This window comes from Barbus barbus, assembly GCF_936440315.1.
Source record: "Barbus barbus genome assembly, chromosome: 18".
Lineage (NCBI taxonomy): Eukaryota > Metazoa > Chordata > Actinopteri > Cypriniformes > Cyprinidae > Barbus > Barbus barbus.
This window is the reverse complement of record NC_136746.1, coordinates 1,888,061-2,130,793: the sequence shown is the minus strand read 5'-3', so window position 1 is coordinate 2,130,793 and position 242,733 is coordinate 1,888,061. Positions and strand designations below refer to the sequence as shown.

The window sequence follows — 242,733 nt, the reverse complement described above, 5'->3', positions numbered from 1 at the left end:
GTTTCTAAGATGGAAGAATGCTGTTTTTGTAACATGGGAAATATGATTTTCAAAGGACAAGTTGCTGTCTAATATAACACCCAGATTTTTACTTTAGAGGACGTAACAGTACATCCGTCTAGTTGCAAATTATAATCCAAGAGATTCTGTGTACTGTTTTTTGGTCCAATAAGTAATATCTCTGTCTTATCTGAATTTAATAGGAGGAAATTATTGGTCATCCAATCTTTTAATTTTTTTACACAATCTATTACTTAGTTTAGAAGTTTCATCTGGTCTTGTTGAGATATATTATTGAGTATCATCAGCATAGCAATGAAAACTAATCCCGTATTTTCTAATAATATTACCAAGAGGCAACATGTATATTGAAAATAGCAGAGGACCTAGGACAGATCCTTGTGGTACTACATACTTTACTGGTGATAATTGAGATGACTCCCCATTTAAATGTACAAAGTGGTAGCGATCGGACAGGTAGGATCTAAACCATCTTAAAGCCTGCCCTTGAATACCAGTATAGTTTTGTAATCGATTAATGAGTATATCATGGTCTATAGTGTCGAACGCAGCACTAAGATCAAGTAATACTAGCAATGAGATGCAGCCTTGGTCTGAAGCAAGAAGCAAGTCATTTGTAATTTTAACAAGTGCAGTTTCTGTACTATGGTGAGGCCTGACTGAAATTCTTCATAGAGATAATTTTTTTGCAAGGAGCAGCACAATTGAGCAGACACACCTTTTTCTAAAATTTTAGACATAAACGGAACATTTGAAATGGGTCTGTAATTTGCCAGTTCATTAGAATCTAGTTGTGGTTTCTTAATAAGAGGCTTAATAACCGCCAGCTTGAATGGTTTTGGGACATCACCTAAAGATAACGATGAGTTAATAATATTGAGAAGCGGTTCTTCTGCTACAGGTAACAACTCTTTCAGTAGTTTAGTGGGTACAGGATCTAATAAACATGTTGTTGGTTTAGATGCACTGATAAGTTTATTTATCTCTTCCTGTCCTATAGTTGTAAAGCACTGCAGTTTTTCTTTGGGTGCGATGAATGAAGCTGAAATACTAGACGCAGTAGAATCTACATTTGTTATTGTATTTCTGATGATATCTATTTTATCAGTAAAGAAATTCATAAAGTCATTACTATTAAACTGTGAGGGAATATTTAGATCGGGCGGTGTCTGTTTATTTGTTAATCTAGCCACTGTGCTAAATAAGAACCTTGGATTGTTTTGGTTATTATCTATGAGTTTGCGGATATGCTGTACCCTGGCAGCTTTTAGAGCCTGTCTATAGCTGGACATACTGTTTTTCCACGCAATTCTAAAAACTTCCAAGTTAGTTTCTCCATTTGTGCTCAAGATTACAAGTTTCTTTCTTGAGAGAATGGGTATAACTGTTGTACCATGGCGCAGTACGTTTTTCTCTAACCTTTTTCAATTTGAGGGGGGCAACAGCTTCTAATGTATTAGAGAAGATAGTGCCCATGTTGCTAGTCATTTCGTCTAGTTCATGTGTATTTATGGGTACACAGAGCAGTTGAGATAAATCAGGCAGGTTATTTGTGAATCTGTCTTTGATGGCTGGAACAATAGTTCTGCCCGGACGATAACGCGGAGCCATATAATTAATATCAGTAATACGCAGCATGCACGATACAAGGAAATGATCAGTAACATCATCACTTTGAGGTACGATATCTATATCGGTAAGATCAATCCCATGCGATATAATTAAATCTATCGTATGATTAAAACGATGAGTGGGTCAGTGACGTTTTGCTTGACTCCAAAAGAGTTTATTAGGTCAGTAAACGCAAGTCCTAGCGCATCATTTGTATTATCAACGTGAATGTTAAAATCTCCGACGATTAGCACTTTATCAACATTAACCAATAGATCTGAGAGGAAATCTGCAAATTCTTTTAGGAAATCTGTATATGGCCCTGGCGGTCTATACACAGTAGCCAAAGCAAGAGACAGGAGAGATTTCTTTTGCATATCTAACAGTGTAACATTAAGCAGAAGTATTTAGAATGAGTTAAACCTCCTGTATCCTGTTTTCTGAGTAACATTGAGAATATCACTATATATTGTTGCAACACCGCCACCACGACCAGTCTGACGGGGCTCATGTTTATAACAGTAGCTTGGTGGAGTAGACTCATTTAGACCAAAATATTCATTTGGTTTCAGCCAGGTTTCATTCAGGCAGAGTACATCAAAATTATTATCTGTGATCATTTCATTTACAATAACTGCTTTGGGTGCGAGTGATCTAATAGGAAGTCCATGGCTTAAGTAAGGCGTGTGATGGGAATCAGCTGTGTGATCAGTGCAATCAGCTGTGTGTGTGTCGTTAGTACAATGGATGATGGGAATTGTAGTCCGGTGGTGACGTGCAACACTTAGTGTAGTGCTAGAGTCAATGTGGTGAGTGAGTGACCTCTGCTGGTGAGTTCATAGGCCAGATTCGTGATAGCATCATGGATTCTATCAAATACCAACAGATAAAAAATCAATAAGTGACTGACTGTTAGACATAATGGGCCATGTTTGGAACTTCCAACCATACAATAATCCAAACACAAACCTAAAAAAAAACACAAAAATGGGTCACTGAGCACAAAACCAAGCTTCTGCTGGCCATTCCAGTCCTCTGACCTGAACCCTGTAGAAAACTGAACTGAAGAGAAGAAGCAGTGTCATGGAGCTGTGAATCTGAAGGGTCTGGAGTGATTCTGGATGAAGGAATGGTCTCTGATCTCTTGTCAGGTGTTCTCTAACCTCATCAAGGATACAATTTAGAGCTGTTAAAGGGGCAAATGGAGGTTTCAAAAAGTATTGAATAAAAGGGTGCTGTTAATATTGGCCAATGTGTATTAGAGAAAAACATTTATTTCATAACAATATTTCCCCCATTTTAAATTCTTATTCTCCAATGAATAGTTCGTTTTTGTGAATTTTTAAATAAAAGATCAAAAGGATTGACAATGCAGATTATTTTTCACAGCCTTCTTTGATCATATTTACCAAGGGTGCCGATAATTCTGACCACGACTGTATCATCAACTGCTAAATTCAAATCTGCGTTCGCTGGCTGGCGCGTTTTTACAGCACTGCGCATTATAACCAATCACACACCATGCTGTTGAGCTTATGAATGTACTGACCAATCAGAGGTGTTCAGATGAGTCATCGCTAAAATGTCAGTGTTTTCTTCACTCGCTCGCATACTGAATACCTTTCTGAATTCTCTCGACAGAAACTACAAAGTGCAAATGTACGATTCTGTAAGACATTAATTTCGTAGTGTAGGCCTAAACAGCTTCAGTGATTTTAATGGGAGTTTTTGAGAGTGCTTGGACTCTAGACTGTTAGTGAAAATGTTCTTTGATAATGTAAATGTTTTTTGCCCTCTTTCTGTGTAATAATAGTGTTATGATTAGTAGATTAACTTGCAATGTTTTTATTCACATTAACTTTCAATGTTAAATTCACAAATATAAAGTCAGTCATATTAAAAATATGTTATGGCATGACACCCATAAACAGACAGGTTTTTATGCATAGTTAATAGATTACATTATTAGGTTACTATGACCATCGCCCCCTATAGATCAACATAATCTATAAAGGTGAGAATCAAGATGTTTCTGTCACGAATCCTGGCCATGCACTTCCACTCATTCACCACCAGAGGTCACCCGTTCACCACATGGACTTTTCACACTACACAACACATTGGACTCCATTTCCCACTATGCATTGCACAGATCAGCTGTCACCATTCACTCATCACACACACCTGATCACCATTTTCCAATCACCACCACACACCATATAAGCCTGGGACTTGCTCTTGCTCAGGGCCGAGTATTGTTAGCCCGTCTACCTTACGAAGCGTTTTCTAGTCCTAGTTTTCCGAGTCTTGCCTTGTTTGTCTTGCCGTGTCTGACCCTGCCCGTGTTTATTGGATTATCTCTCTGCCTTGCCCTGTCTGGATATTGTACGCCGATCGTCTACCCTCGCTTGTTCCACGGATTGCTCTGTCTTGCCTCTGCCATACCTGTTTGCTGTCTCCTGACCCTGCCTGTCTTGACCATGTTTTATAATAAAGCCTTGCGAATGGATCCGCACGTCTCACGTCTCGTCAACCCCGTAACAGAATACTCGGCCACACAAGGATCCAGCGGCTTTTCAAGAGGACATTGGCCAGGTATGGACTGTGCACGACTGTTATTAACCCTCGAGCAGGGCTCGCGACCGCTCGAGGATTATATTCAGGAGTACTTAGACCTCGCCTATTTTTCTGATCTGCCGGACTACGCACTTATTGACTTTTTTTGTGAAGGTATTAATCAGCCGCTCCGGTCAAGGTTAATCCGCGAGGGTCCCCGTTCATCTCTCAGTCAATTTATGGACTATGCTTTACTGTGTGTGGGCTCCTCTTTTACTGTGGGTGTCGCGGAGGAACGCGACACCTCACTCACTCACAAAATGGCGGCAGCAACAGCACCCCTTCACGTCATGCCTGCCAAGCCAGAGTCTGCTCACGTCATGCCTGCCAAGCCAGAGTCTGCTCACGTCGTCGCTGTCAAGCCAGAGTCTGCTCACGTCGTCGCTGTCAAGCCAGAGTCTGCTCACGTCGTCGCTGTCAAGCCAGAGTCTGCTCACGTCGTCGCTGTCAAGCCAGAGTCTGCTCACGTCGTCGCTGTCAAGCCAGAGTCTGCTCACGTCGTCGCTGTCAAGCCAGAGTCTGCTCACGTCGTCGCTGTCAAGCCAGAGTCTGCTCACGTCGTCGCTGCTCCAGCCAGAGTCACACCACGTCTCAGTGCTCCAGCCAGAGTCACACCACGTCTCAGTGCTCCAGCCAGAGTCACACCACGTCTCAGTGCTCCAGCCAGAGTCACACCACGTCTCAGTGCTCCAGCCAGAGTCACACCACGCCTCCGCCGAATTGCCAGAGGCTGATACCACAGATTCAATGTCAGTCCTTCGAGTTCTGATATCCAGTGTAATGGACCCACCACTGATGTCGGTGCGAGTGGCTGGCATTCCCAGGGCCTCAACCCTGGCTGTTACAGAGACTGTTCCCCTGACCTCAGTGCTTCCCATTATGGCGGTTGCCATTTTGAGTGTGTGGGCTGCACACTGTGCTCCTGAGGCCTCTCCTGTCCACGAGTCTGCTCCTGAGACCTCTTCAGTCCACGAGTCTGTCCTAGAACCTCCAGAGGAGGCGGCGTCCACTGCAGAACCACCAGAGGTGGCAGCTTCCGCTGCAGAACCTCCCGAGGTGGTGGCACCCACTCATGAACTCACTGTCTGCCCTGTCACGGCCACGGAGGCCGTCCCTGAACTCACTGTCTGCCCTGTTACGGCCACGGAGGCCGTTCCTGACCTCATGGTCTGCCCTGTCATGGCCATGGAGGCTGTTCCTGAACTCACTGTCTGCCCTGTCACGGCCATGGAGGCCGTTCCTGAACTCACTGTCTGCCCTGTCACGGCCATGGAGGCCGTTCCTGAACTCACTGTCTGCCCTGTCACGGCCATGGAGGCCGTTCCTGAGCTCACTGTCTGCCCTGTCACGGCCACGGAGGCCGTTCCTGAACTCACTGTCTGCCCTATCACGGCCATGGAGGCCGTTCCTGAACTCACTCTCTGTCCTGTCACGGCTAAAGAGGCCGTCTGTGAGCTCTCGCCCTGTCCTGTCACGGCTAAAGAGGCCGTCTGTGAGCTCACGCCCTGTCCTGTCACGGCCAAAGAGGCCATCTGTGAGCTCTCGCCCTGTCCTGTCACGGCTAAAGAGGCTGCCTGTGAGCTCTCGCCCTGTCCTGCCACAGCCATAGAGACAGTCCATGAACTCTCGACCTGCTCGGTCACGGCTCCTGTGACCATGGGGACTCTCTCTGTGGTGTCTGTCTCTGTTCTCCCCAGATCCCTGATCCTGTCATGGCTTCCTGACCAGTCCGCTCTGCCGTGGAGATACTCGGCCCTGTCTACGCCACACTGGTGGGCTCTGGTCCCGTCCTGCCCTGCAACGAAGACTCTCCCAGTGTTGTCTGTCTCTGCTCTCCCTGTGTTGTCTGCCTCTGTTTCCCCCAGATCTCAGACTCTGCCATGGTTTCCTGCCCAGTCTGCTTCCTGGCTAGGGTCTTCTGCCCGGGTCTGGTGGTCGTCTGCCCCGCCATGGTGGTCTTCTGCTCGGGTCTGGTGGTCATCTGCTCCGCCGTGGTGGTCTTCTGCCCGGGTCTGGTGGTCGTCTGCTCCGCCGTGGTGGTCTTCTGCCCGGGTCTGGTGGTCGTCTGCCCCGCCGTGGTGGTCTTCTGCTCCGCCCTGGTGGGCTCCGGTCCCGTCTGCTCCGCCCTGGTGGGCTCCGGTCCCGTCTACTTCGCCCTGGTGGGCTCCCGTGCCGTCTGCTCCGCCCTGGTGGGCCTCTGCTCTGTCGGTCCTGACCTGGCCTCTGGCTCCGCCCTGGTTTCCTGCTCTGCCGGTTCTTCCTCAAGGACCTGGCCCTCCGTCCCTCCCCCTGCTCCGCCTCCGCGCCACCGCCCTCCTGGATTGTTTAGGAGCGTCTGGAAGCCGCTCCTTGGGGGGGGGCTATGTCACGAATCCTGGCCATGCACTTCCACTCATTCACCACCAGAGGTCACCCGTTCACCACATGGACTTTTCACACTACACAACACATTGGACTCCATTTCCCACTATGCATTGCACAGATCAGCTGTCACCATTCACTCATCACACACACCTGATCACCATTTTCCAATCACCACCACACACCATATAAGCCTGGGACTTGCTCTTGCTCAGGGCCGAGTATTGTTAGCCCGTCTACCTTACGAAGCGTTTTCTAGTCCTAGTTTTCCGAGTCTTGCCTTGTTTGTCTTGCCGTGTCTGACCCTGCCCGTGTTTATTGGATTATCTCTCTGCCTTGCCCTGTCTGGATATTGTACGCCGATCGTCTACCCTCGCTTGTTCCACGGATTGCTCTGTCTTGCCTCTGCCATACCTGTTTGCTGTCTCCTGACCCTGCCTGTCTTGACCATGTTTTATAATAAAGCCTTGCGAATGGATCCGCACGTCTCACGTCTCGTCAACCCCGTAACAGTTTCATGATATAGTTAATGCGCTTGGGAATGTTTCGAATAAAATGAAAAAAAAAAAAATTGTCTCAGTTATTGTGCAATTTAGATAAATGTGTGAGGTGGTCATCAGTGTACTAGATTGCTCAATGGAATCTCTAAAATGTGCAGTGGAATGAGATCCACATGTGACACCACAATTAGTTACTGGATAAGAGTGGATTAATGAGTATGTGAATGACTGAGTTACTAAGTTATTCGAACTGTTTTTTTTTTTTAAGTTAACACTTAATTTTTCAGTGTTTTAGATATTTAGTCCTAATGCCAACTCTTAAAATTGTTCAATGGTTTACTGATAAACTGTGGACTATTTAACTCTTAGATGTTCTCCTGCTGAATAGCAAATTATCAGCGTTATATAATAAACAACAGTGATAAAGAGTTGCATTAAAATTGTTTTTGTGGTATAATAGTTGATTTAGGCTTCCTTAGAGCATTAAATATGAATGTTTCAACTATACTAGGGCCATTTTCAACTATATCTACAGCAAAAAGTGCCCCAGCTGTTCTCTATCCAGTGGTATAGTCTGTGTGATATAGTGATGTTACGTTCGTGAACGAATCATTCTTTTTGAACAAATCTTTTAGGTGAACAAATTGTTCTCGTTCGCGTAATCTATTGACTCATATTTCTCATTCACTGAAATTCCTCTCTTCAGAGCAGCGTGGCGTTGTTAGTTCTCGTCAAAGACTGACTAAACCTTGAGCCAATAGCATTCGAGTATGAGATGTGACGGAGCATATGATTTGTTGAATGTAGTGAATGAATACGCCCTTCACTGACCAAGTTTGTGAACTGGTACATCTCGTTCGTGAACGTAAGAACCAGTTGTTGAACAATAATGATGGTGCACAGGTAGAGCTCGGCTCGTGTAGTTTGGCGTATTTGCAGCAAAGAATGAAATGTACATTTTACTATTGTAATGAAAACTGACCCACTACTGTGTTTTAGACTTAGTTTAGTGGTATATTTTGCACTTTGAACAATTTACCTGCTTTTATTTACAGTTTACTTACAGTGTACTGTACAGAGTACTGTTCAAAGTGCAAAAAATACCACAAACTATGTCTAAAACACCTAGTGGGTCAGTTTTCATTAAAATGGTAAAGTGTAATTTTTTTTCTTTGCTGCAAATATGCCAAACTACAAGAGGCGAGCTCGCCGTTCAGATAATTAACCTAATTAACACAAGAACAGCACAATCAGTAATCAACCCAGTTCACAAGATAAGAGGTGTGTATATATACACAGCAGATTTACCTCTGTTCCTTGACAGTTTTCCAGCATCCCTCCGCCACCCCTTCTCCGCACTTACAACTATTCCTGTCCTAACCTATAGGGGGGTACTCAGGGTTTGGGCCAAAGTTCCGAGCTCGGAGCCCTCCCCTCGGACAGCATGCCAAATACGCATAAACTTTATTCTATTTATTATATGTAAGTGTGAACTCGTGAACTGGTTTCATGAACGAACACGCCCATCACTGACCGAGGTGCAGTTTTGAGTCTGAACGAGAGAGAGATCTCATTCATGAACGAATTAAACGAACTGGTACATGTCGTTCGTGAACAAATGTGTACCGGGTAGGTCGGTCATTTGAGTCAGTCTCATTCAGCAATCAGCAGAAAGCAGATGCAAAGCACAGTTACTGTGCACATACACTTGTTTATATATTCATATTTAACATACAGAGCATAACTCCACGTTAACATTAGGGATGGGCGGATCGATCCTAAAGTATCGATACTGGTGATGTATCGAAAGGATCGATCTTTGCATAAAAATATCGATTCTAAAGTGCATTTTTTTTAAACCACTAATTTTATTTATCAAGAAACTCGGTGCATAAAATAAGCTTCTAAATGGAAAAATAGACTATATTAGCGAACAATAGTGTTGGATAGAGCTATTTCTCCTGCTCATTGGAACACACGCAAAAGCTGAAAGACAGGACCAATCATTCACAGACAGCGTTCACTGATGACGCATGGCTCAGTCAAAACCTTTGTTCAAATAGAGCTACGTTTCCCAAAAGCATCAGAAGCATATAGATCCTAAGAAACCATTGCCACATTATTACATTACATTAAATATCATTATTACTATATATAAAATTAATTCTGAAAAATGCATCACGATTTATATACAAATATGAAGCAGCAATAATAATCAGAAATGTTTCCTGAGCAGCAAATGATATTAGATTTATTTCTTAAGGATTATGTGACACTGAAGACTGGAGTAATGATGCTGAAAATTCAGCTTTGATCCCAGATGCATTTTAAATTACATTTTTAAAATAGGCCTACATTAAAATAGAAAATGTTTATTTTAATGGTAATATTTCACAATATTGCTGTTTTTACTGTATTTTTGTTCAAATAAGTGCAGCCTTGGTGAGCATGAGACTTATTTAAAAAATATTACAAAATCTTACTAACCCCAAACTTTTGTGTACATGTAATATTTATTTTAAATAGGCTAGTTTGTGTAAGTAAATTTAAACTGTTGTTAAAAGTTCAAATGGATTCTGTTATGTTCTGTAATTGCTGTTAATAAATCTGTCAGAAAAAAAATATGCTAAAATTTCACTTTTAGGAGTACAGTATTCTGGCAGCCTTTTAAAAAAAATGTAGTAACCACAAATTTGCCATGGTAATAATAATAATAATAATACATTTTAGTACTTACTATATGTAACACCATGTTTATTTTTCATGAGGCACCCTCAAAGGTAATGAGGTTTTGAGGTTACTGCCCCAGTAAAGGGCTAAAATACTATTTTAGTATATCTCATTTCTGACAGTATAAACAAAAAAAGGCCTGTGAAATGTAAAAAAAAAACAAAAAACATGGCTTTAAAATCTAATATTAAGTGAGTATAATTACTGATTATATAATCATTTAAAAGATCATTTTTAGTTTACAGGTATCGGTATTGGTATCGATATCGACGATACTGGGCTTGAAAATATCGGTATCGGATCGAAAATAAAATAAGAGGTATCGCCCATCCCTAAACTTAAGTTGAGAAAAAAATCAGATGTGTATCATATTGGATGTATTGTCTCAAAGTGATCGCGCCTAATTTACTAGCTGCTGTCAGTGTCCTTAATGTTAAAAAAAGGTGGATACTGTATGCATAGAAAAATTTGCACTGTTTAAATAACATGACTCTAGAAAGAAAGCTGATATGTCTGTCAAAACATCTTTCCTAGCAAACACGTAACATATTCAGTTCCACCACCCCTTTTAATTGATAAATAAAAATAAATAAATAATAACCAGAGTCAAACTCAATCGAACTGAATGAAGACTTTCCAGTTGAGTCTGATTGAGACATAAATTTGATTATAAACAGATCTGTGGCGAATTATCAGGGTTGCATGTAAACATAGCAACTGTGGCACAACACAACAAGAAAAGGTTTATCTAATATTTTTCTGAATCAAATACTTAAGAAAAAACTTAAATATTTTTTTAAATATAAATATTTTGTAAATATTTTTTAAAGCAACAACAAAAATAGAGGCTGTCAACTGCAACAGTTCAATATTTGAAACTGTTGCAAAGGAAATGACCAAGCGCTCATTTATGTATGACACAACAAAAGCCTCCAGTACAAACAAGTAAAGAATACAAAATAAAACACATGGTGCAGTGTCACCTGTTGAGATGGTATCTGATATGGGCCATAGTTAAAAGGTCATGTGAACAAAATCATATTTGAGAAGAAAATCTGCATTTAGACTACATTCAGCTCTGGTGTAAACGTAGCCTTGATTTCACACAGATACTTGCTTTCTGGTGCAATTTAAACTTGCTAAACCACTTAAAACGCTTTCCACACAAATAACCCAAATAGATTCTCATATCTGCATGACTTTTCATATGTATCTGTAAGTGTGATGGGAAAATACATTTTTTATTACACTGATCACAATTAAATCACCGTCCTCCAGAGTGAATGCGCAGATGATTTTTGAAACTGCTCTGTTTCCTAAATATCTTGCCACACTCTAAACACTGCTGTTTCTTTCCAGAATGGGTTTGCAAATGACATTCCGGGTCTTTTGTGAAACTCTTCTCACACTTAAGACATGTGTAAGGCCTCTCTCCGGTGTGAAGCCTCAAGTGAGTTTGAAGATTCCCTTTAAACCTGAAACTCTTTCCACAGTGATGGCATATGAAAGGCCTTTCTCCAGTGTGAATTATCATGTGAGTCTTGAGATTTCCTTTACGTGTGAAACTCTTTCCACAGTGTTTGCACATGAAAGGCTTCTCCCCGATGTGAGTCATTACATGACTTTTAAGCTCCTCCTTGTCGGTGAAACTCTTTCCACACTGATGACATATAGGACAGTTCTCTCTTGAGTGGATCCTGGTGTGCTTATTTAAGGTTACTTTGTATCTGAAACTCTTTCCACACTGATCACATGTGAATGGTTTCTCACCAGTGTGGATTCTCATGTGATACTTTAGATTTCCTTTTTGTGAGAAGCTCTTCCCACACAGTTTGCAGGTGTAAAGGTTTTCTCCAGTGTGAACTCTCAAGTGGATATCAAAGGACTCCTTATATGTAAAACTCATTCCGCACTGAGGGCATGAGTAAGGCTTCTCCCCAGTGTGAATCCTCATGTGAGACTTGAGGCTTACTTTATGACTGAAACACTTTCCACAATTAGCGCACATGAAAGGCTTTTCTCCAGTGTGAACTCTCATGTTATACTTTAGATTTCCTTTTTGTGAGAAGCTCTTCCCACACAGTTTGCAGGTGTAAGGGTTCTCTCCAGTGTGACTTTTCATATGAGCGTTAAAGGTTGGTTTATATGTGAAATTCATTCTGCACTGCGGGCACGAGTAAGGCTTCTCTCCAGTGTGAATTCTCATGTGAGTTTTGAGACTACCTTTATGGCAGAAACTCTTTCCACAATGATGGAATGTGAAAGGCTTTTCCTCTGCGTGACTTCTCATGTGATTTTTAAGGTATTTATTTATTCGGAAACTCCTTTCGCACTGCTGGCATTTGAAAGTCTTCTCTCCAGAAGCTTCTCTTGTTTGGGAATTAAGGGTTCTTGTCATTTGCGCTATATTTCGTGAGGAAGTATTTTCAGACTTTGAGCAACTAAAAGATTTTTCTTCAGTTATGAAATCATGGTCTTCCTCTTTCATTTCATTGAGTACTTCACTCTCCTCTTTCAACGCAACCAGGTCTAAGACAGAAAGAAACAAATACAAGTTAACCTCAGTTTAATGGCATAAAGTAACAGACATGAGAGTATTTAAAACAGAAACCAACATGTATGCTGGATATCATACCCACTAAACTAAAAGAGGTATCAGGATTTAAGCCACATCATAGCACAGAAACTTACAACTCTGTGCATATCTCTTCCTCTGATTACATTTCAACAACATAGACCACAGCATTCACTTGGAGAGAGAGTTATTTTGGCCTTTGTGGACCTTCATTAGCATGGCCTGTCTATCTGACCACTACCACTTTGTGTAAATGAAGAGTGACCGAATGGATATATCATTAAAATATGAAGTGCCACAGGGTTCAGTATTAGGTCCTCTGCTTTTCTCCTTCTATATGATTTCCCTAAACTATATTACACTTCACAGTTATGCCAATGATGAAGATTCTTGATCTCTGTGGATGTACATTTACTACAGATCAGTGTTAATTTTGGCAGGCATTTTTGATTTAGTCTTAGTCTTTATCTTGAGACGAAAATGCTTAATAGTCTTAGTCACATTTTAGTCATTTGAGTCTATCATATTTTTAGTCTAGTTTTAGTCAACGAAAAGTCATTGCATTTTTGTCAACTTTTAGTCATTACTTTTAGTCAAACTGCAGTTACCAACATTTATTTTGGTAGCTATTTTATATGTAGTATTCTAACAAAAATAGTCATCAATACTTCTCTCTTTAGACCAAATCAATTAAGCTTAGTTATGAGAAATTTGAATCAAGGATTGAATTTGGAAAAACTGGAATAAATTTTCATTTTTTGGTAGAAATATAAATTAAACTCATTTTTCAGATACAGTAGGTTTACCTAACAAGTATACATTTATTTAACATCTTTTGTTGGTTAACATTTATGACAGATAAGAATGCTGTCCATTTAAGACGGAAGGTATGCATGTAATAGCCTACTGACATACATTCAGTTTTCACCCACCTGTTTAAGCTCACTTAAACCATAACGGACTGTATTTCCGTGAGATGCTCTACATGATAGACATTTGGACTGCTGTGTGTGTATTTGAGCACTGAGAACTGATCGCGCGCTGTATGAGAACTGAAGAAGTGGAGCGTGCGCGAGAGAGAGCACTTCTATCAGCGCGTTTCCACCTATCGCACCTTCACTGACTTTAAGTTAATCGACAATGAATTGTGACTCCTGGGAAAAACGGGACGTCTGGTCACCCACTCCCTAACCCTTCGGGTGCTGAGGCCATTGTTTCAGATCGCTAGTTCGCGTTTTGGTAGCCTATCCGTCCACCGCGGCTGCCATGCAAACGCACCTTATCCAATGACAGAGACGCACATTTTGAAAGACAAGACAGTTAACTTAGCCTATAGGATGTATTTTGAATGTCCGGTAGCCCTCAAATAACATTTTAGTCCCATCTCGTCTTGTTAACGAAGATGTGGCATACATTTCGTCATAGTTTTTATCATCAGATATTAGTTTTAGCTCGTCAACGTCTAGTCTTAGTCACAGAAAAAAGGTTCGTCGACGAATATTTTTCGTCGTCGTTTTCGTCAACGAAATTAACACTGCTACAGATAGAACCTGGGTGTTGTGTTTCTATAATCAGTAAATAAGCTCATAATTTGGTTCAAAATTCAGCAGCTAATGCGCTTACTAGATACTAGAAATGTGATTACAACAGTCCATTTTTGTCATCACTACACTAAATGTAATATTTTGTATTCATTTTAAAATATATCTAATTATACACAAAACTTTGAATGACCTAGCTTCTTACTACTAATGCTTCATACCCTTGGTATGATCATCACATTTATTATGGTCACAAAATTCTGACCTGATATAGGGGTGGGCGCTATACTTTTATACTTAAATTGAGGCCATAAGTGCCATCTGCTGTCATTGAGTGAATTTGCATGTTCTTTCAGTCCATTTGCTGTTTTCCTTTTGCACAGATGTCTTCTGTAGCATAATTTCACACTTATAAAGTCAGACCATTCTATTTTTTTGCCTTAGATCTTGAAATCATGTTTTTTTTTCTAGTTATATAATGTTAAAATACATATTTTGCCTGTAATTTAACTAAGGTCTACTAAAATGTGATTCCAATTTTTTTTCTCATATCGCAATATCATATCAATATCGTCTGGACAGTGGAAAATATCATGATATGAATTGTAGCTCATATCCCCCACCCCTAACCTGATATAATATTTTATGATTGCTGAAAAGAAGGTGCTCTACCAACTAAGCAGGAGGTGCTACCAAAAATCAAAAAGCCAAGTGGTGTGTCACTCTGCCAATTAGGGGAGTGGCTTGCAAACAAGTTTAAAGGGGGGGGTAGAGAATAAGCAAAACATACCATAATCAATTTCTTGATTAAGACCTCTGGGAAATAATGTGTCTAAAGTAAAAATCCAAAAAGTCTCCCTAGATTCATGTTTCACAACAATATCACCTCCCTGACCTACTGAATGGACTTGTTCAATACCAAAGTAAAAAACAAAATCACAAATAGAATGTGAATAACATTCTTTAAAATGCTACTTGTTTGCTCATGTCCCCACGTCATATACCACTGTGATGTTCACATATACGAGTTCTTAATTCTCTTGATGTTTCACCAACATACAACATTCCACATGGACAGCGAATAGCATAAATGACATTACAAGAATTGCAAGTGATGACATTTTTTATAAATATCTTTTTGCCTGTTCTAGGATGTGGAAAATATTTCAATGTCCTGGGCCCTGTTTACACTTGGTATTAAGATGTGTTTTGTTCGATTGGATCACAAGTGGACAATGAAGACACATACCCATTTATACCTGGCATTTTAATCCATGTCTCCTGTCCACTTTCGACCACTTCTGGTGATTACGTCAAGAGGAGGGTAAACGGGTGGATCCCTCTGTCGGCGGCAAAACGAGCGGGAGGGCTAAAGTTATCGCGCACTAATATTACGTCTTCTTGTACTTACTGCTGTTGATCCTTATACGTCTCGCAACAATTACGTATAAGGTCAGTAGGCGGAGAGTAGGCGGTCTTTTGTGGATGCTCGAACGCATTCAACCACATTAGCGTCTACACCACGAAAGCAATCCGATCTAATGCGTTTTCGACTACCTCTGGAAGTGGTCGAAAGTGGACAAACGTTTCACACACCGTTTACACCTGTATTTAGCATTGTCCACTTATGATCCAATTGACCAAAACGCATCTTAATACCAAGTGTAAGCAGGGCCCTGGTGTACTAACATTGAGTACAATTCCCACATTTGTAGTTACCTGGAGGAATTGCAAATTGTAGAGGCTTAGGAGGACTTGTGCAAACATCGGCCTTAACTAAAGAGCTCTTTAAACTCCTTGCTTTTCGAAAATACATTAATGGGGGATGTTCAAACATTTTAGAAAGACCTGGGTCTGATTGTAAAATATGCCAATATTTCCGTATAATGTCACAGAGTGTTGGAGCTTGGGGAGTGCATGTTGTATCAAATTGTACAGAGAAATTCCTTTTAGTGTTTTGAGTTTTATTAGCTAGAGTGAGTAGATGTTCCCTTTGTACTGCTTTTAATTTCTCCTCTGCACAATCCAACCACCTATCTTTATAGCCCTTTTCTTTGAATTTCTTCCACATTTCTTTTTCCTAATTTCAAACAAATTGTCTGTTGACCAAATTCGCTTAATTCTATGCAGCTGACTCACTGGTAAACTTTTTTTGAGAAAGGGTGGGTGACAACTATGAGCATGTAAATAATTATTCCTATCTGTTTTCTTCCTAAAAAGGTCTGTACTCAATAATTTTCCTACCTTGGTAACATAGACATCCAAAAAATCCAAAGTGTTCTTTTAAAAATCAAAGAACTCATGTATGTGATTATCGCAGTGCTATAAGACGTGGGGACATGAGCAACCCAGTAGCACAACATTTTAAAGAATGTTATTCACATTCTATTTGTGAGTTTTCTTTTTACTTTGGTATTGAACGAGTTCATTCAGTAGGTCAGGGAGGTGATATTGTTGTGAAATGTAAATCTAGGGAGACCTTTTGGATTTTACTTTAGACACATTATTTCTCAATCAGGAAACCGATTATGGTATGTTTTACGAGTCTCTGCCTGCGTCCCAATGTGCATACTATCCACCCTATCTGCCCTAAATAGTACTGAAAATTACTACTATTTAGGATGGATAGTAGGCACATGTCAAATTCCCTGACTTTTCCCTGACTTTCACTGACTAAAAGGCTGAATTTCCATGACCTATAATGAATGGCAAAACAGGCCGCTGTTGTGCTGAGCCTTTTTTTGTTGTTGTTGTTGCTTTTTTACCATTAAATGCTCTTTGATATTTTTTACACTTTTTTTTTTAAAACTCAGTCTTTGAAGAGGTCATTTTGTAGCCAAAGCTACAGTGGCCGAGAGACCTCAACGCGCTGCAACTTCAGAAAACACATGCAAATAGAAAAAGCACCAGCAAATCAAGAAAACATCTTCATCAGTTTGACAGCAGGTGGTGCAAATGCTCACAACACAAACAAATAAAGAAACACTGCAAATGCTCACAATGCAACCAAATACATTTTATATGCCGTGCGTTTCTTTGTTTGGTTGTGTTGTGAGCATTTGCAGCGTGTGTGTTGTCAAATTGACGAAAGTTGTTTTCTTAATTTGCAGGTGTTTTTTTCTATTTGCAATGCGTTGAGATCTCTCGGTCACCGTACAAAGCTCCCAAAAATATGTTCATTTTCTGGCATATTTGCCTTTGTTAACCGGTACAGCCTGGTGGCCTGGTGACTGCATTTGACGTAGTGATAGCCAGTTGACGAGCGGGAAGGGAATAAGATGGCGCTGAAAAAATAGCCCAGGGCTCAATGCTAAGGATTTTTTCAGTGGTTAAAATTATTACTTGCCCTGTTAATATTTTCACTAGCCTTGCCACAAAAAATAAATAAATAAAAATAGTTGCTGTTATCAACTTTGATTTTTGTATTCTAATAAATAAACTTATGACACCAATATTTTAGATACCAAAGTTTTTTTACAAATCTCGATTTCAATGTTAATACCACAGCAACAAAAAAAAAAGTATATATATATAAGTTCAGTATCTAATATAAAGTTCAAACATCATTAAAGATAAATAAGAACAAATGAACAAATTGCAAGTAATAGCTAAATTAAATATATAGCACAAAGATAGAAATGAAATGTTGCTTAAGTTTTTATGTTTGTAGGTGTTCAGGTACAGAAATTGAATAATTACTTATAAGATAACATTTGCATATTCTTCTCTGTGTTGCAACTTGATTTTGCATTGCCATTTGAAATTAGTGGCAAGGCAACCACTGCATTTTAATGTTTTTAATTTATTTTAGACTGCATAATTTCAAAAAGTGAAGAAACAGAATGGTGTGACTTTAGCTTTGTGAAATGATGCTACGTGACACAGAAACAGCAGACGGGCTGAATGAGACAGTTTCACTCTTTGACAGCAGGTGGCGCTTATGGAACAGTGATAAAGCGTTTCCTTGGTTACCACTATAAACACAGCAGTGCTGCGCATATTAACACTCATTTAAATGCATTATACAGAGGCAAGATGAAAAGAAAACGCTGTGTAAACTTTTCTGAAAACAACCAGTTCCCCTCAGAAACAAAAACAATGGCACTGACGTGTTTTAAGATCAGTCAGTGCAAGTTTCTTTCAGTTGAAACAGCTCAGATTTACATTTTAGTCCAGGACTAGGTTTAAGCCTCGTCTGTGAAACCAGGGGTTCAAGTATTAAGTGGAATATACTTAATGTGCTGAAAAGTAGCTAAATAAACCAGCAGACAATGCATTTACAGAACAGAATGTTATTTTAACAACATAAATATTAATCGAAGTTGTACTTTTATTACAAGTCATAATTTTTTATAATAAATATTAAACACAGCAGAGATCATACACATAAAACAACAGCTCTTAATTTATATCTAGCTGATTGAGGCATAATGATATTGGAATATAATAGCAAACACACGCTACGGTAAATAATGTTAAGCTGTTATCAGTTTATGAAACAGAAGCTTATTTTAATTACAAAAATATATACCCAGGGTGGTTATGGTCATTTTTACTGATCTGACCAGGGTGCATTTCCCAAAAGCAACTATGATCGCAAGTTCTGTCGTTACAAACAGAAATAACGACCATAGTTAGCTAACAATGGTTTTGAGAAAGGCACCTCTGATTTGTGTCTCAAAGCCCCCGTGTTGAATTTGTCCCCCTCCACCCCAAAACACGATCGCTTCGTCTGGCTCTGAGCGGAGAAAGACCAGCTCTGAAAAAAGAGCTCCGTGCTTCTCATATTTCATAACTGTGCAGTGTTTTCAACCAAATACTGTTTATTTTAGGTTTCAGACATTTAAATACACTTCAGTTAAGTAAAAAACAAATAATAATTATACAAAAAAAGAAAAGAAAAAGACATTTAGTTTGTTAAATAGGCGACATGCTGATTTCTATGGGAAGAGGCAATAATAATCCTTTGAATTAATGGCCATGTTTTATTCAGGGATATCAAATACACATTGTGTAGGTTTATAAAGTGTACTCTGTGTTTCTAACTGACCGCTTACTTTCATGTATTTCGGGAGAAACAGGTGAATTTACGTGATGTTAATCTGACAGATCCATGCTCATTATTGAGCCTGCATGACACTCGCTATGGAAATAATAGAATGATATGTAGAGAATATTTAATTATTTAATAAAATAAACATGTAGGCTACTCTTGGGGGCCCTCAGCTATGCCTTGAGCTCTGAATACATAACAATTGTTCTGTAAATGTTCTCATTGCACATGATGTTTGTGATCTCGTTGCATTGACACAGTTTTGACTGATTGAAGTGGGCATGGGTTTGATCTGGGAACACATATATGGGTCTTGAATGGGATATTTATGGGCCAAGTGGGCATGGGTTTGATCTGGGAACACATATATGGGTTTTGCATGGCATATTTATGGGCCAAGTGGGCATGGGTTTGATCTGGGAACGCATAAATGGGTCTTGAAAGGCATATTTATGGGCCAAATGGGCATGGGTTTGATCTGGGAACACATATATGGGTCTTGAATGGCATATTTATGGGCCAAGTGGGCATGGGTTTGATCTGGGAACACATACATGGGTCTTGAATGGGATATTTATGGGCCAAGTGGGCATGGGTTTGATCTGGGAACACATACATGGGTCTTGAATGGGATATTTATGGGCCAAGTGGGCATGGGTTTGAACTGGGAATGCATATATGGGTCTTGAATGGCATATTTATGGGCCAAGTGGGCATGGGTTTGATCTGGGAACACATATATGGGTCCTGCATGGCATATTTATGCGCTAAGTTTGGTTTGAACTAGGAACACAAGTGTAGGGACCTCAATCTGCAGGTCCTGGTGGGGTGGTGGTGGGGGGCTTGTCCTGGGGGTAAGGTTGGCTCCTTAGCTACCTTGTGGGTGGAGGCCACCGCCTCTAGGTGGCTCGATCTCAGGGTGGTGGCGGCGTGCGGTGATTGCGGGGCTATGGTGGTGCGGGGTCCTGTCGGGATGACGGGGACCTTTGGTACTTGTCTGGCCGGTGCTGGCGGGTAGTCGCAGGTTCAACGAATGAATGAGCTGGGTAAAGTGAGTCGGCGAATAAGTGGTGGTTTAGCGAGTTGAGTTGAGCAAGTCAGTGTGCGGGGTGGTGTGGGGAGTGAGTTTGGTGGGAGAGTGTGTTGGGTCGAGGGAGGGGGGAGTGAGTGAGCTGAGCACACGGAATGAGTGAGAGAATTTGGTGGAGGGAGTGAATGAGCGAGTGAATCAAGTGCACAGAATGTCTGTGAGTGAGTGAATGAGTGAGAGGATGGATGAATGGGTTAGATTGAGGAGAATGAGTAAGAGAGCAAGTGTGTGTGAGGGAATGGACGAGTGGGTCGGATGGAGGTGAATGAGTGAGTAGGTGTCCAAGGGTTTGAGCGGGTGAGTGACTGAGAAAGTGGGTTGGATGAATATGGGTGAGTGGATGAGCAGGTGAGTGGGTGGGTTGGTGGGGGTGGTCGGGAGGTTTGGTGGGGTGGGGGGTCGGGGGGTGCTGCCGGGGCCTCCGGGTGTGTGGCTAGGGCGCGGGGGCGGGTTCCGGCACATCCCGGGGGGGCGTCTGGGGCGGCCTGGTCCTCCTGGGCGTTGGCTGGGCCTCGTGTCCGGTGGGGGTGTGGGGGCTGCTCTTGGGCCCATATGTTGAACACTGATTTGCTAAATTTTTGTCTAATTTCATTAAGGTCTTGCCAGCCAGGAGACAGGAGCCAACCAGTCAGGAGCCAACCAGACAGGAGCCAGCCAGACAGGAGGAGGTGTACCCTGTACAGGTGTCCAGATGTACCCTGTACAGGTGTACCCTGTAAACACACTCTCCTCTATGTGCACTATGGACACTTTACACTATGTGCACTATGGACACTTTACACTATGGACACTTACACTTTACACTATGTGCACTATGGACACTTACACACACTGCTGCGTGTGCACAATCTCACAAAAGACTCAGCAATATATGTATGTTTATATGCTCATGCACTACAAATCATCCTGCACTGTTCCCCAACCAGCTGCTGACTCAAATGTCTCTCTTTGCACATGTACAGTATTTGTGAAGCATTCGCATAGTTTGTATTTTTTTATCTTCTATTTTTTAGTTTGTATAGGGTAATATTTATATGAAGCATTCGTATAGTTGTATTTTTTATCCTTTATTCTTTTAGTTTGTATAGGGTAAATACTTATATATAGTATACTTATAGTTAAACCTGTCAGTAGGTTAGTAGTGTATAGGTTTATAGTGTTTTTTACTTCATTGTTGTATGTCTGTATTTATGTAGCACCGTGGTCCTGCGAGACACGACATTTCCTTCCACTGTATGTCCCCACATGTAGCGGAATGACAATAAAGCTCAACTTGAACTTGAACTTGAACTGTAGTTCATAAATATGGCGTAAGTTTCCATACATCAACCTTAAAATTTCCTTTAAATGCTCCTGATATGTTACAAGACATTGACAAATTATGTTAATTTCAAATGCTTATATCACTGACTTATATCACAGTAGTTTAACCAGGATATTCTCATTTCAAAAGCAGAGGTGCAGCCCACAACTGATATTGTGTACATTTGATATTTGATGAAAGTTCCCAATCAGGGAGAGGAGGGCTCTAAAGTATTCAGAATTTGGGTGGATATTTTATTTAACCCATTTTGGCCATTTTTATCAATTGCAGGGTTTTTCCTCCATAGAGATTTCACATTATTTCTTGCCGCCACCGCCTCACGATGAGGAAATCCAAAAATAAATACTTCAAGCGCTGTCTGTCGGGTGCGATGGTTTTTATTATTCTGCGCGACCCATGCTATTTCTGGATCTTACAGTTACGCTAGCACCCCCCCACCCCACCCTCGTCGTAGCTATGATCGCAACACGCCGCGTGCTCCGCGAGGGGTTACCGCCACTCACCTTTTTTGGCCAAGGAAAAACCCTGATTAAACATGATTGTAGTATCAGTTTTGGCCACAATCTTATGACTCCTTTAAACAGACCATCGCAGATTAAGGATGTGTCACGATCTTTGGATATTGGAATATATTATCTCTGAGCCAGAATTAATTTCACACACACGTGTGTGACAGTCAGCAGGTCTTTAACTTAAACACCAATATGTCTGTCGGTTTGAGTACAAAAGCTTTGTTACAGATCAAAAAGAAAAATGGATTATGATGTCAGTCGTTGGACTAAACGAAGACGTGTTAAAATGAAAGTACAGGAGCACTTGAAGTTTTTGGAAGACTGCCATAATGACGAGGACATTGTGCCAACAAATATGGATTTCATTGCATCATGAGTTGGCGTCTCATGGAAATAACAATTCAAATGACAGACAGATCTGTGGACATCATAGTGAAGAGTTGGGGTCTCAAAGTGATGAAGAATCACATTCTGAAGTTGTTTCCAAACACAGTTTTGAAGCCACAAATGATCAGACTGATTCGGAAAGCACAGTTGACAAATCCGACCCTTGTAGCTTTAGTGACATTACAAGGAAATTGGGAGACTGGGCAGTAAATCACAATATTTCACATAGTGCCCTGTCAGAGTTGTTGCACTTATTAGTGCAGTGTGGCTTAGAGTTCCCAAAAGATCCAAGAACTCTTTTGTCAACCTCAACAACCTACGAAATCAAAGATATCGGAAATGGATGCTACTGCCATATTGGAGTGTCTAACTTAATCATTTCAGCGCTGTCACAGGAAACACATTCCTCAGTAGACACTATAACACTGCGCATTAACATTGATGGTATACCCCTCTCAGGCACCTCTAAACAGGAGTTATGGCCTATTCTGGCTAAGATCAAGGAACTTCCCAGAGCTAATGTTGGTATCATTGGTCTGCTTGCAGGCCCAACAAAGCCTCAATCGGTTCATGAATACCTGAAGGATTTCATTGAGGAGTTGAAGCTATTAATGCGTGATGGTCTAGAATACAATGAAAGAAATTACAATGTTGCTCTTCCAGATGCATTTATCTGTGATGCACCTGCTCGTGCCTACTTGAAATGCATCGAAGGTCACACTGGCTACAGCGGCTGCGAGCGATGTACTGAGTATGGGGTTCATTTAGGTACAGTTGTCTTTCCAGAATTGACTGCACCGCTTCGGACAGACTTGACCTTTGATCAGCAGCTTGATAGTGAACATCACCATAATGATATAGTCTCACCGCTACAAGAGCTTGGCATTACAATGGTCTCAAGCTTTGTCCTTGACTATATGCATTTGGTATGCTTAGGGCATGTTAGAAGAATTGTACATCTTTGGACCAAGGGACCTTTAAGTAGTCGTCTTTCTGCTTCCACAATCAACATGATTTCTGATCACTTAGAATCAATCAGGGCAAATCTCCCACAGAATTGTTCACGTAAGCCAAGGTCACTTTGAGAATACAGAAATTGGAAGGCCACTGAATATCGGCAGTTTCTGTTGTACACAGGTCCTGTGGTACTGAAAGGACGCCTACCAACAAGGCTGTACAAAAACTTTATGCTACTCTCAGTTGCAATGAGGATACTTCTCAGTCCAGCCTTGTGCTCTGAGCACTGTGAATATGCAGACAAGCTACTGAAATGTTATGTGACAAATTTTGGACAGATATATGGATCAGAGCAGCTAGTCTATAACACTCACTCACTCATCCATCTTGCTGATGATGCCAGAAACTTTGGTGCCCTAGACAACGTATCATGTTTCCCTTTCGAAAACCATCTGGGGACTATGAAGAGGCTAGTGAGACGGCCCCAAGGCGCAGTTCAACAACTCGTAAGACGTCTCAGTGAAAAGCAGCGTTCACTCTCCCTTAAAAGTGGAAAAGAGAGGGCAAATAAGCATCTACAACCACATTTCTCAGGTCCGACTCTCCCTGATGTTCCTGTCCGCATGCAGTACATGAAGTACAGACATGAGGGCAATATCATTTCGCGTCGTGAAGGCAGCAATTGTTTTAATGTTAAGGGCAAAGTTGCTGTGGTGCGGAACATTGTTCAGTTGGTCTCAGGGGTATGTACGCAGTCTGTCAGTTTTATGAAAAAGAAGGCAGCTTTTACAACTACCCTATTGAGTCAACGTGTGTGGGGATTAGAACAGTGACACGGCTGTCTCACCAGCTGCATGGTGTGTCAGTCACAGATTTAACTGAGAGACTAATACTTCTGCCATTGCAGGATGGAGCTGTTGCATTTGTCCAATTACACAATCAGTAACCATTATGAACTTTGCAGCATGCCCCTGTACTGTGTTGTCGAGTTTATTGACGAGACCTACGATGGCCAATCTGTGGTGGATATAATTCCAACATGTTGGATGACCGAAGAACAAAATGAGTGTTTCTGGCCATCAGGCCGTAATGTAACCAAGGCTGTCAAGGACCGACAGAAGCCAGAGGAATCGTGGCCGAAATACTCCATCAGAGTAGCAGGTAAGAGGTTCTTTTCTGAATTTGACAAATACTCTGTCTGTCATCTATCTAGCTCAATGTCAATAAGGCATCAATTTCTATAAGTGCCAATAATGTACTTTTCAAATTTAGGCTGTAAAATTGTGATTTCTATATTCAATTGTCTTTTTCTGAACCAACATCAGTCATCATAAATGGTAAACAATATTTTTTCATGTTTACTCAACTCCAGGCATTTGAGATTATTTATAGGTGCAAATACCAAAATGATTTCTTTTATCACGGTCAGCATAGGTTGCATACTAATACCCTTTTTCCTTTTGATATTAAGACACTTTCGAGGCTGCTTGCAAAAAAATTTTAAAAAGCGGAGGCAACGTCTGACTTACAGACAGATGGTGATGATATGCCTGCAAGGCGAAAAAGGAGGTAATGTAATATACAGAATATATAATGTTTGTGGCGTTGCAGAATTTCTGGCATTAAAGGAAAAGTACTGTTTTTTTAACCTGTACTGTTTTTTTAAACCTTGTTTCTAGCATGTGATACTTTCATAAACTTACCCGGGGAAGTTTGGAGTGACTTTTTGTCCTTCTGGAGATATTTAGATCCATGTCATTCCAGCAAAACGGTAGCGGTTGGGGCCAGTAACATTTCAGCCTAAATAAAACATTATCAGTGACAAAACATCTTCTTTTCACCAGTATGTAGTTATGCATTGCTAGTGCTATCCCTCGATGACTTCGGAACAGATTGTTTGTCATCCAGGCATTTTAAAAAAGATTTGTCGATACGAGCTGATGACATCATTGCCGTTTGCCATCACATGATTATTTTATTTCAGCCTTGTACACTACATCCAATGTCCTGCTAACTTGCTACTGCTAGTACAATATAGCAGAATATCCGATTTTGAGGATATATTGGACATCTTCATTGTGCACAATTTTGTGGAAGTGACGTCATCGTCAATGTCATGTTACTGATAATGTTTTTAGGCTGAAATGTTACTGGCCCTGACCTCTACCGTTTTGCTGGAATAGCACTCACTGAGATGGATGTAAATTTCTCGCGTACAACATCAGGTTACTCCAAACTTCTCCGGGTGAGTTTATGAACTTATTTCGTGCTAGAAATAAGGTCCAGGTTCAAAAAAACTTTTCCTTTCCCTTTAATTTCCATTTTTCATTTACCTCAAATATGGCAGTTGTTAGAAAAATGCCTTGAGCCACATACAGTATAAAAAACTCCTTTCGGTGGGAATAAATAATAAAAAGCAATATTGATGCCAATATTTTAGAGTCCAAAAATGCCGCTTTTCCACTGCAACACGGTACAGCACGGCACGGTACAGCACCACACGCTTTGGACAACCAGGACGGTTTTTGTTTCCATACAGAAAGTAGTGTCGTTACAACCTGGAAGTGGGTGGCGTTGGCGTGGCGACACTGCCGTGACGTCGTTTTTATTAGACGGCATATGTACTGTCACGCCATGGTCAGTAAAGTAAACACAACAATGGAGGCGTTACTGCTGCTGTTGTTTGCTCTGTGGCTTGTACTCAACGAAAACGCCAAAAGATGGAGCCAGAAACATTTAGAAGAGGCGAGGCTGTTGTGTTGTGTGTTCTGTTGTGTTTTACACACATGGCGCGCTCGCTAAAATCTCGCTCGATCTGCTGCCCCCCCTGTTCACACCAGACACGTATTTCTCCACGATGGTCGGCAAGCGCTTCTGATCAGCTGTTGTCCTAACATGTGCTGGGGATCATACAACTCCCTGTACTTGTCACCAACTCCTCTGCCTCTCTCTCACTTCCTTGTTTGTGTGTTTACCCCCCCCCCCCCCCCACCCATCGTCATCTTGCTCTGTGTGTCTGTCTGTGTGTAATGTGTTTGTTTTCATCTCTCTGGTCTGTTTAGATCAGTGACTGTAAGGTTTAAATGCACAAATATTATCGCATTTATTTTATTCTGAAGATTGACCTGATTGTTTTGTGTTTCTTGGTCGCTTCATGGCGCGAGCCGGTGTGAACCAGGCGTGGGTGTATCCCATCCCATTGACATTTATCCCTGAGCTTCGCTGTGCATATTTTCTCTGACCAATCAGTGGACAGCAGCCTGTTACGTCATGTTTTGTGTCGGTTCAGCACGGTTAGAGCCACCTCTGAAACGGGTGCGAAAAATCGTAACGGGTCCCGGGTCTCCCCCCCCCGAAACACAAATAAAGCGTGCCGTGCCTTGTGGAGCCGTTACGAAAATGTGCAGTGGAAAAGGGGCATAACAAACACCTCTAACTGCTTTTTTCAGTGTATTCTATTGTAAAAGTTTAAATGTATGCTTTTAACTGAATATAGAGCACCAAAACCCCTGCTGGCTTCCAGTGAGGAGGAAACGGACATTGAAGGAGATGTCTTGCCACCTACTCCTCCCGAGGCATTTGTGTCTAAGAAAATGTGGGGTGCAGGTGAAGCCCGGACAAAAAACAGGGTTAGTGATTAAGTGAAGTGATTAAGTAAAACAAGACCTACAATAGGTATATTGGCCTACAAAAGGAGAAGTGAAAATGTCCCTCCTTCGATGAGAAATGAAGATATAGTAGGCTATATGGTCAGGATTTCATTTATTTTTAATTTAATTGATGCACTGACCCATCCATTGACTTTCGAGTGATTGTCCGCATATCGCCTAGCCAGTGGTTCTTAAAACTTTTTTGTCAGAGAATAGCTTATCCATTCACAAATTAAGGTGAATCTGCAGCATTCTGTCACAGAGGGGAAATAGCGCATGCTGAAAACGTCGCCTACGATAAGATACATTTTCTCTTTGCATTCGATTGTTTATAGTGTCAGACAGAAAATTCTGAAATGCTGTTTCGTTCATTCAGTAGGCTATATTGTAAGACATTAATATTTTAAGACACCTTATTCAAATCTTCATTTTCTCTTGCTCAACAATATACATGGAGAGCATCTCGCGACCCATCGGAAACGTCTTGCAACCCCCTTGGGGGTCGCAATCCCCAGGATAAGAACCATTGGCCTAGGCTACGTTTTGTCGCCCAATGATAAAGATCCTTAGCTCTGGTAAAAGGCAAACTCGATTTCAGTAGCCTAATCTTCCAATGAAAGCCGATAGTTATTGAAATGTGAATCTGCAGACTTGTATGATTTAATTAAAGCAACATACACGATGGCTAAATTTCTGCAATTTGTATTTCGACAATGTAGCCTATATTTCTGCAGAATCATAAAGCTCCTTAACTTCTAAAGCTCTGCAACAGCCTTTGGTGACATCATGTAAAAAAGTAGGCTAGTCTAAGTATCCTAAGCTGAGACGGAACAATGTTCCCTGCAGCACAGAAGTCAGCATCAATCCGATTAAGCCAATCTAGCCGCAAACACTGCAAATCACCATTAACCACTGACATTGTCTAGAAGACCCCGGTCTTTGACCTATGATGTGTTGGTCTAGTTATTTAATGGTAGTGTTGTGTTTTTAATTTGCTGCAGTGTTACCGGTTTTTCTTCCTCTTAGGATATTGAAATGGTGTTAATGCTGTACTTCTGCTTTCATATTGTGCAGAGGAGAAGCCGCAGCCCTCATGTGTCCCAGAGGGGACTCAGCAGCCCTCATGTGTCTCATAGGGGAAGCCGCAGCCCTCGTGTGTCCCAGAGGGGAAGCCGCAACCCTCATGTGTCCCAGAGGGGACTCAGCAGCCCTCATGTGTCTCATAGGGAAAGCCGCAGCCCTCGTGTATCCCAGAGGGGACTAAGCAGCCCTCATGTTTCCGGGTGGCGGAGCAGGTCCCAGGGATCCCGCAGGGGAAGCAGCACCCATGTCCACGGGAGGCGGAGCAGATCCCAGAGGAGCGGATCCCGCAGGGGGAGCAGCCCCAACGTTTCTGGGAGGGTGAGCGAGTTCCCAACGCCTTATGTTACAATGCATTATGAGCTTGTAAATCTGCCATTTCGGTATTTGTATTAGTTTTTTTGTTTTCGTTTAGAGGTATTGAAATGTTCCTTAAAGTCAAAGTTTCTGCTTCCAAATTGTATAGGTAACCAGTGTCAGCCCAGCAATTCAGAGTCTGACCCAGAGAAACCCCTGTGGGTCCCCCACAAGTGACCTCAGCATGAGCCTACTTGGCGGCAGCCTCACCCAGTCTCCTGGTCACAGAGCAGCCCAGTTACTGCGTGGCCAAAGTTTAGCCCCCCAAAAAATTGATGGAGCAATGTTCATCACACTAGTGACATTGCTAGAAGAAGTGAAGGACACACTGAAGCTGCATGGGCAGATGCTAAACACACTGCTCAAAAAAGATTCCATGCCAGTCATGGCGATACCAGAAGGTGCTGTTTTCCCCCTGGCCAACGTTGAGGACGTTATCGACATGAATGAGAAGCTCTCAGACCCTGAATTCATGTCTGCAGTGGTAAGTTTTTGGGAGCCAGATCCTATTGTTTTCCTGTGTTTTCTTTTTCTTTCTTCTGACAAAATCCTTCCCATGCATAATGAATCACTAAACTTAGTTCAAGTCCCATGCCAGGTTGCTTCAAAACTTTTAAAATGTATAACAAATCAACCATGTCTGCTACAACTTAACATTTTTCACCTACATGTAGTCCCAATACGGAAGAGACTTAAGTATACTTGAACATCAGTTCACTGCTGCATTGACTAATCTTAATTGCAAATCTGATGGTAATTGTCTTCAGCAAAACAGTCCTTTGCTAAATAGACAAGTTATTAAGACCATTATACTTGTATACAGTCGGCAAAATTGGATACGCCCCAACAGCCTTGCTTCCGCCCCCGCCATGTGCACCATATTGGGGGAAAACAATGCTGATTTGCCCATTGACTCCCGTGTTATAATAGGCATTTTTCCGAACGCAGGATTGAGGACCCACAGTGATATTTTCACTCAGCAACCCACCCCCTCAACAACCGGACAACCCCAACAACATCTCCGATTTCCACCAATTTGACTGGTGTAAAAGTGTGGTAGGCGTAGGGATCACAAACAATATAGTCGTACAAGACTTCAACATTACATGACTACTGATTGAAATCGCCATAGCGTTTGGCGGGGTGCACAATTTTGACCTAATTGCGGTTTTTCTGACAAATATTGCGATGCGATTTTCGATTTTTATATTCAATACTTTTAAGTGCATAAAACTAAAATTATGAATGAAATATTATATCATCACTTTCACAAAACACAGTCTTGTACAACTTGACACACATCAGAACAATATACAATAACCTAAAAAATATTTATGTGGCCAGCGCCCTCTTCTGGCTTTTGTCTGCTGTTGAACCTGAAAAATCTCTAATATAAACTACGTAGTGATTGAGGTAATGAGATTGTTGGTTCCACCTGTTATTTTTGCTCCGCGTGTTTGTATAGGCTATTCATAGTCGATTATCAAGAGTTTAAGAATCTTAATCGAATCGTCACGTGTCGTATCAAGATCTTGATCGACTTTTTGGCACACCCCTACTGGAAAGTGCCAAAATAACTTCCAGTCAAAAATATTGAGGGTGGACTTCTACACAAAATTATGCTTGATGAGAAATGTCTTCATTTCCCCATGGACATAGTCATGGTCATTCTGTAGTAGATCACCCCCTTGAGGCAGTTTGGCTGTGAAGCTCTATGCTGAAAAGGGAAGACTGGCATTGCGAATATGGCTGTAACCTTGTAGGTTTTAGGGAACTGGTATTTTATGCTATCAAGCACATAATTGGTTTAACACTTTATTATTATTGTTATTATTATTGACATGCCAAAAATAAGGATGCCAGGTTTAAAGCAAATTATTGACTTACAATGACAGTAGAATAAGTGCAACAGCTCTTGGTCATTGATGAATATTTTGAGGATGAGTTGTCTAGCAGCAGAACAATATGGTAAACCAGTTCATATGGGGGGGGGGTGTTTGGCTATGTAATGGGGACAGAGAATATTTTATGATATTTACTGACTTAATATGGTGTTTTCTGATCCTGTGACTTTAAATTTACTGTGCTCTATTACTGTATACTCTTAAGGTTGCCATGGTTGCAGACATAGGGGGGTTCCTCACTAGAAGATGCCACCAGGTGGATGATGAAGTTCCTGATGGTGCCAGAACTGCAACGGCAGTACAACGTGACCGGACGGATGGGCAAGCTGTGCTTCAAAGATCTGCGTCTTTTTGAAGTTTTCTATTGTAAATTCAGTTTTTTAATTGCTCAGTGAAACTTGTCTTTGGCCTTTCTTTGACTCTCTAACCACTCGCCCAATCGATCTCAAATTTGGTAGGTTTCGTTCTACTGGCATGGGTGTAGTGCCCATTTTCGTGTCTTGTCAAAATATGCCAAATTTATGACTTGAATTATTACATTAATTTGCCTTAATGGAAATCAGCTTCAAGAATTGTTCTCCGTAGAATCAGGATTCTTCTCTGCAAAATCCACACTTTAACAGTTAGTCTTATCTTTGAAGTATACTACAACTTTTCTCCAATACACTTGTTTAAAAAATTCAAAAATGTGAAAGTGAACTGAACTAGTCCAGTGATACTTGGGCCCGTCAACACTTTAGCAACATTGTGTAGGCCTATACTGTGTGCAGGTCTCCTACCTAAATCACTGGCGCATAAAATGTAGGCCTATAGACCCATTTTGGACCTACGTCAGTGTAACATTCCGATGGCATTGAGTAATGGAAGTAAGAGCCCCTCCATAGACTCTCGATAAGATTAGTTTAAGACTAAGGCAGTCAAAATCAAAAATGTTAACTTTTTAAAACAACATTCATGGTCTTGGAGAGATAAGATAAGAAAAACTTTATTGTCTGTCACAAGTGACAGAAATTTGTCTTCGACAGGCTCAACAATATATAGATTGGAAAAAAAGAGAAAAAAAAATACACACACTACAATAGCCACACAGTGGTACAGTAACAAACAACAATAACCAGACAACAACAACAATGAACACAGGTCGGAGTTAAGGTGCTGGTTTCAGAATATTCAACTTAGTGATGGCAGTGGGAATGAAGGACTTCTTATAAACATTTTTACGGGCTAGTGGGACCTTGTAACAGCAACCTGATGGCAGTAACTGAAAGGATTGGTGAAGAGGGTGGGTGGGGTCTTGTGTGATGGTGGTGGCTTTCCTAAGTACTGAGCAAGTGTAATGTTGTCCAATGTTGAGCTCGAGGAAACTTGCCTTAAAAGTCCTGGCCAGATTGCTAACTGCCTGATGGTAGTCAGACAGCACATTGGTGCCTGTCAGATGGGCTACTAAGGCCATGTCGTCTGCATATTTAAAGAGTCATTCCTTCACTGCTGCAAGAGATGTTATTAGTGTAGACAGAGAAGAGAATGGGAGATAAAACACAACCTTGTGGGAGTCCTGAGTTTAAAAACAGCTTACTGGATTTAAAACCATTTACTAAAACCTGCTATTCTATAAAAAACCCTTAATCCATAAAATCAGTGCTGGATGGACCTGAAGCTCCACCAGTCGGCGCATAGTGTGTCTGTGTGTACAGTATTAAAAGCAGAGGAAAAGTCCATAAATAAAATCCTGGTGTGAGGGTGCACTGAATCCAGCTGCCTGGTCACCCTGTCCAAAAGAGTACTGAAGGGTGAGAGTACTCACAATCACAGGTCTACTGAAATCTGCGTTCTTGTGAAGTTTCACAAACCTGAAGTTGTCACCAAATATGAATGTCAATTTAAGTAGAATAATCCATCAGCAGAATATTTTAAAATATTTAATTTTCAACTGCTGTTATGCCTGAACACAGTGGGATTGCATTTAGCCTACACAACAGTGGAATTCTCACATTTGAAACAGTTTCCCTGTATTTGAAATAGCCTAGTCAAGAGCAGGAATGTAAATGCAATAAAGTAACGAGCATTCTATCTTGCGCCGCAGCGGTTTGGCATTTCTTGTGACACATCCGATGAAAAAATGGCTGCAACTCGTCCTTTTCTCCCTCGTTGTCATGGTGAATCGCTGTATCCGAGCTCCATTGATGATAGCTTTCCTTAGGCTGCGGACTCAAGCACAACCTAGGGTTTTTGTTTGCAGGGTAAATCAGCTCAGAGATCGGGGTTGGTTTTACAATTTGAATTGGAATGGGGCCCAGGACTTTTGACTGATTCACCCATAGAGACTGATTACATTTTCAGCTTTGGCACGCCTCCTGGTGGACGTTTAAAATTATGTTTATAGTGGATTTTCATGCTTCCCTATCCCGTGTTCCAGAACATGTCGAAACATGTAAAACATGTAAAAATGTGCAATTAATCGAGATTAATTGTGAGTTAACTTGGACATTCATGAGATTAATTGGGATTTAATTTTTAAATCACTTGACAGCACTAATATTGTTCTCTCTTTTTAAATATATCAAGGTAATGTTTTGCCCCTGCATCTTTTAAGTTTGAGCAGTGGCGGAGCTCGCCTAAATGCTGCCCTGTGCGAGACCCACTTTACCTTTGCATACCAAGGGGTACTATGACGTTGCCTTGGGAAAATTCATGATATATTCATGGAAAACTGTTTCTAATGTCACTTAAATCTGGTGCGCATTTGAGGCTAAATTTCAACATGTAATGGAAAAAGGGTTATAGGTAGGCATAAAACTCCATGGTAAATGTCAGAGTAAATTTTAGCTTACCACATGTGGAAATGTGTTACTTAACTGAATGATTTGAAGAGTTGCAAGTTGGAGCAAAAAAGAACCTTGCTAAATTGACTTATGCTCCCTTGTATTTAGGTGCACTGAAGAGTAACGCAATAACTCAGAATGTGAACCGAAAGGATGTGGAAATGGCGCTGGGGAAATGGTTCACATGCGCACGTGACCGTGGCGGGCCCTAAGAGAAAAAAGAGCGTCGACAACACAAACGCCATGAGTGTATTTGGATGTATTTTTTGGAGAGATGTTTTGTTTTCTTTTCCCAGAGATTTTTTAAAAATATATATTTTTGATTTATTTACCGGTATGTTGTCAAATTTAAATTGTTAAAGATTATGTTTGTTGTTCAATGTCATATATCATGAGTGTATTTTGTATTGTATTTTTTGGAGTTTTTTTTCAGAGATTATTTTTTAAATATATTTTTTAGTTTATCTGTATGTTGTGACATTGTTTTTTAAAGATACTTTTTGTTGTTCAATTTAATATATTTCTTGCAGTTCAAAGCATCAAGGGTCTTGTATTTATCTTGTACTTGTATTCATTCTTCGTTTTTAATTTTTCTTAGATTGTTTCCTTAAACCATTTGGCATGGTTGGGCTTAGATAGGCCTTGCATGAATTGCCCAGTTAGGACCAACATAAGATCCTTACAGAGCCCACTTTAAGCCCATATGGGCATTCACGGTTGAATCCTGGTGCAAGCCCACTTTAAACCCCTTTAGGCAGGTGGGGCCCAAATGGGTCTGACATGAATTACCCAGTTAAGACCCTTTACAGGTCCCCCTAAAAGCCCATCTGGGCAATCACAGCTGGCCCCGAAGTGGATACCGGGTGCAAGCCAAACCCCTTCAGACTGGTGGGGCCCAAATGGGTCTGACACGAATTGCCCGGTTAAGACCCACATAAGACCCTTACAGATCCCACTTAAAACCCACCTGGGCATCCACGGCTGGCCCCCATGTGGATCCCGGGTGCAAACCCACTTTAAACTCCTTCAGACTGGTGGGGCCCAAATGGGTCTGACACGAATTGCCCGGTTAAGACCCACATAAGACCCTTACAGATCCCACTTAAAACCCATCTGGGCATCCACGGCTGGCCCCCATGTGGATCCCGGGTGCAAACCCACTTTAAACCCCTTTGGGCAGGTGGGGCCCAAATGGGTTTGGCATGAATTGCCCAGTTAGGACCCACATAAGACTCCTACAGATCCCATTTAAAGCCCATCTGGGTAGCCATGTTGCAGAGCCCACTTTGGACCCATTTGGGCAGGTGGGGCCCAAATCGGTCTGACATGAATTGCCCAATTAAGACCCATGCAGTACCCTTACAGGTCCCACTTTTAGTACGTCTGGGCTTCCACGGCTGGCCCCAATGTGGATCCCGGGTGCAAGCCCATAATGGGGCCCACATTTCCCGCCCATGAAGCCCTAATCTGGGCCCCACATGTCATTGCTGGCTGGGAAGTTTAGGAACCTTCCATAGAAATACTGGACTCCCTGACAACAACCTATTAGAAAGGCATTGTCTTGCCATTATTTTGTAGTACAAATGATGTTAATCGCATCACATTAAAGCGCAGATGTTTAAGTGGTCCAGAAAACGCTGCTAACTTTCATATCTTATATGTTTGGATACCAAATGCTGATGTGGTAGATGTTTTTTTTTTGTTGTTGTTTGTTTTTCTCCTGTTTAGAATCAGAAGTGCTGAAGAAATATCAATTTAGTAAATTAATAATTTTTGAATCAGTTCTTTAAATGAATTGGTCAAACAGGAAGCAAAGTGGTCTGGATCATTTTGTAATTGATTCACACAGTTTTAGTTTTAATCCAGCTGACCAGAACACTTTTTGTTGGTGTAACAATTTTATGAATTCAGGGATTTTAGGCTAACTGGTAGACCTACATGCATCCATTTCAATGTGGGCGCAGTTTCAGAAATACTGCAATCATCTTTACATTTTAGGCATGTTAAGGATGAATGTGAAGGATCAATTTTATTACGTTTATGTGAGGTTTTGTGTTTATATGAAATATCCTGTAGTAAAATGTGTGGAAAAGCTTTCAGCTCATTCCCTTTCTCTCCCATGTTCTTCGGTGATAGTTAAATATACCTCTTAGATCATGTAAAATGAACCAGAACTGAAGCCTCTCAGTATTCAAACTTATGAGTGTTCAGATATCTTTTAAAAATATTAAAGAACTTATAAATAACCAACAATGATTCTCATAAATTCCATATTCATAATTCCAGTTTAATAGATGTTGATTGGTCTTCTTCTAAAATGAGAGTGTGACTGGTGAGGTATCATCAGTTCTCTCTATGCTGCCCCCAATGGAGGAATCCAGAACTACCTGGAAAGTTCATGAACTTGCTGGTGCTGATGAACACATAGTATAAAGCTAAGACACTCACAGATCTGGAGTCAAAGCTAAAAGCCTTAAGACGCCACCAGAGAGACAACTCGACTGAGGAGCAAAAGCCACTGAAAATGTTGAGCCTGCATGGATTCCAGCCTTCCCTCAGCTCATTCATGGGAATGGACTGGCCAGTACGCAGTCTCTGGCCAGAGATCACATCTCTTTACAGACACAGAGAGCAACTGCAGGAGCTGAAGAGCAGCCTGGAGCAGCTGGAGAAACTTCAGCACAAGATCTTTGAGGAGATCCAGCAGATGCCACGCTCGCAGGAGATCTACCCAGTCGCCTGCACCATGGAGGAAGAGGGAAGTGGCTTTGCTTTGACGCTGGACACTAAAGACTTTTCCCCAGAAGAACTGTCAGTCAGACAGGTGGGCAGGAGGCTGCATGTCAGCGGAAAGAGCGAGAAGAAGCAGGAGGATGGGAAGGACTCGTACTCTTCCAGAAGCCAAGAGTTCAGACGGGTGTTTGATCTGCCTCAAGGAGTGAATCCTGAAGCGGTGACCTGCTCCATGGCTGATGGAAAGCTCTACATACAGGCACCAGTAAATCAGCCATCTGAAGCAGCTGAGAGGATGCTGCCCATTGACTGTCAAACTGTGAAGACAATACAGCCAGAGACAGCTGAGACACAACACGACTCCAGCACCACACAGAAGAGCTGAAAGACCTGAGGACAAGAACTGCTCAACTCAGCTGGACTATATTACATGATGACGTCTCATTTTTATGTATATCTTTCGTCTTTGGTTATTACTTTGCAGTCTTTAAGTGCTATACTTAAAAAAGAAAAAATATAATTTTATGTTGTTTTTCTATTGAATTAAATTAAAATAAAACTGACTTAAATTCACTGTTTATTCCCCCTCTAACATTTCTTTATCATGAAGAGAAGTACAAAACAATGGAAAATATAATTTAATAAAAACAGTGAAGATATATATTTATAATGAATATATTGTTTTCTGTGAATGAGTAAGCTGAATGATTTTCACATAATTGTTTAGTAAATATTCTAGCCTAAAAGACTGATTACACAAAAGTCTTATTCAAGACGATTTAGTGTGGGTTTTATGGCCTTATTTCAGCTACATTTTTATCCCAAAACTTAATAACCACGCATAATATTTTTTTTTCTAAAAAATGAAAACATGTACATCCATCTTGGTCCCATCATATTGTAGCAAAGTTTGTGCTGAATACAAAAAAAAATACATGTTGGTCAATAGTATGTTTTCAGTAGCTGAAATAAGCACAAATATCAGGGCATGTCAAAACATCTCAAGGGCTCCAAATCACCTCAGACCCCAGAGGGTTAAGTGTAAAGGATTAACTGGGTCCATAGTTTCTGTAACATCATCATGTTTTTCTGCGCTGTTGGATATGCTGAGGAATTGAGATAAATCAGGAAGATTACTTACAAAGCAGTCTTTTGTGGTAGAAGTGATGGTTCTACCATACTTGTAACAAAGGAGTAGAATTTACAGTTTTAGCTATATGGAGTTTACACAAGACTAGATAATGATCTGAGATATCATCGCTTTGCTGCAGAATTTCAACACCACTAACATCAATTCCATGTGACAGTATTAAATCTAGAGTATGATTTTGACAATGAGTATGTCCTGAAATGTGTCGTCTAACCCCAATAGAGTTCAGAATGTCTATGAATGCTGATCCTAATGCATCTTTTTCATTATCGACATGGATATAAAAATCACCCACAATTAAGACTTTATCTGCAGCCAGTACTAACTCAGATAGAAAATCAGCAAATTCTTTAATAAAGTCTGTGTGGTGCCGTGGTGGCCTGTATACAGTAGCCAGTACAAACATCACAGGGGATTTATCACTAACACGTGTTTCTCTAGATAATGTTATACACAGCACCATAACTTCAAACGAGTTATACTTAAAGCCTGTCCTTCGAGAAATACTGAGAATATTGCTATAAATTGTAGCAACACCTCCCCCTTTACCTTTTGGATGTGGCTCATTTTTATAGCAGTAATCTTGGGGGGTAGACTCATTTAAAGTAATGTATTCATCTGGTTTTAGCCATGTTTCTGAGAGCAAAGAACAAATCTAGATTATTATCATTGATCAAATCATTTACAAAAAGTACTTTTGAAGAAAGGGACCTGATATTCAGTAAGCCATGTTTTATAAATTTTTTTCTCTGTATTGTAAACATTTTTTATTTCTTGAACATCAATTAAATTGTTATTCTTAATTTGGTTTGGACATTTTTTGTATTTTCTAGTTCGGGGAACAGACGCAGTCTCTATAATGTGATTTCTTGGTGAAGGAGTCTCTATGTGCTGAGAATTAACTGATTTCTGTGACGTGAGGCAGCTAGCAGACGGTCGGTTTAGCCAGTCTGTCTGCTTCCTGACCTGGGCCCCAGTTAGTCAAGTACGAACTCTAAGACTATGTGCCATATTTCTAGAGAGAAGAGCGGCACCATCCCAGGAGGGATGAAGACCATCTCTTTTCAACAGGTCAGGTCTGCCCCAAAAACTCATCCAATTGTCTATAAAGTCTATGTTATTTTGCGTGCACCACTTAGACATCCAGCCATTGAGTGACAGCAGTCTGCTATGAATCTCATCACCCCGGTAAGCAGGGAGCGGACTAGAGCATATTACAGTGTCTGACATCGTACTTGCAAGTGCACACACCTCTTTAACATTATTTTTAGTGATCGCCGACTGGCGAAGTCGAACATCATTAGCGCCGACGTGGATAACAATCTTACTGAATTTACGTTTAGCATTAGCCAGCACTTTTAAATTTGCCAAGATGTCAGGCGCTCTGGCTCCCGGTAAACAATGGAGTATGGTGGCTGGTGTCTCTATTTTCACGTTCCATACAATAGAATCGCCAATTACTAGAGCACTTTCATCAGGTTTCTCAGTGGGAGTGTCACTGAGTGGGGAGAATCTGTTTGATGCTCTGATCGGAATGGAAGAGCAGTGTTTTGACCCGCAACTAGGCCGCCTTACAGTCACCCAGTTGCCCTGCTGCACGGTCTCTACCGGAACCGAACAATGTACATGACTCCCTGAGCTAGTCGCATCCAAGGCCGTATCTACAGCCCTCTCACTCTTACTGTCCTCAACTAAAGTTTGGATGCATATCTCTAGTTCTAAAATCTTCTCAGAATCAGAATCAGAATGAGCTTTATTGGCCAAGTATGTTTACACATACAAGAAATTTGTTGTAGTGACAGAAGCTCCACAGTGCAACAGAAAAACAGCAACAGGACACAGATAATAAAAGAGTGATAAACAAATATCCAAATAGAATGTACAAAGCAGCAAAAACACAATATATAATATAGACAACTATGTATGTACAGGTCAAGTATGTGCAAATTAGAAATGAGAGAATAAAAATAAAATAAGTGAGTGTGGTGAATGGATAATGTATTATAGTTGTGTGTTCCATGTTTATTGTTGAGTGTTCATGAGATAGATTGCCTGAGGGAAGAAACTGTTCCTGTGTCTGGTCGTTCTGGTGCTCAGAGCTCTGTAGCGTCGACCAGACGGTAACAGTTCAAAGAGGTTGTGTGCTGGATGTGAGGGGTCCAGAGTGATTTTACCAGCCCTTTTGCTCACTTTGGATTAGTACAGTTCTTGGAGAGTGGGGAGGGTTGTACCAATGATTCGCTCAGCAGTCCAGACTACTCTCCGTAGTCTTCTGAGATCAGATTTGGTAGCTGAGCTGAACCAGACAGTTATTGAAGTGCAGAGGACGGATTCAATGATGGCAGAGTAGAACTGTTTCACCAGCTCCTGTGGCAGATTGAACTTCCTCAGCTGGCGAAGAAAGTACAACCTCTGCTGGGCCTTTCTGACAATGGAATCTATGTGAATATCCCACTCCAGGTCCTGGGAGATGGTGGTGCTCAAGAATCTGAATGACTCCACTGCAGTCACAGTGCTGTTCATGATGGTGAGTGGGGGGAAAGCAGGGGGGTTTCTCCTGAAGTCCATGATCATCTCCACAGATTTGAGCATGTTAAACTCAAGGTTGTTAAGACTGCACCAGACAGCCAGCTCCTTAACCTCCTGTCTGTAAGCAGACTCGTCACCGTCCTGGATGAGGCCGATCAGTGTGGTGTCGTCTGCAAACTTCAGGAGCTTGACAGAGGGGTCATTAGAGGTGCAGTCGTTGGTGTAGAGGGAGAAGAGCAGTGGGGAGAGTACGCAGCCCTGAGGAGCTCCAGTGCTGATGGTACGAGTGCTGGATGTGAATTTACCAAGCTTTACTAACTGCTGCCTGTCTGTCAGGCAGCTGTTGATCCACTGACAGACAGAGGTGGGGACGGAGAGCTGGGTTAGTTTATTTTGAAGGGTTTCCGGGATAAAAGTGTTAAAAGCAGAGCTGAAGTCCACAAACAGGATCCTCACATAAGTCCCTGGTCTGTCCAGATGCTGCAGGATGAAGTGCAGTACCATGTTGACTGCATCATCCACAGACCTGTTTGCTCTGTAGGCAAACTGCAGGGGGTCCAGTAAGGGACCAGTGATGTCCTTCAGATAAGTCAAAACCAGTTTTTCAAATGATTTAATGGCTACAGACATTAGAGCCACAGGTCTGTAGTCATTAAGTCCAGTAATTTTGGGTTTCTTTGGGACGGGGATGATGGTGGAGCGTTTGAAGCATGAGGGGACTTCACACAGCTGCAGTGATCTGTTGAAGACCTGTGTGAAGATGGGGGCCAGCAGTCAGCACAGGTTTTTAGGCAGGCTTGTGACACACCATCTGGGCCTGGTGCTTTCCTTCTTTTGTTCTTTCTGAAGATCTGGCACACATCTTCTTAGCTGATTTGAATTGTAGGTGTGGGGGAGAGGAGGGTTGCTGGAGGTGTTAATGGTTGTGTAGAGAGGTGTTCAGGGCGGTTGTGGGGTGATATTTCAAAACGACAATAGAACTCGTTCAAGTCGTCTACCAGTTGTTGATTCTCCAGAGTGCTGGGGGATGGTGTCTTGTAACTGATGACATCTTTCATACCTTTCCACACTGAAGCAGGATCACTGGAAGATAATTTGTTCCTTAGCTTGTCAGAATAATTCCTCTTTGCCACTCTGATCTCCTTTTCCTGTGTGTATTTGGCTTGTTTATACAAGACTTTATCCCCCTTTCTGTAAGCATCTTCTTTGGCCTGACGGAGCTGTCTGAGTTTTGGAGTGAACCATGGTTTGTCATTTTTGGTAGATTAGATGAGTCCTGTTAGGAATGCGCATATCCTCACAGAAACTGATATAAGATGTTACAGTCTCTGTGAGCTCGTCCAGATCGGTGGCAGCAGCTTCAAAAACAGACCAATCAGTGAGAGAGAAACAGGCTTGTAAATCCCGCTCTGTTTCATTTAGTCCATCTTTTAACAAATCTGCAAAGCCTGTATTAAGATCTAAGTTTCTGCCTGTAGGTCGGAATAAGATGAACCAAACAGTGATCAGAGAGTCCTAAAGCTGCCCGTGGAACCGAGTGATATGAGTCCTTTATTGTTGTGTAACAGTGATCCAATATATTACTGTCTCTGTTGGGACATGTGATGTGCTGTCTGTATTTTTGACTGATCACGGGAGAGATTTGCTTTATTAAAGTCCCTGAGAATGAGTCCGGAGAATGAGTCTGAGAACACAGAGTCCAGGTGTTGTTTCTCACTCTCTAGGGTTTTTCACACTTGAAATTGTTAACCCTGGGTCATACTAAACCCCGGATAAGCGGAATCCTGGGTTATCTGTAATCACGTTTCACACTGCTCATACTATACCTGGGGTTAACTGTTAATCCTGGATATTCATTAACAGACGTTTCACATTGTACATTCCTAAACCCTGGATTAACGTTCTTATTTGCATATTTGCGTTGTTACCATCACTGATTGAACAAACAGCAGGCAACCTGTTTACACGGCTTTTCCCGTGTCTTTTCTGTTATTAAAAAAAAAAGTCGCCGCATAGGTCTTTAGCCGTTTTAAGCCTCATGAGACGCACAAAGGCAAGAAAACAAAGACTAAAATACAAAAGAAAGAAAACACGTAGCAAAGTATGTTAATATTTCTTGGAATTTCTTTTAAGGTAATAATATCTTCATCCTCATCACTCCAGTTCACACGCTGTCCGTCTTTTGACATTTCTTACTTTTCTCTCACCAACTGCTGTTTACACGACGCGCGTTTCCTGTTACTGGCGTGACACAAGCCTCGCTGCTCAATTTCTGATTGGCTGTCTGTTGCGAAGTGTCCAGCAGCAACAAGCAAACACCACTCCATTTCACACTGAACAAACTTAGCACGGCAATGCAGGGTTAACACTACAAATGTGGTGCTAACCCTGCTTGAGAGCAGGGTTTCATAACCCCGGGTAAAATGCCACTTTCAAATTGCAGGTGTGAAGCGTTTCTTTACCCGGGGTTAAAAGCGGTGTTTAGAACGACGATAACCCGGGGTTAAGTGCAGTGTGAAAAGCCCTTCTGTGATCTGATCAGCGAGTTTCTGTAAAGCTGAGCTCACGTGCGCTTGCGGTGGAATGTAAACACTCACATTGAACGAGCAGAACTCCCGCGGCAAATAGAACGGCTTGCAGTTAATGAAGAGTGTTTCTAGATCTGAACAGCACATCTTCTTTAACACAGTTACATCTGTACACCACCGTTCATTGATGTAAAAGCACGTCCCGCAGCCGCGCGATTTCCCCGTTAATTCCGCGTCGCGATCTGCTCTGATCAGCATGAAATTAGGCAGATGAATCGCGCAGTCTGGTATGTCGCCATTTAGCCAGGTTTCCGTGAAACACAGGGCAGCAGAGTTAGAAAAATCCTTGTTTGTCCGGGAGAGCAAAAGGAGTTCATCCGTTTTGTTGGGTAGAGAGCGGAGAGTCGCTAGATGGATGCTAGGCAATGTCATTCGAAATCCGGGCTGTCGAAGCTTCACAAGCGCGCCGGCTCACTTCCCCCGCCTGCGCCTCCTGTAGCTTTTGTAGTTGGCAGAGCCGTAGCTCTGGTCAATGTCCAGCAAAACGTCCGAAAAATCTAAATCCGGTAAAAGATTTTGTGGTGTGTTCTGCCGAATGTTCAGCAGCTCATCCCTGGTAAAACTGATCGTATTTGAAAAACAAAAAACAGGAAAAACAAAGAAAAAGAGTACAAACACTGAAGAGCAACGCACAATGGCTGCCACCAGCGGCGCCATCTTAGTTGTAAATCTTCTCTGTCAGCCTAACTATTTCCCTGCATTTATCTCATGTGAATCCCTCGCCGACAGAGATAGATAAACTGTACATGTGGCAAGCAGTGCAAACAACAATAGCAGGAGAAGCCATTACTCAACGTGATTGATGAATGATACCAACTTAACTTACCACTGTTGTTTGATGAACTTGTGAAAAACGGAGCGAGAGAGAAATGAAAATGGAGCGAGAAAAAAGAAAACAATAATAGGCGCGAATGGAACCGCGAGTAACAAGCTAACTGGCTAACGAATGCTAACGCGCTGCACTTGGGGTTTTAAAAGCGAACGATCAAATTAGATTAGTTTGATAGATAATACCAGAAATATGGTGGGAATTAAGTTATATATTGTCACTTTAAACAATAGAGAGTGAAAGTAAGGTAAAGATTCAATAAAAAAGCAGAGCTACAATCGCAAACCTCTCAGCAGCACAACAGACAGGAACAGACTGAAGCAATCGATCGATCCGAAGTCAAGTAGGGCTCGCTGCAGTCCACAACATCCAGGGGGCGTGGTTGGATCCACATCTAGGGGGTGGAGATGGGTATGTTTAGGGGAGGAGATGCGGTGGCTTTAGGGATCATGGGGTGGAGATGGGTAGGCTTAGGTATAGGCAGGTGGGAAGAGTTGGATCTGGATCTTGTAGGCTGTAGCGAGACGCTTCTCTCTGAAGTCGGTGTGGGCGTGGAATCTGTGGTGAATCACCGTTTCTCTAGTTTGGCTGTCCGCACAGTTCTGTGCTTTCAGATGGATGGCAGTTTCACCACAACAACCACTCTTTTAAAGACGCTTCTCCAGTATTTACATTCAAAACTATTGTGTAACTGCTGAATCTATTTGATATCTATCAGTATTTCTGCGATGAACAAAATGAATCATGGTCTTCTAATGGCTATCCGAACCCTCATGTTCAGACAAGCATACAGCTGCATTTTTCCAGTCATTAAAACCTACTGTCAGCGTGGAGTAATTATTGCTTTGTCCAAATAAGCAAAACAAGACACTCACAGGAGAATATAATAGCCTTTCTCATGAGACAAACTCGCTGTTTTTTTTTTTTGATATTTGCTTTTCCACAACATATTTCAAAATTATTACTTTCCGGGAAGATAAAACAAAAACCTTTGTCAGTAGTAATACGGTTTTTGCATTTTATTTGCTTTGCCACAACATATTTCAAAACCACATAACTGTGACCCATTTATGAATCTATTCATGTTATTCTCACTACAAAAAAGATAAAATAACCTTAAAATGGGACCAACATATGATATAAAGATCTTGTTACAGGTATGCAAAATAGTTTCGAAATACATTTCATTAACAATGTAATTCATTTTGACATTATTTTTGTTTACATTAGTTAAAATATTGCTTTCAAATGAGCAGAAATATATAACACAAAAATAATTGAGCATTAATTATTACCATTTTTACTAACGTGACAAATTCGTCACATCAAAATTCCACCTACTGTTTTAAGGTTAACAGCCCGATGTGACATATGTGACCACAATATCTTCATAACTTGTTTTATATCAATTTGTTCAATAAATGTATTAAAATCAGGCTAAGTGTAATCTAGGATGTGTCATTAAAACATTAGAATTGTTGCATGGGTTGAAACATACCTTTAGTAACAAAAACAAGCATTTTTAAAAAATTGCTGACACTGCAACATGTGCGAACCAGACAGAACACCATTTTGTGAATGTTGCCATGGCAAAAAAAAAAAAAAAAAAAAAAAAAGTACACTGTCACATGACTTGTTCATTATATGTCACTTAGGGACTTCCTGAGTTGAAAGTAAGGGATAATGCTTTAAAAAGACCTTTCCAGATAATCACTAGTGTTTGTGACACCTGTGTCACCGTGGAAGGAATTCAGTTCCATTCTGCTATAGCTTCCCAAGTCTTTTTTTTGCAAGGTCTTTTATGTTGTGTAGTGTGAACCTGCATGATCGTGTTGTTTTTGCAATATGATCTTTAAAGTTCAGCTGATCATCAAGGAAACTGTCTACAGGCAGTTAAACGTCACTATTGCACATTCATTTACAGTATGTGCATTTACAGTGTACTTCTGCAAGAGGATCTTTCGGCAGTGAAGGTTCCTTCAGCATCAGGCTTGAACGTGTACATAAGAGAAATAAGACAAACTTCCACCACTGTCCTCAAGGAGTCCGTTAGGAGCGCTGGAGGAAAAACAGCATTTCTCTGAGACTTTAGTTTTAGAAGGTCAAGTTTCTTACCCAGTTTTTTTTTTTTTTTTTTTTTTTTTTTTAAGAAAAGCAGCAAATAGCAGACTGGTCTGAAATCAGTATTTTAATGTTTGTTTTAGAATAAACAAAAAAGTCCAGCTTCAAGATTAATCAAAAAACACAAAGAATCTTATATAATGAAAAACTACTACTTTATCTTTATTCTATAAATATATTTTTTTAACTCAATAAGCACCAACACTATTTTCTGTATCAGAACAGTCACAAACTCATATGAAGAAAAACAAATGCAATCATAAGATGACGCAAGTTATAATTACTATGCAAGATTAGATAAACACTTGTAGAGCAGTAATTGTGTCATTAGGATATTTTCCCGTCACCACTCTGCCTCCCCCACAGCCTTCGAGAAAACATAGTCTTTCCCTCCATGACACATGACTCCATCTTTCAAGTAAAACTTCCAGCGGTTTTTGCTACGGTGAATCTGTAAAACAAACAGATTCAAAATTAAAAAAAAAAAAAAAAATCAAAATAGTGCCGTTTTAATGAACTTTCCTCAAAGTGTTTTGTCAGGGAGATTTGTGCTAAAGGTATATGACTAAAAAACAAACTGATAGAGATTTAGTACATTATTCTGGTAACACAGCAGGTGTTTGTGTAGTCGTTCTAGTCTTCATCTGCTTTGGTTACTGCTGGCGTCAACATTCACAGATAATGAAAATGATACATTGACATTAGCATTTCTCACTCATGTGGGTTCAGATAAAGAATAGCAGCTTCTATTCACGGTCAGAATCGTACACTAGATTTATATCTGAAAACCACAGACTGATTATCCAATCCATATCCGATCACTATCTTCTGTCTCTATGGGTTACGCTTACTGTACACTGTAATATTATTTCCATCTCTAAGGACAGAATAGTTCTAACTGAACAAAACAGCAGCAGCTGTTTGCACTAAGTGAAAACAGCGATAGATTCTATTTACACAATGAAAATAGCATATTTTCTTAGTGATGCACTGCAAAAAATGGCTTCTCTTACTTAATATTTTTGTCAAGACAAGACAAAAATACTAAATAAGACAAGCCATTTTTTGCAGTGTGGGTGCTATTTAGACTAAGTGCAAATAGCAATGGATTCTGTTTACACCAAGTGAAAATAGCAGTATTTTTGTTAAAATAACAGGATTTTCTGCCAATTTGACTAATTATTGCAAGTAGTGGCAATTATCTGCTCCTCAATATTGTAGTACATCATAAAACAGTATGCAATAACATTGAGAACTGATGTTTGACGAATGTCTTTTACAGTGTTGACTTGCCCAATCACACGTCGGTGGACGGAGTTAGTGCAAATAGCCTCTGCCAACAAGGTGGCCTATTTGCACTTAGTGTAAATAGACACTCCCAAACATTACACTTCAGTATTTTAAAATCATTATGTGTTAAAATATTAGTATGTTTTGGCAATAAAATGTTAACCTACTGTATTTGCAGATCAACACATTAAATGTCTTCATCCACTAATCTTTGGTAGCTCTGTAATGGATTCAGCTGGCCTTTTCCCCCAAACCATTCATTGAATATTTAACAAAGACACATTTCTAAAAACTATAAACAGAATCCAATTCTCGTAGTATCCTCTAAAAAAAAAAAAAAAAAAAAAAAAAAAAAAAAATTATATGTGATAGAACTTGCTGTTGTCTCCAGGTGGCTGTAAGTAAGATGTAGGCCAACTATAAGAGGTCTTAAAGTCCTGTGAGATGACCAACCATTATAACTTTAATGAACCATTATACCATTTTAACCATTATAACCTTTAAAACACCTCAGCATGCGTGATGTCAAGGCTACAGGTCTATGATTATTAAGATTAATACTAACATTAGGGTTTTTTTAGTAACTGAAATAAGACATTTCCACATGGAACACCATCAGCGGCTGCTGCTTTATTAGTCTTCATCTGTTTAACTGCAGTCAAACCTCATCAACATGAATGCCAACAGATGCGAGGATGCGCTCATGAGAAAGATTCATCAATCCAGACAAAGAAATCATTTGCCTCATTCATCCCAGCCCCATAAACTAGTCAGTTTCTCAGTGTGACGCTGTCTCCATCAGCCAATCTATGAACCCATAAAAGCGAAGTCCTTGCACACAGAGTCTGAAATTTGCGTGCGTTTTTCATGTCATCCTAAAAATGTGTCACTCACAGAAACCTTGCACACCGAGTCCGATGCGAATTAATTATTTGCGAAAAGATTCACAAAACTATACTAAATGGAGTCATCAAGTAGTGCGGATGATTTTATTGTCCTCTCTCTTCTTAAAAAGAGAAAAAGAAAGGAAATATTGGGTCCATACAATCCTTAGATTTCCACCTCCTTATTAAGGAGCAGCGGGAATATCACGGCGATTCAAAGTTTACTTCAGGATGCCAGTGGCTCAGTTTGATGCTTTGCTAGTGATACTAGAGGCACATATTAAAAAGAAGACCACCAATTTCTGTGAACTCGGTGTGCAAGGATCTTTATGGTGCTTTGTGCTGCGAGACGAAGTGGATCAACTTATTGTCAGATGCCATTCTGGATTGTGGTGTTTGCTTGTACGGTGGCTTTGAATTGTCAAAACACCTCTCAAAATGCTTCACTGTAAAAAAAAAAAAAAAAAGGGTAATTTTAACAAAAAAAAAAAACTTAATATGTTAACAGTGAGTTCCTGTACTATATCCTCCTGAGACCCCCCCCCCCCAAAAAAAAGCTTTGTGAATTTAGTATTTGTTCATGTCATTACATTGTTTAGAGCATTAGAAAAAAAAATAAATTAACATTTTTGAAAAATTATATTTTATTAATATTTTTTTCTATGTCCGCTGAAGAGGACACTAGGACTCAGTTTTCCTAAAAATAAAATGGCATGAATAGACATCAAAAAGGCAAAAACAATGGGATTTGTTTTTAAATCACCAATACATTTTTAGGTTTCAGGATTTTTTTCTTCTAAACTTTGTTTAAGGATGATTCTCAACTATGTTATAAAATATATAAAATGATTTGATATACCATTTTGTTTTATGCAATATGTCTGTACAAATTTCCATAAACTGGTTTTCCCATGAAACACAGTGTATCTACACTGTATCTAATTTGCATATTAATGTGTTGCTGTTGGGACAACATGTTGAAAAAATAATTGTCATAATGGGAGTAATAATTGGACAGTTTTACATAATATCTAATATTTCATAACAAAACAGATATATAATTTATTTTCCTATTCAATTGTCATGTCTCCCAAAATGCATCATGAACATCATTTTATTCCTGGTGTCTTCCACAGTGGACATGTATGAAATGATGTCCCGATTCATAACAGGAAGTCATATTTGAATTTGAAAACCCATAATATTTTCCTGAGATGTTGCTTTATGACAAACAATTAGAAAATTATTCAGATTTAAATGACAATTACAAAATATAATCATATTTCCATAAGGATGTAAAATGTTTCACTAAATTAAATTTAGCCATCTTTAAAGACCTAGGAGAGGGTGTGGTCCTGGTGAAACGTCCAATCATTTAGTATCTCTATAAAGCCCTGAATGTGCTCTGTACAGGACACCCAGACTTATAACTGTGACACGTGAGGTCTCAGAGAAATTCACTGAAATAGAATGTCCTCTACATAGGCAACAACTCCACAGCTGGGTCTCAGGACACAGGGAAAAACGGTAAAAGATCTAACCAGATATTTCATGTAATTTTACAGTAAAATGCTGTTAATTGTATTTGTTACAAAAATACAGTTTTTAGAAGTAAAAAATAAAATGTATAATTTAGTCAAGAACTGTAAACTGTTATTCCCAGAATTCCCTGCGTGACACTCCACATTTGAAAGCATTTTGTTTAAATAATCATGTTTTTTAATAGTTTTTGTGATCAGTTATGTACATTTGGGCTTTATGTTACATCTTCTGTTGTTTAATGAAAGTTTATTGCATTATTTAGGTATCATGTGTGTTACCATGATGGTGTTTAGTGTTTGCATGAATGACTCTGTGCACCTTCAATATATTAGTATATACTTCTGCTTGTGGTGAAGCTACTTGTGATGAGCTTTGATTCTTCATGTGTCTTTCTTTCACCTGCATTATTATGGTGGCTGTAGGCATGTTAAATGTAAAAAACAGGCTTTAGTTGCAGTGTGTGGTGTTGAATTTACTTGTTTGCAAATTACAGTTTTATACTGTAAATTTGACAGTTTGTTCTGTAAATGTGTTTACAGTTTTTCTGTATTTTTTACAAAATACACATCTGCCAAAATTATTTTGTAAAAACGCAGAAAATTGAACCCGATCCAAGTTTATGACGGACGAAAGTTTCGGAGGCAGTGTGTAAACCTGATTGACACAACGTGAGGTCGTATTTATTTTTTAACGTGCGGAAATTTCAGACTCAGTTTAAACTTTAAAGAATCGCTCTCAAGACACCAGCTTGCTTTGATTTCATTTTGCTTGTATTAACATGGTGGTCTAATCCAACAGCGTTCATCTTTATCCAGAGTATTCTACAGGCTGATCTCTTTCACCTCTTTCAGGAAATCTCTCATTCCTTTACCTTGTCATACTGGCACACGATGACATTCTCCGTGTCAAAGATCTCTGGGATGTCTTGTTCACTCACGTCATCTCCAGAGTTCAACGGATCCTGAAAAAGACATATTCATTAAACTGCATCAGAAGTTGAAAATAATAATCAAGAATTCTGGAATAACTACTGAGGCCGGGAAAGTGGTTCTTTCTGACACTTCGTTAACAAAAAAAAAAGATGATTCCATGGTTATTTTATGTCACTAGTAACAACAGTATGCTGAAAAAGTCTGGTGGTGTATGTGGTGATTATTACTTTTGATTGGCTTGAGTTAATGCGGTTTGTTGTCTGTGATCCAGCATGCTGAAAGTGAAAGTGAAGTGACCCATACTTGGAATTCGTGCTCTGCATTTAACCCATCCAAAGTGCACACACACACACAGCAGTGAACACCTTTGGATTACAAGTCCAACTCTCTAACCATTAGGCCACGACTTCCCCTAGCATACGACTGATCAGTCCACATCTTTGGCAAGTTTCAATGTATATTTGTACTCATCATAACACAGTACACATAGAAACATTGATGCACAAATCTAGATATGTTCATATTTCTGAAATATATAAAAGGTATAAACTACTCTATGATTTAACTTTATTATAATTATTTATTATATATTTATTATAAAATATACTCTGCAGGCACAATCAACTATTGTAAAATTATTTTAAATCTCTCAACAGAAATGTTTTGCATGGTTTAATAAAGGGTTAACAGTACTAGTCATAACAGCATATTTCCAGTGTGTGTATAATATCAGCACTCTGAATCGCCTCTTTATGTGGTTCAACATCTGCTCCAGTCACCAAGATCTGATTCCCATCAACCATCACTGTAGGACAAATAATTATGAGCAAAAATGTTTGCCTGCTATCTGTAGTGGGCACTAGGGCTGGCTGATGTGATGAACCAGTAGAAATGTGTCAGCCAGTAGAGATTTTGGATTCTCTCAATCACAGGCAGTCTCCTGTGATATTGTAGTGCTGCATCCACACAAATCTTTACCATTTGCATGTTTTTGAGCCTTGAGATTTATAAGTGTTTGTGCAGTTTCAGTGTACACTCTTACAAAGGATGAGCACATACAGCTCAGCTCTTTCTCATGGCTCATACACACACAAACGTGGAAATTCGAAAGATATTTCAATGGTATCAAAAATTGTGATATCGTAACAACCTTATTTCAACCAAAAATAACTTCTAGAACATCTATGAACTGCATGCAGCTTACATTTCTAACAACGAAAAAACACGCTGACTAAGAGACAGCTTCAGTGTAAGTGCTGTCATTACCTCTTCCTCTTCCAGCTCCTCTTCCTCAGTGGCATTGATCATTCCCAGAAACTCTTTCTCTCCAACGAGCCCCAGATCAACATCATCATCATCATCTTCCTCCGTGTCCGAGCTGCTGTCAGCGACTCCGTCCAGCTGTGTGATGTCCAGCAGCTGGTTGAAGTTGAGGTCGGTCTGCAGCTCCGTCTCAAGCTGAGGAAACATGATCAGATTCTGTGTTTATAACCACAATCTCTCAGCAGCAGTGTTTCTACTGATTCACTAGAACTACAAGACTACGTGAGGACAGTTTTTTTTGTTTGTTTTTTCCAGGTGAACGGAAATGAAAAATCTCTTATTTACTCACACTCCTGTCATCTCAAAGTAACCCATATGAAGTTCTCTTCTCAGATCCCAAATCTCACAGACTTTCAGTTACATAAGTGTAGTTTCAGTGTACATATCATTTAAAGTAATACAATTAAATAACACTAATAATAAATAGAATAGACAATGAATAAAAGAATAACTATATAGCAATAGAAATAGAGAAAACATTTGCAGACAGAATTATAAAAGCACAAATGAGCTATTTACAGCTGAAAGGATTTGAGAAGTCATTTACAAATTTCTTATACAAAATATCTTTCTCTTTACTTAATATTCTAATGATTTTTGGCATAAAAGAAAAATCTATAATTTTGACCCATACAATGTATTTTTGACTACTGCTACAAATATACCCCAGCGACTTAAGACTGGGTTTGTGCTCCAGCATCACAAGTAATTTGCTATATGTCTAATTTGTATAACACATAATTAAAAAAAAAACATTTTTGTATGGTGTAGACTTATGTGAATATATAAAATTGTTCCATTTTCTAGTAGGATTCATATATGGATAGGGCATATATAAAACATGTATTTAATATATGGATATTTGATATTGCCACACATTTCCGTATGTGCAGTTCTGAGAGGTGTTGTGTATTGCTCAGGTGGAATATGGAATGTGTCTGCTGTCACTGTCTGGAGGTCGTAATGACTATAAAGCAGCACTGCTGTCATGTTCTCCGGTGTTTGTGGAGTTGTCCTGTGGTTTACCTTGAGGTCAGGAGTCGTCTGCAGGACTGGAACAGCAGTGGACTCCTCAGCGGCTCTGTCCTGCTCTCTGAAGGCGGTTTCTGTCTGGTGGTGAGACAGTGCCTGAGCCGGCGGTGTCTCGACGGGCTGCGGGCTGAACTCAATGCCGTCCAGAGTGAACTCGCTCTGAGCATCAGAGGCAGGCGGCGCGGCTCTGTCAGCGCTCTGGAGGTTCGGCGGCGTCTCACACACTGAGGCTGCTGGACCCGGATCGGACCGATGGGTCAGAGCCGCGGGGTGAGACAGCGGGTTCAGCACATGCTGAGCTCCTCGCGTCACCATCACAGGGACATTCACCTTATAGAAATGCCCTGAGGAAACAGTCATGCTGCAATTTCAGATCGTTCTTCTGCTTACTGAAATTCAAAAACTCATGTCAGTGAAATCATCTGGGGCCAGTTGTTCAAAAGTAATCTGATTGTATTTTGGCCATCGGATAGGATCAAAACTTGAAAATGGGTTGTTCAAAAGAAAAAATTATTCTGAATTCGGATTAGATCACAAAATCCAATCTTGTTTTTGTTCGGTTTGTGTTGTTCAAAATTTATACCCCCGGTTTCAACTGAAATAAACTTGCACTGACTGAACATATCAGTGCCTTTGTTTTGTCTCAAGATGGACACCAGTGATGTTTTTTCTAATTTTAATAAAAATCACTTAAATGTCCTAATTGAACTATGGCCTAATCCTGGTTTAGTCTAAACCCTGTCTGTGAAACCAGCCCATAGTAAGATTGGGATACTTTTGATAAAAAAAGAAAACGGGATTATTCTGATCCTAGCAGAAGGGTGGATTTCAGGAATAAAAATGTAATAAAACTTTACAACTGGTCCAAAAAATACAACATTTGTAACATGTAATATATTCCCAAATCCCCAAATAGCTGTCAATATCAAACAAAAATATAATATTTAACAAAGTTTATTTTTAATCACTGATTGAAAACTAAATTGGCACAATCAGAGATGGACCAGTCAGAAGTAGTTATTTTTGTAAATCCAATGCAAAATATTGGCATTTTTCCCCCATTTCATTGTTTCCATCCTCATGACCCTTCAGGGGCTTCCCTAGAGCACTAGTAATCCAGATTTGGAAATCTGAAAAAGTGTGTATCTGGATCAGGGTGATCCAATCCAATTTTGTTTTTTGAAAAAAAGATTGGTTAACTGATCATGAACAGCAAAACATGGGATTTCCAAATCCGGATTATTCTGATCCAGATTAAACTTTCTGAACAACTGGCCGCTCATCTGTCCTAATCTGATCATTGCTAATCTGATGTACAATCAAGTGCAACTATTGCAATCTCTGTTCACGTTTTGAAGCCCTTTGGACGATTACAGACAGAGTGAGGAATCATTCATGAAGCGTCATCACTACTGCTCATGTGGTGTTACTCTGGATTGAATTCAACACATTTCCATCACTGCCGCCAAACAGGACAGAGTGTTCAGTCCATCGGTCTCAGAGGTTTGGTGTGAAATGCTTTCTCTTCTGTGGAGCATGAGTGTGTGTGTGTGTTAGAGAGAGTCTGACCTGAGGCCGTCTGCAGTGTGACGCCTGCGGGAATCTGCACCGGATACGTGATTCCAGCCGGCAGAGAGAACGTCGCGACTGAACCACGGCTGCTCTGAAACACATGCAGAGTCTGTACACTTTCATTTCACATTCAAAAATTCACCTGAGCAGATCAGCATCTACAGGAATTCAGTAAGATCTTAAAGGTTTATTAAACCTTTAAACAAAAACATTAAAAATAAAATCTAAAAAAAGCATGCATTTTGTTTAACATCATATTTGATACTTCAGGCTTTTATGGCTCATATAGTCTGATATATAAAAAAATGAATTTGCTGCAGATGCTGTTGTTTATATGATGACATTCTGCAGCTTGAACTTAAAAGAACTTTTACTGGATAGAAAACTGTCAATCAGACGACAGAAGACATGAGGAGATTGAGAGTGAAACAGGTTGAACAGCAAAGGTTGATCATTTAGAGCCTTAGAAATTCATGATCAAATTTACAGCAGCTTCATAGGATCAAGTATGAATCACTGGATAGACAATTCAAGAGGTTCAACGCTGATTACTGAACATGATCATCTGAAAAACCAGTGACCTTAAATACCAGTGAAAGTGCATGTGAAACATATCCTGTACAGACGGTCTGTGTTTGTTGACTTACTGCTTTGGAGGAGAAACTCGGCACATTCTGAGCTGCTGGAATAACAACTGAGAACATACAGGAAAACATTAAATAGAAATGAACAGAAACAAAACAGAGAGACACTGATCACAGGTGATGATCAGTGAATGAGATCACATTAACTGAAACCCTGCATAAGTTCATTCAACTAGAGGCACTGGTCTCTGGTAAAACAAAACAATCACACAGAAGGAACTGCTACTGTTACAAACATGTCAACCATTGCCGTTTAGACCATTTAACTTGATGCTAGCAGCTGTAATGGTGTGTTTATATGATGATTGCATTGGCTGTGGACTGAAAACACACTGTAGCTGTGTCTCATTTAGAAGGCTGCGTCCTCCGGAGGTCGCATCGTCTGTAGGATGCGTATACGAAGCGTCCTCAACCTAGAATTAAACGAGACGGCCTTTGTAGGACGGGCGGAAAGGAAATAGGAAGCATCACGTTGCTATGCCAACACATTTAGAACATGGTTGTGCTCTCAAAATACTTAAATGAAGGAAAATTATTTCTAAATTTGGAAAGTAATTTGAAAAAGATAAATAAGTTTTTACTTGTTTTATTTTGCTCAATGTTTGAGGAGCTGCAGTGTACATATAGCAGACATCTGTTAGAGAAAAAAGGAGGAGGACATTGAGAACAAAGTTTATCTGTTTTTACCGGAGGATTTAAGGCAAGTTGTAAACACCACATCATTTTTTCACATCACACCACGTTTTTCAAATTAACGACGGTTGATTACGGCGACGCAAAGAATTGTGGGGTATCTGTAGCAGCGAAGGATACACCTCATGCATCCTCCGAATTCCTGTGAAAGAAGATCGTATTCGAAGGTCGCATTCAGAGTGTCCTACTTGCTTTTCTGAAATGATGACGTATGCAGCCTTCGAATGCAACCTCCGGAGGGCACAGCCTTCTAAATGAGACCGCTTGTGATTGAGACGCAGAACAGACCAGTGGGTTTATGGAGAGTCTGAGGGTAGTTTGTTGGAAGCTGCAGAACAAAATTGGATGGATTGTTGTCTTTAATGAAACCCTCCACAGCCTTAGACTGAATGACCTTTGACTCCCAGAGCTGAAACACAGTAAAACACACAGATCAGGGCAACTACCCTTGTGAAAACTAACCATGGATTTACTTCAAATAAAACCAGAAAAACATGGTTACTACAGTTAAACTATGGTAACCACAAATTAACTATGGTGTTGCTACACTAACCAGTGTTTACCCATGGTATTTATACTGAAACTATGGTTATACAAATTGTGGGGGGGGGGGGGGGGGGGGGGGCTAATTTTAATATTCGCAACATCGGAGTCTATATCAGGGCTCTGTGTGCATAATATCTAATCACTGTGTGCATAGTTAATAAGCATGCTGACATGATCCATAGCAACGAGCTCAACCCTTACTCTGAGATTAAGACTTCTCTCTATTCCTTAGTAAAAGTTTGTCTCAGCAGCTTTGTAAATAGGTTTAAGAGAAAATTCTTAGCTAAAAACCTTTTACTGCTATTTAGGAGAACTCTTAGTGATAAGATAAAATGTTTTGTGAATACGGGTCCTGGACTATAAACTTTTATCCCAGTAATTTCGTTATTATTTAAAGTTTGCAACAGAAATGTAGCCTGCTGAGTAGACTCTTTGTAACACTGTTTCAAGCATAAAGCTTAACACGATGAGCTGCTGCGCTAAATATCTCGATGTGATTGGGATTTCAAAGGTTTAATTGACAGCAGAATCACCTCATTTAGCAATAAGATCGTGTGTGTGTTTTTTAATGATTAAACGTGCATATATATGAGCCTTATAGCCTGTGTATTTTTCTACCCCTGGCTTATATGACATATGAAATAATCGTGTCCCCCTTCCGCGACCCAAAACGAGTCTTTTGTTAATAGTTGACTGTTACCTGTCTGAGGTTGTCCAGCACTCGTTCCTCCACTCCTTCATCATGAAACAGCTCTCTGATGCTCTCAATCACATCCTCGATGACGGACAGATACAGCTTCGGCTGAACGATCAATCACACTGTATCTCAAATCTCTGATCACTTTCACACGAACTCAACGCGTTTGATAGCGTTCCTGACTCACCAGAGTGTTGGTGTTTGACAGCATCATGCCTTCAACTGACACAGCTGGCGTCAATTAAGAGCTTATGAACCCCTGATCTTCTTTAAATTCGTTACACACAGTAAATAAGACACCGATGCTACTCTGCGAGACGGCGACGCATAAATCACAAACGATCAGCGAGGAGCAGAAGCCCGGCTTGTTTGAGATGCGCGTGGATTGGCGCTTGCAGGTAAAAGTGTTTCTGCTGACGACAGCGACTGTATTTAAGAATCAATTCGACAATAAGTGTGTATATATATATATATATATATATATATATATATATATATATATATATATATATATATATATATATATATATATATAAAAAATAGATCCTATGGAAATGCTTGAGCTGCCGGGTCATCATACAAGTTTAATTCTATATGGTGGCATTTATAATTCAGTTATCTTTGCCATTCCATCTGTGAGGTGCTGGCTGTGCACTGCCTCTCCAAAGTCTCTTAAGTATTCTAATTTGCTGATTTTTTCGCTATTATTATTATTATTATTATTAAAGTAATGTTGTATTTTCTACTTGATCTCCTTTTAATTATTATTGTGATGGCTTAAATGTACGTTGTTTGTGTGCCATCCATAGACATAATTCAGCATAAGGCCTTTCAGCATTCCTAATTCAGCATTTCACCATCTATGGATGTAGAAAATATTTTTTACAGTATAATACACTGCCTTTCAAAAGTTTGGGATCAGTAAAGTTTTCCAAAGAAGTCTTATGCTCATCAAGGCTGTGTCTATTTGATAAAAAAAAAATACTGAATAGTATTTTACAAAAAATATTGTCAAATATTATTGCAATTTTAAATAAGTTTTCTATTTTAATATACTTTTAAATATAATTTATTCATGTGATTTCAAAGCTGTATTTTCAGCATCATTACTCCAGTCTTCAGTGTCACATGATCTTCAGAAACAATATGCTGATTTATAATCAGTGTTAAAACTGTTGTACTGCTTAATATTGTTTGGGACCGGTGATCATTTTGATATAGCCTATAAAAAGTTAAAAAGAACTGTTTATTCAAAATATAGATTTTGTATTACAATACACCATTCTAAAGTTTGGGGTCAATAATTTCTTTATTTCTTTCTTTTTTAAAGAAACTTCTAAAAAGGATGTTAAATGGATAAATAGGCACGAAAATTCCACTCTGCTGAGATTATTACCTCTTATGGTAGGAGTAAAATAAAGTCCCTGAAGGAGATGAAGCATGGGCTAAATTGATGGACCTTAAAGAACTTGTGCAGCTAGTGTTGTCTCCATTTTTCACAGACGAGTCCATCCAGTACATGCAGACTAGTGATCACAGACAGGTTCTCAAAGCAGTGTTTCCAGACTTTAAACTCAGACCCAAGCACCATTATGTGGAGCACTATCCTGAACTGACAAAGTGTTTTGGGCCTCTGGTTCATCTATGGACCATGAGATCTGAGGAAAAACACAGCTTTTTCAAAAGGGTGATACATGACTGTGATACTGCGAGACTCCCCCCAACTCGCTTGGGACGTAGAAAGTGTCCGTAAAAGATGTAAAATGATGGCTCTACCCACAAAAGCACTTTTGTGCAAGGTATAGTTTATTTACATCACCGCATATATACAAAAGTGCACGAGTGATGCCGTGTAGAAATATATACAGTGTAACCACCAAAGACCCATAAAAATACAAAGTAGCAAAGAAACCACAAACTGGAAAACAATCTACAAAAAATACACAAAGGGTATCCTCGGTATACTCTCTTCGCTGGGTGTTTGCTCACAGCACTACTATTGCACGCTCGCATTCGACTTGGTTAACAAGTGATAAATGTGAGTCTGGCCTCCCTTTTTATAGGCCAGACTCCGCCCCTCTTTGGACGTACTATTTATAAAACAATACATTTTCCAACAATCTCTGTACGTATAGACAATACATTTTATAAACCCCAAACCTCACTTCACCATAATAAACTAAATAAAACCAATAACACACATGACCGTGTTCCTCTTTCACATTTGTCAGTCTTTAACACCTTAAATGGTTTTGCCCGATTTTGAGCACTGTGCACCGACGCGGCACCAACGATGATGTCATAAGCAGTTGACACTCAATCGCTTGCTTTTGCCGGCGCCACCAGAAAGACTGACCACACCAAACAATCATGACCAACAAACACAAAATACATGACAAACGAGACAATGCATGTAGTATGTATGGTCGGGATGAATCTGGAACAGGGTAATGTAATGTGTGAACTGTCCATGGGCTGTCAAGATGGCGTGTGCACCCGCTCGGCTGGCAACCAAACAGAGGGGAGGGGAATCAGCGTGGTTAGTGTATGTGGTGCCGTAAGTTTGTGTGTGTGCGTGCTGTACCCAGCGGGGATATCTACTTCATCACAGTCACACACATAATTTCAAGAATGTCTTGAAAACCCTGGCTACCAGGCATCAGCACATGATGGCATATCACCTGAGTACACCACTTTTTTTCAGACCCCACTTACAGGTCTCAAGTTCACACATTTGTGATTGACATGTAATGCCTGGCATGGACATACAGTAGCCTGCAACAAAAAAATGTGATGCTGCAATAAAAAAAAATCATGGTTGCCCACCTTTACTCTACATGTCTATCATGATATATCTTAAGATTTTAGCGTGGTAATGGATATGTTAATGTATTTGGTCTTGGCAGAATAGATCTGCTACGCTGCTGTTAATTGCTGCTGCTGTTAGTTATTGCTGTAGTTGTAGATTATTGCTGCTGCAAGTACAGGAACTTGCTATTGCCAATAAATATGATGATACTGTGCTGTGAGTATTTAAGGCACACTGCTGTTGCACAAGTAGCATGTATAATAACTTGTAGCAGCTCTATACAGGTGGAGCAGGGGAAGGTGGAGGGTTTCAGAGTAACTCTGAAAGTGAGCTGCGAAATGCTCTAGGGAATGCTAACCAGGGGCACAGGAGACATTTTCAAAGTGGGGCGACCGAACTATAAGCAAAATCCCAGAGAGTAAGATCAGATTTCCATCATATATTAAACTTGCCTGATCATTAATAGAATAATATTGATTATTATTACAATACAAAGTAAGTGAAATAAGTACTACATATGACTGATCAAAATGTAGGGATGAGAAAAATGCCTGTAGAATTCCAAATCTGTCCCCTGTAGACTAACCTTTTATGTGGGATGTCTCAACTTTCAAACTTGCACAATTTTACTTTGATAAATAGTGATTCTGTTATTTCACACTATTTGGGTTAATAGTTGTTAAAAATTACATTGGATGATTATATGTTACGAAGCTTTGAATGAAGAAGAGTTAACACGTTATGATCCAAACAGACACGATAAAATGGTTAGGCATATTAAATCATCTGATATAAAGCTATCAATCAAACTACCAAATCAACATGCCCTCTCCACCATATGTTTTTCAGTTAACATTTATTGGTTACAATGCCATCTTACAAATGTGAGAGGACATTTGTTATTGCTCAACATATCAGACTATCATAATGACTGAAAAACTTATGTTAATTCCTAATAAGAATATGGACAGTTTGAAAATTAACACTGCATTGTGCTTACAAACAGGTAAATAAAAAACTGAAATGATGATTAAGTTACAATGTGTTGTACCGAAGTTAAACAAAACTGTACTGTACTTAAATGTTAACAAAAAAAAACAAATAAAACAAAATGATAAAAATTTAAATGAATTAAATTTGTTTAATTTAGTGGTTGCTCTGCATACCACTAGGGGGAGCCTGAGTACCACTAGTGTTCTGTAACGACCAAGGAGGTTGTCTCTGAACTCTCTGCCTGTCCTGTCATGGGCAAGAAGACCATCCCTGAGCTCTCGGTCTGCCCTGTCATGACCAAGGAGGCCATCCTCTCAGCCTGTCCTGTTATGGCCACAGAGGCAGTTGTTAACCTCTCTGTGCTCTCTATTCCAGTCACGGCTGATCCGCCTTGGTGGTTACCTGTACCATCTGCTCCACTGAAGTGGTCTTCAGCTCCACCCTGGGGCTCATCTCCACCGTGAGGATCTTCGGTCCCATCTGTTCAGCTGTAGTGGTCTTCAGCTCTGCCCTGGTGGTCTTCAGCTCTGCCAAGACTTCCTGCCCTGCCTGCTCCCTGCTCCACCGGCTCTGCCTCAGTCTCAAGGCCATCTTCTACTCCATGGACCATTCAACTCGCTGCCCCTGTTCTCCACTCCGCCTCCCTCCTGAACTTCTCTAGCCATGTGAGGAACATCTGGAAGCCGCTCCTTAGGAGAGGGGCTATGTTACATGTATAGTTTAATTTGGTTTCTTTTCTTTTTAGGATCATTTGTCTATTCTCTGATTTGTCCGCCCTCTAGGGTTCGGAAGTGTTTTTGTATTTGATTTGTGATTAGATTCTCTACACCTGTGGACTATTCAAGCGGGCCTATAAGACGTCTCTTTACCAGATTGATGCAGTGGCGTTCCCAGCGGCAGTCCAGTTACTCTATCCTTTTGTTTTGTTTACCTGATTACTTTTTCTCTCTGCTTTATGTTAAGCCTTTACGTTAAATAAATTTCCCTAAGAACCGACCCTTTTGTGTTGTCCCTCATTATCAGAATCAGAATGAGCTTTATTCGCCAAGTATGTTTACACATATGAGGAATTTGTTGTAGAGTGAGGAAGAAATACAGCATGACATGAGGAAAGGGGGGAGAAAAAAAAATTATTCACAGACTATGCTCCTTTGGGAGTACAGTGTGAGAACAGGAAAAACACCCCAGCAACAAAAAGCACACAGTCAATCAACAACATAGCCACACGACTGCAACAGGGGAGGTAATCCAGTTCCGGCAAGCAGCCATTCAGTCCTGCAGCCATTCTCGGCGCCGGTCGGACCCGCTTGTCAGGCTGGCAGTACAAAGTGGCGAAGGCGAGGGATCCGGGGTGGAGAGGTGAATGTATATATGTGTGTGTGTGTGTGTGTGTGTGTGTATGTATATATTTGAAATCAAGTTGTCTCAGTCCGCAGAATGTGATGGCGAGACAGCCATGATCAGGACCCAGACAGAGTCAACAATCCGCAGGTGTCTGTGGAAGGGGGGAGAAACGCAAGAGCGTCTCACTGCAGTGCTCTTCCCGGGGTTGTTTTTTCAACAGCGACCTTGGCCGAGGCAGTGCTGGTGTGAGGGAGCCGAAAGAAGATAAGATTGCGATTGTTTGGTCCTGGGGCGAGTAGCCGTATGCCAATTTTCACGGCTACTCTCTTTGTCCATTCTGGTCTCCAAATCCATCAATTTTCCTTTATTAACCGCAATATGGATACCATCACAGAGAAGCTTGCGGCTTTGCAGTCTCAGTCTGAGTGCTGACCGCTCTATCATGACGGGCAGCCTTGTGAGGCTTTTGACCGCTGTACCCGTTTCCTGAATTTTTCGATAACCCAGGGCAAAGCCTAATCCAATCAGCAGAAGACCTGTTATCATGGTTCCGAATAGGTAGATATCTTCAAACTTCTCGTCGAGAAGATGGTGTCAGTTGCGGTGAGAGACCAGATTACTCTCCAAACTGAAAAATCATGGATTTGATCAGTGCAGAGAGAGTCTCTCAAGTATTAGACAATAGACGAGACGAGAGAGCAAAGCAGGGAAGGGAAAGTAAGGGGAGGAGAGGGAGAGAAAAATGCGACCGCCTTTGTTGAGAGCCAAACGAGAAGAGTCTAGCCATAACAGGCTATGTCACGATCACCAGCTGGAGTGCCCTTAACAGCCCCCAGAGGACACTCCATCCCTTTCCCTTGCCACTCAATCCCAGACTCTGATTGCCTTAACTTTCTGCTCTGGAACTGATTAGACTCACCTGTTTCCTATCAGTAGAACTATTTAAGCTGCACACTCTCACAAACTCATGGCTTGTTTTGCTATTAGCGGACATTTCAAAGCGTATTCTTGTCTCCTGTGTTTTCCTGTTGCCTTGCCTTTGTGTTTTTTGACTTTGGATTGCTTTCTTGGTTAATTATATATTGCTGTCTGCCCTGACCATTGTCTTTTTCTTGTATTACTCTTTTGTGTTGCCTTTGGATATTATTGTTTCCTGGTTTTAGACCCTGCCTGTTTTTACTGCTCTTCAATAAAGCTTGCATTTGGATCCCCTTCTCTGTTGTCACACCGTCTGTAACAGCTTGAGGGAGATCCTATAATTGAATATGGATTTACTGTAGTTACAATAAATATATTTCATTAAATGCTATGATTAATGTCATTTTTATTGTCAGAAACTCTCATGAAGCTCATTTCATTCTTGTGGGGAATCGATTATATTCATGATTCATACAGCATTCAGACATTTGACATTCATCATCAATTTAAAAAAGTTGATTTGTCTTTTCTTTTTTTTTATTTGTGAGAAAAAAATATCACATGAATTATAAAATATGAGTTACATGTTAAATGAATCATAATGGTTAAAGTTACTTTTCAACTGAAAGGTAATTTTCATAGTAATAATATAAATGATTGATGCAACATTACAATAAAAACAAATGTAAGTTGAGAAGAGCACAGAAACCCATCATCACTCAGCAGGACTCACACGAACACACACACACACACACACACACACACTGAGCTTACTGTCTATATGAGGATTTATTACAAATATTTACTCTGACATGTTATTTCAGTTAAAGAAATTCAGCTGCAGTATAAATGTCATAACGTGAAAAAAAGAGACTCTATAACATCTCACTGTTATTGATTTATCATGCAGCTCAAAGCATTAGAATCTCTTATCAATCTATTCTGATTCATCAACACAGTTTCACTGATCCAGGCCAAACCCAAAACCCAGGATAGAGCGGCTCAGTAAATGTGGTCTGAACTGTGTGGATGAGGCTTGTGTCAGAGACGCTGTAGAAGGACAGAGCTCCTGCACTGTGATCCACAAACACTCCTATTCTACGGCTGATGGACTCTACAGTGAGATCAGTCACTATGTTATTGTGTATGAATGAGTAACTGGAGGGAGAGCAGAACAAACTCCAGGACTGATTATTATTTCCGAACACACATTCATCATTGTCTCCTTTCCTGCTGATGCTCTTATATGACACTGATATATACACACCTCTATCTCCACTCCATTCAATCTCCCAGTAACAGCGTCCACAAACACTCTCTCTACACAACACCTGCTGACACTCATCAAATCTGTCTGGATGATCAGGATACAGTTGATTCTCTTCCACATTTGTCACCTCTCTGTTCTCCTCAGACAAAATGAGTTCAGTGTTTGCTGTGTATGGATCCAGCGTGAGAAAACAGGCATCTAAACACAACAACAACAGAGATATTTATAACAACGACAATCACTAAAGCTGTATAAGAGTGTGTGCGTGTGTTTGTTGTGTGTGTGTGTGTGTGTGTGTGTGTGCGCGCGTGTTTTTGTGACACAAATTTGTATAATGACATGGGTATGACATAGGTATTACAAGGAGAAGGTAATGTATGAGGACATTTCCCCATGTCCCCATATTTCAAAAGGTTTATAAATCATACAGAATGAGTTTTTTGAGAAAGTAAAAGTGCACAAAGTTTCCTGTAAGGGGTAAGTGTAGGGTTGGTGTAGGGCGATAGAAAATACGGTTTGTACAGTATAAAAACCATTACACCTATGGAATGTCCCCACAATTCACATAAACAAATGTGTGTGTGCGTGTGTGTGTGTAGACATACATTTATTTAGTCCTGCATTAATCCTGCATTCTCCTCCATGATCCATACTATAAAACACAAAGTCACATTCAATTGGTAAACAAACACAAAATCAAATTATTATATTTTCAAGTATAATTTTAGCTTCCAATGTTTATGAAAACAAGATAATCAAGATAAAAATTATTTAAAACATGCTTATACAGACTTGCAATAATCTAAACATGCTAGAATAGCACTAGCATCAGGGTTGCCAGCTCTTATATGCTTTCAGTCTCTCACTGCTCGATTAAACCTTGCACCAAATAACAAGCAAAAGAAAAAAACTACGCAAAAGAAATCACTAAATCTGTACTAAGGCAAGGCTCAAACTAGTGCTCTTTAAATATTGCTGCATTATAAATAAATAACGTTTAATAAATAAATAGTTATATTTTATTAATATTATTTTTAGTGAGTAACCTGTTTGTGTGTTGCTTTCAAGAAACCATACTGTTATACACAAATGTAACATGAGTAAGAAATACGAGAATGTCTCCATTTCAAGGTTTTTAATGTCACAGGATGATGTTCTGACGCAGTAATTTTCCATTGCTATTGCTTGTGGTATAATAACTAGGGGTGTGCCGATCCGATATTCAGTATCGGTATCACTCCGACACTGGCATTTTCTGCCAGACTGGATGACAATGAGGTCAGATATCTGTGTGGGGCACTGGCTGTTGTCAGGCTCCTTGTGCACACAAAACTCTAACTGGATTATTACAGGTAATGGTAAAATGAATGTTTGGAAATGTAAACTGATATTTCCTACTGAAAGTGCTGTCAATCAATTAAAATCAATTAACTAATTAATCACATTTCTTTTCTGAAATTAATCGCGATTAATTGTGATTAATCCCACCTAAAGTTTTTAAATATAGTTTTATATTGCAATAATTTCACATTCAATCTTCAAATTAATGTAGAAACAACATAAAGACAGTATATTTTTTATATTTATTTAATGGCATCTTTTATTATGACTGAAGGCCAGTATCACTGATACCATCTTTATAAAATTATTTCCCCCCCCAAATACTTAACTATTGACTATATCCATTCAACATTACAGTATAATTGAGAGCTATCACTTTTAGCATTTATTAGACTTTAAAATATAACTTCTAATTTAAGTGAACGTAAAACCATCTTCCCTTAAACCCAGTATAATAAATGTCATATTTACCTGTGCCCTTCAGCAGAAATATACAGAAATTAAATAAACTTATCAATCACTAAATTCTAAATTAAATATCGATCAATCCTTAAAGCTACAAAAGTTATTGATTTCCTCTTTTTTCTTTTGTTCTTTGATGAACAGTCATCACAGCAGCTGGTTATTAGGTTATTTGGCTGCTATTTTTTTGAGAGGTCAGCTGCTGAATGTGATGCAGGTCTGCAGTTCTGACACGCATTGTATTTTCTCACATCTCACAACCTTTTCGGACCCACTTTAGTTCTTAAAGTCTGTACTAATGAGTTGACGTGTTGAATAGGGTGTGTTAGATGAGGCAAACATTGCTGGGCTACTCCAGGACGGTTTTGAAAACCATTTCAGAGACATGTTCTTAAATGTGACTCAGGGTTGGGTATCGAAAACTTTCCAAATTTCCAAGAACCAGGTATTTGATAAGAAGTGTGCATTTCGATTCTGCTTAACGATTCCTGCATTCGCATTTTAATGTCATTTAAAACAATTTAATTGCAGGAACAGAAAGAACTTGTGCCTTGTTTGCACAGAGAGTCCTGGTGCGGGTTCCCGGTTTGTGTCCATTCTCGAACCGTTCTGTGCCTTTCCACTGCAGTAAATGTTGTTCCCGGCCATAACTGTCACGTCCTGCTGGTGTGCCCTGATTGGCCACCAGATGTCACTGTGTGTTTGTTTGAGCTTGTTGTTTGTGGTTTGTGCCATGTGCTCTCCTGTCTATTGTCTGACCCCGCCCTCCTTGTTATCTCATTATTGTTTCAGTGACTTCACCTGTGTCCTCCTCATTTGTCTCCCCATTTATTCTCCTGGTGTCTGCAGTCCTGCGCTGTTTCGATATTTCATGTTTGATGTTTAGAGTTGTATGTCTGGGTATGTTTGCAGGTACTGCAGTTCTCTGTCTGCCTGTTTTTCCCCTTCGGGGTGGTTTTTGTTAATTTTTTGTTCTCTTTTATTAAAAGACCCACTTTTCGCCAGCATTTGAGTCTTCATCTCTCCCCACCCATGACAGAACGAAACAGCCCAGGACTGCAGACACCAGGAGAATAAATGGGGAGACAAATGAGGAGGACACAGGTGAAGTCACTGAAACAATAATGAGATAACAAGGAGGGCGGGGTCAGACAATAGACAGGAGAGCACATGGCACAAACCACAAACAACAAGCCATGTGAGCAAACAAACACACAGTGACATCTGGTGGCCAATCAGGGCACACCAGCAGGACGTGACAATAACTGACTTCTTTCATATTTATCGATCAATATGCAGAAAACTACGTCAGTATATCATCATAAACACAGCCGTTTTGTCTTAAATAAACAGATGAGAAAGAAAACGCACATGTACAATATTTTTAGTGCGTTCAGTGTTAAAGAGACAGCAGCCTAATAAACACGTTGCCTGTCATTAATGTTAATCAAAGAACAAACGAAAATCATTCACTGATCTTGACTGAGTATATTTAATAATGTTAACTGATCTATATTTTATTTATAGATCAGAAAAGAAAACTATGCAGTGTTTTTAAACTTTTAATTACAGTTTCTGTACCTGAAATTTGGTTGTTATATTTATGTATGCTATTACTAATTGATTTGTTTGTTCCTATTTTATTACTGACTGTTTACTTATCTTTAACACTTTAATATTTGAAATTTATATTAATCTAGTTGTTTTTTGCTGTAGTATTTTTGTTAAAAGCATAGGCAAAATTCCTCTTGCAGTGTTCCGTAGACTGCTGATTTTTGCTCATGTTATTCAGCTGCAACAGATTGCTTAGTAAAAAGACACAGAATAAATGTTTGACATCTAAATGCTTGACTTAATTTTTTTATATTGGACTTTTTTTATCTTATTGGAATCAAAACTAGGAATCGATAAGAATCGGAATCAATAAAATTCAAACGATACCCTTTACATGCATGCACAGTTTCAAGGCAGCTTTAATCGCCTTTTTGGTAACTTTGTTACAATTGATTACTAGCGATTATCGTCAATTTGATTTTACAGATACTATTTAAACTAAACTGAGCTAGACAATGACATCACTGAATTCAATAATGATATGCCTTTAACTGAAAATTGAACGTTTAATCTTATTATTATACATTACTGACACTCTATTCTCCAATTTGATACTGTTAAGTGCTTTGACACAATCTGTATTGTTAAAAGCACTATATAAATGAAGGTGACTTGACTTGACTTCGTGACTTAACAGACCAAAACATTGGATGCTCATAATTTATTTCGCACTTTGATATGAAATTATATAGGCTACAGCACGCACCGGTGCTTTTGTGCGTGCAATTGAAGTGTACGCGCTACGAGCACAGTACCATTTCTGCACTCATTTGACTCGTGCCTGGTGCTGAAGTGAAGCTGGAGTGCGTATCTGAAACGTGTCAGGTTTGATGTGGTCGTAAAGACGTTCTGCGACTGAATAAATGCACTTCTTGTCAAGAAAAAAGAGACAGAAGTTGCAGGTATTAGTGGGGTGGCCAATCCTAGGCTCCGCCCCTGCGTTAACTGCGTTAAATAAATCGCCTGCATTAATGGGCTAATTTTGACCGCTCTAATATATACAGTGCCCTCCAAAAGTATTGGAACACTAAAAACAAAATTGCTCTGTTGGCTGTGGAGTCAAGACATTTACAAATATGATTAAAAGATGAATATGAGACAAAACTACAGAATGTCACATTTTATTGACCAATGAGTCAAAGATTAACCTTTATCTAAGTGATGCGAGAAACAAAAATGTGGCGAAAAAAAGTTAACTGCAAATGATCCCAAGCATACAGTGTCATCTGTAAAGCATGGTGGAGGTGGTGTCATGGCATGGGCATGCATGGCTGTCTCTGGAACAGGCCCTCTCAACTTTTCTGATGACTTAATGTATGATGACAGTAGCAGAATGAATTTGGAAGGGTACAAAACCATTTTGCCTACCAATATTCAAGAAAATGCCACCAGATTCATTGGGAAGTGCTTCATATTGCATCAGGACAATGACCCAAAACACCCTGCCAGTTCAGTCAAGGAGTTTATAACGGCAAAGAAATGGAAAGTGTTAGATTGCCCAAGTCAATCTCCAGATTTAAATCTGATTGAACATGAATTTCAGCAGCTGGAGAGGAGAGTAAAGGCAGAAACTCCCCAAAACAAGCAACAATTGGAATTGGCTGCATTAAAGGCTGGGAAAAGTATTTCAAAGGATGAGACCAAGAGTCTGGTGATGTCTATGGGTCACAGACTCACTGCTGTGATTGTGTGCAAGGGATCTGCAACTAAATAATAGCTTTTAATCTTTTATATCTGCCTTATGTTCAACTGTCTCAATACTTATACTCACATCAATGAGTGGGATGAACTCTAAAAGTGCTGTCCTTTTTATTTGGTAAAACATGTATGTGTTTAAACGGCTAATAATAAAATGTGACATTCTGTAGTTTTGTCTCATATTCATCTTTTAATCATATTTGCAAATGTCTTGACTCCACAGCCAACAGAGCAATTGTGTCTTTACTGTTCCAATACTTATGGAGGGGACTGTATATAGACAATGAAGAGTATGAACAACTCTTGCTGACATACCGTCTTTAGGATGAGATGTTAAACCGAGGTCCTGACTCTCTGTGGTCATTAAAAATCCCATGGCACTTCTCGTAAAGAGTAGGGGTGTAACCCCAGTGTCCTGACCAAATTCCCTCTGCTGGCCTCTATCATGGCCTCCTAATAATCCCTATACACTAGATTGGCTCTGTGACTCTCTGTCCTCTTCACCTGTAGCTGGTGTGTGGTGAGCACACTGGCGCCGTTGTAGTGTGGCTGCCGTCACACCATCCAAGTGGATGCTGCACACTGGTGGTGGTTGAGGAGAGAGACCCCCCCCCCCCCCCCCATGATTGTAAAGCGCTTTGGGTGTACAGCAATACACAATAAAGCGCAATATAAATGCATCATTCATTCATTCATACTTGAGTTTGTCCAGTGTGCAGTTCGGATCCTCCAGTTTTTCAGAGAGCAGCTTGACTCCTGAATCTCCTGGGTAATTGTAGCTCAGATCCAGCTCTTTCAGGTAAGAGGGGTTTGAATTCAGACCTGAAGACACATATTGACAGCCTTTCTCTGTCACCATACAGCCTGACAATCTACAAACACACAGAAATAGTCCACATCACATTAGTTTGGCAGTCAGATGTCACTAACACACAGTCACAAACAGTCTAACATAAAGTGTGGTAGCTGTCAATTTTCATAGTTTTAATCACAGAAGTACAAAATGTGTAGACACCTGATACATTTATACTCCAGTAAAAATGTCAGTAGAAATGTACTGACGAACAGGAACAAAGTATATCCACACTCAAGACCAGGGGTCAAAACCTGAAGAGCCATTTGAAATTTATATCACTGTGTCATTTCATAAAAGATCAATTTGTGCTCATTTAGCATTATCAGGAAGAATCAAATATTATATTGGACATTATATTGCAAATGTAAATAAGGTGTTTGAGCTTTTACACAGACAATAATTGTGTTTACGTGTGTGACTGTGAGAATCTACAAGCAGCTTCCAATTTAATTTTAGTAACATGGTTAGAAGTTTTTTTTTTTTTTTATCTTACATTTTCATTTACATTTAATCATTTAGCAGACACTTTTATCCAAAGCAACATACAAATGATGGCAACAGAAGCAATCTATCCAACAAAAGAGTAACAATATGTAAGTGTGGTGACAAGTCCCGGTTAGTTTATTGTGGTACACGAAACAGGAACATTTTTTTTTTTTTCAATGCATTATGATGAATTATTCAAAGATATTTAACCTTGTCATTAGGGGGGGGGGGGGGGGGGGGGGTTCTGTGTATATGATCTCATACTATGATGTATGCAAATCCATGATATTCACGTTTTTGTCATCTTGTATATAATTATAAGTTCTTCAATAAAAAATAAAATATATGAACAACAGGTGCACTAACAACCCTACCTAGTATGGTTTTCCTCAGCATTTGCAATGTCTGCACAAAGGAGACACCGGGCAGCTGCTCGAACCACCTTATTATTTTTCATGTCCCTAGCCTAAGGATTTAAACCTTTTTTATGTGATGGCCATACAAAAAATAGGGTTGTCCATGTTTCAGAAATTGATTGGGTGTATGGGATGGCCTTGATAAGTGTGAGATTTCCCGGCCTGAAATTTTTTATTAGTAGGCACTATGTTTAATTTACACATACTGAAGCGTGCGTGTGTATCGATCACGGTGATTTCAGACTCTGCCTCCATAATATATGAGTACATGAACACATAAATATAATCTCGAGTCACTTCATGAGCATTTTACAAATTCTTTTGAGAAAACTATCATAATATCATATACAAACAGACACCAATGTTTCAGGAGTTTAGTACACAGAATAGGACACATGCTTATTAGATAACTGTATCTGGGTTGATGTAAATGCTTTTGTTTATTATTTTTTTAATTAACCGTTTTTTTCCAATGTGAAAATGTGAAAATGTTCCAAACCGTTTCAAAAACAGTATCAGTAAACTGTTTCTTATGATTTTAAATCTGAATGAAACTTCAGATCGATCTCAAAGTAAAAGGTGGTACTAAAGACAATTTTGTGGTGGATGTGTTCAAATTTTATCACCTTAATTCAAGAGAAGGATTTTGAAAGTCTGACAGTAATCAGTGTTGAGCACTACTGTAAGGTTAACCTTGCATGGTGTAAATGTTTCAAAATGATTAAAAGTTGAAAACATTAATTAAAAATTTAGAAAAGTAGTCAAAGTAATCAAAAGTAACATTACTTTAATAAAGTAATTGAAAAAGTTACACTACTATTACATTTTAAATAGGGTAACTTGTAATCTGTAACCTATTACCTTTCCAAAGTAACCTTCTGCTCTGGCTACTGTGTATAGTTCACCAGGACAGTACACTGAGTTTCTAAAAGATTTCGCAGATTTCCTCTCAGACCTATTGGATAGTCTAATATTCAGAGACTTTGCATTTAACCTGTTAACGAGCACCAGGAAGCCAGCACACTGAACGCACTGTTTGCACGTGTCATTGTTTACGAATAGATTAAATGAAACGGGACAAAGTTAATCTTGACAAACAATATAATTCTGAAGGTCTAAGCCTCAAGCATGATGATAGATGATAGATCGCTGGTTTTCAAATACATTCAAGCTTATGAGGAATGTATTTGCTAAATTTGTGTAAGCAGTACACATCAAAACATGCAGAATAAAAAAGCAGTACGTACCATTATCATAGTAATAACGAGTCACAAACGCATCCACTGCTGAAATCCCAGTTTATTTAGAAAGGCAAGGGTCCACAGAACAACATCCCTTAGGGCACTTTTAGTCCAACGAAACTAACATTGTAATATGGATGGTTATTCCTTTGTTTACGTTTCATTGCTTCGGGAGAGTTATTGTTTGTGTCCATTATGGAATAAATTATGCTCAAAACAGCATCTTGGTGGTAAAAAAAACAACAACACGGTTTTGTAGCATACAGTGTTACAAACAGAATGAGACCATCCAAAAAAAAAGTCACAGATAGGCGGAATATTGTTTATTTGAATTTGGTGCTCTCTCGTGTCAGCACATGACGCACGCTGTGACGCACCTGTCATCTGATTGGGGCGGAACTTAGCGACAGGCTTTTTGAACAAATAATTATTTTTCTTTTTTTTTCTTCAACATTTTTCATATATGTGTGTGTGTTGTATCTACATGATTACCATCTGTATGAATGCACATCAGCGTGTGATTACTGACTGTATGACGGCTATCAATGTGAATGCTGTCAATGATCGGCTATTATTGACTATATATGGCCCATCTGTATTATTATCATCTGTATGAACGCACATCAGCGTATGATTACTGACTGTATGACCATTTCTGTCAATATCAGTTTATGTCTGGCATTCTAAGTATGTACTTGAGTATGTACTACATACAAAGCAAATTATTTTCTTTCTTTTTTTTTCTTTTTTATTACTCAAATTATTCTTATTGTATTTTTTAGTGCTCAAATAAATCACTTATATGATGTCTAAAATTCTATCTATTATTTTGTAATTGGAAAACTATGCAGGAGTATATATAATGACTAAAATAGTTTGTATAATTCTGCAATACATTTGGTGGTAATTTGGTAGACTAGAAATATTCTCAGAAAAAGTATTGCAGGAATCTCATTTTTCATGGTATCTTCTTCAAATTTTAAATATAAACTCGTGAGACATATGACTTTCAACCCAGTACTTTTCTGGATTGCTCCAGGACTGATTTCATGTATTTGTATATGAAATTTAAAAAAAAAGCATTCAGTGTGGTAAAACATTTTTCAAGGCACTTCAGTGTCTATAACGTTTTATCTTTTTGAGCATTATCAACTCTGGATGATGGATAGTAAATGGTAGATTTTTGCCTCTAGAAAGTTTCCCATTTGAATGGCCAAGAGTGGAAACAAAGATTCATGTGCTACAGAACAGCCACCAAATTATCTTAATAAAATCCACTCACCCTCCACCTCAAACAAATGTTTGTTTGTTTTGTTTTTTCCTCAAATCTATGCAGTCTACATGGGTCATATTTCTCAGGGTGAAAAATATAGACATTTGTATAAATATGAAAAAAAAACCATGCCTGCAAATATTGTTTTTGTTTTTGTTCTAGCCATTGAAAGCAGATTCAACATTTGGTGACAAAAAGGTCATTTATTGTAAAAGATATTTAAAGTTCATTTATCGATTAAATCAGGCATTTTGTTACTTAATTTATGGGGGGGGGGGGCATTTACCTCAGTATCTCCAGCTGACAGGTTGGACTCCTCAGTCCATCAGAAAGAAGCTTCAATCCTGAATTGTGCAGGTCATTGTTACTCAGATCCAGCTCTCTCAGACAGCAGGTTGAGGATAAAACTGATGACAAACTCTCACAAGACTGAGCAGTGAGTTTACATATGGAACATCTGAACAAGAAAAATCAAAAGTCATTGCATACAGAATAAATCTTAGCAATGCGATTTTAAGTTAATGCATTAATTAATTAATGATTGATTGATTTAAAAAAAAAAACATCAGCTAAAGTGTTTGAATTCAGACCTTAGTATCTTCAGCTGACAGTTTGGATTCTTCAGTCCATTAGACAGAAGCTTCACTCCTGAATCCTGCAGGTCATTGTTACTCAGGTCCAGCTCTCTCAGACGGGAGGTTGAGGATTGTAAAACTGATGACAAACTCTCACAAGACTGAGCAGTGAGATTACACCCACGAAGCCTGTGAAGAGAGAGAGAAAAACAAAAACAAATAAACAGCTATATTAATGTGTTAATCAGGTAGGGTTTATAACAGAGCTATTCAACTGGCCACCCATGGGCAAAGGTGCCACAAGGTGGCCACACTGGCCCGGGCCATTGTTTCACAGCTAAAAAAGAAAAGGGAAGATTGTTAAAGACAAACAACCAGAGACCACAGCAACAACAGGTGCCAGAGCTGACAAACACTTTTGTGAGGGGGTTGGGAGATATCCACAACTCTAGTATAAAGACATCATTATCAGTCATAACTTCTGGAGAGAAATAGCACAGACACTGGATAAAGATGATTATTGTTACGAGGCGGACAAGACGTGAGATGTGCGGATCCATATGCAGAGCATTTATTTACAGACGTGGTCACAATCGGGCATAGGTCAGATAATGGCAAACAGGTATGTAGAAGACAAGACACAGAGCAGTCTGGAAAACAAGCGAGGGTCAGTCAACAGCGAACGTAATCCAACAGGGCACAATAAAGTGAGATAATCCAGGTACACGAGCAATGGTCCAGACAGGAGCAAACAGAGTCCAAACGACAAGACGAAAGGGGTAATCCAAAATACACAGATGAGAATCAGAACACAGGGAAAAAGGCAAGGCAAGACTATGACTAAACTATTGCAACTAGAACTGGCTCCGTAGAGTATCTATCACTAAGAGAGTGATATACGCTAAACAATACTCCAGCAGAGGAAGTCCATGGCTTATGTAGAGAGTGTGATTGGCTGCAGCGGTGTGCGTAATCAGAGTGAAATGGATTGTGGGAACTGAATTCCAGTGTAAGTGTAACAGCCACGAGTCTCACACCACGAGCTCGTCTACCATGAGCACGGTATCTGTTAATCCATGCCTCGCCTTTCCCGAAAAGAGTCCCCAGGTAAGTGAATAGAATTTATTTTATTGTCCCATTTCTGGTATTATCTATAAAACTAATCTAACTAATTTGATCGTTCGCTTTTAAAACCGGTTAGCTTGTTACTCGAGGTTCCACTCGCGTTTCTATTCGCGCTTATTATTGTTTTCTTTTTTCTCGCTCCATTTTCATTTCTCTCTCGTTCCTTTTTTCACGAGTTCATCAAACAACAGTGGTAAGTTAAATTGGTATCATTCATCAGTCACGGTGAGTAATGGCTTCTTCTCCTGCTATTGTTGTTTGCACTGCTTGCCACATGTACAGTTTATCTACCTCTGTCGGCGATGAGGGATTCACATGTGATAAATGCAGGGAAATAGTTAGGCTGACAGAGAAGATTTTAGAACTAGAAACAGGCATCCAAACTTTAGTTGAGGAGAGTAAGAATGTGAGGGCTGTAGATACGGCCTTGGATGCGACTAGCTCAGGGAGTCCTGTACATTGTTCGGTTCCGGCATTAGAGCCCATGAAGCAGTGCAACTGGGTGACAGTGAGGTGGCCTAGTCGCAGGTCAAAACACCACTCTTCCGTTCCAATCAAAACATCAAACAGATTCTCCCCACTCAGTGATGCACCCACTGAGAAACCTGATGAAAGTGCTCTAGTAATTGGCAATTCTATTGTACGGAATGTAAAAATAGTGACACCAGCCACCATACTCCAATGTTTACCGGAAGCCAGAGCGCCTGACATCTTGGCAAATTTAAAAGTGCTGGCTAATGCTAAATGTAAATTCAGCAAGATTGCTATCCACATCGACGCTAATGATGCTAGACTTCTCCAGTCGGAGATCACTAAAAAATAATGTTAAAGAGGTGTGTGAACTTGCAAGTACGATGTCAGACACTGTAATATGCTCTGGCCCCCTCCCTGCTTACCGGGGTGATGAGATTCATAGCAGACTGCTGTCACTCAATGGCTGGATGTCTAAGTGGTGCGCGCAGAATAACATAGACTTTATAGACAATTGGACGAGTTTTTGGGGCAGACCTGACTTGTTGAAAAGAGATGGTGTTCATCCCTCCTGGGGTGGTGCCGCTCTTCTCTCTAGAAATATGGCACATAGTCTTAGAGTTCGTACTTGACTAACTGGGGTCCAGGTCAGGAAGCAGACAGACTGGCTAAACTGACCGTCTGCTAGCCGCCTCACGTCACAGAAGTCAGTTACTTCTCAGCACATTGGATTGGATTGGATTCAATTTATTGTCATTGCATATGTAGATACAAGGCAACGAAATGCAATAGAGAAGAAAAATACAGCACAACATGAGGAAAGGAAGGAGAAAAAAATAATCCTCACACTATGCTCCTGAACGGGAGTACAGTGTGAGAACAGACAAAAAAACCTCAGCATAGAGCACAGTCAATACAGGAACTTGCAGAGAATAATCCAGTTCAGACGACCAGCCATCCGGTCAGCAGCCATTACAGCGCTAACACAGACCCGTTATCAGTCTGACGGGAAGAAGCGGCAAAGGCGTTGGATGTGGAAAGGGAGGTGAATGAATATCTGTATCTATGAGCGTATGAGTGTGTGTATGTGTAAGTTCGTGTCCCTAGAGATCCGCCGCGCTGGCACTCCAAACAAGTTGTCTCAGTCCGCAGATTGTGGTGCGACACAGCAATTGCCATGGAAACGACCTTGGCCAGAGCCCAAACGCTCGACAATCACAAGGTGTCTGTTGAGGGGGGAGGGAAGAAAGAGCGTCTCCCTGCAGCATTCGTCCGGGGAGTTAGATTCCAGAACAACCTTGCCAAGCTGTTCTGTTGTTTTGGGAAGCCGAAAAGAGATAAGATTGTTTGGTCTTTGGGCGAACAGCTGCCTAATTTCACAGCTATTCTCATTGTTCATTCTGATCTCCTTGTCCATCAATTTTCCTTTCCAAAGCCAAGAGCTTATCCGTGATCGAATCCATATTGCGGTTAATAGTCTCTGTCTCAGAGGCGACCGCTCTGCCGACTGCTTCAATCATGACGGGCAGCCTTGTGAGGTTTTGGACAACTGTTCCCGTCTCCTTAATTCTCCGATAATTCAGGGCAACGCCCAATCCAATCAGCAGAAACCCAGTTATCATGGTTCCGAATAGGTAGATGTCTTCAATGTCCTCCACGGAAAGAGCCGCCAGACACACGACCCACCACCTCTCCCATGCGTCCATCGTGTAGCCAGCTGCGAAAGTTCCAGCAGGACACCCGGGCTCTCCCGATCCCAAACTTCTAGTCGAGAAGATGGTGTCAATTGCGTTAAGAGACCAGTTGATCAGATCCATAATTTCGGTTTTGTCGAATAGTGCAGAGAGAGTCTCTTCCAGTGTTAGACAAGGACAAGACAAGAGAGCAAGCAGGGGAGGTAAGGGTAAGGGAGGGAAGAAAAATGCGACCGCCTTCGACGTAGACATAGAGACTCCTTCACCTATATATCACACTACAGAGACTGTGTCTGTTCCCTGAACTAGAAAATACAGAAAACGTCCAAACCAAATTAAGAGTAACAATTGAATTGATGTTCAACAAATAAAAAATGTTTACAATACAGAGAAACAATTGATAAAACTTGGCTTACTGAATATCAGGTCCCTTTCTTCAAAAGCACTTTTTGTAAATGATTTGATCAATGATAATAATCTAGATTTGCTCTGTTTGACAAGAAACAAAAATCCCCCCAAGATACTGCTATAAAAATAAGCCACGTCAAAGAGGTAAAGGGGGAGGTGTTGTTACAATTTATAGCAATATTCTCAGTATTTCCCGGAGGGCAGGCTTTAAGTATAACTCGTTTGAAGTTATGGTGCTGCGTATAACATTATCTAGAGAAACACGTGTTAGTGATAAATCCCCTGTGATGTTTGTACTGGCTACTGTATACAGGCCACCACGGCACCACACAGACTTTATTAAAGAATTTGCTGATTTTCTATCTGAGTTAATACTGGCTGCAGATAAAGTCTTAATTGTTGGTGATTTTAATATCCATGTCGATAATTAAAAAGATGCATTAGGATCAGCATTCATAGACATTCTGAACTCTATTGGGGTTAGACAACACGTTTCAGGACCTACTCATTGTCGAAATCATACTCTAGATTTAATACTGTCACATGGAATTGATGTTAGTGGTGTTGAAATTCTGCAGCAAAGCGATGATATCTCAGATCATTATCTAGTCTTGTGTAAACTCCATATAGCTAAAACTGTAAATTCTACTCCTTGTTACAAGTATGGTAGAACCATCACTTCTACCACCAAAGACTGCTTTGTAAGTAATCTTCCTGATTTATCTCAATTCCTCAGCATATCCAACAGCACAGAAAAACTTGATGATTTAACAGAACCTATGGACTCTCTCTTTTCTAGCACTTTAGATACAGTTGCTCCTTTACGCTTAAGGAAGATCAAAGAAAACAGTCTGACTCCATGGTATAATGAGCACACTCGCTCCCTAAAGAGAGCAGCCCGGAAAATGGAGCACAGCTGGAGGAAAACAAAACTAGAGGTGTTTCGTATAGCTTGGCGGGAAAGTACCCTATCCTACAGAAAACCATTAAAAAGGGCTAGATCTGATTACTTTTCGTCTCTTCTAGAAGAAAACAAACATAACCCCCAGTATTTATTCAATACAGTGCTGCATATTTATTTGATCACTATAGAGACTGTTTCAAAGTTTATTTTATTAACTGTATTAATCTTGATTATTCATGGGTCTCCCAGCAATTCTCTGAATTCTGTATTTTAACTAACATTCTCAATCTGCTTTTCAGTAGGTACCAGTCCAGCCTTATGTCTTAAAGAAAAAGGAATTTTGACAGATAGAAGTGGGTGCTTGACTCACCAATCAGATAAAAATGGAGCTGGATTTGGCATAGTGAGGGCTCTCTCATTAACCCACTAAGAAGGAAATGCACAACTGAATACTGAAAACAATACTGAACTCATTGGGGAAAAGAAAAAAAAAGAAAAATCAACAACAATAACAAATTTTAAGTAAAAAAGGGTAGACAAAATGTCTAATAGGAAAAATATAGCTGATAAAATAAAAAATACTGGTCACTCCATTTTGTTTAATGGTAATTTACTAGGGCTAGATTGAATAAAATAACAAAAATGTTTACTCCAGAGATCCAAAATCATGAAATCATAAATGCTATCATCACTGGGGGTAACAAGATAGAAATGTTGATGGCCATGGATCCTAGATTGTACAGAGATCTCCAATCCTCTTCTCAAAGTAGCTCATGAGCAATAACAAAAAGTATGTGACTAAACTTTAAATTACAGAAACAAGTGACATTTGAGAAATTACAATTGTTTCTCTCAATTGCACAAAGCAGACAATTATATTAAACAAATTAATCTATTAGATTTTTGTAAAAAAAAAAAAAAAAAAAGAGGTTTATACTGCAGTGTTAAATTAAACTTTATGGTGACCGATGTTGTCCAGATGCATTTGACATTCAGAAACTGTGTGGACACTGAGGCAAATCAATTATTTTGCCAAAACATCTATATGCAAATTTTAATATCTGGGCCCACAGGGCAAAGAATGCCCAGTACAATAATGATCATGGATGAATTTGGCTAAGTTTCCTGGTCAGTACCTAGGTTATTGTTGTGGCAGAAAGAAAAACAATGCCACACTTGCGCAGCACATAACATGGGAAGGCAAAGCAAGCAAGTTTGCTCTGTCCACCCCACATCTAACTTTCTTTTCACTTTCACTTTTCAGCATATCATGATGGAGCTGATTCTGTCAAAAGGGAAAATATTGTCTTTCTGATTGTTAACATAAATAAAGTGGGTTGAGTGTTTTCCAGGTTAAAATGCCTATGCTACTGAGCAAGATAGGCCCAGGAAATTATCTAGTGATATAGTGGAACTCTATAAAGATAAATGAATAAATTGTTGAGAATAAATTTGAAATAATTTGAAAAATAATAAGGATGCAGATAACTGAGTAAAACCAAATTCTTTATTATATTATAGAAAATGGGTATTAGCCCTATAGTCATTGAATTGACAGAACTGGATTTGTGAGAGCTAAAAAAAACAAAAAAAGGGCCAGGACAGCCCTCAACCCACATGAAGTTTCCACAGGTCACACCAAAAAAGACGACTGGCCAGATGAGCAAATGAGCATGCTTGATAACACTAACAAAACTGTGAAGGTTTCCATTTACAGGTTACAGCAGTTCTATCAGGGCCAGGGAATGGTTTGCTCCACCAATAAGAACCACTTCAACAACCCCACACAGCATGAAGTGAGGGGTGAAGGGCGTGCTAGTAACGACCCTCCCTTGCCAACGAGGGAAAGACCATTGACACGACTCGCAAAGAGTCACCCTGGTGAAAATGGAATGATTGATGAGAGATGGCTAATAAGATGATCAAAATACTTTGGAGCAGATGTGGGCCAAAAAATGGAAAAGAGGAAGTGGAAAGAAAAGGAAACGACAAGCAGACAACTCAGGAAAGAGTGACAAGAAGAGACTGGTGACATAAGATGAAGTGCAAACTGATGAAAGAGATAAGCAAGAATCTCACATTCTTTTGTCAGAGAAGCAGAAAATAGAAAAGATATCTGATGATCATCACATGCCTAATGCATCTAATTCTACAAGCTCAAGCCGTAGACAACAGCACCCAGACTTGCCCAGAATTGACTTTTCAACCCTCATCTGTATCTGGAAGTGGCTTTTACTTAATACAAAATTAATAATAATTGGACGAGAAGCAAAAAAAAAAGTATCTAGATAAAATAGACACATTGTAGATAATAATCATAATATCAGTTATAAAAAATTAGCAATTCAAATGTTTTATGGTAAAAGAAAATAATTGGTATAAATAGGTAAATTACACACACACAAAAAAAGGGGGAGGGGGACTGCCTAGTTTGCTTTGAAGCAAGACTAGTCTTATATATTGTACCAATACTCATACACAGTTCAAGCTGTAGAATAGAATGGTTTAAGAGACAGAGGTTCTCAAACTTTTCCATTCCACGACCCACCTAAACAAGTATAGGCTAATCTATTTCAAGACCAACCAAAATATTTGAGATAAAAAAACAAATGACATTATGGTAAACTTAATCTTAATTAAAAGTTTCATATGGCACAAATTAAGTAGTTAAGAAAAATATCTATTTTACTTTATAGTACAACTGTAAATTTTCACTAAATACTATTTATGTTTTAATTTCTTCATTTACAGATGAGTAAATGAAATATAATCCGTGCTGAGAGTGTTGCTCATCACGGTGTTAAGCGCAGAAAATGCTCATATGATCTGTCCGTGTGTGTAGGGGAGATCGGAGCACAGCCCAACACTTTTTATTTTAGCAAAGCAAAAGAAGTAAAGCAGAACTATCTAAAACAGTTTGAAGATGAAAATATTTGTGAAATAATTGTAAATATTTTAAATAAGCCTAAACAAACCGAGATGACAAATTTATTTCAGCCAGAAATTTACTTTTGCAATGATTAAATACATGTTCAGCAATATCTTCAAAAGATTCCAAAAACTTTGGAACATTTGTCTCTAGCCTAGTGATGATATAGCAAGGAAATAATAGGAAATATTTCTAAATTTTGTTATGCTAGCGTGTGGAAATATTTCAATCTTGTAGTGTTACAATTAACCCCACATTTGTGCCCCGCTCACCCCGTACAAGTGAAATGCTTTTTACATACCATTTCTTTATTGGGAGGCAGACAAATGCATATGAAAGAACGAAAACAACTTACTCTTTATATGGAGTGAATGAGTTTCTTCTCATTAATAGCCTAATGCGGACTGGGCCTCTTAATATTGAACCATCGCTCTGAGACCCTCGCTGTTGTTATAACTAGTGAATGCTCACACTTCAAAACATACACATCCTGTTGTGACATGATAGGGCCTCTTCCTTTAACGTAACATAAAGTGGGGCCTAGTGTCTGCTCTAGGAAACAGATGGAGACTGTTTCTTAAGAAACAATAACGATATAGGAAATGTATAGAACACGCCTTAAGGGAAAAAACTGTATTTAAGAGGGAACAAACTCAGATTCGGGAGATTCACTGCAGGGTCTCTCGGTTTTATTGTCTCTGATAATAAAATCTAAATTCTGGCATCAAAACCCCAAGACTCTGAGAATGATTCCTCATAGCATGGGCAGAAGCCACCACAACAGTCACTAAATTAACGAAAAATAAAGCATCAACAGGTGTTGGCATTTCCCAAGAGCACAGCAGTAATGATTTTATGAACTATTTTACTTCCAAGATCGATACTATCAGAGATAAAATTGTAACCATGCAGCCATCAGCTACAGTATCGCATCAGATGCACTATAGATCCCCTGAGGAACAATTCCACTCATTCTCTACTATAGGAGAGGAAGAATTGTATTGTAACTTGTTAAATCATCTAAACCAACAACATGTATGTTAGACCCTGTTCCATCTAAACTACTAAAAGAGCTACTTCCAGAAGTCATAGATTCTCTTTTGGCTATTATTAATTCATCATTGTCATTAGGATATGTCCCCAAAACCTTCAAATTGGCTGTTTTTAAGCCTCTCATTAAAAAACCACAACTTGACCCCAAAGATCTAGTTAATTACAGACCGATCTCAAATCTCCGTTTTCTGTCAAAAATACTAGAAAAGGTAGTATCCTCACAATTATATTCCTTCTTAGAGAAAAATGGTATCTGTAAGGAATTCCAGTCAGGATTTAGACTGTATCATAGTACTGAGACTGCTCTCATTATAGTTACAAATGACCTGCTTCTATCATCTGATCGTGGTTGTATCTCTTTATTAGTTCTACTGGATCTTAGCGCTGCGTTCGACACTATCGACCACAACATTCTTTTAAATAGACTAGAACACTTTGTTGGCATTAGTGGAAGTGCAGTGAATGAAGAGGTATCATATTGATCACAAGTGCAGTATGGAGTATCTCAAGGCTCAGTACTAGGGCCGTTACTTTTCACGCTTTACATGTTACCCTTGGGAGATATTATCAGGAGACAAGGTGTTAGCTTTCACTTTTATGCTGATGATACTCAGCTCTATATTGCTTCACTGCCTGGTGAAACACACCAAATTGAGAAACTAATGGAATGCATAGTCGATATAAAAAACTGGATGACGAGTAACTTCTTACTGCTAAATTATGAATAAACAGAGGTGTAAATTATCGGACCTAAAAACCCCACATGTAATAATCTAGAACACTATCTAACACTTGATGGCTGCTCTGTCAATTCTTCTTCATCAGTTAGGAACCTAGGTGTGCTGTTTGATAGCAATCTTTCATTTGAAAGCCACATTTCTAGCATCTGTAAAACTGCGTTTTTCCATCTCAAAAACACATCTGAATTGCGACCTATGCTCTCAACGTCAAATGCAGAAATGCTAATTCATTGCATTTATGACCTCAAGATTAGACTATTGTAATATTTGTCTGTTTCTTTCTTATTCTGTTTCTCAGTCCGTGTCCGGATCAGATGGTGGATCGGCGCCGGGAGATCATGTCTGCGGCCTTGATTGTCAGCAGAGGCCGGACACCTGGGTTAGCCCCGGTGACATATTCCCAGTGAAGACCTCGACTAAAAATACAATAAAACTAAAAATAAAACAAAATAACTAAAAATATAATAAAATACATAACTACATAATACTATTATTGTTAGAAATTGCAACAATATAAAAATAGAAATATAATACATTTATACATTTAAAATTGTAATTAAATCAATAATTAAACAATAAATAAACAATAATATCCTGGCCAGAGGAGAACTGCCAACAGAGCCTGGTTTCTCCCAAGGTTTTTTCTCCATTCTGTCACAGAGGGAGTTTTGGTTCCTTGCCACTGTCGCCTCTGGCTTGCTCAGTTGGGGACACTTGATTTTTTAGCGATTATCGTCAATTTGATTTCACAGATACTATTTAAACTAAACTGAGCTAGACAATGACATCACTGAATTCAATAATGAAATGCCTTTAACTGAAAATTGAGTGTTTAATCTTATTATACATTACTGACACTCTATTCTCCAATTTGATACTGTTAAGTGCTTTGACTCAATCTGTATTGTTAAAAGCGCTATATAAATAAAGGTGACTTGACTTGACTAAATCAGTCTGACTGGATTAGATACTTGTTCTGGGCAGATCATGCACAGAATTCATTGAGAAATCCCTCCACTGGGTTGACCCCATTTGAATCCTTGGAAATCAGCCCCCACTATTTCCCTGGTCAGGCGAACCCACCAAACTCCCTGGCGTCAATGACTGACTAGAAAGAACCGAGGCTACCTGGGACCAAGCTCATGTACATCTTCAACGTGCCCTAAGATGTCAGAAGGAACAAGCTGATCGTCCCAGCTCACAGTATCAACCTGGTCAGTGAGTGTGGCTCTCCACTTGAGATCTTCATCTTCATCTGCCCTGCTGAAAACTAAGTCACAGGTACGTGGGTGCCTTTAAGATCATAAAATAAATGGTTACACTTTATTTCGATAGTCCACTTTAGACATTCTACTAACTATAAGTAACTTTGTAACTATATGTCAACGACATGTCAACTAATTCTCATTAATTTGCAACTACATGTCTACTAATTCTCAGTAGGGTAGGTTTAGGGTTAGTAGAGTAAGTTGACATATAGTTGCAAAGTTTCTTATAGTCAGTATTTTGTATGTTGTGGACCCATCAAAATAAAGTGTTAGAAGATATTAAGCAGACCGTCTACTAATACTCTAATGACTGCTAGTTAACATGTAGTTACAAAGTTACTTACTGTTAGTAGAATGTCTAAAGTGGACTATCGAAATAAAGTGTTACCAAATAAATAACTCCTGTGTCTTACCATTTACAACTCCTTGCTAATTATCATGTCTCTCCCACATTTCATGTCTCACTCCTGAAACCTGCTGGTGGTTTGAGAGAGGAGGTTGAAAAAGGTGACTCAAGGGGCCCCCCAGCCATCATCACTTTTCAGGTTCATGAACTCCAGGATTCCAGACACCGGGGCAGGGTATTTTAGTACCTAATTGACTGGTAGGGGTATGGCCCAGAGGATCAGTCCTGGGTCAATGCAGAGGACATTCTCGACCCTGAACTCATCAAGGAATTTCCCCGGACCCATCCGGAAAGACCAGCTCCTAGACCTCGTGGAAGACCCCGGTGTCGACTGCCTGCTTGCATTAGGAGCCGCTCGTGCTACTGTCATTTTTGCATCAGTTTCTCCCTCACTGCAATGGTTTCTCCATCGTTGCACTCAGTCTCCCACGCTCACTTGCTGGAGTGTTCATTGGACTCACCTGAAGACAATCACCTCTGCATTCATTCACCCGCTCTCCGGAGAAATTTACCTGATACTGTTGTGTTCTCGGGATTGCGGTTGTTTCCAAGGATTATAATCCCATTTGTTTCTAGTGCAAAGACTGTGTATATTCCTCAAATGTACCACGAACGCAAGACTGTGTGTATTCCTCTGATGTATCACAAAGTACGAGACATATCTGTGTTGATTACTGCGCCGGTACTACTGACTAGTTAAGTTCAGCGTGTTTTGCTATTTCCATTTATGTGCTTCCCTGAAGCCATTCTGTTCTCTCAGTTATCTGTTTTACGTGCTAATTTAAGTGGTTATGGACTCTTTATCTCTGGGTTTTTGCACTCTATGCAAACTGTTCTCTATATTTTGATCACATGTTTGTGAGATGATGATGGTGCTCTTGAATTCATTCACCTGAATACTTGAATACTTGAAACCAGTTTGTTTAATAAAACTCCTGCATTTAAGTCCTTCCCCCTCTCTCTTTTGTTTACATCTGTTGCAATAATGATTTAATCTTTGGATAAATTATACAATATATACAAATATAACTTCCCAGCCAGCACAAACATGGGGCCCAAAGGAGTCACATCAGGGCTACCTAATTGAGTGAATCTAATATTTATACACAGACATCACTACCAAATCTTTGCAGCCTGTGGCCTTTGATCTTTGATCAGCATGGAAATTTTATTCAAACCACATATGGACACTCTGGCTACTCAAATCAGATTTCAAATAGTCTTCTGCGTCTTTCTTAACGTGAAACACAACAATTACATCAAAACCTGTGATGGAAATTCCAGAGGTATTCATGCAGTCGTCAAATAAATCTGAAGCCCACCATGACTACAGCATGGAATATCACAATATGTACCAGTCTGCTTCATCGCTGAGTTTTACTTGTGCGACAGAGTTCTGCACCACAACTCAACAGATCATATATTTGGAGAATGAGAGGATGTACCTTCATTTTTCCTGCATCTGTTTTGAAAGCCTTATTAAAAACATGGTTACACCGTTACCAAAACAACCCATGCTATGATAAGTTGGCTATGACTGAACACACAAATCTGATTTGATCACTCGCAATTAATACTGAGAACAGTCTACCTGAAAAGATCTGATTTTCAGCTGCATAATTTATTGGTGCAGCATGCACTATAGTGGTGTGAAGCAGTGTGGGCTGGTGGGATCAATGTTAATGAGTGGCATTCATAACACACACGAGTCTCTTGAGTCTCACATATCAGGCTTGGCTGGAACCAAATCACTGAGGGTGCTTCTGAAATTAGTGAGGGTGCTTTAGTCTTCATGCTCATTTATTTTGACATATAATATTTTTGTCCCATCTATTGTTATGATTATCAATCTGTCAGTCATTGTGATTATGAGAGTGAATCACATTTTTATACGCAGACGTCACTCTCAAAACTTTCCAGCATGTGATTACTTTCTCATCAGGTGTTATTGAAGAGACACTGCTTGTGCCCTCCAAGAAAATGCCACTCATAGATTCATACTAAAATATAAAGTTGTAGTAGGTAGTCATATTAATGAAACAGCTATTCATACACATATTTGAACATAATACATAATAAATTAATGATCATGAAAGTCAAACCTTAGTATCTCCAGCTGACATCTTAGACTCTTCAGTCCATAAGAAAGCAGCTTCACTCCTGAATCCTTCAGGTCATTTATACACAGGTCCAGCTCATTCAGATGAGAGTTTGATGATTGGAGAGCCGAACACACAGTTTCACAGTGCTGATCAAAAGGGCAACATCCAGCAAGTCTATAACAGAGCATGACAGTACAGTGAGGAGGAGATGGATGGTCAAAGTTATGTTTTCTGTATTCTGTGCATGACACTAAAATGTATTTTATTGATCACGTATCTAATATCCTATGTGACATGCAGGGGCTATCTGTAAATCCTAACAAGCACATTTAGTGGGAGAATTATTCATTTGAAGCGCTTGACTCTTGATTTTTATTAAATTAATGTTCTTTCACAGTTTGCAATGTTTTTTTCTGAACATTTGCATTGATAAAACAGAAGGTTTTAGTTTTATTGACGAAGCAGATCACGTTGTCTGTTTGCAACATTCAGTCACAAAATGGTTTAAGTGTCATGTAGATTGATGACTGATTAAAAGTAAATAATAGAGAGGTCGAGGCATTTCTTTACTGTAAAAATGTTCTATTAAAGAAAATCCAGCTGTTATGTATTTTTCACTGTAACAGGATGAACAGAGATTGTCTCTCAAAGATGCAATGACATATTTTGTACAATAATTCTTAAGTGGGCATTGAGACACAACTTCACATCAACACTCACAAACAACACTCACAGATCAAGTATGAACATCGCAAAACAAACTAGCTTTATTTTCAGGAAACATTCAAGTTGAGTTTAATGCACACAGAGATAAAATGTACCCCATGTGTGCAATGAAATATAATGCTGTATCTTTAATGTTGTGGGCCTATTTATTCCCTGAATCCACTCTGGCCTTGCAGCATAATCCAGAAGTCTTTTTAAATTCCTTTGTCTCTGCCATGTAGACCGTCTCAATCTCCCTCATCTCGGGCCACGGAGGCCATTCCAAGATCAATCATCTCTCCCATGGCAGCCATTCCCAGCTCCCTCATCTTGGACACAGCGGCTGTTTCCTCTCCCTTCAATGCAACCATGGTGGTCACTCCTGAACACGCTGACAGCCTTGATACAAATAAAGGTTGAATTTTCAACCTGTTCTATCATGGCCACAGAGCCTGCACCCAGTTTCTTCTTCACAGTCCTTCTACTCTCATCCTACTCACCAAGAGAGCCCTAAGACCAGCTGGCCAAGTTAAAATAAAGAAAATAAACAGGGTGCGCTTTCAGCCATCTCAGTCTCAGTGAATTTCTTTCTGAAACACATCACTAAAATGAACTGAAACTCCGCGAATACTTGCCTCACAGACACGAGAACATGTAACATGAGAGTCTGTAACGAGTCTATAGAAAGCTTGAAATGTCTACTTTTAAATGAACCAATTCAAATTGAAAACAAATATTCTCTAATAAAGCAAACACAAGGTGCAGACTTTCCGGTCTGAGCTCATTATTTGTAATGTGGTCACACTCATGCACAGCGCAGCCTATTCATACAGTAATCAGCCACATGAACATGTAAACTCCCACATCAACTCCGTAAACAAAGCAGAAATATTTTGGAAGAAGACACACTGTGAGGAATAAGCCAGAATTTACCTTGGAAGAACGGTGCGATCCAATGTGGCTTTATTTAGCGGATGATATAATTTCTGTCGAGTAAGTAATGTATTCTTACTTATCGTTGCTGTCGGGCGGAATCCTCGCATCTCCAAAACCATAATTTTTCAGGAAATTAAAAAAACTGCATATTTTTTCAGTTATTAAACATTGTATCGTTAAAGTTGGTACTATACCTTATATTGCTATCATATACTGTTGTGTACCAACATTAATACAACATTTCCCCAAAATCATGTTTAATCGGAGATACAAGATTTATGACTTGGGAGCAGGGAGATACGAGATCACGCTGTCATTGATAAAAATGGTACGGACACAGACGTCGCTGCTGCCAGCAGTGTTCATCAAAGTCTGCGGTCGCGTTGAGCCTTTTGACAAGAGCCAAGGCTTTAAGAGCTAATCAAAGCTAATGACTGTGGTTACATACATCTTCTTAAACTCTATTTTAAAGGTTTAAGAGCTATAAGTGATGCAATCCAAAAACGATGAGCTGACTAGGCTGTCTAATTGGTGGAAATTAACCTAATCTGCTCACAAACTTACCTTCGTGGCTCACTGGCTTCCTTCTGCATTACAGCTATCGATTTTTAACAAAACAGGCCTACTCAAATGTATCTAACTTAACTATTGTCACTCGTTATGGTCTAAAAAACAGACAGAGTTATCAAAAGATAGGCTTACTTGGCAGCAGTAGACAGCCCTTTTTTCACCCATAAATAAAAAGCGATCGAGATATAACTGTTTTATATAATATATAAACTGTTATTATATAATTCATATAACTGAATCATGAATAATCAGTGTTTTGAGGACATTTACCTCAGAGGACGTGTTGCTCGACGAGGATTCATTGCGACTTTAAATCTTGAGGAGGCATAATGCCGCGAGGCTCCCACGGAGTGAAGAAGAGGTGGAGTTACGAGACTTCTCAGACAGTTGAAGTGTCCAAAGGAGTTAAGAGATTTGCTCTCAAGCTATTTTCAACACATTGGTTAATAATTTGTAAAAAATAACAGAGCCACGTGGGGACTGACCAATAGCATCGATTTGTGAAAAAATATGAAATTGACAAAATTTGGACATAGGAGGTTTCCGCCCGACAGCGACGTTATATTAGTTAACATATTTTTACATAAACATGTAAACATTTTACTAGCTGGGCTTTTCTCAAGCTATATTGACTAAATTAAAGGTATGAAATTGAGTGAAATATTGAAATCTGATAAATATAGCCTATTCAGGCAACTTTTTATTATATAAATATCGTACAAAACAAGGATGTAAATTTTATGTTCTACAATGTAATAGCTATATGATATGTAATACAATATAAAAGTAATGTGAAAGTTTACAATGCGATATGAACAGTCTAAGAATGTTTATGTCAGTGTTTACTCTGAAATACTGTGTTTGCGAATATCTGCTCAGATATAAAAGTTTACATTGTGGTAAGCAGTAATAATTTACTGTCTAAAATATAAAAATGTTAATATCTAAACATCATTTCTTATTGTTTTTACATGTTGTTTATTCTCCATGACTCAAAACTCTGTGATAACAGACATCTTTGGCTTTTTTTCCAGCAATGTTCCCTCCTTTTCTTGTGCAGTCTTTATATTTCTTTGAAGAAAATGTATTTTTTACTACTAAGTAACAATTAGTTTGGAGTATAAAAGTTTCTAATCCTGCTTTTAATTCTGAATGTGAGATTATGAACAATGTGGTCCACACAGCTGTGCTTTCAGCTGCTCATATTCTATCTGTTTCGGTGCTCAGAAATGAGAAATAAATTATTTCTATATAAATAAATGCTATATAAATAAAAACAGGGTAACCTGATTGATTAGTGTGAGCCTCAAGTGCAGACTAATCTGTTTCTAATGTGATGGCATGAATGAATACTCACAGAGCTCTTCTGCAGTTGATCACAGCTGGTATCAGTCTTCCTCTACCCTCATCTGTTGTGTTGTATTTCATGAGATCCAGCTCATCCAGTGGCTCTTCTGACATCTGAAGCATGTAGGCAATTGTTGAGCAGTTAGCAGGAGTGAGTTCATTCTCTGAGTGTTTGCCTGATTTCACAAACTCCTGAATCTCTCTGGACAGAGTCTGATCTTTCACCTCCAACAGACAGAGAAACAGATTGATGGATCTTTCAGTGGAGAGTTTCATGATATAGTCTTTTTTCTTGATCTTGTCTTTAATGTATTGTGTGATTTGTCTGATGCTTTCTGAGCTGTTTTCTGTGTGTGTCAGTAGATCCTGTAAGAGTCTCTGATTGGACTCCAGTGATATGCCCAACAGGAACCGCAGGAACAGATCCAGGTTTCCATTCTCACTCTTAAGGGCTTTATCTACTGCTGATCGTAGTAGATCATACAAAGAGTTTTTCTCAGAACTGTATTTTTCATAATTAATGTCCTGCAATGGCTCCATATTCTTTGTCAGATGGCAGTAAAACAGATAGAAAGCAGCAAGAAACTCCTGAACGCTCAGATGAATGAAACTGTAGACTTTCCTCTGATGAATCACAGATTCCTCCTTAAAAATCTCACTGCAAATCCCAGAATACACTGAAGCGTCAGTGACGTCTGTGCCACTCTCAATCAGGTCCTCCTCATAAAACATCACATTGCCCTTCATCAGCTGTTTGAAAGCCACTTCAGCAAGTTTCACAATCACTTCTCTGTTGGACTGCAGGAGTTTCTCTGGATCTCTCTCTTCATACTTCTGGTTCCTCATGTTGATCTGAATCAGCAGGAAGTGGATGTACATTTCAGTCAGAGTTTGAGGGATTTCTGCACTCAGATCTTCTTCCAGGAGCTTCTGAAGCACAGTGGATGAGAGCCAGCAGAAGACTGGGATGTGGCACATGATGTGGAGGCTTCTTGCTCTTCTGATGTGTGAGATGATTCTGCTGGCTTGATGCTGGTCACTGATTCTCTTCCTGAAATATTCCTCCTTCTGAGGCTCATTGAATCCCTGAATTTCTGTCAGACGGTTGATGTATTTGGAGGGGATCTGATTGGCTGCTGCTGGTCTGGAGGTGATCCAGATGAGAGCAGAGGGAAGCAGCTCTCCTTTCATGAGGTTTGACATCAACACATCCACTGATGAAGTCTCAGTCACATCACAAACTTTCTGAGCGTCTGAAAACATCAGTGTGATTCTGCTTTCATCCAGACCATCAAAGATGAACACAACTTTACACTCCTCATAAATCTTTGAGTCCAGATCTTGAAGTTCAGGATGAAAGTCCAGCAGAAGTCTGTGAAGACTGTACTGATGATCTCGGATCAAGTTCAGCTCTCGAAATGGAAACACAAACATGAAATCTACATCCTGATTGTCTTTTCCCTCAGCCCAGTCCAGAATGAACTTCTGCACAGAGACAGTTTTTCCGATTCCAGCGATGCCTTTAGTAAGAACAGTCTTGATTTGGTCTTTCTCCTCACATCCTGGTTCATCTGAGGCTTTAAAGATGTCATTGCAGTAGATTAGATTGTCTTGTGAGTGTTTTGTTCTGGCTGTTTTCTCCATCTGTAAAACTTCATGTTCTTTATTCACGCCTTCACTCTCTCCCTCTATGATGTAGAGCTGTGTGTAGATCCTGTTCAGGAGGGTTTCATTCTCCTGGAGTTTGATTCCATCAAACAATCTCTCATACTTGTTCTTCATGCTGGTTTTGTGCTGGTCTTTGACTCTTTGCAGTTTGTGATCTACTTGTTGAGGAGGTTCCTGCTGCAGTTTTCCAGGCTGATCAACTCTATCCACACAGCAGAAACAAGAACAACAACACAATGAATTTAATACAGACCTAGACTATTTTTAAGCAGAAACTGTCCCAGATCAGCTAGAACCATCTTAATTCTTAAAATTAAACTTGAGTCTCTCCATGTTTGTTTTAACTGTCGAACACTGTATTTATAAAATCATGCTCCACAAACAAGATCTTGGGCTCTGATCTCTCCTTCACGAAGATGAGAATGAAATGCTTTGAAATGCTGAAAACTGGAACCAGATTACCAAAAACACTGTTAAAGGACACACAGCTGATGACGATCATGGATGAATCTGGTTCATATTCAAATGAGAGCGCTCTATAATGTACGTATTTGTGGTGATGCTCAAAATATAGTTAAACCATGTAACGTGCCAATTATGGTGTTGTTTGTTAAAGAAGACATTGATTTCAAATATGGGTTCATTAAATTGTCTCACTCTCATTTTATTGCATCAGTTCAGTCAGCTGCATGTCTGCTCACACAGAGTCAGAGGTCACAGCTTCATCACTGATATCTCTTGTCTCACCTGGGCTTAAGGGGTTCTTCACTGAAGTTAGGACGATCTGGCATGGATTTATCACTCCTCACAGACACACAGCTGGGCTCTGAAGATGCAGCTTTCTTTTTCTTTTTTCTAGTGACAATGAAAAGATCACATCAATAATTCAGATTATTTCTCTCTATCACTGATGTTTACCATTCTTATAATACTGTCTCTTGTCTCCAGCAATAGTTATTGTCCCACCTGGTGTTAAAGGTCACTGGTCCATCACTGAATTTAGGGCGATCTGGCATGGATTTATCACTCCTCACAGACACACAGCTGGGCTCTGAAGATGCGGCTTTCTTTTTCTTTTTTCTAGTGACAATAAAAAGATCACATCAATAATTCAGATTATTTCTCTCTATCACTGATGTTTACCATTCTTATAATACTGTCTCGTCTACAGCAATAGTTATTGTCCCACCTGGTGTTAAAGGTCACTGGTCCATCACTGAATTTAGGGCGATCTGGCATGGATTTTTCACTCTTCATAGACATACAGCTGGGCTCTGGAGATTCTGCTCTCTGGTACTGAGAATGATCAACATCCTCCTCTTTTCTCTCCTGATAGAAACTCATTTTACAACCAGTCTTCTTCTGCGTCTCCATAAAGATTTCTGTTCTGCATTTGGACATACAGTGACACACAACTGTCATCTTCAGACAAACTGTAAAATAAACCATTTCCTTTAATATAAACTTCAAGTCTACACTGGAAAGCATCTTTACAGTATTTAAACGGGGACATAGTGTGCACTGTAAACCCGAACAGTACTACTAACTTATAAAAAATGAGAACACCATAATTATAATCAATTACATAGTTTATTGAACTTAAAACTATAGCATTTTTTGAACTAATGACTTAATTTTAATTTTGCGTTGCTCATCATTTTTGAGTATACATTGCTACTGAAGTGATATTTTTTAAGTATACGGAGTGACGTTCAATGACGTCATCTACGTCAGGACGTACGCCATCGTTCTGACTGACGCTACCAGAAAACATAACCAAGATGGCGGACACTCGTGGGGAGATTTGTAAGTAAATGTTTTTTAATCTGCTTTTTATTTTATCATAATAACTACAAGTATATCTTTTAAACATGTTTCATGTTTGGCTTTGCTGTCTTTTTTACCGGTAACGTTAACGTAGAAAGCTCGACAAGCGTCTCTGCAGTGCTCTGCTTCGCGCACATTTTTTAACCATTAACCCCATTGCCATATTTAATTTATTATGTAGCGTTAATATTGTAATCAGTTAGTCAGCGGAACCAAGTCAGCAACATAGTTTTGGCCCAGATCCGGTCTATATCTGGCCTGAGTGAAATCCATGCGGGCCAAATGTGAGCCGGATCTGGGCCAACGCTGCTTGCTGTCTGGGAAGTCATAATTTTTTATTCTGTTTTTGTTAAGCGATCTGTTCTGGAAAATGCTTATTTATGCTTGCCTTCAGCTGTTAATGTGCTTGCGGCTAGCTGTAACTTTTATCCATTACGTTAAGGCTAATGACACAAAGTTATATATTGGAAAAATAGTTAATAATAATAATAATAATAATAATAAGAGTTGTGAAAACTAGGTATGGTAGAGACACCGGCAAGCTCGTATTAACAGTTACATATTTTTTGCCTTGTAGGCTAAAGTGGATGCAGAGTCTGTGAACTTGGTAAGTATCCTTTTTTCGTTTACTTCAGATATTTTTAGCAGCTTCACACCTAAACCTGCATTGAATATTTATCTAATTTTGTACAGATCAAGTTAGCAAGTGAGTGAAGTAGAATAACGTGTTCAGAGTTTACAAAGCAATGTACAAATTGTACAAAACAATGACTGAAAGTCTGAAACATGCTTTGGCCTCATTGGTCGACTTTGTAGCATTTGCCAGATCTAATCTATTATAATCATGAAAACTAAAATGCTGCTATTTTTTTGTTTTCCTGTATAGATGTATAGTCCCTGTTATTGTGAAGATCTGATTCAATTCCAGTGGTAAGTTACATAACACAATGTAAAGTTAAGGCTAAATTTCTTGGTTTTAAAAAAGTATTCACTCCAATTGTAGGGATAAAAAAATCAATGGAGTGGAAGTGCAAGTTGTGTGCTGTCTCCTCAGACACCCGGGCACAGTTATTTCGGCACTACCGTTTAAAGCACAGTCATTACTCGCGAGTTAGCCCTTTGCCATGCCTCTATGACTCTTGCATTTGCACATTTCAGTCATTTAATGCACTGAAAATTCATTTGTCACGGATTCACAAAGACACACAGAGAACTCTTGATAGTGAAGGATCAAAAACAGGATGTTAATTTTTTACCTGTCCCTTGTGTGGCCTCAAAGAGCCCTTCTCAGAATCGATCATGTTCTGCCATTTAAGGAGCCACTTAAAGAACCATGAAAATGTGACATGCCCATTTAAGAACTGTACCTACCACACCAATGTATATTCATCATTTAATGCTCACAAAAGTAGGAAGCATTCGGGAAGTTTAGACTTTTGTGATCATATTGTATCAATGGAAAATGACAGTTCCCCAGTCACAAGCACTGCAGACCTTAATGCAGATGATCCAGTTCCTTGTTGGATTGCGGACACTTTAAATTCTGTTCCTGAGGCTGAAAATGTCAACATCGGAGAGTTAAGGCCCAGTTACACCATAATTTGTCTTCCCTGTTTCTGAAGATGCAAACTGTTCTCCATGTTTCTGACATGGCATGTCAGGAAATAGTTGATCATCTGTTAGAGATATTTTCCTTATCGCAACCTCTTATCAAAGATACTATAAAAGAGATACTACAACAGCATCATGTATCTCCTGCTGAAGCTGTCTTGAATGATTTGGTAAATGCTGTTAATGACACAAACATTTTTGTCAGTGCCACAGCTGAAGGTGAGGACTTGTCTTCAAATAAACAAAGAAAAACATATTTCGAAAAAACATTTCCTGTGGTAAAGCCAGTGCAGTACGTGTTGGAGTCTGGGCGCACAGTCGTTTATGTCCCAATACTTCAGATGATCCAGGAAATATTCAAACATACTGACATCCTTGACCGAATAAAGGAAACCAAGGCATCACAAGAAGGTCATTATATGAGCCATAAAGATGGCAAGTATTTCCAGGAGAATACTTTGTTGTCATCTTCAGAACTGTCACTGCCATTGATTTTATACATGGATGATCTAGAAATCGCTAATCCACTTGGGACTTCACGTAAGATCCACAAACTCTGTTCAGTCTATTGGATGTTTGGTGATCTGCCATCTAAATATCGATCTGCACTGCATGTGATTCAGCTCGCAGTCCTATGTAAGGTACCAGATCTTCACAGCTGTGGCTATCAAAGAGCACTTTCTCCTTTGTTGCAAGACCTTGGCTGCCTTGAACATGATGGGGTTTTTATCGAGTCCCTTGGTCAGTCAATTCGGGGTACTGTTTCAGTTGTTGTGGCTGATAATCTAGCAGCCCATTCCTTAGCAGGCTTTGTGCAGTCTTTCAGAGCTGGATATGTTTGTAGGTTCTGCAAAGCTACACGAGAAGAGATTCAATCTTCTGCTGTTGGAGATGGCTCCAGCAAACACTAACAAACTAGTTTGTCAATGAGACTTTTGAACTATTGGGGTTTGTTGCTGCTTATTAGCATTTGTTGAATATGTGTGAATTGGCCACTACTTAGTCTTTGAAAGATAGCAAAAACCTTTTTGGAGAATAATGCTTAACTTCTATCAAGATGATTGCATTGTATGTTTCTCTAAGGCTGTTTTGATGTCATTTATACATTTTGTGTATTAATGATTTTGTAGGTTTGCGCAGAGTTTCATCGCATCACAAACACCAATCTTCGAAACCAGTTCTATGGCGAATTGGACAGGCATACGCCACAACTATTTGCCTTGTACAGGCAAAAAGCATCACATACTGGCAAGGTCTCGGAGGTGCTGCGTGACATCCTCAGGATTTATGATCGTGAGGTGAGTTAAAGACAAAGACTGTACAACTCTAGTATCGAACCCAGAATAACTTTGCTTGCTTGTTCATTGTTATTTTTGCTTGTCTTTCAAGGATGTGCATGATATCAACATAAAGCGCACTGTAGCTCTTCGTGCCCTAGCAGTATACTTACGTGAAGATGACCCACAGTTTTTTTAAGACATGGAATGTAAGCATTCAGTGCACTCACCAAACAGGATCAGTTTTTGTGCTTACCAGGGTTTTTTAGTCTTCATTAACAAATTACCTTAATATATATTCAACTTTATTTCACTCTACTTTTGCAAATTCTCTACGTATGTTCTTGTCTAGTTTTTAAATTTGGGCCAATTCTGTGTAAACTGAAAAGGCCTGCCTGGTTAAGTATGATACTATATTAAAATGATAGTTAACCAAAAAATTCTTATGATATACCTGATGATGTAATTCATTACTAGACATGTTTACAGTTGGACCCTCTTTGTGCATTCCAGGTGGAGGAGTCGGATGAGCCAGACATCACTGGTACCCCTCTTGCCCTTGTGATGGAAGTCACTGAGAACACTGGTCCTGTCTGTTTCAATCCGGCAAGGACCGCTGTTGTGGTGGAAGATGAGTTTGTGCTGAGCGACATCCCCACGTTTCCTGAGGCCTTTGTGTTACTCTTTGGGTTAATGTATGCATTGCATTTGGATTACCCAAGAAAATTGATTCACACCTTCACATTCATCCAGAAAATGCTGATGGGGCTTGATGATGGTAAACCTCTGAAACCCTGCTTACTCAATCTAAAAAATGAACTATTACTTACTTTGTAGGCAAATTCCATCTTGTCTACAAGTGCTGTTTTAAGTGCTTGGATGTTTTCATTGGGTAGGTTGTGTCCTGGCCACCAAATCTTGATTGCACTCTGGGTTTGTTAGATCCTGCTAAGTAGTTTTGTAAGCGTATGTTGTAGAAAATGTAGTTTACAGCATTTTTACATTTGGTAGGTTGTTTTCTGCACCAGATCTACCCCAGTTGCACTCTTACAACAGAAACTTGATTTTTGTTATCAGATTTTGTTTATTTTAAGGTTGTTTACAAGTGTATATTGTTTAACATGTAGTTTAAACATTTGGTAAGTTGTTAGATCTACCTCAGTTGCACTTTACACAATGGAACATGTAGTTTAAAGCATTTAAATGTTTACGTTTTGTACAATCTATCTCTGTTGCATATTTAATGCAATCAGGTATGTATTATTGTTTGTGTTTTGACTTAATTTATTGTTTTTATTTCCTATAATTTATAATTTTTTAACATTTCTTTTTGGAGGAGCTTTATTTATTTTATTGATTTTATTTATTTTGATTTGCCATGTTGCAAAATAATGGCCATGGGTGTAAAACATTATAATCAATGTTTTAACAGTTTCTAATTTGATTTGTTACAGGTTTACAGAGATTTATATAAACAGTTGTACAAAATAGACAAAGAATTTAATAGTAAATAAAAACCCTTTAATTATATGTCAACAGTTCTGTGTGTGCTTCTTTTTAGTATTTTGAACTCAAATATGTATCAGGCTATGAGTTATTCAGAAGGAGTTTATTTCTTGAATAAAATATTTTATTTATATAAGTGGTAATTAGTTAAAAACAGTTAGTATTGAAAACATAAAACTTTAGTGTAGCATATGTAAAGTTTTTAAGTACACTGTACTTAAAATTATAAAAAAAGGAAAGAAAAATATTTAAGTTTAGTGTAATTGTAATTTTTAAGTATGTTTACTTAAAAAATCTTAGGTAATCAGTTTCCACAAAAGTTTTGAGTACTCTGAACTTATCGGGTTTTACAGTGTGTCAAAATAGTGTTGTTCTCCTCTAGCCAGACAAAATCAGCAGTTTAAATCTAGGCTGCAGCAGATTGTGCAGAGGACTCATTTGATTTGATCTGATCTGAAATATATGGGCCATTCCACAGATTTGGTCCAAATTTGGAAATATCTTGATTTTTTTTTCTTCCCAAAACATTTCTATGTATGCAAATTGTATAATATCTAAAATACACATCTCTAGTAATTGTGCAGTTATTGTGCCCCTCCCCCACCTCGGAGCCTCAGACCACATCACTGTCATGCTAATGCCTGCATACAGACCGCTCGTTAAAGTCATCAAACCAATACACAAACAGATACAAGTGTGGCCGGAAGGGTCGTTAGAGGCACTTCAAGACTGTTTTGACACCACTGACTGGAATATGTTTAAACAGGCTGCCACACACAACAACACTACAGACCTCCAAGAGTACTCAGAGACTGTCACTGCCTACATCACCAAGTGCATTGATGATGTAACGGTCACAAAGTCTATCACTGTCAGGGCCAACCAGAAGCCGTGGCTGACAGGGGAGGTCTACAGACTTCTGAAGGCTCAGAACGCTGCCTTTAGAGCTGGAGATGAGGAGGGCCTGAAGACAGCTAGGGCCAACCTTTCCCGCGGCATCAGAGAGGCCAAGAGGCAGTACTCCAGGAGGATAGCCCATCGTTTCAGCGACAGCAGAGACACGCGGAGCCTGTGGCAGGGGATACAGACCATTACGGATTACAAGCCCCCACCACAGACCTGTGACAACACCATCCCCCTGCTGAACGAGCTGAATGCCTTCTTTGCTCGCTTTGAGGCACAAAACAGCACCACTGCACAGAAGACTCCACCTCCTCCCGGCGACCAGGTGATGATGCTGTCCCCGGACAGTGTGAGGAGATCCCTCAGCAGGATCAATGCACGCAAAGCTCCGGGTCCTGACAATATTCCTGGGCGTGTACTGAGAGACTGTGCAGTGGAACTCACTGATGTCTTCACAGACATTTTCAACATCTCGCTAAATCAGGCCGTTGTCCCCACATGCTTCAAAGCTACCACCATCATTCCAGTCCCGAAGAAGTCATCTCCATCCTGCTTCAATGACTACCGTCCAATAGCACTCACTCCTATTCTCATGAAGTGCTTTGAACGGCTAGTCATACACCACATCAAGTCTGTCCTCCCTGGACCCCTTCCAGTTTGCATATAGGTCCAACCGCTCGACCGATGATGCCATCGCCACTGCCCTCCACCCAGCCCTCACACATCTGGACAAAAAAGACTCATATGTCAGGATGCTGTTCATAGACTTCAGTTCAGCATTCAACACAATCATCCCTCAACAGCTCACTCACAAATTGGTCCAGCTGGGGCTCAACACCTCTCTGTGCAACTGGCTGTTGGACTTCCTGACCGGGAGACCTCAGGCCGTACGGGTCGGCATTATCACATCCAGCACCATCACACTGAACACTGGGGCCCCCCAAGGATGTGTGCTGAGCCCCCTCCTCTTCACTCTGCTGACCCACGACTGCACACCGTCACACAACTCCAACCTTGTCATTAAGTTTGGATGACACGACTGTGGTGGGTCTCATTAGCAACAGAGATGAGACAAACTACAGGAGCGAGGTGAGCCGCCTGGCCGGGTGGTGCAGTGACAACAACACTCTGAATGTGGAGAAGACGAAGGAGATTGTTGTTGACTTCAGGAGAGTACACACTCAGCATGCCCCTCTGACCATCAATGGTGCGACTGTGGAGAGAGTGAGCAGCACCAAGTTCCTGGGTGTGCACATCACAGAGGACCTCTCCTGGACTAACAACACTGTAGCACTGGCCAAGAAAGCACAGCAGCATCTCTACTTCCTCCGCAAACTTAGAAGAGCCAGAGCCCCGGCCCCCATCATGTGCACCTTCTACAGAGGCACCATCGAGAGCATCCTAACTAGCTGCATCACTGTGTGGTATGGCACTTGCAACGCATCCATCCGCAAGTCACTTCAACGCATAGTGAGAGCAGCTGAGAAGATCGTTGGTGTCTCTCTCCCCTCCCTCCAGGACATTTACAGCACCCGTCTCACCCGCGAAGCCCTTCGCATTGCAGGTGATCCCACCCACCCGACACACAGCTTCTTCAGTCTGCTGCCATCAGGGAGGAAACTGACGAGTCTCCAGGCGAGGACCAGCAGACTGAAGGACAGCTTCATACATCAGGCTGTCAGGAAGCTGAACTCCCTCCCGTCCTTGCCCCCCCCCCCCCCCCCCCCCCCCCCACCCACTTAAAAACTGTGACCAGCACCTCTCACTTGTGCAGCATTGGACTGATAACTACCTCATCCAGCATTGACTGCAAACTACCTCTTCGGATAGTCTGATAAAAAGACTGTTCTCTTGTCACATTAACAGACTGATAAGCGAAAGAATCAAAAAGATACGTTTAAAAACAACAATGGAAAAAAATAAAAATATATATTTCAATATCATTTTCATAAGCTGAAATTTAGGGGTTAGAATTCAGGATAGTCACCTCCCAATTGAAAGTTCTCAATAAATGATGATTTTATATACAGTATATTACAGTTTTTCTCAATTGCTAAAACACTATAACCAGGCTTTTGAACTAAAATGTCAAAACCACAACGCAATGTTTGAAAAAGCACACCCATTTCCCTAAACTATAAACACTATTCCCCTGCTTTAACAGGGGTTCGGATTTGGTGAACTGTTACTGCAAAACTCTACACACAATTCCCTACAGTTCACTCAAGTCTGCACAGTTTGAGCTCAATTAGCACACAATTACCCAAGTGGAAACAGTAGGAGTCGAAATTTATCAAACACCAATCAGAACCTTCAATGGATAAAGAGCCAAAGTCAGTTTACAGTTTTCTCAGCGGCTTTGGTGCATTTCTCAGATCAGAAATGAAATTTTCAAAATTACCTGTTCAACCTCCACATCATCGAGTGACTTGTGCACATGTCACATTTCCCACCAGAGACAGTAAATATACTGGATCACTGTTACACAGTGATAAAGGACGCATATCACTCGATTCCGTCCTACAGGCAGAAACTTAAATCTGCAAAGCCTGTATTAAGAACTGTTAAAAGATGGACTAATGAAACAGAGCAGGATTTACAAGCCTGTTTCTCTCTCACGATTGGACTGTTTTTGAAAATGCTGCCAACGATCTGGACGAGTTCACAGAGACTGTAACTTTATGGAATTATTTTTGTGTCTTTATTATTCAAACAAAAATTCTGTATTTGAGAGCAAAACTAATTATTTTGTAATTAAAAATTAAAAGTTTGCAAAAAAAAGTCTTCTTAAGGTTCAAAATTAAAGTAATTGAAGGAAAAATAATTTGCAGTGCGTGTAAATCTTTAAAAAATATATATTTTTCTTCATGCACTTTAAAAACTTTTCATCACTAATCCACAAATGTTGCTCTCTTTCCTGACTTCTTTTTTTGCGGGTCTAAAACTTTTGTTTGCGAGTTGAAAAGTTTTGCTGGCGAGTGAAGCTGTGTGTCAGTGGGCGGTCTCTACGCACCAGGATGAAAGGCCCTTTTCTATTGGCCACTCTCGATTGAAGTGACAGGTTGACCACGCCCACTACGCTTTCACGCCACTGACGCCAGTCTGACAGAAGAGCAGCAATGGCCAGCAACCGCTCCTTTACTGGGTAAGTTAACTAATTTAACATCTTAAATTCAGTGACTAGTGAACTGAATTATTCTCTCTTCTCATGCTCCCCCACCTAAATACATAACGTTAGCTAAGCTTGTCTGCAGTTGGTGATGGCCAATAGAAAAGGGCCTTTCATCCTGGTGCGTAGAGACCGCCCACTGACACACAGCTTGACTCGCAAGCAAAACTTTTCAACTCGCAAACAAAAGTTTTAGACCCGCAAAAAAAGAAGGCAGGAAAGAGAGCACCATTTGTGGATTAGTGATGAAAAGTTTTTGAAGTGCACAAAGAAAAAAATATATTTTTCAAAGATTTACACGCACTGCAAATTATTTTGTTTTCAATTACTTTAATTTTGAACCTTAAGAAGACTTTTTTTGCAAACTTTTATTTTTTAATTGCAAAATAATTAGTTTTGCTCTCAAATACAGAATTTTTGTTTGCATAATAAAGACACAAAAATAATTCCATATAACTTCATATATCAGTTTCTGTGAGGATATGTGCATTCCTACCAGGACTCATCTAACTTACAACAACGACAAACCATGGTTCACTGCAAAACTCAGACAGCTCCGTCTGGCCAAAGAAGATGCTTACAGAAAGGGGATAAAGTCTTGCATAAACAGGCCAAATACACACTGGAAAAGGAGATCAGAGTGGCAAAGAGGAATTATTCTGACAAGCTAAAAAACAAATTCTCTTCCAGTGATCCTACTTCAGTGTGGAAAGTTATGAACAATATCACCAGTTACAAGACACCATCCCCCAGCGCTCTGGAGAATCAACAACTGGCAGACGATTTGAATGTCTTTTACTGTAGGTTTGAAAAAACAACCCACACCCGCCCTGAACATCTCTCCACACAACCATTAACACCTCCAGCAACCCCCTTCTCCCCCACACCTACAATTCAAACCAGCGAAGAAGATGTGTGCCAGGTCTTCAGAAAGAACAAAAGAAGGAAAGCACCAGACCCAGACGGTGTGTCACCAGTCTGCCTAAAAACCTGTGATGATCAGCTGGCCCCCATCTTCACACAGATCTTCAACAGATCACTGGAGCTGTGCGAAGTCCCCTCATGCTTCAAACACTCCACCATCATCCCCGTCCCAAAGAAGCCCAAAATTACTGGACTTAATGACTACAGACCTATGGCTCTAACGTCTGTGGCCGTGAAATCATTTGAAAGACTGGTTTTGGCTTATCTGAAGGACATCACTGGACCCTTACTGGACCCCCTGCAGTTTACCTACAGAGCAAACAGGTCTGTGGAAGATGCTGTCAATATGGGACTGCACTTCATCCTGCAGCATCTGGACAGACCAGGGACTTATGTGAGGATCCTGTTTGTGGACTTCAGCTCCGCTTTTAACACCATCATCACGGATGTGACACCGTGATGTCACGGTGTGACACCCTTCAGAATAAACTGACACAGCTCTCCGTCCCCACTTCTGTCTGTCAGTGGATCAACAGCTTCCTGACAGACAGACAGCAGTTAGTAAAGCTTGGTAAAATCACATCCAGCACTCGTACCATTAGCACTGGAGCTCCTCAAGGCTGCGTTCTCTCCCCACTGTTCTTCTCCCTCTACACCAACAACTGCACATCTAAAGACCCCCCTGTCAAGCTCCTGAAGTTCGCAGACGACACCACACTGATCGGCCTCCTTCAGGACGGTGACGAGTCTGCTTACAAGACAGGAGGTTAAGGAGCTGGCTGTCTGGTGCAGTCTTAACAACCTGGAGCTTAACACGCTCAAAACTGTGGAGATGATCGTGGACTTCAGGAGAAACTCCCCCCACTCACCATCATGAACAGCACTGTAACAACAGTGGAGTCATTCAGATTCCTGGGCACCACCATCTCTCAGGACCTGAAGTGGGACAATCACATTGACTCTATTGTGAAAAAGGCCCAGTAGAGGTTGTACTTCCTTCGCCAGCTGAGGAAGTTCAACCTGCCATAGGAGCTGCTGAAACAAGTGAAGTGAGTGAGTGAAGTGAAGTGAAGTGACATACAGCCAAGTATGGTGACCCATACTCGGAATTTGTGCTCTGCATTTAACCCATCCAACGTGCACACACACAGCAGTGAACACACACACACCGTGAACACACACCCGGAGCAGTGGGCAGCCATTTCTGCTGCGGCGCCCGGGGAGCAGTTGGGGGTTCGGTGCCTTGCTCAGGGGCACCTCAGTCATGGTATTGAGGGTGGAGAGAGCGCTGGACATTCACTCCCCCCCACCTACAATCCCTGCCGGCCCGAGATTCGAACCCACGACCTTTGGATTTCGAGTCCGACTCTCTAACCATTAGGCCAAGACTTCCCAAACAATTCTACTTTGCCATCATTGAATCCATCCTCTGCACTTCAATAACTGTCAGGTTCAGCTCAGCTACCAAATCTGACCTCAGAAGACTACGGAGGGTAATCCAGACTGCTGAGCGAATCATTGGTACAACCCTCCCCACTCTCCAAGAACTGTACTAATCCAGAGTGAGCAAAAGGGCTGGTAAAATCACTCTGGACCCCTCACATCCAGCACACTCCCTTTTTGAACTGTTACCATCTGGTCGACGCTACAAAGCTCTGAGCACCAGAACGACCAGACACAGGAACAGTTTCTTCCCTCATCTCATGAACACTCAACAATAAAATGCGGAACACACAACTCTATTATTTATTTACTTTTTTATTTATCTAATTTTTTCATTTCAAATTTGCACATATCAGACCTGTACACACATAATTGTCTATATTATATTTTGGCTGTATCCGAAATCGCCCCCTATACCCTCAAATAGTGCACTATTTGAGGGGACAGCCATTTTAAGCGGTGTTCGAAACCATAGTGGATGTTCTCGAGTGCACTCATTCAATCCCACAATGCACCGCAAAAACGAGTGTACAACCGATGTACACTCAACGGCTAGAGAATCCCCAGAATGCACTGTGAGAGTCACGCGCCGAATGAATTCCCGGTCACCAGAAGATGGTGCCCGCAGCTGAATCATCCATTCATTCATTTTAGAAGCACTCGTCCACAGCGTAATATAACACAGGTACAAAATTAATTGTAAATTGACTATTAGGGTTTATACATAATTTCCATGACAGAGTTCAAGATAAATCCTTCAATCTTGCTATTGGAGCTGCCCGTATCAAATGATTATTAAACAGCAAGCAAACTATGCAAAAGTGTCAGTCCTTCCGGTGCACTCAGTGTCCGAATTCACTCACTCGTTTTCATTCACTCCTTCAAGTGAACTGTGGACTAATGTAGGGAATAGTGAATGAGGGTATAGGGGGCGATTTCGGATACAGCCATTGTGTTTTTGCTGATTTGTACATTGCCTATTTGTATATTTGTATTATTCTTTTATTATCTGTGCCCTGTCCTGTTGCTGTCTCTCTGTTGCACTGTGGAGCTTCTGTCATTACAACAAATTCCTTGTATGTGTAAAAATCAGTTCTCTGAAATATCTCAAAGGTGCATCTCATCAACCTTCAATTGGAAAGCATATATAGACAGAGGACAACACAAGACTTACAAATTCTGACAGTGGACTTTCTCATTTTTATTTTTGCCTTTGTCAAAATAGAAAAGAAAAAGAAATATGGGCATAATGACTTTGTGAAGTGTTGGTTTTTTTGGGGGGGCTTTTTTGTCAGACCACTAGTAAAAGTGTAACTGTGAATCATGTCCAGTCTTTTTCAATCAATCAATATCCCACATACAGTAATGTGTAAATTTGTACTTTTGAAATGGAAATATGGCCAGGATCTAAGCTTGGCCACCCCATTGGCCACCCTGCTCAAAACTGCAGTTTTTGTCCGTTTTCTTGACAAGAAATGCAAGAACTGGTGTATTTTTTTTTGCATCCACATCAAAAAAATGATGTGGGAGACTTTTCAGACACTTGCTTCAGCTTTGCCTCAGCGCCAGGCGTCAAATGAGCGCAGAAAAGGTACACCAGCCAAATGAGCTTCAGTAGAACAATGAGATGCTGTTAGGCTATATGTCAGTAAAACAAACTTTCCTGTCCTGTCAGCCGTCACTGTGCTCACGGCGCACACTCTGATCGCGTCATCATAAATAAGCGCACAAGAAACTATGAGTATACGACATAGTTCTGTCGTCAGTTAAGTCATGAAATTACCAAAAAGGCGATTAAATCTATGGTATGTATGTATGCATTACATTTCAGAACGTCTCTCAAATGCATACTAAAATATAGGCTATCGTGCAATTCCAGATCACAGTAATGCGCAAGCTGATATGTATTTTAATTTGTAATTTAATGCACAAGTAAATGTGAGCACAGAGCACTTATACTAGAAAATATGCACAATTTTTTCATTAATTTTAAAAGTACAAATGAAAATGAAACCATTTAAATGCATAAAACAACTCATTTGACATTCTGGCATTTATGTGCTGTTGTCTTCCAGCCTTTTTCACATTCTTATCACTAACTGCATGTCTCATCCATGAGTATGTAATGTTAGAGCACAAGTTTTGGGGGGTTTTGAGAACCAGAACCAAACTGACAGAGCAATAAAGCCCATGTATTAAATTACCTGGAGGTGAGGAATACAAAAATGGTCATATTCACTCAGTATAATGTGATATAATAATTCACAAATATCTCAATTACAATTAAGTAGAAATGAATTGCATTCAGCTGTGTTTTAAGCACTAAAATAGTTTAGTACTTTATAGTCAACCACATTTTTATATTGAAATAATGAATATTTCTGTGCCACCCCAGGCTGGTTGCTGGCCCCTCCCTAGCCACCCCTATAAAAACAGAAGCGGTCAAGGACACTACAGAGGAGGAGGAGTAGAGAAAGAAATTAAGGAAGAGGAAGAGGACGAGTAGGAGTAGGAGTAGGAGTAGGAGTAGGAGTAGGAGTAGGAGTAGGAGTAGGAGTAGGAGTAGGAGTAGGAGTAGGAGTAGGAGTAGGAGGACGAGGACGACAACATGGAAGAGAACGAGGAAGGGCAAGGGCAAGAAGACAAACAGCCTCATAGATTTATTTGATGCGTGCCAGGCTTGGATCAGGCATGCAAGAGGATTTTACCTGTCTGGCCAGGGCCAATATAGCCTGTGATGTTGAGGAGGTTCTTTGGCCTGTCCCAGACCAAAGACGGGATGCTGGGGCAGAATAATTAGTTTTGTTGTTGTTTGCTGTATTGTACTGTACTATACAGTACATTAAATTGAGGAATAAAACACTTGGGGAGTACCACAAGCAACACTTATTAGCATTTTTTGTATTGTTTTGAATTTATCTCATCAGTGTGTAAGACTGTGTTGTAGTGTGTGTGTTTTTGAGGGTTTGTGTCATGTCTGAGAGCAAGTTTGGGTTTTCAGCAGGATTGAGTTGTTTTGAGTGGAGAGTTTCATTTTGACCGGAATACAGGAAGTTTGGTGGATTGAGTTAGAAGTTATGTATTTGCAATTAAAGAGTTTTGCCAAAAAAGAGAAATAATTTCATGAAATGTGTTTAAGCAATCAAGAAAAACTAAGCTTTCTAATGTTTTAAATATTATTGTGGGTTTCAATAAATAATAGAAGGATCTTAGTAAACATCTAAGATTCTAACATTGAATCCTTAAATGCTTTTTAAATGTGTTTTTGGTTGTGGGACAGCTGTTTGCACCAATTCTGTTCACACGAATCCAAGATGGCGGCATGTGTGGTCTGATGTGTGTTTGTCCCTTTATCTATACTCATTTTGTTTGCTTTTATGCTCATATTTGGAGTAAATTTTTAGTAGATTCTATGATTGAGCTCTTTTGTTTTTTAAATGAAATAATTTTTATTGGATTATGGACTACTTTGCTGTAGAAAAATGGTTAAATTTAAGGCTAGGTGTTTACATCAGTAATTCACCTAGCTTAACTAGGCGCTAATAGCCAGCAAGAATCCGCAGGCCCTGCTAGCCCTCTAGGCCCTAGCAGCCCAGCTACTATCTCCAGGCTCTGCTTGGATCCTGAGACTCTCCTAGCCTCTCTAGGCCCTAGCAGCCCAGCTTCCATCTCCAGGCTCTGCTTGGATACTGAGGCCCTCCTAGCCTCTCTAGGCCCTAGCAGCCCAGCTTCCATCTCCAGGCTCTGGGTGGATCCTGAGGCCCTGTCAGCTCCTCCTGGTTTTGCTAACATCTACTGCTAACATGGGTCTTTTCTTAATGCTGCTTTGTTCATTGTTTTTGCAGAATCTAAGATCAAGTGATTTATACTGGGTGAGTACATCTTACAACAATTGTGGCTCTTTGGACATAGCCTATGGATTAAACTGTTCAGTCTTTGTGCATTCCCCTCAAATGCCAAAAGAGTTGGCAGAGGACTTAAATTTAGCCTGGTTTCTACCCAGAGATATACTTCAGCTTCAAAATCTTTTGATTTTAAATGACTATTTTGCATTTGATGGCAGACATTATTGGGACTCTCATTTTAAAAACTCTATAGATTCCTCTTATACTGATGGTAAACAGAGATGGTTAATATTTTTATTGCTGCTTTTGTCTGGCAATGTGCAGCCAAGTTGCAGTGTATTCCATTGTCATCTGATGTGAAACCCATGTCTGGTTTGAGTGTAATTCACCTTAATGTTCGCAGTTTGTGACCCAAAATGGATCTGCTTAGAATTTGGGTGAATTTAACAGATGCAGATATTGTTGTGTTATCTGAAACCTGGCTGACAAAATCAATCACTGATATGGATATTGGAATGGGTGGTTATAACGGGTTTCGTGCTGACAGACCAAGGAAGGGTGGTGGGGTTGCTATTTATGTTAAATCTAAATTTAATGTGAAGTTAGTCTACTCAGAATCAATCAGTAAGCAGCTGGAATTTCTGGCAGTGAAGGTGGAATTGGCCAAGGGCCTTTATGTTACTGTTGTTGGGTGCTATAGGCCTCCTTCTGCCCTGAGTACTGCATTGCAGACTCTTATTCAACTTTTATCCAGACTGGACTACTCTGAAATTATTTTAGCAGGTGATCTAAACTGGGACTGGCTGAAACCTTGTTCAGATGAATTTAAGTCATTTTGTGATTCTGTCAATTTTACACAACTAATCAATTCTCCCACTCGTCCAAATCTTAAGTGCTTTGAGAAATCCACCTTAATTGATTTAATTTTGACTAATGTCCCGCACAAATTTTCTGCTGTTGGTGTTTTTTGCAATGACCTAAGTGACCACTGTGTTGTTGCTGCTGTAAGGAATACTAAGATGCCTAAATGTAAACCTTGCGTAATATGTAAGAGGAATCTCAAAAAATTTAATGAACAGGGTTTTTGCCACGATTTGTTTAATTGTGATTGGAGTAGAATAGAGCTGATTCCCGATGTGGAGTCAGCCTGGATCTTTTTCCGGGATAGTTTTTTGCAAGTAATAAATAGATACGCCCCACTAAAGAGATTTAGAGTTAAGGGGCGGGACAATCCCTGGTTTTCCTCTGAGCTTGGAGATATTCTTCATGACCGCAATTTAGCTTGGGCCAAAGCAAGAAAAACGGGCTCTTCGTCTGATTGGCTTGTTTTTAGGCAGTTAAGAAATAAATGTTCTTTTATTAAGAAAGCAAAATCTGACTTTTATTTGTCAGCCACTACTGACACCTTAAATGATCCCAGAAAATTTTGGAAGGCTATAAAATTACTTTCTCTAAACAAAGATAGTATTAATGTTCCTTTTATTATGAAAGAGTCTGCAGTAGTTCATGACAAGCTGGAGATATTGAACCATTTTAATGAGCATTTTATTCAGTCTGGTTCTTTGTTTGACACTGCTTGTCCTTATACTGTGACACCTTGTAGAGATGTACTCTACAAGTGTCTTCAATCTCACTCCATTCTTAGTGGCTGACGTTCAAAAAGCCCTAAAAGGGCTGGCTCCTGAAAAACCTCCAGGACCTGATCTTATAGAGCCCTATTTCTTAAAAATAGCTGCTGATTGTGTAGCACAGCCTCTAACGTACCTTTTTAATCTTACTTTAGAGAGCAACACTATTCCCAAAATATGGAAATCTGCATTTGTTTGTCCATTATTGAAAGGGGGTGACCCGTCAAATTTAAATAATTACAGGCCAATTTCTATTTTGTCTGTTTTGGCCAAAACGCTTGAATCCCTGGTGAGAGATCAGATGAAAGACTTCCTGCATGTACAGGACATTTTATCCCCAGTTCAGTCAGGTTTTAGAAAAAAACATAGTACCATTACAGCTGCAATGAAGGTGATAAATGACATCTCTGTTGCTCGTGATAAGAAGCAGCACTGTGCATCACTTTTTATTGATTTGTCAAAAGCTTTTGACACGGTTGATCATGATGTTTTAAAGATTAGGCTTCTTAACTCGGGGTTTTCAGAGAATACTGTCTCTTGGTTCTCAAACTATCTTAGTGACAGAACCCAGTGCATTAAGCATGATGGTGTTCAATCTGGTATTTTACCAATCTTTAAAGGGGTTCCACAAGGCTCTGTGTTAGGCCCTCTTTTATTTACTATTTATATAAATAACCTTGATCGGCATGTGTCTGATGCAAACTTAAATTTTTATGCAGATGACACAGTTATTTACTGCTGTGCACCCTCTCTTAAACAAGCCATTGCACATTTACAGAATGCTTTCACTGTGGTCCAAAACACTTTGCTACAGCTGAAACTTGTGCTCAATGCAGACAAAACCAAACTTATGCTCTTCACGGACCCTCGGAATAGACCACTGAATGTTCCCTCAGTGATTACTCTTGACGGACGTGAAATACAGACTGTTACAACTTATAAGTATCTTGGTATTGTTATTGATGATTGCCTATCATTTAAGCCTCATGTTCACTGTCTAGTGAGAAAGTTGAGGCTAAAATTGGGATTTTACTTTCGAAATAAGCTGTGCTTTTCTTTTAATGTTAAAAAACGGTTAGTGGCATCCACTTTTTTTTATCTGTGCTGGACTATGGTGATATATTATATATGCATTCATCTGTTCAATGCCTTCATATGATTGACGCAGCCTATCATGCATCGCTGAGATTTATTACTAATTGTAAAGCTCGCAGCCACCACTGTGAGCTGTACTCTCGTGTAGGGTGGTCTGCTCTGGCCACACGGAGGCTCTGTCATTGGTATACATTTATATATAAGGCTATTCTTGGTGTGCTTCCATCCTATTTATGTTCACTTCTTATGAAAAAAAGTGCTGGTCGTTACTCTCTCCGTTCTCAGGCTGTTGTCTTGTTTTCTGTCCCACATGTCAGTACTGAGCTGGGTAAAAGGGCCTTTGTTTATTCTGCACCCTTTACATGGAATTTGCTGCAGAACAACTTAAAACTTTGATTGATTCCTTTGAGTGTTTTTAAGTTAAGAATGAGATGTTTTGACTCCCTCACGTCAATGTTTTTAATTGAGATTTCATTGTAAGTGCATAATTGGCTTTCAAACTGTTTCTATTAATTTATTAGTCTTTATTTTCATGTTTTTGTGTGTCTCTGTATGTATGTAATGATGTGATGTAATTCAGCTGCCTATCTTGGCCAGGTCTCCCTTGTAAAATAGATTTTTAATCTCAATGGGCTTCTCCTGGTTAAATAAAGGATAAATAAAAATAAAATAAAATAAAAATTCTGTAGAATGGCCCATATATATTTATATTTTAACATATATTTTCAAAAATATACAAACAAGAGCCAAAAAATATATTATTTTAGAATCTCCTCTAACTGAAATCATATGACATTGTCTTAAAAATATAAAAGGTAGAGTTTTAGAGATATCATCCTCAGATCTAAAAGAGAATATGTCCAAACATGTGGCTGCATTGGGTTTCTAGGGTTTCTAGGCCAACTTCATATCAGACTTTGACTATAATTCACCTTCCTCAAGCCACATGTTCGACTCATGGCACTTTACTGTGATGCTTTTGACTTTGTCCTGCTGAATATCAGTTTGTGTCTAAACAGACTAGATCCTGTAACTTCATATGGTAAAAATCCCATATGGAAAGATGTGCTAAATAACTGAGGAGCATCTTGAGTATGTTCCCTACCTCCCCTCAAAATGTTGTTTCAGATTATTAATTATATAATACTATACGGTGTTCAGATACAGTACTGTAGATTAACATTTTGTCTGTGTGTGTGTGTGTGTGTGCGTGCGTGTGTTCTGCTGCAGGTAGCAGATCATTATCAATAACACTAGTCTGTTCTGGGGCAGGTCTGAGTAAAATCAAATGTATAGCTTGATTTCTGCCAGTCACGTTAGTCAAGCTCACATCAGCTATCACTGCTTTTCCTGCTCTTATTCATGCTGGGCTTCATGGATGGATGAAGTGTTCCTGCCCAGAACAGAACCATTCCACCAATCCAAACAGAATGCTAATTGACAATTATCTTTGACAGAAGTGGTCCTGACAGACGTTAGATTAAATACAGCATTAAAGTTTATTCAACTGGCTATTTCATCAAATTCTGGTCATGGACAGCTTTCAACATGCAATACAGTTTCTTTTTGAAAAGAAAGGGTGCACCGCTGAGTCACCTGTTGAGGTCTGACACTCATGTTAGCAAAGCTCAGTGTATAAAACATTTTTAGCTTTTAACAGGAAACATTGTGTCGTATGGTTGTCACTAACAAATATTAATTTCATGATTTAACTTGATATAGTCCAAATTGAAACTTTGGTTTGAGGGCTCCACAGCCTTCATCGCTGTCTGTACTAAACCAAGCTCCAACAGAATGAGACGTCCTCTCTGCTAGTGAAATCATCAGAAGACTGAGTCATGTTCATTTAAGTACAGTCAGAAAAGGGTTTATATCAATATTTCAAGAGATCAAAATAAATCAGGACCTTAATTTTGTGGAGCAAGTAACTGCAAAAATCACTTTAAGTCATGGCAATTTAAGTCCTATGCAATCTAATTTTCACTGTGCAACACATTTAATAAATGAGTACATTTCCCAAAATGTCAAGGGTCCATGTTTGTGTTAATGGCTAGAGCTTATGTGTTTCCTTTTAAAAGAAAAACTGGTGGCTGCAGTAGGATTTCATGAAATGTTGTATGTAATTCTGCTTATGTGATGACAAATACTGTGAGAAAGCGTCTCGTCTGCTGTGGGACTGATGATGGCATCATTAATACTGCGCTATAATACTGCACTTCAACCTGGCAGCAGGTGAGAGAAGCTCAAGGAAGAGCATCAGCATCTAAACGCAAGAGGAGCCTTTGTTTAAAAGTAAATAAAATGTTTTTAGTAATGTTTATGGTTGCATAGTAATTCCAAATGTATTTAAAGTCTGTAATGACCCATTTGTTTTATTTTTATTATTGGTTAGGGTTAGGGTTAGGTGGAGGCCGGACACCTGGATGAGCCCCGGGGACATATCCCCAGTGAAGACCTCGACTTAAATATAATAAAAAATAAAATACCTAACTACATAATACTATTATTGTTCGAAATTTCAACAATATGAAATAGAAATAAATGCATTTATACATTGCTATTAAAACAATAATTAAACTATATATAAACAATAATCTCCTGGCCAGAGGAGACCTGCCCCCGACTGAGTCTGGTTTCTCCCAAGGTTTTCTCCATTCTGTCTCAGAGGGAGTTCTGGTTCCTTGCCGCTGTCGCCTCTGGCTTGCTCAGGTGGGGACACTTGATTTCTAGCGATTATCGTCAATTTGATTTCACAGATACTATTTAAACTAAACTGAGCTAGCACAACTACGAAGCTAAACACAACTACGAACCCAGTGGCTCAAAAGAGTGAGTTTAGTTGTTGTTTTTTTATTTATTTTTAATTTTTTTATTTGTTTTATTTTTATTTTTGTAGGTGTTGTTTTATAACGGACTCAAAATATCTAATAGCGAAGTTAAAGTATTATAGAACTGTAAAAAAAAAAAAAGGCTTCTTGCAAATATTCTGTAAAAACATTTTGTCAGCTTCATGCAAACATCAACAAAATATTCAAATAAAACAGATCAACGCTGTACATCACAAAACAAGCTGCTAAAAATTCACTACAAAACATACAGCAATAAGTAATTAAGCAAAACTAATTATAAAGACATTTCAGCTGCGTAAATTGCAGGCTGGGAGCACACACATTAACACACATTTAGACACAGTATCAGATCAAAACTGAAGGCAGACGCATGAAGCTGTCGAGGGATAGTTTCGCTCTCAAAAAGTGAAGATCGCATGATGATAAGTACAGCCTGAGAATCACAGACTCACTAATAGACAGTAAAATAATTTCAGAGCATGCGACAACGATAACAGAACAAACAGCTTTCTGTGATTCACTCACCAAGCGACACTTGATCATGTTTGATCACGACATGAAAAGATTTTGGAAAAAAAACAATGACCTCAGCACAACAATGTCTCAGAAACACACAAAGTGACCAATGACACATCACAAGACTCGCACATGAAAACAACTACAGAAAGATTCAACACTCACCACAAATTATATTTGTAGGTCTTTCTATAGCCTCCTCTGAGCTGTCGTGTTGAACAGTAGATCTGAAATCTTTCACTTTACAGAACAAGTTCAACTGGTTTTTAAGACGAAAACATCAGAATAAAAAGAATGACAAACACGTCAACAGATACACACTCACACTCACACACACACATAAGTGTGCGCACACACAGGTTTCCAGTGTTTTATGGGTTCATTCCATAGGCTTAATGGTTTTTATACTGTAGAAACTGTACTTTCTATCCTCTAACCCTAAACCTACCCCTCACACTAAACTACAGGCAGTTTTACATTCTCAAAACACTTCATTCTGTGTGATTTATACGCTTGTTCCCTCATGGATACCAAAAACATGTCCCCACAAAGTCAAAATGAACTAGTAATACTATACTTGTGGGCAGGGGCGGACTTAGTGATTCCAGTGTGAAGTAAATTCCACGTGTGCGGCCCCAACACAATAACTATGTGCTCTTTTACACCTAACCCTTATTTTGCTCGCTCTCATGGTTTATAGTTTATTTATCCCTTCACAACCAGTTTTGGCTACCTTATTTGTTTTTTCGGATCACAAAATAAAATAAAATAAAAGTCATTGCATTCGTGGATTTATACGAGTCAGCGGCAGTTCATCTAGGAAAAGCACACAAGCAAGCCACTTTGAAACAACAAGACAAATAAAATTATGACCTGAAACACAATACTTTCTATACTGAGGTGAATATCTCTGTTCTGAGACAGTCAGACAGTATTATATAGCCTAAAATGCGCAGAAAGAGCGCCCCCTCATCACTAAACGTTCCGTTAATAAGCTCTATACTGCACAATGAGTCTCTTATTTACATCGTAGGATTCCCGAGCTTGCAGAACTCAGCACCTGACAAAAACTTGGCATTTTGAGCGATGTGTGCATTCTAACTTAAACACTTCTGGTCATTGCGTTCAAGAAATTCAAGTTATATGTCTGTGATTGGCTACATTGCTCAACGCTGCAAATATGTTTTGCCAATAGGCCTATCAGATGGGGCCCCCTGATTCCCCGGGGCCCTGAGCAGCCTCTTACCTTGCTTGTTGGTTAAGTCCGCCCCTGGTTATGGAGACATCCCCATAACATAGTGAATACCAGGTACACTTACACACACACACACTGATCTGATTTGTTATTTAGAAAGCTTCACTGTTAAGAAACTGTTCTCAACTTCTCTATAAGTAGTCTTATAAGTTTGAGAATAAAAGAGATGAAGCAGCCGGTATTCTGTAGGCTAATAGTGCGCTGTTGTTGACATGATGCAGCAGTACTTTCACTGGTGATGCAGATGAAACTGTTGAGATCTGAAGAGCAGAAATGAGCTGAAACTGTCTATGTATGTAGATATTCTGTCACTTCAAAAAGGGTTTAGCTGCAGCCTGGAGATCTGGGGGAGGAATGCTAAATAGGACATGGCCACTGATAATTAATATTACATTTAGTGCCCATCTAATTAGAGTTAAGCCGGTCGGTGTGGTAGCCCAGGCACACATAGATAGTAATACAAATGGTTCACATGGCTCTTCGGAGCAGCAGCCGTACATATGTCTTGGCGATAGATCTGCTTTTTGGCAGGGTTGTTCTTGTTTTAGCTTGTATTGTCCCTTCCATGTCTCCTGCTTTGTGGGGGGTTATTTCATGTATGTTATATGTGCAGCAGCAGTATTTCTTACATGCTCACAGCAGCATGTTGTGGATGTATTGGCAGTAGCAAGTCTCGGTACTTGCTCTGCAGCAGCGTAGCAGATCTATTCCACCAAGACCAAATACTTTAATATTGTCATGCACATTACCATGCCAATCCCTCAGAGAGTTGTCATGACAGAAATACTTTTGATTGCTCTTTTACAACTAGATAAACAGCATTCAGCAGCAAGGGTACAGAAAACCCTTGGTTAGGATTAGCTTGTGAAGATGACACAAGCATATTCAAACAATAGCCAACACGGATGAGTTGAAATGAAGTAAAATCAACATTACTCACCTATCAAGAAGAAACAATGCAACCTCAGCGTCTGCTTCCAGGCCTTCCCCTCCTTGAGTTCTCTCCACTGTTGGAAAGCTGTTCTGATATTTACGCAAGTCCTGCCTCTTGCCTGATCGCAACTCTTCTTTTTATTTTTCTCTGATATTTTCCTCTTTTTTTTATCTGCCATCTCCCTCTCTGTCTATAATCGATCTGATAATATCCGTCCTGTGCACTCAAATTGAGCGCTCTCTTCTCTCTCCATCATTACAAGACATGCCTCCTTACTGCTGATTGGCTACAAGTGTGTTTTGGGACTCGGTCCAACACTGTGGGCAAAAGCGGTTTTCAAATATTGCTTAATGCACCTTTAAAGAAAAGCAGTCGTAGTTCCCCTGCTGTCTCAACAATGCCTCTGAGTGACAATCACTAAAAACATACCATAAATACTATGAATATAATAATCATTCAGTATTATGCGATTGCTGACAAATTACCAACACTGATCTAGGGACTGTCCATAAATATTAATGTCGGAGTATAGAAAAACCATACTCAACATGAAAGCTGAAGTGAATCTTTTAAAGTGTCAGAGAGGTATGAAGCAGTAGAGATGAGAGTGACCGAGACGAGAAGAACAAACAGGCTTTTATTATACACAGTCTTTTTAGGACAATATAACTTCATGAAACCACATAAATAATGGTAAATGCATAAGTGTAAGTTAATAACCGTTCTAAGCTATCACACACTACAGAGGCACTTAAGTGGCCCTTAAAAAGCCCTGAGACTGTCACATGCACATTCACATCAAGTGTCTTGTGGGCAAATAAATTCTGCTCTGCTTGCTCCAAAATATCCTAGTGCACACTTGACAGTCTCAGGGCTCGTGAGTAAATGTATGTTTTGCAAACATTTGTCAGACATGTGCAGATTATCTGTATGTATGCACATGTTCCCATATTTGTACAGTCCCATATAAATCTAAAATGGGGTCAGAATTGTAAAGTGCAGCAATATTATAACTTGTTGGATAAGACCATTAAAGGTATTAAAATACTCTGGAAAAATACACATATATAAATTTGCATTATTCTCACGGTTAATAAACATTTGTTTACTTGATGGTGCAAGACGTATGGCATACTGGAGTGTGAATTCTACATGAGAAATGGTAGAAAAATAATTACAATATTAAAAGAAATCTGTGATTCCATCGTAGCAGGCGACACGAACACAGTGATCCGCGTCCTCCATCATCACTGTGTCGCGCAGCTTGACTGCTTCACCGACTCAGCCTCAATCAGCTTCTTCTCAATTTCCACCTTCAAGACACAGAGTAAATGATTTCATATTTTTGCAAAAAGAGCCAATGCTGAAGCAGTACCACGCTGCACATGATTTGTGAGGTTTCCGTACCTGGCAGTGGTAGTACGCCCTGCTGCTCAGGTGTTTCTGCGGCTGAACGTCACTTTCGATGCCCACAGATTTCACGCGCGTGTGGGACGCCACCGCATCTGCCACCTCACACTCAACCCTGACAAACGGGAACCAGTCGGCGGGAATCACCTGATCTGACGCCAGCTCCAGCTTACACGCCAACGACTGAGGCTGCTCCAGAGCTACGGAGAAGACCATCACAAAACCTGTGAGATTTACCCACACTTGAATGACCAAATAAGACATGTTCCATTACTCTGAGCCTCGCCTGAGATGACCAGCATTGTGTTACTAGCAGCAGTAACAAACTATCAGTGAGACATCAATATCAAGAGCAGGGCCCGTATTCACAAAACATGTTATCTTATCACGAAGAGTTCTCCAAAATAGCAGGAAAAGTTTAGCTAAGAGTTTTTTTTCTTAAAACCTATTCACAAAGCTGCTGAGACAAACTTTTACTAAGCAATAGAGAGAAGTCTTAAGCTCAGAGTAAGGGGGCGGGGTTTACCTCGTTGCTATGGATGATGTCTACATGCTTGCTAACTCACAGTGCTCACAGTGATTGGCTGATAGTCTCCGTCACAGATTTATTCATAGAAATATTGCAGAGCACAATATGTTGCCATATTCAAATAACGATTTTAAAATGCAGGCTAAGTGTCACTAATAAAAAAAAAATAAAAAAAAAGTTTATATGCATATAAACAGCCTTTTAATTAACAGAGTAGAATAACCATTGGCAGATAGTGAGACATGCAAACGTAACCGAAAACCAAGAACAGATGTTACTTCTTGCCCAATTGGTTAATGAAAACAAGCATATAATCAAAGGGAAATCTGGAGTGGAGAAAAAAAAAAAAAATAAACTTTTTAAAAGTATTCACAAAACATCTTAAGGCTAAAAATAGCTCATAGCTTGCCAATTTAACAGAAGATCATTAAAAATAATTACTAGCTCCCAAATCTGTGAAATGTTAGGAGTAGTGAAGAGTACTCCCTAAGGTCACTAAGACCAAGCCGCAAACTATTCCTAAAATAGCTGCTGCCAGCAATCTGCCTCGGAACGTGAACATTTTAGAAACATTTGACTATAATGTGGGCCCTGATCTACAGACCTTATATATGTGTTGTGTGTAATGGTGATGAGGTGAACCCCAGCCAATAATGCAGGTTCAACAATCCAGTAAAAAACTAGATGGTTTCTAATACACTTCTCGTGAGAGAAATGTAACTTATCTTTGAAACACTTAATATTATGGGAAAATGAGGGAAGTCTAATTATGTACACCAGGGGTGGGGAACGTTCATCCTGGAGGGCCGGTGTCCATGCAGAGTTTAGCTCCAACCCTAATCAAATACACCTGAAGCAGCTAAACAAGGTCTTCAGGAAGCAGTTAGGGATTTCTTTCCCCAGATTTTTTCAGGGTTGGAGCTAAACTCTGCAGGAGAGTGGCCTTCCAGGATCAATCTGTGTATGTGTGTTTTTAAAACGGTCATAAAATTAACTAATAAACCAAAAAAAAAAAAAAAAAAAAAGTTTATTAACATTTCTTCTGTTCAGCTAATAAGTCTTTCCTATCATTGACAGAATGTTCCGGTTTTTTGTGTTTTCACTGTTATATGGTAAGAGGAGCCATTACAAGTATTCAACATCTGGATCAAAACATGGTGAAGAAGCAGAAACAAGTGATCGCATGTGTGAGCAGATGCATATGTAAAATAATGCGATCATCAAACATTAAACAGCACATAAATAAAAAAACTAAATCCACCACTGATATTCAAATGAGGAGTTGTGTTGTGTTTTCTTACCCACATTCTTGGGAGGAAGCCGCTCAATTCTCCACACGACGGCACGATGCACGTTCTCATATTTGACCGTGCCAACAGACACGTGCATCAGAGACTGAGACTCGGCCACATGCGCTGAGCCCAGACATGCATTTCTGTTCATGCGAGCCTTCAGAGACTTCTGCCGCAGCAGCGACATGCTGTTGGGCACTTTGACCCAGTCGCCCGGGAACGGCACCTGAAGCACAATGTTTTCACAGACCTTCTCTGTAGGCGATGGGAAACTGGACAAGACATTGAGGAAGACCTGGAGCTCGACGCAGGCACCCTGCACAGTCACCTGGGCTTTAACAGAGAGTGGCGGCTCCACGCAGTGGAGCGACGCCGTCCTGTAGCGCACCAGCTCCACGCGACAGGCCTCCGGAGGACAGAACTTAATCAGTCGCTTGTCCACAAACTCTGCCTCTCTGACACACCGATGGAAATGGTAGTCTGCGATCTCCATCCAGACCTCCTCGTCCTCATCAGAGGCGTACACAGGAGCTTGTCTGAGAAGCCCCAGGTCATTCAGAGCCAGGAAACACTCCGCCGCCCCGTTCAAGAAGGCGAGACAGTGGATTTGTGTAACAGCCGTGCAATCGAGAACAGCGCCGTCTTTACTTTGACGCATCCAGACACGGTCAGATATCTGCAAGGACAGCTCCTGCTCTTCATAGTGTTTGTGCTGCTGGTGTGGCACTGGTAACTGCAGGAGCTCTTCTTCTATGGACACCAGCAAGTCCTCCAAGTCTCCGTATTCTGTGGTGCCAAACTTCAAGAGTTGCTCAACTTCTGGTTCGTGGGTCACCTCATGTTTGGGGTGATAGCGCTTTCTCTCAACATACGACACATGCTCGACCTTCAGCGTGGCGATCTTGCGAGGCTCGCCATAGCTTTCGAGCTTCGGACCCGAGAGAGTGCAGTAGGCGTGAAGCTGGAACTCTTTAAAGGGTTTCTCCAAGCCCTTCTCATAAAAGAGCTGCAGCAGCGCTCCTGGCAGCAGCTGCAGGTATATGGGACCCCACTGGCGCGAGGACATGCGGTTCTTCTTCTCTGGGATCCGAAGCATCAAGGACCAACCGTGTCTCCTCTGACTGAGGAACAATCCCTGCGGGACGAAGGTGGCTGGAGTTCTGTTCATCGCTTGGTCTTTCACAGCACCTAAGCCTGAAGGTCGCTTCTCGTTTTCCGCTTCCCCATCATCATCTTCCTGCTGGTTCTCCTCTGTTCTCAGCTGTTCTAGTTTATGGCATATGTAGGAGTAGGAGTACTGAAGGTGGTCTTGGGGCGGCTCGTTGCCGTCCTTGGTACGGATGAAGAAACGGGGCAAACTGGGTCCAGAGTCAGAGTCAGACGATGAGGTCCAGGACACTCGTTTATGCTCAGCTTCCTCCCAGAAGGGGTTAAAATGGCCTGGCTCATCATAGGGTGCATTGAGAGAAGCCGAGCCTTCAGGCAGTTTCATGGAGTCTCTCTGAGAGAAGCTGGACAGACCACCGGAGAAGTCCGGCTGCTCCTGAGGAGCGTAGCGCAAGGGAGACGGACCCGCAGGAGTCAAACCCACCGGAGTATGCAGAGGAGTGTTGCTAGGCACACATGAACTCCCATTGAGGCTGAAATCCATGGAAGGGGATTCGATGGCAGAGCTGAAGCTCCATGATTCACTCCCCAGGGATGGCATAACAAGCTTCAACCCATTGGGCCGAGGTACTGAACCCGAGTTTGATGTAGAAGAACGCTGGGATTTCTGGGGTGAGGAGAAGGTCATCCCTTCATCTTCAAACGTAACCCAGTTGGCTGGATGATTCGTGGAACACATTGCTTTACTCTTGTGCGCACAATCTTCTGCAGAAACAGAAATAGGCAGACACTAATAAGGTACTTACAAATCTGAATGAGAAAAAACAAAAAAAAAAATTCGGATGTATGCATCAAAACAATGCCCTACCACGCATCAAAGCAGTCAATGCAGCACAGTCAAGAATAACTTAAAGAGGTTGCCTGCATTTACTAAACTGTGGAGCTCTGACTCTTGTTGCTGATTTGAATGTTGATGCTTCCCGTTTTAAGTGGCCTTTCATTTGTAACCAGAAATGTGCACTCTTTTCTGATGTTCATTTAAGTTTTCCGTGTCTTTTTCCCTGTGTCACTTGAAATGTGTCCATTTTGAATCGTTGTTACTAAAGGTGAGAAATGTGAGGAAAAATATAAACAATCAGTTGTGGTATTATTCTGTCATAAATTGCATAACATTTATTTCTGAACTTTCTACTGTCCGTTACTGGAAATGAAAATACTGGTTGATATGTCCCGATCTCAATAAAGTTTACACTTGCTTTTAGTCCGTGAACTGGATCTTGGGATGCACGCTGTCTGTGAAAGTTTGGCCAGGACCGCTTCCAGAATAAATCACAGGCATTTTTGTCCCCTCCATTGCTTTGGTAATCACCGTGTTAATCACTGATATTTTGAGAATGAATCCAGCATAAATATTCGTATGTCATTCCCGAAATGTTGCAGCATGTATGTGTCCGAAAAAAACAAATTTAATACAAATTCCGAATGGATTATAGCCTAGAAAACACACAAAGCGCTAGAGTTGAGCCGGATACTCGGCTGAAACGAGTATCCGGTACGGATAAAGCACTTTTGCCGAGTACGAGTATCATACGAGTAATACGAGTCAATATCTGTGCTCGGATTGAATAAAAATGATCATTGGGTAGCTGACTGTGTCTGCGTTCTGTGATAGGCTAGTCACAGCGCCCGTCCCCTACACACATACAGATTTATTGTGTTGCTGCGTCCCGCTCTGCTCACTCACACACAGAACACTGAGAAGAGAACTCTCTCTCGGTCTCTCCGTCTCTCCCTCAGTCACTCAGGTTCGCGGGTTTTTTCTGTTAACGTTTAGGGTTTCTTCAGGTTTGTTTTTTACTTTGGTTTGTAGTACTTACTTATTAACCAGTAGAGTTTTGGTAAACGTCGGGTTTGTTCAGACGTGGTGCTTGGTAGAATGCGACTTGCGTCTCTGCCTGTCGGAGGTTTTTTTTTTTCTTTTTTAAACCGTCAGCTGGCTCTAACCAGTTTTTTTTACTTCACGTACTGAGTGTCTGACACTTTCTTGCTGTATTTCATAAAAATAAATAAAGGAAGTAGTGGTATAAAACTATATTACAAATTAATTAGCTACACACACACACACACACACACACACACACACTCTCTCCTTCTCTCTGCTGGTCATCTGAGTTTTTTTTTTTTTTTAAACCGTCTGCTGGCTCTAACCAGTTTTTTGACTTCACGCACTGAGTGACACTTTCTTGCTGTATTTTATAAAAAAAATAAAGGCAGTTGTGGTATAAATAATATTACAAATTAAGCAACCCATATCAATTGCATGCTTAAAATAACATACCGGTTAAAGCCCCGCCCATTTCAAGACAACCCGACCCACTTCCCGGTTAAATCCCGCCCACTTCCTGGTTAGGCCCCGCCCAGTCCGAGTACAGATACAGATACTTCATATGGTTAACAGATACAGATAATGCTGTACTCGCTCATCCCTACAAGGCGCACTCCCATTATCATCACTAAAAGCATCACTCATCTTAGTTCATTGCAATCTCACAAAGTTCTGTTAAAATCAATGAACCTCTCTAAACTACACGATGAATCTCTTATTTGCATCACATCTGCACTTATGAGATGATTCATGAGCATGCTTTCAGCGGTGAGTGAATTCTGAAAACTATCGTTTCTGATTGGCCATTGCGTTGAAGAAATCAACAGATATGTCTGTGATTGGCTACATTGCTCAATGCCGCAAAAACACATTGGATAGCTTGCCAGATCTTTAATTGCTTGTGCTTTTGTTTGAAGGTATTTAGCGCCGTCTAGTGCAACCGGGCCTGTGCTGACATTGGGGATTCCATGACTAACGAAAGTCTAGCATAATCTCGCCCATGGGTAGAAATATTGAAGGCTGCAGCTGAACTTAAATAAGAAAGCAATAGTGGGAGTCTCTTTGACTGGCTCCAGAGCTTCCTAACTGTCTTGTGCATAACAGAATCTCTTCACATTCCTCAGGGACAAATGAATAAACACAGGAAACACCAGCCCTTCGCCCTGCAGCACATTCACACACGTGTGTGTGGCGTTATATGACCCTTTACACATCCAGGGTGTCAAACCTTGCAAACAGAAATGCTTGTTTATATTGTTGTTCATGTAGTACTTAATATTCTGCATTATCGGTCAGTTCATTAAAGCGGTCCTATTATGCTTTTTCACTTTTTAAACTTTAGCGTGTATAAAAAGCATAAACAAATCTGCAAGACTACAAACCTCAAATTCCACTCTAAAAAGGAGATATTTTCTTTAACAAAACACTTTCCAAGAACTACAATAAACGGCTTGTTTGGACTACAGCGCGCTTCTTCCAGATATTGTGAAGTCACAATGTCACTCCTTTAAATAATCCCCACCCACGGGCGTGTCCTGGTTGAGCTGTGCTGGAGAAGAAGATGAAGAAGAAGAAGAGCTGCTTAGTGCTGGGTACACACCACAAGACAATCGGGTTGAATTTGGGCCGATTTCTCCCCCTCCGACAATCCTAGGTAATGTCCCGATGGTTCTAAAGATTATCTTGTCAGATTTTCCTGTGGTGTGAGGTGTGTTAAGAGTAACTGAATCTGCTCTGAAGAATGTTGGATGTGCCCTGGTGAATCTGAATACTTACCATCAAAAATCCTGAAGTGTGTGCAAGAACATCACACACTATAGGAGCAAAACGGTTAATTCTAGAATTGTTTTCCTTATGTCTGTGGTCTGACACATTTTGAAGGTCTTATAAGATTTTAAAAATCTTTTAGTGTGCACCCAGCATTAGTAGCTTCCTGTGACCATGGCCAAAAGACGTGGTTTCTTCCACCGTAGTTCCCAAACCCCTTTGTTTGGCCTTCCAAATCTGGACAAATTTAATTATAACATGGTTCTTGAACATTATAAATCTACGTGTATTCTGGATTACATAATCAGAGTTAAAAAATCAAGTGCTTGTAATTTGTCCTCAGTTTCTTTAAAATCAAAGGGCCTGTTTACAGCTGGTCACTTCATGCGTTTCTCTGGTCAGATAGCCATCCGATCATGAAAAGACCAGGTGTAGATCAGCACAGTGCTCAAACAATACATTTTTGGCACAAACACTAAACTAAAAACTTTTCATGACCGGAATAATACTCCGAAAAGACGACTCTTTGCCTCCCACTGCCAGCAGCTTACAGTCCAGAGACGGAAAAACACAGTAGCTTACATTCAAACAGACGAGAAAGAAAATGCCTCGTGGAATCCACTTTCTGCATGAACTGCCACAGACTTCTACAAAGGATTGCGGTTCTTGAAACAAAGTTATTTGCTGCACTTCCAAAAGAGGCGGAACACACAGCAGACCGTCATCACAGACCCCCGCAGGATTCACGCAGAGATCAGTCATTAGTCCGGTGCTACACTGCATTTACAAACATCATTTCAGGTGAAGTGTTTCAACATTGCATCAGCTACTGATGAACATTCATTTTTATGTGAATTATCACTCAGTGGGTTATTGTATCATGCGTTACAATGTATTTGGAAGGCTTTTCTTTTTCAAACACATTAAAATGCCCAAATTCTAATTATTTCTCATTTACATGTAATGCAGGGATTCCCAAACTTTTTTGTCAGCTGATCTCTTTAAACTAAATTATTTACTTAAGTTAATTAAGTATCATATTTGCATGTTCATAGCCATATGCATCGGTTAATGGCCATATGACATACAGGTAAACAAATAAAATGTGTTTATTTTGATTAATGCTATTTTTAAAATGTCTTATTTCAAAGGGATAGTTCACCCAAAAATTCTGTCATCATTTACTCATCCTCAAGTAGATCCAAACCTGTATGAATGTGTTAGTTCTGCTGAACACAAAGGAAGATATTCTGAAGAATGTGGGAAACAGAGCAGTTCTGGGGCACCATTGACTTCCGTAGCATTTTTTTTTCCTTCTATGGAAGTCAATGGTGCCCCAGAACTGCTCTGTTTCCCACATTCTTCAAAATATCTTCCTTTGTGTTCAGCAGAACTAACACATTCATACAGGGTTGGATCTACTTGAGGATGAGAAAATTATGACAGAATTTTTGGGTGAACTATCCCTTTAATTTCACATTTTTATGATTGAATTAATTATTAGCTTTTCATTAAACTCATAAACACCTGCAGTTCCTTTAGGAAGCCCAGTTTGGGAAACCTTTATGTAATATAATGTTTAATGCACTTTATTGTCGTCAATATCAACAAATGGAATATATTTTATTTTTCTTTGCATTTTTATTTCAGTGTGGTACAATATTATACCATTTAACTCTGTGATGTTAGGTCAAAAGTAATCTGATTGCATGATGTGTAGTTTATGCAGCATATGTCTCTCTTCTTCAGGTGTATAATGGTCAATCACAGTCTCCAGCTACAGCTGTGCACTCATCACTATAATCATCTTAGCAAACACCTGAGTGATGTCTTGCTGGCTGATCAAGAGTTATATTGCGTGTTCTTCTCCAGATCTGGTTCTGTTCAGAGGTCTGGTAATCCTGGCATCATCTAGTTCTGAGATGGTTTCACTAGACAATCTTTCACTGATGCAAAACAATTCAACATCATCAACTCGACAAACCGACTTCAAACAGACACATGTAGGAGGACAGAATCAAGTTCAGAGTGGGAACAAGTTAGAAAGCGCTCAGTGGAGATGCTGTCTCAGTTTGAGCACACTATTGAGGGAGTGTTCCTCAGCACGGGCTCAGATGAGAGCAGCTCGCGCTTTGTTCGCAGAAACTCCACAACTACACAAAACAACGACAAACAAGAGGAAACAGTGGTTGTGTGTGTGTTTCAGATATTTTGTCACCTCATGGTTTTAGATGAATGATCCGGTGCAGACGGTATTTTCTCAAAATGGCAGAAATACGTGGAGCGGACGCGATTCCAGCCAAAACATCCCGAACGGGAAGCGGATTGTGCTGTTCTCATACTGGCCTTAATATTCATGAGCCACGGAGGAGCACCAATCAACCTCAACACACCCTAATTAATATTCACGAGATAAGCCTTCAGCGCCACATCAATGTTCAGAAGCGCATATCCTCCTTCAGTAGCGTCAGCGCGACCTAATTAATATTCACGAGCTCACTGTAATATTCACGAGCTCACTGTAATATTCACGAGCTCACTGTAATATTCACGAGCTCACTGTAATATTCACGAGCTCACTGGCGGCGTCAGCGCGACCTAATTAATATTCACGAGCTCACTGGCGGCGTCAGCGCGAACTAATTAATATTCACGAGCTCACTGGCGGCGTCAGCGCGACCTCATTAATATTCACGAGCTCACTGGCGACGTCAGCGCGACCTCGTTAATATTCACGAGCTCACTGTAATATTCACGAGCTCACTGGCCGCGTCAGCGCGACCTCATTAATATTCACGAGCTCACTGGCGGCGTCAGCGCGACCTCATTAATATTCACGAGCTCACTGGCGACGTCAGCGCGACCTCGTTAATATTCACGAGCTCACTGTAATATTCACGAGCTCACTGGCCGCGTCAAAATATTCACGAGCTCACTGGCCGCGTCAGCGCGACCTCATTAATATTCATGAGTTCATCCTCCGCCGTAGTAGGAGTCAAAAATTGGCGAACGGGACAAACTTCAGCTCCAAAAAAAACCTTTATTTTTATTTTTAGTCTTGTGGTTAGTCCTCTGTGGTATGCATATGGCAACAGTGTACCACCATGGAAAATGGTCAAAAAAGTATTTTTTCTATTAAATTTAATGAAATGCACATTTCTTTTAAAAACTGATGCATCCAATCTTAGTTTCCCTCAAAATCTGCCTGCCATGCACACAGACAGACATATATGCGCGCGCACACACTCATTGCTACGGTCACTGAAGGCTAACTCATCCTCATTGTCATCACACGGAGCAGCCAACTCTGCGCTCTTCCCATTGCCCTTTCAGTCAAATATTGCTGTATTCATTTTCTAAAAAGAATAAATAATTTTCTTATTCATACATAAATACAATTATACTACAATAAACACTTCAAATAAATAAATAACTGCAATCGTATTATTGATGTTACTATCTATAAAAAATCCCAATGGGGAACTTCCACTGTGGTACAGCATTGCCATATGGCAACATACCTATTTTTTCCATAGTGGTACAGTTTTGCCATGTTGCAACATTGAAAGTTTCTCAATTTACAGTAAAACTGTTAGACAGTGTTGATTTGTGAATAAAAATATGTAATTTACTAACCAAAGATGATGCAAAAAAATCCCCTTGAGAAGAGATGTTCAGAAATGAGGTTAACAGAGCAATTCCTGGAGCACTTCAACAGGTGCCCTCCATGTGAGCGTGACATTGGGGAAAAGTGTTTTGGGGGGACATTCAAATGTCATTTTACTTAAAAACAGCACATCATAGACTACCTTAAGGCCAGCCCTTTTAATTACTATATTGCAATATATTGTATTTTTTTCAGAATAACAAGGAAATAAGTAGAAATTAATTGTTGGCATATGGCAACTCCGTAACATCGAGGGAATACACAGAGATAAACATTGGGCTCTGAAAAGAAGAAAAAACGAAGGCAAAATGGCTGAGTTTACAGCTTTATTGTCTTGATTTTGGTTGAATCCAGTACATTGTGCTGCTAAACAGATCGATATAAAGAGAAATAAGAGAGACTAAGATGAGATGATCATGACACTCATGCTGCCCTTCATCAGCTATCAGAGCATTCAAGAGCTGAATGATTCAGTGACAGATTCACATCATACTCACTGCACAATAATCTGATATATGACTTCATGAACTCTAGACAACAACAGCAGATTTAGTGCATAAAAACATGGTTTATTTTCTGAGGAAATGAAGCATGAAAATCACTGTGGATTCAATGTGTTCATTCACATGGACCCTTCTCATCCAGACGATTTCTTCAGTATGTGTGTTTGGAAAAAAGCACACGGGTTTACCATACCTCTGAATAACTCACACACGCTTCTCTGCAGAATTAAAACAGACTTGTGTGTGTATGAGTGCGTGTATGAGGCATGATTTCTCTAACAAACAACATCTGTGTGAGGAGAAACAGACGCTGTAATTCCACCATTAAACACACACAAACACACACACACACACACACACACACACAGCCGTGGTTCCTCTGGAGATCAGCTGCTTCCTGTCACATGTCTGGTGTTCGGTGTGGGAATGTTCGCCGTCACCGAGACACACTTCTGTCCACATTATCGGCTCTTGTTCTTCTTTGAGTTTCCCTGCAAGAGTCCAGCAGAGCAGAGCTCAGATTTCACTCAATGCCTCATTCAAACATCAGATTTAGCAAAGTTTCATAATTACAGATGAGTCTTTTAATCAAAACAGTGTTTCTATTAGGGCTGGGTATTGACATTTTTCACAACTGCAAATCAATCTCATTTGATTCAAAATTGATTTTGGATTTATATCATGTACAGTACATCTCTCAACTAATGCTGTAAGTTATACAGTAGAGTCAGTTGGTACTACATTACTATAATATTGAAGGTTAAGATTAACTGATTTGTACACAAACACTTAAATGAATGAATGAATGAATGAATGATGCATTTATAAAGCGCTTTATTGTGTATTGCTGTACACCCAAAGAGATTTTTGGGGGGTCTCTCCTCATCCACCACTATCCTAAATTAGACTCAATTATGATTTTTTTTTTAAATAATAATAATAAAGTTATAATACAAACTATACAATTACACAGTTATATTTCTACACCAATTTGTTTATTGAAATAGCACATTTTTAAATGGTAGTTGTCATAAAAACTTGACAGATTTGTTCAAATATAAAAAACTAAATATTGAAGAACAGTAAAACTAGTAAAGTAACAATACTGAATAACAACTCCCATTGTCCAAGAACTATTTTCTCCACAATCGATTATGTCCTTAATCCAGCAGAAGATGTTTTTGCTGATGTGTCTGAAACACTGTGTGAAAACCTTTTGACATTTTTTCTGGAGAAGGTAGATAGGTTGAGACCTCAAGTTTTGCAATCTGTCTCTGATATCATCGAGAGACCATGGAGCTCTGCAACATGGTCTAATTTTCAACCTGTTACTATTTCTGCCTATAAAGATGTCATAGAGCATTTGAGACCCACTATGTGTCCTTATGATGTTATGCCAGCTTTTTAAAGCAGGTTGTACACATTGTTGGTTCTGATGTGTTAAATTTTGTTAATCTGAGTCTGAGTACCGGAATAGTTCCCGATAGTCTGAAATGTGCTTTAATAACGCCAATTTTAAAAAAGCCAAAGTCAGATACATCGATTCTCTCTAACTTCTGACCTGTTTCCAATTTACCTTTTATGTCCAAAATTTTGGAGAAAGTTGTACTAGTTCAGCTGCAAGTCTTTTTGAGATCTAACCAAATCTACGAAATGTTTCAACCTGGTTTCAGGAAATTACACAGTACAGAAACAGCTCTCTTAAAAGTGTATAATGATATTTTGAATATTTTAATGTCAACAGATGCTGGAAATGTTTGATCTTACTAGACCTAAGCTCAGCTTACGATTTGGGTGATCGCAATTTATTACTTTCTCGTTTAAAAAACTGTGTTGGTCTGAGAGGTACGGTTTTAAATTGGTTCCAGAGCTTCTTAACGAACCGAAAATTCTCTGTACGTACAGGACAATATACTTCTTCCCATACAGGGCAATATACTTCTTCCCGTGCTCCTCTGACTTGTGGTGTCCCTCAGGGTTCCATTCTTGCCCCAACTTTATTCATGATCTATATGCTGCCGCTGGGTTCTATTTTCAAGAAATATGGTATTTATAATGTAAATGTGTATATAGACATGAAAACAGTTTAAAATCCTTGTTTACGTCATTACTTTTCTCACTCCAGGAAAAAGTGCATACGGACAGTCAAGAGCATCCGTACGGTGCGCACATATTTACGCCAAGTTTATTTTTTATAAATCCAAATACGTGCATGGGAAAAATAAACTTGGTAACATTTATACATGAGGCCCCTGGTGATAAAAATGCATTAGCAAAGTTGTGTGTATGTATTGAGGAACTTAAATGATGGTTTATGAGTAATTTCTTGTCACTTAATGAAGGTAAAACCGAGGTGATTCTGTTTGGACCTAGTGATGCTCTATCTTTTAATTCTTATAATCTCAATATTGGTTATATTGCCCAGTGGATTACTCCTTGTGTAAGGAACCTGGGTGTCTTATTTGATTCCAGTCTAAAGTTTGATAAACAGATAAACTGTGTGGTTAGGTCATGCTTTTTCCATCTTCGACGTTGGGCTAAAGTTAAAACTCTCCTTTCAATACATTCGAAAACGTAATTCATGCATTGTTACATCTAGATTAGACTATTGCAATTTGCTGTACTATGGGATAAATCAGCGACTGCAATTGGTTCAAAATGCAGCAGCCAGGCTATTGACTGGCACGCGCAAATTCCAGCACATTACTCCCATTCTGACCACATTACAGTCGCTACCTGTTAAACTTAGAGTGGAATACAACATTTTAACATTGGTTTTTAAAGCACTTCATAATCTTGCACCAACCTACCCCACTGTGTTATTGGTCACTCAGATCCAGATTTTTAGGAACTTTATCAATCCCTAGGTCCAGATTAAAACACTTTGGCGATTGAGCCTTTGCAATTGTTGGTCCTACACTCTGGAACAATCTTCCAGTTGCCATCCGAACAACTTCTTCACTATCTATTTTTAAAGTTATGCTTAAATCTCACCTCATTGATCGATTTGCAGCAAGTCAGAAGTGTTTTTGTATTTATCTACTGGGATTATTATTATTTTTAATTACTACTTTATAATTTAGCTCTGCTGTTTTGTTGTTTACTTTGCTATGTAAAGCACTTTGGTCAACTCTAAGTTGTGTTTAAATGTGCTATAAAAATGAAAAAAAAATACAAAATAAAAATAATAATGAATATGTTATATGGTGCATTCAGCAAAATGCTCCTCTCTAAAGTGGATTTTTCTAGCTGACTAAAGTCACCGGATATGATTTTTCTGAGGTAAATGACACGTTACATGACATTGTTTACAAGCTGTTATATATTGACATGTTTCCACGGTTGGACAGGATACGGATTTCGGTAAGTTGTTTCTTTTAATACCTGCGGATGTTCATTCATGTTTATTTTGTGCTATAACTGGTATTAAAGTGAAGCCATTGATCAGTTCGCGTGCGCCTCACGCTGCCACTTCTGTTGAACTGAGGTGCTACAGCGATCTGTCACTCCACATTAAACAGCGTCAAAACATTAGCTTGTGTAACCCCGGTTTCTCTGATAACATCCGTTCGGTATCTTACTGTGGGAATACCTCAGCCATGACGACCAATTAAATCATTATATAATGATTTGATTACGAAGTTTCAGCATGCTTATAGGTCTGGTCATTCCACCTGCACTGCAATGACACAAATGTCGGACAGCTGGCTAACATCAATTGATAATTCAATGCTAGTGGGTACACTATTACTGGACTTCAGTGCTGCTTTCGATGTGATCGACCATGAAATTTTGATTTCTAAACTTATTAGTTATGGTTTTACTTCCTCTGTAATCAAGTGGTTTAAGAGCTATTTGTCGGAGAGGTCGCAAAGAGTTTATTTTAATGGTGCATTATCTTGTAGCAAGTCCCTGGATTGTGGTGTCCCCCAAGGAAGCTGCCTTGGACCTTTGTTATTTTCAATTTTTACAAATGATATGCCATATACACTCAGTAAGGCTACATTGACTATGTTTGCCGATGATTCTACTCTTTATTATGCAGCCCCTACATGTTCAGAGCTTAATCAGGTTCTGTCTTGTGAGATCAGCAAATTGTATAACTGGATTAAAACAAATAAACTTGTTCTAAATATATCAAAAACAACGAGTATAATATTTGGGTCTAAGTATAGATGATCTGATAATCCTAAAATTAATATACAAGTAAATGGTCAAAATATACAACAAGTAAAAAAGGTGAAGCTTCTTGGACTTTGGCTTGATTGCACATTGTCATGGTCTGATCACATCAATAAAGTTGTTGCTAGAATGGGTAGAGCTGTTGCAGTAACCCGTAAATGTGCACGGTTTCTAAATTCACAGTTGTTTTGTCGTGTTGTTTGTACATTGGTTTTATGTCATTTGGATTACTGTTCTGTTGTATGGTCTGCTGCATCAAACAGTCTTTTGAAAAAATTACAGGTGGCTCAAAACAAGGCCACAAGACTGGTTCTTGGTTGTTCTTCTAGGACTAGTGTTGCAGAGATGCATGAACGTCTTGCGTGGCTGATGGTCAAGCATAGACTATCTGCTAATATGTTAGTATATTTTCATAGAATTATTAACACTCAGACTCCTAAATTTTATGATAAAATAATTTACTGCTCAAATATGCATTAACATTACACAAGAGGGGCGAATAGTCAACAGATTTCTTTACCCCTACCTAAGTCTGACTCTATGAAAAGGACTGTGTTTTATAGGTCAGTTGTGTTTTGGAACAATCTTCCAGTTGTTATTCGTGAAATCAAGGGAAAAACTGCTTTTAAAAAGAGACTAAAATTGTATTTGTTCTCAACATCATAATATAATTTGGATTGGTTGAGTGAGGTTGTGTCGTGTGCTATGTTGCTTTTCCTTATTATATTATTATTTTAATAGGTACTTTCAGTATTGTTACTCTTTATTGTACTTTTATGTGAATAAATATGTGATATATTTGGGAGTAATTGTGAATGTAACTATTGTGTTTTGTATGTATTGTCTGGACCCCAGGAAGACTAGCTGTCGTCTTGGCGTCAGCTAATGGGGATCCTTTTTAATAAAATAAAAAATAAATAAAAAATAGCATGGTTATCAGACCAATCGCTGCAGTGATCAGGGAGTCCTGCCTCCCTGGTATATAACCCACTGCAGCCCGCTGCTGCATCATTCTCCGCATATCTTCTGCAATGTGCAGTCTGTAAGAAGAGTGGTGAGGTACTCACTACTGTATATTTCGCTTCTGAAATATAAAAATGTGTGAATGACTTGAATGAAGTGTATTAAATAACAGGCACCACTCTCACTCCAAGCACTGAATCAGTCAGAGATGACTGTCACATCAAATCTATAATATCTCACAAATGTGTGCAGTGACACCCAGCGAATAGAAAATCTCCCGAACAGTGCCCAGGAAGTAGACATTCCTCTGGTGGAGTGGGCGTGAAGTCCAGGTGGAGGTTGTCACACATTACAATCGCATTTACCACCGCTAACATGAAACAGGTTTCTCTCAATAATTGTCAGCCCAAGAGATGAGTGTAATCACTTCCTCTGATGAAGAAAATGGCAGTGGAAAGAACGCTAACAATTCCACCAATATGTTTGCTCCTGTTGTGTCCCTGACCTCAGGAACAAAAGCCAGATTAGTTCTTAGAGTAACTTTCGATCTGAAAAACGAAGAGCGGGGGTCCCCACTCTGGTTGCTTGGTGGACGAGATGAGTTAGAAGGGAGGATAGCATCTTCCTCGTCCTCTTGTAGTGGACATCACATTCCAGGGTCCAGTTTATGGCGGGGCCCCTCTGATAATTCCTCATCATCGTCATCATCTTCCCCGTCACACCCGCAAGGGCATCACCGAAGATGGGGGGCAGATCAGGAGCCTGCACATTCATAATAATCACCCCAGCAACTGGGCTCCTGCGGCTGCTTAGCGGTCTCCTCTCTGGGCTGAGTCTGAGAGAAGCATGGCTCCTGGTTTCCTGCTTTTGCCACACTGAGTCTCCTTTCTCAGGTTTTTGCAGGAAAACCAGAACAAATAGAGCAGCCCTCTGGGTTAGATATGGCAGCTTGGGCATGCTTAATACCTCAACATGCTATCCATAAAATCCATAGATGGCACGAGCACATGCGAGGGGGAGCATCTTCCCCCCCCTGTGCTCTCTGCCGTTATAGCAACAGCCATAACCCTCTTCACCCTCTTCGTTGGGTAAACTCTCCCCGTGATGTATAGGTTTACCCCCAGGGCAATGGTATGCAGTGTTATTTTCTTTGAAATATAAACTACTATTTCCCTTTATACGAGCTAAAACATATCCGATCAGAAACTCAGGGTGCTTATGACCCGTGAATGTAAAAACGGATAGATGTTAGAAAGAGAATGCTATTTGAGTATTTAAATTTTTTTTTACAGAATTTGAAATCTGAGACCTTGTTTCATATGAAAAGTAACAAAGCACAAAGCTTATTGTCATTTATTGGATGGGAGACGCGCTACAATGTTCTGTTCATTAACTGAAAACAGGCTAGACTAATCAATTCTGGGGATTTAAGAATCAATATCCTTTAAAAAAAAAAAATAATTAAATCTATATTTTTTTTTACCCAGCCCTAGTTTCTATACTGACAAGCAGCAGCAACACATTGTCTGTTTGTGAAGAGTTAAAGGGATCGTTCAGCCACAAAAGATCTTTCTGTCATCACTGACTCGTCCTCATGTTGTTCCAGTGAGTTTCTCTCTTCTGCTGAACAGAACATGGGTAATCAAACAGTTGATGGTCCCTATTGACTTCCATAGTCTTTTTTACCATACTATGGAAGTTAATGGCTACCAGCAAGTGTTTGGTTACCCACATTCTTCAAAAAAAAATATCATCTTTTCTGTTGAACAGAAGAAAGAAAATCATGATTATGAGTAAATGATGACAGAATGATGATTTTGGGCTAAACTATCCCTTTAACCATGTCAGTGTGACAACTATTAGTACTTTTGCTACAATAACCGTTATGGATTGAACAAAACCTGCTGGGTTTCATAATTCTCAATAGCACCACATAACCAATTAATACCTCAAATTAATAATCAATAACAAATTATACAACTACTGAAAGTATATCCAACTTTATCTCCATACAGACAGTATATTCACATAAGTGATATATACTACAGTACACAGCCAATCTCAACTGCATTAGGGCTGTCGCGATTCGTCGCGACTAGTCGATTATTAAAAATCATCGACATTTTTCTCGCGTTGACTAACCGGCAAAATACCGGAAGTGGTGCATTTCAGAGACGAGAATCCATAAAACACATTATTAGACTATTTTCCAAGGCTGCATGATATATTAAACCCATTTAAAATGATAATTAAGCATAATCGTGAATTCACAAACGCTATGATTTAATTAAATAATTATATGCGATGCAGTTCACACAGTATATGCTCTTTCATTATTTCCATGCGTGTAGGTTAAGCACGTGCGTCTTACACTGGCTCCGTTCACAGTAGCTCCACAGAAACTGTTATCATTTACATGTGGAACGTCTCAAACTCATCTCTGCTTGTTGTTGTGAGTTTGTGTTTATTATAACCTTCATCTGGGAACGCAACGCGCGCCATTTCTTCAGGTTTGTAAGGTAAATCATTTATAAATCTACACAAACACAGGAGAATACATCGAGATTTCAAAATAAAAGCTCAAACCCTCACTCTGAGTTACACGGTTTGATCTCCACATATTCATGTAATTACAGCGGCTATAGCATTTCTGTCCTAAAGAAATGGCGCCGCTGGGTGCTTATGACCCGTTCAGCGGAGAAATTCAGCGGAGAAATGGCGCCGCTGATGGCAACTATTGTGCGTTGCTCTTCAGTGTTCGTATTGTTTTTGTTTGTTTTTCCTGTTTTTTGTTTTTCAAATAAGATCAGTTTTTACCAGGGATGATCTGCTGAACATTCGGCAGAACACACCACAAAATCTTCTACCGGTTTTTGATTTTTCGGACGTTTTGCTGGACATTGTAGTTGGTGGAGCCGTAGCTCTGGTCAAACGCTACAGGAGGCGCAGACGGGGAAAGCGAGCCGGCGCGCTCGTGAAACTTTGTCAGCACGGATTTAGAACGGCGTTACCTAGCATCCATTTGTCGAATCTCCGCTCTCTACCCAACAAAACGGACAAACTCCTTCTGCTCTCCCGGACAAACAAGGACTTTTCTAACTCTGCTGCTCTGTGTTTCACGGAAACCTGGTTGAATGGCGACATACCGGACAGCACGATTCATCTGCCTAATTACCAGCTGATCAGAGCAGATCGGGACACAGAATCAACGGGGAAATCGCGCGGCGGCGGGAAATGCTTTTACATCAATGAGAGGTGGTGTACAGATGTAACTGTGTTAAAGAAGATGTCTTCATTACCTGCAGGCCGTTCTATTCGTCGCGGGAGTTCTGCTCGTTCATTCTCGTGAGTGTCTACATTCCACCGCAAGCGCACGTGAGCACAGCTTTACAGAAACTCGCTGATCTAATCACAGAGAGTGAGCCACAACACCCGGACTCTGTTTTAATCATTCTCGGGGACTTTAATAAAGCAAATCTCTCCCGTGAACTGCCAAAATACAGACAGCACATCACATGTCCCACCAGAGACAGTAATATATTGGATCACTGTTACACAACAATAAAGGACGCATATCACTCTGTTCCACGAGCAGCTTTAGGACTCTCTGATCACTGTTTGGTTCATCTTATTCCATCCTACAGGCAGAAACTTAAGTCTGCAAAACCTGTATTAAGATCTGTTAAAAGATGGACTAACGAAACAGAGCGGGATTTACAAGCCTGTTTCGACCTGACTGATTGGACTGTTTTTGAAGCTGCTGCAAATGACCTGGACGAGCTCACAGAGACTGTAACATCTTATATCAGTTTCTGTGAGGACATGTGCATTCCTACCAGGACTCATCTATTCTACAACAATGACAAACCATGGTTCACTGCCAAACTCAGACAGCTCCGTCAGACCAAAGAAGATGCTCACAGAAAGGGGGATAAAGTATTGTACAAACAGGCCAAATACACACTGGAAAAGGAGATCAGAGTGGCAAAGAGGAATTATTCTGACAAGCTCAGGAACAAATTCTCTTCCAGTGATCCTGCTTCAGTGTGGTTAGGATTGAAGGACATCACCAGCTACAAAACACCCCCCCCCCCCCCCCCCCCCCAGCACTCTGGAGAATCAACACCTGGCAGACGACTTAAACAAGTTCTTTTGTCGTTTTGAACGATCACCCCACACCCGCCCAGAACACCCCTCCACACAACCATTCACACCTCCAGCAACCCCTCTCTCCCCCACACCTACAATTCAAATCAGCGAAGATGATGTGTGCCAGGTCTTCAGGAAGAACATAAGAAGGAAAGCACCTGGTCCAGATGGTGTGTCACCAGCCTGCCTAAAAATCTGTGCTGAGCAGCTGGCCCCCATCTTCACACAGATCTTCAATAGATCACTGGAGCTGTGTGAAGTCCCCTCATGCTTCAAACGCTCCACCATCATCCCCGTCCCAAAGAAACACAAAATTACTGGACTTAATGACTACAGACCTGTGGCCCTAACGTCTGTAGCCATGAAATCATTTGAAAGACTGGTTCTGGCTCATCTGAAGGACATCACTGGACCCTTACTGGACCCCCTGCAGTTTGCCTACAGAGCAAACAGGTCTGTGGATGATGCAGTCAACATGGGACTACACTTCATCCTGCAGCATCTGGACAGACCAGGGACTTATGTGAGGATCCTGTTTGTGGACTTCAGCTCTGCTTTTAACACCATTATCCCGGAAACCCTTCAAAATAAACTAACTCAGCTCTCCGTCCCCACCTCCGTCTGCCAGTGGATCAACAGCTTCCTGACAGACAGACAGCAGTTAGTAAAGCTTGGCAAATTCACATCCAGCACTCGAACCATCAGCACTGGAGCTCCTCAGGGCTGCGTTCTCTCCCCACTGCTCTTCTCCCTCTACACCAACGACTGCACATCTAAAGACCCCTCTGTCAAGCTCCTGAAGTTCGCAGATGACACCACACTGATAGGCCTCATCCAGGACGGTGACGAGTCTGCTTACAGACAGGAGGTTAAGGAGCTGGCTGTCTGGTGCGGTCTCAACAACCTGGAGCTTAACACGCTCAAAACTGTGGAGATGATCCTGGACTTCAGGAGAAACCCCCTGCTTTCCCCCCACTCACCATCATGAACAGCACTGTGACTGCAGTGGAGTCATTCAGATTCCTGGGCACCACCATCTCTCAGGACCTGAAGTGGGATATTCACATTGACTCCATTGTCAGGAAGGCCCAGCAGAGGCTGTACTTTCTTCGCCAGCTGAGAAAGTTCAACCTGCCACAGGACTTACTGAAACAGTTCTACTCTGCCATCATTGAATCCATCCTCTGCACATCAATAACTGTCTGGTTCAGCTCAGCTACCAAATCTGACCTCAAAAGACTACGGAGGGTAGTCCGGACTGCTGAGCGAATCATTGGTACAACCCTCCCCACTCTCCAAGAACTGTACTTATCCAGAGTGAGCAAAAGGGCTGGTAAAATCACTCTGGACCCCTCACATCCAGCACACAACCTCTTTGAACTGTTACCGTCTGGTCGACGCTACAGAGCTCTGAGCACCAGAACGACCAGACACAGGAACCGTTTCTTCCCTCAGTCAATACATCTCATGAACACTCAATAAATAAACGTGGAGCACACAACTAATTCATTATCCATTCACCACACTCACTTATTTTATTTTTATTTTTCTCATTTCTAATTTGCACATACTTAACCTGTACATACATAGTCGCCTATATTATATATTGTGTATTTTTTTTTTTTTTGCTGCTTTGTACATTGGTCATTGGCTATTTCTTGTTATTTTGTTTTTATTACCTGTGTCCTGTCCTGTTACTGTCTTTCTGTTGCACTGTGGAGCTTCTGTCACAACAACAAATTCCTTGTATGTGTAAACATACTTGGCCAATAAAGCTCATTCTGATTCTCTGAAATGGACAAATATTAAGTGAAGTGACATTCAGCCAAGTATGGTGACCCATACTCGGAATTCGTGCTCTGCAGCTGTTGCGCCCGGGGAGCAGTTGGGGGTTCGGTGCCTTGCTCAAGGGCACCTCAGTCGTGGTATTGAGGGTGGAGAGAGTGCTGGACATTCACTTCCCCCACCTACAATTCCTGCCGGCCGGAGAATCGAACCCGCAACCTTTGGATTACAAGTCCGACTCTCTAACCATTAGGCCACGACTTCCCCCTAGATTAAAGATTAAGTGTACGTTTGAATTAGTGGTGTCAAAATTAGCGCGTTAACGCATGCTATTAATTATTTTCAGATTAACGCGTTAAAAATATTTAATGCAATTAACGCAGGGGCGGGGCTAGGGTTGGCCACCCCATTCGCAACTGCTGCCTCTGTCTCTTTTTTTCTTGCAAAGGATTGCGTTTATTTAGATGCAGAATGTCTTTATGACCACATCAAACGGGAGAAGTTTCAGACACGTGCTCTATACGTCGCCTCCACGCCAGACGCGAGTCAAACAAGCGCGTAAAGATACTGTGCCTATATCATTTCATATCATACAGCGAAAGAAACTACGTGCATGCAATGTCGTAGCTATGCCATCAGTTAAGGCATGAAGTTACCAAAAATGCAATTAAAGCTGCCTTAAACTGTGTGCATGCATGAAATAGCCTATGTTATATATGCGTCACATTTAAGTACATGTCTCTGAAATGGTTTTAAAAACTGTCCCGAGGCACCCTAGCACTGTCTCCCTCATCTAAAATGCCCAATTCAACTCATCCGCTCATTAGTTGAGACTTTCAGACCTGAAGTGAGTCAGAAAATGTAAAGAGATTTGTGAGAAAATAAGATGCATGTCAGATCCCCATCACCTTCAGCAGCAGCAGCTTTTAAAGCAATAGCAGGAAAATAAGTTAATAACCAGCTGCTGTGATGTCTATTAATCCAAGAACAAAAGAAAAAAGAGCAAATCAATAACTTTTATGTTTTAAGGGGTTCATCTATATTTAATTTATTTAGTATTCATTTTCTATATATTTCTGCTGAAGGGCACAGCTAGCTAAATATGTCATTTATTATAATGGGTTCATGTGAAGATTGTTTTAAGTTCACTTAAATTAGACGTTAAGTCGAATAAATGTTAAAATTGATAGCTTTCAATTATACTGTAATGCTGAATGGCTACAGTCAATGGTTAAATATTCAGGGGGCAATTTATTTTTATTTTTATAGAGACATCAGTAGTATTGATATCAGTGATGCTGGCCTTCAATCATAAAAAAGATACCATTAAAGAAATATAAAAAATATACTGTCTTTATGTTGTTTGTACATTGTACATTTGAAGATTGTTTATTTAAAAACTTGAATGTTAGGTGGGGTTAAGCGTGATTAACCCTCTGGGCCCTGAGGGTGTTTTGGGGACCTGGAGAACTTTCGACATGCCCTGACATTTGTGCTTTTTTAGGTTGCTTATAAAAATATAAATGGCTAAAGTCTAATAACACTGTAAACAGCACAAACTGGGCTACAATAATATGTTAGCAGCATTTATGTACATGATTGTGTTTTTGAGAAAACAACGTTTATGCGTGGTTAGTGAAAAACTAACATTTTGAAGTCACTCAAATAAGACCATAAAACACATACAGAACAATTGTTTACAAGACTTTTGAGAACCAGATCTTGTAGGCTAGAATATTTACTTCACAATTATGTGAAAATCATCTTGTTTATTTGCTCACAGAAAAAAATACATTGATTTAAATTTTTAAAGACATGTTTTGTGTTCGAAATCCAATATGCGAGGGAGTGGTAATGGGCTTGAATATTAAGTGATTCTCACCTGAGAGACAAAGGGCCCTCCCCTAAAGCTGCTAATGGCCCATCAGTGTGACTGTGACTGAGGCAGGTAAGAGAGTGTGAGGAGACTGAAAAAATGGGTTTTTTAAATGATTTGTATTTTATTTACAACACAGTATAATCAAAACATACATAATGAAGGTCAAAGACACATTATTGTGCACTGATCTAACCACAGAGATGTGAACAGACTTTGAGTCCTTCCTGCAACAGATTCTGTTCAACAAGTGAAACAGATAAATCATACCTGATATTCACGTGTTATTTAAGTGTTTCTGCTACTTTCCATGGTTTCAAGAAGAAACTGTTGAACTTCTGATGTTAGTGCAGCGCTCTCAGAGGAAAACAGTTGGAAGAGACTGAAAGTCAGCAGGATTCATCATCTGTGGTGCAGGTGTCTGATTCAATAAAATACTAACAACCAAAAAAAGAGAAAAAACATTTGTGAGCATGTTTATATCAGGAGCATCTATATATATATATATAGGTTTTGTAGTCATAGACTCATTCATGCTTTGTATTATCGTAAAAAAAACATTTTATTTTTTGAGAAACTAATTATTATTGTTTAGTATGTTATTAAAATCTATTTTTGAACAGAGTAGGCTATTAATCATAAACATGTTCTAAACATACTTAGACTCGTAGCATTCATCATGTTACAATGTACTCTATTACTTTTATTGTTTTATACTCGTGCCATAAGAAATTTAAATACAATGAATTGCCCATCATATTCACAATGTTTTACTGGATTTCAAACATTTTAGTCAGGAATTATAGCCATCCTGAACATCATGTATGATTTTATAGTATAAAAGATATGATTCTGCAGTCATAGACTCTGTACTATAAAGGGATATACTTCATACTATAAAACATATATTTTATATCTGAGAACTAATTGTTATCGTTTAGCACGTTATTAAAATATATTTGTGAACAGATTATTAATAATAAACATGGTCTAAACATTCTTAGATGCGTAGCATTTATCGTGTTGTAGTTTGGGAACAACCCAACTAGTAATGTGTTCAAGTTTATGTCACAATAACACGTTAACTAATGCAGAAAATAAAATAAACATTACTTACTCATCAGATCGATTTTGAGGGAAATCCAGCCTTTACTCAGCGCGTCTTCTTCCAGAAATGGATGAACTCCTCACTGGCACTGTGACGCTTTGTTTATGCTCCGCGCGCGCGGGTTACGTGGTTATTTGCATGTGAACGCGAGGGGGCGGGATCTCATTAAAAATAGAGTTAGACTGGACAGACTGGACATTGTGTTGGTTTCATACGGATTACTTCATCACAGAATATTTGTTTTCGATATGACTTACTTCATTTGAAAGAAGACACTTCAAGCTTCATATAGAGATAACTCTCATGTGTCTGTGTTGAGTATTCGCTGAGTTACAGTTCATTTTAGTGACGCATTTCTGAAAACAGATCGCGGAGACGGAGAAGACCGAGAGCGCACGCTGTTTGTTTTCTTTATTCTTCAAACGCACAAAGTTTAGTTGTTATTATGAGTGAATACAAATAAAAGAAGACCCCTTACAGATTCGAATGGTGTATTGCTCTTATCTGAACGATCAAACATGGCAGAGTAATTCAAGCTCTTTTCTGCCTTATCAGGAAAATCTGCCCCAAAACGCGTATTCGCGTTTGTCGGGCTCAGAGGGTTAATCACGATTAATTTTAGAAAAATGTGTGATTAATTAGTTAATTTTTTTAATCGATTGACAGCACTAGTTTGAATTAAATGGTGCTTGGTCAATATTAAACAGTAATGTATAAAATAATCATCAGGCCATCGGCGCCCCTGCAGGCCTTTGTTGTGATGCGTAATCTACATTAGCTCTTGTTTATAATATATTATGTATTTTAACAGTTTAGTTCAATAAAATCATATGATTTCTTGCTTTTGATACTTTATTTGAACTAATTATTATTGCATCATTGCTATTATATATGTATTTTAAGTAATTTTAAAAGCTACTGTTCACTTAAATCCATTTTTATTACTACAAAAAAAAAAAGAAGAAAAAGATTATATATATATATATATATATATATATATATATATATATATATATATATATATATATATATATATATATATATATATATATATATATATATATATATATATATATATATATAATTATAGGGCCCTATGAAATCCATTTTATTTCCAAATTCAGTTTTTTAAATTGTATTAATTAAAAAGCCTGTCTAATTAATTGAGTTTTACAGGTTTATCTGTACCAGATTCTGTTTTCCATTATTTTCTGGATTCCATTTTAATTGTTCCATTAAATTTTAATAATAAAAAGCATCTCCAATTAATTGATTTTATATATTAAAAAGTATTTTTTCAGAAATACTGCACATTTACATTTTTCACCTAAATAAATTCTGGTAAATAATATTTCTGGTAAATACTCCTTTAAAAAGTGTTTTTTGATGATAAGGTTATTATTAGACTAGAACAGGTGGATATGATGTCATTCTCACACTATAATACTGAACTGATTTCAGTGATTTGGACTGAGAGATGGACACTTGCTTCTTGTACTCTGTGTTGCACTTTACTTTTGCTTTAAAAAAGGATTTCATAGAAATTTAGATTTTATTTAGTTTAATAAATTATTCTTAAGTAAAATTGTTGATTTTTTTTGGCGGGAAATTAGTTGCTTAGATTAATCGAAACATTAGTCGTTAAATTAATCGAAATAAAAATATCGTTAGTGGCAGCCCTAAACTGCATGATTTCAACATGTAAACTACAATATTACCCAGTGATGTATTAAATATTCAGTCAAATATGGATGCTGGAGTCTTAAATCTTTAAACAGAGGCCAAACAAACGACGCTTCTGTCGTGATGGGTTTGAGATCTAGCTTGTTTCCAGTCTAATGTGGAGGATGTACAAAATTAATCATTTTGGCAACTAGTTTCAGCAAATTATCCAGTGATTTTGACAAATCTAGTAACTCATATTTTAACAAAACCACACAGCACCTGAACAGCTAAAAACGTTTAGCTAAAAGAGTTTATTTCCTATAACATCTGCATTTGTTTCAACGCAACTGTCACAGTAATTCCTCATAAGTTCTAAATGAAATACAGTGTTTTAAACTGAAGTTCACTCTCTAAGAAATCTAAACCATATTTCAGAGCTAAAATGATCAGCAGCAGCGCCTGCCTGTGAGCACTAGCGCTGGGGTCTGACCTTGGAGGCGAGCTTGAGCGTGTCGATCTCGTCGCGCTGCTTGCTGAGCGTGTCATTCATGCTGCACAGGTGGTCACTCATCATGCTCAGCTGATCTTCATAGCTCCTCTTGGTGGTGCTGAGCTCGTCCTGAAGCAGAGCAGAGCAGAGCGTGATAGCCAAACACCACACCACCCAACACACGGAGTCAGGTGAGCACTGCCGCGAGCCGTACCTGTAAGCGTGTGATGTTCTGATGAGCCAGCTTCAGCTCCTCCGTCAGCGTCTCGCGGCACTTCTCTGCCATCGCCAGGCGTTTGGCCACAGCTCGACACTGGAAGAGAACACAGTGACACCGGGCGTGATGACCGCTTCTGATCACCTCTGCTGAAGCGTTTACTGTTTAACGTCAAGCTCTGGACATCATCAGACAACAGCAGTCAGTCAAAGCATCGCTAATAACTGCATGTTCTCTGATACGCAAACTCTCTTCAGCGTCTGCGTCTCAATAAATGAGGACATGAACACAAACTTCATCTCCAGAGCTGCTCTGAGAGTCACTTCAGCAGCTTCACACAAAACTACCACCATAAACATGCTCAAACTGAAAGTAAAACTGAAAGACCGTCAAAATAAGTCTGATTTAACTTGAAGAAATTATGACAAATATACCACTATTGTATACTAAAATGTACTCTAAAAGAAGTGGCAACAACATTAATATTTTTAGGGAATATCATGCAACCAAGATATTCTTTCATCCATGGCTTTCCTGTAACTGAAATAGTAGAGCATGGCGCTAGCAACGCCAAGGTCATGGGTTCGATTCCCAGGGAAAGCAAGAGCTGATAAAAAGATGTAAAACAAAAACTGTAACTTGAATGCAGTGTAAGTTGCTTTGGATAAAAGCGTCTGCTAAATGCATAAATGTAAAATGTAAATGTTTTAATTTTTACACTTCTGTTGTGCTGCATCTTATTTGACAAAATAATAAAAACGAATAATAATTTATTATTAAAATAATTAATTTTTTTATAAATTAATTGTTCAAATTTTATAAGATCAATGAAATTAAGTTTTATTAACTCATTTAATTAATTTCACCATTTGTTATGATAAATTGTATTGTATTAAATTATAAAGTCCAGGAAAAATTTAATGGAGCCTTATATCAAATTGCATCTTACTCTAAGTTTAACTGTGAACAAAAAGTTATGTAAATACTGCTATCATATGATATGGAAAAAATATCATTATAATATGTTTGGCCATATCACCCAGCCCAGACTCTGACAACGGCTATTTTCCACTTAAAACAACTATTGTATATTTATTGATAATAATTCACTCTTATTGAGAACAAAATTGACCAGTATTTAAATCTCTTAATTGTCTTTGACAGCTCAGTCATTTACAGGGGTCACTGGAGCACTGATATATGAGCACAATAGAAACAATACATCTAAAATCAGATGATTTCAGATATCCAGAGGATATTAGTGTTATATATCATCATATTACCCAGCTCTACATCTCACTCGAAAACTGCAGAGAATTTCATTTTTAAATGTGTGTTAAAGGAACAGCATCTACTGAATTCTTGCTTGTTTTAATGGATCCATGCGGGGCAGATGTGAGCATGGTGATCAGTCAGTGTGTTGATCAGAGGTCAGTGAGCGTGCTGACAGTGTGTTGTATTGACTGACCTCAGCGTGGAAGTGGACGGCTTTACTGTCACACATCTGCAGTTGAGTGGTGAGCTCTGACACACGGCTCATGTAATGATGCTTGATCAGATGTTCACGAGACTCCTGATCTGCCGCCTACGGCACACAAACATCAACAACACATCATGATTCATATTCATACAGCCGGAGTGAGTGTGCAGATGTGCTTAATGAAGAGAACGCACATGAATACATACGCTCTCGCTGCAGGGAGTGACGGTCAGCATCCCGATCTGACAATACAGACACATCATTACACATTACAGAGAGAAAAAACATTTCAATAATGCACTTACTTCACATCCACTAATATTTGATAACAGATAATATAACCTGTATTGCACAACCTGGTTTTAAACAGTTCTAATGGAACTTTTTTTTTTTAAACTACTGTTAATTTTTGACATCTGCAACAAGGAAACAAGACACATTAACTCGGTGACGCATACAAGAAATATGAAAGATTTTAAATGAAAATGAACTGAGCAGAACACAAGAGTCCAGTGTTTTGATTGGTTTTGAGTGGATACCCCACTAACTCCAACTCTTCTGATTGGCTACTGCATTCAAGAGTTCATGTCTGTGATTGGCTGTAACTTGCAAACAAAGACTCTTCAGAGCGCAAACACAATACACTGTGATGAACTCCACTGGAATAGTGTTTGCCCTTTGAATTAGGGATAGGGATGCTCTGACTGATTGGCTACGGATCACTATCGGCCGATAAACGCTTTGCGAAGTTTGATCGGTGGTCTCTATAAAGGCCGATCTCATAAACCAATCTCAAGCTCAGGATGCATCTGCCGTGAGAGGTTTGGCATCTCACCGTCTCAGTCTCTGTCCGGCGCCGGTAATATAATTATAATGCTGAAGGTGAGGTACAATTCATGTTCCTTTATTTAACAACTTATAAAGTAATTTGAAAGCCTTATGTGAGAATTATTTCAATTTTCGCAAATGGCTTCAAATCACATCACATCTGCTCTATAAGTGAGCTCATTTGGCTTTTTGGCTAGGTTTAAAGGAGAAGAGCACTTTTAGATACACAAGGCAATAACAGATGGCACTCGCAGAGGTACGAAAACTAAGTTCTTGATGAACCACAGGACTGCTTGTAAAAGATTCAAACGCAAAAAAAAAGCAGTAGATCTGACTGTTTTTGTCAACGGTAAGTTCTAAGAACCTGATTTAAGCACGGCACTTTTTGTAACTTTCCACGCGGCTCCGCTTCTGAAGATGCACGACTTCATGAAGAAGCTTAATGTTAAGTTCAAACTCCATCAGTCCCTGATTAATGGAATTGTTAATGAAATGAAAATGATGAATGAAATAAGGAAAAACTTTTTTTTTTTTAATTGTTGTGCAATTTAGTACTATTAGTTTTATACATACACGTATATATATATATATATATATAATCTATATACAGTATTTTGTTCTTTGATTCTTTTATAGTGTGGGTATGGTGAAGTGTACTAAAAAACAAAGATTTTAAGTGTGTCCTCCAAATGAACCCACAACCTAATACGTTTATGCATAAACAAATTAATTCATCCATTCAACTCTACACAAGTTTGCTACTACTTCTGACGTTTCCTGCTAATTTAAGAGGGCAATTACTTTGAGTCGCCCTCTGTCGTTTCAAACAATAGTACAACAGTTTTATTTTTATAGCACCTTTCAAGAATAATATAATACAAGCAATTGGCAAACAAAATACACCAGACAATCAGAGGGGACATTCAGACAAACAAGTGTTGACAACAAAGGACTACAGATAATTAACAACAAGAGGTCATGCAATCATATGAAAACATCAATTATGTCAAGAAGGTGGTCATGTGTCATTCAGACAGAAGTTGAGAAATTGAGAAGCAGAGAGGTAAGAGTTATTTAGAGAACAAAGTGAATAGATGAGTTTGAAGTTGAGACTAAAAGGTCTGGAGAGAGGAGGCAGCACGGATATTATGGGGTATAGTTTAGGGCCTGTAATACAGAAAGCTCTATCATCCACCGTAGAGAGTTTATACTTGGGCACAACAAGCAAGTTATCATTGCTAAATCTGAGAGTCCATGCAGGAATGTATGGTTGCACTAACTCAGCTAGGTATTGAGGTGCGAGGCTGTGACAGGCCTTATAAACTAAAACGAAGAGTTTGAACTGAATACGTTTGGCCACAGGAAGCCAGTGAAGTTGGTGAAGGACTGGTGAAAGAATCTTACATTCAGGTTTTAAGTTCTTGAAGACAGGAAACAATATAGAGGGGTGGACAAACTGAGTTGGGTTGATCTGCAAAATAGATGTAAATGCTTCGTCCGTTTGGGGAGGTGCGTGTGCAGTCAGCGGAGCTTCACTCTGCGGAGCCAGGCGAAAGTATAAACACGGCTTCAGTTGTGCAGCCAGAGATAGAAATGACAGAGACGTGCAAGTAAAAGTGCACAAAAGCAGTATGGCTTCTTCTTATCAAGATCTTAGTCTATATGCTGTTCTGTTAATGCGTGAACTTCATATTATTTGAAGCACACTTGCCATCCAGTAAATTGCAAAAAGTTTTGAGCTTTGTTACTTTTTATAAACAACGTATCAGCTTTAAAATTATGCCAAGTTTATAGCGAAATGCAAACAATAAATACAGTTTCGGTCCTCTTTAATGCGGAGTGAGCGATCGCTTTAGTGCCTCAGTTTAAGCGGCAAGTGAACCCATTAAACATTACTATAGTACATAATGAACATGAATTAACATCAAAAAGTAGGCTGTTTTATAAGAGAGCCTAAAGTACAAATTACTGAAATGTCTCATGTAAAAGCTCATTCTGTGTTTCAAACTGCGGAAAACATGTAAAGCTTGTAAAGATGGCAACGTAATAAGACATTTACCTCAGAATAACCACCCCGTGTCCATAAACTCATCAGTCAGCTAGAAAAATAACTAGAAAGGAGCATTTTGCTATATTTATGCACTATTGCATATTAATATTTTTACTTAACGTGTTGTCTACATGAGTCGTCAACTCCTATAAAATTGCATGTTACTAATGAAGAAAAACAGACTGAATGTGTGAAAGACAAGACAACATTTATACGATGCATTGAGGAGGAGCCCAAACTACACTCAGTGGCCAAGTGATGCTTACGGTCCATGAAACTGGTACAGATTCTGTGTAATGAACAATTCTACGTTTGCCCACTGATAAGGAAATGATCAGTCTATAATTTTAATGGTAGGTTTACTTGAACAGTGAGAGACAGAATAACAACAACATAAAAAAATACAGAAAAACGCATTTCAAAAAACTTATCAATTGATTTGCATTTTAATGAGTGAAATAAGTATTTGACCCCCTCGTAAACCATGACTTAGTACTTGGTGGCAAATCCCTTGTTGGCAATCACAGAGGTCAGATGTTTCCTGTAGTTGGTCACCAGGTTTGCACACATCTCAGGAGGGATTTTGTCCCACTCCTCTTTGCAGATCCTCTCCAAGTCATTAAGATTTCGAGGCTGACGTTTGGCAACTTGAACCTTCAGCTCCCTCCACAGAGTTTCTATGAGATGAAGGTGTTGAGACTGGCTAGGCCACTCCAGGACCTTACTGTGCTTCTTCTTGAGCCACTCCTTTGTTGCCTTGGCCATGTGTTTTGGGTCATTGTCATGCTGGAATACCCATCCACCACCCATTTTCAATGCCCTGGCCCTGACAGTACATGGCCCCGTCCATCGTCCCTTTGATGCGGTGCAGTTGTCCTGTCCCCGTAGCAGAAAAACACCCCCAAAGCATCATGTTTCCACCTCCATGTTTGACGGTGGGGATGGTGTTCTTGGGGTCAGGCAGCATTCCTCCTCCTCCAAACACGGCGAGTTGAGTTGATGCCAAAGAGCTGGATTTTGGTCTCATCTGACCACAACACTTTCACCCAGTTCTCCTCTGAATCACTGGCAAACTTCAGACGGGCAGTACATGTGCTTTCTGGAGCAGGGGGACCTTGAGCGCTGCAGGATTTCAGTCCTTCACAGCGTAGTGTGTTAACAATTGTTTTCTGGGTGACTATGGTCCCAGCTGCCTTGAGATCATTGACAAGATCCTCCCGTGTAGTTCTGGGCTGATTCCTCACTGTTCCTCACGAGGTGAGATCTTGCATGGAGCTCTTTGGTCTTGGCCATGGTGGAGAGTCTGGAATCTGATTGAATGATTGTTTCTGTGGACAGGTGTCTTTTATTCAGGTAACAAGCTGAGACTCCCTTTAAGAGAGTGCTCCTAATCTCAGCTCCTTACCTATAGAAAATACACCTGGGAGCCAAAAATCTTGCTGAATGATAGGGGATCAAATACTTATTTGACTCATTAAAATGCAAATCAATTCATACATTTTGAAATACGTTTTCTGGACTTTTTTGTTGTTATTCTGTCTCTCACTGTTCAAATAAACCTACCATTACAATTATAGACTGATCATTTCCTTGTCAGTGGGCAAACGTACAAAATCAGCAGGGGATCAAATATTTAACCCCACTGTATATTTCAAGCTGGAAAAGACATTTAGTTCCCCCTTTAAGTGAACCTTTGTTCCCAGGTCATCTACAAGATGGATTAAAATGCTGATAAAGTCAAGAAAAGATGAGCCATAAACACATTACAGTATGACTGAAATGTAACAACAAATTAATAATAATAATAATAATAATATAAATAATAATAAAATAAATAAAACAGGTTTATTCTGTGGCACCTAAAAAAATAATTTGGTGCCTAAATTTTCTTCTTATAGGAGCCCATGGAGAGAGACTGTTTAGCGCTGCATCGCATGTCTTCGATGAGAAGAGAAAGCGTGGTTGTTGCTGGTTACTGTATGATGATTGAAATTACCAAATGGCCTTAAACAATTAGTAAATAAACTGCAGAACGTTGTTTTCTAATACACGCATAAATTGTATTCAAACAGCTCTGCATGAGCTCGTTACCCAGAGTTCAAAATCTGCACTGAAACAGTGTTACTCGTCAGCTGCTCAGTAATATTATGAATTTTTATTCATAGGCATGGATGTGGCAATGCAATACGTGCAACAAACAAATTCATAATGAGAATCATTTATAAATCTGCTGCTGTCAACAACAAAAAAGCACTACGGTCCTCCTGCGGGTTTCCGCCTAAATAAAAGCTCCATCAACATTCATAAATGTTAGTATTGTAATTTTACTGTTGTTCTGTAAAATAAGAAAAGGACAATAATAATGAAGATAATAATTACAAAAGCTCTATTAATACATTTATTATAACATTCACAAAGAGTCTTCAAATTGGGATCTGTAATATTTTCTAATGTTTTAAAAGACGTAATTTGTTGTTTTGTAATAGATTTTTTCTTTGAAAAGGAAGACGTTCGGTATTTGGCCTTCGGCCCAGTGTTTCATTTTGTTCGGCTTCAGCCAATAATTTTCATCTCGGTGCATAGTTTCTTGTGTTATATGTTAAGCACTGCACCTGTAGAGAACTAGAGTATATCTGTGCTCTGACAGCAGATTCTCCCGCTGACGCCATGATCTGATGTGATTTAAATGGTGATGAATCATGTTCACTAATGAAAGTGTAAGTGCAATCTCTGTTATGGTTTATTTGAGGTATTGTCAACTAGTTACTTTATGCTTATTGTAGATATGATTTGTTCTGGATGGAAATGCATGATATGAAATTGTATAAATGCACTGAATGAATATGGGAATATATTTTGTTTTGGCTGCTTTTGTTCATTAATTGTCAATGAAACTGAATAAAGAAAGAACAGGATTTTATGGGGATCATATAAAAGTGGTGATTAAATTCATTGAGTAGATTCCTTAGGGCAGTTTAATCTAAAAATGACTGAATGATTAATTGTAAACTATCCGTATACTACCAGACTGCACACCTCTTTAACAATGAAAGCATCAGAACACACAGGAGTGCTGAAGAGCTGAGAGATGAATGCGTGTTTGTGTCCCTCACCACGCTGGTGTCCTGATCGGGCTCCGGAGCGTCGGCACACATGGGATCAGGGTCGTCTGTGGCGCTGTGTGACTCTGCTGGACATCCGGTGGTGATCTGAGCCTCCAGCTGAGCGATGCGCTGAATCTCCTTCTGCAGACGCACCTGCCCAAGCTGAGCCTCCAGCAGCCAGTGCTCCTTCTCCTGCTCCAGACGAGAGATCTTCTCCTGACTCTGAGCCACCTGACGAGCACACGCACCGTCAGACAGACAGACACACACACACACACACACACACTAGAGGTCAACCGATTGATCGGGCTGATTTTTGGCATTTTTAAATGAATCTGCATTGCTCGATTGTGCTGCAAATCAGGCCGATTTATAGGCAGGTGTATCTGCAGGCAGCTAAGTGTTGTGGAAGGCTGTACCAGAGAATCTCTCAATGGCTGCGTGAGACAGAGCAGCTCACACTCTGCAGCCGCGGCTTGTTCACACACAGCTTCAGCTAATGATGGCAGGGGAAAACTGACCGTTTCGAAAGCGTAATCACGTTTTATCCTACTAGAATTGATGCCGACCGTGCTTATCATATTAATAAAATGCAACAAGTCATTTGCATGTGAAAGTAGAAACGTGCAATTCAGATGAAACTTCTGGGCTGACTATAACATGCACGTTTACTTTCTTCATTAAATGTGTCTGTGGGTCCGACAATAGCCTCCACGATGTCATCGCTCGTGAGCTGCAGGCTGTAATATGAGTGAACTTTTATTTTTGTTACCACTTAGATTATGGCCATTTGACTTATAGCAGTGTCCAGTGTTTCCCATACATTGAGTTATTTGTGGCGATTCACCACAATATCAAAACTGACCACCACAAATAGATTCACCAAAAGGCTTATACTTCCTTGAATAAATTGGGCACTGCATGTTTTTAAATTGCAGCTCGGGTGTTTTTATATGAATGTATCTTTGAAAAGAACTGACCGTCTTCAGAAAAGCTTCGATGTTATTTTGATTTCGTCTTTCATGTAATGCCTGATAAAGTAGAGTTTGAGAGCACAGCTTATTTGATTACAGCAGTTACCAGGGAAACCACTGTATTTCTCCCGCTCCCAGAGAATGAATTTGCAAGTCTGTGGGAAACACTGGTGTCTGTCAACAAATGTAAACAAAAAGCATGCTTCCAGAACTGTATTGAGAAGTTGCTTAAGTTTTGAGCCATGTATTATAACTATGAATTACCTGATGTCTAAATATCAGCATCGGCCAGAGAAAAACCCATATCGGTCGACCTCTCACACACACACACACACGCGGTCACAGAGACAAACAGACGGTCTGAGACGCGTCTGCACATATACCTGCTGCATGAGTCCCTCTCTGCTCTCCGTAGAGCTCGTCAGAACGTGTCTGTTTGCTAACGCTTCTCTGTACGCCACTGATTCTGACCGCACCTGAACACACATGAAAACACAACAACGCTCAGTCAAGTGAACAATACAACGACTCCATTCACTGCATCTGAAGACGGGACTGCACACAAACATGGGTTTAGAGTCCCGCTCTGCTTTTATCTAATCTCTCTCCCCAAATTCACACGTGTCATACTTTTCAGGTCAGAAACTATGAAAATCTGTTTAACTATGTAAAAATCCCATCTTGTGTGTGAGGGTCTCATGACCGCAGGACTGCACAGCTCTGCTTTAGGAGTCCAGACGTCTGTGTGTCAGAGATGAAGACCTTTCTGATGGTGCTCATGTAGGTGGCAGCTCGTCTCTTGTTCTCCATCATGCTGTCGGCCTGCCGCGGGTTCAGGAAGCCTCCTCGCGGACTGTAGCCGGGACACGATGCCAAGAAATCCAGGTTGTTGCTGAAGAAGGTGGCCATCTGGAGGAGACAGAACTGAATGAAGAGGAGCACAGCGCTGTGTATCAGAGGTGTGTGTCTGTGTGAAGTGTGTGAGGTGTGTGTTGGAGATGGTAAGATTTACTGATTTGCTCGGTGAATCGGCATAAAAGTTAACAATGTGATGCATTGATTTAAAAAAAGTGTGCATAGGATATAAATTGTCATTTGTATCACAATGCATAATTTCTAACATATTTGCATCAGTAAAACACTGTGGCCAAAATAATTAGAACACTAGTATCTTCAGCAGATAAAAATGGTTTTAAGTCAGTTATTTCTATCTTTTGCTGTAATGTGTCAGTAGGAAATAACAGTTTTCATTTCCAAACATTAATTTTGCCATTAACTGTATTGGATTTTTGTTTGCTCTACACAGAGATCTGGGCCCATATTCACAAAACATCTTAAGGATAAAAGTAGCTCCTAAATCTGTGAAATGTTAGGAGTGGTGAAGAGGACTCCTAAGTCACGAAGACCAACTCACAACTGTCCTAAAATGGCTGTTACCGGCAATCTGCCTCAGAATATAAACATTTTAGAAACATTTGACAATAATGAGCTTTTAAAATGGCATCACCTTTAGGGTTTGGAGGTTATCCCAACTCCAAATTTTCCTTTGATTATATGCTTTTCATTAACCAGTTGGGCAAGAAGTAACCGCTGTTCTTGTGTCCAGTTTGCTTTTCTTTTACGTTTGCATGTCTTACTGTCAGCCATGATTATTCTACTCTGTTAATTAAAAAGTTTATATGCATATCCACTATGAGAAGCATACATGCAAGAGGCTGACATTAAGCTGAACATATACTGGTTTAATTAGTGCGCTTAACCTGCATTTTAAAATCTTTATTTGAATGTGGCAATTAACATTTTATTTTTAAACGTTTGTTTGAATATGGCAACATATGTTAGCTCTACAATATTCCTATGAATAAATCTCTGTCAGAGATCCCTATCAGCCAATCACTGTGTGCATAGTTAGTAAGCATGCTGATGTCATCCATAGCAACGAGGTCAACCCCGCCCTTACTCTGAGATTAAGACTTCTCTCTATTCCTTAGTAAAAGTTTGTCTCAGCAGCTTTGTAAATAGGTTTAAGAGAAAATTCTTAGCTAAAAACTTTTACTGCTATTTAGGAGAACTCTTAGTGATAAGATAAAATGTTTTGTGAATACGGGTCCTGAGGGCCCGGTTGCACAAACTGTTTAGACTAGTCTTAAAGTTAGTCATCTAATTTTTTTTCATCAAAACTGGTCATAACTTTTTAAATTCAGTTATGAAAAGGCAGATTGGTTTTTATTTGTATTGAAAAAGTAAGACTGGTTACCACTTGGCAGCTGCTAGTTGGTCAAACTAGTTCTTAAAACCCAGTCTTAACACGGTGGCTAAGTTTATGCAACTGGACCCTGATCATCATCCAGTCTGTCTGGAATGACATGAAGAAACAGAACAAACTGAAACAGACTAAATCTGAAGGTGAAGACCTTTCCACAGCTGTTGGTGAGCGACGCCAGCGAGGACAGCAGACACTCGTTAGTGGTGCGAAACTTCTGCGTGACGGTGGGCAGATCCTGCTCCAGAGACGCCTTCTGACTGTAGTGCTGCGACAGCTCTTCTCACACACACACAAACACACACAGCATTTAAGACTAGTCAGTAAAGAAGATTTAAGGAATAAATTGAAGAGAGAACAACATGTCAATACATGCTCTAAATCTACATCTCTACACCAGGGGTCTCCAACCTTTTTTACACCGCGGACCGGTTACGTTTCGAAAATATTCTCACAGGCTGGGTGGGGGTGGATTTATATAAATTATATATATAGTGGTTCAACTGATCATATTGTGGTTTTTGAGTTACAGATTGGATAATTATACACAGTTGTGGTCAGAATTATTGGAACCCTTGGTAAATATGATCAAAGAAGGCTGTGAAAATTAACCTGCTTTGTTAATCCTTTTGATCTTTTATTAAAAAAAAAAAAAAAAAAAAAAAAAAAAAAAAAAATCACAAAAAGCTAACCTTTCATTGGATAATAAGAATTTAAAATGGGGGGAAATATCATTATGAAATAAATGTTTTTCTCAAACACACGTTGGACACAATTATTGGCACCTTTTTATTCAATACTTTTTGAAACCTCCATTTGTCAGTTTAACAGCTCTAAATGTTCTCCTATAATGCCTGATGAGGTTAGAGAACACCTGACAAGAGATCAGAGAGCATTCCTTCATCCAGAATCACTCCAGATCCTTCAGATTCACAGCTTCTTCTCTTCAGTTCACCTCACTCATTTTCTACAGGGTTCAGGTCAGAGGACTGGAATGGCCAGCAGAAGCTTGGTTTTGTGCTCAGTGACCCATTTTTGTGTTGTTTTTGAGGTTTGTGTTTGGATTATTGTACGGTTGGAAGATCCAAACATGGCCCATTATAAGATTTCTAATAGAATCAGTCACTTATTGATTTTTTATCTGTTGGTATTTGATAGAATCCATGATGCCATGTGTCTGAACAAGATGTCCAGGACCTCCAGCAGAAATATAGGCCCACAACATCACAAATACAGCAGTATATTTCATTGTACACATGGGGTACTTTTTATCCCTGTGTTCACCAAACCCATCTTGAGTGTTTGCTGCTAAAAAGCTCATTTTTTAGTTTCATCTGACCATAGAAGCCAGTCCCATTTGAAGTGCCAGTCCTGTCTGATAACTGAATATGCTGGAGTTTGTTTTTGGATGAGAATTTTTCTTGAAATCCTCCCAAACAACATGTGGTGATGTAGGGGCTGTTTGACAATTTTTTTTAAAGGTTTTCTGACCCCGAGACTCAACTATTTTCTGCAATTCTCCAGCTGTGATCCTTGAAGAGTCTTTAGCCACTCAAACTCTCCTTCTCACCGTGCATTAGGACGATATAGACACACATCCTCTTCCAGGCAGTTTCATTACATTTTCTGTTGATTGGAAATTCTTAATTATTGCCCTGATGGTGGAAATGGGGATTTTCACTGCTCTAGCTCTTTTCTTAAAGCCACTTCACTAATTTGTGAAGCTCAATTATCTTTTGCTGCACATCAGAAATATATTCTTTGTTTTTTCTCATTGTGATGGATGATTAAGGGAATTTGGGCTTTGTTTTCCCTCCTATTTATATTTCTGTGAAACAGGAAGCCATGGCTGGATAATTTCATGTTCATAATCACCCTAGAGTGCTCAAAATTGTGAATATGAATGGGAGTATACTTCAGAGATATTTTACTCTTAAGAATTTCTAGGGGTGCCAATAATTGTGTCCAACGTGTGTTTGAGAAAAACATTTATTTCATAATGATATTTCCCCCCATTTTAAATTCTTATTATCCAATGAAAGGTTAGATTTTTGTGAATTTTTTAAATAAAAGATCAAAAGGATTAACAAAGCAGGTTAATTTTCACAGTCTTCTTTGATCATATTTACCAAGGGTTCCAATAATTCTGACCACAACTGTATATAGCACAGAGAATGAGAATGCAGTGACGGGCTTTTTGACATAACTTTACGTGCATGCATCTTAAACGCAGGTAGATGTGAAAGAGGAATCAACTCCACGATATTTCCACACTGTCTGAAACACATCTCTATGCTTGTGCGCGCTTTGAGCGTTTGTGAGAACAGCATGAGTAACAAATTGAGTTCTCTTGTTTCTTCTTCTTTTGGTTTAAATTTTCTTGAACTTGTTGTAAGATTATTGACGTCATTGTCTGGATCAGAAGGAGACCTGAAAAGACAAAGAACGTTTCCGAGAATCAACACCTGAACTCTGTCTCGCAAGCCTAAGACAACACACCCAGCGCAATTGAGATTGTTGATAGAGTGTCAATGGTCCATTTGAGAGATGATGGTAATGGTAATTGAGGTGGTGGTAATGCCCTTATAAGTCTGTGATCTGCCGTAAAGCAAGAAGAAGAAGATGCGTCACGCGCCGGCTGATGTGTGAACGCGCTCAGGACAGTTGGACCGTGCGGTGGATCAGAGGTAAAAAAACAATGTAAATACCGTATTTTCCACACTATAAGGTGCACTTAAAAGCCTTTAATTTTCTCAAAAAACGACAGTGCGCCTTATAAACCGGAGCGCCTTATATATAGATCAAGGTGCTCTGTCAAAATGTTACTGTAGTCAGTAAACACCGGTACTGTGCTTACTCACAGTCCCACACCACTTGTGTGTGTATAAAACCCCAAAATGGCACCTTTCAAGAGACACGCTTACGACGCAGAGTTCAAGCTCAAGGCCGTCGGTCACGCAGTAGAATATGGGAATAGAGCAGCAGCGAGAGAATTCAACATTAATGAATCAATGGTACGGAAGTGGAGGAAGCAAGAAGATGACCTCCGCCAAGTAAAAAAGACTAAACAGAGTTTCCGAGGGAACAAAGCGAGATGGCCACAGTTAGAGGACAAACTCGAACAGTGGGTTGTTGAACAGAGAGCAGCAAGTAGAAGAGTCTCTACAGTCACTATTCGAATGAAGGCAATAGCGCTAGCACGGGACATGAATGTCGATGAATTTCGAGGCGGTCCTTCTTGGTGCTTTCGTTTTATGAAAAGACGTAATCTCTCCATCCGCACACGAACTACCGTCTCGCAGCAACTGCCAAAAGATTACCAAGAAAAGCTGGTCACTTTCCGCGCATACTGCAAAAAGAAGATCACTGAAAAGAAGATCCGGCCAGAGCACATCACCAAAACGGGGACCAGTACGGTGTCTGTATGCACAACAGGGAATGAGAAGTCATCCTTCACTGTAGTTCTCGCCTGCCAGGCTAATGGCCAGAAACTTCCACCCATGGTTATTTTCAAGAGGAAGACCTTGCCTAAAGAAAACTTTCCAGCCGGCGTCGTCATCAAAGCTAACCCGAAGGGATGGATGGATGAGGAAAAGATGAGTGAGTGGCTGAGAGAAATTTACGTCAAGAGACAGGGTGGCTTTTTCCACACAGCTCCGTCCCTATTGATCTACGACTCCATGCGCGCCCATATCACCGATGCGGTCAAAAAACAAGTGAAGCAAACTAATTCGGAGCTTGCGTCATTCCGGGTGGATTAACTAAAGAACTCCAGCCACTAGAGCTGCGTGGGAGCAGTGGATGACAGAAGGTGAACACACGTTCACCAAGACGGGGAGACAGCGCCGGGCGACTTACGCCACTATCTGCCAATGGATCGTGTGTGCCTGGGCTGATATATCAGTCTCAACTGTGATCCGAGCTTTCACGAAGGCAGGAATAATCTCTGAACTGCCAGGCAACAGCAGCGACACTGAATCGGATAATGACGAGAGGGAGCCGGGCAGGTTGGATGCCGTAGTCACCCAACTGTTCAATTCGGACACTGAAGAAGAAGAATTCGAGGGATTCGTGGACGGGGAATGAACTGAAAAAGTGAGCTTTACGTGTTATTCGTAACTGAACAATGTTGAGTTATGCACTAACGTTTGATTTAGTGGTATCAGACTGTTTCTTTTACTACGTGTTTACTGAATTAGGGAAAAGTTCCCCTCCACGTTTGGGAGAAGAGTGAGCCAGGCTTGGAGATATTGTTAATATGCACATCAACGTTTGAACAACGTTACCATGGGAGTGAACTGAGTTGTCAGAACGCTTAATAAAGTTTGACTTTATCTGACTGTTTTGTTGACATTCCCTTTAGCCCAGCTTCATCTAGTGGATGCATAACGCAAACCCAGTCAAACGTTTGACTGCAGTATCTTCTATTCTATGCGCTTTATAATCCGGTGCGCCCTATATATGAAAACAGTTCTAAAATAGGCCATTCATTGAAGGTTCGCCTTATAATCCGGTGCGCCTTATAGTGCAGAAAATACGGTACTGTTCAGTTTCTTGCACAGATCGATCGTTTCGTGTCTTTAGACCTCAATGTATCGTTACGAGCCACAGGGTTTAATTTGGTTTTGTCTGTGTATGTTTTTTTCTCTCTCAAAGCCATGAGTACCATTGACTGCCATTATATGACTGACAGACTGCAACGGTTCGAGTTCAAAATCTTCGTTTGTGTTCTACTGAATAAACAAGGTCACCTATATCTTGGATGCACTGGGGGTAAGCAGATAAACATCACATTTTCATTTTTGGGTGAACTATCCCTTAAATCAGAGTTTATTACAATGCAACCATTCATGTTTGATGTCGTTTGAAAGGTCTCTGTGTGTCTGGTAAAAGGTTCTCATTGTCATAACAATAGAACAGATTAGAAAACACTGAAGACAGACTACTCCCAGGTCTTTCACACAACGTACATCCTGTATGTAAATCTTCCCACAGAAATCAAAGTTATTCACACGCATAACCCAAAAGTGATATGCTAAAACCCCTGCAACAGCAAACAATACCATTTGGTAACTTTGAGGTTCTTCTGGATATTTTAGGGAGAGTGACAAAGAGCTGAGGGAATCTGAAGTCAGATCTCCCACGCAATTGCTGTGTGTATTATTTTCTGCTACCAGGTAACTACTTCTTAATTTCTGGAATATTGATGGTTGATTAGGGATTTATGATTTGAATTGGATTGTGAATTATTGTTTGATTACCTGGTCAATAAATTGTTATACTTGATTTATTCTAACTAGTCTTTGTGTTGTTAACTCTAGTATATTATAGTAAGTCTATAACACCGCAAATCTGTGCTCGGGTTAGTAAAGGAATAAAATGTTTTAGAGCTCTGGCTAACACATTGGCATTAGATATGTATACTTAGACCGTAGAGCAACAGTGAGTTGTTGACCAACCTAAATTCGGGTTAGCCTCAACCTCTGATTATTGTAAAATGATTCTACTTAAGTGTATGTGAGAAATCACGGCATGATTATATGAAGTTATAATACAGGAATTTAGATATAATCTTACTTTAAGTGTGTACGGATCTATAGGGACTTATAAACGTATTCATGAATGAGCAAAGTATGGCACGAGCCATCTAGAGTATTAGTCAGTCGCCTCGGTCTAATGACCAAGACTGACGAGTTTGTGGGTAAGAGGTATATCAAACAGATATAAAACTCAAAGTGCTATAGAAAATTAGTATAACAAAGTATTTACCGAAATTTAATAATTATTACAAATCTCTTAAAACCTTTTTCATTTTGGAGTCTGATTAATTAAAGGGGTAATGTATTTAGGAAAATATATTTAATCTAATACTGTTGCGTAAAAGGAAATCACTCAAGAATCCTTGTACCGTGCCATTGGCTGCCGTCGTTGGACCAGTGGGCAGACCTTACACTTGTAAACTGGCAAATTAATCAGCGAATCACATGCGTGCCAAACGGTGGGGTCTGGTCTGTACAAATCACAGATCAACTGCGCTCCGTTTAACCCCTAATATAGGACAGGACAGAGCAATCTTTCACTTACTAATTGAACATGAAATCATCAAATTACTACTCCATATCAATCACATACAACAAAAATGCTGAATAATTAGAACAATCATTGTGCGTGACCTTTTCAACGTCATTACCGCGTATCGCAGAACAGGCGAACATGTGTTTATAAAGCATATACATTTTTATTTATTTTTTTAAATGACCAATTGTTTCGCTAGATAAGACCCTTATTCATCGTCTGGTATCGTTTATAGCCCTTTGAAGCTGCACTGAAACTGTAATTTTGACCTTCAACCATTTGGAGTCCATTGAAACTAACGATATGAAGAAAATTCCTGGAATGTTTTCATCAAAAACCTTAATTTCTTTTCGACTGAAGAAAGAAACATAAACATCTTTGATGACGTGGGGGTGAGTAAATTATAAGGAAATTTTCATTTGAAAGTGAACTACTCCTTTAACATGCAATAAATAACAGAGCGTCATATCTAGTGGTTGACCGATATGGGTTTTTTTGACAGCCGATATCTTGGAAAGCAGGGTGGCCGATATAATTAGTAAACACTAACTAACAGGGCACGCATTGGGAGTCATATGTTTTCAAATAAAGCCAAGGCAACACTCGTTTTACATGCAGTTCACAGTGAAAATGACATGACTATGACAGTGGGCACATGGATAAAGCGCAGTATAATATAAAATCACGAGTTTAAAGTTTGTCTGCAGTGAAGCTGAACTCTCCTCCTGTCTGTGTTCAATTCACACGGATCGACCGTCACACAGAAAACACGCGATCATACAGGATATAAACGCACGCTTCACAAGATCTCACAGCTGGACTCAACTAAGTTTGCTAGGTTTATGAAATTAAATGTTCATTAGACATTCAAATATTTGTTTAAATGATATAAATGTGTATTTGCTGAATGCTGACGGCGAATGAGAAAGTATTATAATGTTTGCCTTTCTATTACAATGATATAAGAGCAATCGTTATAATACTTTTTCGTATAAATTTTAATTCCTTTAACAGTTCTGATTATTAGAGAGAACTTTTAATGATGACAGCGAACAAGAGGAGCGATGTGTGCTCAAGTGCTGTCGTCCTCAGCGCTGTCAAAATCAAAGTCCCACCTCGAATGCAACTTATCAGCTGATGCCGATATTTGAAAAATGCTAAATATCGGCCAATATATCGGGCTTGGCGATATATCGGTCTACCATTAGTGTATAGTGTATCTATATACATTTTTTCCAGAATGTTGTTGCGACCTGGTAGCAGCTCTTCCACGGCCCGGTAGTGGGTCGCGACCCGGTGGTTGGGGATCTCTGGTCTAGACAAACACTATGAGCTTTATTAGCAACACTTTAAAGTTTAACCCTTGTGTGTCAATAAAAAAAAAAGTTACACATAGGTCCATAGCGGACAAAAATGTCCGTGTCAAAAAACTGTCATTAAAATTTGAAGCTTGGGAGCACAGACTTAAGTTTAGTCTCATTTAAAAGAAGACACATGGCAGATTACTGTTGAAATAAAATAAAAAGTTTAAAAAGTGAAACCAAAAAAAAAGTTATAGAGGTTTAAGCTTATGAAAATGATTTATGAATAATATTTTATATAAAATATATATTTTATGAAACATGTTGAACTCTAAACCTGCTAGAAAATCAAAGCCATAAATCTAAACAAGTTGAAATTTGAGGTTGAGATCTCCAAAAAATGAGCTTTCAGTAAGATTTTGTTTGGGCGCTGTATCAAATTTTCCCCATTAGATGCCAGCAATTTGTAATTAAGGATTTAAATTTGCAGTCGAGTTTTTCTCTCTCAAATATTACAAGAACACACACGTATACACAGACAAAATTTTTTTTATGACACACATACAAACCACACTCACACAATTATAGCTGCATTATTTATCCAATCGGCTCTATAATATTCAGAAGCAGAAAACAGGAATAAAGCGAGTATTTGCTTTATAGACCAAACTTGAAAAAAAAAATGGCCCCATCTGGTAAAAAAAAATATATATATATTCTGAAGCCTATTAACAAAAAATTCATAATTTTACAGTTGAATGGCACTGTGATTAAAAATTGCAGTTTTAATGAGTTTCAATGGGGACATTTTTGTCCTTAAAGGGATCCCTGGGTATTAAGACTTGTATGGCTTAATATAACGTAAATGATGTATCTTACTGAAATATGTAGTAGAAAACCCATTAAAGATTTAAAAAAAAAAATAAGTAAAAAAAAAAAAAAAATCACATCCTTTTATACATATGTTGGACTATGGGGGGGGGGGGGGGGGGGGGGGGGGCATTATTCTGATGACGTAAAATGGTTGCACTGGGTGAGCTACTAGCGCTACCTATTGCTATTTTTACCAAAACACATCTCGAAATAGACAACTCGGAAAATAAAATACTGATATGATGACCACAGCTACTGAAAGAGCTTACAGGTGGCGATGGATATGAGTATAGGTTTAAACCAGTGGCGATTTCTTTGAGACTGCAAGGGAAGCTCAGCTTCCCCTATAATGTCAAAAAATTAATGGTCAAACATGTACTATTGTGTTAACATTTTATTGATTAAAAATGCGTTAGAACACGTTCATCTCAGAGACGAGTTCGTTCAGAATCAGCTACATATAGCAGGTGACTCGAGAAGCAGGTGACTCGATTTCCTTCTCATATATTCCCGTAGCATCAGTGTATTTGCCTGTTGAAGCCCAGCGTCCATTGACTTCTATGGGGCTGCTTTGAACAGTTTTTTTCAGTGCTTCAAAACTAGACGCTCATTGGATAAATGCTGCGATTATGTCCCGCCCCCGGACGCTCAGCGTCTCTGGGGGTGAATGGAGGAGTGGGTGGGGCTGGAGTCCGGGTTTCTGCGTGATGATTGGAGGGTTTGTCGAAAGACTGCATCTCCTTTTGATTGACAGCGATTGTGTCCTATAAGAAGTCGCTGATGCTGAAGCTATTCGAGCCAGTGTTGCCAATTTAGCGACTTTTCAGACCACCCTAGCGACCTTTTTCCCCAAAAGTGACTAGCGACAAATCTAGCGACTTCTTTGACAAACCTTAGCGACTCTCTGTGATCGCTGGTACTGCCGCAACGGCGCGAGGTCAGCGCGCACGCACCTCTTTCTCTGTTCAGTGAGCGGCTGAGAGGAGCAGCGCGTTCAGTTCAAATAGATATTATGTTGCTTCTCTAATTTTACATGCAAATATAGCCGAAATCACAGCACAGGAATTGTCTTATCTTGTGTGTATTATTTGATTTAATCAGACGACGGCTCGATTATAAATTAGTATTTTTGTGCAGACTAACTTCTTGGGAGGGAGAGCTGGTTATGTATTCTTAAAGGGCTGCGTTTCAGTCACTATTTCATATTTATCCCGTTGACTGACAACATAAACAGTCAAATATATAAAGGAAAACAGTTTTATTGAGAATTTGGCTGCATTAAAATACAGTATGAGCACAGAGAGACAAACAAATGTAAAAGGCAATTTGACGCGATGACGTCATTGATATGCTAATTAGCGCATGACGTCATCTGGCGACATTTAACGACTTTTCAAACCAGGCCAGGCGGTGAACTAGCCAGCTAGCAAACTGCACACGATGGCAGAATTTACGTATAAATAAATGGACAATTTTTATGATGTAGGCCGAAAATGAGCTTCCCCTCTTTGAAAGACCAGCAGCCGCCACTGGTTTAAACCAAATGCTGTACCATGGATTTTTCCCCACAAGGAGTGTAAACGCCCCGGATATCGAGGGAAATCCGCAGGGTCATGATCAGCGTCAGCATGTTTTACCTAATAGATGGCATCTAGCGTTTCTTGTCTCAGTAGTTTGTAAGCTCTTTCAGTAGCTGTGGTCTACTAAAAGACTCAGACATCAGGGCTAAAGTGGAGAGAAAAAAGCAGCGGGTCTTTAGGAAGTTTTATTCGTCCACAGGCATCTTCCCATTCTTTTCGCTCTTGTTGCCATTCGACTGAAAATTACAACCAAAAGCCAAACAGTGTGGTATCGAGTTGTGTTGTGGAAAAAAGCGCCAGTAGCTCACCGAGTGCAACCATTTGACGTCATCGAAGCAGAATGTACTGTGCACATAAAAAATGGCACCCCCCATAGTCCAAAAACGATTGTACATTTTTTTTAAATAACATACATTTTCATGGGTTTTCTACTACATATTTAAATATGAGACATCACTTACGTTATATTAAGCTATACATGTCTTAATACCCAGGGATCCCTTTAAGGTCCTGAGAGGAACTATTTTTTTGTACCAAGTGCAAAATAGATTTATTCAAGGAAATGGGGGAGAAATAGTAAAATTCCAATAAAAATACACACCTGTGCCACAATTTATGCAGCTGGCAATAACGCAGGCAAAATGATAAAAAAAAAACTAAACTGAAAAGGACAAAAATGCCCAAAGGGTCGCGCAAGGGTTCAAATCACAACCTTCCACAGATCTCCATACTTCTTGATTTTACATAAAAGTATCTTCACATAGAATATGGAAATAACTGTTACTGAACCTTCTGATCACACGACAAAAAAGATGTTCTTCATCAGTATTGTTGATTGGTTAGTGCAGAAGTCTGAAGATTCTTATATCAGCTAGATTAGGAAGAAGTCTTGTTCAGGAGGAATTGAACAAAATGAAGTGAATTTATGATTAATAAAGTAACTTAATTCAAAGAGAAAACAAGTTTCCATTGTCAGATGTTTGTTCTTGTTTTAACACTTCATTTTGTTCAATTCAATTGTTTTGCAGCGAGTGCAGCATTAAAAGCCCTGACTCTGACAGTGATGTGCGTCTCACCTGTGGCGGCGTCGTGAAGGCTGTGTAAACACGCGCTCATCTGGGTGAAGACTGCGTTAGCACTGCTCTGACACATGGCATCTGAACACACACCTGCATCACAAGACAGTACTCTTCAGTCAAACACACACACACACACACACACACACACATCATATCAGCGGCTCACGCGTCGCTCGCACTCACTGGGCAGGGCTAGCAGAGCCACGTAAGACTTCAGCTTCTGGAAGACGGTGGTCAGTTTCTTCATATCCTTCTGTAACTGCCGGTTCTTGGACGCCAGCGCTGTCGTGCAGAGAGACACCTCGCATTCCTCCTCTAGACTGCACAACACACACAAGCTCAAATTCACCACTGACGTCTCTGAGACAAAGAAAACACGTTGCCCTGCACTTATCAAAAAACTGCACTGCATTAACAGAGCTTGCATTTTAACACATTCTGTTGTCAAGACTTGCATTTTCAGCGCAGAAATTCAACATGATTTTATATTTCAGCTGTCAACATTTCAATTGGAAACTGCAAGCTCTGAAAATACATTCAAATGCAAGCACTGTTAATGATTTTTTTTTCTTTTGCTTATTTATTGCAATTCCACATTTTTGTTTCATCAAGTCTGTTTCATTAATTTAAAGGCACAATATGTAAGATTTTCTAAATAAAATAACCCAAAACCACTTGCACAGTGTGATATATTTCAAGCAGTTACGTTCCCAAGGATTTGTAAATCCAGAGAAATTCAAATTTTAAATAATGGCTCATCCCTGGTCAATAGGACGTAATATCTGGACGTAATATCCGCGCTATCCTCATCTTCAGCGTGTAGAAACTGTGGTAACTCACGGACATAAATGCTGCTGTATAGTTAAACTAAATCCATTACTAATGTTGCAAATAAAATTCAAATTAAATGAAAAGTGTTGACTGTAGCATTAAATTTAGATCTGCTCAATGTTGCCCCATGATTTTTTTTTACACATCTTTACAATGTTGCACATTATAACCAATCACACACACACACACACACACACACACACACGTCTGCTGAGCTTATGAATTAGAGCCCTGCACTTCGGCTCGGGCACGACGGGCCCTGACTTTTTTACGTCCCTAGGGCCAGGCTTCGGGCCAATTTTCACGTCATAGTTCAGACGCGGGCCGGGCCTCGGCCTGTTTTAGGCTTCTCCTTATTTTTATATTTTAGACATCCAATAAGCTGGTGGAAACAACACGAGACCGTGCTACTGCGACTGAGAGCGGCTCGACGGTGTTTAGTGTCAATGACAATGACATCAATGAACTCAATAATGAAATGCCTTTAACTGAAAATTGAGTGTTTAATCTTATTATTATACATTACTGACACTCTATCCTCCAATTTGATACCGTTAAGTGCTTTGACACAATCTGTATTGTTAAAAGTGCTATATAAATAAAGGTGACTTGACTTGACTTGTATAAAGCATATTTTCACGCTGCTCCGGTTGCTCAGATGACTCTATGTTCTGTGTTACTGGACGGAGTCACGTGAATACACACACGGTAGCTAGTTCAGGCTGCCTGACGTGATTGTGGCAGAGGGGACACCTACCGAAGGGAAAATATCCATGAAAAAACACGATTGGGCTAGTTTTGAATAGCAATCGGCCTTGTTTTGTTTGGCGGACCTGGCAACCCTGGGGAAAGTATTAAAAGGATTAAAAATAAATAAATAACTAACCAACATGGGAAATTACAGTTAGAGGTTGTGAATTCTGGTTTTGATTATTTTTCGATGAATCGTCCAGCCCTATTACATATATCCTGTATATGCGTGAAGCTGATAGAGATGTGCTTCTGTTGCGGTGAAGTCGTGAGCGGTCACACCTCTGGAGCTGGTAGGGCAGGATCTTCTGCAGGAAGCTGCTGTAGGAGGAGAAGGATCTGGAGAAGTCCTGCAGCTTGGCCAGAGTCTCCTGCAGACACAGTGAGGCTGGAGTCAGGTGTGATCGTGTGTGTGTGTACGTGCATGAGTGAGTGTCTGTGCAAGTGTGTGTGTGTGTGTGCGCGAGTGCGAGTGAGTGAGTGTGCTTGCGAGTCTGTCTGTCTATCTGTCTGTCTGCGTGTGTGTGTGTGTGTGTGTGTGTGTGTGACTGTCTGTCTATCTGAGTGAGTGACTGAATGTTTCTGTCTGTCTGTGTGTGTGTGTGTGTGTGTGTGTCAAATGAGGACATAAATGTGTATAATGACACAGGTATTATAAGGTGAAGGTGACTTTTCAGGACATTGCCCCATGTCCCCATTTTTCAAAACGCTTATAAATCATACAGAGTGAGTTTTTGGGGGGAAAACAGAAATGCACAGTCTCCTGTGAGGGCTAAGTTTAGGTGTAGGGTTGGTGTAGGGCAATAGCACACACAGTTTGTTCAGAATAAAAACCATTACGCCTATGGAGAGTCCCCATAAACCACAAAAACCAACGTGTGTGTGTGTGATCTCTCACCAGAGCGGTGATGCCATCCTCTGTGATGCTGTGATGCAGCTGCAGCAGATGCTCCTCCAGCGGACGCAGATATGAGGCGTTCTCGTGCAGATACTGAGAGAACTGCACACAGACACATCAGATCCCACACAGATACACTCTCTGCTTACATGAATCAGCAGATTCAACTTTACATGAGTGCTTTCATTCAGCATTGGAGCATAATCAATACGTCCTGCAGATTTAGCCTGAGTTACGGTCAGCTCTTTTAACATTCAATCCTTAAAACATACTAGTATCTGTTTTCATGCGACCAGTACTTATTACTTTAGCTGCTAGTATCTATTCAATTAAGTACTAGTACTTAGTCTTTATCTACTAGTCATTTAAAAAAAAAAAAAAGTACTCATTTATTATATAATAGTACATATTAAATACTAGAACTTAATTATTAGATACCGGTTCTTATTCATTACACTAGCACTTTTTCTAACAGTGACTAGCAACTACTCTATTGCTGCTAGTAACACATTTTTGCCTTTCCCTTGAATGGGGATCGGTCATTCAGATAGCAACTATTCGGACTAGTGTTAATTACAATTGTGACTAATAAATATTTTTTATATACTAGCAGTTATTCATTGGGTACTAATACTTATTTTTATATACTAGTATTTATTATTAGATTCTTGTATCTACTACTCAGCATTTATTCATTAGATACGAGTTACATATACATATATATATATATATATATATATATATATATATATATATATATGTGTGTGTGTGTGTGTGTGTGTGTTACAGATAACAGATACTAGTGTATAATAAATGAGTACTAGTATTTAATCAATACTAGTAATATTTAAAAATACTAGTCAGAGTTGGAATAAATACTAGTCAGAACTGAATAGTTGATATCTGAATGACAGACCCCCATAGAAGTCAATGTCAAAGATTACTAGTCACTATTGAAACAAGTACTAGTATCTAATGAATAAGTACTATTGTCTTTAATATGTTACCAGCAGCTAAAGAACAGCAGCAGTATCTAGGTCAGCGGAGAGTTCAGCTCCAACACCTGAAGCAGCTCATCGAGGTCTAAGGCTCACTAGAGAGCTAGAGGCAGGTGAGTTTGATCAGGGTCAGAGCAAAACTCTGTAGGACTGACGCTGACCACCCCTGGCCTAAAGAAAAAGTGCTATTACTCACTGGCATAGATACTATTAGTTAAAAATCTGTCCGATATGGAAGATATTGAAGAGTCGTTACTGCATAATTAAAGCGTGTTGTGGTGATGGACATCACTGTCCAGAGAGGAACTCTTCATCTGCTCACAAATACACTTATCATTAGATCATTTTCTGTACAATACCTCTGTTTAAGGTGCTGAATGCTTGAGCTAAATTCAGTCAATCAACACCATAATCAGCATTCAATGAGAAAACTGAACGAAATTGTTTTCTGACAGAAAGAGCCACGTCATCTCGCTTTCAGAGATGCACACATATTTCAGCAACTGAAGTGAATTTGTCTGAAACAGCTGAAATGACACAAGGATGCGCTATTTTCGTTCAAATCAATGTGTAAATATACGTAGAATAGCGCATCCTTGTGTTGTGGCTGATACAGAAGAGCATACGCAATTTGCGTTCAGGGGATAATCTCTAAAAATGGCGCTGCGGTGATGCAGAGAGACACAGAGGAGACGACTTGTTGAAAAAAAGTCATTATTTTTATTTTCTTTGCGTAAAAAAAGTATTCTCGTCGCATCATAAAATTCAGATTGAACCACTGATGGCAGATGGACTATTTTGACAATGCTTTTCATACTTTTCTGTGCCTTGACAGTGTAATTTACTATGCAGTCAATGGGACAGTCACAAGCCTCCCGGTTTTCATCTAAAATATCTTAAATTGTGTTCCGAGGACGAATTAAGCTTTTACGGGTTTGGAACGACATGGGGGAAAAGTGATTAATGACAAAACTTTTCATTATGGGGTGGAGTAACCCTTTATTATCCTAATGATTTTTGTCATAAAAGAGAAATGTATAATTTTGAGCCATACAATGTATTGTTGGCTATTGCTACAAATATACCTGTGCTACTGATGACTGCTTTTGTGCTCAAGGGACACATATTATTATTTTAATATAAAACATTTTCTTTGATCTCAGATTATGTGAATTTTATCACAAAATTCAATCAATAAATCTGGTTTTGTGGCTCTGTAATGTGGCGTGGCAGATCACTATAGCAGCACGTGAAGTCATTTTCAGTTTTCAGCTCAATGAAACCTTTATTTTGGTTTCTGAGTTTTGGTAAATTAATTTGGGTGGATCACTATTTTTCCGTCTTCCATTAGCTGATCATTAAGTGAGCAGATGCAGTCAGTGTCTGTACCTTCAGGTTGACGGGCGAGATGGCCTCGATGGATGAGTCCAGCGGGTAGATGTGGACTCTCTGCTCCATGTACGAGTGGAAGTTCAGCAGAGCTGAGACCAGATTCTGCACAAACCCTAGAGCCTGAGCCGCCATGTCACGAGCCTTCAGCTGCACACACACACACACACACAGTGTTACGCTGCTCTAAGTGTCACACTGACAGCAGACAGCAGGAGGGTCCCTCTCACCTGATGCCTTCTGTTGTGCAGAGGAACGTTCAGACTGTTGTAGTCACTCAGCTCTGCAGGAGACACCATATTCACTGTGACACACATGACTAAACACCAGACACACATGTTTGTGTGTGTGTGTGTGTGTATGTGTGTGTGTGTGTGTGTGTGTGTGTGTGTAAAATACTCACGGGTGTCGTTGAAGGGCACTTTCTCCTGGATCACACTGCTGCTGTGCTTTAACTGACTGGTCACTTCACTCTGGTACTTCCTCAGCTGCTGCTGACTGACACACACACACTCCATACATCAGCTATTCAACATCACTGTCACTATCACATTTCAGAAGACATCAGAGTAAGATGTGACTGCTGATCTTCATTTAGACACAGGTTACAGCACAGCTGTGCTTAGATCTGCATTGGTTCAGTGTGCTTTAATTATCATCTGGATATGGGATGCACCTCGGTGTATAAAATGGATCATACTACACAACAGAAACACTGTGCACGTGAAACAGGCGTCCTGAATCACAGGATCAGAGATAGTCCTTACACTGAAGTGATGAGTGAATGGAAATACTCACCACTCTTCAGTTCTGATTCGACAGTCCTTGGCTTCTCTTTCCAGCGTCTGAGCCTTTACCTGACATTAAACAGACATGTTTACACCTCCTCATGGACATACACACATCCAACATTAAGTGTTGTCATGACGGTCATCTTGAGCATCTTGAGGCCCATCCCTAATGAACACAATGGGTTTCCAGTATGTGAATGTGTCCCTGACCTCCAGACGGGCTTTCTCGTTCTGCAGTTTCTCGATGGCGTCTGTGTATTTGCGGTTGAGAGCGTCGACGACGGCCTGATGCTGCTCAGACTCCTTCTCCAGCTGACCCAGCCGCGCTCCCAGCTGAGCCTCCTGTCGACGGTACTGCTCATCCGCTTCATAAAACTACAGACAGAAGAACAAAACACTATCAACAGCTGAAGTCCCACCGGTGAGCTCTGAGGCTCCTCATTCTGATTGCGTGTTTTTACACAAGCTAACACTACATGACTATCTGCATGATTGCTCTTGGAAATATTGTGTATATGGAGAAAAAGAGAGGACCAGGCACCGAACCCTGAGGTTCCCCGCTGCTTAACTTATGTGATTTATCTCCCTTTTGTCCAGCAGGGTGCAGGTGCCTTACACCGTGTCCTAACTACATGTGACAAGATTCCAGCAGCAAACAGTTTGCGTGTCCACACCAGACGCGACAAACATTTTTAACATTATTAAATGTACATGTGACTGATAACATCTTTGTCATGGAATACACTCATTGGTTCGCACTGAGATCACATTTTTATGTACATCTTTGCTTTGATTTATTTTCCAGATCCATTGTTGCTTTCAGTATGGCTATAAGGTCACGCAAAACGATATTCAAACTCACATTAGATGTGTTTAACTTTGAATAAAGTGCATAATCGGAGCCTGAGATTATCTACTGTCATATAGTTTGTATGTTGTTGTTCCAGCCGCAACGTCACGGAAATAGAAACCGTTTCTAAAATAGAAATGTCATGTGTCGCCGTCACGGCTAGTTAGGACAAAACCTCCGATTAACATGGAAAAGATACCTTTTCGATCAGATCAGATGCACAATTCCACACATTCTAAATCAGACAGAGAGATAAAGCAAGAGCGAGAGCTTGTGTGTGTGTGTGTGAAGCTAATTACTTTAAAAACAGTGACATTTCCACCTCACTGCTAAGAAACATCATGTAGTTTTTCTGTAACAAAGCTGTTTTTTAATAAAAGTAGGGTTAGCGTTGACAATGAGTTTCTGTGTTTGAGAATGTTTCTGTGTGTGCATGTGATATGTATTTTGTACAATGATATCTGAACTGTTGTTTTAATGCTGTTTGAGATGACATTAGTGAGTAAGTCATAACATGCCTTGAGAGTCCATGCATTCACTGTGTGATGAAGCTCATCAGAACTCCAAAACAGTTCAAATGCAGTCGGATGTACAGAATCAATCTGCATCACACACACACACACACACCTGGATGTGAAGCCGCTCGTTCTCCTGGATCTTCTTCTGCAGGTCTTCATCAAACACGCTCTGTGCCTCCAGGCTGACCTGAGATGGAGAGTCACCTTTATTCTGCGCAAACACACACAAACCAACAATAATGACTGATGATGCATGTTAAACGCTCTCACGTGTCTGAGAGTAAGAGCGCTTCTTATTTGCTTCCTGTGATCTCTAAAACTAATCCTAATCCTGTGTCTGGACAGTGAACGATGGAGAAAGAGCTCCTGATTGGCTCATGTATGCCTCATCAGCTCTGCGTGTGTATATGTGTGTGTTTGTGTACAGCAGACTAAGAAACATCAGTGAGGACTGGCCAATAGTCACTGTGTAGAAAATAGACTAATAACATGATAACCATGCTTCAATAAGTGCAGAAGAGTTTCTGTGAGTTTTAGGAGATGGAACAGAAGCTGATGAACAGTGAGCGCGCGTGTGTGTGTGTGTGTGTGTGATCACTTTGCTCTTCTTGCTCTTGCTCTCAGACAGCAGCAGCTCCTCCTGCAGTAGCTCCACTCGTTTGGTCAGCTGCTGGTTCCTGAAGCTCAAGCTGTCCATCTCCTGCTCCACCTTCCTCAAGCTCTGCTCCTTCTGCTTCAGCTCATCCTGCACGCACACACACACACACACACACACGTGAACACAGCCCCAGACCTTCAGCGCAGGAGCGGGCCAGATGTCACACACACCTTCAGGGAGCAGGAGGCGGTCTGCTCGTCCACCACAGCCTTCTTCAGCACCTGATTCTGAGCTCTGAGCTGACACACACACACACACACACACACACACACACACACACAGCGGTCAATCACACCACTGCAGTTCACCAGAACACATTTAATCATTAACACACTTTTAACATTTGAAGATGAAATGACAAATGATAGGTGTTTAAGAACCGACAGAAATCACTAATGTCTGATGATGATGATGAAGAGCTCACCTTTGAGTACTCCTGAGCCAGTTTACTGTACTTACTCTGCAGATCCGTCACATTCGCCATGATATCGGCTGTCAGATGTGTGTTTGAGTATATCTCGTGGATCTATGAGTGTTAGATCATCTGTCTGTTTATGAAGAAAGAGTCACGTGAGCAATGACTGACTACATCTGCGGCTAAAGCTAATGCTAAGCAGATATCTGCATCAAGCACAGCGGATATTTTACACAGACTTCATCAAAATAGCGTAATGTGTATCATATTTCAGTCTATGAGACCTTCGATTGTTTTAACAAGTCAAACCTGTTAAAATCGTTCATTTGTTTTGATCCTTGTATCGTCTCTAGCCATTATCAGGCAGAATGACACCAGACACATCGAAATAACGCGCTGTAAATCACACTTCCGCTGTGAAACACTTCCGACAGCTAAACAAATGAAATGACATTCACATTCACGGATCTCTTATTTAATATCGCTTTTGAGCGGCTCTGTGGACATCAGCGACTCTATCACCGGACCGACCGATCACGTGACCACGGCAACAAGCGCACACCCTTCAAAATAAAAGCCCCATCATAAAATATCACATGAACATCATCCTCAACAATAATAATAATAATAATGTGACGTTTATTGAGCTCGTCTTAAGACTATAATGGGAGAAAATAAACCTTTCAAAATTTGAATCAATTAAACCAATAGCTTAGCAGAATGATTCAGTGTCCTGAGCCGCTCGCTGCTGCCGCCTGCTGGTCAGATTCGTGTAAATGCAGCCTTATGCTGCCCCTGACCAGCTGCGAATGTTTTATTGAAAGTGTAATCTATTAACTGTGTCAGTATGTGTATGTTATTCATGTGAAGGGCTTGTTTTGTTTGTTTTATCAGGCCAATAAGAGACTCTTAGGGTTTTAGGGTTACAAATGCATCATCAAAAATGCCTGCAAATTTATAAAACTGATCTGAGTTGATGTGACATGAACAAGGACACTGGTTGGGTTCATGGAGATCCCCATTGAAATTTCTACACATTTCGGCTCCGTCCAAAAGCTCAGGCGGTGACTCTGCTCTCGACGGTTCCTCACGAAACTGACTTCTGAGGCAGCGGAGCGGTTTAATTACTACTACAACAACAACAGAGAGGTTTGGTCATAACTACTTCCTTTCTCACCACAATATACCAGATAATACCATGCACAATAATATGTAAAATTACCCAAAATGTAAAAGATAAGGAATCCCCTCAAATTACTACAAGACGTCCCCCTATAAATGCTACAAAACATTACCCTTCTAAAGATTATACAAATTTCACAACTACAACCATTTCAAGATAGGACTCAGTGATCACACTTCAGACTCATCTTTGACCCTGGAGCACAAAACTGGGGTATATTTGTAGCAAAAACACATTGTATGGGTCAAAATTATCTATTTCTCTTTTATGACAAAAATCATTAGGATATTAAGTAAAGATCATGTTCCATGAAGATATTTTGTAAATGTCCTACTGTAAATATATCAAAACTTCATTTTTGATTAGTAATATGCATTGCTAAGAACTTCATTTGAACAACTTTAAAGGAGATTTTCTCAATATTTAGATTTTTTTGCTCCCTCAGATTCCAGATTTTCTAATAGTTGTATCTCAGACAAATATTGTCCTATCATAACAAACCATACATCCAGGGCCGGCCCAAGCTTAATGTTTATTTGGGGGCCCCAGTGCGAGTGGTTTTTGTCAAAGCTTGATTATTCACTCACCATAAATCTAACACAGCCTTTATCAGTTGTGTTTGTTGTAGCTGTGTTGATTACATCATACCATTGTTTTCCTGGCGTGTTTTTACCCTTCTGTGATTTTTAATTGTAACAGTTGCAAACTTACAACAGCGGTCAGGTGTTAATTTGCACTTTAACATTCAGTCTTACAGTATTAAGTGGAATATACTTAATGTGCTGAAAAGTAGCTAAATAAACCAGCAGACAATGCATTTACAGAACAGAATGTTATTTTAACAACATAAATATTAATCGAAGTTGTACTTTTATTACAAGTCATAATTTTTTATAATAAATATTAAACACAGCAGAGATCATACACATAAAACAACAACTCTTAATTTATATCTAGCTGATTGAGGCATAATGATATTGGAATATAATAGCAAACACACGCTACGGTAAATAATGTTAAGCTGTTATCAGTTTATGAAACAGAAGCTTATTTTTATTACAAAAATATTTTAAGTATTTTATTTGCTGTTTCAATTAATGGACATGTCAAATACACATTGTGTAGGTTTATAAAGTGTACTCTGTGTTTCTAACTGACCGCTTACTTTCATGTATTTCGGGAGAAACAGGTGAATTTACGTGATGTTAATCTGACAGATCCATGCTCATTATTGAGCCTGCATGACACTCGCTATGGAAATAATACAATGATATGTAGAGAATATTTAATTATTTAATAAAATAATCATGTAGGCTACTCTTGGGGGCCCTCAGCTATGCCTTGGGTCGGCTCTGCATACATCTATGGACAGATTATTTATTCAGCTTTCAGATGATGTACAGACCTCAATTTCGACCCTTATGACTGGTTTTGTGGTCCAGGGTCACATATTTTCAAATTTAGCTTAAACTGTTCTAAGGTAGGACACTTTCTAATATTAACATAAATTATTCCAGTTATTAACAGCTCTTACAGAAAAACTGAACGACCAAATTCAGTAAGTCTGAATTTCGCTGCACACTCAATCTAGTTTGTCTTATATTTTCAGAACAAGATTAAACAAGTTCTTTCAAATCTAGTCCCAGAACACGTCAGTGCAGCGGAGCGGGGACAGGAACATCTCCCGATGGCTTTCAGCTTTCTGTGTTCTTCAGAGCCAGACAGGGGTGTCCAGACCTGATCCTGCAGAGTCCAGCTCATCCAGCTCCTCAATCAGAAAGATCTGTTCGCTTCTTTCATTCAGCTGATATAGTGTCCTTCAATCACCCACAATCCTTTGCACACATTCCAATTCACCTAAATAAACTGACAAAAGTCAGTACTGAACTTGTCTGAATTATTAGACATCAACACAATTGAAATGGTCCCAGGTCCAGAAGGAGATCAGAAAAACAGGCCATGTGACATCAGTGGCTCAACAATTTTTCAAAGCTACGAGAATACTTTTTGTGCGCAAAGAAACCAAAAATAACGACTTCAATCAACAACTCTTCTCCTCCTCATCCTGTCATTGTGGAGAGTATTGTTGCGTCTTCACTGTTTTAACAGAACACTCTCCATCTGGTGTATAATTAACACTCTCAACTTCACTTTATTCTTGCATTACATGTATTATAGTAAGCAATTACTATGAATTGAGCATCAAGTATTGTATACGTCTCAACACATGAGCATTCTGCTGCTTATGTTGAACACGCATTGGCGTTTGCGCACAAAAAGTATTCTCGTAGCTTTGTAAAATTACAATGTCCTTGCTATGTTTCTGGACCTGGAAACATTTCAGTTGTGTTGCTGTTTATGGAGGGTCAGAGAGCTCTCGGATTTAATAAAACCTATCTTAATTTGTGTTCTGAAGATGAACTAAGGTCTTACGGGCTTGGAACGACATGAGGGTGAGTAATTAATGACACAATTTGCATTTTTGGCTGAACTACAGTGAGCTCTGACATCTTGCCCAATTATTAACCAGTCACAGGACAAGCAGAAATCCTGCTGAAAGGATCATAACTGGCTTTCTCAGCCGCGTCCCATCTGATTCTGATTCTGATAAGAAGTGGTCCTCCACAAACCCGGCATATATACAGTGTGTAATGCCACTGAGGCTCAAGTGGGCTGCAGGACAGAGTTAAAGATCATCCCTGCGCTCCACAGAGAGAGGAGGAAGAAGGGTCTACACACCAAAAACTGTAAACTGAAAATTAACAGTTTAATGATACTGCACAATGATTGTAGTCAAAATGCTAGTGTTATAGACCCAGAGACGACAGCGATCAGATGAAGGAAACTAATGCATAACTAAAGTAACGAGCAGAAACACAAATGAGCATCTTCCCCCCATGAGGAACTTCAGTCTGAGGTAGACTTAGCATTAAAACATATACCCCCGGTTTCACAGACAAGGCTTAAGATAGTCCCAGACTAAAAGGCATGTTTGAGCGGTCTCAACTGAAATATATTGCTCTGACATTATCTTAAAACATGTCAGTGTCATTGTTCTGTGTCAAGATGCTCACCTTAATGTTTTCTTCCAAGGCATTTTTGTAAAAGTTGCTTAAATATCTTAATTTAATCTAAAGCCTAGTCCTGGCTTAAGCTAAACCCGCTTTCACAAACCGGGCCATAATTACTTAAAATAAATATGAAATCATAAAATTTGTTGTTGTTTTTTTTCTTTTAATGTTTATTTCATCTAGTTGTCAAAAAAAAAAATCAAATTTTCATTGAAGTACTAAAATAAACAAACAAAAAAAACGATATGGTCTTTTAAAAACAAATAGAAACTACAAAAGCATACAACACAACTACTACTAGAACTGTAACAGATATGAGGGACAGTATGATAACACTGATGAACTGCATGAGTGCAGAAATCCTCATTTGGTTGAACTTCCTCCAGCCAGAAGAGCTCAATAATCTCACACAGTTCAGAGTGATCTAGAAGCTTTATTGGTTCTCATTAACATCTCAAAATGCATTCACAGAGTTCAGACAATAGGACGCGTTTCATTCTCAGTTATTGGCATGGCAAAGGCTGCTCGCTTTAGCAATCGGTCCAGAGATAAATAGATTTAAATACAATAACTTCTGTTGAGGAAGCTTCATGTAAACGTGTTCATCCAGAGATGATCCTGCAGGGGAACTCAAATGTCTTGATATCTAGAAAAGTTGCTAAGATGTCAAGTATGACAGAGAAACTCCAGTCAATCAAGTAAGATCACAGTCATAGAAACTAAAACACCACAAAAAGCCAATACTGGTACTCTTCAACTTCCCTCATTAAAAAAAGAAAGCAGACCTGAAGTGCATTTCATTTTCTGAAGGATCAAAACCACGTTTCTCAGACATTAAACAAGATATATTCTGCAACCAGTGTTTCACTGGTAACTTTATGAAGATGCAGTCATGTGAATGAACCTAAGAGTGAGGAAAACAGACAGACAGAGATAGAGCTGTAGATGACGAGTGGAGATCAGAGCCGCTCCAGAATCACTCTGACTTCTTCTTCGCTCCAGGAACCTTGGCCTGAATCCTGAGACACACACACAGAGTCATATGGACGTTACTTTGAGTCCATCACCACTGATAACAGACCACTCTTCACTGTAATCTACAAACAAGCATCTCCTGCTAGCTGCTTTGAATAAACGTCAGTTTGATTAAATATTAATTACCAAATCACACTGTGGGACTCAGCGTAGAGAGGCTGTGCATCAGACTAACCCACAGCATGTACTCAAGATGCTTCTTTAACATGAGAATCGGTGGATGAGCTACTGTATGCTGAGGACTGAGGTAGACCAGGCCCGTTGAGTGTATTTCGAGGTCTGAATTCTAATTCTAGTTTAGGTCTAATTCTAATTTAACACTTGTCAGTTAATGGTTAATGGTCAGTTAACAAACACTAGATTTCAATCAGGGAAAAACTCTAGAACAAGCGTGTCTAGTCCACTCTAAATAAACCCTCATGAATGAGTTGGACTTACTGGCCCATGACATCCTTCACCCGGCTGTTCAGCGTGGAAATGAACTGATCGATCTGAGTCTGCAGGACAAACAGAACATGACTGTCATTTGCACTGGATCATCAACACACACACACACACATACACACTCTGCCAAACAGATATGAACATTACATGATGCTCAAGAGAACGCTGCATGTCTTTTCAATTGGAAAACCAGCAGGAAAACAACAGCCGTGACCATTACCTGATGTCTCTCATAGACCATTGGGCCGCTGAAAGCTCCAATCAGACCTGCAGCACAAGAGATAATAAAACACCACTGAATGTAATTATGGCTCATCTATGATCAGGAGCTCTGAAGAACGGCCCATAATAAAGCATGAATGTACAGAATGAAGTGAAAGCGACTCAGTGACCTTACCGAGAATGAGCAGCGTGAGTCCGTTAAACCAGGCACCGACATACGTGAGGACCCACAGAAACGCTGCGAACTGGAGAAGAAACAGAACATGTTCACTGTGAACAAGTGTGTCTGACAGACCATGACAGGAACAAACGTCACTGATTGGCACACAGACCAGACTAGACTTCAGTCGTACCTGCACACTCATGAAGAGGTGCACACAGCATATATTATAACAATAAAGATAAAATCAATGCTTAGGATTATTATTGGGATTGATATTACAATGAAATCTAGTATAGGCTATTTGCAATGAAACTCTTATCATCATTGTTGTGAGAATATAGTCACGTGACTGCATTATCCTGTATGCATTCTGTTACAGGACACTTGGAAAATGGTTGAGGTGATTTGATTGACATTGAATTTCAGCAGTAATGGATCTGGTAGAGTATACCTGGATGTCATCAGCGTAGCAGTGGAAGTGCACAATATTATGATGTGAGACTACCAAAGGAAAGCATGTGAAGGATGAATAGAAGGGGGCCGAGCACCGAACCCTGGGGTACACCTTGAGATAGAGTGGCTGTGGAGGGAGTACAAAAACAAACTGCTGTCTGTTTGTCAGATACTGTATGGCCTTTGCCAGGACATGACAGTGCCAGTGATGATGGAGGATTCCAGATGGGAGAGAAGAACGGTATGGTTGAGAAGCTGCAGTGAACTTAAGAAGGATGAGGATGCTGTGGAAACCAAGAGTCTGAAGAAAGGAGGAGGTTGATGGTGACTACTATGGATAATCTGCCGATTCAATATTATCCCGTATTGTATTAGTATTAGTATTAAATGAGATAGGATCTCATTTTATCTCCTACCATGTAGCTAGACAGCTCTGTTGTGCTCACACATGAAAACCGAGTTAGGCGAAATAGTGAACAGAGCTGAAATACATGGAGAAGTGGAAAGGGTGATAGATGTTGGATTAAAGGAGTTGGAGGTGTTATCACTAGGTTTGAGGAGTTTATTTATTGTATAAAGAGAGCTTTGAGGTCGATGGATCCAGAGTCTATGAGGCCAAAGAAACAGGTTGACCAGGCTGTGAAGAGAGCGCCACTGTTTTGTTGAATGATCTGAAGATGCACTGAGTCTTTGCCGTTTGCTGGGATTTCATTTCATGAGGTTCAGGGGAATACCAGGGAGCCGAGTGTGTAAATGAAATCATTTCTGTTTTGATAGCAGCCAGCTTATCAAAACAAGAGGAGAGCATATCAACATCACAGTTAACAAGACAGGAGGATTGGCTCGACAGCAGAAATCTTATTGACGTACGAGGGTCAGAGAGCAGAGCAAGAGGAATGTCAGACTTCTGAAATACAAAGATCAGCAATGACCATAGAGATTAAAATCAAACTATTCAAACAAATGAGCAGCAGTGATGAAGATGGCAGCTGTTTTCAAGTCCATCTAGTAGTCAACAGTAGGGGTGGGCGTATCGATCCTAATATCGATAGTATCGATACCAACGTTGGTATTGGTATCGGATCGATACTAGCCTGATAAGATCGATACTTTAGGTTATTTTTTTTCTCCTATACACATAATAACATTGCTTAATACATACAACACAGTGTAGACATGTCTGGGTGCATATGCCGCTCTTTTCACATCTCTTATGCAAACATTGCTGCTCCTCCCCTGCTACGCTGTGTTTGGTTGTCATGCCATCACGTGACTCAGCGGCTCCGAGCGCGAGCGGATACAGTGAGAGATGGAACGGAACTCCGAGCTACAAACGAAATGAAAAGGAGAGGAAGGAAATCCTTCACATAGTGCATATTATACCTGTATACCGAATTTGTCCTTTTTATACAGTATCACTGTAAGGTGTGGACTGAGTTTAGCTTTTTAAAATTATTTCTTAATGCATTAAGACACTTTAAATTTTCATTATAATGGTTTTCTATGGGAGTAAAATGCTTAACATGTTGTTTAGCATGTTTGCATATATATTCTGGTCTCAGCTGCTTGCAACATATTATATTTTATTAACAAGCTGTATACCGAATTTAGTTTTTATTTATTTATTTGGTAAACTAGTAAGACAATCTTTGGTAAGACAGTCTTTATCACTGTCTTCCTCCATTCATTAATTGCACCATATTGAATGTTTTTATATTGCAATTAGAGAAAATGAAAATCAGCGTGTTGCATTCATGTTCTGGGTTCATCTGCTTACCTGTACATGCATAGGCCTATATATTTTTATAAACTATACCGAATTTGGCCTTTTCATATCACAGTTTTGTTTTATTGCGATAAACAAATATTACAGTATGTATAAAACAAACAGAAAATACAGTACGTACATAACATACTAAAATCCTTTCAATAATAAACGAGTTATGGTTTAATAGTTCTTCATTCAATAAGCCACTTACATGAAAACCCAAAATTCCTATCTCAAAAAATTAGCATATCATGAAAAGGTTCTCTAAACGAGCTATTAACCTAATCATCTGAATCAACTAATTAACTCTAAACACCTGCAAAAGATTCCTGAGGCTTTTAAAAACTCCCAGCCTGGTTCATTACTCAAAACCGCAATCATGGGTAAGACTGCCGACCTGACTGCTGTCCAGAAGGCCATCATTGACACCCTCAAGCAAGAGGGTAAGACACAGAAAGAAATTTCTGAACGAATAGGCTGTTCCCAGAGTGCTGTATCAAGGCACCTCAGTGGGAAGTCTGTGGGAAGGAAAAAGTGTGGCAGAAAACGCAGCACAACGAGAAGAGGTGGGAAGTCGTGGCCTAATGGTTAGAGAGTCGGACTCGTAATCGAAAGATTGCGGGTTCGAGTCCCCGGCCGGCAGGAATTGTAGGTGGGGGGAGTGAATGTACAACGCTCTCTCCACCCTCAATACCACGACTGAGGTGCCCTTGAGCAAGGCACCGAACCCCCAATTGCTCCCCGGGCGCCGCAGCATGGCTGCCCACTGCTCCGGGTGTGTGTTCACGGTGTGTGTGTGTGTGTGTGTGTGCATTTGTTCACTACTCACTGCTGTGTGTGTGCACTTGGATGGGTTAAACGCAGAGCACCAATTTCGAGTATGGGTCACCATACTTGACAATACGTCACGACTTAAAAGGTGACCGGACCCTGAGGAAGATTGTGGAGAAGGACCGATTCCAGACCTTGGGGGACCTGCGGAAGCAGTGGACTGAGTCTGGAGTAGAAACATCCAGAGCCACCGTGTACAGGCGTGTGCAGGAAATGGGCTACAGGTGCCGCATTCCCCAGGTCAAGCCAGTTTTGAACCAGAAACAGCGGCAGAAGCGCCTGACCTGGGCTACAGAGAAGCAGCACTGGACTGTTGCTCAGTGGTCCAAAGTACTTTTTTCGGATGAAAGCAAATTTTGCATGTCATTCGGAAATAAAGGTGCCAGAGTCTGGAGGAAGACTGGGGAGAGGGAAATGCCAAAATGCCTGAAGTCCAGTGTCAAGTACCCACAGTCAGTGATGCTGGTGTTGGTCCACTGTGTTTTATCAAGGGCAGGGTCAATGCAGCTAGCTATCAGGAGATTTTGGAGCACTTCATGCTTCCATCTGCTGAAAAGCTTTATGGAGATGAAGATTTCATTTTTCAGCACGACCTGGCACCTGCTCACAGTGCCAAAACCACTGGTAAATGGTTTACTGACCATGGTATTACTGTGCTCAATTGGCCTGCCAACTCTCCTGACCTGAACCCCATAGAGAATCTGTGGGATATTGTGAAGAGAAAGTTGAGAGACGCAAGACCCAACACTCTGGATGAGCTTAAGGCCGCTATCGAAGCATCCTGGGCCTCCATAACACCTCAGCAGTGCCACAGGCTGATTGCCTCCATGCCACGCCGCATTGAAGCAGTCATTTCTGCAAAAGGATTCCCGACCAAGTATTGAGTGCATAACTGAACATAATTATTTGAAGGTTGACTTTTTTTTTTTTTTTTGTATTAAAAACACTTTTCTTTTATTGGTCGGATGAAATATGCTAATTTTGAGAATTTTGGGTTTTCATGAGCTGTATGCCAAAATCATCAATATTAAAACAATAAAAGGCTTGAACTACTTCAGTTGTGTTGTAATGAATCTAAAGTCTAATGTTTATCAGTACATTACAGAAAATAATTAACTTTATCACAATATGCTAATTTTTTGAGAAAGACCTGTAATATTAGTCATATCAACATTAGTATTGTTAATTTTTTTTAATTGTTGTTGGTCATTTAAATTTATGTTTTTTTTACATGACAAGTATCGGAATCGGTATCGGCGATACTGGCCCTGTATTTACTTGGTATCGGATCGATACCAAAATTTGCAGTATCGCACACCCCTAGTCAACAGCTCCCCCTGAACACAAGGCTCTTAGGTAAATCCTGTGGGTGTGGTCTGGTTTAATAAGAATTAATCCAGAGGTTCAGTGAAAGTGCTGTCAATTGAGTGGATGAACATTGAGCTTTGTAGTTGGCTGTATGGCTTGAGGAAGGGGATGGAGATTGAAAAGACTAACATGCTGTTTATTGTGATCACTGCCCTGCCCGACGGGCTAACTTAAATAAAGGGCTCCTGCGGGTCCTTAAAAACTCTCAATTTACTTTTATATAATTTAAAGCCATAAAAAGTTTTAAATACGTTAAATGGTATAAGAAAAGTCTTAATTACAATTTAAAGAGGTCTTACAGTTGGGGATGGAAAGAACCACGATATGGCTGGATTAAACCTCAAAAGGCAATGATGTCATTGAATAAATCTGAGCGCTGCATGTTTTAAAGTCAAAACGCGGCGCAGATGTCTTTGTCAATGTGTCTTTGAAGGGAACCGGCTGTTCTCAGAAACGTGTCCATGGCATTTTTATTTCATCTTGCCTATAATGCCTGATAAAGCAGCGTATATGAGCGCGGTGCTGCCTTGTGTGCAGCCGTTACCGGAGAAGCCGCTATATTTGCTCCTAAAGCGCCACCTCGTGGCAGAGAGGAAATTTGCATCTCCAGTGTATCTTATGTTCAGATCAATGCGAATATCCATGTTTTTATGCAGCAAACATAGAGTTGTAAATGTGAAAGAAGTTAATGTGCCCTCTAAAAATCTAAACAATTAAGACAGTAATATTTATGATTTAAATTAATATAATAATATGTTTGACTTGTCCCTTTTCATAAAAATGTGTGTGTGAAAATGATCAAAACTGTAAATCATGTCATTTTATGGCTTAAAATGTTACCATAGACATTGTCCAACCCCACTCATACAGCGTTCATTTTACTTGTGCAGCTCTTAAAAATTGATTTTTAAAAATTCTACAGATACCCTGTAAATAGTGAAATAAAATTATTTCATTGATATTTGTGTATTGAAAATGTTTTTGATTGACATTCAGACTTTGATTTTCTGATTTTCTATATTTTTAAAAATTGTCTTTTTTATGTGGGCTAGTTAAATTCATTTTCAGGCTACCAAAATCTGAAGAGTACCTGCCCGAAGGGCTACCAGGGATTTGCGAGCCCTATGTACTCTCACTTCTGTTATCTCGACCCTTATTTAAAATCTTTGGAAAACAGTTTTTTGCCGTGTGTTTAATCTCTGTCCTTCAATGTAATAATCTTGACATTTTCATCTGTGTGTATTACTCCCAGCTCTCTCGACTCGTTCTCCTCGGAGGCCTCTAACGTGTGTTCCACTCGGTACATTAACTTGAGTACAAATCTGAGCTACTTGTAGTAGTATTTCCATTGAATGCAACTTTACATATATATTCCACTAAATCCCAGAGGAGAATATTGCACTTTTTACTCCACTACATGTGTCTGACAGCTTTAGTATCAATTCATGAAATGTAATTTTGATACTTAAAGAGATAGTTCACCAAATAACTCTGCAAATTCCTTTGTCATTTACTCACCTTCATGCAGTTCCAAACCTGTAGGAATTTCTTTCTTCAATGAAAAACATAAGATAAGATAAATGTACATGGTACAATGTAGTTCAGACTGCAACAATTTTTAAAATATCTTCTTTTGATTCCAGAGAAGAAAAGAAAGTCACAAATGTTTGAAATGACATGAGGGGAAGTAAACGATGACAGATTTATCATTTTTAGGTTAACTATGCCTTTAAGTATATCAGTTAATAAAAGTATTTCTCCTCATGACCTATTTAAAGTTCTACTTGAGTCAAGTTTAGGGTAAGCACGTTTTCATTTCATATACAGAAAGACTCTTCAGACCTTCAGCGAGTCGATCAGGTCCTCCACCAGAAACAGACGCCGCAGCTCCTTCAGCACGCCGTTGATCCGGCTCAGAACCACGTCACTGTGCCTCTGCACCATGTCTTTAGACAAAGCTACATCCTGATCCAGGTACCGTCTGTGAAAATGAGTTGAAAAATCATCTGTCATTCAAGAAGAGCAGCAGATATCGATTTGAATTATGAGGACACTCATAGATTCACTGGGCAATTTTTTTAGCAATGTTACCATCAACGGGCAACCAGGTGAGACACAGGGCCCACGACCGATGTAAAGTATCCAGATAGAAATTTGTTACCCATTCTCAGTGGGAAAGCGCCCAAGAAACATTGATAAAAAAAAAGTTGCCAGGAAGAATTGCTCAAAAAGTTGCCCAGTGTATCATCAGCCACAATGTAGGGGACTAGGTGTCTAGACCTGAGACCTGAACACACTACACTATGAACACATTAATAATGTAGGTCAGACCATACAAACAGTGTTTCTGCTCTGGACTCACTTGAATGGATGGCCCTCATCAGACTTCTGGACGGCCTGCAGGACTCCCCTGTATGTCCTGAAGGAGAGGGTGACGGACAGCAGGGCCAGTGTGGAGTAGGACAGGACACTGATGATGCTGCAGCTGAGGAGGGAGAGCAGGAGGAAGAGGCTGCAGCCGAACACTAGCCCGCTGGCCCTCACGTCCCGCCAGTACAGAAGCTCCAGCACTGAAACACACACACACTCAAGTCAGCCTCACAGACCTCCGTCTGACCGCAGGGAACCAGGGACGGACACAAGCAGAGACTGAGACGAGCACATGCGGATGATGTGACTGATGCAGTCTGTGATAAACGCATTTACGGTCACACAACAGAAACCTCAGACCACCAACACACTCACAAACATCTCAGATTCAGTCTGTCTGCTAAACACAGACAGAGCACATCTCCTGTCACAAACACACATTTTAAATACTGTAAGTAAAGGGGAAATTCACCCACAAACTCTGTCATCATTTACAGTCCACCAGTATTATTCATATTTTATGCAGCAGTCTTATGCCAAAATGCCTTACACTGGGTTTTTTCACCTCAATCTATACTCCATACAGGACGAAGCAAAATCTACATTCAATGACTTTGCAAAGTTATGAAAAAGTGGTCCAGCTGAGATTATTTGACCACATTTACTTTTCAGAAGTTAATGTGTGTATACACACACACACACACACACACACACAGCAACAACATTGCAGTGAGACACTGCAGTTTATCTGTCAAATTCTGTCATAATAGGAGACTGAAATTTCCTACCATTTCAAAGTTTACTATGGTAACCATAATACCAATAACTGTGCCATCAAATGATATGGGATCTCCTTCAAACAGTGTAACCCTTACAAAAATGCACCATGATATTACCATGTTTCAGACAAAGTGTGGTTTCTGGACACTATAATGCCTCTGTGAATATACATACCATGCTATTTGAATACAGTAATTAAACTGCTTGATGCCATCATCATCACAAGAGCTGCTTCATGGTATCATGGAGCCCCATTCTGCCATTTCAGACCCGTTTGGAGAAGGGCGCAGATGGAGTGAAGCGTTGGCCTTAGGCCTGTGCAGGACACACCAGCATCACCTGAACCCCGCTGACCCTTGAGGAGCGTCACATCACACGCATCTGCTAAAGCCCAGGAGACAAGCGTCTGACTCCAGATCCGCGTTAAACCACCCTGAGAAACACAGCTGGAGCCAACTCACGCACGGCGAGTGACGTTTCAGCTTCTCACCTCATTTTGCAAGACATAGCAGCAAATCATTAAACAAGGACTACTTTTCCCCCACCGCATCCAGAACCTTTGGCCAGATTATCTGAGCGATACTGACTCTCTCCAGGAGCAAAGGTCAGCTCTGTCACCGCAACACGCTCTGCTAAAGCCCTGCATTCACCAAACTCATGCTAAACAGCCTCATCTCCAGCAGCGACAGCAGAGCGTCAGTCAGACGGCACACACACACACCAACAGCGCAGCTAGAAGAACAGCAGTAAACAGCACGCGATCTACAGCGAGAGTGAGTGTGTGAGAGAGTCCTGCTCTACCCTGGTGTTTCCAGTGCGCCGTGGGCCGCTCGAGCGTCTCGTCCATGCTGCCGTGCCGAGGTGACTGGAGGCGATCAGAGCCCAAAGAAGACTAGTGCTTATAGCGGCGGGTGGAGCTGGAGGAGGGAGTCTCCCACACGAGATAAACACAGCGCTCGGGTGACTGAAAGTGAAACACACCACCTACATAGGGGTGTGTGATATTGACAAAAACATTATATCTCAATATTTTCCGGGATTTTATCGGTAATGATAATTAGACAATATTTTGCTGAGTGTGTTATTGTTGCTAGTGTATCTTAAGGACTACCATGGACAGCTGACTCCTAAAGATTTTGATATTCTTCATATTCTGTGTGGTCAGTTCACAGCAGTGATAGAAATTTATCTTTTCCAATAAGTTTAAATTGATTCTTACCTTTTATGGGCATTTTTACCTTTATAAAGCCATTTTTGTCTAAAAGTGTGCATCATATTTTGAGTCAAATTCTTACATTTAATCAATGAATTAGAATAATAAGACATTTGGGCTGTTACCAAGCAAATGAAATCAGTATCAACTAAATGAATCTTTGCAATGCAGAGGAAACACAGAAGCTGCATCTGAAGAGGCATTTAGATGTATTTACTCACTGTTTAATGCAGGACATGAATGCATTTAACCTGCAGTTACAAATGCAGAAATAATGTTCTGTTATATGTACATAAAACGTTGAATACTGATGCTTGAAATTATATAAAAAAATGAAAAGATACTTTAAATGTGAAATTAAAACTTCCAGTAGGTGGCAGCAAGTCACTGTTAATAAGTGAGTCATTGCGATTGAACCGAATCATTTAAACAGACGATTCATTCAGGAACAAAACACCGTCATGTTGCGCTGTGACTGTTTGGAATTATTTTTGTTGGCGAAATAGAGCAAAAAGGTCTAAAACGTAAGTCTCTTGAAATAACTTCTTGTTTATTAAACTGTTGTATAAAATCAATATCACATTTGTAATCATGCTGATTTTTGGAGAAAAAAAGGCACACTTCATGTGATATTGATTAACTATATGAAATGAAATAAATATACATTTTCTGACCCCATATCTTGAATGTTGTGATCTAAATGTATTTTAATAGACTGAATCATGCAGTGAAAGAATGCACGCACACACGCACTAGTCTAACCTACTAGGACTTCACGTTATGTATGCATGCTCCCTGTAGGTGTGCTTTGTTTGGTTTTCGCGATATACTCAATAGTCAAATCGCACATCGATAAAGCAACAATTACGATATATATATATATATATACATATATTAGGGGTGTATCGATATCACAAACAGAACCGAAAGATCGCGATACACCACCCACGATAATCGCGGAACTCTCGTGGCATACCGCGGTACTCTCACGCCCCCTGCTGCTCATTGTTGAGGTTAATGGCACTTATCTCTAACTAACTATTAACTTAAACTAATTTTTCTTTGCTTACATTTTTTGCTTACTGTTTTCCAAGTGCATGTCATTTCACGTGACTTGGGAGTGAGCGTCACACTCGGTTGCTAGTATATGCAGGTTGGCTGCTTCGCATAGTACTGAAATTGCAGATCCCCCGGACACATTTAAGTCTCCTGTGTGGGAACATTTTGGTTTTCCAGTGGAGTACAGGAATGAAATTCGTGTCGTAGACAAAGCGTACACAATCTGTCGTAACTGTTTCACAAAACTCTCTTATACGACAGGAAACACGTCTAATATGCAAGCGCATCTCCGGAGACATCACCCCAACATTGATATAAGCGGCACACGTAAGAAGCCTCAAAAACAGGAAACTTTTCCCACTGCCTTTAGAATGAAGCTACAAGCTAACTCCGACCGTGTTCAAACAATTACAAAGGCAATAGGGGTTTTCATGGCGCTAGATATGCGGCCGTTTTCTGTTGTTGAGAAAGACGGATTCACACATTTGCTAAGTGTGTTGGAGCCAAGATACCAATTACAGAGCAGACCGCATTTCAGTCAGAATGTGCTGGCTCACCTTTACAGCGAAGTAAGAGAAAATGTTCCTGTGACAACAGATAACGCTAAAAACATTGTTAATGCAGTTGAAGCAGCCGGTTTTTCACCAAATATACAATGTTTTGCGCACACAGTTAATCTGGCATCACAGAAGGGAATGGGCGTTAACCAGATGTTGCGGGTTTTAGGCAGAGTGCGAAAGGTGGTCAATTTTATCCATCGTAGCACTAATTCAGGATGTCCCCACAGCAAACCGAACCGTGTCTCCAAAACCATGAACTGAACCGAACCGTGCCACTGGTGTATCGTTTCACGCCTAATATATATATATATATATATATATATACGATATATATCGCCCCTACACCTACACCTAATGCACTTACAAATCTGACTCCACACACTATAAATGTGTAAACGTAGACACACCCGCTCAAACTATACTGCACGCTCTCTCCGTTACTCCTGACAAACCTGCAGGACTGGGAGTAAAGACCAGTCTGATTGAGATAGACAAATGAGCAGCGTTTTTGCTCTGTAAACACAGGCCCACAGTGATCCAGCTCTTGACCTACAGCATGCCTGCTGCGGTGCTTCATCATGGCAGAAAAGAGCCTCGTATGAACCCTCAACACTACATACAGTTAATCAATTCACTAATGCTCAAATTTATATGTGAAAAGAATAATCCTGATTGCAATATGACAGCAAGTAGTCAATCATAAACCAATCGTATTGTTATATTGGGCCACAGTTGGTGGGACACTAAACAAATCAAAGGGAAAGGTGATCAAGCAAACAGAGTCATAATGCAACATCATGCCATGCCAAAGGTGAGACGCATGAGAGACGCATGAACGTTGAGGGGAATAAAGGACAAAACACAAATGATGAAGGTACATGGACAAAAAATTATGGGTAAATGAAAAGGTCCAGTGAAGATGGTGGTCTGTGCTGAATTTACCTGCCGCTGCACTCAGATCACACATGCTGCCTTCAACTTCCTTCTCCTCGGCTCCGGGTTTATCCGCTGGAGGACAGATTACAGGAGCTGGGGAGATTTCCTGGAAATCAGACGCCAGGCCCACTTTACCTCTCGCAGGAGAAGGTTTGTCTGACTCCTGGGTGAGGAGATGGTAAGAGCGTTGTTTGTCTGCATCTTCGGTTGTAGTCATGTGATCTGCCACCTCCTGACGCTGCAGTTTAGGAGATCCATTTTCATCCTGTGGCATTTCTGAAGGTTTACTGAAGGCCAGGCTCTCCTGCATTTCCAGAAACTCCTCAGCAGCTCCCTGCGGCGGTCGCTCCACAAACTCGAACTCTTCAGACGAGACCTCCTGCTCAGACACCTCCTCAGCGGCATCCATCGCCCCCTGGATGGCTCGCCTTTCCTGCGTGACAGCGTCGAGCACCGGGGAGAAGGAGTCTGCGGATGGACTCTCAGAATCCGACAGCTCTCGAGTGTTTCCGCTGGGGAAGCCGAGACACTCAAATCTGTCAGCCGTCTGAACTGCAGTCTGGCTGATCACCTCTTTGTCCTTCAGAAGGCTGTCGATCTTCGGAGACATGTCCGTCTCTTTCACAAGATCAAAAGCGGTGAAACTTTGCTCGGAGTTGTTCTCCGCTTCCAGATTGGTCTTGTCCCCAACTTTGGCCTCCGTCTCCTCGGCCATTTCCTTCAGCAGCAAGATCTTGGAGTCAAATCCAAAGGGATTGATAGCAGGGAATGGGGAATTTGGGGAATCGTCCACACTTCTGTGAACCGGGCTGAAATCAGGGCTTCCTTCTGAAGAGCCAGAGTCCAGTTTGTCAGGGTTCAGTGGAGACGATTTGAGAATATCTGGAAGAGATGTTGGTTGGTCGTCAGGTGCCGTGTCAAGGTTTGAATAAAGGTCGGACGGAGCATACGAAAGGGAAACCGGTGCGTCAGCATCAGTCTCCGGTTTGAGCTCCTCTAACGGCACGTGGGCTTCATCGTAGGCGTCCTGCACCAGGTCTGGAGACGGACTCTCAGACACCTCCACTGGTCTCCTGGCTGCGGTGGTCTCTTCGAGGCCGCCGCTCACAGGGGGAAACGCCTGGAATGGACTCTTTTTTGTTTCTAACATGAAATCGTCGTCGCACTGGCTCAGCACATCCGGGTCGAATGCTGCCGAGTTCTTACGTCCCAATGGATCCATAGCAAGGCTAGCGCTGGCCCGTGAAGCTACGGGTGGAGAATCGCAGAGGTCTGCGGGATCAGAGCGAGACTGTGGTTAACCGGTGCCTGGGATATGGATGATCCTGTGAGACTTCACAGTGTTCAAACTAAACTAATTTATGACTACTGAAGATGAGATTCTCATTTCCTTGATCATGTTTCTAGACCATTCCTTCTTAAGTAAAAGCATCTGCTTTTCTCTCTAAAATCTATTTATACATATCTGCTCTGAAAGAATGAAATATGATGACGTTAACTGAGGCTTGCTGTAAAGATTAACTGATGCAAAGCTACAAGGGAAAGTCAGGAGGAAGGTAGAACAATCCACCATCTGAAAGCTTTCAATCAAGGCTAACATCAATCAATCAATCAATCACATTCTGCAGCAAAACTGACTCTGCATTAGGGCTGTCAATAGTACCAGTGTTTCAATACCAAAAAAGTCAGAAAAAGATCACAATAAACCAGTTTGGTACATGGGTGCCGCAGCTACCAATGGTAGAGTAGGCTTGGCTTGTGAATGTCAGTAAGGTTATACCGATGCTGCTTTGAAACTTTCCTGATACATGAGCTGCTCCTTCTAGCACAGAAATGTCAGAATCTGCCGCCGGACATGATACGACTGAACTTGGAGGAGCTCACAGTCCAAACAACAAGACATCATCATCTTAATGTCACTTTATTTATATAAGCATTTTCAGTAAGCGGAGTTCAAAATGATGGAATGTGTTTCATGGTATTTCAGTTTTTAAAGTGGTATTACTATGACTGAAAATCAACAAAGTTCACTGGTACTGGTATCATGACAACCCTAGTCCAGATCAGTGAAAATCAAGCATGTCTGTCAACTCCTTGCACTGATTAGGTTACTTCAGTTGTTAACTCACAAGAGATCACATTTACATCATTCAGCACTGTCAAATGTCACCCTGAAATGCAAACAATCAATCGGCTACATGGCAAAGACGAAAGCAACCCCAGCACAGGAGCAAAGCTGAAACGTACCTGATGGAAACTGAAGGAGAGCAGAAGTGATGGCAGCAGCAGCAGAGGGTTCGGGTTCATCTGAAAAACAGCGACGGAGAGGAATTACACACAACACTGCCTTGAGCCCTGGTCAGAGATCATTTACCATTTACAGGGGCTGCCGTCTAATCAGAGTCAGTCTCTCAAAGCTTGCTCTGTGAACATTCAAGGCTATCATGAAAAACGCCAGCTCCAGGAGTGTAGGAGCAGGAGCTGTTATTTGTGGCAGACATTAAAAATAGTTCATTAAAATGGTGACGACAATGGCTGCGTTTACACTGGCACAAAAAATCTGATTTTTTTGCTCACATCTGACACAGATCGGAATTTGTTGCACACGTGTAAACACAAAAACCCGTGCGAGATACGATTTTTTCGCATCCGATCTGAGCCACTTCCAAATGTGGATTTTAATCGGATACACATCCGATATCTGGACATCCGACCTACATCTAAACACACATACCCGATTCTCCACAGAACTCCCAATGCGAGAGCGACATGTTTGCACATAAAGATTTTTAATGGCGTTTTATGCCAGCGTGCTGTATGCGCTCGCATTTTATTGAGATGGAAAGTTTTTATAGGTAAGAAATTGCACATTCAGGAGCTGGTTTCCAACCCCTGCCCCGTGAATTTTGAAAATACAACAACTAAAAGCTACATTATATTTCTCAGCAATGAGGTGATAACTTAGCAGTTTTTGTAATTAAACCGACAAGCTTGTTCGCAATGCTTCACAATCACTCGCTCGCACGTGGGTGCATGCTTTCTTATTCTCTCGTTAATTCATTCGAATTCATTTAAATAAATATCATCTTTATTTCACTAAAGAATTCTACCTCTAACGAGCAGTAGATAAAATCGTCTAACAAATTAAAATTACCATTATTATCCTTTATCTGTTCAGTTAGATTTTGTGCAGCAAAACATCCATGACAGTCATTGTCCATGCTGGCAAATAATAATGGCCATTCGACGTGAATTATATAAATAATTTTAATAGCACGGCCATTTAAAACCCAGGGGTTAAAACCCATCTGCATAGTAAAGCGATCACTGCAGACAATCATTTTTGGCAGGAATTAATGTAAACACAGATACCGGATACCAGTCGTGTCTAAAGTGAATGTAAACAGATGGGTCAAAAAATCAGATATGGTCAAAAGATCGGATTTGTGCATTAAGACTTGCAGTGAAAAACAATGTGTTATTATATGGTTTATATAATCTATATAATCAGAATAAAATCAGCAGCCGCAGAGTCACGTCATGTCAAAGGTTATTCAACCACACCTGAATAACAACACTGACAGTCCTTCTGAAGCTTCAAGAAGTGCAGAATTACATCTTAATGCATATGAATGGAGCGGAGAATATCACAAACAGCCTCAGTGCTCTTCAGGTGAATGTAAGTCCCACGGGTTTGGAATGACAGCATCTTTACAGCAAGCTAGTTTTATTTCACAAACTTCAAGCATCAATCCAACAGAAAAACACTATTGATAAAAAAAAAAAAAGGCTAATCACACAGAATTCTGTTATGGCTTGTGATTAATTGCATCTAGCATTAAAATTTGTAATTGATAAATATAATTTTCCCAATGAATCTTCAATTTAATGAATAACGTTTTGTTTTAGGCAGTAAAGTATGAGAGGCTGTGCTATATTGTGAATACAATCATGGCTGAAGGGCATAGTTAGCCAACACAAATAAGTATTAAAAGCCCAAATATGTTTTAATATATTACTTGTCTGAAGTAAATCATTAAACGGCATTCTTCCGCTAGATAACAGCCCTTGACACTGAACAGTGAACAGCAGGAGTATGTTCATCTGTAACACCTCGTCTGATCAGACTTCATGATTATAAGAGTATATGATATTTTCTCTCTCACACACACCTGCTACTCTCTCAGCTGAGAAAACATTCATTTCTGTCTCCTAGTTTAAAACAGACCGAGAGGAAGAGTGTGGTCTCAAAATTAAATGTGAATGATGCTAAATAATGCCACTCACTCATACTTTACTACATAAATAATAAAGTTAATTTTGTTGAAATACATAATACGTGGAACAGTTTTGATGGTATATGTATTAATGCTGTATGTTTAGTGTGTTGTGACAGAGCTGATGGCCTTTGCCCCTGACAGACAATGAAAATGAAGATGAGAAATAATCTTTGAACTTTTGACTTGGCCTATCTTCCAATATGTCGCCCATTATATTTACTTAAAAATATATGTCACCATGTTTTTCTTTTGTACATTCCACTTGTTTCCGGTGTCTTTTGCAGCTTCTCGTATATAACGTGGTGTAGTCATGAGGTGCTAGTTCACATTTAAAAAATGCTTCTACAAAAAAAGGTTTCATCTGCAGATATGGCCTAGTTTAGGGATCGCACACGGACATCTGACGGCTAAGTAGTGATTGTGATTCTTGTAATCTTGAGTACCTATAGTGTATTATTGCATCATTCACATCTCCGAAGAGTCTTCATTTTATCAAGTTTATAAAAGAAAGATACAGCTTACGATTCTCTCCGAAAACGGCCAAGCTCCTGGAGGCGAGCCGTGGGCGGAGCTAAAGAGTTGCGAGCACTTACTCGCTTGGCAACAATCACAGATATTTGATGCAGTTTTCCAGCAGCTCCTAGTCATGACCGGGATCTTCATCTCTGAGACTGCTCCGTCTTTTAGTATCAAACAATGTGCAAATCCAGTGTCAGAATGCACCTCGTTATGAAACATCCGTCACTGAAATGATGGGAACAAACAAACACGCTTGTGAAACTCCGTCGCTGCCCCGGAAAAACAAATTGCATCCGCTGTTCACATAACAATGAATACGGTTATCTTTTCCTCACATCTTTAGAGACATTCTTCTTGAGCAAGTACTGCTGCGCTGCCGATGACTTCTGTACCATGAACGAAATGCGTTGCTCTTGCTCGGGTCAAGTCTCTTCACAGTGTAAACAACTGAGAATGCATGAAATGGCATTGTATCCCCCTTTAAGCGCAGCATAATTCAACGACAAGCATATGCCAGTAACAAAGATAGTACCGCACATTGCCAGCTAAACAACTAAATGAGCCTACGCAATGCGGATAACCATAGCAACACGCATGTTGCCAATAACCTGAGAGCATTAAAAGGAACTTAGCTTGTGAAGACATTCGAGAGAGCAGCTGTGGCGAGGATGCTTGATCTCTTGATATCCTGACTTTTACATGGTTTCGACTAGGTCCTGTAGACCTGAGCTGTGTTTACCAAGAGTGCCAATATCATTGTCGCTCTCATTACGTCTCTGAATGTGAAACTTGACATACTTAGTCGAGCCAGGCTCCATCGCTGTGACACGGCGGGATTTTATACGTTTGCATAGCAATGTAGAGTGACCGAATCGAAAGGGAACGCTCTCGGTTGCTTACATAACCTCGATTCCCTGAGATGAGGGAACGAGACATTGCTCTTATTGCCGTGTCACCGAGCTCAGGATCTTAGAATGCCAAGTTGCTTCAGTCAAAGATTCTGAATGGATGACGTACAAGCACTGCCTTATATAGAGAGGGATTCCAGCTCATATTTCACGTGCTTGAACGCCATTGGCCAGTTTCACTGGCGTGATTCAATAAGGCTTCAGTAGTATTTGAGAAAAGGGTATATCCCATCCCAAGCACCTACCGGCAGAGAAAGAGATCGGCATCTGTTTATATGAGAAACATCACACAGAAACAGCCTGAGTTTACACGCAGAACGACACTGTTATCACACAGCAGTTCTTACACTAGTCTGAAGACTAAACACTAGAGATGCACTGATTGACTGGCCAGGGACCGGAATTAGCAGGTTTTCCACATGACTGGCCTGGACCGGTGACTGCTGGTCAGTCTGCCCATCCCGAGCTGCTCTATTCTGATGTCACACTTGCGGCGACTGATAATGTCATTTATGTAGTGAGAGACTTGCGCAGAAATCAAAACAAATGAGTGCAACAGCTCACACAGAAACTTATAGATGCATACTGCAGTAGTAAAATAAATTCATTTATCATATACGATTTAGGTAGGCTATGCAACATTGCACGACCGAAATGTTTCAACACAATTGCAGTAATCTTATAGTAGTTCAATAAACAAGAAGTTAAAATTAAGTGTGTCTTACATTTTAGACACAATATTGTCTGTTTTTGCTCAATTTCGTTGAAGAAAATAGTTCCGAGCAACACAGCAGTGTTTTGTTACTGAATGAATCCACGTTTTGAACAAATCAAGTGAGTCAACGATTCAGTAACCCATTCATAAAGAGAGTAGTCTCTTGCCTCATTTCTGAATGAATCAGCCGTTTCAACAAATCTGTTGAACTAAATGACTCGCTCATTCAGACAGTCATTCGCCGCCACCTACTGGTTTGGTTTCATATTTAAAACTAGCATTGCCCTTTTCCCAACATTTCTTATTTGTATGTTTAAGAAATATTTAAAACATTAATCTTATAAAATTAATTTTGCATTTGAAATTTTGCAGTGTAAATGCATTTATGGCAACTCAGCTTCATCAAACAGTCTGCGTAAATGCATCTAACGCCACTTCAGACGCAGCTTCTGTGTTTCCTGCAGTGGAAAGATGTATCAAGTTGATACTGATTTCATTTTAATGTTAACAGCTCTAGTTTCTTATAAATTACAGTTGCTGAATTAATTGAAACAACGTAAGAATTTGATGTGAAAGATGACACATTTAATAAAGTTTTTGAAAAATTGAAAAAAATGACAATTTAAGAAACAGTGGGAAATGACATCTGTTTTTTTATATACAGCAATTCCTTTTCAGGTAATTGTTATATCTACTTCTTTTCTAGTCACAGAACAGAACTTGTTTTTGAGTTGTTTAAGTGAGAGAACATCTGGAGCTTGGTCCAGATTGGGGGAATTTAATGTTTAATCATTTTTTATTGTATAAAGGATTTTTTTGCATTAAAAATAGTATAGAAAATCAGAATTGGCAAAAATCGGTATCGGCAGGTCACACTTACAAAAAAATCTGAAATCAGCCAAGAAAATTGCAATCGGTGCATCTCAATTAAACACTGCACCACAAACAATCCCATCTATCACCAACATTTACCACAGTTCACTGCAGTCTGGAATAGTGTTGTCACGATACTGGAATTTCTAACTTCGATACGATACCTTGAAAAATATCGATACTCGATACCATTTTCGATACCACGGTGAAAAAAACTGCCACAATATTAAGGGGGTAATTTTTTTAATTTAAAGATAAATGTAGCAAGTCGAGAACATGCGGTATATTTTACATGAACAAAAAAATGTCTTGAGGTACTGCATTTGTTGATTTATTTATTAATCTTTTATTAATCTTAGTTAAATGTTAATTGAAACTAACGTTTACTAATACATGTACTAATTAAAATCCAAAGTTCTATTTGTTGATATTCTCATTTGCTTCATAACCAAAATATTTCCAGATATAGGGCCCTATGAAATCCCTTTTATTTTTCCCCAAATTCCGTTTTATTTTTTTCTACATTCAATTTTTTCCATTTTAATTTTTCTGGATTCCGTCTTTTTCCGTTTGAATTTTTCTGGACTTTTTTTTTTTTTAATGGTCAAATTAAATGCTATTAATCTAAAAGCATGTCTAATTCATTAAAATCATGAAAATTATACAATTTAACATTTAATTTATTAAAAGTGTAACAAAAATGACACGTTTAGGGCCGTATGAAATGTTTTATTTTTTTCTCACCTTATGTTTTATTGTTGCCAAATTCTGTGTTTTAGCATGTCTATTATTTGAATGCATACAAACTATTTTTATTTATTCTTACAGTAGCCTTATGAAATGTGTTTTCCCCCTCAGAAATTCTGTGTTGTGTATTTACATTTTACTGGATATCAGATGAAGGCATAAAACAATTTTAATTCATTTATATTTGAATTAATGAAAATTAAACATTTACATTTTTGGCAAATGAAGGGGATTTACTATTAAAATTAAAATATTTTGTGATTATGTCTTTAAAAAAAATAACAGTAGTAGTAAGTAGCAGTATTATGTACATTCTACTAAATAATAGTAATACAGCCTATTTCTGGCACACGGTCTTTAATAGGCTAAACCGAACTTTTATTTTGACGGGTTGCCGTGAATACTTCTAAAGTTCTGTGTGTGTATGATATGACGCTAGTTTTACTCAAATTAAATGGTAAAATGCTCGTAAAGTGCCTTTCAGGTCAGTTCTGGAGATATTGTTGATGTATTTATGTCCTCATTGAGACGGCAGACGCTGAAATCACCGCGAGCGCCACATTAGTAAACACAACCGCACGTGCAGCACATTCACACAGAGACGCGCAGAACATGCAGGATTCATATTTAAATCCACTTTTGCAGCTTAATATTTACAGATACTAGTCCATATCGCGATTTGATTTAAGTGTAATGACCTACTTTTGATTAATTCATCCAAACTTTGACAAATTCCGTGACATTCCGCGTTAAACTGTAAATTCCGTGTTTATGACTGGATTCCGTGGCGTTCTCTGCATCGCGGAGATCATAGATCCCTACAGATAGCGCTCCTGCTGTGTTCTTTAACAACCAGAGCAGTCATCTTTCTATTCACTTCACTTTTGCTATTTAACCAGAGCGAAGGAGACGAGTGCGGTCACGTGTGGTGCTTGTCCAGCGCCTCTGGAGAGAAAGTGACAGCTCGGCTAGTATCGGTGTATCCATACTTCGGGAAATTAATATTGGTACCGTTCAGATATTTCAGTATCGATATTTATCGAAATATCCATATTTTTGACAACACTAGTCTGGAACCATGCTATTCTGGCAGAAATGTGGTATATTTATGCTATTTTATTCATATATAAATATAGTCTAGTCATTAGTAAATTGTATTAAATGTGCCACAGGAGTAAGGGAATACAATCACCACAAACTGAAGTAATAGTAATAAATGTAATGGCCGTGCATGATTTATCTGTGGTTAACCACTAATAACCACCACATTATGAGCAGAGACAGCGTTTAATGAGTGCAAATATTTAAGGCCTGTAGAGTCTCTGACCAGCAGAATATATCAAACTAACTTTGTCCTTACAATTCTTGTTACTGTTGTTAATATGAGTAAATTTACATCCAACTCAGTTTTACTGTGCATTTCCACGAGGCTCAATATCATTAGTAACTGCACTTATTAGTGAGATGTCATATATTGTGATGTTATTAGATTCCTCCGGTGCTCGTGAATCAGGGGCTGCTGTCACGGCTCTCGTGCCTCCATTTCCATAGTAAGGAAATACACAGCTACATGTCAGTCTCAGAGTACTAGTAGACTGTTAGGTTAGGGTTAGCAGAGTAGGTTGACATATCACTGCAGAGTTACTGGTAGTCTGGAGTGGACTATCAGAATAAAGCGTGACTCTCTCGTATCTTTATGAGCTCTGGAGCTCATAAGGCCGAGTGTCACTCAACACTCACTCAAGATTGCTCCATCCTGATGGAAACGACCATGAAGACGTCTCAGTCTGTATTTGACTGATAGATGACTGCTGTCCTAAATCACACACAGATGACAGCAGGAGGAACGGCCTCTCCAGATCAATACAGCACACTTCACACTCAAACAGGAAGTGCATGCTGAATCAGGCAGAGACTTCCTGCACAGAGGACTAAACAGGTTTGATATCAGCTCTAATTGAGTTTGCTGTCCATCCTGAGCTCTATGATATCTCACATTACCGCACTTCTTCTGAGTGTGTGTGTGTGTGTGACTGAGTGATGTGATGTGATGGTCACTGGACTGGATGATGATGTGATCACAGCTTTCACATCAGCTACAGCTGTAACACCACGCACTCGTTTCGTTTCAATCATGCTACACACTATTATTTACCCAGGCAAGTCATTTAAGGATGAATTCTTATTTGCAACAGCGTGACTCAGTAATGCAGAAACATATGTGGAGAGAGTTTAGTTGACTGTATATCTTACTCTCTTCAGATGTAGGTTGCTGTGCATCTGACCTCGGCTGCTTCTGATGTGTCAGTCAGGAGTAATACTCTCTCAGTGTATCAACTTCATTCGCAAACTCTTCATTGGGTGTCTATAAATTATTTGAGGCTATAAGCACTGTTATAATGTTCAGTTTCTTGCACAGGCTGATCATTTTGCTTCACAAGATCTCTTTATAGGTAATAGTGTTGTCAAACGATTAATCGCATCCAAAATAAAAGTTTTTGTTTACATAGTATGTGTGTGTGTACTGTGTATATTAATTATGTTTATATAAATGCACACACACATATAAGAAAAATATGTTACGTTTATATATTAAATATAAATTATATGAATATAAATATATACATAGATATATGTAAATATTTTCAAAATATATACAGTGGGGCAAATAAGTATTTGATACACTGCCGATTGTTCAAGTTTTCCCACTTACAAAGAGTGGAGAGATCTGTCATTTTCATCGTAGGTACACCTCAACTGTGAGAGACAGAATCTAATAAAAAATCCAGAAAATCACATTGTATGATTTTTAAATAATTAACTTCCATTTTATTGCATGAAATAAGTATTTGATAGAATAGAAAAATAGAACTTAATATTTGGTACTGAAACCTTTGTTTACAATTACAGAGGTCAGAGGTTTCCTGTAGTTCTTGAGCAGGTTTGCACACACTGCAGCAGGGATTCTGGCCCACTCCTCCATACAGGTCTTCTCCAGATCGTTCAGGTTTTGGGGCTGTCGCTGGGCAACACAGAGTTTCAGCTCCCTCCATAGATTTTCTATTGGGTTCAGGTCTGGAGACTGGCTCGGTCACTCCAGGACCTTGAAATGCTTCTTACGGAGCCACTCCTTAGTTGCCCTTGCTGTGTGTTTGGGGTCATTGTCATGCTGGAAGACCCAGCCACGACCCATCTTCAATGCTCTTACTGAGGGAAGGAGGTTGTTGCCCAAAATCTCGTGATACATGGCCATACATGATACATGGCAGTCGTCCTGTCCCCTTTGCAGAAAAGCACCCCCAAAGCATGATGTTTCCAACCCCATGCTTCACGGTTGGGATGGTGTTCTTGGGATTGTATTCATCCTTCTTCTTCCTCCAAACACGGCGAGTGGCATTTATACCAAAAAGTTCTATTTTGTTCTCATCTGACCACATGACCTTCTCCTATGCCTCCTCTGGATCATCCAGATGGTCTTTGGCAAACTTCAGACGGGCCTGGACATGTGCTGGCTTGAGCAGGGGGACCTTGCGCGCGCTGCAGGATTTTAATCCATGATGGTATAGTGTGTTACTAATGGTAACCGTTGAGACTGTGGTCCCAGCTCTCTTCAGGTCATTGACCAGGTCCTCCCGTGTAGTTCTAGGCTGATCCCTCACCTTTCTCAGGATCATTGATACTCCACGAGGCCAGATCTTGCATGGAGCTCCAGTCCGAGGGAGATTGACAGTCATCTTGAATTTCTTCCATTTTCTAATAATTGTGCCAACAGTTGTTGCCGTCTCACCAAGCTGTTTGCCTATTGTCCTGTAGCCCATCCCAGACTTGTGCAGGTCTACAATTCTGTCCCTAGTGTCCTTAGACAGCTCTTTGGTCTTGCCCACAGTGGAGCGGTTGGAGTCTGATTGATTGAGTGTGTGAACAGGTGTCTTTTATACAGGTAACGAGTTCAAACAGGTGTAATTAATACAGGTAATGAGTGCAGGATAGGAGGGCTTCTTAAAGACAAACTAACAGGTCTGTGAGAGCCAGAATTCTTGCTGCTTGGTAGGTGATCAAATACTTATTTCATGCAATAAAATGGAAGTTAATTATTTAAAAATCATAAAATTTTCTGGATTTTTTATTATATTCTGTCTCTCACAGTTGAGGTGTAGCTACGATGAAAAATGACAGATCTCTCCACTCTTTGTAAGTGGGGAAACTTGAACAATCGGCAGTGTATCAAATACTTATTTGCCCCACTGTACATGGGTGTGTATTTATATATACATAATACAGTACACACAGATATTTTATGTAAATAACTTTTATTTAGGATGCGATTAATTGCGGTTAATCATTTGACAGCACTAATAGGTACCATTTCAGCAGCATATGTGGAGATGACAGGAGAAAGCAGACTGGACCTGAGCAGCACAATGAAGTTAAATGTTCAGGAGAGAGCATTATTAATGGATGAACACAAGTAATCAGTTACTAGCCAGCTCTGTATAACAATAATAAAAAAAAAGTTAATTTGCTCCCTTTTAAACAGTTTTCAAAAAATCATGTTTTTTCATTGAGCATTTCAATTAATCTGCAGTTGGGTTATTTTGGTTTGGTAAAAAAATATCTAAACACAATAAAAACATGATAACATAATAAAAAAGATGATTTTTGAACATTTAAAAAAACGGAGTTATCTGTTTTCGCAAATAAACTCTTCATATCTATCTAATGCTCTCTCTATATATACTGCAGTCCCACCCTTATATATAGTCACATATGAATAAACATAAAAAGCCTCATATAATAGATAGACGTTTATATAAATACACCTAAAGCCTCAAATAAACAACTCATACAAATATATATTGTGCAGAAATATGATCTCTGCATAAATCCTCATTTATCGCGCTGCGTGTCTTTGTCTCATGAGGCGGCTGCACGGGCCGCACCGACAACATTCACCACAATAAAGCCGTATAATACTCACAATAATGCCGTATCATATTCACGCAATAACGCCGTCATATATTCACTCACAATAATACCGTATTATATTCACGCAATAACGCCGTCTAATACTCACACAAAGCCGTGTCACTAGCGCAGAGCACAGATCAGCGCGACGCAGTCATCAGAGGAGACGCGCGTCTGTATCTGATCCAGAAAAGCCGCATCACGGCACAGACAGCGCGGAATCAGCGCGATACTCACGGGATGGCGACGGCTCTCGGTGCTCAGACGCGGCGTGTCTGCTGCTGCTCTCCGGCTCTGAGTGATATCCTCGGGGAGCCTCCTCCTCCTCCTGCGCCGCAGTCACGCTCTCCTCCCTCAGCTCCGGCTCACAGGAGGATGCTGCTCCAGCAGGCTCTTCACTAGCGGCTGCAGTAAACCTTTCTTCTGCTGGCTCTGGAGGACTAGTTTCCTCAGTTATCTGCCAAGTGCTGCTTATTTCAGCTATCTGGGTAGTCAAGCTTTCTTCACTTATCTGTTTAAAACTGGCGTCTTCAGATCTCTGTGGTGTACTAGTTACCTCAGTCATCTGTGGAGTAATACTAGTTACCTCAGTTGGAGTGCTAGTTTCTTCTGCTGTCTGAGAAGCATCAGTTACTACATTTGCCAGTACAATATTAGTTATCTCAGTCATCTGTGGAGCACTAGTTATCTCAGTCATCTGTGGAACATTAGTTATCTCAGTCATCTGTGGAGCACTAGTTATCTCAGTCATCTGTGGAGCACTAGTTATCTCAGTCATCTGTGGAGCACTAGTTATCAGTGCAGTAGTAAGGTTAGCAAGGCTAGTGTTCCCCGGTGAATCCTCGTCTGCCGGTGTCGGAGCGACTGCAGCGGCTTCATTCATCATAATGTCGCGCGGAGCTCCATCGGATGAAGTGGAGGAAACTTTATCTGCTTCTTCCATCTGGAATCTGCTCTTAATGCTCCAGACTCGAGTGTTGCGGCTGAGAGCAGACGGTTTTCCGCAGATGAGCCTCGACGCAGCTGAGGTTCACAGACTCCGCCAAAGTGACTAAGCGGAATACTGACTAGAATTCCTTGACCAATCAGTAAACACCACGGTTGAGTGATGTAACAAGTGGCCAATCGAGAAGCGGAAGCGCGCTAAGCCCCGCCCATCATCGGTTCGTCCGCGCCTCTTTTCTCATCCTCTGCTCGCTCTTTGTGATGATGTGCTTTATGTTAGAGTTTGACCTCATCATAAAAATGCACCACAGTAAACACCCCCCCCCCCCCCCCCCCCACACACACACACACACTCTCAGAGAGAGAGACACACATACACACACACAGAGACAGAGAGACACACACACACACACACAGGTTGGTTTTTGTGGTTTATGGGGACTCTCCATAGGCGCGTAATGGTTTTTATACTGAACAAACTGTGTGTGCTATTGCCCTACACCAACCCTACACCTAAACGTAGCCCTCACAGGAGACTTTGTGCATTTTTAGATTTTCAAAAAAGAACACCATTTAGTATGTTTTTAAGCCTTTTGAATTACGGTGTCCTCATAAACCACCTTCATATTGTAATACCTCTGTCATACCCATGTCATTATACAAATTTGTGTCCTCATAAACCACATAAACATGCACACACACACACACACACGCACACACACACTCAGAGAGAGAGACACACACAGAGAGAGAGAGACACACACACACACACACCTACACCCACACCCCCACACACACACACACACACACGCACACTCTCAGAGAGAGAGACACACACCACACACAGAGAGAGACACACACACACACACACACACACACAGAGAGAGACACAGACTCACTCTCTCAGAGAGAGACACACACCACACACAGAGAGACAGACACACACACACACACACACACACACAGAGAGAGACACAGAGAGAGAGAGAGAGAGAGAGAGAGAGGCACACACACAGACACACAGAGAGACACACACACACACAGAGAGAGAGACACGGAGAGAGAGAGAGAGAGAGAGACACACACACACACAGTTTTCTGTATGTATTGAACCCGAGCAAGACACTCATATAATCTGAGTAGCACTGATAGTTGTAAATATCAGATCCTCCTGACAGTTAGTTTTTTCTCTCTATTGAATTATTTGTTTGATATTAAATAAATGAAAGAAAGAAAGAAAGAAAGAAAGAAAGAAAGAAAGAAAGAAAGAAAGAAAAAGAGAAAGAAAGGAAGGAAGAAAGAAAGAGAAGTTCTGTGAAGCTGTGTGTGTTTGGTGTAGTAGGCCTATGATGTGCTGTGTAGACAGAACTATATATAATTGTAAGTATATCCCACATGTGTTACACATATATCTCACAGGTCATGTTTCAGATATGTGCACATGCATGCCATCTGTGTGTGTGTAGTAATGTACACATGTACAGTCTGATCTATGAATGCTGCTGATTTTGAACAGTTTGTATACTTTATAGCACACTAGTGAAGCAGTGAGCAGCACATCTCATAAACATCTGCATCGTTCTTCCAGCTCAGATAGCAGATGCACTTGTGTTACTGAGTGCTGCTGTGCCTGTCACTCACACAGACACACACGCACACAGACACTCACACAGACACACACGCACAATGCTGGGAGTAAGGGAGTGGAAGAGTTATTCCCTTAATTACCTAATTTGCTTAAAATGACACATTCACAGTGATGTTCTATGGTTATCAAGCATTCATGAAGCTGCTCTTGTAAGAGACACGTCTTGGTTGCGACAGTCAGGAGGATGATCAAAGTCTCTCGTGAAACAGCTGTTCAGAATGAAAGTGATGAAAGCGCAGCATCAGCTGTAGACTCTCAGTAATATGAGCTCTGGCACATTATTAAAGACAGAGATCTCTCAGAGACATTCAGACCTGTGCAGCACAAAAGAAGACACTTTGCAGTTTCTGTCCAACATCACTGAACCGCACAGACTTTTACTCCATCAGCATGAGGGTGAGTGAATGATGTTTGTGCGTGAACTGTGTAGGGCAGACGGTGGTCTTCTGCTCCGGGCCTCACGCTCTCTGTGATAAGAGACCAAAATAAGCAAAGCATCTGTCAGAGCTCTCAAGTGTGGGGACTGGGGCTCTCGCAGGGTCTTCTACAGCCCCTGGGCAATCACACAAACCCATCAGACGCCACTGTTCTGAATACACACATGCCTGTGCTGCTCATTAATCCAGACATGCAAACCAGCCCAGCACCGAGTCCAGATCCACATCAGTGGTGTCAGTGGTGTTTTGTGTGAGTGATGGAGTGAGCAGTACTGTTTTCAAGGGATCTGTGAGCAGGGTCTCACATTCAGACAGCCAACAGGTGCTGTCAAACATTAATAAGCTGTAGCTCATTCATCTGATGAACAAACATCTAATCAGCCGTTCGGTGCAGCTCAGAGAACATCATGTTGTTTTGGTTCAGTGTTGAGCTATTTTCATTAGTGAGCAAAGATAGATGGAATATCTGAGCATGTGAGCTCCTGCACATGAGCTGATCAGCTATATTTGACTTCATCAGTCATGGTCCTGAGTGACTCAGAGAGCATAAATCTGAGGTGATGTGTTTGACAGAGCAGAGATACAGCAGCAGAGCGGCTCTCTGAGCTCATTCAGACTGAAATCATGTCTCAGAGATGTGATTGGTTTGCAGAGATGGTGTGTATGCTCATTGAGATGTGCTGCTGTGGTTTCTGAGGTTTGCATCAGAGAGAGCTGGACTCGCGCCAGGACTGAAAGTGTGGAGTCACTGTGCTGAGATCAGCTGATTACCCACAATCCCCTGACGTCTGCACACACATGTACCTCCAGCAGCGTGAGGTGTGTTTCTGCTGCTGCATTGTTTCCAGCAGCTCAGATCAGATCTGTGCCGCAGCACCTCTCACACACTCTCAACTACAGCAAACGCCTGTCCAGTCCTGCTCAAGCCAAAAACAGCTAATCAGAGTCTCCAGGATCACTAGAAACGTCCAGAGCCTAGCAGGACTGAACACCCTCATCTCTGAACAGCCATACATCAGAGTCACAGCATCATCCCGCAGGAGTTCACACAAAACTAAAGTTGTGTTCACCCTCAGATTATCCCAGATTAGGATGAGTTTGTTTCTTCAACTGATTTGGAGAAATGTCCCATCAATGTATGCTCTGCAGTGAATGGGTGCCGTCAGAATGAGAGTCCAAACAGCTGATAAAAACATCATAATAATCCACACCACTCCAGTCCATCAGTTAACATCTGGAGAAGACAAAAGCTGAAACAAACCCATCACTAAAACGTTTTTAATTTATAAACTGCTTCCTTCTTAACTATGAAAAATCCATAATAACGCTTCCTCCTGTGAAAAAGTGTTCTGGTGTGAATCAGGAGAGAAATCTGCACAGATCAAGCAGCGTTTACCAAGCCAAAACAGCTCTAAACAAATATGTGGCAGGATTTTGCTGTGAGAGATGACAGGAGATTTTCACTGGAGGAAGAGTTCCTCTTCAGGAACTCGAGCTGCGTCGACGACGCTTTGGGGAACGCCAACAGCGTAACCGGCTCTGAATACCAATGAAATCTGTCGAATGGATGGGAGGGACGTCACGGGCGAGGTGATGTAATGACCAGCTGGCATAAAAGCATGTGCGGTGAAACCGCCGTCAGCTTTTTGTCATTCAGCAAGCGCTCTGTGTTTCTGTTAGTTATTTACTGTTGTCTGTCTTTAGCTATGTCTAAGAAGAGCCAGTTTAAGGCTTGGATTATGGGAGAAGCGCATTACGAGCTGTGTGTCCCTCCCTGCAAACGTTTTGTGTGCAGGGGATACACACAGCTTGTGTGTATCTGGCGTTCCCCGCGGTGCTGCCCCGCTTCCGCTGAGGCAGGGCGGGGACGGCGCTCACTGAGGTGTCGAGGTCGTAGGGAAAATATTTTGGCCCGCCTCTTCGTCCCCTCATTCATTACTACGGTAATGTGCGGGGGACGAGTGAACGCGGTTACAGAGCGATGCCGCGGGTAGAACAGACGCTTGCGAGCTATCTGTCCCCTGACGCTGCGTCGTCTCTGAAGGAAAGGGGTACGCGGCAGCGGGTCGGGGTGGCTTATGTCTGCACATCATGGTGGTGTTGCGGGCATGCCAGGCCGACCTGCTCAAGGAGTTGGATGAGGGCGAGGGATTAGTGCGGAGCACATCCGTGAACTCCGCAAAACCGCTGATTTGTCTCTCCGCGCCGCCAGGGAGACCGTCAAGGCGATCTATGGCAGCCCTGGTGGCGGCAGAGAGGCATCTTTGGTTGACCCTGTCAGATTTATAGAAAACCGCGACAGGGCCTTCCTTCTGGATGCCCCACTTTGCCTTCTGGCCTTTTTTTGGTTCGGGAGGCAGGTGGCGGCGTTCGGGAGGCAGGTGCGGTTTCTCCCTCGCCACTCTCTACCTCACGGGGCTGCTGGGCGAGAGCGGCCCCTGCCGCGTGCTGGCTCCTCGTATAGGCAAGCTTGCCCCCACGGAAGCGGGTCGGGGTCAAAGACCTCCCAGCCAAGCAGGCGAAGAGGTCTTCGGCCAAGAAGCCCTGATGTGAGTGGGATCAGGGCTTATGAGGGTAGCTCACGCTGGGGTAGAGCGACGATCGCTGCAGCACACAGCGATCGTTCTGCCAACCCTGCCACCTATGGTGCTTCAGGGCGCAGCGGTCTCCAGCGAGCGCATATCTCAGTCTCTTCCGCCCGGTATCGAAGCGGAGCTGAGATGCTCGCCACCCCTTCGGGGGTCTCTGGAGCAGCTAGAACAAACTGCTAGCTGCTCCGGGTTACACCAGAGGCGAGTCTCGAGAGACTGGTTCCCTTAGTAGACTATTTCGCAGCGTGGATACTACTGCCAATTGTGTCTCGATGGGTCCTGCGCACTGTAGAGAGAGGCTATAGAATCCAGTTCGATTCCCGTCCGCCTCAATTCAATGGGGTGATTTCCACGTTAGTGGGCCCCGAGCAGGCTCTGGTAATGGACTACAAGAAAGATACTCTCTTAAGGAAGGAAGCCATCGAGGTGGGTCCTCCTTACGAAGAGAGTCCGGGTTCTACAGCCGGTACTTCATAGTTCCAAGGAGGATGGAAGATTGCGTCCAATTTTAGATCTGCATCAGGTGAACCGCTCAGTCTGCAAGACTGAAGTTCAAGATGCGCAGGTAAGTATCTCAGATCAAGTCCGAGGACTGGTTTGACATGTAGATCTAAAAGACGCATACTTCCATGTCTCCATCCTTCCCACTCACAGGAAGTTCCTGAGGTTTGCTTTTGGGGGCAAAGCTTACCAATATCAGGTACGTCAGTATACAAACTGACGAAAGTCAGGAGGGGGAAAGAAGGCCAGTCACTCACTGTCAAGCAGTTTCAGATACTGCTGGGTCTGGTGGCAGCTGCGTCCAACGGGATACCTTTTGGCCTGCTGTACATGAGACCTCTACAGTGGTGGCTCAAGACCAAGGGGTTCTCCTCGAGGGAAAACCCGCTTCGCAATGATCAAGGTCACGCGGCGTTGCCTACGTGCCTTGGACATGTGGAGACAACCTTGGTTCTTGTCCCAGGGCCTGGTTTTGGGAGCTCCTTGTCGCCGCGTAACGCTAGCGACGGACGCATCCCTCACCGGTTGGGTTGTGGTCATGAGTGGCCACCCTGCCCACGGTCGGTGGAGACGTCATCATCTCGCCTGGCACATCTACAGGCTTGAGATGCTGGCCGTGTTTCAGGCTCTGAAATACTTTCTCCCAGACCTAAGAGGCTGCCATGTGTTAGTTCGCACTGACAACACATCAGTGGTCTCTTATAGCAACCACCAAGGAGGTCTGCACTTCACGCCCCCTGTACAGGCTGGCGCATCAGATCTTTGTGTGGGCTATGAGGCCGGGCTCTCCTGGTTGGTCGAGCTGGCATTGCTCCCCTCAACTTTGAGGGTCACCTTTGAGCATGCCGCTCCCTCCCGGCTCTCCAGTTGGTCGAGCTGGCATTGTTCCCCTCAACTTAGAGGGTCACCTTGAGCATGCCTCTCCCTTCTGAGCGTCTGAGTTAGCATCTCAATGGGGAGCAGACACCCTGCCGAGGCAGGGGCGGTTATCCAGTGAATGGATGCTTCACACCGAGTTGGTGAAGCAGATCTGGAGAGTGTTTGGCCAGGCTCAGGTGGAGACTCTTCACTTCATGTCAAGTCAAAGTCAAAGTTTATTTATAAAGCACTTTTTTTAAAACAACAAGTGTTTATCAAAGTGCTGTACATGCAATAAGTAATAAGAAAAATGATACAACCAGTGACACTAAAAAACACTAAGAGACAATAAAACAATAAAAAGAAGCAGCTCTCACATAGCGTTAAATGCCAAACTATAAAAATACGCTTTTAGGCTAGATTTAAAGACAACAAGTGTTTGAGCCTGTCTAATGTAGAGGGGCAAGCTGTTCCAGAGCTTCGGTGCCGCAACTGCAAAGGCCCGGTCACCCCTGCTCTTCAGCCTTGCCAGCGGGACAACCAAAAGCAAATGGTCAGCAGACCTAAGTGCTCTTAATGGAACGTATGGCTTAATCAAATCGGACAAATATGTAGGTGCTACCCCATTAAGAGCTTTAAAAACAAAAACCAGAATCTTAAAATTAATCCTAAAACGGACAGGTAACCAATGAAGGGAAGCCAGAACCGGGGAGATATGTTCCATCTTTCGTGTACCAGTCAGCAGACGAGCTGCCGCATTCTGGACCATCTGTAGTCTAGAAAGAGAGGCCTGACTAATGCCTATATAAAGGCCATTGCAGTAATCCAAACGAGTTGAAACAAAGATATGTAAAATTCTTTGAAAGTCTTTAGGAGACAGAAAAGATTTTACCTTGGTAAGTTGTCTCAACTGGAAAAAACTAGATTTAACTAGTGCAGTTTCTGTACTATGAATGGATTTAAAACCGGACTGAAACATTTCATGAATGCCATGTAAATCTAGGAATGAATACAGTTGTCCAAACACTACCTTCTCCAGTAGTTTGGAAAGAAATGAAAGTTTCGAGATGGGTCTGAAATTAGCAAAAACGGATGAATCCAGATTAGATTTTTTGATTACTGGTTCCACCACTGCATGTTTAAAAAACTTAGGAAAATCTCCAGAAACCAGGCTACTATTAATAATTGCAAGAATTTTTGGCCCAATTGTTTCAAAAGAATCTTTTAAGAGACAGGGAGGAACATCATGACAAACATCATGAGGAACATCATGGTGCGGAGATCGCCAGCTCGACCCAGTTAACTGCCCAGTAGGTACAGTGCTGGAGTTCCTGCAGGCTCGACTCTCTGCAGGGTTAGCCCACTCCACCTTGAAGGTCTATGGGGTGGAAATTTCTGCTTACCACACCCCTCTTGGTGGACTGACAGTGGGCACACAACCCCTAGTTACACGTTTCCTCCATGGTGCACTGAGGCTAAGGCCTCCGGTACGGTCTTGGGTCCCTCCTTGGGACCTGGCTGTGGTGTTAAACGCTCTCTGTAGGCCTCCCTTCGAGCTTATTGAGGAGATCTCAGATCGCCCTGAAGACCGTGTTTCTTCTGGCGATTTCATCTCTAAAGAGAGTTGGGGATTTGTGGCCCTGTCAGTGGCCCCTTCTCACTTGGACTTTGCGAAGTTCCTTTGGTCACGCCACAGCCTGTCGTACTGCAGGCCTTTAGTCCTCCTCCCTTTCGGGAGCCTGACCAGCAAAAGCTAGTGTGAGCACTGGACGCATACGTTCACAGAGCTGCCATGTGGAGAAGGGCGGACCAGTTGCTTGTCTGCTACGGTCCCCCTAAGAGAGGTCTTCCTGCTTCCAAGCAGACCCTCAGTCGGTGGATTGTGGATGCCATTCAGATGGCCTATGAGTCTTCTGACCTCCCCTCGCCGATGGGAGTCAGGGCTCATTCCACTAGGAGTGTGGCGGCCTCCAAGGCCTTTCTCACAGGTGTCCCTATCCAGGACATCTGCAACGCTGCGGGTTGGTCCACGCCTCTGACCTTTGTCAGATTTTTGGCCTGGACATGCGAGCCACTCCAGGCTCTTCCGTTCTCTTGCCCTAGCTGTGCTCCTTTGGATACACACAGGGCAGGGGTTTGGAAGTCTGGGGCCGGGGGTATCTCGTTCCCCAAAGCGTCGTCGACGCAGCTCGAGTTCCTGAAGAGGAACGTTTTAGGTTAATCTCGTAACCCCAGTTCCTCGAGAGAACGAGACGCTTATTATGGATTATGGACTTGAGGGTGAGGACAGTTTCAGCAAATTTTTTTCAAATTTTAGGTGAACTACCCCTTTAATGCTTTCATGCATGGCATCCACTACAGAAGGCAGATATTTGGAAGCCATTTTGAACCATTTCAGTTGTAGTACCATGCTCAAACCATCACGTAGTGCTGTGTACAATTCCATTTAATTGTTTTTGTATCTCTTTGTTGTTTTGAGATATTACATCAAAATGGCAGACGGAAGATAGGATGCATGAAGTACCTCATAAGTGTTAAATCCTTTTATTCTCTGAAAACCAGAGCTACAAAAATATTTTTCAGCTAAATAAGATGTTAAAAATACTTTTATCCAGCTTTTAATAATATTTTTCTTGTACACTATTTTTTTCTGTGACAGAAAATACATCTGTCCACTCCATACTTATGTTTTAGTTACAATTATGATGTAATTTACACTTGAAGAGTATTATTAAACAGCGATATTAAATAGTCTTCAGAATTTATAATTTATTTCAATGCTATATTTATTCATCACGACAGGGATATGTGTGCATGATTGCATTTGAGTGTATGGTGGAAGGGTGTGGGTCCTTGTGTGTGTGTATTTGTGCTCACCACACACACACACACACATACCTTATAGTTAATAAAATGAGTTTCAAGACATAAACTATGTTTTTCAAATGTCCTCTCTATTGTTGTTGTTATTTAATGTTTCTATGTGTATTCATACCATTAGCTCTTAGAAAATATTTTAAAAACTTTTTTTTTTCAAACTAAACAATAACCGTTGATATATACTGTTCTTGCATGGTGTCCAGATATGTAATGCCCTCAGAGGTGGAGTGAATGAAAACGTAAAGTCCCTCTCTGACAGAGACACTCTTAGGAAGGAAGAAATGCTCAGAGTAGTGCTATAGATGTCATGCTGATGAAACAGGGATGAAAGCGCGGCTGTGCCACTGTATATATATATATATACAGTGGAATGTGCTCTAAAACAAGCTCCTGGATCACGTGTCATTTTCACAACTCACAAAACTCAATCATGAACCTACAGTTTTTCTGAAAGATCAGCTCAACAAGCAGTATGTTGTCAAACAATCCTTGAACACACTGTATTTCTGTCTGTAGATGCATTTTCATTCTTGTCCAGAAATAAATATGAAACTTCTCTAACTATAAGGTCTGTAAAGGAAGCCAAACTAACTAACTAAAACTAAACGGCTCATTCAAACACGCCCCCACAACTACTTTGTTTGGGCTTCCAAAAGAGGACACAACTAGAAATCAGTGGTACCAAACAACACTGACGATTCAAGCTTGAGTTTTGAGCAGTGTAGAGTAGCGCTTGTTGTTTGTTTCTTCTCCAAACACAAATGCAGACATGGTAATGTTTATGTGGCACGATGCAACGCGACACTTAAAAAGACAGTATAAGTCATTATAATCAGTAATTATGTCCCCACTGGATGCAACAAATGCCTCGTTTATAATGGGTTTTATTGTTTTTGTGTCATTGCGCCGGGACATGGCATCACAATATGGTGAGGGGCGTAACATTTCCATCTCACGCTTGAGGTATTCGGCCAATCACAACAGCACTGGATAGTTCCGCTTCTCAGAACGATGAGCTTTGTAAAAATCAATGCGTTTTAGAAAGAAGGACCACAGAGGAGCAACAATAATGTACAGTATGTGGAAAATAATGTGTTTTTATAACCTTAAACTGCATAAACACATTGCATTACACAAAATAATGTTCTTTTTAGCAACATCATATGACCCCTTTAAATGCAGGTATTACATTTGAACTGACTTGAATAATGTAATGATACATTTGAAAAAATACAAAATCATGCACACACATATATAGCAGTTCAAATGCTGACTGATATGTTACCAAGGTGCGATTTTATAATAGTTTATTGTCTTGACCATGCTGAACATATTTAGAAAGGTTTGCAACTCTGATTTTAGACAGTTAAGTAACCATAAAAATAAAACTGAATAAATGAAAACAAATTGAGCACTGTTCAGCGGCAGTGAACAGTGCTCTGTATGGCTGGTCCGAGTCATTTGATATGGGTTTGCAGCTGTAGTTAGCAACAATTTGTTAATATTCTGACAATAAATGCTACTTTCATTTTCAAAATGACCAGTGGTGGACTGTAATGAATCGTTTTCAGTATTGAGTACAATTGTGAAAAAGGTGGGGTTTTCTCACAGGACAGCAGCACTAAAGAAATTATGCATTGTCTTTTGATGCATTGTTGTAGATTAAACTACCCAACAGTATGAAGTAGGCTATTTTAAATTAGTTTACGTTTAACAGCCTTGGACATATTCAGAAGTAAAATGCAACATACAGTGTAGGTCTGTATGGAATAAAACTTTCATTCTACGTGACTTTTGCATCCGTTTGGATCTGCATATTTTGTTTTAGACTGAGACTTGGGCTGGTGCTGGTGAGTTGTCAGTTTTTGAAGAACTTTGTACATCGAACTGTCGTTTTATAAGTACCCCAAGATCTGCTGGTAGGGGTGGTGGGGTTGCAATGGTTTTTAAGCAATCACTTAAAATTCAATCAGTTTCTGCTCTGACTTTTTCATCTTTTGAAGTACAGTGTGTGGCATTGCAGTCTACTTCATCCGCGCTGTTCTGTGCTCTCATCTATAGGCCTCCTAATTTTGGTAGAACTTTTATAAGGGAGTTTTCTGAATTTTTAACTTCTGTTGCTCCGTTGTATGATCATATGTTGCTGCCCGGGGTGTCCTTTGGTTTCTGAGTTTAGTAATATATTGGACTCGTTTGGTTTTTCTCAACATATAAATCAAGAAACTCATGTCCTTGGTCACACACTTTTGTCATATGGTTCCTCTGTAGTTTATGTTTTCATTGATGATGCTTCCTTCATCCAAGTGGATGCTGCACACTGGTGGTGGTTGAGGAGAGACCCCCCCCCCACATGATTGTAAAGCGCTTTGGGTGTACGGCAATACACAATAAATGCGCTATATAAATGCATCATTCATTCATTCATTCATTCATTCATTCATTCTCCGATCATAAACCCATTGCTTTTAAGGTTCCTGTTGTGAGCTCTGCTACTGTGAATAAGCCTGTTGGTTCTTATTCTCGTTTTATAAACTCACTGTTTCTCAGTTCAGTGAACATTATCTAGCTAATGCTGTTGAAGAATCTATCTTTCATTCTGCAAAGACGTCCTATGGGCCTAACGATTTGATTTCTCTCTTTTACACAGATTGTACTAATATTTTAGAAATAATTATTATTTTACTTTAATTATTTATTCCTTTTAAATTGAAACAACCTAAGATAAAATCGTATTACTGGTTGGATGACAACGCTTGCTCTCTTAATAAAGCAGAGAGGAGATGGAAGCATGATCGGCTGACTGTGTCTCTTGAGATTTTTAAAGAGTGTCTGGTTAAGTTTCAGAGCGCTGCTAAGTCAGCTAGATCAAAATATTTTTCAGATCTGATTTCTGCACACTGTCATAGACCTAAGAGTTTATTCTTCACAATAAATTCAGTTATTAATCCAAATTCCCAGTATTCTAGGGAGCTGTCAGCAGGGCTCTGTGAGAAATTTTTGAAATGTTTTGTTGATAAAGTGAGTGACATTGGCTTATCTTTTACTTCACAGCTCTCAGACCTGTCTTTAAATTTGCCTGCTAGTCCATTTTTATTTTGTCATTTTCAACATGTCTCTTTAATCGAACTCTCTGATCTCGTTAACAAAATGAAGACTACTAACTCCTCACTAGATGTTGTTCCCCCTGAGATCATAAAAGCAGCCTTTCCAGTAATTGGACACAGTATCCAAGTGTTGGTTAACTCATCCTTGGATACTGGTGTAGTTCCTAATTGCTTTAAGCATGCGGTTGTTCAGCCATTGCTTAAGAAGCAAGGTTTGGATGAAGGTTGTTTTAACAATTTTTGGCCTGTCTCGAAATTATAAGTCATTATGACTTGTATGACAGCTGTCATTTTTGTCAAAGCTTTTTGAAAAAGTTGTTCAATTACAGTTGATCACATTCTTAAATACAGCTATTTTTTTAGAACCTTTTCAATCTGGTTTCACTGCTTATCACAGTACAGAGTCTGCTTTGCTTAAAGTGTTCAATGATATTTTGGTTGCAGTAGATGCCGGTAAAAATGCGGTACTGATTCTACTTTATCTTAAAGCTGCCTTTGATACCGTGGATCATAATGTTCTTATTGGGCGGTTAGAACATCTGATCAGTATCAGGGGTTCAGCTTTACAATGGTTCAACTCCTATCTCAAAGACAGGTCTTTTTCTGTAGAGCTAGGCAAGTTTTCCTCATCATCTGCCCCAATTATTAGTGGAGTACCTCAGGGCTCTATTTTGGGACCACTTCTTTTTAACTTATATATGCGCCCTATGGGGGATATTATCAGGAAGCACAAGGTTTCTTTTCATCTGTATGCTGATGATACACAGTTGTACCTCCCACTAAAAGTTGGTGAGTCCATTCAACCATTGCTGGAATGTATCTCAGATATTAAAAAATGGTTATTGAATAACTTTCCCCAACTAAATGAGAACAAAACAGAAATTATTGTTTTTGGTCCCCAAAAAACGAGAATGAATATCATTGAGGAGCTGGGCAACCATTTCCCCTCCATTTCCTCGCAGGTTAGAAACCTGGGTGTTATTATAGACTCAGAATCATGTTTATCTAAACAAGTTAATTAGGTCGTTAGGAACAGTTTTTATCAATTTCGCTCATTTCCAAACGTATAGTTTTTGTCTTTTCAAGATTTGGAGAAAGTTCTTCATGCTTTTATTACCTCACGTTTAGATTACTGTAATTCTCTGTACTCAGGTCTTCCTCAGTCATTGCTTTCACGTCTCCAGTTGGTACAAAATGCAGCTGCAAGGCTGCTGACTGGGGCGAAGAAATATGACCATGTCACTCCAATTTTAGCCTCACTACACTGGCTTCCTGTCCATTTTAGAGTTCAGTTTAAGATTCTGCTGTTTGTCTTCAAAGCTCTTAACGATCAAGCTCTGTCTTATCTTAAAGTTCTTCTTATCCCTTTGTCAACTACCAGACATTTAAGATCCACTGACAGGGCTCTTTTATCTGTCCCTCGCTCCCGTTTGAAAACCAAGGGTGACAGAGCCTTTTCAGTCAATGCCCCTCGTCTATGGAACCAATTGCCTCTAGAATGCCACCTTGCACCTTCCATTACCAGTTTTAAATCAAGATTGAAAACATATAATTTTTCTTAGCATTTTAATTTACATTTATTGATGTTTTATTGGATGTCTTGTTTGCTTCTTTTCTGTTTTCTTTTCTCATTTAAATTTATGTTACATTGTTAAGCACTTTGGATAGCTTTGCTATGTTTAAATGTGCTATATAAATAAAATTGACTTACTTACTAGTGCAGCAGTAATATTAATGCAAAACCATCCTGACAAATTCTTTTTCAGAACAATAATGAATACCTTTACTTTTACTCTCAATACCATAAATATATTACAGTATGCAAGATAATACTTTTACTTAAAGGGACTGTCCACCCAGAAATTAAAATTCAGTCATGATTTACTCACCCTCAAGTTGTTCCAAACCTGTATACATTTGTATACATATTACCCTGAACTGCATTTCCCATCATTCATTGCACTAAGTACACATAGCTGTCTCAATCACACGCTCACACCTGAGAACTATAACACAATCACACACCCAACATAAACCGTGGACTTCCTTTAACAGATCGCCGAGTATTGTTCTGTGTTCAGCACTCCCCCAGTGTTAGCTGCCTTACCGAGCCATTCTGTGTTTCTGTTTAGCCTCATGTACTGTTCTGAGTTTATCACTCACCTAGTGATAGCTGCTTTACTGAGTCTAGTGTCCAGTCCTAGTTAGTCTTGTCATTCCGTGTTGCCTTGTTTCCTGTTTCCTTATTCCTGCCAGTGTATCTTGGATTAACCCTTTTCTCGCCGTTTGGACCTGGTTTGTACCTCGTTTAGATTATTGCTCACGTTACTGGATTACCCCTCTTCTCTAGCCCGCTGGATACAGTTTGGCGATCAAAGACCCACGCTTGCCTTAGGATTACTCTTCGTCTTGTCTGTGTTATACTTTTTTGCCGATGTTTTGACCCTGCCTGTATTTTTGACCACTTCTGGAAATAAAGCTTGCACATGGATCCGTACGCCTCACGTCTCGTTGGCTTCGTTACAGAATACTCGGCCACCCAAGGATCCAGTGGTTTTCATGAACACTACTGGCCATGTATGTACACTGCAAGACTATTATTAGCCCTCAAGCAGGGGATGCAATCACTTGAGGACTTCATTCAAGACTATCTAGATGTTGTTAATTATTCTGATTTTCCGGATGATGTCTTGATCGATTTTTTTTTTTTGTGACAGCATTAATCAGCCACTAAAGTCTAAACTTATCTGTGAGGGTCCACGTTCTTCACTCAGTCAGTTTTTGGACTATGCTCTGTTGTGTGTTGGCTCTTCATTTACTGTAGGTGTCGCAGAGGAGGAAAATAACACTGTGTCTGTGCCTGTAATGGCGGCTGCTGAACTCAGTAAGTCACAAGCTCTGGGACATTCAAGGCCATTCTCGTGAAATGGTGGTCGCACCGGAGCCTGATCGCATGATGGCTGACACAACAACGCCCCATTATGTCACAGCTGTCAATCATGAGTCCATTCAAGCCACAGCTTCTCCTTGTGAGTTCAACCAAGTCACAGTTGATCATCATGAATCAGGTCGTTACAATTGATCGTCGTGAGTCCAGGCAAGTCAAAGTTGATCGTCACAAGTCAAGTCCAGTCACAGTTAATCTTCACAAGTCAAGTCATGTCTCAACTACTCGTTCACTACGTTCTTCTGACTCTGGCCTTCTCGTTGTCCCTCGGAACCGCCTTTCTTCAATGGGGGGTAGATCATTCAGTATTATTGCACCCAAACTCTGGAATTCCCTCCCTCGCTCACTTTGCTGTATTAACAATATCTCAGAATTTAAATCACTACTCAAAACTCACTTGTTTTCTGAATGCTATACCTTTGATTACTGATACCATGCTTTGTCTAATGAACTTGTTCTTTTCATGCTTTGTCGCTTCAGTCTGCTCTGCTTTGTATTTGTATTTTTGTTATGCTTGACTCTTTATCGGTATGTTGCCCTGTCCATATAATGCTCCTTTACTGTATCTATACTTATTGTTATCCATCTATGCTTACGTGAATTGTCTCTTCTTTGTTAAATGTACATTGTGAAGTGTCCTTGAGCACTGGAAAGGCGCTATATAAATAAAACGTATTATTATCAATTGATCGTCACAAGGCAAGTCACATCTCCGCTGACCTTCCAGAGTCTCTTCACGTCTCCGCTGACCTTCCAGAGTCTCTTCACATCTCCGCTGACCTTCCAGAGTCTCTTCACATCTCCACTGACCTTCCAGAGTCTCTTCACGTCTCCGCTGAACTTCCAGAGTCTCATCACGTCTCAGCGGATCTTCCAGAGTCTCTTTACATCACCACTGACCATCCAGAAACACGTCACGCCACAGCTGATCAGCCAGAGTCTTGTCACGTCCTGTCTGCCACACCCAGATATTCAAGGTCAGTCCTTCAGTATCCTAGTCTGGAATCCAGTGTGAGGGATGAATTACTGGTGTCTGCATGTGCTGCTGGTATCCCCAAACCAGCTCACTTTAACCCTCCTGTTCCTGCACTAATTCCCCTGTCCGAAGCGCTTCCCATGATGGGGATCCCTTTATGTTGCAGTTGGGCTGCATACACCACTTCAGAACTGCCCCAGACGATGGCACTCGCTGCAGCTTCTCCAGAGGTGACGACACATGCTGCAGAACTTCCCGAAGTGGCGGTGCTCGCTTCAACTCCTTGTATGGTGGTGGCGCCCAGCAATGTACTCTCAGCCTGTCGTGTCACGGTCAAAGAGACTGTTACCACTGTAGAACCTCCAGAGGTGGCGGCAACCGCTGCAGAACCTCCCGAAGCGGTGGTGCTCGCTTCAGCTCCTTGTATGGTGGTGGCGCCCAGCAATGTACTCTCAGCCTGTTGTTTCGCAGCCAAGGAGACGATTACCACTGTAGAACCTCCAGAGGTGGCGGCAACCGCTGCAGAACCTTCGGAGGTATCAGTGGTATCCTATCACCAACTCTTTGTCTGTCCTGTTGCAGCCAGAAGGGCGGTCTCTAAACTCCCGTCCTGTCCTGCTCCGCCGTGGTGGTCTTCAGTTTGGCTCTGGTGGTTTTCTGCTCCGGTCTGTTGGTCTTCTGCTCTGTCTGCTCCACCCTGGTGGGCTCCTGCTCCGTCTGCTCCGCCGTGGAGGCCTTCTGCTCTGTCTGCTCCTCCCTGGTGGGCTCCTGCTCCGTCTGCTCCGCCATGGAGGTCTTCTGCTCCGCCCTGGAAATCTTCTGCCCTGTCTGCTTTACACTGGTGGACTCCTGCTCCACCATGGAGATCTTTTGCCCCATCTGCTGTGCCGTGGTGGTCATCTGCTCTGCCCTGGTGGGCTCCAGTCCCGTCTGCTCCGCCCTGGTGGGCTCTAGTCCCTTCTGCTCCGCCTTGGTGCCCTGCTCTGCCGGTCTTGCCTCACGGACCCTCCGTCCCTCCCCCTGTTCCGCCTCCGCTCCACCGCCCTCCTGGATTGTTCTGAGTTTGGAGCATCTGGAAGCCGCTCCTTTGGAGGGGAGGGGGGGGGGCTCTGTCACGAATCCGGTTCGTGATCTTCCGTCCACTCACCATCAGAGGTCGCTCTTCCATCATATTGACTCTCACACCACACAGACTATTACATATTACTCTGGACTGCATTTCCCATCATTCATTGCACTAAGTACACACAGCTGTCTCAATCACACTCTCACACCTGAGAACTATAACACAAACACACACCCTACGTAAACCATGGACTTCCTTTCACAGATCGCCGAGTATTGTTCTGCGTTTAGCACTCCCCTAGTGTTAGAAACACAGAATGGCTCGGTAAGGCAGCTGTTTAGTCTCATGTACTATTCATCACTCATCTAGTGATAGCTGCTTTACTGAGTCTAGTGTCCAGTCCTAATTAGTCTTGTCATTCCGTGTTGCCTTGTTTCCTGTTTCCTTATTCCTGCCAGTGTATCTTGGATTAACCCTTGTCTCGCCGTTCGGACCCTGTTTGTATCTCGTTTGGATTATTGCTCACGTTATTGGATTACCCCTCTTCTCAAGCCCGCTGGATATTGTTTGCCGATCAAAGACCCACACTTGCCCTAGGATTACTCTTCGTCTTGTCTGTGCTATACTTGTTTGCCGATGTTTTGACCCTGCCTGTATTTTTGACCACATCTGGAAATAAAGCTTGTCAAGTCAAGTCAAGTCACCTTTATTTATATAGCGCTTTTAACAATACAGATTGTGTCAAAGCACTCAACAGTAGTTAGGAATTTTATTATATTTTTAGTTAGTTTGTTTTATTTTTAGTTTTATTGTTTTTTTTAGTCGAAGTCTTCACTGGGGATATGTCACCAGGGCTAATCCAGGTGTCCGGCCTCTGCCGACGATCAAGGCCACAGACATCATCTCCCGGCGCCGATCCACCATCTGATCCGGACACGGACTGAGAAACAGAATAAGAAAGAAACAGACAAATATTAGCGTAGATGCCATTCTTCTTACGATGTAACAAGTACATCGTGTTTTATGAGGAGTGTTCCCGGTTCACGTTTATCTAATTAATGCAGCCTAACAATCCTTTAACGGATTTGAAGTGTGTTATGTGTAAGCCAGGTTAAAGAAATGTGTCTTTAATCTAGATTGAAACTGACAGAGTGTGTCTGCCTCTCAAACAGTGCTAGGTAGATTGTTTCAGAGTTTGGGTGCTAAATAGGAAAAGGATCTGCCCGCAGTTGATTTTGATATTCTAGGTATTATCAAATGGCCATAGTTTTGAGAATGCAGCAGACGTGGAGGATTATAATGTGATAAGAGCTCGCTCAAGTACTGAGGAGCTAAGCCATTCAGGGCTTTATAAGTAATTAACAAGATTTTAAAATCTATACGATGTTTGATAGGGAGCCAGTGCAGTGTTAACAGAACCGGGCTAATATGGTCAACTTCCTGGTTCTAGTAAGGACTCTAGCTGATGCATTTTGGACCAACTGTAGTTTGTTGATAAAGCGTGCAGAACAACCACCCAGTAAAGCATTACAATAGTCTAACCTTGAGGTCATAAATGCATGAATTAGCATTTCTGCATTTGACGTTGAGAGCATAGGTCGCAATTTAGATATGTTTTTGAGATGGAAAAACGCAGTTTTACAGATGCTAGAAACGTGGCTTTCAAATGAAAGATTGCTATCAAACAGCACACCTAGGTTCCTAACTGATGAAGAAGAAATGACAGAGCAGCCATCAAGTGTTAGTGTTCTAGGTTATAACATGTGGGGTTTTTAGGTCCGATAATTAACACCTCTGTTTTTTCAGAATTTAGCAGTAAGAAGTTACTCGTCATCCAGTTTTTTATATTGACTATGCATTCCGTTAGTTTCTCAATTTGGTGTGTTTCACTAGACCGTGAATAAATATAGACCTGAGTATCATCAGCATAACAGTGAAAGCTAACACCATGTCTCTTGATAATATCTCCCAAGGGTAACATGTAAAGCATGAAAAGTAACGGCCCTAGTACTGAGCCTTGAGGTACTCCGTACCGAACTGATAGCGGTCAGATAAGTACGATTTGAACTATGCTAAGGCACTTCCACTAATGCCAAAAAGGGGTTCTAGTCTATTTAAAAGAATGTTGTGGTCGATAGTGTCGAACGCAGTGCTAAGATCCAGTAGAACTAATAAAGAGATTAGGGCTGCCACTAATGACTATTTTTATTTCGATTAATCTAGCGACTAATCTAGCGATTAATCGATTAATCTTAACGATTAATTTCTCACAAAAAATCTACAATTTTACTTAGCAATATTTTATTAAACCAAATGAAATCCAAATTTCGATGAAATCCTTTTTTAAAGCAAAAGTAAAGTGCAACATAGAGTGCAAGAAGCAAGTGTCCATCTCTCAGTTCAAATCACTGAAATCAGAGTTCAGTATTATAGTGTTTAAATGACAACATTTTCACGTGTTCTAGTCTAATAATAATAAAATTATAATCAAAAAACACTTTTTAAAGGTGTATTTACCAGAAATATTATTTACCAGAATTTATTTAGGTGAAAAATGTAAATGTGCAGTATTTCTGAAAAAAAGAATAATAATATAAAAACATAATAATAATAAAAAGAATACTTCTCTTAACTATAAAATCAATTAATTGGAGATGCTTAATTGGGGAAATTTAATGGAACTATTAAAATGGAATGCAGAAAATAATGGAAAACAGAATTTGGTACAGATAAAACTGTAAAACTCAATTAATTAGACAGGCTTTTTGAAAAATTTAATTTAACCATTAAAACAGAGTATAGAAAAATAAAAATGGGAAAAAATGAATTTGGAAATAAAACGGATTTCATAGGGCTCTATAATTATAATTATATATATATATATATATATATATATATTAATATATCATGCAGCCTTGGAAAATAGTCTAATAATGTGTTTTATGGATTCTCGTCCGTGAAATGTGCGCTTCCGGTATTTTGCCGGTTAGTCTACGCGAGCAAAATGAAGTCGGCGATTTTTAATAATCCACTGAATCGGTTGGTTTATAGCAGCTTTTTATAATCTTGACAGTCCCAATCACACTTGGTGGACGGAATTATTGTAAATAGCCTCTGCCAAAAGGTGGGCTATTTTCGCTAAGTGTACATTTACATTATCATAGAACATTATCATTGGCTTAGCCAGAATTAAAGCATTGAATGGCACTGCGATTAAAAATAGCAGTTTTAATGGGTTTCAATGGGGACATTTTTGTCCTTAAGGTCCTGAGAGGAACTATTTTTGTACCTAGTGTAAAATAGATTTATTAAAGGAAATGGGGGTGAAATATTAAAATTCCAATAAAAATACACACCTGAGCCAAAATTTATGCAGATGGCATTAACACAGGCAAAATGTAAAAAAAAACTAAACTGAAGAAGACAATAATGTCCTTAAGGTCACACACGGGTTAATGGACGGTCTACAAAAACAGTGTGTGTCATCAGTGCAGCGCTCCATTAATGTCAGTGATGAGAGCATGTTTAAGTCACATCTACTTGTTTCATTAGGACTCATATTTTGAAAGATATTAACAAACTCTTCTGTCAGGAACTGGGTCTGTCTTGAATATGGAAAATACGTCTTCATATTAATTGAATGTTAATACTTGCATCATCTGAGTTATTCAGAACTGAAGGCTCTACCAGCAGCTGAAGTAATAATATCCTAGCATTCCTCGTCAATCATACGGCAGTGTGTCACCATCCCATCATCCTCCCTTCACCTTTCCCCATGGAACTGTGACCTGCAGTCAGATGATTTCATTCAAAATATTCACAAACTTAACTAAAATGTTTCTATACACTGATTATTTTCTGATGCCACCACAGCCCTTACCAAAATGTAGTATACTTCAAGTTGATTTTTTAAGTATACTTAAGTACAGTTCAAGTATATTTTTAAGTATACTAATGTAGTAAGTATACAAATATCAGTGTACTAGTAGTATACTTGTAAGTGTACTATTTAATACTCCTTGAGACTAAATTGGCCCACATTCTACTATATAAATGTATACTTTAAGTATAACTGTAGTAAACTTTGTAGCATTTGGACTGTAAGGTCCACACATTTGGCCCAAAGAAGGTCTCCGATGGTGGATGAAGGTTTCCTGCGTGTTTGGTCTTTGCAATGCGCAAAGTTCTTTAATTTAAATTAAACTCTAATCTGACTCCATTTTATTATTTAATCTGACTCCATTTTATTATGACCTCGTATTTAGGTTGAAATACAAATTGATTGTTTGTCTGTTTCTAATTCTTCTTCTTCTGATATTTGATTATTCTAGTTAACTCTTGACTTTATATTTACTCGTTCATTCGGTTGCTCATGTCTTTAACAAGGATGCAACGTAATCTACTAGAGTCAATAATTACAGAGTAAAACAGAATAAGGTCAAATGTAACAATTTATTATCCGTCAGGTAAATACTGTATGTATTATGTCAATTACACAGCAATTCAAAGAGATCAAATCATATCAATACAAAACATCGAATTCTCAAAGATAAATCTACGAGTAAAGGACACACAATTTTTCATTAGGATTTAACAAATCAATGATTCATTAGATTAACAAATAATCACAGGCCCAATAAACATACTGGGTGCCAGGATGTCTGTGAAGGACCCCGGCCCCTGGTTACCATGGCAACCAGGACACCTCACCCAGATCACATAAACTTTACGACCTGAAAGTATGCGGAGAGAACTTTCCCCCTACTTAATTATCTCTAAAACAGACACATACTGCAATAGGAAACGACTTCTTCCATTAATTCATAGACAGATTTTTCTTTGACCTTCCTATCACAAATCCTCAGGTCATTTTGTATATTATTACTGTTCTTGTATATGTTCTTGTGTATTGTGTACTGTTTTATGCATGCTTATGATAGAACCACTCGTTCATGTAACCTTACCTATGTTTAGTATCTATGAATTCGTCTTCAGATGATCTAATTGAGAGTGGATATTACATGTTAATACCTATGCAACATTAGCATTCTGAGAATCTTTTGTAGTTTTGCATCAACCCCAGTCGAATCATAATATGTAAAATACCACGGTCTAAGACAAAGAGTCGTAAACTTTCCCTACAAAAGCAAGAGACTGCCGAGTGGTGTGACCTCTATATCAGGTAGAGCTCTCACATCAGTGACCCTTTTTAGTCTCTTCACTCGTCTCTCATCCTCTCTCCATCTTCTGGTCGCTAAGTCCCAGAGCTGGCACTACTGCGCCTGGCAGGCCTCGACACAGGCCAGTCTGCGGCTCTTTTAGATCCTAAGAGAATGAGCTAGAACTCTTCTGGACCCTTAAGTTTTTGTGCTAGGCTTTTGGCCTTGTCTTTCCACTCAACCAAAGATCCTTGGATCTCAGCAGATGTCTCTCTTAGCTCTTTTCCACTTTCCACCTGGGAAGAAACTCCCAGTCACCATCGAGTCAGAACACCTTTGGAGTTCATCACTCTTGAACCCAGGAAGAACATGATCGCAAGTCCGAACCCTTGAAACCATCAAGACTTTCATCCAAGACTGCATCCGGACACTCGTCAACGACAAAGGCAGGCAGATTACAATCAGAGTCCGGATAACAATTCGAGTCGGGGCAACCAGAGAAGAATCACAGAGTCGATGAACCAGACAGAGATAGCAACCAAATTAAACACGGGTTGTAAACGCTCAGAAATGACAGCCAGGGCAAATCAAGACTTTGCGGTATGTGTGTGGCAAGGCAATCAGGCCCAGGTATGAGGGATGATGGGAAACTGAGTCCGAATGAGGTTAGTACTCTGGGGATGGCTCCCTCTGGTGGTGCAGAGGGGGCGTGATGGGAGCCTCAATCATAACACTTACTACATGCTCTAATGTATTAATACTCTATGGATGTATTTTCTGTGGCCATGAAAATGTCCTTTTCTAGAGTTGATATGAATTTACACTGAATGTTCGCTGGACTAATAGATCAATAGGCAATTTAATTCTGCTACAGTTACTACTGGCGGCTGATATAAATAATTGTAATTAATCATAATAATTATTATTTATATACATTTCCCTTTTGGGCTAATTTGCTACAACTTTGAGAACACAACTAGTTTACATCAATGTTTTGAGCTTGTACTGCAACTATACTAAACATGAACTTATAGGTATACTGAGAGTTTACTAATTAAATACTTGTAGTAGCATTTTTAGTCCACTTTGAAGTATAGTCTCAGTAAACTACTAGTTCATAAATAAACAAACAACATTTTTTAAAAAAGCTGGAAAAAGACTATGATGATTGTAGGAAGACAACTACAGTCCCTGGAGGACGACCACCCTTTCCTGACATACACTGCCATTCACTACACGTTTGGGATCAGTAAGATTTTAAATGTGCTCTTATGCTCATCAAGCCTGTATTTATTTGATCAAAAATGCAGAAGAAAAAAAAACAGTAAGACTTCAGCCACAACCTTGGATGAAATCAACTGAAAAAAAACAAAACATGAAATCTCTCAAGATCTGATTAAAAACTCCACAAACAGCATCACCAGCTTCACTCATTACTAACCAGACTGACGTTATTTATGTCTGCAGAATTTCTTATTGAGAATTAACAGAGGTTTATATTCATCAGAGATAGTTCTGGTGTTTCTCTTTTCTTCAACGACGCTGTTTGTTAAGAGCAGGAGTTCATCACTAACGCACATTCACTATTGAATTAGTCACTTAATTATCTCATTATCTTTCATTCTTTGAGGACTTGGGATTTGACTTGAGACTTGCTTGTGACTTGAAAGGAATGATTTGGTCCCATCTCTGCAGAACCGCACGCTTGTATTTCAGCATTGCTGTTAATGTTATGGTTATTTTAGCAAATAGTTTGCTCCATGAATTCAGTTCAAAAGCATTAAGTTGGAGAGGGTAGCCTAAACTTTATCACTCGACTGAATCTATACGTGCATTTCTGACCCCCCACATCTAGTCTTGACCAGGACCGGCCTGTGGCATAGGCGGAATAGGCAAATGCTAGGGGCGCCAAAATTATTTTTTACATTTTTATTACCAATACTACTTCAATACTATGAATTTAAAATATTACAAAAAAATTGCTTGTCCCAAAAAAAAAAACGAACTATTTTATTGCTCTCCCGATGCATGATTAATCTTCCCCCGCGCAGCTGCACTTCCACATACCTCTGGGCCTGTATTCACAAAACATCCTAAGGCTAAAAATCTTACAAATAATGGATGTGCCTGTCCTAAATTTAGGACACCTACATTTTTCCTCTAAGAGTATTTCATAAAGTGTTTTAGCGCTAAAACTAGCTCCTAAATCTGTGAAATGTTAGGAGTAGTAAGGTCACTAAGACCAAACTATTCCTAAAATAGCTGTTGCCGGCAATCTGCCTCGGAACGTGAACATTTTAGAAACATTTGATGATCAGAGATGGGCAGTATTTAACGTTTGCATTTAAATACACTTAATCTTATTATTTTTGTATTTAGTATTTTTGTATACTTGTTGATCCAGGAAATCAGTCTAATATAGAGGTTGATTGGCAAAAAGTATTTTTATGTTTTGTATTTTGAAAATACAAAAATACTAATCTTAAATGTATTTAAATACAAAATAGTATTTAGTATTTGAAATACATGCATTTGAAATACTGCCCATCCTTGTTGACGATGATGAGCTTTTAAAAAGGTATCGCCTTTGGCTTTGGAGGTTATCCCAACTCCAGATTTCCCTTTGATTATATGCTTGTTTTCATTCACCAGCTGGGCAAGAAGTAACATCTGTTCTTGGTTTTCTTTTACGTTTGCTTGTCATACTGTCAACCATGATTATTCTACTCTGTTAATTAAAAGGCTGTTTATATGCATATTTACTACCAGAAGCATATTTTGGAGAACTCTTAGTGGTAATATAAAATGTTTTGTGAATACGGCCCTGATGTTCACTAATAAATTATCACTATGTCAGGAAGACCGAAGCCCTCTGGTGCCCAGGGAAGGAAAAAATGAAGAGAAGAAGAAAAATGGGACAAAGACAGAGGTAATGTGATGTAATGAATAATGATCATCATGTAAAAAAACTAGATGAGGTAAAAGATTGTGAACAAACTTTGTTGACCTAGTCTAGAAAGCCTAGTCTAAAAGTTTAAAACAGGGTAATAACAATGTCTGGAGTTCCAGAGATCCGAGATTTTGTAACATTATTATTTCATTTTTCATGTCACATGATAACAGTTTAATATTTGTATGCTATAGGCCTAGTTGTGTAGTATTTGGGGATTTATGGTATTTTTCATTTGAATTGGCTAATTTGGTAATGTTTGTATATAACTGGGTTTATTAAAATAGCAATATTTTATGTCAAATTCACTTTAAAGATGTTCATTTCTCAGTTTCATTAGTGGTAATAACGTTAGAAAATGCTACAGTTTAGTACATTGCTGCCATCTCCTGGAAACACAGGTTTATTTTGAAGATTAAACGGTGACGTTACTGTATGCTAGAGAAGTGCTCAGATGAATACAGTTTTATGCAGGAATACCAGATGTCATTATTCTTGCTGCTAATGTGACTTACAGCACCTATAGTTTTATAATTTCACAGGAAACTATTTAAAATAAGGTTAATTTTCATTAAATAACATTAAATAAATAAATTTTAAATATATAAATAAATAAATAAATAATGTTAGGTTGGGGTGACGTAATAATATATATATAAATAATGTTAAAGAGGTGTGTGAACTTGCGTGTACGATGTCAGACACTGTAATATGCTCTGGTCCGCTCCCTGCTTACCGTGGCGATGAGATTCATAGCAGACTGTCGTCACTCAATGGCTGGATGTCTAAGTGGTGCCCGCAGAATAACATAGACTTTATAGACAATTGGACGAGTTTTTGGGGCAGACCTGACCTGTTGAAAAGAGATGGTGCTCATCCCTCCTGGGGTGGTGCCGCTCTTCTCTCTAGAAATATGGCACATAGTCTTAGAGTTCGTACTTGACTAACTGGGGCCCAGGTCAGGAAGCAGACAGACTGGCTAAACTGACCGTCTGCTAGCCGACAGCCGGTTAGACGACACATTTCAGGACCTACTCATTGTCAAAATCATACTCTAGATTTAATACTGTCACATGGAATTGATGTTAGTGGTGTTGAAATTCAGCAGCAAAGCGATGATATCTCAGATCATTATCTAGTCTTGTGTAAACTCCATATAGCTAAAACTGTAAATTCTACTCCTTGTTACAAGTATGGTAGAACCATCACTTCTACCACAAAAGACTGCTTTGTAAGTAATCTTCCTGATTTATCTCAATTCATCAGCATATCCAACAGTGCACAAAAACATGATGATGTTACAGAAACTATGGACTATCTCTTTTCTAGCACTTTAGATACAGTTGCTCCTTTACGCTTAAGGAAGATCAAAGAAAACAGTCTCACGCTGTGGTATAGTGAGCACACTCGCACCTTAAAGAGAGCAACCCGGAAAATGGAGCACAGCTGGAGGAAAACAAAACTAGAGGTATTTCGTATAGCTTGGTGGGAAAGTACCCTATCCTACAGAAAAGCATTAAAAACTGTTAGATCTGATTACTTTTCGTCTCTTCTAGAAGAAAACAAACATAACCCCCAGTATTTATTCAATACAGTCACTAAATTAACGAAAAATAAAGCATCAACAGGTGTTGGCATTTCCCAAAAGTACAGCAGTAATGACTTTATGAACTACTTTACTTCCAAGATCGATACTATCAGAGATAAAATCATGCAGCCGTCAGCTACAGTATCGCATCAGATGCACTATAGATCCCCTGAGGAACAATTCCACTCATTCTCTACTATAGGAGAGGAAGAATTGTATAAAGTTGTTAAATCATCTAAACCAGCAACATGTATGTTAGACCCTATTCCATCTAAACTACTAAAAGAGCTGCTTTCAGAAGTCATAGATTCTCTTTTGGCTATTATTAATTCATCATTGTCATTAGGATATGTCCTCAAAACCTTCAAATTGGCTGTTATTAAGCCTCTCATTAAAAAACCACAACTTGACCCCAAAGATATGGTTAATTACAGACTGATCTCAAAGCTCTGTCAATTCTGCTTCATCAGTTAGGAACCTAGGTGTGCTGTTTGATAGCAATCTTTCATTTGAAAGCCATGTTTCTAGCATCTGTGTTTTTCCATCTCAGAAACATATCTAAATTGCAACCTATGCTCTCAATGTCAAATGCAGAAATGCTAATTCATGCATTTATGACCTCAAGGTTAGTCTATTGTAATGCTTTATTGGGTGGTTGTTCTGCACGCTCGATCAACAAACTACAGTTGGTCCAAAATACAGCAGCTAGAGTCCTTACTAGAACCAGGATATATAACCATATTACCCCGGTTCTGTCAACACTGCATTGGCTCCCTATCAAACATTGTATAGATTTTAAAATCTTGTTAATTACTTATAAAGCCCTGAATGGCTTAGCTCCTCAGTACTTGAGCGAGCTCTTATCACATTATAGTCCTCCACGTCTGCTGCGTTCTCAAAGCTCTGGCCATTTGATAATATCTAGAATATCAAAATCAACTGTGGGTGGCAGATCCTTTTCCTATTTAGCACCCAAACTCTGGAACAATCTACCTAACACTGTTCGGGAGGCAGACACACTCTGTCAGTTTAAATCTAGATTAAAGGCACATTTCTTTAACCTGACTTACACATAATACACTACACTTCTATTATTCAAATCCGTTAAAGGATTGTTAGGCTGCATTAATTAGATCAACCGGAACCGGGAACACTCCTCATAACACATGATGTACTTGTTACATCATAAGAAGAAAGGCATCTACGCTAATATTTGTCTGTTTCTTTCTTATTCTGTTTCTCAGTCCGTGTCCGGATCAGATGGTGGATCAGTGCCGGGAGATAATGTATGTGGCCCTGATCGTCGGCGGAGGCCGGACACCTGGATTAGCCCCGGGACATATCCCCAGTGAAGACTTCGACTAAAAATACAATAAAACTAAAATATAATAAAATACATAACTACATAATACTATTATTGTTAGAAATTGCAACAATATAAAAATAGAAATATAATACATTTATAAAATTTGAATTAAAATAATAAATAAACAATAATCTCCTGTCCAGAGGAGACCTGCCCCCGACTGAGTCTGGTTTCTCCCAAGGTTTTCTCCATTCTGTCTCAGAGGAAGTTTTGGTTCCTTGCTGCTGTCGCCTCTGGCTTGCTCAGATGGGGACACTTGATTTCTAGTGATTATCGTCAATATGATTTCACAGATACTATTTAAACTAAACTGAGCTAGACAATGACATCACTGAACTCAATAATGAAATGCCTTTAACTGAAAATTGAGTGTTTAATCTTATTTTTATACATTACTGACACTCTATCCTCCAATCTGACACTGTTAAGTGCTTTGACTCAATCTGTATTGTTAAAAGCGCTATATAAATAAAGCTGACTTAACATTTCAACATTTAAATTTTTAATTTATTTATTTTTTTACTGCATATTGTATATAATACATTTTCAGATGAACACTATTTGCTCCAAGTGGACGGTTCTGTGAAGACATGGGTGTTGTTTTTAAGGTATGCATAGGTGAAATATTATCTCAGTGTCAAGTGTTGTAATGCAAGGACTGTTTGTCTAATGAAACAAGAAGGATTTGTCCTGTTATGATTCACAAACAATACCATAAAGACATTGTTTTTATTTGTTTGTTTTTTCATTAAAAGTAAAAAAAGGAAGTAACTTGTGTTTGGCAAGCACTGAATTATTCAAATTAAAAATGTTTTCAATAAGATACTGGAAATAAATTCTGTTAGTGAACAGTTTTTTTCTGAACTTTCTGAAATGCCAAATGTATCTGCAATTCTAGAATCACCCAGCTGCTATAAACATGATCCACAGCACTCCAGTCAACATCTGGAGAAGACAGAAGCTCAAACACATCCAGCATTAAGACGCTTTAACTAGAATATGAGTCTGTAATCCATAATAACTCTTCCTCCAGAGAAACAGTGTTCTGGTCTGAATCAGGAGAGAAATCTGCAGATCAAGCAGCGTTTACAAGACTAAACAGATCTAAACTAATATGTGTCTGGATTCTGATGACAGAGACAACAGGAGATGCACTTTTTCACTGGAGGAAGAGTTATTATAGATTATGGACTCAAAAATAAAACAATAGATCCATCACAGACAATTCTAATGGTTTCCACTACAAATACTATTACAAACCATCAACTTTTAACCATTAAAATAATTACAAAATTGTTTCCTGTAGTGTGTTTTGGGACATATTCCATGAGGATTTATTGGTTTTAACCAGCTACCAATAAAAGGCGACCATTTACCAGTAGAGACCAACAGGGACCATTAGCCTGTTTCCATTAAAACCTGTAAAACCATTACAAACTCTGTATCAATTGTTTTTTCAGCAGGGTTAGTTAAAAACGTCTTACTGATGGATTTCTGTGTTACAAACACTGGCTAGAGACATAGACAGAGCAGAGCATTCTGAGGTGTGTTTGTGAGCAGTGCAGCAGGTGGCGCTGTTTGACATCCGCCTCCAAACCGGAAGTCGCGTCCTCTGCTGTGGAGGAGCATATAAAAAGTACTGCAGCTCTCCGAGGATTTATCTAGATTAAATAACTGCTCCATTTGATAATTGCTGCTTTGTTTTGGTGTATTTTAATATGAATAGTGTCGCTATCTTGATGAAATCACCCAAACTGGAATGAATGTAGATGAGGACGTGGCTGTTCCTTTACTCGGCGCCGCTGGCTCCTGACCAATCACAGCAGTCTGGTGTGAGGCTGGCCCAATCACAGCCCTGTGCGCTGTATCTATATACGCGGTGAGAGAGCGCTGTTGCTGCTGGTCTCGATGGCGTCTGTGGAGCTGAAGCAGCAGCTGGAGGAGCTTCTCAAGAGACTCGATATCGACTCGATCTGCGTCGATCATCCTGAGGTCAGACATGAGAAACTCACGACTCTATTCACTCACAGAAAGCCCTTTACTCTTCATAGCAAGACTTGATATTATCGCCCAGCTATGATCTGATCAGTGCGATCAAGTTATTATAAACGGCACAGTGTTGGGTTAACACATTACTTGTTAATTTAGAAGGAAATATCTGAATTAGTTTTAGTTTGTAGTGCAAACTGCACTTTTTTTCTTCACGTTTTTCTTCTCCTTAGCGGCTAACGAACCGAAAGTATCGCCCATTGACAGAAGAACAAGGTGTATAGATGAATGCAGATGAGTGTCTGAGGTGTGTGTGTTGCAGGTGTTCACGGTGGAGCAGATGATGCCGCACCTGTCTCACCTGAGCGGCGCCGTCACTAAGAACCTGTTCCTGAAGGACAAGAAGAAGAAGGGTCTGTGGCTGCTGAGCGTGAGACACGACCGGGAGCTGAGTCTGAGCGATGTGTCCAGGCGTCTGGGGCTGGGAGCGGGGAACCTGCGTCTGGCGGACGAGGCGCTGATGCTGCAGACGCTGCAGGTGGGTCAGGGCTGCGCCTCGGCTCTCGCGCTCTTCTGCGACACGCAGCACAGTGTCACACTGGTGCTGGACAGCGACCTGACCCACGGCGGACACGAGCGGGTCTACTTCCACCCCATGACCAACAGCGCCAGCATGGGCCTCAGACCGGAGGACCTGCTGCGCTTCCTGAAGGAGATCGGACACCAGCCCGTCATCCTGAGCTTCGACTGAGTCTGACCAGAGATCAGAGCTGCTCCCCTGACCCACCTTACTAAAGCCTTGCTCCTGTCTACATTACACCGTTATAACACACACACAGCTGGGTAGAGTACGGATTACAAATTACATGGCAAAACTTGTATTTAGTAACATAATCCATTACATTACACATTTTAGGTAACATAATCAGACTACTTTTACAATGCTTTTGACTTAACTCATTTTTCTCATTGAAATAAATAGGACAATCTTATACCGTATTGATATAAAAATACAAAGAGCAAGAAAATATATTTCATTTGTTATGAACAATATGAAGTGCATTAAACATTATATTACATCAAGGTTTCCCAAACTGGGCTTGTGAAGAAACTGCAGGGGCTTTATGAGTTTAATAAAAAGCTAATATTAAGTTTAAACAAATTATTTTAAAATGATTCAAAATAAAACACTTACTGAAAATTTGATTTGTTTACCTGCATGTCATGTGACCATTTACTAACGTCAGAGAACCGTGAGCATGCAAATGTGATACTTCGTTATTAAAATATTGCCTTAAAATCTTTATTATTTCAGATAAAAATATATTCAGTGAAAGAGCATCATGTGACAAAAACGTTGAAGTAAAAAAGTGAGTTTGTGCGTTTTAATGTGTTTGAAAGACAAAAGACAAAAAGATGTCATAATTCATGTTCATCAGTAGCTGATGCTTCTTAAAGCTGAAATGATGTTTGTAAATGCAGTGCTCAAATGCTGTGTAGCACCGGACTAATTAATGACTGATCTCTGCGTGAACCTCTACAACATTTCAAAGAGGAATTAGGGAGAATCAATAAATTATGAATCAATTATTGCTTTAAAGTGAATAGTAATCATGTAATCCATAAAAAAGCAACTGTAGTCTGATTACGAGTATTTTAAAATATAATCTAAATACGTGTTTTTAATTTTTAAATCTGATTACGTAATCCACATTAAATGTGATCAGTTACTACCCAGCTCTGTGTGAACATGTTCTCGTTCTGTTTGTGGAGGAGAATAAGACAGCCGTCGTGAAGTTTATAACATTGATTTAATTTATGAAAAGAGGAATGAAGCAGTATGTGGCGTTCACACAGGAGTAACGCTGTCTTTTGGCACACACACACACACACACACACTCGGTCCTTATGTTTTTGGTGTTTCAGGGTTTCCTCAGGTGTCTTCTGCAGGTCAGATGAGCAGCACACATGCAGCGGTGATCGTGAGGGAGTGAGACGAGCCCCAGCTTCTCTAAGACTCCTTCTGCTTCCTTGATTCAAGGAAAAGGATGTATTTTCTGTTTTCATTGCTGAGGGTCCATGATTATAAAAGAGAGAGAAACGGCCTGTTTCTCATGACAGGAGATTGTAGGATTGTGCAGGTCTTCAGATGACGATTCTCTCTGATGGAGAACAAGAGATGGAAACCAGTTAGAGGAGAAACACAAGCATCTTCATCCTGGTGCTCAGCAAACGCTGCTGCCTGTCTCCATGTGTGATTCTCAATAAAAATAATCTGGTTTTTACATGTGGTTTTTCTCCATTACTGTGTTCAGTGGAAAAGCTGAACCATTTTAGCAGCTTCATGATGGAGAACTGATCACAGTTTGTTTTTACTCTTTCTGCTGCATCTTTTCTGAATGGAAATATATATGAGATCAATATTTAAAGGGATAGTTCACCCAAAAATGAAAATTGTGTCATCATTTACTCAGCCTCAAGTAGTTCCAAACCTGTATGAATGTGTTTGTTCTGCCGAACAGAAAGGAAGATATTCTGAAGAAAGTTTGTAACCAGGCTGTTTTGGGGCACCATTGACTTCCATAGTGGGGGAAAAAAAAATACTATGGGAGTCAATGGTGCCCCAGAACTGCTCTGTTTCCCACATTCTTCAGAACAAACACATTCATACAGGTTTAGAACTACTTGAGTAAATTATGACAGAATGTTCATTTTTGGGTGAACTATGCCTTTGTTAATTTTTATATGATAATCATGGAGGCGTTTGAACACAGGATCTGCAGCTGTTTTTACAACACTACTATTATTTATACAACGTTTATAAAAAAAAATCTCTTTGCTGTGACAAAAGCTGTTCTGAATGTCGTCCTGATGTCTCTGCAAATTAAATGAAAACTCGTCCAGCATTAATCAGGGCTGATAGATCAGTGCTTCTTATAGTTGCTCCTCCATCATTCTGACGTGAGTGGAGGAGCTGATGAGCAGGTCTGGCCTGTTAGTGTATGCGGAAACAATCACGCTCCGACTGTGTTCACTTCACCTGAGCTCATACGTCATACTCATAAACATCATGAACAGTATGAGACCTCATTACACAAACAGACCATCAAAATGTACTCAGCGCACTTCTGCAGCTGTATATATCCGTGTAATTAATCGTTCAGTCATTATTTAAGGTCATTGCATGAGTTTAGTGTAGCTGGTTTGTATTTTTGGCCTGTACCGTCAAGACAAATGAAAACATGAAAATAACAGCTACATTTTACATCATCCTGGTTTTTAAAGGGCGATCGATCATTCAAATAATCTCACTCTTGATGGACTCCACCCTACATTTTCACAGTTTATTTCATTTAATTGCATACACTGAAATCTAAACCCATACATTTTTCTCAGTAAATATATTTCTAAAGGTGCTGTTGACATGAAATTTTCACCAGATGTTGGTAACAACCTAAGTAATCCATACTTTAAGGTATCTTGGAGGTGAGGTGTTCAAATCGCAGCATCTAACTATTGGGGTGCCTCAGGGCTCAGTTCTTGGACCACTTCTCTTCTCTGTCTACATGACATCACCAGGTTCTGTCATTCAGAAACATGGCTTTTCATATCATTGCTATGCTGATGACACTCAACTCTACCTCTCATTCCATCCTGATGATCCGATGAAAGCTGCTCGCATCTCAGCGTGTCTAACAGACATTTCTTGCTGGATGAAGGACCATCACCTTCAACTCAACCTTGCCAAGACAGAACTGCTTGTGGTTCCATCAAACCCATCACTTCATCACAATTTCTCCATCCAGTTAGGAACATCAACTATAACTCCTTCAAAAACAGCCAGAAACCTTGGAGTTATGATTGATGATCAGCTGACTTTCTCAGACCACATTGCTAAAACTACCCGGTCCTGCAGAATTGTATTATTTGACGGAAGATCAGGCCCTTTCTTTCAGAACATGCTTCACAACTCCTTGTTCAAGCTCTTGTTCTGTCCAGGCCGGACTATTGCAATTCAAAGCACATAATGTAATTTCTGAACTCATTTCTTTTGTTTTATTTGTATGTATGGATTACTTGGAGAAAAATGGTGACGTGTTCAATACGTATTTTACCTGCTGTACGTCATGCTTTCAATGGCTGTGTAGTTTGTTTCTGAATGGCAGAATTAGCCTGTGTCATGATAAAGTGTAAAAAAAATAAAAATACTTAACCTTTTGGTCCTGTTTGGAAATGCTTCATTGAAAAATAAAGCCAAACTTGAACATGTAAGCGTGATTAAAACTGAGTAAAATTACATTCTACACATTTAACATTAAAACATAAAAAAAAAAAACTCTAAAAGTGATTGATTCACAAAACACATGATCAGGCGCAAGAAAAGACAGAGTTCCTTTGTGGTGTGTTTCCACAGGTATGGAGTGAGTGTTTTCAAGTCATTCCTATTGAAGTTGATCAAACGCTCGCGCGGTGCATTATGGGATTGAAAGCGGCACGGGAATGGTTGAGAGCAGCCAAGAGCGTCGAAAAGGTCGGGCACTCCACGACTTTATGCAAATATCGAGCGACAACCAATCGCTGTGAAAAGTGGGATGATATTGAAAAATCCAGAAGTAGCACATCCATTATCAATCTTTCCTTTTCATATTGGCTTTTTATTTTAATGTAATGGTGTAAAGAAAATAACTTCTGAATGGTTTTGTTCGGTTCATTTGGTCACGTGCAGACAGAGAAGACAGATTCATACAAAAATACATTTCAATTTCATTTCCATACGCATTCAAACAACTGGGGTCAGATTTGTCAAATGTTTTAGCTTGAAAAGTCTCTACTGCTCACAAGGCTGCTTTTATTCGACTGAAAATACAGTAAAAATAGTATTCTGAAATATTATCCTTTAAATGAGCTGTTTTCTCTGTGAATGTGTTAAACTGTAATTTATTTCTGATCAAAGCTGTATTTTCAGCATCATTACTCCAGTCTTCAGAGTCACATCATCCTTCAGAAATCATAATAATATGCTGATTTACTGCTCAACAAATGTCTTTAATGCCATTTTTGATTCATTTAATGCAGCCTTGATGAATAAAAATATTAAAAACAAGATTTTTTTATGTGGCTGGGGGAAAAACAAATTCTGCTTAATATTTTTGCCTAATGTCATAAATGAACCTAAATAACAAATATATTTAATGCAATTAAATGTTTTTTTCCACTTCAAAATTGGTTCAGCTAATGCTTCCTGTTACAGTAAATGATCACGGTTTTGCTCCGGCCCCGGTGGAACAGCAGTATCAGTAATGCAGACAGGTGAGGACTTGCGATAGCAGACCGATTCTCATAAAAATAATATTGATATCAAATGTTTTAACTAGAAATTTTATTACATATTTATCATGAACATGAATGCGCAAAATAAAGCAAGGAAAAATGAACAGATCACTCCTTCAAACAGAGAGAGAAGATATTAACTGAGACAGAAACACCAAACACTACTGTATATAAAAAAGAAACGCTAAATATGACAAATGTAATGGGATTATGTGAATATTGTTTTAACATTTTATGGTCCTACGCCTTTCACAGACAATATAAATATATATAAATACATTTAGAGCATTTAGTGATTGCTATCTGGATGTGAAGAGATTTTCAACCAGCATAACAAAACATGTTTCTGAACCAAATCACCTTCCCTGCCTTTAATTTGGGGATTTAATGTGAAAATATTTCTGATGATGCTGTTTAAAGGGGTCATGACATGAGAAATCAAATTTCCCTTGATCTTTTGACACAGAAGGGGTCTTTGTATGCTTAATACATCCTGCAAGTTTCATAGCTTAAAATGTACTTATCATTAGTAAAAATCATTTATGTAATAACTCTCAGAAAACGGCTCGATCCGAGGGGCAAGGTGATGTCACCTAGCACCAGTCATTTGCATAAACTCCGCCTCCTGAGCGACACAGGCCCCGCCACCGGCTCCTTCACGTCTTTGTACAGATGTCAGAAGTATCCCAGCATAAGGAACACGTGGGTGGTTTATTTTTAATGGCATTCCGGATCATGTCGGAGTATTTTGTTTTGTAATCGAGGCCCAGTGTCATGGAGAGTCACAAAGAGTTCCTGTTGAAAGATGAAGCGGCACTAGATCTGACTGCAGCTGCAGCACAAATGATTTCAGTGCTTTGTCTGGAAATGACTGTTTTATTTTGATCATGTTGTCAAAGCACTCACACGCAATAGTGAGGGGGTGCTGATACTGTTTCCTATGCAGTGATGTTAGCCAATCATAACAGTGAGCCTAAAAGACCCGCCCCTTAAAACAGACCGTTTTAGAGAGAAGGTCAGAATGAGGGTTGAAA

General features: G+C 40.1%; 8 protein-coding genes and 2 long non-coding RNA genes across 17 annotated transcripts in view; 4 read left to right on the top strand and 6 right to left on the bottom strand.

Moving 5' to 3' along the window:
• Positions 1–35,615: 35,615 nt before the first annotated feature.
• On the top strand, positions 35,616–36,209 carry LOC306883830 (heat shock protein 30-like; the record flags this gene model as incomplete). Its single annotated transcript, XM_079439321.1, has 1 exon — positions 35,616–36,209. One exon carries the CDS (start codon positions 35,616–35,618, stop codon positions 36,207–36,209), a length of 594 nt encoding a protein of 197 aa, XP_079295447.1.
• Positions 36,210–45,384: 9,175 nt separating this feature from the next.
• On the bottom strand, positions 45,385–60,589 carry gtf2a1l (general transcription factor IIA, 1-like; the record flags this gene model as incomplete). Its single annotated transcript, XM_079439320.1, has 10 exons — positions 45,385–45,492; positions 49,629–49,718; positions 50,956–51,147; positions 52,039–52,388; positions 53,614–53,707; positions 54,264–54,310; positions 55,242–55,362; positions 56,200–56,301; positions 57,777–57,854; positions 60,401–60,589. 10 exons carry the CDS (start codon positions 60,587–60,589, stop codon positions 45,385–45,387), a joined length of 1,371 nt encoding a protein of 456 aa, XP_079295446.1.
• Positions 60,590–62,650: 2,061 nt separating this feature from the next.
• LOC306883962 (NACHT, LRR and PYD domains-containing protein 12-like) lies at positions 62,651–114,672 on the bottom strand. Its single transcript, XM_079439514.1, has 11 exons — positions 114,577–114,672; positions 93,008–93,205; positions 92,785–92,898; positions 92,566–92,673; positions 90,161–92,020; positions 86,593–86,766; positions 73,508–73,681; positions 73,204–73,374; positions 69,344–69,517; positions 64,136–64,182; positions 62,651–63,728 (listed from the first exon to the last, which is right to left on the bottom strand). The coding sequence occupies exons 2-11, from the start codon at positions 93,190–93,192 to the stop codon at positions 63,211–63,213; spliced, it is 3,525 nt and encodes a 1,174-aa protein (XP_079295640.1). The 5' UTR covers positions 93,193–93,205; positions 114,577–114,672; the 3' UTR covers positions 62,651–63,210.
• On the top strand, positions 93,542–98,067 carry LOC306884008. The gene is made up of 6 exons (XR_013785405.1): positions 93,542–93,624; positions 94,223–94,252; positions 94,532–94,575; positions 96,387–96,554; positions 96,646–96,742; positions 97,047–98,067. It is a non-coding gene; the product is annotated as an uncharacterized lncRNA (long non-coding RNA).
• Positions 114,673–117,216: 2,544 nt separating the features above from the next.
• LOC306883979 (stonin-1-like) lies at positions 117,217–126,948 on the bottom strand. Of its 2 annotated transcripts, none has more exons than XM_079439563.1 (4): positions 126,809–126,948; positions 119,841–121,703; positions 118,008–118,210; positions 117,217–117,913 (listed from the first exon to the last, which is right to left on the bottom strand). In XM_079439563.1, the coding sequence occupies exons 2-4, from the start codon at positions 121,675–121,677 to the stop codon at positions 117,848–117,850; spliced, it is 2,106 nt and encodes a 701-aa protein (XP_079295689.1). In that variant the 5' UTR covers positions 121,678–121,703; positions 126,809–126,948; the 3' UTR covers positions 117,217–117,847. The 2 variants fall into 2 exon arrangements, 1 of the variants encoding a protein (XP_079295689.1); XR_013785401.1 differs by having other exon boundaries at positions 117,219–117,913; positions 119,845–121,703; positions 126,809–126,899.
• Positions 126,949–128,567: 1,619 nt separating this feature from the next.
• LOC306883971 (protein phosphatase 1 regulatory subunit 21-like) lies at positions 128,568–175,460 on the bottom strand. 6 transcript variants are annotated; one of them, XM_079439528.1, is made up of 23 exons: positions 175,210–175,460; positions 174,910–175,033; positions 174,656–174,724; positions 174,426–174,572; positions 173,937–174,038; positions 172,670–172,834; positions 172,467–172,525; positions 172,072–172,166; positions 171,899–171,951; positions 171,669–171,818; positions 169,282–169,383; positions 168,666–168,754; positions 166,986–167,122; positions 166,800–166,892; positions 156,046–156,173; positions 154,394–154,540; positions 154,015–154,107; positions 152,667–152,888; positions 146,870–146,917; positions 146,664–146,780; positions 145,193–145,291; positions 144,979–145,107; positions 128,568–129,251 (listed from the first exon to the last, which is right to left on the bottom strand). In XM_079439528.1, exons 2-23 carry the CDS (start codon positions 174,967–174,969, stop codon positions 129,222–129,224), a joined length of 2,334 nt encoding a protein of 777 aa, XP_079295654.1. In that variant the 5' UTR covers positions 174,970–175,033; positions 175,210–175,460; the 3' UTR covers positions 128,568–129,221. The 6 variants fall into 6 exon arrangements, with proteins under 6 accessions (XP_079295654.1, XP_079295655.1, XP_079295657.1 ...); XM_079439529.1 differs by having other exon boundaries at positions 146,882–146,917; XM_079439531.1 differs by having other exon boundaries at positions 173,937–174,014.
• A 193-nt stretch (positions 175,461–175,653) lies between these two features.
• On the top strand, positions 175,654–178,832 carry LOC306884009. Its single transcript, XR_013785406.1, has 3 exons — positions 175,654–176,049; positions 177,693–178,536; positions 178,614–178,832. It is a non-coding gene; the product is annotated as an uncharacterized lncRNA (long non-coding RNA).
• A 737-nt stretch (positions 178,833–179,569) lies between these two features.
• LOC306883969 (uncharacterized protein) lies at positions 179,570–206,640 on the bottom strand. Of its 2 annotated transcripts, none has more exons than XM_079439524.1 (9): positions 205,601–206,640; positions 194,604–194,663; positions 192,363–193,628; positions 187,801–188,008; positions 187,281–187,419; positions 181,031–181,100; positions 180,854–180,900; positions 180,628–180,686; positions 179,570–180,173 (listed from the first exon to the last, which is right to left on the bottom strand). In XM_079439524.1, exons 1-9 carry the CDS (start codon positions 206,304–206,306, stop codon positions 180,131–180,133), a joined length of 2,598 nt encoding a protein of 865 aa, XP_079295650.1. In that variant the 5' UTR covers positions 206,307–206,640; the 3' UTR covers positions 179,570–180,130. The 2 variants fall into 2 exon arrangements, with proteins under 2 accessions (XP_079295650.1, XP_079295651.1); XM_079439525.1 differs by having other exon boundaries at positions 205,473–205,659.
• A 29,312-nt stretch (positions 206,641–235,952) lies between these two features.
• Positions 235,953–238,652, top strand: prorsd1 (prolyl-tRNA synthetase domain containing 1). Its single transcript, XM_079439593.1, has 2 exons — positions 235,953–236,371; positions 236,691–238,652. The coding sequence occupies exons 1-2, from the start codon at positions 236,288–236,290 to the stop codon at positions 237,117–237,119; spliced, it is 513 nt and encodes a 170-aa protein (XP_079295719.1). The 5' UTR covers positions 235,953–236,287; the 3' UTR covers positions 237,120–238,652.
• The window catches only part of LOC306883958 (girdin-like), a 59,800-nt gene continuing 55,228 nt past the window's right edge, over positions 238,162–242,733 (bottom strand). The window contains exon 32 of the mRNA XM_079439508.1: positions 238,162–238,530. The gene's annotated coding sequence lies outside the window, so the exon portion shown is untranslated. The remainder of the gene's footprint in view (positions 238,531–242,733) is intronic.

Coding starts and splice junctions, on each gene's coding strand:
- LOC306883962 (XM_079439514.1), bottom strand. CDS start 93,192: ATGGAGACGCAGAAGAAGACTGGTTGTAAAATGAGTTTCTATCAGGAG. Junction 92,674..92,784: donor CCAGTGACCTTTAACACCAG/GTGGGACAATAA, acceptor CATTGTCACTAG/AAAAAAGAAAAAGAAAGCTG. Junction 86,767..90,160: donor ATCAACTGCAGAAGAGCTCT/GTGAGTATTCAT, acceptor GCTCTGTTATAG/ACTTGCTGGATGTTGCCCTT.
- LOC306883979 (XM_079439563.1), bottom strand. CDS start 121,677: ATGTGTTCCACGAATCATCCAGCCAACTGGGTTACGTTTGAAGATGAA. Junction 118,211..119,840: donor GCTTCCTCCCAAGAATGTGG/GTAAGAAAACAC, acceptor TCTTCTCCGTAG/CTCTGGAGCAGCCTCAGTCG. Junction 117,914..118,007: donor GGGCGTACTACCACTGCCAG/GTACGGAAACCT, acceptor TGTGTCTTGAAG/GTGGAAATTGAGAAGAAGCT.
- LOC306883971 (XM_079439528.1), bottom strand. CDS start 174,969: ATGGCGAATGTGACGGATCTGCAGAGTAAGTACAGTAAACTGGCTCAG. Junction 169,384..171,668: donor TCTCGCCCGTCAACCTGAAG/GTACAGACACTG, acceptor GTCTGTGTGCAG/TTCTCTCAGTATCTGCACGA. Junction 168,755..169,281: donor AGGATGGCATCACCGCTCTG/GTGAGAGATCAC, acceptor CTGTGTCTGCAG/GAGACTCTGGCCAAGCTGCA.
- LOC306883969 (XM_079439524.1), bottom strand. CDS start 206,306: ATGGAAGAAGCAGATAAAGTTTCCTCCACTTCATCCGATGGAGCTCCG. Junction 188,009..192,362: donor TGATCTGAGTGCAGCGGCAG/GTAAATTCAGCA, acceptor TGTGTGTTTCAG/TGCTGGAGCTTCTGTACTGG. Junction 180,687..180,853: donor TGGTCTATGAGAGACATCAG/GTAATGGTCACG, acceptor TTTGTCCTGCAG/ACTCAGATCGATCAGTTCAT.
- prorsd1 (XM_079439593.1), top strand. CDS start 236,288: ATGGCGTCTGTGGAGCTGAAGCAGCAGCTGGAGGAGCTTCTCAAGAGA. Junction 236,372..236,690: donor TCTGCGTCGATCATCCTGAG/GTCAGACATGAG, acceptor TGTGTGTTGCAG/GTGTTCACGGTGGAGCAGAT.